General features: G+C 36.7%; 3 protein-coding genes across 5 annotated transcripts; 1 reads left to right on the top strand and 2 right to left on the bottom strand.

The window, feature by feature from the left end:
* Positions 1-21,472: 21,472 nt before the first annotated feature.
* Positions 21,473-136,620, bottom strand: lft (Limb expression 1 family member lowfat). Its single transcript, XM_089244453.1, has 4 exons — positions 136,174-136,620; positions 48,565-48,728; positions 35,440-35,580; positions 21,473-27,869 (listed from the first exon to the last, which is right to left on the bottom strand). Exons 1-4 carry the CDS (start codon positions 136,367-136,369, stop codon positions 27,447-27,449), a joined length of 924 nt encoding a protein of 307 aa, XP_089100579.1. The 5' UTR covers positions 136,370-136,620; the 3' UTR covers positions 21,473-27,446.
* Positions 136,621-136,624: 4 nt separating this feature from the next.
* Positions 136,625-189,688, top strand: LOC149076782 (uncharacterized). 2 transcript variants are annotated; one of them, XM_089244452.1, is made up of 5 exons: positions 136,625-136,964; positions 177,203-177,522; positions 181,393-181,878; positions 188,282-188,378; positions 189,197-189,688. In XM_089244452.1, exons 2-5 carry the CDS (start codon positions 177,208-177,210, stop codon positions 189,286-189,288), a joined length of 990 nt encoding a protein of 329 aa, XP_089100578.1. In that variant the 5' UTR covers positions 136,625-136,964; positions 177,203-177,207; the 3' UTR covers positions 189,289-189,688. The 2 variants fall into 2 exon arrangements, with proteins under 2 accessions (XP_089100578.1, XP_089100576.1); XM_089244450.1 differs by lacking the exon at positions 136,625-136,964 and adding an exon at positions 164,583-164,786.
* A 3,173-nt stretch (positions 189,689-192,861) lies between these two features.
* LOC149076783 (F-box DNA helicase 1-like) lies at positions 192,862-230,294 on the bottom strand. 2 transcript variants are annotated; one of them, XM_089244454.1, is made up of 20 exons: positions 230,232-230,294; positions 226,828-227,833; positions 226,564-226,691; positions 223,735-223,858; positions 222,556-222,743; positions 218,670-218,795; positions 215,583-215,677; positions 214,684-214,762; positions 212,262-212,351; positions 210,950-211,193; positions 210,092-210,257; positions 209,002-209,141; positions 208,795-208,894; positions 208,541-208,683; positions 207,589-207,640; positions 201,670-201,867; positions 200,092-200,202; positions 199,295-199,401; positions 196,694-196,822; positions 192,862-193,147 (listed from the first exon to the last, which is right to left on the bottom strand). In XM_089244454.1, exons 2-20 carry the CDS (start codon positions 227,806-227,808, stop codon positions 192,893-192,895), a joined length of 3,456 nt encoding a protein of 1,151 aa, XP_089100580.1. In that variant the 5' UTR covers positions 227,809-227,833; positions 230,232-230,294; the 3' UTR covers positions 192,862-192,892. The 2 variants fall into 2 exon arrangements, with proteins under 2 accessions (XP_089100580.1, XP_089100581.1); XM_089244455.1 differs by having other exon boundaries at positions 230,016-230,294.
* Between the last annotated feature and the right edge of the window lie 23,205 nt (positions 230,295-253,499).

Raw genomic sequence — 253,499 nt, forward strand, 5'->3', positions numbered from 1 at the left:
TAGTTTTTCCCTTTGAAGTTGACAGTATTGTACAATTAAAAAATTCAGAAAAAATAATCCCACCGATGTTCAGGAATTCACCAATTAATAATACTCTTGAATTAGCCACCAGTACTCCACCAATCTCGACTTGAATTGAGACCACCAATGAAAAGATCACAAAGTTATAAAAACAAGTAAAAATTCAATAATTCCGAAAAACATAGACGATACAGTTACGCACAGGAAGACAGGATTTTATTCAATGTCAAAAATTTTATTGCCAAAATAATATTATATTTACATTATTATTACATTGCATTTATTATCGACAGGTGACGCTAAAGTTTGTTATTTATAATATTCAGTGCTATCTGTTGATTAGGAAGTGTAACTATTCCATCCATGTATTTTCGCGTTTTTTGAAAAAATTTAGGCCTAAGATATCACCCGTATACAAGAAATGTTGTCCATAAAAGGCTGTTTTTGACTATATTTTCCTGTTTTTTTTCTGCAGTATTACATCTGGATTATTTTATTTGGTTAAGCCCATTTTTTTTGGTTTGTTATATCCACAGTTTTAAGCAGAGTATAACAGAGATAAAAATGTATATAAAGACGTGAATGGGCCAAATTTTAAGGATTTCACAACCGTATTTTTATCCACCGGCTATGTTATAAGTGTACCCGATTGTATATGCAACTTTTTTGAATTTCCGAAAATGATGCTATATAAAAAGCATTTGAAAAATAAGGTTAAATTAATAGAAAAATAGAGATACTTTTTTTTAAATGCGAAATTTTTGATTTAAACCGTTTCATTTATTCGAGTTGTTTTTCGTGTGAATGTGTGTGTGTGTGAACAAAGGTGAAATTTTTCATTTGGAATTCGTTATTGTGTGAATAAATGCAAAATTTCTGATTAAATTTTTTTTTTTTTTTTTTACGAATAAATACAAAATTTCTGATTAAAAAATTTTTTTTGCGAAATTTACGTATCCCTAACTGTAATATAGCCACTCTGATCTAATGCGCCACGCTAGAAAAACACAAACGCGTAGCGCGATTATGTAGAACGTTTCTGATGACGCAAAATGATCCAGTTCGGTTCACGTGGCGTAAAAAACCTATTCCTAGGAAAACCCGGCTTTCAACCGGGTTATCTTAGGAGCAGCTTTTATACAGCGCGTGCAAAAACCCGGGTAGCACCGGGTATTATAGTTAGTAACCTATATAAAGGTATTTTCTTCCTAAATTTTATTTTTAAATATTTTTTCTATTAAAAATATAAATTTTTGTTCGTCTGGGGGCACGTGAACCCCGCTATCATCCCCGCGTACATCTCTGATCCCACCAATATGCGTTAGGAGGTAGGGGGCAGAGCTGACGTAATTTTGCTGACAAAGGGAGGGGGGGGGGGGGGTCAGCGTTTTACCGACTTTTTCTGACAAGGGGAGGTGGTCAAAAATGACTATAAATTTGCTGACGTAATACTTGAACCCCCTATGTATAATTTTTTTATTCTTTTGTAGCTACTTCTACTTAAACTGAACCACAAATGCACCTGTCCATATTCCTCTATGGAACTTCTAACGAATTGGTACATGTTGGAATATGCGTGTACGTGTTGTGAACCTAACGTGAAATTTGTTTCTGTGTAATGCTTGTTATAGTGTTGCCAATCCTCCATGTATTTTCGAACTATGAGTGAAGTGTGATTCCTTTTAGATGCCGAATGAAGTGTGATGATTGGATATTCGTACTGTTGTAGGCCTGTTGCTCTCTGTGGCGAGACTTTTTAACGGAGAGATCGGCTCTCGCATTCGCACCTCGAATTTGGGAACCCACAGAAAACAATTTCAGCTGACTACCTCAGTGGTGTCGGGGGGGGGGGGTTGAACTTCTTTTGTAGCTGTTAGTAGTGGTTCTAGTTCAAAAATAATATTCGTAATAGCTGAAGTTTTGCGGCAAACATAAAACAAATTGCTACTATTATAGGGCGCAATAATGGCGACGTCAGCGCTGATTCCAAACAAACATGAGCTGGGCGAGATCATAAAAGAAAACGCCATAGGACGTAGGTGTCAGTCTCTGTTTAAATTATTTTTCTAAAAGAAATATGATCAAATAAGACTTCAAACTCTTGTGAAAACTTTAAACTCTTGTGAACATGCAATGTTAAAAGTATAATAATTAGCTATGAATGCTTTTTATTTCTCGCCTGCTATCCGTTCACGTTCGTTTGGCCTAATTGCTATTGAATCTATATATCTTTCATTAAATTCGAATTTTCATTTTCAAATAACTTCCTTTCATTAATTAATTACATCTTTTTGATAAATTATTTCATTTACTAAATCTGAAATTAATTTTTCAATCAAGTTTAAATTTTCATCCATTATGAACTTATTTTTTTCACAAACTCTTAATTTCTTCATAAATTATTACTTTCAACAATTCTGAAATTACTCGACAATTCCAAAATTATTCTTAATAATTCTGATTTGTATCAGCAATTTTGCACTTATTACTTTCGGTAATTCTGTGACTATTTTCTCATTAATTCCAAAATTATTTTTTTCAATAATTCTAAAATTATTTTTTTCAATAATTCTAAAATTATTTTTTTCAATAATTCTGAGATTATTTCTTTCATAAAGCTATTTTTTAGCATTTCTGTAAATTCTGTGATTATAAAGAATAGACACCGAACCTTTATGACCTTTTAGATGCCGAATTTGGCCTCTCGTAATACGTAGCGTATAGAAAATCATAGGGTCCACGGACGGCGTTTTTAATGTATCAAATGCACAGCATTACTATTGATTCTGGAAAGTACCTTACAGTTCTAAACAAAGCAGCACAGATTTCAGCTGGCAGAGCTCTCTGAACGATTTTTTTTTTTGGAATTTAATCGTTTTTTTATGTAAAGTAGCCATTTTCCGAAAATGGTTGGCGGGTCACTGCGAAAAGCTCGGAGGGCCACATTTCACCCGTGGGCCATGGATTGGAGAACCCCAATGACCTAAGCGAAGTTGCAATTTTTTTCACTTTTGTATCTATTACATTTTCTTTTTCGGGTTTCTTCTCAAATATCAATCAAAGTTTCATCATTTACTTAGTTCATTAAAAAAATCTGAACTGATGGAAGCGGGGGGGGGGGGGGGAAGAGAATGAAGTAGAGAGAATCGGATCATGTCAATTCAATTCACTATGATAGTGATGAAATTATCTCGGGAAATTTGGAAGTGTTTACAATCAGGCTCAAAACGCATCATCATGTTTTATAGAGGAAAAAAAAAGACCTGAAAAAAAGTACTTATTCAATCATTGAGTAATGATTAAGTAATTCATGGATTTAATGCAGGAGTCAAAAGCATGGCTACTAGGATTGTAGCCCCCCCCCCCGCTTTGTCCCCACAAGGGATATAAGCTGGTTTGTGAAAAGAATATGGGTCATGTCGGAAAAAATTTGATGTCTACAGCCCCAGCTCCCACTCCAATGATATTACCCGTGACTTTTGAATGTTATGCACTGTATATAACAATGTGTGTGTGGGTAACCGACTGAACCCCTTGCTCTGTCTCCCAGGAGACACAAGTAGTTCGCTCAGACGGATGTGACCCACAGTGGAGGAGACAGATCAATGCCTAGCCAGATCAAGCGCTCCCCCCCCCCCATCCTAACAGGCATGCCCTTTCCAACTAATTAAAGGTAACATGGGCCGACAATGCCGTAGCGAGTGCGACAATGTATTGGCAATCAATGATCAGGAGCGGCTTAAGAGAGAGTGCACACCCGGACAGAAGTTTAAGCTTTAGTTAGGCACTAAAATTTTTTAAAACTTCTATTGTAAAAAAAATTCACATGATCACAGGCGGACTTCTCTCATCCTAGTCCAATTTTCTTGACCACTTATTTCTTAAATTTGCCGGGCTACAGCCAGCTCAGCCATTAAACACACCTCTGTTTCTTAGTTATTTTTTTCGTTACTCTTTCCGTCTTAACCTGGTTCCTTGCTCTCCAGGTCAGTCTTTTTGTTACTCACCGAAGTGGTCCCTTGTTCTTTAGGTAATTTTTCTAGTCACTCACATGTACACACACACTGTTCTGGTCACTCACGGATTTGCAAACTGTCTGGATCACTCGTTTGGTCACTCATATGTTTGCAAACTCTCTTGATTCCTCTTTTGGTTACTCGCATGCTTTGCCACCAGTTAACGTGAGAAAGAAAAACCCGAGTTGTCCCGTTTTTCCAACATCCGTTTACCATACGTCCCATTCTACCAAACGGAATGTATGGTCCCCGTACTTTCAGAAGGGATTTTTTTTTCGGATATAGTCATTATCTGGTTGTTGGTATCAGAAATCCCGAGTCCCCCCGATGCGATCACATAAAGCGGCATGGACTGTAATAATAACAACCCGTTTCATACGATGAGAGATGTATCTTCGTAATCTTTATACAAGAGTTAATACAAGTCGCCTCTTCTTTTTCCATTTCCTCCAAGACATAAAAAAATGTCTCAGAAAAATGTCGTAACGGTGAAGGGGAAGAAAAAGAAACTGTGGGGGGTGGGGGAAGCTGTGTGCTAAATGATGGCCCTAAAACACGCAACTAGCGAATGCAAGTACAATAGGCGGAAATGCCGGAACCATCACAGGAAACAATTTTTTTTTCTTCAAATTTCTCTGATGATATTTATTTCCATATTGGATGACTTGGCAATTCGCTGACCTTGTAGAAAACGTTTGGACAGAAAAAGAGTTTTTCGACACGCTAATATTTCGTCTTCATTTGATTTTCCAATTCCCGCATTTTCCCGTGTAATTTTTACCTTCCCGATATTTTAAAAATAAAAATGTACCGTATTTTCCCCCAATGTGAAGTTCACTTTTATTCATAGTTTTGAATAATGTAAGTAATAATGATATTCTAGAATCGGGATATGAAGTTAATTTGCATGATTTATAAATATGAATATTCCTTTCTCACATATTTTAAACATGTTTTTCAATTTTTTTTGGGAAACAAATTTTAGCAGACTTGCTGTAGTACTGACTGTATTTCTCGCCAAGGGTTATTTGTAAGCAATATTAAGCGATTTTCGCCGAAAATTCATAGCATTTTTGGCCGTCGTGTGCAGAAAATTCACCTACAGGAAAGTTTACCGCCACGCAATTAATCAAAATGACAATTCACCGCTAGGAAAATTCACCGACAAACAATTCGCCGATAAAGTGATATAGTGAGTGAGTGGATGAGCAGGTGAGTGAGCCAGTGAGCGAATCAGAGAGTTAGTGAGTGTGTGAGCGAGTCACTCATATGTACCCATATACTTGGTCACTTATTTATGGTCACAGAGTCACTTAATTGGTAACTCACTCCCTCGATTTACCACTTATGCGGTTAATCACTCACCCACTCACTAAGTTACTCATACGATCACTCACCATCTTTTTTTGGTAGTTTATTCACCAACTCTCATTCGGTCATTCACTCGCTCATATATTCACTCACTTGCTCAATCACTTGGTCACTCACTCACTGGTGACAAACTGTTGTCAGTTAATTGTTTGTCGGCGAGTTTTCCTACCTGTGAATTTTCCGTAAATCTTTCAAAATTGCATTGGAATCGTACTCAAAACACGCAATTCGTTTTACATTTAAATGCCTGTTTGGACACAATAATCCGAAGGATGAGTACAAACTTCATCGTTATGAGGTTAGGTTCCGAATAGGAATTTCTTTTTACCTGTTTTCAAATAGTACGAATAACCAGATGCAATCGAAAATATTACGCACGAAATTGGTTTTTTTAAACGATTATGGGGGGTAAAAAGAAACTCCGGTCTATCCATGGGCAATTTATGACCGAATGAGTGCTGCCGGAAGTCTGCATGTGTACCTAACAGTCTGAATGCGTGTCCAGTGTTGTGCGTAAACATAGGTGGAGATAGACTTAGAAGTCTGGGGGGGGGGCACAGTCATTATTGCTGGGGGGCACAATGATGATGATGATGTCAATTAATCTATGCATATATGCATTAGATCAGTCATCGTGGGAAAATCATATATTAGTCAGGGCGTGGGGCAGCCCCCACCGTATCTCCGCCCATGTGCGTGAATTTCAGAGCTGCAACACCTGTTTTTCAAACTATGAGGGAAGTGTGATGATTGAATATTTGTATCGCTGTAGGTCTGTTGCTCTTTGTGGCGAAGTAGGCCGCTCGAGTGATCTGTAGATATCCCACAGGTCACTGAAGTGATGAGTAAATGTGATTTGGAACTGTGCCCAATTGAGTGATCTGGAACTGTGCCCAATTGAGTGATCTGGAACTGTGCCCGATTGAGTGACCTATAAATGGCTCGCGGGTCATTTATGGGAGCTGCAATGTGCCATGGGCCACTTGAGAGATTTGGGAATGTGTTACGGGCCTTCCAATCATGGGCGGAGATACGGGGGGGGGGACTGTGGAGGCATTGCCCCCCCCCTTCTCAGCGTCAAAGGTGAAGTTGACTGATCTAATGTATATATGAATTGACATCATTATCATCGTGCCCCCCAGACTTCCAAGTCTATCTCCGCCTATGTTTCCAATTGACATGGAACTGCACCGCGGGTCACTTAAGTGATCTGCAAATGTGCCACTCAGTTCATTTTCACAAAATTAGGTTCAAGGCCGCGGGCGACATCAGATGACTTGACTCTAAGGACTGCATTTAGCACGCGGGCCATGGGTTGAGCATGTACGTGTTAAGGTATATTCGAGGTTATTTCACTAAGAAACAAACATTGGCTTTGTGTAGGTAAGTGAACAACGTCGGCTACTTATTTATGCGGCTAAAAAGTGTATGTATACATAATTGGAATAAATGAAGTTATGCTCATTACTATTAGCCGAACATTTTTTCGGACGAGATAAATAATAAAAAAAAAAGGTTTATGTAAGGAAGGGGGGTGGGGGAAGGGGCAAAAGAGTGAGGTTGAGGATACAAAAACCATCATCAGCAACGATATCAACTGCTGCTGGGAATGGACGTGACGTGCTCTTTTTTAGATTTTATTTTTGCCACTCAAAGCTAACCAGATTGAAGAGACACAGGGATGTTAGAAGGAGAGAGAGGGTCACTGCATTGCTTGCTGCTCACTTAGTACGTAGCAGCCTGGTAATTTATGAAGCATAATAACAGTCATCAAACGCCCATAGTCCTTGCAGCAGATGTCTCTTCCCAGTCGCACACCAACTACTCCTTTTTGCTTTCTTTTTTGTTGCCTACACCTTTTGCTATTGGGGCAGTTGGCATACCACTAGGTGTGTGTGTGTGTATTCCTTCTTATGCAGTCCATTAGACCTTTTGTGTTTTTATTTTTATTTTTTCAAAATTAAGATCCGCACAACGTATCGGTTCTTTGGTTGCTCCCCCCCCCCTCCCCTTTCGGCGCTTCTGCTCGAAATATGTATTCGTTACTTAATTATTATTACTATTCGATTTTCTGATGGAATCGCATTAAGCATTGCAGTGGCGGTAACAAAATGAGAGGAGGAGGAGGAGGGAGATCCCCCCCCCCCCACCTTTTTTCCCTTAATCTATTTCATTTATTTATTTATTATTTGATGCTTCAATTTTGTTTCGAATGCGATCGAAAAGTTATTGGATTTTTATTCATAAAACTCGCCAAAGACGGGGCGAGAAATTACGAAGCTATAAGTTGAAATTAAGGAAGTTCAAGTTCTGATTCGATGATGTGTGTCATAGGATTATTGGAAAAAAAAGAAAATGTCTTCCAGCCCCTCCTTGGAAAATGATTGAAATCGTTTCGCGAGTTTTCTGCCGGCAATAGTGGTGCGCTATTAGGTTTACATTGATTCGCTCCAAAGGCATTTAGGAATGAACGACGCATTTGTCACGAAGGCAGAAGAGTAATTTTTTTTTTTTGGCCATGCTGTAATTGATTTCTAGATTAATGGCAAATTGAATACTTCCACGTGGATCACTATCCGATGTAGTTCTTGATACACAGCAATTCGCATCTATTTTCACTTATGCGAGTCTTCCCTCGGAGAGAGAATGTGACTCACTTTTCTTTTACTTCATCTTACCTTTGATAGAAAACCCCTCCTCAAGGAATGGTAATTTGTCCTCCGTTAAGAACACAAATTACATCGTGCCACAAAAATAACGGAAATTTGCCTTTCATTTCCGCTGTTGTAAGATCCTCCGACGAAGTCACGGTGATTTGCTTCTTATAATGCGAAGTACCCTCAGAGTAACGATGAAATTTTTACGCCTTCTTTTAATGATGCGAAGTACCTCTCAATGTTTCTGAACCCTTTGTGCGTAATACCGAAAGAGACAATATGACTTATTATTCTTTTCGCTGACGGTAAGGTCTCACACAAGCGTACAACTTTCCTCCTGCTGATGTGATTCATTTCCCCGCAATCACGGACATCCATTCCCTGCTTTCACGAAGAATTTCAGAAATAACTTCTGCTGTTCTTGGTGCGAGAAACTGTAGAATTACCATATGCTTCTCTCCTTGGTTCGTGGTACTGCAGAATCATTATCTGCTTCTCTCCTTGGTGCGAGATACTGCAGAATCACCAGCTGCTTCTCTCCTTGGTGCTAGATACCGCAGAAGCATCATTTACTTTCCTTAATGCGAAGTATCCCAAAATTATGGCAATTCCCCCTACCATGTTTCGTGCAAAGCCTGTAATCAGAGGCATAGTCAATTAACGTTCATTTCCGCTGATGAAAAGTGTAACCAGAGGCACGGGCATTTGCCTCCCGCTAGATGATGTTACCCTTCTCCAAGTACAAGCTAATTCACTCTTTTTTCTATTAAGTTTCATCTGTTCATATAAAGAGATAACTGAAGGGTAAAAGTAGTAAACGCTGTAAGGGCTAAAAGAAGAAAATTATCAAAAAACTGCTTTTGCAGCCCATAGGAACGTTCACATTTATGACGACATCTTTACAGGCTCTTTTTAACCACAGAGAACTATCAGGCACTATTATCAGGCAACGTCGACAAAAATACAAAGCATTGCCCATTTGACACTTCAACGTGAAAGATGGTATTTACATTGTTTTTTGGCACTTACAGCGTTAACCATAATTACCATTCAACTGTGTAATATTGTATTATTCAAACAAAGAGACTTTCTGGATATTAATACTGAAAAACATATTATTAACATCTGATATTAATGCTTTGCCGGGACGCGAATCCTCTTGCAATCTGTGCAAGTGCACTAACCAACCCAACATACCAAAGAGACACCCTTTATTTTTCTTCTTATAATACGCACAGTAACTTGATGCGCTGAGTAGAGACTTTGTAGCCTCCCTTAACTCGGCCACAGCGCCTCCCCCCCCCCAGGTGGGGATACAGAGAGAAATTTTATTTTTTAGCCACATCAAAGAAAGGCACATTCTGACCACGCTGTCGTGCTGGTTTTAAGAAAAATTACAGTTGTGTCTCTGTGGTATACTGGTTTGTCCACCTGCCCGGATCGAAAGAGGATTCGCTACCCGGTGTGGACAATAAACTTTTATTTGCAAAGCTTATCTCAGCATTAATATCCGGAAAGGCTCTTTCTTTGATGTGTTATATAGGCTGAGAAAATAACTCTCCGAAAAATCATTGTTTCACATAAAATTACGAAGAAAACTCAATCTCTCTTTAATAAACTGAACGCACAAAATATATGTTCAACAAATGCCTGGTGGGAAGAAATCGAAATCTTTGCTCATCGGTTTATTTTCTTCGATAATTTATAAGATGAGAGGCGTTGAGGGTGTCGAGAGAATGGCAATGGGTGCGCTCTTGGAAAATGACCGTAGTATTTCATTTTTACGAGAATGTTTTGTGGTTCGAGTACGAGATGGTCTTCCGTCGGTCGTTTATTCAATCTGGCAGAACGCTTTGCGAATGATGATGACGACGACCACGATGAGATAGTGGTGGTGCCCACAGTCATTTCAGGTAGCAGCAGTAAGATGAAAAGGAGATAGAATAAAATGAGGACTCGTTCAACCAAACAAGGAGCAAGGAAGGGACAAAGACGAGATATAATTTGTCCCTTCTTCGCTGAATAGGGAAATTAGAATTCACACGTAATTCAGCTATTAGGATAACTTTTGATTTTTAATAAGGATAAATTGCACGAATGCCTTGGAGCGTATCTTTTGCTGTGTTGATTATATCTCGCACAAAGTACGCTCGCCCTCGGGAGAACCCCCTTCTTTCCCTTTTCTTTTCGTTTTGAATAGTTTGGCCTTCATTAAGAGTTATTATATGTCTTTTAAAAACTCTTGGCGTTGACTTGTGCTCAGAGATGAACGAAAAACCACGAAGAACATTCTCGTCCCGTGTATCCATTTTTCTTCTTCTTCTTCTTGTCTTTAAATAGCATCATGTACTCTTTATATGCCCTATTGCAGATGTTTCTCATTGATAATGGCTACTACTACCACCACCACCACCCGACGAGAATAGAGCGATGATAATGATGAGCAACTGGGCTCTCTTTTGCGATTGTTGCTGCTTAGTTATTTCGCATGAATATTCAGATTTCTGATGATTGCTTTTGGATATTGTTTTCTATTTGTCGGTGCTTCCCTCTTCGGTAGTTGTATCCAAATTACACGTCGATATCAGATGACACCTCACGGGTAAGACCGGTAAGCAGGCAAGAACGACCCTGCGAAAAATGCTTCTTGATCCCTTGGCCGCCAATGGCTTGTGAGTGAAAGAGAGCGATGGAAGTAAGTGGATGCCTAATGCATGTAATCAGTATGATATTCACCCTGTGCTCAGAAGCTACTGTGCCAGGCGGAATCGGTTTGCAATTTACATCATGTTACATTATAAATTTACATCATACATGCCGAACCTATAGTTTGCGGGACAAATGTGGTCTTCAGATTCATCTGATGTGGCCCGTGACCTTAAACTTTTTTTTTGAAATGAACTAAGCGGCACATTTATAAATGATTTGAGTGACCCGCTGTGCAATTCCAGATCACAAAGGATCGTATACATTAGCGTGCAGATCATGCAATGAAAGCATTTGTAATTGATTGTTCAGTACTTTTTATACGGTGTTATGAATGATTCTTGAGCTGTTTAAACTGGACCCACCTGGAATCGATTTTTTTCAACGAAAACAAAGGGGAAAAAGAAACACAAAGGAAGTTTGTGTACCCACGAACAGATTAGAACCCCTGCAGAAAGCGTTTCGGGGGTCGTAAGTGGCAAATCGGTGCGTTAATGTAACTATAAGCGCCTTTAGGGACCAGTGACATATTCACAGATCACTCAAGTAACTCACGACACATTAACAGGTTATTTGAGTAACCCGCGACACAGTAACAGAGTAATTAAGTTGCTCGTGGTGAGGTTCCACTGCACGTGAGAGGAGTGGAATTGCTCTTCAAAATTGCATTTTCGGATAACCCTGTTTCCATCTCTTCATTGAAACGTTCTTGAAATTTTTTAGATTTCTGATAAGGGTTACAGACAGCTCAGAACAGGGTAACTCCAGCTCGAAACACACCCTTTTTAGCTCTTAAACGCTTAGCTTTGCATATGCAAAGGGTTCACAAAACGGTCATTGTTGTATCCAGTTTGAAGATAAAAATTAAGAATTGCCTTTACACACATTAGGTGAGGTGATATTCTTTCCATTTCACACATTTTGAGTTTGCTGGCAGATGCCTCAATTAATGACAATAACTCTTTGTTTGTGGCTGAGCATGTGTGACTGTGATTTCTCTAATTTGTTAAAATATTTTGTTTTCATTTCTTTTTCTTCCCCCTCCCACAAAGTTTGCAATTCGAATTTTTTCTTACCATAGTTCGAATAAAAAAAAAAGGTAGTTATATATCTTGGAGAATAATATTACTTCAATAAATTTATTTTATGTGTGATTTTTGAGGCTAGAGGGTCTTCAATAAAACTGTATAAGCAGTACAATTCGAAATAGATTTCCTCGAATGATTTTCCGGCTTTCGATATGTCATTAACTGTGAAAAAAATTAATAGCTCAAAAAAGAAAAATTGAGCATTTAAAGGTTCAAAAACAATAATAATAAATTTTTTCCCTTTCTCATCTCGATTCTCATTTATAAGACGTTAAAAATACAGTGGACTCTCTCTTATCCGGCACATATCAGGCCAGTGTGCCGGATTACCAAAATCGTCGGATTACTGGAAGCTAATTGAAAAAAAGCCCATTTAAATAATATAAACTGATGCGCATGACATGCAGTCACGCGTTTTTCTCTTCTATGGGGCTCGAATATGACCACAATGGCCGGACTATCGAATGCCTACTGTAATACTCTGTCAGTGAAAGTTGGTTTGAATAACGGGTTGGTGAAAAATGACCTCACTTCGATCAAAACTTACCATACAATAACTGTTCCAGATAATGTCTCTCACAAGCACTCGAGATGGCAAAGCACGAAGCACGATTTCAAGGGGCAACACAGATTTATTTTACAGAAGAACAGAATAGCTATTTAACAGGTGTTCACAAGAAGAAGCGATTTGACGAAACACGGTAAACAGAGGTGGCATACAAGAAATCTCGTCTTCAAAATACTCGCGAGGTGCCCCTGCTTGGTGCACTCCTTTCCTTTGGCGTCTTGACATCACCAAATCATTGGAGTTGTCGCTAAATTCACCAAATATCTGGTGAATTTGGCGAGATTTACAGAGAAATGCATTAATGAGTATTTAGAGGTGAAAGAGATGATATAATAAATGATAAATAATAACTATTTTACATAATTTTTCATAACAATATGCAGTCGATGCCACTCATTAGAATCACCGATAATGTTTTTATTTGGACATTGTTATCATTTTTGCAAGGAACGGACCAATTTCATAACATGGGAAAAAATCCGTTTACAGTTATCGGAGCTTTGGATAATGTTATCAATTTTTTTCCCGCCGAAAGTTTTTTTGCGCATTCTGAAAATGAGGTTTAACAAAACTTATTTATTTTCCCTGAAAGTATCGTTATTAGGCTGCAAGAGTTTTTTGGAGGCAAGGAAAGGTGTTCTCTTCCCTCCTCCCTTATTGACAAACATGTCCGGACTTGGTCTCGTAATTAGCCCGTAGTATATTCCCTATGATCCATATACTTGATATACGTGTAGAGCAGCTTTTGCAATGACCTTCCTATAGTGAAGGCAAATGCATGATGAAAAAGTCCTTCCCTTCAGTTCTTGACCAGTTCCTTTCAGTTGGCCAGATTCAATTTTTCCCCCGAAAGACTTTCTGAAGGGACCACTGAACCGTATTGTGTACATTGGAAAAAAAAAATATCGTACTTTGTGATAAAAATTAGATAGTTTCACTCTAACACCTCACAATGGTTGTATAACAAAAATGCAGAATTTTAGATTAAATCGGAAAAAGAGGTTTCATTTTAGAATAGAATAAAAAAAAAATGGAAACGATTGAATATTTTGCAACCAATTAAATATTTGAAAGAAATACTGTTGCCCCATTTCACCAAAACCCGTTTACCATAAGCTCAGTTCAACTAAACGGGATGTATGGTCACCGTACTTGCAAATAGGACTTTTCGGATGTAGTTATCATTTGGTTATCGATATCAGAAACCCCAAGTCCCGATGTGATCACATGAAGTGGATGGGACTAATATTAATATATCTCAATGGTTTCAATATTTTAGAGTGAAAGGTTTAGCTTCGGATTTGAATTCAAAACTGTTCGAACACGCAAAAGTTCTTGTTCTCGAAATAATAACGAGGAGAAAGAGAGCGAAGGGAGGGAGGGAAGAATAAAATTAGATGATTACATCAATTAGGTATCAGTAGAAAGGATCGAAAAACACAGAGAGAGAGAGAGATAGGAAAATGAAGCAGAAAAAAAGGACCTAGAGAAGGAAAGGAAAGGTCAAGGTGGGTCCCGACTCGCGCATATAATATTTATATACAGAGGAGAGAGAGAGAGAGGGACTATAAATGGAAAGGGTCGCGGCCTACCGGACGCATTAGGACTATTTATTTTGCATTCTTAATCGTCAAGTAAGAGAGAAGTTTATCGTCATAGAAGAATGCAGCCATACTGGATAGCAAGTTGATACATAAATTATTGCGGGAGAAAATTTATTTGAAGCTTCTTTTTTTTTTCTTTTCTTATTCGCGGGCAGACTACTTATTAAAATCGTAGTAATGGCCGATTCAAGCCGCTGCTAAACGTTCGGCTACCGTGCGCTGATGTATGGATCATTTGCTACTAACGAGTGAGATATGATGCGAGAAGATCTCTCGTAAGAATTAACTGCTGCTAACATTATCGGCTCTCGTTTGATTTATGGCCCTCCCTTCAAAAACATCTCGTACGACGAAAATAAAACAAAAAAAAAAAAGAACTTTCCATTCGTACAAAGCTCTTCTAGTCTTTTCTTTGCTTTTTTTTGTCTGATGGCGGCGGCAGTAGTGCCGCGACTTGAACATAACACAAGATAATCAACGAGCGACCCTTTCTGTCCATGAGAAGAGAGACGTACATATGCATATGTAATATGTCATTCTTGCAAATGGGAGTTCGTCTTAAATTGGACGCAAAAAATATAACGCTTTTTTTTTCTTCAGACTTCTTGATTGGGGTGGTGTTGTTGAATCAGCGGCCATTACAAGCCGGTATGCAGAATATGTATATTATGCACAAAAAAAAAAGTATCGCATCATTATATTGCGTTGGGGGTTATTTTAAGACATCTCTACGAGAGGAAAATTCCCGTAACGTTCAACCATAATAAAAATGGATTGGAAATAATGATGATGCTAATGATGGTTGACCTAACAAGAAAAGGATTTAATTACCGTGTATTTCTGAGTCTTATCCGTGGATCGGATTATATGCACATTAAAAAAATGTTCGGGATTTTTTACAAGTATTATACGGGAGTATTATACAAGTTGTCCCAAATCGTTTGATAAGCAGATATCCTACAACCGTTGACTTTAGAAACATACTTTCAGTTACAAAAAGTTTTCGAATAACACGCAGTTATTTAAAACTAGGGCTGGTCCGATTAATCGGGTCGGTTAATCGATCAATTGTAAATCGCAGTTACAAATTTTAGTTTAATTAATCGGCTTAATCAATCCGATTAAAATTCGATTTAAGTTTGCTGAAAAATTTTGTAATTTAGCTTGATTTATTTGACGAAACCAATTTTTGGTATCTTAAATTATGTTCTATAACATAACATTTTTCTCTCTCTCTCACACACACACACACACACACACACACACACACACAATCATACACTTTTCACCTCACATCCAACTCAAATTTCCGTTAGCCAAAATTTCAAATTTCAAACTGGAGATCTCACATCGAACGGAGCCGTATTTTTTACGGAGCGAACAAGGGCTCATTTATAAGATACTTGTTACCTCCTACAAAGTCCCATTTGAGGGACTACTCACTAACATACTAGAAAATTTTTTTCATGAATTTTTTCAATGATATCTCGAAACTAAATGGTCAAAAGAGGAAATCAAAAGAAAAAAAAAATTAGGGAAATCAATCTAATTCTTAATTCGGCCCGTAAAAGGGTAAGACTTCAAAATTTGTTTCAGGAGTCATATATGTACATGGAAAAAATGAAGAAATTGCAGCGGCGCTTTGATATATCTTGAATTTTTCCTTGTAGAAGCAGTTCACTGTAAAGAGGGTTGAACATACCTTTTGTAGACTTTTTACTTCTCCCAAAAATTTATAGAGTAGCCATTTATCATTAATATTTGTGACTATATTATCTTGCTTTTGAAAAATCTGTAAATCGTTCAAGTGATAGATCGGGAGAGTGTACGGTTTATGTATGCCGCTCACTCAGGAAGACAATCGTTACAGTACAATTTTTCTACTTTAGGCCGGTATTACACTATAAAAGTTTGATAAAATCCCTTTTATAAAACTTGAAAAATCTAACCAATAAGGTTATTGGTTACATTCTAGAAAATGTAACCGTTGACCTTATTGGCTGCATTTTTCAAGTTTTATAATATGACTTTTATAGTGTAATACCAGCCTTAGAGTATTTCAGTAGAAGTATTTAGTAGTGATGGTTATTTGCCAATAATTCCTTACGAGATTGTTTCTGGGGAATGATGTACGATGTGGTACTTTTGTGTAGTAAAGTAAGTCTCTCTATCTTGTTTTGTTCGGTCAACCAGCAAGCGAGATGTGTACCTAAGCTAAGCTGATTTTTACGAAGCTAAAAGTAGAAGCAGCTAAAAATGGAAAAATTTGATAGGGACCACCCCCCGGTCCCTATTTCCAAGCTATTCAACTAATTCTAATCAAGGCTTTCATTTTTTAAGAATGATTTGGTCATCATTTAACACATGGTCACACTCAATAAACTGCCAAATGTTAACCACTTAAGGAACCTTATTTTGTTATACGGACTGAGGTATTATCAAATATCGCAATGCATACATATGCCGTTTGTTTGCTTATATAGTCAAATAAATCCAAAGTCACTGGAAAAAAGTTTATTATCCGAAGTGGAATTGTCCGAAATTTGAATTACCAAATTAATCTATTCTGGATCTGTAAAATTACTATAAATTGCAACTTAATCATCAACATCACATAGGATCAAAATTTTCAATTATTAAAATTTTACGAAACTGTGTTTCTCAATAATTATAATAATTGATCTTAGATGCAACATTATCCGACGGTTCTGGAATAAGCTTCACTGCAGAATTTTTTGACCGTGTTCGAAGCCTGATTTACAGATAGAGTTCATAATCATCCGTCATGAAACTGTTTCCCCAAATTTCGCTTATCCTGCTTATGTATGTCGATATGCTTATGTCCTGCTCGATATGTCCTTCAGATGGGAAGCGGACTGTGTCCGGTCTTTCAATGTTCTGGGTCGCCGTTTCGGTTAGTAAGTAAGTAAGACCTTTCAATGTTTAATGGTTTTACCATCTGTCTTCCATATTTTGAAGTAAAGATTAAGATACGGTAAATGCCTGAATTTTTCATGTCATGTGGGTATCGTGTTTTAGGTCTACCTGCTCTAAGAAATTACTAAAAATATCTTACAAATGTGTCCAGTTTCATTAACAAAGCTTGCTTTGAATAATTTCATTCCTTGCAGACTTGCAAGACCTGCAGCCAAGGGTAATTTATAGGCAATAATTGACGATTTTGCTGACAATTAGCAACCTTCATGGTAAGAGTTGGCGATGTCCTGTGTTTATGATCCCAATATTTCTTGTGTTTTTCTCAATATAATTTGGTCACCCAAGTCTCACATTTGCTCCTTGAAGTTGGAAAACCGAAGAAAATTAATTTCAGCAGACCACTACTGTGCCGTCAACGGAATTTCGAACCTGGATCCTCACGATGAGAGTCCAGCTCGATGCACACAAGACCGCACAGCGGGTGTTAGAAAAACTACGGTTTCGTTCCACAAAGAAATTTTTTTCCAAAATATTGATTCAATCAACCTATACTTGATATACGTGACAAAATGTCTTTTGCTATGTTCATGATACCAAACGTCTGACGTACGATTATTAATTGACCGACGGGGACGTGGTATTTTGTTTTGTTCAAAATTAATTTAAAAAAGAAAAAAAAGCAATTAACTTCTTGAAAAATTATGTATTATTCAAACACGCAAACTCACCGTGAGATATAAAATGGTTCCTCAAAAAATTTGTTTTGAACTATTTTCTCCTCAAAACCAAAATGTAAACAAAATTCTTCTAAATCGTGAATATATTATAATTCTTTTTTTTTGGGCAGTTGAAGACGTCTGTGTTACGAATGTTTCACTCATCGATGAAATGGAAGTCATTAATTGAAATCACAAAATAAATCGGCAAGTTGTGGAAAAAGAAAAATTTCTTTTTAATTTTTTTTCATATTATACAAGACTGCGCCATTCATTGAATCGTTCATTAATTTTTCAGCATATCACAGATAAGATTACAGGCTGTAGAGGCCCAGAAAAATACGCCGCTAACACGAAAGACGTATTTACAACATATATAAGATGTATGTGTGCAAAAAAAATATACGCTCAAAAACTACACATACCTTCACACAGTTCACATTTTCTATCATAATTACTTACAACTTGTATTAGCATTTAAAAAAAAAAAAAGGGATTAAAAAACGAGTTGCAATCACACGCACAACGTATATGCTTAGCCTAATATGCATTTATTTATATACATAGCTACAGACTTGAACATTAAAAATAATCAAAAGCTTCAGGTAAATCGTCCATTCATTTATTACGGCATCAATAAAGAAACTAAATAATTTCGTAATATAAAGAGAATAAACCAAAAATTTCGTCGCCTGACAGTCAAATTTTTATCCCGCTAGTCTTCGGCTGTACAGATCTGGGTTCGAATCCCGGTTACCAACGCTAACAGTTTCTGTGGATATCACACGCATTCTTGGAAAAACGTAAAGATTGCGTTACGTCGGGCCCCTTTTCGTTCCTAACTGCTTTTTTTTTTTTTGCGATCCAAAATCAACAACAACAACATCTTTGCGACCCATGGACTTATTGCGAATTTAAAATTAATGGTTATTAAGTGTTCCTAAATATCAAAATTTTGTGAAACCAGACAGCGGTTTACTTCTTAACGAGCGGGTCACGGGGGCCCCGAATCAAACAGAATCCTCAAATTATCGAATTATTTCTTTCACGAATTCTGAATTTCTGTTGATATTCTGGAATTATGGTATTTATTTCATAAATTCAAAAGTTTTATTAATTTTTCTTTAGTGTATTCATGTTTTTCCACAGTTACTTTTCAGCATTTCCGTCAATTCTACGATAATGTTATGCCATTTCAGGTGATGACTGTCTACTTTAAATGTATGAAATCATATTTCAGGAGGGCTCGGAAAGGTCTAGGTCCTAGCCCTAGGACGACGGAATCGTTAAGATGCTCCTGAAATTAGTGGCGCAATGAAAGTACAGTAAAACTCGGTTATAACGACCATGGTTGTAACGACACTTCAGCAATAACATCAGTAATTTGTGGCCCCACCAGCTGATCCCTATTGAGAGTAATGTTAATGAACCTTGCAGAAAACGTCAGTAAAAACGCAACTACCTTGGATATAGCGACACATTTTTCGTCATTTTGCTTCAGTTACCCAAGAAATTACTAAAAATATCTTATAAATGTGTCCAGTTTCATTAACAAAGCTTGCTTTGAATAATTTCATTCCTTGCAGACTTGCAAGACCTGCAGCCAAGGGTAATTTATAGGCAATAATTGACGATTTTGCTGACAATTAGCAACCTTTATGGCAAGAGTTGGCGATGTCCTGTGTTTATGATCCCAATATTTCTTGTATTTTTCTCAATATAATTTGGCCACCCAAGTGAAATATCTTCATTATTATTTTTTGATTGTATCTGAGTTAAAACATGTATATCATTTAAAATGTCTTAGGAAACGTTAACCTCGGTTATAACGACATAATTTCATAGAATCTTCGATGTCATTATAACCGAGTTTGACTGCAATAACAATCGAACTGTAAGTGGATGGGTATGACTCATGTGAGAAGCCTCTTCACGACCCAACCTCACATGCATCACATGTTCAGAACCCTTGTGTTACGTTAATTTATCAAACTAAGAAAAACTCATTTCAAACAGGAAAATGCATGTGGCGACAGTTTTTCAAAAAGGAAATAAATTAAAAATGATTTTTAAAAACGAAATCGAACCGATTCGAGTCGTTCCTTCTTCCGAATTGATTGGAATGATTCGATTCCCATAATCACAAAAACAAAACGGTTTGCACGTGGTTAAAATGAGCACGAAAAAGCGATGAATATAATTTAAAGGGTGGAGCACACGATAGTTGTGAAGAATAACTAAATGAGACGGTTAAAAAGAAAATAGCAACAACAATAATAAAGCGAACACATTCGTAGACAACGCGATGAGAATCGATATCTGTAAGATCTAATACAGACAACCGCCATAACACCGTTCCTTAAAACTCCAGAACACGTAGCATTTCGCATTTATGTTTCTTTCTTCCCACCAGGCCTAAAAAAGGCAGGGCAACCCTAACATACAGAAAAAACAAAAAAAGAAGAGCGAGTTAGTTGCATTCGAGATGTAAATGCGCAACTTTCAAATGCAACTCGCTCCCTCCCACATCTCTCACTCGCTCGCAACAACTCAAGGGTGCGCCGCCGACAAAATGAATGGACACGATACACTCAGACACATATGTTTCTTTTTCTTTTTTTCCTGGAATTTTATAAATGTATAATAATAATAACAATAATAATAATAGCTACTACAGAGCTGTTATAATAAAGCGATTCGTATAACCATTAAACGTTCGCATCGAAACTTCAAACCGAAAGAAAGGGGGTTTCTTCTTATAATTGCACGGGCATTTTGCGATTTCGGACGATCGAAACGACAACTCACCGAATTACAACACTATCTAATGACTCGGTGGCAGTAGATACGCATTCTACTGCTAATGGAGCTCCTTGAATGTACAAAAACAAAAGCAAGAAAAATACTTCGGCATTGAAAAAAAATTTGTGGGTGAGGATAACCTCGCCCTTGGACGAAAAAAAAACACACGAACGCGCGCGCACTCGTTTGTATCAAAAAGGGTGGTTTTTTTTTCCTTTCTTGATCATCATCTGATGATGCAGCTGCAGCAGCTCTATTATACGGTAAAAGCGAGTGTAATTTGGCCATGCACACGTTCAGTGTTTTTGCTGAGGCATGTGTGATAAATTCGTAAAAACAGATATTGTAAAAAATTGCATTGTAAAGTTGTTCAAAAACAATAATGATCCACGGTAATTAATATCTGGACGGAAAATATGAAGGGGGAAAAAGTTTCTTTCAAAGAGTCTACTTCTTGGCCAGAATACCAACAGGTGAAGATAATACGGCCAATGTGGAGAGTCCTCAACGTATTTTCTTTATGCAAAAAATATTTGAAAAAAAATTTCGGAAGAAAATACCTTTATATATTATTATAATCAATTTCTTTTAATTTTAATGCTATTTGAAGGTTAAGAACTCAAAATTTCTTTTTTAGAAATTCATTGCGACCCACTCTCTAAGCCATATATATATATATGCTCAACCGCCGCCGTGGCCCGCTTTGGCCCGTGGGCCAAATGTGGCCTGCCACCACAAACCTAATTTTGTGAAAATGAACTAAGCGGCATATTTTCAGATTGCTCAAGCAGGCTCGTGACAGATTCACAGATCACTTAAGTGACCCGCAAGGGCGTAGCGAGGGGGGGGGGGGGACTTGGGGGCCTGGTCCCCCCCCCCCGAAATGTGAGAAAATGACCGGAAAAAGGGAAAAAGATGGCCAAATCCATTGTTCTATCACTTTGGTCCCCCCCCCAAAATGAAAGTGGTTCCCCCCCCCCCCCGAACGAAATTTCTGGCTACGCCCCTGGTGAACCGGGACACAGTTCCAGAGCACTTAAGCTGTTCGTGGCCATTTAGATCCCTTGAATGACATGTGGAACAGTTTTAAAGCACTTAAGCGTTCCCCCACCCTCCCATTGAAGTTCTACATCACTCAAGTTACCGCGGCACATTCCCAGATTACTTAAGTGACCCGCGACATAATTACCGATCACTTGTGACGCGTGGCATAGTTCCAGAGTACTTATGTAGCCCACGACACATTTCTAGAGGACTTGAGCGGCTCAGACACATTTTCAGATCACACGAAGGATCTGCAGAACATTTAGAGATCGCTAAAGTGGCGCTATAGAGAACTTATCAATAGCAAAAGCGTTAGTACAGGTGCTCACAAACTAGGGAAAGGTTTTCCCGTTTTCGGCACACTCAGTAAAGATTCCATTAAGAATATTTCATATTTGTATAAAGGGGTGGTTGATGACGTAAGCATCATTCAAACCCTTCCCCCCCCACCCTGTCATCAAAAAACAGCAAATCCGAGCCCCTCCCTCCATCGATGCTGACGTAATACTTGAATGACCCTAACTAAATTAAAATGATAAATTAAAAATTCAGTTTTTAAGGGAATTAAGAGACATTTCGGGGAGATAAATCACTTTTCTTCCATCTCAGTGAACAGAAATTTTTGGTTGGGTGGCACTAGTTACCCGGTCACATGAAAATTCTGACAAAAAATTTGATACTCATGCGCAAGTGAGTGTAGCATACCTGGCCATAAAAACCAATCTGTCAATTATTCTAAAGAAATCTACATGACAGACAGTGTTTTATATAAATTGCAAAAGTGCAATCACAATGAATGCAGTTTAAAAGGCATTAAAAACTGCACGCCATGATTTGCGAACTGAAGTTGTGGAATAATGGAACGTTTGAGAAGAAATACAAATACATGGCCAAATAAAAAATAGCCAAATTTGAGTAAAGTTTCCAATTTCAGTCAAAATTGTCGAAGGCAAGCAAAGCTGCCAATTACAGCCAAAAAAAAAATTGTGAAAGACAGATTTATAAGTCATGAAAGTACTAATATCAATTCTTGATTTCAAAAATTCAGGTAAGCCTCGTTGAAAATAAAGGAAAAGAAAACGGGTCATTTTTCATGAACAAAATCACGGGAAAGTGCCGTATGATAACGAATCATATGGGCACCCTATGTGTATACAAGTTTCTGGCCCACGACAGCAGCAGGATTACCGCAAGAAAATTTGGCCTGTGGACTGAAGAGGTTGTTCACAGTCCGAAGTAGAACTATTTCCTAAAAATAATCGTAAAAGTGATATTTCAACGAAACGAACTCATTCTAATAACATCGTTTCGAAAAATTTCGTAGGGTATAATGAAATTTTCATTTGAATTATGGAATGAATAATGAAGGGAATAATAATTGAAAATAATGAAATCTTGGAAAAAATGGAGAAAGCTTCGTTTTATATTCTTTTTTTAAATAAATTTTTCTACTCACATGTACACGCCATCTATACATTTTGAGAAGAAATTTTTTCACAAATTATCTTTTAAAAATAACAGTTCTATTCCAAAGTGACAGAGCCAATCTAAAAGTACTTTCTCTAGAGCAGGAATGTATGCACAACCTCTGGCCCGCGAAAGGTTTCGATAAAAAAATATCAATGCACTCAACACGATAAATGCCAAGAGTGACCATATTCCTTTCATAAAAATATGGGAAATTGGGATCCACATACGGGACATCGCCAATTAACGCAAAAATTGTCACATGCAAATAAAATTGCCATTTGCAACCAAAAAACATTTTCAAAGTTTTGCCAATTGCATAAAAAAATGACAAAAGCAAATAAGTATGCCTATTACATTCGGAGAAGTTGTCAAAAGCAGGTGAAGTTGTCAAAATCGAGTAAAGTTGACAATTTAAAAAAAGAAAAACTGTCAAAGGCAAGTAAAGTTCGTGATGACAGCCAAAAAAATTGTCAAATAAACAAGCAAATAAAGCCAACTATCGCTAAAATTGCTGAAAAATCGCCAATGACGGGAGATGGGGGGGGGGGGGAGGGTCACTGCAAGTTGCAATGGGTAAAAATGTAATTTACCAAAAAGAAAAAAAAAAGCAGATGTTTGGCAAATATTTTAATACAATTATAATTAATTACCGTAATATAATTCATGTCATAAAAATAATAATGATCCTTCATTTCGCAAATTAAATTAAGTCTTGTGGAAAATAAGGGGAAAAACGGGACATTTTATAAAAAAATATTTGGAACAGCAAAAATGACGGGGATATCCCATAAAGTGTGGGTCATATGGGCACTTTATATTCTTTTAAGACCGAGCTCGATCGATTGTGCGGATGAAACGACACTTAACGAACATTCATGTTTGCAAAAAATGTCCCGGTCTTAAAGGGTTATACACAAGTTTTTGGCCCGCGAGTTGCAGAAATAGCACGTATTTGGCCCGCGGACAGAAATGGTTGTGCACCCCCTGCCCTAGAGCAGAAAAATCCCGACCCAGCAAATTGTCCTGTGGTGATAATTATGATGGGGAATTTTCGGTAAGAGGAAAAAATATATTTTAATGACATATAAATGCTAAAACACTCGGACCCGCTTATAATAAAGTCGGAAAAAAAAACACGGCGGAAACTATTCGTTACACGCGAACTTCGCCATATCTGTACCGGCTTGAAAAGTGATGCGTTTAATCAACATAAAACATTTTGCATGCACGATATGCATTTTCCATTAATCTGGGCATTCTTAAAATAAATGGATTAAAATAAAATATTTTAACCCCATTCACGTACAGGCTTTGGCGACAAATTTGGATGATCTCTATTTGACGTATTGGCTAAAATTCTGGTAACTTTGCCCTAACCTAGCCGCATGTTGGAAAAAGGAAGACGAAATAATTTGGGCACATCTGAAAATCACGTAGTGTGTACAGGGTGATTATAATTAAAGTTCCGGATGAGTAGTTTTGAGAAAATGATCTATATAGCGTATGTTCCAAATTTAAATGGAATACATCCACCAGAACGGGCTCTATATAGGTCTAAGTAGTTTCAGTATACTGATATTGCTCAAACTAATGTAGCATCCGTTCTGATGGAGGTATTCCATCGAAACTTGGTATATACGCTATATAGACCATAGAAAAAAGTAAAATTCAACAAAAAAAAGTGCCCCCTTTTCCCCTGGTGGTCAAAAATTGATTTTTTTGCGTAAATCTCTCTCCCATGGTTTCATTAAGATATCCTAAAAATTCGGCTACATTCGGATGAGTAGTTTTTCTCAAAACTAACTCAGAGTACACGCGAACTTTAATTATAATCACCTTGCATATTTCATGTAGTTGCACTCCCTGCTATTGCCAACGTTTTATTTTGAAATTTGATTTTTTTTTCTTATATTAACCAATACAATTTTTTTTTTTTTCAATATTTACATTTTTTCTCTCTCGAATTTTTTTCCCCGTTTCAGTTTGCTGTTAATATTTTGTTCACAAAAACGTACTTGGGTTCATTATTATTCATTATATACTTGCAATGCATCAACCAGTATGGGTCTCTTGACCCCTTGACTGATTTTTCTTTTCATCTTGAATTTATGTAAGAAATGAAATCAATAAAGTGAACTGAATTATAAAAAAGGGAAAGTAGAAAGAAAAAAAAAAAGAAGAAGCGGAATACAGGTTCTCCTACAGTACCTAAAACAGCCAGAATGTCTTCCAAGGAAAAAAAAGGAAACACTATCAGTTGCCTTATCAAAGGTATATTTACAGATAAGAAGATTCAGATAACATTGAAAGAAATTCGTGACAGTTCCATGTTTGAAAAGCGATCGAAAATTCGTTATATATATATATATGCGTTCTTTGCTGAAATCGGTGTTCGTTATAAAGCAATCAAAATAGAATGGATCTGAACAATAAGAAATTCACGGGACAGGGGAAAACTTTGTTATATGTAAAAATTCGTAATATCCGCATCCGTTATAAGCGAGTTCGATTGTATATGGGTTCCTGCAGTGATTTTACACCTCGCAGTTACTCCGTATTCGAGTTCAAATAATATATACAAACAATCGAGTTTAAACGATATATACAGGCACACATTACGTATTTGCCTATTTCAGTTTAAATAGCACTGTCGAGACATTTTTCCTCTGACTCGTTCGCACTCACGGAAGAGAAAATTATAGAAAAATATATATATACATATCATATATATATAGATACATAAATACACGAAAACACGCACGCACACACACACACAGGCAGCGAATGCGAATACTTCAATAATTCGGGGAAAATGAATATTTGATTTAAAAAAAAAAAACACACTCGACATGGCGATGAAGTACTCGCACTCAACTGCCAAAACAAAACTAGATTATTAGCGTTGGAAGTTTTGAAAGAATTGATCTCGGAAGCAGCGAGTCGCAAAAGTTAACCCTTTGCGGTCCAGAGGTTTTTTTTCGGTACGTCTCCCCCCCCCCCCCCCGATGCGTTTTTTTTATGTAGCTTATGAGTTTTGCTAAGAAGCCGATTTCACAGGAAAGGTCCTCCGTGATCGCAAGGGGTTGTTGTAATAATGAAGTACCGATTTTTAACGATGCCGATTCCACCTCGACATAGGACCGCAAAAGGTTAAACGGACGAAATAAGCGGAGCAGACCACGGAGATCTGTAATGAATTTGTTTGTAGTCACATTGTTAATTTTAAAGGAAAGCGCATCTCTTTTTCCCATCTTTCGTCAGCGCCCTTTTATTTCATTTTTTCACACCAAAAGCGCAATTGACAAGAAGACACGGGATGCCGGAGAGAAGAGCGACAAGTTCCCCCTTTTTTATGATTCAGGAAAAATTCACCAACATTTTATCTCCACGCAATTCACCGATCGAAAAATTCACCAACGGAAAAACACTATCATTATTTTCGTCACCAGTGAGTGAGTGACCGAGTGATTGAGCAAGTGAGTGATCGAATGAGTTAGTCAATGAGCTAACGAATAAGTGCGCGGATGAGTAACCGTATATAAGTGGCTGAATGAGTGACTGCATGAGTAACTCGCTCACTTGCTCACACACTTTCTGTTTGCTCACCTGCTCACTCACTTGCTCATCTACTCATTCATTTGCTCATTCAGCTCTCGTTTACCCACCAACTTCCTCACTTAGCTGCTCACTCTCTCTCTCACTCGCTTATTTATTCACCCAATCACTCACTTGCTTATTCACCCACTCAAATGCTCACTAACCAACTTTCGACTCACTTGATTAATCATTCACATTGCTTAATTTTTCACTGGCTCTCTCTCTCCTGCTCATCCACTCACTCTGTCGATGACTTGATTCACTTGTCAGTGAATTTTCCTAGCGGTGAATTGAATTGTCATGTTAGTGAAATTGCGTAGCGGTGAATTTTCGTCTCCGTGAATGGCGTGACGGTGAATTTTCCGCACACTCGCACAAATGCACTCATTTTTATAAATCCGAGTCTCTATTCACTGTTTGTCTCTGTTCCGTAACCACTTAGTCTCAATCACGTCGAATGAACTGATTTTTTTTGCTTAAATTAATAAAACTTATCGGTCATTGGCCAAAAGTTGCCGATGTTAATTGGAAAAAAAAATTATTTCACTAAATTCGCAGCTTATATTTACAAGATGGAATCGTCGTCGTCACATCACCAAAGACCGTCACGTCGTCGTTTCGCACAATCTTTCTCTTCTTGAGCTTGACTCGTTATTATTTATCACCAGGGTTTTGGCAATTCATATATTCGCACATACACAACACACTCTCGTTTGCATCGACGTCTCATCAAAAACGGAGGACGAGGAGAGCACACGATTGACACTTTTAATAAAACCAACGGAGAGTCGTCGTTCGCATAGTATAAAAGTAGGCCTGTCCAATCGTACACCATCTTCAAAGAGATTTTTAGCTGAGCCCGTTGACGTTATTGACTTGACCACATGCTAGTATGAGGATATCCCTCTTTTCCTTGGGGAATCGGAGCTCCCTTCCGGCGAGTCGAGCGGATTCGAGTTCTTTCTCAGCGGATCCCAACTCTTTGGAGATGACTCCCGGAGATTCCTGTTCGCGCGCTATCCAGTCCAGTGCCATCTGTGACCTCATGTCGTCGTCTAGCGTGCGGTGCGAATAGTGCGCGACCACTTCCTGTCGGGAGCACTGCCGTTCCCTCATGGCCTTCAGGCTACCGTTCCAGTGGAGCAGTTGGAAAACTGTCATTAGTTCCTGGAACTCGAGCATCGTGCGGCCTTTGTTGGACTCCAGCATGAACCTGAATGCATCGATGCCGCTGTGAGATCGGTCTTCTTGTCCTTCGTCTTGGCTGCCACCCTGGAGAAAAAACAATCATCCAATTAATTCGGATCTGATAAAACACCCATAAATACAGGGTGTCTCCTCCTTAATTCGTAGTTTAAAAAATTCATAAAAAATTGGTATGCAGAGTGCACTTTCGATCATCCGGCGGTGCACTAAAACTGCCCGTTCCGTAATCCGGTATTTTTAGGAGGGTTTTCCTCGAACATAGAAGAGAAGAACATGTCACTGCATGTACAGTATCTGAGCATGAGTTTATATTATTTTCGAATAGGTTTTCCCAAAATAAATTTCCAGTAGTCTGACGATTTCGATAATACCGCACACATTGGTCTGATATGTTACGGATTGGCGAGAGTCTACTGTATTGGAATGCGGTTTGGGAAAAAGTTATTTTTACGAAAGGGGATTTTTTTTGTGGGGGGGGGGGGGCAAAAAAATTAAATTTTTGTCAATAGAGGGCACAGCAAGAAAGCAAATCATTGGAAATGTGAAAATCAGAGCCTTATATTAAGCAGCGTGCACGTTTAACAGCTCATTTCTGAATTTTCCTGTTAGTGGCTCTTTCTAAAGGTTTTTATCATGATGTTTGCAAAGCACTATCGATGAAGTTGTTATGTGTCAATCAGGAATCGCCGGATGAAGCTCTAAGAACGTTTCGGACACAGAAGAGGTTGGAGAAAGGTTCAGGTTCAAAATTATAAGGTTTGCTTTCGTGCAGTGCCCTCTATTGATTAAAAAATCAAACTACATTTTTTTTCTTGTGGGGAGGGGGAATCCCCTTAGAGAGAATTACTGAATTCCTGCAAATTTTATGAATTTTTAAACCATTTACGAATTTATGGGACACCCTGTATATATGTGTGCATCTACAAGTCATCACAAAATTTCGTTGATTCTCGTATGACTTTCGTAAGTTTAAGCGCACAATGCACCCTCTAAATATTTTTTAAAATGCACCTCGGACCTCTTATTACTCTTCACGGTATGGTAATAAATTAATAAAGCTAGATGTTATATTACACAAAATATAATGAGTTGTTACTGTGCAGTGAAACATAATGAGTATTTTTAATATAAATCATATATTCAAATGAAAAACATCAAAATAATGACACATATGATTATTATTATTATTATACACACAAAAGTAACAATAACGTAGGTAGGAACGTATTTACGTAGATGAAATGCATAATTAATTATTCTACATTATGTTTGTAGAAAAGAAAATTGAATGTTTTTAAATCTTTAGTTTTGTTTGTTCCTTTGATGCTCGGAGGTACAGCATCCGTGATGTAAACATTTGCTATATCTGACACTACTACTAAACCACGCATGCACCTCGTCCATATTTCAATGCGGAACTTCTAAAGAACTGGTACATGTTGGAATGTGTGTGTCCGTGTTGTGAACATAACGTAAAGTTTGTTTCTGTGTAACGCCGCTTGTTATGTGTAGTGCTGGCATCCTCCATCAGTTTTTCTAATTATGAGCGAAGTGTAATGGTTGAATATTTTACAGTTGTAGGCCTGTTGCTCCTTGTGGCGAAATTAGCATAAGAAATTAGCTAATCCTCGCATTAGCGCCTCGAAGTTGGGAACCATAGAAAATCAACTTCAGTCGACCATCACTGTGGCGACGGTGGAGTTCGAATCCGCATCGAGAGGATCCGGGTTCGAACCCCACCCACTGATGAACAGTACATATTCAGAAAGCAATGAGCTCCACTACATATTGGCTTTTTAAAACCACAGCATCAAGCAAGGAAACGGTTTTTGCTAATCTAAAGGTTGGTGAAGTACAACTCGCATTGGCAAGTAAGGATTGCATAAAACATTTCGATGAAGCACTCTAACATTTTGTATGATTCTTTGGCCTATATATTGGTCGCGAAACACAGGCGAAGTGTTTGTGTGAAATTTTCCGTTATAAGAGGGTACAATTTTCCTTTCCGTTTCCGCATTTGATAGGTTTTACTGCAATATTAATAACTTAATTCTCTCACAGTGCTGGTATGATTGAGCACTTGGTATGGCTTATCAGGTGATTGCATAAATTATACGAGCACAATTTTGTTACTAAAATATGCCACTTGCAAAATCTCTGTCATGGTCACAGACGCAATAACATTCAGTTGTGAGGTTATATATTTTTAATCTCTTGCACTCAAAAAACAGCAGCTAGAATGCAATAATATTTAAACTATTTCAGTGTTTCAAGGCTTACTATAGTCAAGGATACAACAGTTTTTCCTATATTTATAAAAGAGTTGTAATAACATGAATTTGCCAGCGCTGATAATTGTTCTGTGGCTTTACCCTGGACAGATGATATAGATGGTAGACAGTATAACATGGACGGATCATGCTGATCCCTTGGGAATGCGTGAAGATCCTTGTTCAACAACAGAAAGCGTAACTCTAACAATATTTAATACGTTAAAGCCACACACATACACACGCAAACAACACGTAACCCATTCGTTAGAAACAACCCAGAGGAATCAAGGAAACATTTTATTTTCCGGATATCATGCTGAGGTGAACTCGGAAAGAAAAGTCATCTTGTCTCCGCCGGGGCTTTTTTCTTTCCGAGTTCACCTCAGCACAATATCCGGAAAATAAAATGTTTCCTTGATATCTTGGGCTGAGAAAAAGCCACCTATCTCTTTAAAAACCCAGAGGAATGTTTACGAGGTGCATGTTCGGTTTAGAAGTAGTAGAAGTAGTACGCATCTCATTCAGAACACATTCAGAGAGGGACGATCCCTCCCCTCCCCCAAGAACTCGATAATATTGGAAATGGGATTGTCTCGTAAAATAAGGAACAAAAGTACGTTAATACACACGTAAGTCACCCTCTCCGACACATCACTCTGAATCCGCGAATGACACACTCTCATATCAATTTCGAATTTTTATTCTATAAAAGTTTTATCAAAATTCATGGGATTGCTAATGATAATTTAATGGCATTAAATTGGGGGTCAAAAAATATGTTTCCATATTACAGGGCTCCCATTCAAAAAATCCCCCCCCCCCTTTATTATACAACGTAATCATAGCATAATAAAAAAAATCCCTTAAAAATGATTTTTCTGAAAAGTTTTAAAATTATTATTTTTTTTCATAGCACTATTTCAATATTCTGTAAGATTGATTGACTCAAGTCAAAGCAAAATGATAGAAATGACTTAGTAACAAAAACACGTTTTGTCAAAAACAGAGAATACTAGAAAACCACAGATAATTCTTTTCTCTCTTTCCTCACAATATAAATTGCACTTTTGTTTTTGGATTCTTTAACAGTGTGCAGTCTGTCAAATCTCTCTTCGACAATGCGCACAGCAAATGACGAAGACATGTAAGTTTTTTAAGAATGACACTCTTTTGATACCACTTCCAAAAGCAAAATGTGTGAATTACAAGGTCCGATATAAATAAGTCAAGGTGGACCAGATGGTTTTACTGCATTGGCCATCCCCTTTAAAAAGGATTTGTTTAAATTTACGTGGTCAATGCCAGTGCAATCGTTTACAAATGATGCACTTTCATTTCTAGCTTTTTACTTCAATGGTCGATAGAGCGTGGGCGGTGCACGGTAAAATGAAATAGCTTTTTACTAGAGCATTGTAAATATTGTTTGTGCCTCTGGATGCCCTAAAACACAGAAGACAATTGAATGTTACCAAAGTCACAAAACCTAGAATAGCCCTATATACCTAATTGTTTTGTTATGCGAACTGTTGTGTCACCTATACACACAAAATGTGCACCATAATTTTGAATGATGAATATTAGTTACTGTCCAAGACTATGTGAAGTAGTAAATACAAAATTATTTTTTTCAACCCGACACAGAAGTCTTTAATCATTACTCTACTCATTGAACCCTCAAACTAAGCAAATCAGAAGTTAACGAACCACCAAATGGCCCCCCATAACTTTAAAAACAATACAATTTCTGCTTTGGCATCATAATCATTAATCATTAATTGCAATCTACTGTATTTGTATTATTTGGCATTATATCGATGATTACCTCCTCAATATACGAATTTTGTTGATAGGTTTTGGGGTAAAAAAGTAGGAAAATTAGACCAAAAACTAGTGAGTAGGACAAAAGTGGGACATTTTACCAAAAAATATGAAAACTAAGACGAATGAGAGCCTTGATATTATGTTAATGACGTAAAATTTTCTAGGAAGGTGCCCTCTGCAGGAGTCAACCCTGATCAATGAATGAGCATAAAAAATACAGTCAAACTGTTATAACGACCTTGGTTGTAACGACACCTCGATTATAACGTCAACGATTGGCTGTGATGAATCGAGAAATAACGAAAATGGACCTTGTTTATATAACGTCGATGAAAAGTGACCACCTCGGATATAACGACATATTTCGCATCACCTTTTTTTCCCCGTCTGAGAGAGAATGACGTTTCCCAAAGAAATTCCTAAGATTAAAGATGGATCTAGGGAATGCCCGTCTGTTGTTCCATTTATACCTAACCGTTAAAGAGAAGATTTATTAGTACATGTTTGAAGCTCCAATTTGCTCATTCACATGACCGCTATACAAAACATTTCCGTATTTTCCCTTCCGTAAAAGCGTAACTGCTTTAAATAACACAATGCCTCGTTTATTCAACGAAGATTGCTTTAACTTCCGTTTTAACAGATTTTCTGTAGCATTTTCTTTTTTTTTTTAATCATCAGAGCTTATTTATAAACAAATATTTTTGTGATTTCATCGATATTTGGCAACGTGTTTGGATTGAAATCGGCGATGTCCCGTATTAATTATCCGAATTTCCCGTATTTTTCTCGATCGAATTGGTCACCCTATCATAAAGAAATAAAAACTTCACATAAATATATATTTCATTGCTTATGATTATATTTTTCGTCAAGAAAGGTCTCGAAAACGTCAACCTCGGTTGTAACGATGCATCGGTTATAACGACAACATTTCGTTAACGATTCTTCGATGTCGTTATAACCGAGTTAGACTATATTTTCGTGATCTCGGACATAATTTATGAACGTATACAGAAAGACAAATTTCTAAAAGAAAAAGTTCCGGTCGGACCTTCGCGTGAGAAGGTGCGACGGATGGTGACTCACACGAGGCACAAATGATTCACACACAAACACACACCACTTTATACCACAGTACGCCGAAGGAGGTTATCAACCCAACTATAGTATTTCATGAGATGATTCTCCACACACACACACACACACACACACACGGATCCAGACCTATTCACTCGCGAACCTAAAAGGATGTCTACTTCCCATTTGGGGGAACGTGACGATATTTCTGATTTTGGCATTCTTCTGGCTCAAGAGGAGGAATCTTCGGCATCAAAGTTGCTCGAGAGAGATTCTCATCTCGGTGGTGGAACGGGCAGAGTTTCATAATTAACAAAGACAAAGAACGTGTAGCGGATTTCTGATTATTACACACGCACCGCTCCGGTCTACACACTCAGCAATCGCTAAAACCTTTTTTGGGGAACTGATAGGGAAACGTGTTAAATGAAAGATGGATGACATCTTGAAAGCTCTCGAAAAAAAAAAGTGGGGAAGGAAAAGAAAGAGAAAAAAAATATCGTACGCACAAGTGTATGGTGCAATTGATTTTTTTTTTTATATGTCGATATCTATCAAATACCACTACCAAAAACGGCACACACCCATAGGCAAAAACATACTCCATAATGTAATAGAGATGTCCGGTTCAATTAGTCGTTTTTTTTTCCCGCAGTATTCTACCACGGTATTAGACTTAATTAACAAACACTATGCTTATTGGTCTTTTCGTTAATTAAATCTTATACCGTGGTGCCTCACCGTTGGACCAGGGCTGTATATTACGCGCCGGAGTCGGTACAGCTGACGTAATATGCGTGACATCATTATCTTGGCAGAACCGAATACGGCGTGTGTGTGCCCGCTTTGCTACCTCGTTAATTGCAATAGTTTGTGCAATGGCATTTTACTAAATTCTTTCCAAAATTATCTTTCGATTATTGTCGTTAGTATCTGTATATTCATTGCCTTGGTTCGTTCAACCCTTTAAACATTCAAAATTTTTAATTAAAGACATTTTGCATTTGCTTATGAGGGAACTTGACTTCCACTGAGAATATTTTTCTAGGGTCTATTTTGGTTGAAATATGAACGTTATAAGTAACTTACCCCGGCCCGGCGAATATGATTTGCCATACGGGGGTTCCCCGGAGGGATCATTTATTTTCTCAAATATGAACGTTAGTGAACTTTTATTGGGTTGAATAAAAGCCAACCAAGACAATATAAATTTCAATTATATCTTTTGAACTTTCTAAGAATTTTTAACCATATTTTGTCTTTATTTGAATTAGGAATTCGGTGTAGCTTTTATAAGCACTGACAGAGCTTTCTGAAGTGTTATTACAAATACAACTGCAACATAAAACATGGGAAGCAAATATAGAAAAAAATTCTAATATATAATGTATGAAGTTATTATTATTATTCTGAATGCTAACATTAAAAGACATTACAGCGCTCACCAACTATTTTTAGGATTTAATCCATTTCTTAGCTTATAGATTATAAAAATACCACACGCGCATGGCAGTGACACTGAAACAATACTATAACGAGACATCTCTTACTTGAAACAGTAAAATAAGCTACTAAAATTTAAAATAGGCCACTTCAATACAGCACGTTTTGTGTGCTGATGTCGTCTGCTAAAAAAAAAGGTATCCAGGCTGTGATGTCACACAACAGCTCCAAGACCATGCCCACTGAGCGCCAAGACGGCAAGCGTGACATCAAAGGGATGAAACAGCCCTTGCTCATAAAAAGCGCTGCTGTTGGACACTCGAATTCCTCGGGACTGCGGCATTTGTATGCATAAAATTGCCGGATGGACTTACATGCATAGCACACACACACACCCACACACATTGTCCCATATTAGTTCGAATTAAATTTCGAGTATTTGATGCATAAATTATTCAAAATTTCGTCCTAAAGGAGATACAGTGAAACCTCGATATAACGGTACGCTGCGGATTTAAAAAAATAATAACAACTGTAGGGGGTTATCATTACATCGTGAGGAAGCATTATCATCAGTTCCCACCAAATTTACGCTGAGTCTCTTCTGGATTAGCATTGTTAGTCAACCCATTAAATTGATTTGCATGAATTTATACACAAAAAGAAGTATAATTGATTTAGTTAGTTGTTTCCCACTGTAAAGTAGTTTATCGTACAATACTTTTATGTACTGCACAAAAAACTAGCTTCATCGCAACTTCATTATATATGAAGGTAGATGGTGCAAAATACCAATGTTTTTGTTCACCCTCGAAATTGATTACCACCATTTTTTTTTAAAGCAAAACAAGTCTATATAAAGTAATTTTGTTTCGATGGTAATATCCATTGTGCTTCTTTTCTTTACTGTCAATTTACTCCTTTATCGCATATTGTGTTTTTTGCAAAGGGAAGCAAATTTTGCGTATTCGAAATGTGGGTCGAGATGTGTAATTACGTAAATAAGAAAAGTGACTCACGCTGAAAGATGATTTGGCGTCTTCGACAGCTTTGCCGATGAAGTCATCGGATATCCTCCGGGAAGGATGTTCGTTGAAAACCGAGTTCATGAGGGCGATTTTCGCTGCGCTTCTCCTCGCTTCTGCCTTCGTCGGACATTTCTACATAATTAATGCCGAACATATTAATATCATGTTATTCAAGGAGAAAAGAAAAAAAATCACATCAATTAATAAAAATTACGAATTTATATGAAATGATTAAGTATAAGTACTGTAAAGAGAGAGAGATATACACATTGAATATGACACATATTACTCACCAACCTAATCAACATTAAACAAGTTTATTTTTTCCTCTCTTTTCATAATACACTGATTGATACCTCGGCTAACGAAGATTTTTTTCGAGATTCTTCTGCCTCAGCTCACGAATACGGATTTGGCTAACGAACATTTTCGTTGATATAGATGACGTGCTGATATAAAACAGCCGTGTCGTGAGCTGAATTTTCGCGCCAATCATCACATCAAAATTACCGTCGCTGACTAGTGTTCACTTAACTAATGTTCACCTCGAAATCTTTTTCCAGATGTACCTCCCTTTCTTTTTTTGAAAGTTTTTGAATCATTTCATGTGGAATGAAAGATTCAGCTAATAGAAAATGCATTGAAAAAAAGAGCCTATTTTTGTTTCAGAGTACGCGTTCTCTTTCAGTGCAATTTCTTAACACCAACCTGAACCTAAGAACTGAACAGTCTGGACATTCTAGGAGATCATTTTTTCCATCTGCATGTATCACACACAGAAATGACCAGACCAAATCACAAATGATTGGTGGAAAACTACGATCTCCTCAACACCAGCCTTTAGTAGACAAAAACTGGTGTTTGTTGTATAGATCGTGTAAAATAACAAGATCTTTTTAGTATTTTAATCTTCCTGTAAATTACTATTTACATAATTTTGAAGCTGCTTATTTTAGCCTTCGGTTAGTTGTTGTCTTTTTTGTAGAGCTCCTTATTGTTCCAAAGAAACTTATATGTGAATTTTGGGTAGAACCTGGAAAGAGTTAAACGATTTTTCATAGAAACTTGTGGAAAATCGTGCTTTGGCTAATAAACGTGAATCCGGAATGAATTATCTTCGTTAGCCGAGGTATCATTGTACTTGAAAGTATGAACATATTTCCATCGCAATAAATAAATGTGTTATAATAGTTGTGACTGCATCTTTCACATTATTCATACGTTAAATTTTCGTGGTGGAATTTTTAGAACCAAAAACAACAGAAATATTGACTGCTTTTTAAAAATCTCTTCAGCCCATAACGGTCAATGATGAAACGTAGAAGTAAATAAACTGGCCGAATGGGCCACAACATACGGTACTACAGATGATGTCATTATAGCTGCCGCTATTCAGCAGCAAAATTGACACATAATGGAAAAGAGGTGGTGGTGCTGCCATAGTTGCATAAATTGTCTCACAGCACTACAAACAAGAAATATCAAGTTCAAGCAACAAGAAAATATACATTCTAACAAAGAAGATGTATGTATCAACCGAACTGAAGTAAGTTTGAGTCATGTTGATACCACTACCTTAGGAACAGAGGTAACACCAGTACTTCGATTCCATTCCACCGACTGTATTGTTTATCTATTCCCCCCCCCCCCAATTTTACATATCAATTAGTTTTTATTTGGTTTTATGAATATTTTGGCTTGCTGAACACTGTTATCACCATGAAAAAGTTTTATTGGCTCTTGTTTTTGAGATATGAGATATTACTCTGTTAACAGTTAAAAAGTGCTTTATCAGCGTTATTATAAGGTGAAAAAGTGGTAAGGAGCATAAAACAACGTCACCAGAAAAAATGGTCAATCTAGATGCTGGCTAACTACTGTTGGACAACTATAAGAGATGCTCTTTATGTCCAGCGCAAATGCAATACAAAACGAAGTACGTGCCAGACGTCGGTAAATGAACTATTGCGCTATATATAATATACACCATAAATCGGGGCAACTTTGTGACAGCGGGTACAACTTTGTGACACATATGTCCGACAACACTCTTTCAAATTTTTCGGGCTTTAGGGCTTAATTGAGAAAAAATTTGAGCAGACTGTGCCCAGAAGCTTCTTTTCATTTGTTGGTGACTCTCGGAAGTACATGCACATCGCGGGAACAGTCCTGTAAAGCTATTTTAGGTAATGCTAGTTGAGTTATTTTCAGGAAAGTGTCGAAAATTTGTGCAGGTGGTGTACGAGATATAGAGCAGCTGAGAATTTCAAAGTGAGTTCATTTGAATACATAACTTATCATAATAATTCAGTGAAAGGATTATTTCGGTACGAGTTTATTTTCTTGCATTTTTCGACAAAGTATGTGTGACTTACAGAACTGCGGTACAACTTTGTAACAAAAGAAACTTGAGGAAAATCGAGGGGAAAAAACCTGTCTTCCAGATTCAAGAAAACTGGAATACACTCGCTGAACAGAGAAGAAGCTCTAAATCGATTATGTGGGCGTGTTCAAGGGAGAGAAATAAATCTGTAAAAGGAAAATGTAAGCGAAAGCTTCATTGGAGCACCACAACGAAGAACTGAACTGACAGAGAAAAGAAGCAGAAGAATCAACGTGACTCCTGGGAAGAGCATCTTAGCGTTCGATTTACCGAGTTCATCAAGTACAAATATCCCAGCACCTTCTGCATCCTGCACAAAAAGTGTCAAAAAAGAACTCTCATCAGAAGATCCGAACATCTAATTCTTCATGCACAAGTGATGCAGAGTATGTTGTGTATGCAGAATCATATAACAGCTGGTATGAATAGACTTCGGATCAGAAGCCTGTGTAATTCCTGGGATCAGGGAGGAAGGATTCTATGTTGTTGTAGTTTATGGGGCTAAATTATTATGGGAACGTTGGTAAACGAGGTACTTTACTGAATGTGATGGATAAACCAGGCAAACACTGGAGATGGTCTAATGAGAAGAAGAACGAAGAATGGTACCAAGACAAAGAAATACATAATGAGCAGGATAAATACTCCAAAAGGAGGGAAGCGAGACATTTTTTCATGTTCTCGAGATAAATAAGTTGCGAGCAGAAGTATAATTATTAAGAACTTGTGCTTGTGTGTGCATCCCGAACATTTTGCTTTTCTACATCATTCTCTTGTATTTACTTTCTTAAGCTTCGATATCTCTCCGAGATGGGAAGCGGGGTGTGCCCGGTCCTTCAATGTTCAATGTATTTACTTTCAGTTATTGTGTTTTCGTTTGTTCGTTTAAAATAATATAAATTCATGATATATTTCTGTCGAAACTTTACCAAAATTATTCAATATTTTTTTCATTCTGTCCTTCAGAGTCCTAACGTAACAATTTGAGAGTAAAGCTTTCTGACACGTGCTTTTTCTTTGCTAAACCGTTTATTAAGAAGAAAGATTCTTTATCATGTTGCCTTTAATTTAAATCATAATAGTAGGCAATCTGACAGTCGCAAAGTTGAACTATAGGCAGGGGTGATTTTGTGACATTTATTTAGTGAAATATTATCAGTCCAAATAACAATTAATTAAAAGGCTCATTCGTAATTAAAAGATGAGTGATAGTTATATATATGACCAATAACATATACAGTAATATTTTTAAAAATATTAATATTTTAACCTAGAAACTACAAAAACATCAAAAACTGACACAAAGTAGTCCCGGTTTACGATATGTGTTTCTGTGTGTTGTGTTTCTACATTATTTGTATTGCGTCTTTTCGTGTATTAATTTTGTGCCTCTAAAAATTGGTGAAATTTCTAATAACATTTGTGTTGTTTTTCATATACGTTTATTTTGTTGTGTTTCATAATTGCACTATATAACAACATAGTGTAATTATGTGGGTGTTACTTGTGCAATTTCAGTGAAAACCATAGCCGATCCAGCTTTTTACGGTTAAATTCGTGTTCAGCACACCGAATTACATAAGGAATAATTATTTTTTGTTTCGGATACAAAAATGTATTGTTCCATGTAATTACCGATTTTTTGTTGTAAAAATTACATTTCCTCATGATTACAGAGATTTTCATCAGGTGTTCCTTATTTTCGGTATTCCAATCCAGATAAATGAAAAGATGTGAAGAGAGAGAGAGAGAGGTTGGTTGCTGTATCCTGTATCCGTGATTCTAGAAAAGCACCAGATTTAAATCATTCGCATCTTTCTCCTCCTCTTGTTATAATGCACAGGTTTTCTTCTTTTTCTTTGCTAAACCGTTTATTAAGAAGAAAGATTCTTTATCATGTTGCCTTCCAACCGATAAAAAAAAGAAAAGAAAGGGAAATCCCAAAAGATCGATCCCAGAAAAATCCAGTCGTATACTTACTTATCTTGCGCAATAAGTGGACGGGAAAGGAGGGAGGCTGGAAAAAAAGTAACATAAAACGAAACTAAAAAAGAAAAATAAGGAGGTTTGGCACCGACCGATAAAGAGGAGGCACAACTGACTCTGTGTATGTAGCTTTATACCGCCATCATGATGCACATGGAAAAGAATAATATCTCCCAAATGTGTGTGTGCACGCCATCAATCCTCTGTCTGTATCTTGTCGGTTCGAGTTGGACCTTTACAAGAACGAGCAGGTGGATGATGGCGCTTGAAGGTACTTACTAAGCGAAAGCCTCCTCGCATTATCCTCTTTCTTTATTATGGGAGTGCCTAAATTAATTAGCGAACGGGCCGCCTAACGAGCATTAATCACGGTGGCGGGCGAGATTTATCATTGTATTCAAGTTATTTTACAAATAGTACCCGTTGCATACCAGATAATGTCCAGACATGATCATCTTCTACTTCTTCTTCTTCTTTTTTTATTTCTTTTCTCCCCCCTCCCTTCTTTATTTATGTATTTTTTTACTTTTTGTTTTTCCCCCATGCAAGCTGAATAATCCGAGCCCGTAATTTTGTTATCGTAATCGGTTATCGCAGACTGGTTTTGCCCAACGATGAATCACAATCTTTCGTTATCTATGGGAACGGGGGCAGAAGAAAAAGAAGAGAAGAGAAGTAGGCGCTCATGGATTCCACGGGTTTCGCGGCTGAACTGGACGACAACAACAACTCGATAAAATTCCACCTGTCGGCGAACTATACATCTATAGCTGTTGCTAGACACGAAAAAGTTTGCACACAGTCCTGTTTAATCCTCATCTTCCTAACCAGATCATGGCTTGTCTCGATGAAGAGATCGAAAGAAGACCTGGGCCGTGCTGAAAAATGTGCGTGTATGCGCTGTGAACCCCCTGACGTGAAGTTTATTTATGTGTAATACTTATTATAGTGCTGCCATCTGTGATCAGTTTTTCTAACTATGAGTGAAGATCCTGTTTGATCCAGATTAACAGCAGTAATTTCGTTGGTTTTCCGCGACTTTTCAACGCGAGGATCCAGGTAAGAACCGACGTTGGCGTCACAGTGGTGGTCAGCAGAAGTTGATTTTCTGCGCTTTTCCTACTTTAAGATACGAGTGCGAGGCAATCTTCCATTTCCAAAAGACTCTGCACAGAGAGCAGGCAGACCCTTTTCAACATGATACGTCAAGAAAATTCGAGCATTTATCACCTTCAATTCAAAACATGGAAGGCAGATGGCAGCACCAGCAAGAATACGAAAAAAACCTAATCCTGACAGCATAAATACGTTAGAGCCACACGCACGCTCAGAATACACATTCCGACACGTACAGACTCGTTAGAAATTATGCATAGGAATGTGTACGAGTTGCATGTGCGGGTTTATAAGAATTGATGACCTTTAACGCGATTCTAATAAAACACATAAAGTATTGGGTACTTGCCATTACCACTTGAAAATATAGTAGAAATATATAGACCAGTAGAACGCAAAACACGCATAATTTGGAATACATAAATACGTTGGGAGGGTCCACACATAACACTCAGAACACACACATTCCGACATGTACCTCGTTCGTTAAAAATTCCGCAGAATTTTCAGGAGATGCTTTGTACGAAAGGGGTCATTCAAGTATTACGTCTGCATCGAGGGAGGTTTCGGATCTGCTGACTTTTGATGACAAGGGGGAGAAAGGGGGGTTTGAAGGTTGCTTACGTCATCAAACACCCCTTTTTGAAGATATGAAATATTCTAAGCTGCTGACGCGTGGGGGGGGGGGGGTGTCAGTGTTTTGCTGGGGAGGGGGGGAGGGGGGGTTTTGCTTACGTAGTACTTGAATGGCCCCAAGGTTTAGGAGGTGAGTGTATGATGAAGTGGTGATTCTTCTACTTGAGGGACAAACGCCAGCAAGCCTCCCCCCCCCCCACCTAAGAGTTTTATGTCATAATTCCTGCGATTACGCTTCATGGATGTAACAAATCCAATACACACGGCGGAATCGAATACACCCAAGGCGACTGGAATAGGGCTATATCCAGTAGCTGGTTGAAAGCGATGATGGTTTATCCCTGACAAAAACCGGATAAATTAAGAGTGAAAGGGTTTCTCCGGGGAAATTAAGAGTGATGTTATTTATCTCTCTCGAACTTGACCTCGTTCGCCTCATATGCCAGCTATGGTTTTCTCTGAAATTGCACATTTAATACATATATAAAACACAATACAACACATCGAAACATAAGTATATAGAAAACATAATAAATGTACAGAAAAAACAACACAAATACAGTCGGCCCCGCTTAATCGGATATCAATGATTCCAGCACACAATATCCGATATTGCAAGAAACAATTCAATTGCCATTTTACAACACTAGTTAGTTTGTATATTGAAAACTGATAAAGGATCAATATTAATAAAGCTTCCCGAATAAATCTGGCATCAGAAATGAAATGAAAATTTAACAATAATGATCACAATACCTAAGAAAGATTTTTACTTTTCGTAAGGAAAGTTAGCGTCCTCTATTGGCTCAACGTAGAACAAAAATAAAATAACTAAATGTACGTATCGAAGACAACTTGAATACATGTATTTTTTATTTAAATCTCAACACTTAGTAACATATTTTCCATTAATTCCAAATTTTTCATTTGATAAAAACATTGTGTATAGTGGTTGATGTGTATTAACAGTTAACGTGTGAAGCGTAATATTCGATTAAGAAAGGGGAAAAGTCGATGCAATTATCATATTAAACGAGGAACTTTAACCTTGTCTTTATGGGATAAATTCTTGTGGCGGAGAATTTTATCCATTTAAGCGGAGTTTCTATATACATTCGGGCCGACAGTACATAGATACTTCAAAGGTGCACAAAAACACAACCAAAATACATAGAGACGCAAATGTATTTATAGCGCAATAGTTCATTTACCGGTGTCTGGCACGTACTTTGTTTCCCATTGCGCTTACGCTGGACATAAGGAGTATCTCTTACAATTGCCCCCAACGGTAGTCAGCCAGCATCGAGGTTGACCATTTGCCCTGGTAACGTTGTTATATAGTCCTTACCATTTTTTACACCATACAATAATGCTTGTAAAGCACTTTTTAACTGTTAACAGGGCAATATCTCGTAATATCTCAAAAAGAAGAGCCTATAAAACTTTTTTTATGGTGATATTCGTGTTCAGCAAGCAAAAATCATTTTCGTGGCGGAGACAATTTCATTGTTGTCCAGTGATGCCGCTCATAAAACACTTTTTAAAACATAGTAATATCTATAAAACTTTTTCATGGTAATATTCAAGTTAAAGCTGGTCAAATCCATTCGTAATTGTCACGTCGGACGCAATTTCATAGTTGTCCAACGCAATCGGTCCTAGAATGCGCACGCACATCAATCAATGAACAGTGCCATCCACTGGCAGTACACATGATATGAAAGAAGCTAAATTTGTGCACGGGCCACGTTCCGGATTGCGTCACGTGCCTGTAATTTCCCGTCGCACACACACACACACACACACAAAATTATGTATTAAAGAAAGAAAGCAAAAAAAAAAAAACAAGAAAAGGAAGAGTATAAAAGAAAAAAAGAACCCTTCTTCTTCAGCAGCACCAAAAACCACTCCCTTCTGAGAATGTGCGCAAACGACTGGAATAAAGATCGACCCCTGGTACAGCACCAGCCATCATTTGTCAAAACAGAGACAGATCCCCGCTCCCACCACCTGCATTTTTATCTGGAAAATTATCATAATACTGTCATCAATACAGAACTTAAAAAGTAATATTTAATGTCGCCTCTCTTCGGCCGCGAAATACACACACACACGCAATCGAGAGACGTTCGCTCGCCTGCTATACAGAAAAGGAAAGGAAAAGGTTTTTCAAGGCGATGAGGACGAAGAGAGAAGAATTCGGTTTAAACAGTGAGTAAAAGAATATCGTCTCTCTCTCTCTCTCTCTCTGGAACACATACGAAAACGTTATAGTAATTTGTTCAAATTATGTTGTTAAGTGACATGCCGTACACGAATCGAATTTCCGCTTGGCTGCCTTCCTTCACAGCGACTTTTTAGACCGACACATACAGTAGCCTCACAAGAACTTTTTATGGGTACAATTTTCTTTTCGGGGAAGGCCAGTTTCTTTTCCCTCTCTTTCTTATCGAACAAAGGAAGAATGTGTTTTATGTGTTCATGCATGATCTGCTCAACCCATGGCTCGCGGGTCAAATATGGCCCACGGAGTCTTCTGACGTGGCCCGCGATCTCAAACCTAATTTTGTGAAAATAAACTAAGCGGCACGCGTAAACGGATAGAAAAAGCGACCAGTGAGCTATCCACAGATCACTTGAGTGACCCGTATGTAAGTGGCCCGCGGTGCAGTTCCGCATCACTTAGTTACCCGCGGCACAGTTCCAGATCATTCAAGCAACCCGTGGCACATGTCTGGGTCACTTGACTGATCTGCGGTGCTGTTCCAGATCACTGAAGTGGCCCGCGACGCGTTTTTAAACCAACGAAGTTTTTCATCTTTAATACTTCAATGATCATTGCACTTAAAAGTATGAAACTTTTTGAAAATGACTTTTCAAAGCTGGTTCTACACTTCACTAAATTGGAAGTTATATCACACGAAGACTATAAAAAGTTAATTTTCCTTTCTTTTTTTTTTAATGTATAAGACCCCCCCACCCCCCAAAAAAAAAACACGACATTTTAAGAAACTGCATGCTATTTGAAAACTCTTTTATAATTGGAAGTATGTACACCCACTTTTAAAGTCCACAGTTGCAAATATGGTTCATATGGACAAACAGTGGCGTATTTACGGAGGGGGGGGGGGGTTCGTGTGGACATTGTGGAAATTTGCGGAATTAGTGGACGAAGAAATTAATAGAATGAGGAAAGATCGGAAAAATTTGTAAAACCCTAAATAAATCCGCTTCTAACGAGCATGGGGCCACCCAGGTACTGCCCGGAAGGCCCCAAGAGCAGTGGGGGACGCCATAAAAATGAGATTTGGTTAAAATTTTCGAGAGTAAGCGTGTAAATTGATACGGACAGGCATTTCTGGCCAAAAATATCACTTTGCCCAGGGTTCCTTGATGTTCTTAAGACGGCCCTGCTGCTGAGAAAGTAAGGGACTAGGTTAGTAAGTGATCAAAAGAATGACCTAGAGAAATTGCAAGCACGTGAGTGGGCAAAAGACTGACTTGCAGCGTGAGCAAGCATGTGAATGAACAAAAGAGTGACCTACAGAGCATGGGACCAGGTCGGTGAGTGACCTAGAGTATGTGCAAGCATGTGAATGTCCAAAAAAGTGATCTAGAACCCGTGCAAGCATGTAAATGATCAAAAGAATGACTTAGAATGGTATTCATCGACATGGTTTAAACCAGTGTTTCCCAACCTTTATTAAAAATACCAACCTTATAATTTCTGAAAGGGTTTTTTTCTCCCATCGCCCCCCCCCCCAACGTAATCTAACCCATAAGATCCCGTGTTATACCCGTAGCTTCTACCCCCCCCCCCCAGAACTTTCAGTCACCCCCAGGGGGCGTTAACGCCCACGTCGGGAATCACTGGTTTAAATTATAGTCACAATTTTTGGATATGAGATCGACACGAATCCAAAAATTGTTTAAACCAAGTCGGTGAATACCATCCTTAGAGCATGTGTGAACGTGCGAACGAACAAAAGAGTGGCCTATAAATCCCGTAACCATGCCACTGAGCGACAAAAGAGTGACTAATAAAGCAAGAAACCACGTCATTGAGAGACCAAAAGTGTGATCTATAGCGTGTTCAAGTATGTGAGCGACAAAAACAGTGTGCAAGCATGTGAGTGACCAAAACAGTGTACAAGCATGTGAATGGTTAGAATGGGAGAAGGGCGGCAAAATTCGTGTATATCCCGCAGACTGCAAAATCATAAATGCGCCTCTGCTGGACAAACGATTTGAATCATCCTTAAAACCCATCCGTCAAATTCGACGGAAATCGTCAAGTATTAGCATAATTTCCTTACCGTTAATCACGCGCACAAGTCTTCTCCGTTGCCCCTGGGTCCGACCCAATTATTCCCCCAATGAATTTGGAACAAGTTACAAAGTTGCTAGCGGCGATGATGGATCGGGGATGAGCTTCCGCATCTCATTTACAACATAATATCTCACATATACTGAGAAATTCGTTGCACATCTAGTCGCAGTCTCGCGTGGCAAAAAGAAAATGGAGGGAGAGGTAATTTCTCTAAGCCCCCCTCCCCTAGTCGTTCGACACACGCGGACACGTAGGACTTACGCATAGCGCTAATCACACTGAATTAATTAAATTCCATATAAAACGCGTTTTAAAGAATACATGCATAAATAACCCTTTGCCCTCGGTGTCATCTGATTTGATCCGTGACCTCAAACATAATTTTTTTAAAAATCAACCAAGCGGCATATTTCCAGATCACTTAAGTGACCTGCGGTGCAGTTTCACATTAACTTGAGTGGCCCGTGACCGGGGTTGGGTTTTTGATAAGCGTCAAAAACTGGTTTAAACCGTCAAAAACTTAAATGAATGCTTTTGGATGATGTTTTGGACGCAACAGGTATAAAAACACGTTGAAAAACTTGCTTTTTTGCATATTACAATGTTTTAATTTTCGAATATTAATTTATTTAAAACAAAACATTAATTATAATTTACAATTTTGAATTTTTCGACATAAAGAGTCTAGAACATATGAAATATAATTTTATGGTTTATTTTTATGTAAACTACTCATTACCTGTGTTCAATTGGCGAAGCGAAATAGAGCTGATTATTCAAAACACCTGTGTTAGGGGATCAGGGTTAGATTTTTGACCTCACAAACCAACTCAGTATTAAAACAGTCAGGAAGTTATTGACAAATGGTTTTTTTTTTAAGCTGATAGATTCGATGTTAAATAGCACTTATATTAATTATAATACGATGTTTAATTATAAAACGATGTTTAATTATAAAACGATGTTTAATTATAAAACGATGTTTAATTATAAAACGATGTTTAATTATAAAACGATGTTAAAATACTTGCTTTTATGTAAATTAAAGTGTTTTGTATTTTGAATTGTAATTATACTGTAATTTTATTATCCAGAGTTTCAAAGAGTATTTTCAATCGAAGTCATTGTTTTGCACGTTTAGATACGGCTTCAATTGGAAAACCCTCGCGTTATATATAAATGCTAGTATATAAATATACCATATCATAGTCAAACTTAGTCATTCTTACTTATGCACTAAGAATGAGTTGTAGGACTTTCCTAAGCATCATATACAACCCAGCACTGCCAAAAATTAAGGCATTTTAGTCCTACAATTTAGTATTTTGATTGCTAGATATATTCTAGTGTTATGTATAGTGACCCATGGTGCAGATCCACGTCACTTAAGTGGCGTGTGGCACATTCCCAGATTGCTTGAGTGACCGCGGCATATTTCAGATCACTTGAATGGCATGCGGCAAAAGTTCCAGAGCATGTAAAGTGTCCCGCGGTATGTTTACAGATCACAGTGGCACAGTTCCAGAGCACTTGAGCAAACCGCGGCACATTTACGGATCATCCGGCATAGTTTTGGATCATCCGGTTCTTGACTTGATTTTGACAAAAACAAGTGGTTCAGTGACAAAATTTCATATGGATACAGCTCCTCTATAACCTCAGACCATTCGTGGTAAAGAAGAAAAAAAAGAAAGGATCAGGAAGAAATTTGAGATGAATAATCTCTCCCGCTAGGGCTCACGTAATAAAATTTGGTGACACACAAACCTATATAAATAAAAATTGGGCGAGTTGTGTTGATAGAAAGTCTCTTCCACGACCTCACAAAGTTGTAAAGCCCTTTTATGGAACATCTTGTATAAAATTGATATACATAGATTGATAAATACGTACATTCATAGATACATACATAATAAATACATAAATTGATGAACAATGGTATGCGCAAGATATATATATAAATATATATAAATGTATGTTACTGCCAAAGCCCGAAATTGGCCAATTTCGTCAAATATTGACCCGGCAAATGTTCGAAATTCTGACAGTTTGCGAAGTGACCGGTGATCCCTGGCCAAAGTCCGATAACAAAAGACAAACTCAAGATCATCGTCGTATTTTTTCGTGATAATTATGTCCACGTTAATTATGGCAACCCATGAAACAGCAGGAACGATGAGGCAATCCTGTTTTTTCTACAAAATTTGCCATACATAATTATTTTTATAGTTTTTCTCTCAAATTTCACTTTTTTTCCTCTTGTCACATGGAGCTAATCCAATACAGCTTCTATATATAGACATGTACCACACGTTTGAGGTTAAAAAAAAATTGAATTTGGCTCCTGCCAGGCCGTCTTACATCAGCACATCGAGCTTTGGCCAGGGATCTCCGGCTACTTAGCGAAATTGGAGGGCAAAGTCCGAATCATTTCTGCAATTCGGACTTTGTCCAAATCTCTTGGCCGATTCGCGAATTGGCCGCACTTCGGGCTTTGGCAGTAACATATATATTTTAAAGCGAATGTGTTGATAATAATAACTTTCATGCATGCAATTATATTAGGGACGAAAAGAAAGTAGAGTACATATGTACTATACTTTTATGTAACCAGACAGATATGCCGTAATTGGATTGAATTTGAAAAAAGAAGTCAGCTAAATACCTGAAAGCTGCCAAAACAGCTTCCTCCTGGTAATGTGACGTAACAAACGTATGGTGGACTCGTTGATGGCATTGACTCGTATATCACTAAAGCGCCGTTTTTGAGATCAGCTCCTCGAGATAATTTCATCTGCCAGAACTCCTGAAGTGCTTCGACTACGTTCACTGCGCATGCGCGGGGAAAGAAAGGAAAAAAAAAAATTATAAATATTGTAAAAACCATACAATTTTTTTAGGTAACTCTTTCAGTTCAAGAATGAATAGTGATCAAATACAGTGATACATCGGCATCAGAAGTAAATTAATCTCACTCGAATGACAGTTACTCATTGGATTCACTTTGATCGGCACGAAAATTTAGCTTAAGACGCGACTGTTCCACGTTAGCGCATGCATCCACATCCACCAAAATGTTCGTTAGCCGAATAAGTATTCGTTAGCAACGGCAGGAAAACGTTGACAAAAAAAAATCACCGTTAGCGAAAAATTCGTAAGCCGAAGCGTTCGTTAGCCGAGGTATGACTGCACGCGAGTTCTGATTGAAAAGTTTGCTCCTGGAAAAAGCAGCTAAAAGCTTTATTCTTTGTGTGTGTGATTGGCGCTGTACATCTCATCGGGTGAAAAAGAAGGGAAAGGACAGTATGGAAGCGTGTATACCAGTGGTTCTCAACCTTTGGAAGCCCGCGGCCCGGTTTCATTTGTTTTTGGCCCGGTCAAACACATGATTAACGGAACATGAATGCGGGAAAAGGAAACGGCAGATCAGTCGCGGCCCGGTATGAATGATGCCACGGCCCAGTACCGGGTCGCGGCCCGGCGGTTGAGAAACACTGGTATACACCATATTTCCCAATCTTTTTTGTCCCACCGCCACTTTCTTCAGAAATTTTTTCACCCATCGCCCCCCCCCCCACAACGACATCTAACCCATAGGATCCTACGTTATACCCGTAGCTTCTGCCGCCCCCTGGAACATTCCATCGCCCCCAAGGGGGGTGTTAACGCCCACGTTGAGAATCACTGGTATATACAATGAGCTTGTCCGTTAGCTTACGTGATTTTTCGTTCATTTTCAGCGATTGTAAAATTCAAATATCTCAGCCAATATTGCGCTTATAAACATTCAAATTTTCTTGTTGGCCTCAGGATAAACAGGAAAACAACTTTCTCTCTCTTTAATTGGGCTTTCGGGACAGGGTGACCAAATAAAAAAGTCAATTTTTTTATATTTTAATGACTATATTAATGATTATTTTTTTATATTTTAATGATCCTTGTAATATGAATGACATATCTGAGTCGTCACCATCATCATCATCAACCACATCTGAGTACTACACATTATTTGGATTCTTTTTCTAACTCGAAGTGTATTTGTAGGATCAACGGTCCGCGAATTATTCCAGGATAAAAGGACTTCAATATGCGCCCTGTATATATATGCCTCTATATAAAAATACAGTGTCCCACAATCCACTGATGGTTTTCAAAATGGGGGGGGGGGTACGAATATTAAAGTCATTCTTGCGTCTTGCGGAATATAAATGTGCGAAGAGTCATGAATTTCATGTATGCCATTCATGTTGCAAGGGGTTGTATAGTTATTAAAATAAAAACAAAAACTTTTTACAGTATGTGGACACCCTGTGGCCAAAAAAAAAAAAAGAAGAAAAAAAGCCACGTTTCTATGTACAATACTCGAATAGATATTTGAATTAAAATCCCCAAAAATTTGGAAAGAAGCGTTGACCCCGTTAGTTTTTGCCGTTCTTTCCAAATTGTTCTCCGATTTTTGAATTCAAAAATACCTCTGCGAATATTGCACTTAGAAACGTGAAACATTTTCTGTTGGCATGAAGAGAGACAGGACAACAATTTTCTTATTGAGTTTTTGGGCGCAGGGTGTCCTTATAAAAAGTTCTTTTTTTTTTTGGTTTTAATAACTATACACCCCCTTGAAACATGAACGACATAGTTGAAATTCCTGACTTCACACATTTACATTCCGCAAGAATGATCTTAATATCTGTCACCGTTTTCTTAGTATTCCCATTTTGGAAACCGTCAGCAGATCGTTAGACACTGGATTTAAAACCATTGGGAAAAAGAACACGAGTCAAAATGGAAGTACATATCCCAGAAACTTAAAACAGTTTCAATATGAAAGCACTAGTAGTAATAAATGCTGGTTCGGCAATAATAAAAGTAGGAAAATTATAAGCAAATGTGTGTTTAAAAGGATAAATAACAGTAAGAGAACTACGAAAATGAAACTAAAAGGTTTCAAGTTTTACGTGCAGTATAACCAGCTACGTATGCACTTTGTATACGAAATGGTCATTAACACGTTAGTGATTAACCCCGGTTTTATAAATTTCATTGATTTGCGTTTATAACTGGCGCAATGGAAATAACCAAACCCTCTGTTAAAGGCCACATCTTCCCCCCCCCCCCAAATAATTTCTTCACAATTGTGGGTGATAGAATTTTCAGACAAGAGCATTCATTTTTTTTTTTTTAATTTTCAAAATGCATTAGAGACATATTTATCCCGTTATAACGAACGCCATGAGACCGGAGGAATCACTTCGTTAAAACGAAATTTCGTTATAAAGGAATTCCAGGTTAGCTATCATTGTTCCTATGTAAACTTATTTGGGGGATCAGTGTTCGTTAAAACGAGAATTTCGCTATAACGGTATTCGTTAAAACGGGATTCGACTGTATTTCTCTCTCTCTTTTTTGCGAAGAAGTAGTTCACTTAGTTTAATTTTTTTCGACCAAGATGATGCAAGATATATTCATCTTCACATACGGTTTTTTTCACAGTTTTATTGCTAAATTTTATGTAATAAATCGAACTTTTCTCGGAGGCACTTTCTCCTAAGAGCCATCTTGAAAGTTCAACTATAAGTGCTGCCCTCTAATGAGAGCCCCTTCCCCCCCCCCTTTACAAAGTTTATATTCACCATATTTCTAACTCAAAACTTACACAATCCCTTAAGTCAGGGCTTTACTCCCTGAGGTCAAAAGGAAAAAATTCTACAGAGAGAAAAAGCAACCCACGTATTTTTGCGGCACCAGGGTCTGATAGAGATAAGGCGAAAGAAAAGTTGGGATTTTCTAAGTTAACGAAATCAATCGCAGATGAAGAGCAGCTAAATTCAGACAGGGTGACCCGAGTTCAGGAAATGAAATTTTTTAACACGTTCTCCCCGCGCGAATGTACTTAACTAATACTTCCATCAAGTGCCTACAACCACCGTTTTCCGCACGTGTGCAACAATATACACAGCACTAATATCTATTTATTTTACCGCTCATGAATATTTCTTGGGAAGGAACCGCGAGACCGACATTTGTCGTGACTAGCAGTAGATTTCGCGCCTTCTTCTCTCAAAATGTGAGTAGCTTTTTCTCTCCAAAAAAGTCTGATCTCTCTCATCACTCATTCAATTTTTTTCCCCCCCATAAAAAGTCATCAGCTGAAATGAGCACGCGTGTATACGGTGCTCCAACCTAAAACGAGGCGGATCGGATTACGAAATCGTGATGGCTACCAATATCGTGAATTACGCGCAAATGGATCACGAATGGCTACCAACCACGTGATGGGAAAAAAAAAACGAGGAAAGAAAGAGAGGTTGAAGGTAGATCGTGCCGAATTTCTGACACTAATAATGATGCTCGCTCGAGTAGCGATCTTTTGACACCCATAAAAACCATCCGCTAAAATTACGGGAGGGTCGGCCACTAGGCGGGAAAACGAACGCGCCGGCTCCGGAACATGTTCACAACCCCGGGGGCGGGAGGGGGGCGAAACGGTTTTCTAATAAGTAATGGAAAGCAAAACTATATTTTTAACAAAATCGTCCTTTCACAAAAAAGAGAGGAGATCATCAATTATCAATAAAAAATGAAGCGTGTGAGTCATAAGAAAAGTGACGCAACGCTGATGACAGCTGACCAAATAATTTCGACGTTTCTAATATGCACAGTGAAACCTCGCTACAACGACACTCGATATTACGATAAACCTCCCTCTACAGCGATATTTTTTAGAATTTTGTTTGGAATTGCCTGTAGTCCAATGTTGAACTCCTCTCGATATAACGATATACTTTACTACGATAAATCCCTGTATAATGATATTTTTGGAGATTATTTGAAAAATACTACATCGATTTTTTTCTCAAATTTGTTTTGAATGTAATTTAAACTGCGTCAATTGTTTTCGTTCTTCTGAAGACGTCTTATTACACCTGTAAATTTGCTCTACAGGTTAATCAAAATGCGCAAAGGAAGTTATCACTATAAATATATCCCCCCTTTTTTTTATGTAAGCACAAAAGTGCAATGCGGTAAAAACTTTACAAGGGCGATGCGTTCAACTGAATTTTATTAATAAACTAATGAATATTAAAATTTTTCGCGGCGAATAAATACACAAAAGCACGTTTCCTGTGGTACTAACGATGCCGATTTAGAAAAGGTAACAACAACAGCATAAATTTGATGACACGAGACGTCTGCCGATATAACGACACCCCTTCTACAACGATATTTTTTCCTGATCCACAAAGTAAAGGTATATCAAAGTTTCACTGTATCTTCATCTGTTCAATCCCCTTTTCGTGAGACAATAAAACTTCTACTCGGAACATCGCTAATAACTCAAAAGTCACAAATCAGACTTTCACACTTTTCTCAACGAATACCAAAAAGTTCATTACCACGATTACAAGCGATCTCGACTGTATAAACCATCCTATACATTAGGGCTGGACAAATCTCCAAAAATTTATGTGCCCGGTCGGGCATGTAACTTGAAATAATACACGCCCGAAAAATAGTACTAAATATGATTACTGTGTGGATTTACTTTTTTCATAGTAAAAATCATTTCTCATTGTTAAAAAAACGAACGAACGAATGAATGAATCGAGTCCACTGTTAGTTAGTACATACTGTTGAGAGAATGCCCAAAATAGCTTCGCATAATCTCATTGCAGCAAATGTAATGAATACGCAAATTTTTAAAATTATGATGAAAACCACACCCCTTTCTCTCTCCCCCCCCCCCACGTTCTTGTTAAGGCATTTTATTACAGTGGTTCTTAACCGGAGGCGAAAGAGCATTTTTGGGGGTGTGAGATAGAAAAAAAAATTACAACACGTTGTGTGTGTGTCCTGATTATTCAAGACAATTCAAATGATGAAAATTGAATTTTTAAGTTCGTAAAAAAATATGAATCACATTCATTTTGACACCTTATCTCTTATTCGCTTGCAGAAATTTGTCAAGCGAAATTTGCATTGCAAAAGTTTCTTTTCGATTAGCGATCGTACCTGTTTTCCATTTCGATTGGAAAAACTTACCATAAATCGCGGTTTGATTATATATGTATTTGTACCTCGTGCTGTGCTTAGATTTGATACTGTCATAAGCACACGACTCGGAAAAAGTGTCAAAAAATTTAATCGAATGTTGAACAAACCGCTGTGGTGGTCGAGTGGTTATAGTGACGGACTCGCGATGCGAGGATCCGGGTTCGAACCCCACAGTGGAGGTCGGCTGAAGTTGGTTTTCTGTGGTTCCCAACTTCAAGGCGCAAATGCGAGCCGATCTCCCCGTTAAAAAGTCTCGCCACAGAGAGCAACAGTCCTACAACGATAAATCATTCAATCATAACACTTCACTCATAGTTAGAAAAACTGGTGGCAGATGGCAGCACTACACATAACAAGCGTTACAGAGAAACAAAAAAAACTTCACGTCAGGTTTCACTACACGTACACACACATTCCCGCATGTACCGATTCGTTGGGGGGGATGTGGGGGTGTGCATGTGTGGTGTAGCAGTAGTAGGTAGGGCCTCCAATAAATGGCTCGGGGATCCATGATGTTCTTAAGTCAGCCACCTCGTTGGGCAATTTGCCTGTTGTGGCGTTGTATTTGTATGTGTTTGTAAACATTTATACGATCAATTGCTCCGCCTGGAATAAGTGAAGAAATATTTATTGAACATCATTTTTTTTTTCTGGAATTTCAAAAAATATCAAAAAGTAGTAACTTTTTTTTAAGTTTATTTAGAATTTATTTGAAGTAAAAATTAATTATAAACTATAGCAGGAAACGGCATTAAACAATAAGTAAAAGAATTCTCAAAGAAATTAATTAATGGTTAATTAATGCAATTAATCAATTACAGAAGAAACTAATTCTTCTCTTAGATCAGTGTTTCCCAAAGTGGGCGATATCGCCCCCAGGTAGGTGATGAAATGGTCCAGGGGAGTGATAGAAACTACGGGTATAACATAGGATCCCCTATGGGTTCGCTTGAGTTGGAGGGGCGATAAGAGAAAAAAATTTCTGAAAATGGGAGCGATTGAACAAGAAGTTTGTATTAGATTCAGGGTCGAATTTGTCTTTGGACTGTCGATGCTGATCCTCATAAAATTAATGCGGTCACGACTAGAAAATCCAAGATCAGTCAATAATTTTTTTGCGCTGTTGGTGTCTGGGAAAAAAGTCGTTTACCAAAAGCTGTTATGTTCTTTCGCTCGTCCTCATGGAATCATAGCCAATGTACGTTCCAGGACCGGACTTGGGCAGGTGTGAGTGACGCAGGAGCACAAGGCAGCAAAATATTAAGGGCCGTAAAAATTAAAATAGATTGAAATGCATTGACTGCCTAACAAAGACCTACTTGGGAATTAAATTATAATAACCAGTAACTCCTAAATAACAATTATTTAGGAGCTACAGCGTCAACAAACCTTATTATATAGCGTTTCCAGGAAGTCCTCTTAACCAAGCTTTTTTTCTTTTCAACTGGTTATGAGAACATATTTCAATTAGAAAAAATATCCAAATAACATGCCCATTTTAAACAAGTGTCATCTAGTTTTACTACCCCAAAACCGGCAGCAGCGCCCCTAGGCTGTGATCTCTTGCGCCCCCCACCCAAAACCACATTTCTCACGGGCTCTGCTATAGTGAATTTATAGCGTGAAAAAGCAAAAAATGATAAGAATAGTCCCAAGATCACTAAAAAGACGTCACTAAAAGACGAGGCGGGGATAAAGAGGAGTGGGTTGAAAATGCTTGAGTATACAGTATAGGTTACGGTAAATGTGATAAATCTGTTATTTTATGCATAATTGTCAATCGTCTCAGTGAGTTCGACAAATTTATCACTTTTACCTGCGATTATGCGTAATACCCAAGCATCGTTGGTAAATTTGATAAATACTAAAAAAAAAAATCATTTTTACTTGTTGTTATACATAATACCCAAGTGTACCTGGTTAACTCGATAAATACTTGGAATTTATCGCTTTTACTGGTGATTATGCACAATCGACTTCAGGTTCGCTTAAATCGGGGTACATCAAACGGGGTACAAAATTCTAGACTCATTTGGATTTTTTTTTTCAATCAAGTTCATCTACTGCACTAGGGTATTGTGCATAATCACCGGTAATAGTGATAAATTTAAATTATTTATCAAATTAACCACTATCGTGTATAATCACCCGTAAAAATGATAATTTTTTTGGTATTTATTAAATTTACTACTACGATGCTTGGATATTATGCGTAATCGCCGGTAAAAGTGATACATTTGTAAAACTTAAGGAGACGATTGACGATTATGCATAATAACCGATTTATCACACATTTACCGTAACATATACTGTATACTAAAACATTTTAAACCCCTTGCCCCGCCTCGTCTTTTAGTGATGTAATAGTGATCTTGGCCAATAAGCGTAAACCCCAAGTTAAAATCCTAAGTATTTGATGGAATAATAACGCTTCTGGGTTCCCAGGCTTGGGCTTTGTCAGCGCTCCCCCCCCCACCATCCCCACATGCCCATACTTCCCATATTTCCCTTATTACTCACCAATACAGTTATTGTGGTGAGTGGTAAAATGAATAACCGAGGCCTTGTGATAATTTCAGTAACATAGAAATTAGTCTTTTGAAGATTTTATTTCAAATGTTTTATGGAAGGGATGGTAGGAGAAACACTTGCATCGTCACCGATAATTACAATCATAATAAAAAACACCAATGTATTTTAATATTTTGGCGGTTTTCGCCATCACATCGGGCATGTGATCGAAAATAAAAGAAAAATACATGCCCGGTGAGATTTTTTACCGAGAAGAAACCTAGGTTCCACAGTGGTTCAAAAAATCGGACATATCCCGTCGCAAATACCTTTCCTGTCTTTTCACCCGGTTCTTTGATTCTATAGGGCAACGATTCTCATGACTTGCGGAGCCATTTTTAGTAAAAAAATTATATGGCGGAGCCCCGTAGGTCCATTTCTGAATTATTCATCAAAGTTACTGTGATTTATTTTTACTATTTGAAAAAATTTATAATTATTTTTTTTAATTTTACTGTTTTTTTTATTCTGAGTGCACAAGCAGCCCCAAGGGCTCCGCGGAGCACCAGTTGAGAACCGCTGCTATAGGGGTAGCGGTCAGTGTTATCGGAAAGAGTTATTTTTTGAAGAATAACTTCACTCCTCTAATTCTAATGAGTATTATTGTAAATAGAGGGGTATTTTTTATGGAAAACACTCAGAAACAAGTCTTTGAAAAAAATACCCGCAATTTGAAGTAGCATTTCCACTCCTGATCGAAATTTTGAGAAGTAAAAATTGAATCACACATCTGCATGCTTGTTGACTAACACTGGTGGCGGTTACGTGTAACGACTATAATGACGGATTGTCACGGGCCAGGTACATAATAACATAACCCGATAAAGATAAAGAGTTGTCGAGAGAGAAACTCTTTGAGAAATAATAGCAAAAAAACGAAAGTGTTTGAAATCTGTAAGAACAGATTCCTACTGTCAGCTGAAGCAACAATTCATCAGAAATAATCCCCTTTCCTTTATTACTATTATCATTATTAAAATGCTTTACATTACTCAGGGCTCTGTACATGGTCAAGTTTTCTCTTCCGCCTCTTTAAAAGAAAAAAAAGCTTGGCATGATTATATTCAAAAAAAAAAAAAAAAAGAGGAAAAAGTTTGATTAAAAACTCGTTTTACTCGTTACAGCAAACTCTCACTGGCGAAAAAATCGATAGATTCCGTATACAGAAAATAAACCAAAAAAAATAAATTTATTGCTTAAAGTTGGCTTTTCCATTTCGCCCCACCCACTCCTTTCGATCATTTCCTTTACAAGTCAACGTTCACATCTGTCGATGAGTAAGCTCCTTCCAGACAACTTACAGTCCATTCGCTATAAGGCCAACTTCGATAACTCGAATATCTGCTCAAGACAAAAGTTTTGTCTCGGCTCCAGAGAACCTTCGATATTCTTTTAGTGTTAAAATTTTTCTTCGAATCGGAGTTTTCTTCCTTTAAGTCGGAGTTTCCGCACGGATATTCATGAATACACAGGGTGCGTAGTTAACAGCTTTGATCCTACAAGCATACTTCCAATTGAAAAAAAGTATCAAAATAACGCGTGTGCGTCATTCATGTTGCAAAGGGTTGTATAGTTGATGAAATAGAAAAATTAACTTTTTATACGATAAACCCTGTGCTCAAAAACACAATTAGAAAGTTGAAGCCCCGTCTGTTCTGCGACCATCAAAGAAAATTCCACGTTCCTAAGTGTGTACGCAGTATCCACCGAGATATTTGAATTCAAAAATTTGAAGAACAGCACAAACGAAGAGGAGAGAGTATTTTCCGTTAGTTCATGCTGTTTTTTCCAATTTCTTTCGAATTAAAATATCTCAGCGAATATTGTACTGTAGAGCATCGATTATACGAAACAATTGGGGGGGGGGGTGTGTTCGGATAACCGATCATTTCCGGGAGAAAAAATGTACCAGTGCTATACGAGCAATATGGAACAAAGAAGCAGTGATATTAAACACAAAACTGTATACATTTTGTATCACGCGTCTTACAAATAACACAGAAAACTGACTAGCCTAGTTTGACAAGTTCAAAATGGCCATTAAAGTAGCCTACAGTTTAGGTAAAGAAGTCCAAAATTTTCTTTTGCTTCAGAGCTGAGACTCGTGTTTTGAAGCTAAATCTCACAAATGTTTTATGAACAGGGCAATAGGGCAACGGCATCACATTCTTCTTCTTGTTCTAACAACTTCATAGCCGCCTCACATGATAACGCTTTCGGTTAACATGTGTTTCGGTTGATCGGTATTCGAATAATTGATGCTCTAGAAACGTGGAATTTATTATGTTGACTTCAAGAGAGAGAGGGCAAGAGTTTCCTACTTATAGGTTTTTGAGCACAGGGTGTCAATATGAAAAGTTGATTTTTTTTTATTTTAATAGCTATACAATCCCTTACAATATAAATGACGTATCTCAAGTCCACACGTTATATGGATACTTTTTCAATTGTGGAAGTATGCCTCTAAGATCAATGGTTCACCAGTAAATTGCGGTGTCAGCAGTTACCTATGCACCCTGTATATAAACGATTCTACCAAAAAATAGAATTTAAAAAATTCAATTTTCTCGCATGTTTTTGCTTATGACATGCGGACTTTTCAATCAAATTTTACGAGCCTAACAGGAAATTTGACAATGTGCAAAGAAAATATTATATTGTTAATATTATATATTATTTCAAATGAAAGCATTGAATATTCAGAGATATAGGCATTTGAAAGAAATAATTTTTACGTACGCATGCGCGAGAAATACAAAGTTTATTTTTTAAATATTTGGTAGGATTTCAACAGAGCAACTTACATAAAAATTTGAGTTGAATACAGCAAAAATTTAGAAAGATCTCGACGATATTATGCCGTGAGAGGCATAAGGACTCTTATATTCTCTCTAAGGACTCTTTTTTCCTATAAGGACTTTTAGTAATTTCTTTTAATAATCGCAGAATTAAACCAGTGGTTCTAAAACTTTTGTCACTCGCGGCTCCCATTGCTCTATTTATGGTTCATATGTGGCCCCCAGAATGTTGATTCCCTCACAAAAGAGCATCTCTTCAAAGCATAAATAGGCACACAAATCCATATCTCCATTATTCTACATCTACTATTTATTTACATCCACAAAAGACTGGTTGCACTTATATTGCGGGGAGAAAGGAAAAAAAGCACGATAAAAATCAAAAGAAAAGGACCAAATAATGACATACTGTACATACATGGGTGGCATTGAATTAAAATGGGTTTCTGACCAAGAAACTCGAAATGTCAACGCTCGATAGTCAATTGCAAAATAACGAGTACGTCGGTGTACAAACGAGATCGGATGGAAGTCTATTCTAAGCTCTGCCAACTCGGCATAAACGTGAATACTGTAATCGGTTCCTTCTCGCGCAAATGGAATACGTATGCTCAGCTGGTGATTTCTGGTGCGAGAGAGTTCATGAACTTTATGTTTGATGAAAGAGTCGATGTATAGGTAACAATATAGACACTTTTGTACAGCAGTCTCAAGTCGTTGATCAGCCTACACCATTCTAGAGAAGAGAATGTTGCCCAAGAGTTGCAGTCGTTCAGGATAATGAAAGGTCACGGAACTACACACGATAATTCATACATGTATTCGTATCATTATATCGATTAGATTCATCACACATACTAGACTCGTTTGGAACTTCTTTCATATGTATCAAATTCACCAATTACAATAGGGATTATGCATAATAACCGATAAAGGCGATAAATTTCAAGTATTTATTAAATTCGCCAACGACACTTGTTTATTATGCATATTCACCGGTAAAAAAGTGATAAATTTATCACACTTATCAAGACGATTAATAAGTGTGCATAATTACCGATTCATCACATTTAACGTAACATATATATATATATAATGCAAAAGTACATTATGGAAAAAAAAAAAACATTTTCCGTTCATGTTCCAGGGTAAGAATAAAGTTTCACAAGGAATTATTAAAGTTTAACAATAAAGTTTATTCGGGGTTACAATAAAGTTTTGCGATGATGAAAAAGAGGTAAAAAAGCCAGGGAGAGGTGGAATGAATTTCGCCCATCTACGTTAGGACGAGATATCTCGTGATCGTTAAGGGGGGAAAAAAGATCAGAGAAAATAGTCTAACGAGGAATAAGAGATTCTTTTGAATCGTGTAGCGGAGGTTTTGGTTAAACTCTCAAAACTATATTTTAAAAATCGTTTTTTTTTCTTTTTAAAAGGAGAGAGAGAAGGGTTGTTGTATGCACAGAATCAATCTGTACTTGGTCATTCCACAGGACCACCAATAACCAATTCCTTTTATTTTGCTTTTGAATGTAGATAACTAAGAAGTATTTCACACTTCCGAAAGGCATCTTTATTATTATCATTATGTTAAACATCACGTTCCTCAGGTGCACCTCATCCGGGTTCGAACCGGACTTCACTCATAGGTTTTTACAACCATCTTATAAAAGCTGTAAAATTCCATTTAATTCAACCCAAGCGAGAGCAGCGTAAAATAACAAAGTAGATGAAATCATTAACTGATCATTGCAGGGGGAGAATGTCCGAAGCTATTATTATTATTATTATTACTATTCTGGCCAAAATGTATGGATCGCTCAAGGCGACGAACAACCAGAAACAACTTTTCATCGTTATCATTAATCCTATCTTTTTCTCAGCACACAACTAAAACCATTTTATGCTACTGATAATAATTAATCGCGAAAATGTCTGACGAACTCCAATGTCAATGGGCTAGCATGTAGGACGTTTTCATTGGCGGTAATAATCACTTCGCACGGAAATTTCAACATTCGCGCGGACAATGATGAAATCCGAAACCAAGTGCCAAGGAAACGAACTGCGCAAGATACGCATGCATATGCGCACTATAATCATCGGTGATAATCAGTGCTCATTTAATTGCGAGTAAACTGGGAAAGGTCGTATGATGACCATAAAGAGAGGAGAAATGGACGCCACGACGAGAATTAGAACAAGGTTGTTAGAGAGAGATAATACGGTCGAATTTTTATGACCCACTTTTTTTCGGGACTTCATTTCAACAAATGCTACTCACCGCGCTGGAGATGTAAATAAGAATCCAAAAGAGGGAAGGAATTATTATTATTTTTAGATAAAACTCCCATCATATCTATACCAGCGATTCTCAACCCACGGTCCGCGACGTTGGCATAAGTCAAGGCAGAGGGGGGGGGGGTCCTCAACCTTTCAGTCACTGCGGGCCAAATTAAACTTTCCACGAAGTCCGCGCGCCACCTAGTGGTACCGTAGCATTCGGAGTCGTCAAACAGGGTTCCTCAAATCATTGAGCACTTACTCTGAATTTGTTTCTCTTTCATTGAATTTTAATTTAATTTAATATAACTTGTTTTAATTAATTAATAATTAATTCTTTTTAGTCAGTTATTTCTTTCATTGCATCTGAAATTTGTCAAGGTAATTCTGAAATGATATTTTCATTAATTTTAAATTTCCATTAATTATGAAATTATTTCTTCCAGAAATTCTTGATTTCTGCATCAATTATCACTCTTAACAGTTCCGAAATTACTCTTGACAATTAGGAAATTACTCTTGACAATTGTGAAATTACTCTTGACAATTGTGAAATTACTCTTGACAATTAGGAAATTATTCTTGACAATTAGGAAATTACTCTTGACAATTAGGAAATTACTCTTGACAATTGTGAAATTGCTCTTGACAATTGTGAAATTACTCTTGATAATTAGGAAATTACTCTTGACAATTGTGAAATTACTCTTGACAATTAGGAAATTACTCTTGACAATTAGGAAATTACTCTTGACAATTAGGAAATTACTCTTGACAATTAGGAAATTATTCTTGACAATTCTGAGCTCTATTATTTCTATCAATAGTTCTGTAACGATTTTTTCATTAATTATAAATGTTCATCAATTACGAAATTATTTTTTCAATAATTCTAAAATTATTTCTTTCATTAAGGTGTTTTTAGCATTTCTGTTAAATTCTGTATTTATGTATACCTTTTTGGATGAAGAATTTGTCCTTTTGAAATGTGTGGGCCTGTATTCAAAAGCCTCAATAACAGTTTTGGCTTAGGGTCCCCGAATTCATTACGACGGCCTTTTCAATGAATTAAATGCACAGCATTACTATTAAATGTGGAAAGTATCTCATAGTTCTAAATGCAAAAAAGTAGGATGGGGGGAGAGTACCCCCCCCCCCCAGACAGCATAATTGTAACATAATATTAAAAAAAACCCTCAAAAAATTTTTTTAATTAAAAAAGAAGTGCATAGCTCTATTTTAGTATTCTATAAGATTGACTAGTCAACTAGATTTGTATTATTTGGCAATATATCGATGATTCCCTCCTCAATTACAAGCTTTACAAGACAATGTCAAATTTTTTTGTCTCCACTGTAAACAGCAATTTTCGTTTTCGGGCAACACACCAGCCCCTCCTCCCGCACCGTTCGGGAGCAGTTTCTAGAGGGGAAAAATTATCCGTGACTAACCTAAAACGATGATCACCTAAAAAAACGATAACATCCCGACATCCTACTGAAGAAATTCCAGGACCTGGCCAGCATTACTTCAAGAATACAGCCTGAATTTCTTAATCTATTCCAATATTTGTTTATATCTGGCGAATAGTTGAGTGAAATGAATAAAATATATTTTTGTAGTATCAATTACTAAAAAAAGGTACTTAATAAGTTATGAAGTAGAATTTGAAAATATTCGATTAAAATTCGATTAATCGATTGAATTTTTTTTTTACAATTAATCGATTAATCGATTAAAAAAATTCCGATTAACTAGTTAAAATTTTTAATCGATTCCCAGCCCTATTTAAATAATAATCCGTAAAATACGGGACATCGCCAATAGCCATCAAAAACATTGTGAGTAGTAGGCACACAATCACCAATCGTAATTTCCAAAAAAATTGAGGACAAAACGTTAAGCTTGACAAATATGTGAGATGAATATTCTTAATTTTTTCAATTACTATCATAATATAATTTATATTATGAAAACGGTGTGTGTTATTACAAATTCAAATAAGTATCGTTGAAAAGACGGGACAAATGTATAAAAAAATCGGAACAGAGAAAATTACAGGAATGTCCCGTAATAACACCGTGAACTAATGAGAAACACTGTGATCTATATATATAGTACCAAGGGTAGGCAAAATGCAGTTATTTGGATATGTATCGTAATTTCCATAAATGCAAATTTCGTGACTTCAAGGGAAAAAAATCATCGTATAGCCAGTTCTTAGCGGCATATAATCCATATATATATATATATATATATATACACATTTCCCCCATTATTGGAAATCATAAAGAACGGAATGAAATCGTAAGAAATGGAAAGTGTTGTTCCTCACGTCTTTTGCACAAAAACTGTCGATTTTTATTCTGGCGCCTGTGTGTATACGCCAGAGCTGCGCACATGCAGCTCGTACACATTCCTGTGCGTGATTTCTAACGCATCGGTACATGTCGGAATGTGTATTCCAAGTGTATGAGTTGCCCTAACGTGGTTAATCTTGTCATGGTTAGGCTTGTTTCGTGTTCTTGCTGGTGTTGCCATCTGCCTTCCATATTTTGAATCGAAGATGGTAAATGCTTGAATTTTCATGCATTATCATGTTGTCTGCCTGCTCACTGTGCAGAGACTTTTTCAATTGCGAGGCTGCCTCGCACTCGCAACTCGAAGTTCAAAGACCGCAAAAAACCAAATTCAGCCGACCACCACTGTGCCGCCAACGGGGGTTCTAACCTGGATCTTCGCGTAGAAAAAACCGCAGAAAAATAGCGAAATTCCTCTACCGTTATCATAATTATCATTCTTAAACGTATAAAAAATCCTCGGTTAAACGGATAAAATCCTCCTCCACCGATATTTCTCTCACAGAGACAAGGTTAAAATTATCCGCTTAATATGATAATTTCAACGACTTTTCCCCGCTTAATCGAATATCAACATACATCTTCCACTGTACGCATAATGCTTTTATTGAATGAAACATTTGTAGAGTTAATGGAAAATATGTTACTAGGCTAGGATAAATACATTTGAGAGTAGGTACAAGAGTATTCAAGTTGTTCAAAAAAGAAAAACATTGGCTCGAAATATGTAAATGTTTGAGCAGGGTTTCTCCCCCATGAAGCAAGGTAACCAAAAGATGCATAAAAAATGTATGCCACGGGAATTTCATCATTATAAAGTTTTTTGAAGCTCTACAAGATGGCTCCCAAAATATATCTTTCTGTTGATCTCAAAAGCTAATAATTTTTGAGGCCCTTTGCAGACCTCGGGGCCCTAGGCTGCAGCCTGTCTAGCCTATAGGGAAATCCAGCACTGGTCAGTTAGTTGGAACATCGAGGTGTCCGGATACTCATGATCGGACAGGAGGGCATTCAAGGCACTGGAATAATTTTTAAATCGTTGTGAGGGAAAGGTTTTGCCTCTCATTCCTCCCGTCTCAAAAGTGTTTGCCGACCCCCGAATCAAAAGCGATAGTCTTCCGCTTTTATAATCCGATCAACGTCAACAAAAAAATTTATCTTTTTCTCGCTTCACCTACGTATTTACTTATATTAAGGCTATAGGCGCACACCGGTTAGACAAGACAAGACGAGATAGCTTTAGACAAGCTTAGTCATTTTTGTTCACGTTGATTTATATGGTGAAATGTTTCAATTTATATATACATGACTAACTGATGTGCTTTGCACCATACAAATAAACGTGAACAACAATGACTAAGCTCGAGGCTGGGAGCACATCGGTTAGACCCGACAAGACCTGTTGCACAAAAAACAAGACTGCTTTAGACGAACTTAGTCATTGTTGTTAATGCTGGTTTGTATGGGCAACGCACACCGGTTAGGGTCCTTTCACACGGAGCGGATGCGAACGCGGGTCCAGAAGAACTTTTAACTATTGGTACATAACACGGAGCCTTTCAGACGATACAACGCGCGCCAGCAACTTCGAAGTGTTCGTGCGGGTTTGGATGGCATCCGCATGTGTCAAAACCTACGTACAAGTTTTGTACATTAGGTTATATTCGAAGCTATTTACACGATTCGGATGTACTATCCGCATCGGATTTGGCTACTTTTTAAAGATGAATTTTGCACGGAATTTTTTTAATTATATTTGCCATAAATACCCTTAAAACACCATATGAAGGTCCCTGTTCATCAATAGGATATGTACCCACATACGTCTATCCCTCCGTTTCCTTCTGAGATGAAGGAGATATAGCAATTTTAACTGCCTTTTGTTCATACTTTTCAATTTTATACAATAAAACCTACCAACAACGGCCACTAACGGGACCATGAAAATGTATTAGAAAGTGGCCGTTATTGGGAATGAAATTTTATTTCTGAAAGAAAAAAAAACCCACTATAAAATTTGCGATCTATATAACACGTAAAATTATAAGCCGTTCTGTAATTCATTACGAATATTTTGATTGACTAAAGACTTTAATAACTTTTAAATTTAATTAAAAACTTTAAATTTTTGAAGATATTTTAAGATATTTTCTTCCGTCGACTACTTGTGAGGATCGGAATGAAGGCATCTTTATACCCATATTCTATGGGGCTCTAGATTAAACCACCAAAGAATGGCTCTAGGCTGCTAATGAGCACTGAATCAGGGAAGAAGGAGAAAAATAATTACAAAAATTGCGAATAAAAATAGTTTTTATGCACAAATTTCAAACTAAAGCGCACTGGACTGAGTGACTCGCAGAGAAAACCGTGAATAAAATTTAAACTTAGAAATTAAATACTTTTATTAAACAACGTGCTACCCACGTATGGCGTTCACTGGGTGAAAACAAAATCAGTCTAAAGATGCGGACGAAAAGTGCGAGGAATGCTCGTGTGAAAAAGCATGCGGATCCGGACCCGCGTCCGCATCCGCTCCGTGTGAAAGGGGCATTAGTCACACAAATTGAAACATCGTGGCCTACAAAACAACGTGAACAACTACTAAGTTTGTCTAAAGCTTTCTTGTCTTGTCGTGCCTAACCGGTGTACGCCTAGCCTAAAACTCGCTCAACCTTGTCGACGAGTCTTCAGTTTCTTTCCCATTTTGTACGTTCGCGCTGAACCGTAATTTTCTTTCTTTGCTCTCGCACTTCATTTTATGCACAAAATTCCGTGCATTATAATGACGTATATATTGGTATTACGAGGACGACGACTACTACTACTACTGTTCTCATCCCGTTGTGCAAGGTGAAAAGGGGGGTGTGGAGAGCGTGTCTGTGTGCATGTATGTATACGGTTTACATAGGAAATAAAAAATAATAATAAATAAGAGTTTGGTAGTTGGAGGAGAGAGAGTGGAGGTCAATCCGTTCCGCCATTTCAATTGCACTCACTGTGGCTTCATTTTTTTTTTTCTTCTTTGTACCTCTCTTCACCACCGTTTGCTGCCTCCTATGAAAAGAATACGTATATTCTTCATCTGCCCCTTATATACATGTGTGTGTGTTGCTTTCTCTTTCTTGGACGACGAGTTCCGTTTTAGAAGTTCATCGACTGCCAGAGGCCGTCGACTGATTGCTAGCCAAGATCCCACAATATTGCTGAAACACCACGTAAGAAAAAAATGGAGGGGGGGGGGAGAAGGAGGTGGACGATATATAATATAAAAAAGGTAAGAAATGAAATATATGTGAGGGTAAAAAAATGCTATGGATATAAAGAGGGAGGGTAGCGGTCTTGATGCGTCACATCGGGGGGAATCAAATGTTGTAACTGGTTTTGCGCACGGGACAGTTACAGTTGGACAGTCAAGTTCACCTAACTTACTATTTTTTTTTCTTTATCGGAAGAACAGTATGGATTAATCAGAGCCATCCCAGACTGATATGTGGTCAGGTTAAAAGAAAAAAAAGAAGTGAAAACGTCAGAGAGAGGAAAGGATAAACTTTGAAGAGAGACGGTGACGCGATCGTTTAATGAGCTGAACTGTATGTATGGATAGCATTGAGAGGTGATTGAAATTCTGGCTTTTCGAAGCAGGAAATGAAAATTGATTAAACGAATGAATTTTTTGTTTGAAATCGTGAATGAATCGATGATATATACCGGTTCGTTTCTCCATTTTCATTCGGAGCAGTTCGGACCTCACTAAGTAAAATCAGAATGAACAGGGGAACCGAACACAATCAGGCTCTGTCACCGAAGTGATTTTAGCGCAGTGTCCTAAAAGACATGGTTGTGTCGGGGAAAAATTCCGGCCAGTGACACAGCCGGACGAGCCCCTCCCCCTCCCTCCAGTCAAGCACTCCCTCAACATGATGCAAAATAAAAACAAAAGCAAGGGTACCACATTTAAACAGCAGTTCAAAAAATGGTGCATTTTGCAGAAGATGATCACATCTTCTGCAAAATCTGCAAAAGAGATATGAGTTAAGGCCACTACACACACTACACTGACGTGACCTGGTCCCCCGTGTGACATGGTGAGTTCTGATTCGTGGGAATTCTGTGACGTAGGAATGTTATTGTAGTGACCTTTACACTGCTGGCCATCCAAATGCAACACCTTGAATGCGCTGCTCTATATGTTTCAAATTTTTACCATAGAAAGTAAACACGTAGGTGAGTAAATAATCACAAAATAAAAAAAAAAGTGCTTTATTTCATGCGTAAAAGAGGGCTCATTCCATAAAACATTGCAGGTAGGCTGTGTCATAGACACGGCGGAAGTTTTGATGTAAATATGTTCTTTGTGCCTTGAATCACGTGGTGGATACCGACTTGATAGACATCGGTTTTGTCTTTGAAATATCTATTAGACAATACCATTGTCATCCATTTGCGTTGCGATTTTCCCGAGATATAGTGAGAAACGGTTTCGTTACGAAAAAGGGCCGTGAGTTTGGCACTCAGACTGGAAGAGGTATTAAAACCAGAGTGGTATCATTAGATTTGTCTTAACGCGATCTTCCCACAGATATCAAAAACAGATTGTTTTCAGATTCTGAAAACTTCCAGAGGTACATGGGAGCGTTAAAATGATTTCGTTACAGAACTTTTTGACTATGCGTCCAGTATTGTCTCAGATGATTAAATCATCTGACAATAACATGAATACGTGTTTTATAAATATTATAAAACACGTATTCACACATCAAATCGACCAAAAACATTGAGAATCCGTTGCATGTGACCTACTCTAATTTTCTTCAAAGTCGGTACACGTACAGCTGCTGTCAAGGTATGAAAATACCCATAGTTTCAACGGCCTACTCCGCTTATTTAATGGAGTGGATGAATTAATTTTGTGACGAAAACAATACCATTGCAAAAAAATTAGCCAAACAATCCATTATTTTTAATAGTTTCATTTTTGCCCCACAATTTAAATTCATATAGCTCCACAGATACTCGGTGTAGGTAGTTGAAACTGGGAATTTTCATACCTCGACAACACCGGAATTCGTTCAAGGTGGTGCATTTTGGATGACCAGCAGCGTAATTTTGAAAAAATAAATAAATAATACACATGAGACGTGCAACGTAAATATACCCAAAATATGAAGAGTACAACAGCTAGACGCGTTTCGGAAGTACAGTCGAATTACGTTATAACGAACTTCAAGAGACCGTAAAATCACTTCGTTATAACAAAATTTTTTTATAAAGGAATTCCAGGTTTTTACATTGTTCCTATGTAAACTTATCTGGGAAATTAGAAAAGTTTTCGTTAAAACGCGAATCGACTGTATATCAAGTTCCTTCTTCAGTAGGCTTATTTAAGTTAAGGTATCCGACTGCGTTCGAGAGTACTTTTCTATAAAATGGTACTGGAGTGAACTTTAATAGCATTGTTTGATACAAAATGTTCCAAAATGATGAAAACAACAATAAGTTTTGGACTATCTAAAATATCATTTTGTATGAAAGTCATTTTTATGTCAAATTTAAACCAAAATTCATGTGATATTCGAAACACGATTGCAAAAAATTATATGGGTGAATTTTTTGTTATTTTCACGGTACATTATGCTAGTGATGATGCAGGTTACGAACCAAAAGTTAAAGTTAAATAATTGAATGGTGTGCTCATAAGTTACACTCAAGTCTGTTAATATACGTGTGAATTCTTTGAAATTTTATTCTATCGTCTGTTGAGGACATAAATCAAAATCCAAAGTCAATTACGTATAATCAGACAAATATACGTAATTGACTTTGGATTTTGATTTATGTCCTCAACAATATATAGCAAAACGTCATATCAAAATTTCATAATGACACAATGAATAGATTTTTAGAAATCATGTTTCAAACTCAGGTAAAATGTCAAAAACAGCATTCTTCGTATAAAAAATACGTTTAATTTTTTTATTTACGTATTACTTGTATGTAAAGAAACAACATCAAAGTGGACGTAATTTCGATTCTGAGTTATATAAACAAAATAACACCTGTTTCGGAATCGAAACAGAGTTCCATAAAAAAAATAAAAATCGTAATTTTCTTCCAAAGTTGAAAATGACGCAGTACCTTGAAAGGTAAAGGTAATTAATGGAAGAAGACACTAAAATCTCCGATACTGAACCCGAACTATTTGATCTCAATTTACCTCTCTCCAACACAGTTGATGAATGGAATACTATACTGACAATAGGTCGGATAAGAACTATGGAATCCGTTGCTAACCCGTTACTTATTTTCATGCACAAACAGAAAATGGTAATAGCCATTTCAGATTAACATCTTTGAAATAGGTATACAATTGTATACTCGTAAGGTTTTTAAAAAGTAAGGGCCCGTTTAATATTTGCGAAAAAAAATCCTAGTAAGTTTTTCCAATAATAAGTTTTTCCCATACACTTCTGATACCGTAAACTGGAGTGATTTGGATACATAATCTAATTTCTTATTCCAGCTATCACAAGGAACCTCATGATTGAAAATGGTACCCAAATCTCATAATTTATACTATCCCACCTTTACCCCCCTCCTCAGCTTACTTTCATCATAACAGGTGTTTTGAGGTTTTGTGAAAGCATTGCAAAATTTTGTTTACAGTGCTTAGCGGTTGTCTTCAGGTCTCCCACTCAAAAAGTTAGAAAAAGTAGAACTAAAAAGTAGGAGGGGGGAGGTTCCCTCAGACACCATAGCATAACAAAAATTTTTTTTATTAAAAGTTTTTCCCCTATTAATTTTTTTTATAGCACTATTTTAGTATCTTATAAAATTGACTCAAGTCAAAGCAAAATGAAAGAAGTGATTTAGTAACAAAAACAATATTTGGCCAAAACAGTGTGCACTAGCAACCACAGATAATTCTTTTCTGTTCTCCTCAATTTATAAATTACAATTTATTTTATTTTTTTTTTTTTTTTTTGGAGTCTTCCACAGTCCAACCTGTCACAACTCTTTTCGACAATGCACACAGCACAATTATGAAGGCATGTAAGATTTTTAAGAATGACGCTCCTTCGAAACCACTTTCAAAAGCACAGTGTGCAAAATATGTAAATTACAAGTTCCGATGTAAATAAGTCAGTTGCGTTGTTTTTAAAGGGATTTGTTTACATTTTACTGTTCAATACCAGTGTAATTGTTTTTGAAAAATGAAGCAGTTTCATTTCTAACTCTTTGCTGAGTATTGTACACATTGTTTATGTCTCTGCATGCCCTAAAAATACAGAAGACAATGGAATGATATTGGGTAGCATCAGCATCACCAAACGTAGAATTGGCCTATGTATCCAACTGCTTTGTGATGCAAACTGTTGTTTCATCTATACACAAAATGTGCACCATAATTTTGAATGATTACTAGTTACGGTCCAAAACCATGAAAAGTAAATACAAAATTATTTTTTCTATCCAGACCGAAGTTTTTAATGACTACTCTACTTGTTGAATCCTCAAACTGAGCAAATGGAAAATTAATAAACCAAATGGTCCACAACCCCCCCCCCCCCAAATAAACTTGAAAACGATACAATTTCTGCTTTGGCAGGATCATTAGATCATTAATTGCAATCTACAACATTTGTACTATTTGGCAATATATCGATGATTCCCTGCTCAATTAAAACCTATTACACGAATTTTGTAGATAGAATTTGGTAAAAAGTAGGAAAAGTAGGACGAGTGGGAGCCCTGCGTCTTAGTCTTGATAGAAGTTTGCTTTGGAAGTATACTTATTGTTTCAACTGTGGATCATAATTAATCTAATTAGATCTGTTTGTTAATTACTGGTTATTTTATTAGTGAAAAGTTTAATATTTTCGGGGTGACTGAGGACAATATTTTTTATTCGTTACAGGCTTTTTTTACATACAGATACCATGAATATAAGAACATATACTCCCCCGGCCTATAAAAATTATACAGAATCCAACTTTTTTGGTTAATCAAGAGCGAAATATAAAGACAATAGAGTAGTCACCAGCCCCCCCCCCCTCCCCCAGTTGGGGTGACTTGGGGTGCGCTTATGTATTCATTTTTCTCCATTATAATAAGTTACTGAAAAATTATCCTCGCATGAACAAATAACTAAAAACTTCTTCCTCTCTCTCTAGTGGCGCAGCTTTTAGTAAAACATGTTAATTCATAAGGGAAGTAATACAAAAAATTACCCAAGTCATGGCAGTTTACGGTACACGTTTAGCAATTGTTAACCCTCTATTCAAAATTCCTCACCAGTTCAGCAGCATTTTTGAATCGCCACAGAGTAATTTGGAAAATACAGTATTGCATGCGGTAAACTTCTGAGATTACAGTTTTTCCCAGGCTTCATGAAGTCCACCAAACGCGTTTCAGTTCCAAACCACCATTGCCATGATCTTTATTCGAAATTTCGTGGGTTCGCTTTAACTTTGTCCTTTAGCGTTAGGCAATCTGATTGATGACCGGACTTACGAACTGATACGATTATTTATCTCTTAATTCATACTTACTCAGTCACGCGCAAACGTATACGATGATATACGAGTGGAGACATTGCATTTACATGCCCAAAGGACCAGTTGAAGTTACTGGTACATGCATAATGTAACGAAAGTTGTGTTGTTTTTTTTTTTAATCGCCAAAACGATCATCGGGTTTTTTCAATCACCCCTCGTGTGTACACACACACAACACACAAGTAAAACTTTATGTTACGGTTAATGTAAAATTCAATAACTCCTTGATCACCAAAGTTTCTAATTATAAATATCTGGGTATAAACATTTCTGCCGACCTCCATTGGAATCTCCATGTTGATTACCTCTTTCATAAGTATCTCCAAAAACTCTTTTTTTCTTCGTCGGAACCTCAAAAATTCCACCCGTCACCTCAGACATCTCTGCTTCCAAACCTACATCCTTCCTGTACTCTCATATGCCTGTGAAATCTGGAACCCTCATACTCTCTCCAATATAGACAAATTAGAATCTATTCAAAATAAATCCGCCCGTTCCATTCTTAACTGTTGATCATCCTCTGCCTCCGTCACTGAACTCAAGCGCCAGCTCAATATGCAACCGCTTTTTACCCGTAGATATATCTCTCGACTATCTTTCCTTTTTAAAATTCTCCACGGCCATTTTCATATTGACTCCTCGAATTTTCTAATTCTAGCTTCATACTTTTCAAAAAGAATTAACCATTCACAAAAATTGGAACCCATCTTTGCATCCACAGATTGTTTCAAATTTAGTTTCTTTCCTCGTACAATAACCGACTGGAACAACCTCCCGCCAAACATTATTGATTGTACAACACTATCCGATTTCTTTTGCAACATCAATCGTCTCTGTCTAACTTCACCTCCACATTCCCCTGTATAGGCCTCGGCCAACCAATATTGTATAAATAAATAAATAAATAAATAATGTGGTAAATCCGGTGATTGTGCATAATCACCGACCATTTTGGTAAGTTTGATAAATTTCACTATATTCACACTGCTGTCCATCCAAAATGCAACCCCTTGAACGCGTGTCTTCGCTGTCGAGGTATGAAAATAACCAAAGTTTCAATGACCTACTCCGTGTATCTGTGGAGCTACATGAATTTAAATTTTTGTGACGAAAACAAAACCCATCGTTTTCAATGGTTTTTTGCCTATGCCATAATTTTTTAAATTATGAATAAAGTGTAATGATTGAATATTTGTACCTTTGCAGGTCTGTTCTCTCTGCGGAGAGACTTTTTTAAAATTGAAGACCGGATCTCGCATTCCCCCCTCGAAGTTGGAAACCACAGAAAACCATTAAATATATCTTTATTGAGAATATATATGTTGCTTTTTCAGGGTGGCATAATCCAGAATAAATGAACAATATTGTGTGCCTCATAAAAGACATACGTCTAAGAAATTAGACATCATATTGTCAATTGCTCACAAAAAAAAAGAATCATAGAAACTAAAAGAGCGAGGAACCAAGTTATTGAGAGACCAAAAGACTGACCTAGAGCGTGTGAAAGTATGTGTATGATCAAAGAAGTGACTTAGAAATTAAGAGATCCGGTCAGTCACCAACCAAAAGAGTGATCTAGAGAGTTTATGAGCATGAGTACTGTCAACAACTGATGTACCAGACAAGACCCGGACTCTGTCCCTTGAGGGATATAAGCTCTTTACCCGACTGGGTTGAGTCTTGCTGAGGAGGGTCGGATGACCGGGGCGGATCCCCACGGGATCTTCTCCCATGACTGTCCGCCAAAACCCCCGACCCTCGGCATCCCACTGTAACCCCTAATTCACCCCAGCAGTCTCCCGATGTTCTGCAACCTCCGTGTCAGCTTTTTGCTGTGTCCCGCTGACCATTTTTTTTAGAAGAAAAACGATTAAATTCCAAAAAAAAAAAAAAAACCGTTAAAGAGCTCTGGGTCACTGAAATCTGCACTTCTGTATGCAGAAATGTGAGATACTTTTCAGATTCAATAGTAACGCTAAAAAGAGCCGTGCCGTCGCGGCACCCTGAGCCAAAACAGTTTTTGAGACTGTTAGAATTTAATTTGCAGAACAACTGATAGAAATAATTGCAGAACCACGGATAGAAATAACTGCAGAATTGTCAAGAGTAATTTCAGAATTGTTAAAAGTAATACTTTTCATAAAAAAAATCAAGAACTTTTGAAAGAAATCATTTCATAATTGAAGAAAATGTAAAATTAATAAAAAAGTAATTTCGTAATTACCGGGACAAACTTCAGATTTAATAAAAGAAATAATTGATTAAAAATAATTCTTTTTGATTAATTTATTTATTCAGGAAGTTGTTTATGAAAATGGACAAAAGTTCAAATTTGATGAAAGAAATAGATTCAGGGCAAATAAAAGTGTTCAATAAATTTGGAGAATCCTGTTTAATAGCCGAGAACACCACGGTATGACTTGTTGGCCCGCGGGCTTCCTGAAAAGTTTAATTTGGCCGCAATGTCTGAAAAGTTGAAGACCCCCTGTTATAGACGAATAATTTGAATCACCCTGTATAGGCGCCTTATATTTTTCTGTTGATCTATTCTTTTGCCTTTGGTTTTAAATACTCAAACAATTATTCGGATTTTATGTTGGACGTGTCTACGCATAATCATATATAGTTTGACTATATCTCTCTCAGTAAAGTAATAAATACGTAAAGCCGCTGTTTCGAAAGATTTTGATGTCAGACTAGAACGATAGCCGTGTGAAATAACGCCAGCTATATCGTAGACTAGTTTTCGAAATCCGCACTCGTTAGTATCCCGTCTACACTATGTTAACATCTTAATATACGCGCCATTCGAAAATCTGACCCAATCACCCTCGGGCGGTATCGTGTGATATGAACACACAGGAGGAAGGAGGCCCTGAAACGGAACTCTCGACGTTTGATGGATGAATAAAAGACATTTCTTGGCAAGCACCTCGCTAGAAAATAATTTACCGACGCATGCACAGACGACGTGCCGTGGTGTGTGTGTGCAATATAACGTATATATATACAAGCATACTACATATTATACGGAAGCTTAGACAATTTGCCGAATGAAAAACATTCGCTTCATAAATTTCAACGTTGATTTCCAAAGTGATATATGATCTACTTTCTCCCACGACGAGACGAAAATCCGAATTAGAGCAAATACTTCACTTTTTATGAAACGCCGGGAAATGTTTTCGTAAGCTTTCCTCGTTTGTGTGGACGAAATTCTTCACCTATTGAGCGGTGTTTCTCAACTTTTTACTTCCCGTGGCCCCCTTTGAACCATATATTCTCCTCGTGGCCCTCCTATCAAAGGCCCAGAACCCCTACCGTTATCCAAAAGAGAGACCCTTTCTAATTATCGAATCGAAACTAAATTTATAATGAACAAAATTTTATAAATAAGATTGATCTCTGGACATCTAGGAACAAGTCTATAAAGTGGGTCATCATCCCTCCCAAATGCCTCATTTATATGGGGAAAAATAGGTCTAAATTACGGGATATGACCAAACAAAAACCTACACAATAAAATTAACCCTCCCAACGCATCACCTTGGGTCTGCACCTACCTTGGACTGGAGTTCAGTGAATTTCCTTCTTGTGGTGGGATTTTATGCATGGTCGTCTCAACATCATGGGTCTGGGCAAAGTGGTGTTCTTCATAGTTAGCTGGAAGTAACAGCTTACGTTCGTAAGTAACAGCTTACTTACATTCGAAAATCGTAGTTGGATCTCATTGTGCAGCCTCTCCCTCCCTCTTCGTGGATGCGAGAAACCGGGTCATGTCCACATCTGCCCGTGAATTAAGATGGCCCTTGTTCTATGGGCAGCTATCTGCTACTACTTTAACGCCCACCAACTCCGTCATACCGCCATACGGCCGGCAATGTCCAACCAGTGGAGTTGGGTAGGAAATGAAGGCGCCATCTATCAGTGGCCGCCCCAGGATCGGTACGGGTAAAGAGCTTGTTTTCGATCTTCTTTCTTCGGATTCGAACCCTTGGACCTCGACAGTAATCTTCATGTTGGAAGACGAGCATCTTACCACTGTGTCACTCGGGCGCAAATTCATCTCTGCTTTCACCGGGAATTGAACCCGGCAGGCCCCTCGTTAAGGGCAGCTCTGCTGGATTCTGAAAGTGGTCGCATTCGTATTTTTTCCCCACCATACTTTACTTGAAAGCTGTATTTCTCCACAGCTCTCCGTGACCGGTGCTCTCCATGACTTCTTATCATTTCTCCTCTTTCATCTGATTTTCACCTGTAGCTTACTTAGAATAAATACACCAGAACCGAATATCGGCCCAGGTTGGGAATCACTTACCTAGAGTATCCAAAGAAAATGAAAATTCGGAGCCTGATTTTAAAATTTAAGTGAAATATGAAACGACCATTAAAAAAAAGAAGAGAATTTTTTTTCGTTATGATGGCTGAACCTCCTAAAAATGATTATTGGTGGAAATATAAAAATATGGTCCCTATAATATATCAAAAATGCGTCAATTAGTGAAATTTCGTTTCTCTCTATTGCAGTATACCAAAAAAAATTAAACCCGTAAAGATTGAATGAAAATTTGCTAAGTTGTCAGTGAATGAGATTCTTGAGTTTTTGCCACACTACGTCATAAATTTTTTTTTTTGAGACAGTTCTTTTAGCAGATGAGAGAGTGGCAAGAATCAAGAATTTTAGTTACCGATGTGTCAGTGAATTTTCATCGAACTGTTGCGAGGAGTAAATTTCTTTTGGTGTAACGAAGAGAGAAACGCAAATTTTACTAACTGACTTTTTGATTGGAGAACATATAATCATTTTATATAATGTTTTATTTTTCCCCAATATTCAGCTTTCTATATACATCAACGATGAAAAGATTTAACGGCTCGGAAAACAAAATTCAGAATTTAAGGGTTAATGCTCAATACCATGCTACAAGAATAGAATGTTATATTTTTTGTCCCCGTCTTCGTTTTCTCTATGCTATATGAGTTTTATGAATGAAACAGCACATCTCAGCTTTCAGTGAACGTGCCTAAAATGCTCGTATCAAAAAGGGAGGGTGTAATACAGTCGAACGTGGTTAATTCGAATTATGGATCATTCGAACTTTTACGAGCTTCCCCTGGAGATTTTTTTTCCTTCAAAAGTTTTGGAGATAATTTGAAGTTGAAAGGGGGAAAAAAGAATGGTGGTTTTTGTATGAGCAAATTTAGCTTAGGAAAAATTCTATAAACAGTCAGACTTTGCTTCTCTCGATCAAGTTGTTATACAACAAATCTTTGAAGATAAAAATTTACATAATTTGAAAATTCTCTGACCTAATTTCAGTTCATTATGAATGCCATTTTTTCGATAGTGACTTCTGGTTTTATAATGTAATACCGGCTTTTGATAATTTAATGCCCATTTTAACATTGTTCAGCTGGAAAGCATCGAGAATGATTTCCACTCAATACGAATTACGTTTACGTTGTTGAACCTACTGATCAAGGTGTACCATTCAAAATCTAAAACTTTTCAAAGCTGGGATTACACTGTGAATGTTTTTTTTAATTTCTTTTATAAAACTTGAAAAATGCAATTAGTAAGCTTAATTATCCCCTTGGGGGTTGAATTTTTAGAAATCCGGTCTTAGTGAGTGTCTACATTATAAAATATAATACTGACCAAATTTCATATTCATAGCTTCAGCGATTTCGGCTCAACGATGATTGTTCCATGTAGCTTCTGAACTTCCCCTTAGGGGTTGAATTTTGAAAAATCCCTTTTTAGTGAGTCTCTTTACATTACAAAATAAAAATACTGACCAATTTCATATTTTTTCCTTCAGCAGTTTCGGCTCGGTGTGATGCCTCTATGTAACCTTTAAACCCTCTCGTGACCCCTTTAGGGTTGGAATTTCGGGAAAAAAAAACCCCTCTTTATAGTGAGTCTGCATCGTGAAATGGAACTAGTGACTAAATTTCATATTTATAGCTTCAGTGGTTTCGACGGAATATTTATAGCAGTGGGTTATCCAGTTTCAGCCCCAGACGGGGGGTTTCCTTGCTTCAGTTAAAGTCCATTCGCTGCTACGCAATAAACGTTGTGACAATAGTCTAATTAATAATCCCTTCAAAGCACTGAACAGGCACACACCAATATTGAAAGCTGGCCTCTGGCATAGGTTGGCCACACCCTTAAGAGCCACGATGCACACTTTGAGAACAACCAACTTACACAGTACACGAGTCTAATATTTTATCCAAACCTGTGCGTGAATATCGTTAATATTTATGACACGTAAATAATTTCCATTTTAATTATAATTAAATTTTCAAAGTCTACCTGAGGATCACACATCTAATTCGCGAACCATACAACGAATATCGGATATTACGAATGTTTTTCATGTTCCTGTGCGACTTCGTTATATCCGGGCTCAACTGTATATGTTACGGTAAATGAGGTAAATCCGGTTATTATGCATAATAACTGGATTAATCAATTATGCATTCGTCCCAAGCATCGTTTGGTAAATTTTATATAAGCTAAAAAATTATCATTTTTACCTGCGATTATGCATAATACCCAAGCGTCGTTGATAAACATGATAAATCGTGAACATATACGGATGTTCATGTTTCTTGCCCGTTATCAGAGTTTTAAATGCAGTTTGGGGGATCCTCTTATAGCGTCTTTACATGGTCCACGAACAAACTTAAAACTACTTGAGCTATGCAATATAAAATCCAACAAAAAGATAGGTTTTTTAAACTACAACCGGGCCCCTATCTAACGAACTCTGATTCAACTAATTCCTCGATTTAACGAATTTTTTTTTCCTGAAATTCTGGTGAAAATAAAGGTCAAATCCCTCATTTAACGAATAAAAAACTTCAATGTAGTGAATATTTTTTGAATTACCATTTTCTTTTTTTCGTATTTCTCGTCACTCAAAGCCACAATCTGAAGATTTGAATTCCCAGGAAATGACATTCAGCCTTTCTTTAGAGACAAACAAAAAGAGTGGGGGGACAGGAATCTGTTCCTTTATGAATGAAAAAGACAACAAAACCATTCTCAAAATGTACGTGGGAAGGTTTCAGCAACCGATGCAACACCAATGCGAACGCTTTTCAAAAATTCAAGAAATTATACTCCATTTTTCAATTTGAAGAAATGCTTCCCAACATTTAAACAATCCTTTTCTTATGAATGATGGACTCGTAGGCTGCCAAACCTATGTTTATTATGGTAGGCACTCTTAAAACAGTAACTATGTGACAAGTCTTTCTATTCAATGCGTTTCTGTTCAGTTTTTCATCTTTTAGCATAGATACCGGACGTTCCGTGTGCATGAGATTCAAGATTGCCCCCCCCCATGGGGGAAATGCATTATATAATAAAATGCTAATTGTATATCCGTGAATTCTTGGGTGGGGGAGGACCAAGTACCCTGAGTTCTCGGGTTCCGGTGTTAATTGCGACTATGCCCAACATGGTGTACATAAGATGAACTTCTCTAGCGATATACTTACATACACAATCTGCATCGCGATAATAAAATTTATGTTAAAGTAAAAACATTTTAGAACTCGAAAGAGCGACAAACTCAACATTTTTATGAAAATAAGGGAACAGCCGAAAAATATTTAACAGGAACAGAAAAAAAAAAGGGGGGGGGGGTTGTGTCCCGTAAAAACGGGACGCATGGTCTATATGTTAAAATTCGTAGATTGACACGGGTTAAAAAGAAAAAGTTGATCCTCATGTTTAGATTTCAGTAAAAAAAATAAAATTACTTCAAATTTGTGATCCGTTTCCAACAGTAAAGAATGACGGGTCATTTGAAGAGAAAACGTTGTTCGCGATAAGCGAAAAAAAAAAAAAACAATTTTTACAGAATTATCAATTGAGACAGACGTATCAAACTTCTATCAAACAATTCTTTCACATGCATCTCTTTACTTTATATATATATATATATATATTTATATATATGTATATATATAAGTTTACTTTTTCTTTTTCTTTCAGAAATAAGTGGTAACAGTAGGGTGACCATACGTCCCGTATTTCCCGGGACAGTCCCCGTATTTTCTGTTTTTTTGGCCGTCCCGACTTTTCGGCATGTCCCGGTTTTTCCCGTATTTTACACGAAGCCTAGTTGAATTTTTATTCTTTATTGAAGTCAAAGATTGACATTATCTTTCAACTCATAAATTATTTTATAATAATTACATCTATATATGAGAATACTAATCTCCCACATTTGCCTTGGTGAACGTTTTTTTTTTCGTGGAATACATTTTAATCCACTGCAATTTGCAGTAATGCATCATTTCCCGCCATTGTGATTTATCCGTAATTTCAACAATATTTGGCAACTTCGTGTGGTTTTGCGATAATTGGCGATGTCCCGTATTTTCCCGTATTTGGAATCCCAATGTCCCGTATTTCTCTCGAGGAAATATGGTCAGCCTAGGTAACAGCAACCTCCAAAGTAAGTAGCTTTTAAAATTTTCCATTTCGAGTGTGTTTATGCTCCCGACCAATTTGACCTCGATTTCACGGATAAAATTGTTGATTTCTTTCGTTTGGATTTTCCTTTGAAAAGTTAAATGAACATTATATTTTTACATTCAATTTTCCACAAAAAATTTGTTCGAGTTTCTTATTTAGGCGCTCGTAAAAAGTGCGAGATTTAAACTACAATTAATTGTATGATGAAGAAGAAAAATTTTTTGTAACGAGTTCGACTATTCGAAATAAAAAGAGTTGCGGCAGAAAAAATGAATGATTTCTTTTCCATTTTCACGCTCGAAGCAAGAAAAAAAGAGGCCATCCGTTTCACTCACTCGCAATTTTATTCGCTTTCAATATTACTTGTCTATTTATTTCGTAGGAGTGTTTGTGGTACGAGGTGCACAAACACGCGCGCTATAAACGTGCTTCCCACCGACGCGTTTGACTGGAATGTTTTAGTTAAGTGTGGGGTTAGTTTCCTACTGTGGCTGAAAGGGTGGAATATGCATCCAAGCGAATAATTCGTTTCTTTTTCCGTTCGATGTAATCGGTTTTTGCGTCGTTCGTGTTGTTTGTGTTGATGTTTTATTTCCATTATGTGCGCAAGCAACTGTGAAAAATAGAGGAGTAGCCGCCGTAAATCTGATAAAAACATTGGAGCAAATTTATGGCTTCTGTCATCGGTATTGTTCCAAACCCCCCCCCCCCTTCCTTTTTCACCGATTTCAACCCACTCACTCTTTCTCAACTGAAGCATGTGACGGCATCTGCACCAAAAGAAAGATTAACTCGCGATGCGTATCGGCCGATGCGTATATTCATCCCCACCAAGTACATTATAAAACTTGACGGTTCGGAAGCTGAACTAATCGCCAGAAAAACTCTTCCGAATAACTAATAATGCGAATGCGTTAAGTCTTGGCGCAACAATCATGATCGTTCGAGAGAAGTTTCCATTCTTGGCCTTCTTGTAAAATCACGAAGGTACACACACTCATGACAAAAAACACAAAGGAAAAAAACCCCAGAAAACAAGGGATGAAATTAACATGGATCATTATTACGGCTGGGCCGATTAATCGATTGATGATGATCAGTTGTTAATAGCAGACAAGTAGTTCCGAATCCGTGGTAAACCTAAAATTTTATTGATTTTCTTTAAAAAAACAAAACCGCCAAGATATCCTTGTGAAGAAATTCCAGGATCAGACAAAAATGTTCAGCATTACTTCAAGCGTGCAGCCTTAATTTCTTTATGTATTTTATATAGTATTTGTTTACATCAAGCGAATAGGTGAATGAAAGGCATAAAATATATTTTTGTAGCATCAATTAGTTTGATACTACAAAAGAAGTTTAGTTAGTTGGAATTCCAATTTTTGATTAGTTGGAATTCCAATTTTTGATTAGTTGGAATTCCAATTTTTGATTAGTTGGAATTCCAATGCGGCCAAAGACGCCCATAAAGTCCAACGACGGGTCCGGTGGCACCATCATGTTTGGCCCAGAGAAAAGATAATAGTGGTCACAGAACACGGCCCATTTCCGGTCTACTTAGACCGGTTTAAGCGCTCAACTCACTCTACTTGTAATTGTGGAGCTTCTGGATCCCTCTGGCATTATTCAACGCAGCGTCCAAAGACGGCCCGTTCTACTTTGGTAAGCTGCCAGAGTTTCATACCTTAGCCTGGAAGATAAGAACCCTTCGTAGTCCTACGAACTTCCGCTGCCTGATAGGTCTTGTCAGGTTTCTGTAGCAGAACTTGCATCAACTGCACGACAAAACCAGAGGAGCACGTGAACCGAGAGGAGGCACCGACCCGACGTATGTGCCATCAAGGGAGTGAGTGCTGCAGTCAGGTGAGGAGTACGACTTGCGGCCAACACTGAGAGGAGTTACTGACGCCACATACCCGCCCTCGCGAGAGTGCAGCAGTCGGGCGAGGATATACAACTTGCGGCCTAGACAACGGCGGACCTATGACAACTGAAGACCGATGACGACAACCGGACTGATGTGGAAGCTGGACAATGTAAAAACATGGATGATTAGCTGATCCACTTCGATTCGAAATTTTATATTCATTATTGACAATCATTCGATTTAGATTATTGACAATCATTCGATTTAGATTATTGACAATCATTCGATTTAGATTCGATTATTGACAATCATTCGATTTAGATTCGATTATTGACAATCATTCGATTTAGATTCGATTATTGACAATCATTCGATTTAGATTCGATTATTGACAATCATTCGATTTAGATTCGATTATTGACAATCATTCGATTTAGATTCGATTATTGACAATCATTCGATTTAGATTCGATTATTGACAATCATTCGATTTAGATTATTGACAATCATTCGATTTAGATTCGATTATTGACAATCATTCGATTTAGATTATTGACAATCATTCGATTTAGATTATTGACAATCATTCGATTTAGATTATTGACAATCATTCGATTTAGATTCGATTATTGACAATCATTCGATTTAGATTCGATTATTGACAATCTTTCGATTTAGATTCGATTATTGACAATCATTCGATTTAGATTCGATTATTGACAATCATTCGATTATTGACAATCATTCGATTTAGATGCGATTATTGACAATCATTCGATTTAGATTCGATTATTGACAATCATTCGATTTAGATTCGATTATTGGCAATCATTCGATTTAGATTCGATTATTGACAATCATTCGATTTAGATTCGATTATTGGCAATCATTCGATTTAGATTATTGACAATCATTCGATTTAGATTATTGACAATCATTCGATTTAGATTATTGACAATCATTCGATTTAGATTATTGACAATCATTCGATTAACTGACGATTGCTAGATTCTTCATGAGATGAACTATATGCCATCATCTTATAATCTTGTTTATAATTGTGATTACCCATTGGCGTTTGTTGTTTAGATTTTAATTATCTGTTATATGATTTGAGATTGACGATCATTTTTATATATACAGGGTGTTCTGTTAATGGACTGACAAACTCAGAGGGTTGTTAATAGGCATCAAGAGGAACAAAATTTGCAATGGAACATGGTGTCGCAAACCACGCTGAGAGGGTGAAAATCGCGAAAAGCGTATGCAGGCCCTGAGTCTAGAGGAGACGAAAGGTGGATATCAGTTGATCTTTGAATGATAATGGTTCGCTCACTATATCTGCCATAAGCAGCGTCGCGATATGCATGCGCTGGAGTAGGATCACGCGCTGCGGACGAAGTAAATTAAATTTAGCGGCATCAAAAGCATACCTGGTATTTTTGAGCGCGTCCGGGAATCGTTTTTACGTCGTTGTAGACTGTGTAATGACGTCAGCGGCCGCCACTTCCAACAACTCTTGTAATAATTAATCAAATAAATATTTTTGTAGTCATTATTGTACATTTTGTCATTCCAACGTGACGTCGAAACCTGCATGAGTTTTTCGTGATTTTCACCCTCTCAACGTGGTTTGCGACACCATGTTCCATTGCAATTTTTGTTCCTCTTGATGCCTACTAACAACCCTCTGAGTTTGTCACTCCAATATTAGAACACCCTGTATATTATTTTTAGTTGCCTTCGTCTGAGGTGACAATGTTTTGTTGTTTATAATAAAACTTTCCGGATACACCCCATCTTTCGGGGACGTTTTGATATCTCTCTGAGATGGAAAGCGGGGTGTGTCCGGTCTTCAAAGTTCAAAGCATCAATTAATTAAAAAAAGTTGCCTAATAAGTTTGTTATAAAGTAATAATATTTCAAAGTATTCGATTAATCAGTCAATTAACGGATTAAATTTTTAACTGATTAAATAGTTGAAGACTTCAATCGATTCCCAGCCTTAATCATTATATGCTTCGATAAAAACTCATCAATAGGCTTTATCTGCGGCAGGGGATGAGTAGACTTTTGGATTTTCAAGGCTACGTTGAAAGAAGAAAAACTGTTTTTCGGCCACAACTAGAAATACAAACGACAGTTGAGGAAAGCACTTCAGGCAAAACACCATTTCAAGTCGGGAAAAATTGAGCCCCGTGCTCTTTCTCCTTTTCCTTAGTTGCAGTTTATCTGTTAAGTGACTGCTAGTGACATGTACTTTTACCCATGCCTATGCTTTCGCGCGCACAATTGGAAATTAATGTTAAAGCTCCAGCAATACCAACTGAACAGCTTTCGTTTTAAAAGAAAGCGAATTTAAAAAGCGAAGCAAATTCTATAAGATCAACATTTGAACTCATAAATATTCCTACAATTTTCTTACAAGGCGTTTTTATGAACCATAAAACAAGAAACACGCCAAACAATAGAAAAATAAACAGCTTTTTCTCAGCCCAATATACCAAGGAAACAGATATTTTCCTGGATTTTATGCCGAGGGTGAACTCAGAAAGAAAAGTCATCTGCCCGTCCATCTCTATCTCTACCGTCCCACCTGGAGGCACATTTGCTGAAGTTAAGAGAGGCTACTGTTGCCTCTACTTCAGCGCCTCATACCAAAATGCGTGAAATAAGGAAGACATAGTAGAGTCTCCAGTGGTTTAGATGGTAGCATGCTTGCCCGGAATGCAAGAGGGCCTGGGTTCCGGCGGAGACCAGGTGACTTTTCTTTCCGAGTTCACCCAGACATGAAATCCAGAAAATATCTATTTCCTTGATACCAAACAATGTTCATAAATGTGCGCTCATCTGAATTTAAGCCATTTACGTACACGGTTTTGGCAACGAATTAGGATGATGTGCAGATGAATTAAAAGAAATAAATCTAGAAAAGTGGTATCATAAAAAAGATGAGGAAAAAAAGGTTTCCGTTCTTTCTTCTCCTCTCTCAGTTACTCTGTCCCTCTTTTTAGTTGTCAAACCGCGGTGAAGTTTAAAAGATAAAAAGACAATGCTGAGGGGTGAATGGAAAAAAATAATTTTCCATTGTTACTAGTGAAGAGTCCCGAAGGAAGAGAGAGATCTCTCGAATATATTTCTTCCATTTATACGTAGGGACGAGATATCTCGTCCGTGATCGTTAAGGGGGGTTAAAGCCAACAACCGTTACCTTGTGTGAATGAAGGAGAGTCAAGTCATCTCAGAGAAATCCTAATTTTCGTTTTGTGGGTTCTTCTCAGAAGTCAACACAAATATTCGATTGGATTCAGTAATGAGAAACCACGGAAGTACTTCAAAGTTATTTTGTTCAAACAATACCTGTGTAGAATATAACACGCAGAATGAATTGTGCTGAAATATTGCATCTCCATGTGGACGAAGAAGATGTACGAAAGAGGAAGCAAATGTTTTTGCAAAAAAGTTTTGGTAGCTCCATGCTTTTATCAAACCATTAGTCGACAATGGTAGTTTTATCGACAATCTAGTTCAAAAAGGGCAACAACTCAGAAAATTGCATTATTAAGTTATGCACACCATGAGAAGGGTGAAAAATGCACAACAAATCAAACAGAACAAACATATTGCAAAACAGCAAAGTCTCCCAACTCTACCTATACGTTCCCTACTGTAATTAAATCTGAATTGACTGACATTTAGTTTCACATACAAAGTGAATTTTTTAAATGCAGATATCTCAAAACGTAGAATTTTGAGTTGCCTTTTTTAACTGGGCCGTCGATATGGAATCGGCTACAGTTAGTATGAGAGTAAGAGGAAGCCAGTACAACTTGATAACACCAGTACTTGATAACAACAGAATTACAACGGAAGGAGGAGGAACGGTTTGCAAGGGTGAAAGATCATTTTCACTCTACTGAAACTGATTGGCAGCTTGCCATAAGGTCAGACCATCTTTCGGAATGGAAATACTTGCCGGAAAGTCATGTTACCATGAATTATGAAATCGTGAAATGCTATAATTAAGTTATCATTTTACCATGACTGGCTATCGTTTCCATTCTGCAAGCAAATTTCCCAAGTGGTGGATGATGTCATTAATTTTACATTTTTAATTACCTTTTTCCCCTTTACCAAATAAAATTCCATTTTTTCAGGAACATTCATGTTAATTTTCAAGTCATTCTGACAATCATTCTGTTTTTACAGTGTTTTGAAATCCAAACCTTAGTTATAATCACCCTGTACATAGTAAATCATCGCTAATTAATCTGCATTATTTATGATTCATTAAATACATTATATTCACCTAATTTTTATTACTTTTTGCAAAATAGCTTCCTAACTAAGTATACTGAAAGTAACTGGAGAAAAACCTTTATATATTATATGATTAATAATAACATTAAAAGAATTTTCAAACGCACAGTAATCCATTGAGTTGAGCAAAAAATAATGAAATTGCAAAAGGTGGTTTTTGTTAAAATGTAATAAATATTTATTGATTAATTAGCATAGGAATAGTGTTAATTACATTAATAAACATTTTATTTTAGTTAATTATTGGAAGTTTGAATGATTTTTCAGAAATTTCATTGTTTTTAATGTTAATACTATTTAAAACAAAAAACCGGTTTAAACCAAAAAAACCCGGTTTTTTGGCTTTTTTCAAAAAAACCGGGTTTTTTACCAACCCTGTTCTCAACCCTCCATATGTACAGACCGGTTCACGGAATCTTTGCCCGAGACATTTTGCCTCCAACATTTCGTCCCCAACATCTCGCCCCTATCACGTTTCGTCCCCGTTACATTTGGCCCCCGGAAATTTCGCCCCCTGACATTTCGCCCCGGTATATTTCACCCAGGACATTTCGCGTCTCTCGGTTTTACTCATGTGATTAATCACTTGGTCTCTGATACGGTCAATCACTCAGTCACTCACTTTGGAACTCGTACAAGCAATCACTCGGTCACTTACTTGGTCACGCATATGGTCAATCGTTGGGTCACGGACTGGATCACTTATACGATCAATCACTTAGTCATTCTCTTGGTCACTCATACGATCAATCACTTAGTCATTCTCTTGGTCACTCATACGATCAATCACTTAGTCATTCTCTTGGTCACTCATACGATCAATCACTTAGTCATTCTCTTGGTCACTCATACGATCAATCACTTAGTCATTCTCTTGGTCACTCATACGATCAATCACTTAGTCATTCTCTTGGTCACTCATACGCTCAATCAATCAGTCACCTACTTGTACTTGAAAACTCATGCAAGCATTCAGTCGGTCACTCACTTACTCTCATACGGTCAATCACTCAGTAACTCCCTTGGACACTCATACGGTCAACCACTCAATCACTCGCTTGGATACTCATACCGCCACTCACCTGGTCACTCATACAATCATTCATATGGTCAATCACTCGGTCACTCATACAATCATTCATATGGTCAATCACTCGGTCGCTCGTACGGTCAACTACTCGGTAACTCATTTAGTCAATCACTCACATGGGCACACATACGGTCACTCACTCATACAGGCAATTCCACACTCATAGATTCATAGATATTGTCACTCACGTGGTCACAGGGTCGTTTGGTTTAAACCTTGGCTTTAACCAAGTGGTTTTTTTCAAAAAATCAAATAAAAGTTGCCTAAATATAATTTTTTTTCCTTGAAAAATATCATATTGGTTCATTATTAGCCAAAATGTTTCATTTTTACCACATTTTATATCCTTGGGGTACATTCTGATGGTATATCTTTAAATGACATAAGATTTTATAAGTGGTTTTTTTCAAAAAGTCTCATAAAAGTGGCCAGAATATATATATATTTTTCATATGAAGTATCTTAGTCATTTAAAGTTATATATAAAAGCCAAAATTTCTCATTCTTACAACATTTTCTAACCTTTGGCTACATTCTGATGCTCTATCTTTAGCAAATTCATGAATAAGGATTGCATCACACATCTAAATGTGATGGTGTATTATCTCACAGGGTTTCTTTTTCCCTTCACGAAGAAGCAGCTACAGTAGTGATACCATCATGCTAGGGGCAGGTGGTCCTATAATCCAATAAAGACACCAACTGTCCTTAAAGGACAAAGACTGGTGTACTAGTAGTTACATTACCTCACATACATTTTCTTTCCCATAAGAAGTAGCACATCTTCTACTGTATATCTACCAGTCTTAATATTCTCAATAGTTGTTTTTTTTTATACTTTCACACACACACTGTTAAGCTCAGTTAATCAAGGTTCTATTGTATAGTAGTAACAGATTTATGAAAAATAATCAGCTATATACAGGGTGATTATAATTTAAGTTTTGATTCCGAAACTATACAATAAGTACTGATCAGAATGACTTTAAAATTTGCATGGATACTCCTGAAGCAATGGAAGTTTCTTTCGCAAAAGAAAAAAGTGCAAAATGTGCAATAGATGATGCTGTACTTGGCCAGCAATATAATCTATTTTGTGCAACCACATCATTTCGGCACTTCCACAGCATCAGTGTGTGAATAGAACTTCTATCAAGATGCACATTGCAATACCAGCAAAGCAGCTGCTGAAGACCCATTTTGACAGGATGCACCTTAACCGTTGCAACTTTTGGTGGGGGGGGGGGGGTACCTCAAAATGTTATAAACAGTGGTCAGATTGCAAACTTTGGTGAATTGCAATCTCCAGCACATTCCCCATATGTTAGAACGTTCCTCAGGAATATTAACGGGGGGGGGGGGCGTTTGGTTTAATAAAGCTGAATTGCAAGCACATCCACATTATGACCATGGGGCATACTCCGATTCTGTTGTTGAACAAGAATTTTTGTGCTTTCAACCTCATAGCCAGAACATGCGGTGGACAACATATTTAGCATTTCTTAAGTAAGTTGTAGTTATTTGTTCAATTACTTCATTTTTTGTGATGTTTCCATGAATTACGAAATCGTGAAATGCTATAATTAAGGTATCATTCTGCCATGACTGGCTATCGTTTCCATTCTGCGAGCAAATTTCCCACATGTTCGATGATGTTATTAATTTTACATTTTCAAATATTTTTTCCCCTTTATCAAATAAAATTGAATTTTTTCAGAAATATTCATGTCCATTTTCAAGTCATTCTGACAATCGTTCTTTTTTTACAGTGTTTTGAAATCAGAACCTTAGTTATAATCACCCTGTATATCGTAAATCATTGCTAATTAATCTGCATCATTTATGCTTCATTAAATACATTATATTCACCTAATTTTTATTACTTTTTGCAAAATAGCTTCCTAATTAAGTATACTGAAAGTAACTGGAGAAAAACCTTTATATATTATATGATTAATAATAACATTAAAAGAATTTTCAAACGCACAGTAATCCATTGAGTTGAGCAAAAAATAATGAAATTGCAGAAGTTGGTTTTTGTTAAAATGTAATAAATATTTATTGATTAATTAGCATGGGAATAGTGTTAATTACATTAATAAACATTTTATTTTAGTTAATTATTAGAAGTTCGAATGATTTTTCAGAAATTTCATTGTTTTTAATGTTAATACTATTTAAAACAAAAAACCGGTTTAAACCAAAAAAACCCGGTTTTTTGGTTTTTTTTCAAAAAGTCGGTTTTTTTTACCAACCCTGTGTGGTCAGTCATTCTGTCACTCACTCACTCTTCAAGCCGATTTCACACTCACTTGGTCATTCACATGGTCACTCATGCACTTATATGGTCACTCACACAGTCAGTCACTCATACGTTCAGGGCAGGTGAAATATCGGGTGCGAAAATTTCGGGGGCGAAACGTCCCAGGGGCCAAATGTACCGGGGCGAAATTTTCGGGGGTCAAATGTGACGGGGACGAAACGTTCCAGAGGCGAAAAGTCGAGCACGAAATGTCGGAGGCAAATTTCCGGATCCTTTTCCTATCATCGTAAGGGGCCTTTGTAACATTGAAGTTGTTTCCTGATGCAGATCTATGTCGAGTCTACCTCGACAGTACCTTAAGCAGGGCCGTAACAAGGATTTTTTCCGCCCAAGGCAAACATTATTTTGCCGCCCCCACAACTTTAAAATTCGATCATTTTACAACGGTGTGTTGTTCTTTGTTTCTACCTAAAACTGCCACCCCCTGAATTTTTCCGCCCGGGGCAGTTGCACTCCCCTCGCCCCCCCCCCCCAGTTACGGCCCTGCCATGAGTGTGTGCACTTATCCTTTTGCGGTCCTATGTCCATGTGGACTCGAGATAGGACCGCAAAAGGTTAAGTGCACACACTTCCGGCACAACTCACCAACAATGGCGATAGACCGAGATTGTGGCCAGATTCTCAGAAAAATAACACTTATATCATCGACATGAAGGAAACTTTAATTCACAACTAATTTTTAATTTTCCGCATTTCTTTTTCTCTTTTTTTATGTGAGGTTCATTCCCCCCCCCCCTTCATTAAAATCGAAGTTTTTAATGAAGGGGGAGGGGGGGCTCTTTGAATCGATATACAGTCGACGCTCGTTTTTACGAACCCCTACGGATTTGATAATTACTGTATATACATATATAGTCACGGTTGTTTTTTTTAATTTTTCTAACTTTTTACTTGAAACGCTGATTGTGAGATTCTCTTCTCAGAAGTGACTTTCTGCGACAATGGAATAGATTGAGATGATCTTTATTCGTAGTTTTCAAATACTTTTCGCCCAATTTGTTATTAGAACAATCTTTTAATGAATTTATGTTTTTTATATATATACAGGGTGATCATAAAATAACTTTGCCGACATACGAGCCCCTAGTGGCCGCCAAACTCAACCAATGCGGATAAAATTCGAGATATTGAGATTTCAAAGTATGCGCACTAGAATGAAGAGACAAAAAATCAGTGAGGGATACGATCGCAGCGACGAAATTTCGAAAAATTCAAAGGTCAACACTCACTTTTACGCATTTCAAAATGGTCAGCGCAGTGAAACACCGCGGACGGTGTTGATCGCATCGTAAACGCTGGTGCAAGATGCAGACAAAGAAGTCAGATCTCATTACGGGGTCGGTGCACTATCCTCTCGGTGGGGGCAATTCCTGCTGCAGTAATGTGATCTGCATTGATTGATTTCACGTGTTTCTGCGTCGTCTATAACGCCAGCATTTATAATCCAGCAGATACCGCTCCAACGTCATTCATGATGTTTTACTACGCCGATCACTTTGCAATGCATAAAAGTGAGTGTTGCTATTTGAATTTTTCGAAATATTTTTGCTATGGCTATAACCGTGGGAGCCAGGGGGGTTTTCTGTTTCATCACTCCAAAACACCTCTATCTCGAATTTTAATCACATTCGCTGATTTTTGCGATTGCTATGGGCTCGTATATGGGCAAAGTTAGCTTATGGCCGCCCTGTATACATATTCCACTTCATAACTCGAAAAAAAATGGAATGTTTGCATCCAATTGTTTTGTAAATACTACAAAAGAAACTGTGATTACTAAATATCGTATGGACGAGAATATCAGAAGGCTCAAATCTTATTTGAAAATACATCAAAACACATTGCAAACATCATCATAACATTCGAAATATACAAAATATCCCACAGGAATTTCAGATACCTCATTCATGTTGCAAAGGGTTGTATAGTTATTAAAATAAAAAAATAACTTTTTAGATGGACACCCTGTGATCAGAAACCCAATGAGAAAGTTGTTGCCTGTCTCTACTGAGGTTAACACAAGAAATTCCACTTTTCTAACTGCAATATTCGCTGAGATATTTGAATTCAAAATCAGAGGTAAGTTGGGAAACAACAAAACAGAGAGACTAACGGACAACGCTTCTTTCCCAATTTTTCTCTTTGAATTCAGATTTCTCAGCAAATATTGCACATAGAAATGTGGAAATTTTTTTGCTTTGCACCAAGAGGGATGGTGCAACAACTTTCTAATTGGGGTTTTTTGAGTCTATAAAAAAAAATTATTACTTTTTTATTTCAATAACTATACAACCCCTTGCTATATAAATGACGTATCTGAAATTCCTGACTTCGCACATTTATATTCCGCAGGAATGGCTTTGATATCTGTCACCGTTTTCTTGCTGTCCCATTTTGAAAACGGTCAGTCGATTGCGGGACACTATGTACCATCGCAGTGGTGAGGGAATGCGACAAATAATATAATGTGCCCTGCCCTTATCGATATGGATATTTTTCGCACAGATAGTAAAAGCTGGAATCAGGGCTTATGACGGAATCCTCAATTAAATGCCTGGTCAGCCAGGGGAAACAAGCTTTTTGGCACCCCGTTGTAATGTTGAAGGCTGGATTAAAGGGTGAAATTTAACCCCCCCCCCCTCTGGTCCAGCTCCCGGAGTCCCAGACCCACCTGCTCCCATGGCCCTGGCTGCGATACCTCCCCCCCCCCATGCCAGGAAAACATAGTGATCCTGTAGTACGATATCAGTTATAACTAATACGGTATGCAGCTGATTGCAACTTATTCACATCAAGTACAAATGCGAAAGGCAAAATGTCCAACGAGGTGGCTGAGAAAAGATAATCAAATAAAAAAAAATAAGGACGTGGAATATGTATCTGAAATATAGCAACCCAAAAAAATATAAATTTCATGAAAAATCTAATAATTATGATAAAATATAATAAATTGCCCATATAAAAAATATATGGTTGTCTTATACACCAAAGTATGGATAAGACAACCAACATGATTCGTGCCCGATTTAATATCTGAGTCAGTCTCTCTATTTAAGGTGGCACACCAAAAAAGAATGCATTGCGGACAACGTCGAATGTTTTGCATTGTTCTGCAACGAGCACTCAGCTGAGTGGAAATGTTCTACTGTAAAAATTCCCATATAATTAAGTAGTTTCCAACAATTTCCTTAGGCTGGGATTGCAAATGCAAATACAAATACAGAGGTCACAACAGGCAAATTGCCGAGCGAGGTGGCTGAAGAAAGCTGCCCACAAAAAAATATGGATGTTAAATATATCCAATAATAATTTAATATATCCAATAAACTTTTTATCCAATAATATAATTAATATACTATATAATGCACTGCCCATAAAAAATATTACGGCTTTCTCAATCTAAGTATGGATAGCTCCTTGATTTATCCCACTACGTTTGCACTATAAAAGTTTCATAAAAGATCCTTTAGAAACTTGAAAAAAAAAACAACCAATGTAAGCCTATGGTCGTAAAGTTACCGATACGTTATTGGTTGCATTGTCAAATTTTCTAAAATAACTTTCCTAAAACTTTTAACAATAAAAGTTTGATAAAAGTTCTTTTATAAAACTTGAAAAATGCAACCACAAGACCAACCAGAGTTAGCAAGATCTTGCGTGGCGATATGCTTCGCATACGAAGGCGCGTGATAAGGATTCATTATACGGAATTCAAAAAAGTAAAATGCTTTGATAAACCCTTGAACAGAGACAGTTTGGAAGTAATCATGCTCTCACATTTACCCATTTTTAAGGAGATTTTCCAAATGATGAAAAATACATATTTTTCAGATAATTAATTCACTCGTAGCAATTAATGGGTGTCGCAACCCTTGAAGTAGATTTTTGAAAAATGAATTTGGAAAATGTTTCATTCAATTGCAAATCAAATGCAGAAAATTTCGAGTCAACAGGTTAATTTGTTCCTTCAGAATAAAAGAACGAAATAATGAATTACCGTCGGACTTGATTAATTCGAAATCCAAAGTTACTGGAAAGCATTTCGAATTATCCAATTAATCTACCCTGGATCTGTAAAATTACTACAAATTGTAACTTAATCATCAACATTCACATAGGATAATAATTATCGATTATTAAAATTTTATCAACTGCGATACTGTTTCCCAAATTTTAATAACTGATCTTAGCTGAACATTATTCCCATTGTTCTGGAATCAGCATCACTGTAGAAATTCTTGACGATGTTCAAAGCCTGATTCACGGAAACAGTTCATGATCATCCGTTATGAAAACTCTTTCCCAAATTTTGCTTTTTTGCTTATCATTCTTTTGCTATCAAGAAAATATACTTACTTTCACTAAAGAATCACCAAAACTCTGAACTTTCCGATACTTTCCATACTCTTAATGACGAAATTTTGAATACTGTACTTTGATGCTGTAGTTCAAAAGCATAATCTGTATCAAGTGGTCCACGGTCTTGATGCACTCCAACTCAACAATGTTAAAATGGGCATGAAGTTATCAATAAAAAGAGTAGAGAAAAATATAATTTTCAAACTTTTATATTAGTCTTTAAAAATTTGTAGTTCAACAACTTGATCGAGAAAAAAATAAAACCTCAGACTTCTTGTAGAATTTTTATAAACTAAATTTGCTCATACGAAAAAAATAATGATTTTTTTCCCTACAACTTCAAATTATCCAAAAAATTTGAAAAAAGTTGGAATTAAACAACAAATTTTAACATTAAATTAGAAAATTCAGGAGGAGTGTAAAAGTTATAATTATCCAAAATTCGAATTAACCAAGTTCTACTGTGTATAGTGTAAATGTACACAAGAAATTTTTTATATTTTAATAACTACTCAACCCCTTGCAATATGAATGACTTATCTGAGGTCGATAAGTTATTTGGATACTTTTCTAACGGGAAGTATGCCTCTTGGATCAATGGTTCGCCAGAAGATTAGAAAATTGGTCGTTAAAACGAGATTTTCGCTATAACGGTATTCGTTAAAACGGGATTCGACTGTAGTACTGAAGGTCCTTCCCAGCGCGATCCAACCCACACGGGTAAAAGGCTTACATCCCAGAAGGGGCAAAGCCCAGGTCGTGTCTGGTTTGACGGAGTGCTGAACTTCCGTTTACACGCGTTAAGTGATTAAGTAGTTAACTAAATTATAAGTTTCAAGTACTTTAAAATGTATGCAGCGATAAGGGCCGTTTACATAAGGGGTTTAGTTGATTAGTTGGTAAATGATTTAGTAATTTAGTGGTTACCTAGAATAAGAAAGAGTCCAATCTATTTTTTCGATTAAGTAGGCCTGGTGCGCATGCACTAGTGGGCGTGGTCTCGTATTATCCAATGAGCATTTACTAATTTACTTGAACGTGAGTGCACTTTTTTGAGCACTTAAACAAATTAAAATTTAGTTTACTACTGAATAACTTAACACGTGTAAACGGTCCTTCACTATAGACAGATTTTGGTGTCACACTGAAAAGAAGCCAGCCAAATGCAATCCGGTAAATTGTCGACGTTAACAGTGGTCATTACAACGGAGTCATGGTTGAAGTTCAACTTCGATACTCGTCAGAGATTCAATGCTCTGATTCATGGAATTCATGATCAAACCAAGGGATGCCCACAGTACATTACCATACCAGCAAACGTTTTCCCATATTCTCGAAGCACATGCATACGTAATATTGCGTTGCAGAAATATATCCAGCTTTTGTATCCTGCTATTGTAGTAATGTCAAGAAGCATTCTTTTACATATATAACCAAAGAAAACGTTCAACACTTATTCAACCAAGTTCATATCCATTTGCACAAAGATAGTTATGCAATAACCAGTTTTTATCCTTCTCCGGATGCACCCATCCTTCGGGAACGATTTGAAATCTCTCTCTCTCTGAGGTGTGAAGCGGGGCGTGTCCGGTCCTTCAATATCTTAAATAATGTTAATACACTCAAGTAATATTGGCTAATTCATTAACATAATAAGACATTTTGTATCGGTAAAAGATAAAGAAGACGGATATTGTCATACATGATTTATCACGTGATGAAGGAAAACATCCATAAGAATGATTTAATACTTTCTAGCGTGAGTACTTGGCCCGACACACCAACCCAGAATCTGACTTTAATGTTGTTCTGATAACCCATATTTTCTTATCAACTTAAACACTAACTCTACGAAAGTCCATAGGGTTTTCGCCATTTTAAGAGGAGTATAATAAGGTGTGATAAGAATACGATGTGTTACATTACGAGGATAAGCCAGAGAATAAGGGCAATTTCCCCATTATGACGTTTACTGATGAACAACATCTGCATATGTCACATTTGACATTGTTCCTCTGTATGGCAATGTACTTCTGATATCGTTCAAAAAACTTCTTTCATTTAATGCTCGGTTGCATGCTCTACAGCAGTAGTTCTCACCCAGTGCTCCGCGAAGCTCTGTGTACACTCGAGAAAAACCGCTCGAGAAAAATAAAATAAACCAGTAAATCTGATAAATAAATAAAAGGAGGCTGCCATTGAAATTTTATCCTAAAACATTGCTCCGTGTGATAAAAAAGGTTAAGAACTGATCTACAGTCTCAGTAAAGGCTTAGATTCGAACTTTTCAAGTATCAACCCTTACATTCTGGTCTATTTCAATATGAATGGCGTATCTAAGGTCTACAGTCTCTACACGTTATTTGGATACTTTTACTAATTTGAAGTATGCCTCTAGAATCAACGGTTCACCAGTAAAATGTGTCCTTGGGACTTTTTCCTTACTACCTTGTATAAAAACTGACTATATCACATGCAGGGCCAGATTTAGGTTTGATGGGACCCTAGCTGTTAACGGTAATAAGACACTTGCTGCTCTTTGTCAAACAAACATTTTCGTTGTTTTTGTGTTGAATATATGATACATGGTGATTTATGAATCTAATGCATATCTAAAGCATTTTAAACATTTGTAATGTGAGGTAGCAAAATTCTACACTTCTTACTTCAATGTTTTAAAATTTGATCTTTGAGAAATTTCTCCAACAAATACCAGATTGCGATTTTTGAGGTCCTCTGCAGACCTCAAGAACTTAGGTTGCAGCCCGTCTGGCCTTGATCGAATGCTTCGACAAGGGGACACTTGCATCGTTTAGTAAGGAACAATTCCAGGTTTTGGTGTCGCATGGAGTTTTTAGGGTTGTTAATAAAAATGGAATAGATTACCGCTCAGGGAGTCATGAATTCTACAACAATTGACACGTTTAAAAAGAAATACGATGTTTGCAACGGGATGAATCGAGAAGCTATACGTTCTCAAATAAGACAACCATAACTTTCTCTGGGCAGTGTATTTTAATTTAGTGTAAAATCACACACACACACACCTCTGGAAGTCACTGAAAAATTGAAGAGAAAAAGAAACATAGAAGTACAAACTAAAAGGCCACAACAGGCAAATTCCGCAGCGAACAAGCTGAAAAAATTATGCCCATAAAAAATATGGATGTCAAATATAACCAAAATACAGCAACCCAATAAAAAAGCATATAACACGAAAGAAAAAACTAATAATTAATACAAATGCAAGGCCATATATAACAGGCAAAATACCCTACGAGGTGGCTGAGAAAAAGAAGCCCATAACCACAGCCCGGAAACTCCGACAAAAAGCCATAAATGACTTTTTTTGCCTATTTTCAAACTTTTTTTGCTAAAAATGTTACGCGAGTACGTGTGTGTCCCAAAAGGTCATGAATTACGTCATGGCTCACGCAAGGCGGGGGTAGGAGCAGACTGTGCTCTGGGGCACATGTTTTAATTTTATTTTTTGCTCCATAAATGCACTGCAAACAACCATGGCTATTTATTAAACATGTATATTTAGTATTCGATTAAATTGATCAGAGTCGCAGCAACCAAGAGTGTGTGACAGATGCGGCCACACACGAACCCGCGCTTGAAGGATTCTCAAATACGTGGTAATATTTTAAAAAATTAATTTTTTTTATACAAAAACAGAACAAGATAGCCATGTTTCAACTATAGAAATGATAATGATTTGCCAAATAATACATACAACAAACAAACGAAAATAATTCGCAACTCGAAGGAGCCACAAAGATCATTTTCTCCAACGGCTCCGCGTCTGGTAATGGTGGTTCTTGAATTGGCCTATTCTTGAGGGTGTACCAATATTTTATTTTACCCTTCAAAACAATTCAACTTGGATAATAATGCAGTTATTATAAATTATAATTGAAACAATACCCGTATTATAAGTGAAACCAATTTTTCAGCTAGTTTTTGGACCCTTAATACCTTTGTTTTTAGTTAATCTTTCTTCCTTCCAAAAATTATAAATGCCTTTTTTTAGTGTCTGTTTTAGGCATTTTAGTGCCTTTTTGCCTACCTATTTCAACCATTTTTAGAGCCTAAACTTCCGGGCTCTACCCACAACAAATAACAAGTACTATATAATACACTGTCCATAAAAAATATTTATGGTTGTCTTATCTAGGTACGGATAGTTTTTTGATTTATCCAAATGTATTCATCGTACTTTTTTTCAAACGTGTCAATTGTGTTAGAGTTCATGACCCCCGCAGGTAAGCCATTTATTAACAACCCTATTACAGAAAAACTCCCTTCGACACCACAACGTGGAATTGTCCCTTCCTAAACGATACTGGTGCTCCCTTGTTGAAGTAACTGATTGTCTGTGTATAATGTGTTAATAACATGGTACATCCTATCCATCCCATTGAAAATTTTAAACACTTCAATCATATCTCCCCACACATGCGTTTCTCCAATGTAAACATATTCAAGAAATCAAGTCTCTTTTCATAGCTCAAGCCTTGCGTGCCAACAACAGTACACGTAGCTCTTCTCTGCAACCCCCCTCAATCAAGTCTATGACCCTCTGTAGGTACGGTCTCCAAAACCTTACGGCGTACTCCTGTGCAGCATACTAAATTTCGGAAAAGCAGAAGAGAGAATGACTTCGAGAGAACGCGAAGAAACCTTTCTAAGAATGGAAACCAAGCGTTCTATTCGATTTTTTTACCAATATATAAACGAATTTATAAGACCAATGTAAAACAAACGCGTTTTTGACCGACAATAAACAATAGTAACGTGATGAGAAAAAATTATCATTTGCAGCGAGTTTTTCTATTGTTATTTGAATTAGCGTTGCTTTCTTTGAAAACATCGATGGCAAGAAATATCCTACAGACGCGCTATAGCGAAGATCTTGCTCTCGACTCGATCAAAAACGAAACACTATTTATGACCTCCCAGAAAGACCTTCGAGTGAATTCATTGAAATACAGAAGCTAAAGAGAAGTAGCTACAGAACAAGACAAAAAGGAAAAAAGCGATGAATTTCTAACTTTTAATTGGCAGCGGTATGTAATGCGAAACAACACAATGAGAGGACGGGTCTGCATGCATGCATTACGTGAAACACAACATACACAGCGATCGCCATTATTACCATCTCAAGATGATTTCGTCTGTTGAATATGCAGAGGCAAGAAAGGGGCTCAGTATACGAAAAAGAAAAGAAAAAAGAATCCCTTAGACATGTTCGTCGTCGTCGTCTGAATCTCATGTCCACGTCGTTCGCTCCAAGCGCGTCAAATGCTTTAGAATAAATTTTCTATTTTTAACCTTCCATTTGGTGGCAACAGTTTTCTCAGCCACTACCATCCGGTCGGATTTCATTCCTGTGTGTCTCCGCCAGTAGCATACGGACGGCAACGACAGCATAAAACCGTAGGTAACTTCAGCAGCAGCGTAATTTGTAAGAAGAGCCTTAATGATCTTTCGATGGAAATAGCAGCCACTCACTAATTGACCTCTTCGCTAGCCGGTCATGAAAGTCCACTGATCCCAGGCTTTTTTTGAAGAAGCCACCACTAGAGAAAAAAAAAAAGCAAAAAATAAAAAAGTGCTTAGCTTTCCACTGTATCTAGTACAAGGTGGAGAGAGAGACACACGATGAAGCGAAACAGGGACATCGAAGATAATAAGCACGTTACACAAAATTTTCAACCCTTGCGAACACTGTGCGTAAAGACACAATAAATAAATGTAAGATTCCAGATAAGAACCTTCCCCCATGATGACACAAAAGTCGATAAACACTCTTCTTCTATTTTTCAGCAGAAAGATTGAAAAAGAAAAATGAGAAAAAGAAAGTTGTTTTGTGTCGAGGGACGTCCACGAATCTATGGACCTCGAACATTCCACGCGTGAGAAGTGGGACGAGGGGCAATACCTGCGATGATTCGATAAAGATCGCCGACATTCAAAGAAAATGAAAATACTCCCCGCACCTTACGGTAAGATTCTGCGCCGGCGACGTGTCTTGAAACACGAAGTGGAACAATGTATAGGTACCAGGCAGGCAATCAATATGCTACCTCATCCTCGCAGCAATTTGTCCTTAGTAGCTAAAAAAGTTGTTTAGAAGAGAGACAGAGAGATATACAACCGAACGGCTTTGATATACAGCGAACAATCTACAAATGCAATGCCGAGCATGTGTAGCAATTAAATGCTACAGAGTGAAAAGAGTCTGAAATTCTTGTCGGACGGACGCAGACAGTAAAGATGTCTCTCAGTCTGGCTGGCTCCCTGCGATTCCTCCACCGCCGCAAGCCGAGCTTTCCGCTGCGTTATTTACAATGTCCGCCTTTTTTTTGGACATCATAAGATGATAACAACAGTTGTTGCGGCCAGACCCCAAAAAAAGTAGTAAACATTATTCTCTTTCTTTCTTTCCTTGCTCCATAGAAGTTAAGGTAGACGCAAAAACTGTGTAGATCATAAACATATTTACTTTACATCTTCAGATAAAATACTGACGTCGTCCTTCGTAAATACCGATCTTTTTCCATCCGCCTTACCTTCAATAGAAACGGATGATACCAGAGCAGGTATTCGCAGATATTTTCCGCAAGCATAGCTTCGATGAAAATTTCGAAATGATCCGCCAAGAGTGGAACTCTGCCTTAAAGCTCTACGATACTCTCAAAGATATCCAATGTAATGATTAAAATTTCGGAAAATATTCTTTTCGCGTTTGACGAATGACACTTGCGATGCCAATCTTATCAAGGCGTTATGGCATTAAACTAAAAAGAAATTAGTCAACTGAACTACGGCAGCCATAGTCGAGATGCATGATGAATAAAATCCATGATCGAAACAAAGCATGGTCCATACCACATCGTATTTTTACGATATCTCGGCACGTCTTCCCCCCCACCGATACCGTGAGAAGTACCAGAACGCGTAGCTTTCGATTTCCTGGAATGCCACTTTTCTGTTTTCGTAATGCTAGGAATGAAATATGTTAGGTTTACACACTTATTCTAATAAGTTGATATTCATTTGAAAAGGGAAAATTTATGTGATGAAAGCGTTTTTATTCGGTTGTTCTATTTTATAACATTAAAAGGAAAAACTATTTTGATACAAGCTCACAAAGTATGGAACTGATGAATATCATACGATTACATGGAAAAATATTCGGTCGGTCATAGTAATCATGACTTTGATTTATGTTATCAATTCTTTTCTTGTCAAAAGTTCTTCTCATTAATTTAAAGCTAAGGTTGAACCAGACTCATTTTTTTCCATATTAGTTATCTTTATCAATTTGCGAGGCTTCGTAGGATGTCAGAAGGTATCTTATCGACAAAAATTTCCGTATTCGGTTCACAATGTCTCAATCGGTCCGTAATGGCCGCTATCACCAGACTAGACCAGAATGAATGGTAATTTCCCGTGCCCAGCCGTTTTGGGGCCGTATACGGGCTTGCAAAGTGTGGCCCCGTGGGGACTGCGTATGAAGGGAAAGACAAGGGCGTAATGTATGTGTCAGTTTAAAATACGTTTATGTGAAAAAAAGAAAGAATTTTTGTCAAAGTTCGGGAAAACTGGTTTCTGGTAATTAAATTTAAATTAATAATTTAAATTTAAAAATTTGCAGGTAAAATAGCCACTATGATCCATGTACGAGTAGGGCTGCTTTTGCAATTTCATTCCAATGGAGAAAACACATGTGTACATAAAAAATAAGTCCCTTTCTTCAGATCATGATCAGTTATAATAATTATTAATATTTTTATATTTTGGCTTTCTCATTCCAACCCCTAACCTCTACGACCCCTCCTCCCATAGAGACTTTAAAAACCAAAAAGAACCTTGGGAAAAAAACCTAATTGAGCTTTTTGATTGAATTGATATTTTGAGCTTTTTTTAATCTTAAGCATCTCATGGACCTTGAAATTTCTAGGGTGTTCTAATTTTTTGAAACAAACTCGGAGGATAGCGTGTCAAAGGGTGTTGAAATTTATTTCTAATTAACTTTCAATTATATTCCTCTCCGCATATATTCAGACACGATTACGCGATTCGTAAGTTGAAAAATAGTGAAAGATAGTGAAAAATAGAAAAAGTGCACGCAAATTAGAAAAGGTAACTGGAAAAGGTATAGATTTAAGAAACGTCGTGCCTGTAATTCCATTCATCTAAATCGCAAATCCGATTGCAAAGCAATTTCGATGGACATTGGAACTGCTTTTTGCTTGTAATTAATCTCTTGCGAGCTTTTTCGAAATGGAGCTTAACCAATCGATCTTTTAATGACGAAACATAACATAATCTACTCGTCCCTGATTATAAAATAAAACACAAATTTCATAAGTACTTCACACATTCACAGTTTCCTATAAATTTTACGTAGGTGGTAAGAATATACAGAAGAAAGAGAGGAAAAAAAAGATTTGATCAGAGTGCAGCAGTTATTTTTAATGATCATCAGAGTCCGGATGTTGATGAAACGTCCTGGTGCTGCCGGGCGGAGATACATGGCTATTGTTGGGTTGGGAATGTGAGGGAGGCAGGGTGACGAGAGAGTTGGTGAGGGGCGCCCTGGGGGGAGGGTTGGATTTTCTTGGGGTGGCTTCGCTTGGCTGAAACACCAGTAGGTTTTCCCGTTGCGTCCGCGGTCTTATGACCCCTGTGCTTAAATTGCAATAGCGATAGAGCCTGGACGTGCTCGGTTCATTCTATATTCTGTTGATGACATCTGCATTTTCCCGCACTTTTTCCCTTTTGGGGCATTAAAAATTTTAAGGGCATTTTAAGGGTATTTTTTTAATTTCTAAATTTTTTTAGAATAAAAAATATTAAAAAAATTTTAGAAAAGCATTTTATTTATTTATTTATTTATTTATTCACGTCTCAACAGGCAAAGATTGCCCAATTACAGAGATGGACAAGAGAAGAAAAATACAAAAACACGAATACCACAAATACCCATATATTATTAAGCACTATCGCTATAATACCCGGAACGCATTGTTATGGAACCACGGTAACCAGAAAGTAAACATTCCAAAAGTCATTGTTGAGACAAAGGAACCATTTTTGATCGACAGTTTTTTGGTTTGTTTTTTTTTGCCCATTTCGGGCATTTGACCAGTCCTGGCGAACTTTTAAAGTAGCCTAACATTCAAGCTGGTCCCTGTTTGGTATGTACGCAAAATTTGGTGACGATCGGTATAAAATTGTGGATTTGTATAGAGAACATGCACGCACATAAACAACAAACCAAACGTAGACAGAAAACAAATTTTATATACAAGGTGCACAGCAAACAGGGGTATGGCATTCTACTAGCGAACCGTTGATTCTAGAGGCATACTTCCAATTAGAAAAAGTTCCCAAATAAGGAGTACCACCTTATGGTTCGCCAGTAAAATGTCATTCCCCCCTGTTTGCTATGCACTCTGTATATAGATTAGCTATAATACCCTTCGCTGCCCGGGTTTTCTCCATGTACTGGCATCGTAAGAAGTGACAAACCATTAAAAAGGCATATACATGTCGGAAACACATTGTTAGGGAACCACGGCAACCAAAGTAAGAAAGAAGATATGGAGCTTATTGATGTTATTGATCGATTTAAAGTCAGTGAAGCTATTCCCAGGTGTGCTAAAGGTGTGGTAGGCTAATTTGCTGCTACGAAATTTGACAAAATGATGGAGGGAAAAAAGTGGAGAAATTTCTGATGTGTGACTTAAAACTTTGAAATTGACGAAGAATTAACTCTAGAGAGAGAGAGAGAGAGAGAGATGGGATTTTATTTCAAATATTCCTAATAGCATCTGTCTGTCTGTGTGTGTGTGTGTGTGTGTGTGTGTGTGTGTGTGTGTGTGTGTTAAGAGAAGTTTATATATCTACATAAAACTTTACTTGCGGAAATTTATATTCTGTATTTTGTAAAAATTTTGTAAAAATTTCATTGGCTGTTTTTGATGAAAGATAATCTTGAAAATGAACTTATACACAAGTAATTCCCAATGCTATGAAAAAATTCCCTTTCACTTTAGAGCAGTGATTCCCAACGTGGGCGTTAATACCCCCTGGGGGGCGATGGAATGTTCCGGGGGGGGGGATAGTAGAAGCTGCGGGTACAACATAAGATCCTATGGGTTAGATTGCGTTGGGGGGGGGGGGCGATGGGAGAAATAAAATTCTGAAGAAGGGGGCGTTGGAACACTATGCTTTTAGAGCATAGTTTCCCAAACTTCTTGTTTCATCACCCCCTTCATCAGCAATTTTTTCCCCTCATCGCCCCCCCCCCACTCAAGTGAACCCATAGGATCCTATGTTATGTCCGTAGGTTCCATAACCCCACTGGACCATTCCATCGCCCACGTTGGGAAACACTGCTTTAGAGCATGATCGATTTTTAAAGAAATTTGTTTTGTTACAGCAATTATTTTTTTTTAATTTTCGGGGCATTTTTATGGTAATTTTTTTAGGATGTTTTAGGTCAACAACATCCGGTCCTTGACCATGATGAAGAGGACATTCTCTCTTCCTTTCAAACCAAGCACAACTCCGGTCTATCACAACGGGCAATTTACTACCGAGCGAGTTGTGCCGGAAGTTTGAGTGTGTGTGTGTGTGCCTAATAGTCTGAGTACGTATTTAGTGCTGCGTCTGATTTTTGCTGTGTCTGATTTTCGCTGCCATCTATATTTCAGAAGTGAAGTGTAATGTTTGAATATTTGTGCCATTCGTAGGCCTGTTGCTCTCTGTGGCGAGACATTTTAATGGGGAGATGGGCTCGCATTCACGCCTCGACGTTGGAAACCACAGAAAACAAACTTCAGCCGACCACCCCTGTGGTGACGGTGAGATTCGAACCCAAATCCTCTCGAAGCGAGTCCGGCACTATGAACCACTCGATCACCACAGCAGCGATGAAGAAAACTGCACAGACAGGAATGCAAGCAATGGGTTTGTAGACCTGTACAGTGGTAAAAGAAACTATAGAGCCAAGTGGGAATGATGATTAATAAAAAAAAATTAACCACCTGCAGTTTTTTCCAAAGATGATGACTACGATGGGAAATAATACCTTTAAAACTTATTCAAAAATTCTCAATACTTTTTATCGCGATTATCATTACAATGCAAATAGAAAAACTATAAAGCCTCCCATTATTTATGGTGGGGGGGGGGATGTTGGTTGTTGATCCAATTTGTATATAATTTATCAGATAATCACAATCAATACATATAATGGACATTCTCGAACCTTGAATTTTACACTTTGTTAGAAAATCAAGATAAAGGGACCTACTGCAGAGGAGAGAGTTCTGGTCGAGGGCAAGTCAAAAATCCTGGTGTAAAGAATGTGTGGGCCCTGGCTGACGTATGTACAAGTTATTACGTTATCTGTTTGTTTCTACATCAGCAGTAATTGCGAGAAAAAAAATTAAATTTCCAGTGTTTTCACACAGGCGTCGAAATCTTTTTTATTTTCCCCTCGTCGCTGATGCACATCCTGTTAGGATCTTTAATATGCGTCCAAAGAAACCGAGAGGGTTTCAATCAAAGTGCTTTAATCGCTGCAACAACGAGCGGAAATCGTGCTCGTGGCTTCAAATCGCTATTCCCCATTATACCCCACTTAACAAGGTAGAAAACAATGAGCGTCATGATGATGACGATGGAAAAAAAAAATAGATGATCGTAGCACAATTTTTTTCGCCCTGAGGATAAAATTTACAGTTCAATCACTGTGTTTCGGAAAACATCCATCCAGGAGGGGAGGGAAGAAGGAGTGTGTTGTAACGTCGATTAGCAATTACCACTCTTAAGAGTTCCATTAGAACATGAAACCCGCACGGTCGTCAAACAAAGAAAGTATCGTGTAGTTATTCCGCGGTCCCTGAGAACGTCCCCGACGAAAACCTTTCGGTTCTTATTTTCGCCGATTCCTTTTTTTTTTTTAAATCGAATTTATTGCTATTTTATTTTAAATGGCCGACTTTTCAACGAAACCGCTCACCTGAACGACAGTCGAAACGCGTTGTTGCATTGGAGGGGGTTACGAGTGGAATCACTTTCCAAGATGGGGTTAGCGGACAGAAAAAAAATATGATAATAAGAGTCGCAGATCATCATGTGGACTCGAGGGCAATCATTGCAATGGACGAAATAGAACGTAATTCGTGACTTTACTCCAACGAGTAAGAAACGGTGAGATAATATTTCACGAAGACTGGACAACAATCATAATGAAAAGAAAAAGCTGCGTAACGATGCAACAAAAGACATGCTTGGATATAACAAAAAAAACTTGAATTCACCATCGATTTGTTCACGAACAAATCGCAAATTTGAAATTCGTGATAACATGACTTTCAACGAGATCATCATATATCAGTAACTAGGCCATTCTTCTAATGTATCGGTTGATTTTTTTTTTTATTCCGAATTTCTGATTTTCTTGAAAGTCTTCAGTTCTTAAAATGACAATAATATGTTTGGAATGATAGACTCCCGTTGAACTTAATCATAAATCACCATTGAATCTGGAAAATATAACACGAATTATATTTCATTTATGATTTTGCATTTTTTTTTCGTATACGTAGATCCTCTGTTAGCGGAGAATATGGGCATAATACAGGGGCCCGATTTATGCATAGGCAACAGAGACATTTGCCCCATATTCTAGGGGATGGCCTGACTTTATTACAATATATGGGTCATTTTCTCAAGAAATTGGACAAAAAATGAAATCAAAAATAAATGTCAACCAAAAAATCAAAAAAAAGCTCTTAGGGACACTTTTTTACCTGCTTATAAATAATATATAGTGTTCAAAATTCATGGTGAAAAAATTAATTTAAGTTTCACTATATTTGTTAAGAGATAGTCAAATCTCGCGAGGCATTTTGCCTGTTTTAGCGCTTCACTTGACATTCGCAATATGTTCCATCTATTTGGTAGGTCATCTTCCTTTTGGACGAACGTTTTGATACTCTGAACAATTATTTTTTGTTTATTGCATTTTTATTGATTTATTTTGTGTTTCTCGTTCCTTTTTTCGTCAAGGGACAACCGATTTTTTCTAATTTGTGTTCATTTTTGCTAGAGCACAAGAGGCATTCTTAAAGCAAAGCCTCTAGAGATGAAACACTGCTGATGCTGCACTGCTTGATGTTGCAAACAAGAAATATGGATTTTTTTTTTTATCACCCCCTAACTTATGATCAAGCCTTCTATTTGATTACTTAATGCCAAGAGAAAAGAATTTTTATGTTTTGGAATACTAATAAAAAAACTAAGCATGTTGCAAACATGTGCTTTTGGACTATATATATATCCAGGAGAAGTGCATTTAATATATATAGAAACACTCACCTATTTTTTTCCAAATAAATCTAATTTGTGAGTTAACTTACGATTCTAATTGATTTAAAAGAAAGTTCAAGTGGTGGATACATTCTCTCTCTCTCTCTCTCTCTCTTCACTCTTCACTCTTCCAACACAAAATTTCATTGGTGGCAACTGATACTAGTAACTGATCCAATGTTTTCCAAATGCCACGATTGGAAAAAACAAAAAGGTAGGAAAAATTTTCATTTGGCTATAAATTTTTGATAAAAAAAATATTCAAAATTATAAGAAATATGAAAGTATACTGGTCCTAAAAATATATATTATTGAGAAAAAAAGGATATATTTTCACTTAGAAAGTTATTTTAAAATTTGAAAAATGAGCTGGGGACAGCCAGAAGAACATTTTCTTAACAAATGAAAATTTGTTCAAGCGAATTCTAAAAATCTATTGATGAAAAATTTAAAAACAAAGTGGCGACTTGTCAGAAACACTGGAATATAAATAGAAAGTGATGGGAAAAAAGTTCTGGATCAAATTTTTTTAATAAATGTAACTACTGAGGACACAATTTAGGCCGATTTCGTGAGAATCCCCCATAAATCTTTACTCATTTTTTTGGTTATAAAATTTTTGAGTATTAAAAAAATTACCTTAAATCACATTTATAAACTTTCTGAAGTGCCCATCATCAGCAAATTTTTTTGAAATATTTAATTTCCACAAATCAATCGGTTTTAATTTTTCTTCTCCCCCTTGAATTTGAATGCTTCTGTTTAATTGACTGATAAGCATTGGATAATAACTACAGTAGTGTAGTCTAATGGTCTTTATACTCAGTAGTAATGCTCTATCTCAGCAACATGTGTTGAGAACAGACGAACCAATCTGGGAACAAGTGCTTCTAAGTGTATAAGTACAAAATGTACTCACATAGTTCTATATATATTAGTACTTAGCTCGTGTTGTTCCTTTGTATCAGTCATTAATCGAATTTTACAAAACATGTGTATGACAATTTCGCACTGAATGAAAAATCGGCAGAGGAGTTATGAGGTGAGAACCGAAGTTATGAAGCGCTTCGGGTGTGAAGAAAACAGAAATATACTGAATGCGATATGTTTTAATTCGTCGTTATGTTTGTGTGATTCCTCGATTTCACATCTTTCTGACCGTATAAAATGATATGAAATATTGCGGTCACCTGCTGTACAAAACAATTCGTCCATAAAAGGGGGGGAGGGCTAATCAAGTTTCGAAATTTATACTTTTATAATACAAGGGGAAATTATTATTTGGCCGTAAAAGGGGGGGGGGGTGATCGCATCTGAGGGGTGTCCGTTAAGAGGGATTTTACTGTAGTAACAAGAAAGCGATATACACGGCCTTTTTTGTCAGCCCAATATATCAAGGAAACAGATATTTTCTGATTATTATGTCGAGGTGAATTCGGAGAGAAAAGTCATCTGATCTCCACCGGGACTTGAACCTACGTCCTCTTTCAAACCGGGCACAAGAATGCTACCATCTAGATCACTGGAGATACGGTCCTACCTTGCTCTCTGCCTTATGGGGATGTGGTAGCCCAAATCAGTAAGATACTCGCTTAAGTACCAAAGGATGTTTAGAGGTGTCGCGAGTTCGATACCCGGTTCGTCCACAGGCTGTGCAACAGAAACGGCGACACGACCACAGAAAAAAATATTGCTACAACAGGAAGTCCTACATCGAGGGACCAACCTCTCGATGAGTATAAAAAAGGTAGCCGTTTATAATCGCAATAAATTGTAGGTCCCGGTCTAATTAGCTCTCGTGTGCTCAAAATGACTGTGGTGCGACAAAAATTATGAATGATCAACTGCCTGTCTTATTTCAGGCAACCGGCATGAGGCTCTGTTTCCTAGTGGTATAGATGGCAACATATTTGCCTGTTTTGCAAAAGGGGCTGGGTTCAAGTCCTAGGAGACCAGATGACTTCTTTCCGAGTTCACCTGAGCATAATATAAGCTCTACAATGTTTTTTTCCTTGAGTAACAAGAACGTTAGTTTAACTTACATGAAATCCTCAAACTTACAAGTTACACGAAGATTCTGTGTATTTTTATGCACTTGACCTCATAGACACTTTTACAGATGAAGTTAAATTTTCATCCTTAGTTCAGGTTAGATAAGGCTAAAAGTTGAGAAGAGACATTTATTTCCAAATGTTGGATTTTTTCAACATCACCAGGGCTCTCACTCGAAAAATTAGAAAGAGTAGGACGGGACGGGGTACCCCCCCCCCCACCAGACAACCATAGCATAATTTTAAAAAAATCCCTAAAAAATTGAAAAAGTCTAAAATTAATTTTTTTATAGCACTATTTGACTATCCCGTAAGATTGACTCAAGCCAAAGCAAAATGACAGAAATGACTTGGTTACAATAACAATTTTCGGCCAAAATAGGGTATTAGCAACCACTCATAATTCTTTTCTGTCTCTCCTTGCAATATACATACTGTATATTACATTCCTCTTTTTGGAGTCCTCCACTGTTAAGTTAGTTAAGTTTGTCACACACACACACAATGCGACAACTCGACAATGCGCACAGCAAATTATGAAGAAATGTAAGTTTTTTAAGAATGACACTCTTTTGATACCACTTCCAAAGGAAAATTGTGTAAACTACAAGGTCCGATATAAATAAGTCAAGGTGGACCAGATGGTTACACTGCGTTGGCCATCCCTTTTAAAAAGGATTTGTTTAAATTTTAGCGCTCAATGCCAGTGTAATCGTTTTTGCAAATGAACCACTTTCATTTCTAGCTTTTTGCTGAGCATTGTAAATATTGTTTATGCCTCTCCAGCAGGGGCGTAGCCAGAAATTTCGTTCGGGGGGGGGGGGACCAAAGTGATAGAACAATAGATTTGGTCATTTTTTCCCCTTTTTTTGGTCATTTTCTCACATTTCGGAAAGGCGACCAGACTCCCAAGTCCCCCTCCCCTCGCTACGACCTTTCTCTCCAGGCAGAAGTTTTTAATCACTACTCTACTTGTTGGACCCTCAAACAAAGCAAATGAAAAATTAATAAACCACCAAATGACCCACATACACCCCCCCCCTTCCCAAATAACTTTAAAACGATACAATTTCTGCTTTGGCAGAATCATTAATTGCAATCTACTACATTTGTATTATTTAGCATTATATATCGATGATTCCCTCCTCAATTAAAATCAATTATACGAATTTTGTTGATAGGTTTTGGTAAAAAAGTAGGAAAAAGTAGGACAAAAACTAGGAAGTAGGACAAAACCGAGAAAGTAGGAAAAAGTAGGACAAAACTGAGAAAGTAGGAAAAAGTAGGACAAAAACTAGGAAGTAGGACAAAACCGAGAAAGTAGGAAAAAGTAGGACAAAAACTAGGAAGTAGGACATTTTACCAAAAAGTAGGAAAAGTAGGACGAGTGGGAGCCCGGCATCACCCATATCAAACTTTTCTAGAGAAAGCTTCTTCTTCATTATTAATAAGGATACAATCATCACACACACACACACAGTTCGCAGAAACTTTATACAAGGAAGAAGTGCCATCTTTAGCTTTACTGTGCATTGAAAATTCGCTTCTGATATATAAATACTTTCAGCAATATGCGAGTGCGGAAAAAAAAAGAATTATTTTAAGGTATTTAATGAAGAATTTATATATTAAATCTTCTCATTCAATTGTACCCTTTTGTAATGCCTTCACAAACATGTATTTTCAGACGTACAGTACATTTTTGACCGTAGTAGAGGTAGGGCCCCCCCCCCCCAAATAACTCCTTTGACCAGGGCCTCATCAAGTCAAAGTGGGGCCATGGATGGTAATGACAGTTTTGACGTTCTACTGCGAAATTATACGAAATGATATATGTGCTATCAGAAATATGATAAATTGGTTATTATGCATATAATTGCCGCATATTATTCATAACCATCGACCATTTCGGTAAGTTAGATAAATTATTTCCATATATTGCGAATTTATTACATTCACATGTGATTATGCATAATCTCCAGCTCGTATTGGTTAATATGAAAAATCGTGGATGAAATCACGTACTCAAATTTACGGGAAATTCAGTTCAAACTTGTCTAGGATGATGAATTCGATCGGTGATATTGGTTTTGTTAGCATATATTGATAAATATGACGAAAGCCAGCCAACATTACAAAGATGATAAAAAAAAAAATTATATTTCTAACACTTATTGTAATTTAATTTAGTTTTTATGGCAAAATACGTGTGGTGTACGTATCACGTACAGGCAAAACTGATGATGGGGTGAATAAAAGTGATTTCTTTTATGTATTTATCAAACTTACCCACTTCATTTGAGAATTATGCATAATTGCCGGTAAAAGTGACACATACGCTGAAATTTATTAAACTTACCGAGCTGATTTTTGATTACGAATATTTACCGGTATATCACATTTATCGTAACATATATGTCTCGTATCGAAAAAATGTTGTTTTTCAATAGAGGATCACTAAGCGTGATAGATCACAAATTTAATTGCTACTCCAATCATTTCCAATAATAAATTAAGCTCAGGAATGGAGGACAATGGCATCCTGACTTTATGAATACAAAACTCTTGATTGGCAATGTCTGCCTATCAAAAAGCCAAATAAATAAGAATTTCGCCATTCTTCTGAAAAATAGAATATGCACATGATTATACAGGATTGCTACAATTTTCTCCAAATGTCAGTTTTCACTTTATAAAACTGTTAGTTGACCGCAAAGAGGCTTCAAAAACGTGGAGACGTTAATGATATTACATATTTAATTTCTCTTTTTTAATCGAAATTTGTTTAATGATGGTGATTATGCAATAAAAATCTAAACAATTTTATTTCTTCAAACTTTAGTTGCAAATAATGCAACATGAAATAACTGACTGGGGGAGGGGGGGGGGGATAAGGTACGGTAAACGGTAACCACATACAGTGGGGCCCCGCTCAGTGGCGTATTTACAAGGGAAAAGAAACGTCTCGTGCAGAAATTGTTGTTTATGGTTAAGTTAGAAGTTACATTAAATCTGGTCAATAAATCATGTTGCCAACAGGGCCAGCCAAATTGGTTCAATAGCACTTCAATAAGCGGAAAGTAAAGAGCGATTGAATTCCGAACAAATATCCCCCGAAATGGGGTAAAGCCCAACGAGGTAGCTGGGAAAAAAGTGCCCGTAAGAAATATGGATGACAAATAACAGCAACCAAATATAAAAGCAATTTTCAAGGAAAAAAACAATGGGAGAAATATTATAAAACTGCCCACATAAAAATTATGGTTGTCTTCATCTAAGTATGGGTAATTTTACGATTTATCCCAACTAAGAATTCACCAATATGTATAAGAAAGCACGAAGAATAAAACTTTGCGCTTAACCCAAAAAAAACCCCTCCAGTAACTGCGAATGCAAGAACTGGCATTGTGTAGTTATTATACAGGGTAGTAAGGAAGTCCCTAGGCCACATTTTACCCGCGAACCTGTTAGATACATGTGCACATTTCCGGCACAACTCATTTCGGTAGTAAATTGCCCACAGTGATGAAAAAAAAAAACTGAAAACTAAACGTTCTTCACATACTAGATGTCCGAGACAAGAAATTGGGTATTTCGAGAGAATCACGTGATGTTCTCATCTCTGTCTTACTTTTAAATGAAGGTCAACTATTATTAAATTTCCGAGCGAAATAAAACAGTCCAGAACGACAAAAAAAAAGAGAGAATAAAACAGAACAGAAATAAATTTAGGATTATACCAAGAGTATATCAGCTTTATACTCGACGGAGATAATGTAAGGGGAAAAATTATTATTATTATTTTTTAACAGAATGAAATAAACATAGAAAGCAGTGAGATTTTCTCGACCACGGAATACGAGTAAAGATTCCACTTATGGTGAGAAAAGTACCAAAGAAAGTGATTCTATTCCTTTCAATAGAGTTTTTAGCTCTGTATGCCGGAAGGAAAAAGCACCATGTACATTTTCGTCAATATCGGGATAATGCTACTAATTTGCAGTACTTTCATTACATTATACACAGGTATACATGGGACACTTTATCCTATTTCAATAAATAGAGATATTCACTTTATAAAACAAGCGAACTCCATAGAAAGGCATACTACTAAAAAAAAATCCTCTTAAATGGTTCTCCTATAAAATTTCTGTTTTGTGACACGGTGCCATTACCTCCGGCATACAGAACTAAAAAGCAAAGTTACATTTTGATATACCAATGGTCGCGCGATTAAGAGTACTCAAATAAATAGACACAAAGTAAATGTAAAAGTAAAATTTAATAATTATTGCACTATCGTTTTCGACACCTCAAAAATCAGCGTTTAACTGCCGATAGAATTCCCAACAGTTATAGCCGAGTATACATTGGTACTATTTCCGTCGATTTCATGAACGATCGAACTTACAAATCAATAGAAAATTATTCTTATGAAAAATAATTTATTTTCCCCTTTGAGAAAAATTATTTTTTACCTGCTCTAGGATATTTTTAATTGAAACAATACATCAACACCACAATCGAATTAAATAGAGGGGATTTATTTAATTAGCTAAAATGGTTAATTAAGGGTAAAATATACAGTTTACCCTGATTTTAATGTTATCTATAAACAGATGTGAAATCTTACTGTTGGCAAAGTTTACTAGTTTTTCACCTTGAATTCTATTTCCAATTCCCTCAATCTGATGCGATTTTATAAATCTCTCTGAACACGTAAAATTTCAGCAGCTATCAAAAAAAAGTAACGCCGACAGACAAGGAATCACGATTCTTTTTGGATGAAAAAGTTTTGTACTTATGCGGGCTGTCCCGAATTTTTTTGCACAGCGAATATCTATGCAACCACTTGGATTTTAGAAAAACACGCATACTTTCAATCACAAATTTTTCAATTACAGTGCGGTTACTGAAAATGTCATGAATTTCTTAAAGGGACGTATATATATATATATATATATATATATATACATGAAAAATATAACTTTTTATGTAGACCCGTGAGCTAAAACTTCCAATTAGTGAAACGTAACTGTGACTCTGAGAAGTCATTTACTAAAAATTGCATATTCTTAAGTGCAATATCAACGGAGATATTTTTTTGACTTCAGACGTTTCCAGCATTTATCGCTAATGAATTGAGGGTGTGGTTCACAAATTGCGAAACGTAAATTGAATTCAAAGTTGTTGAATTAGTATAGTTAAAGTTGTAAAAATTGCTCTAATTTTTACAAAAAAATGGTTAAAAAATAAAATAGTTGAATTCATTCTATTTTTGTGTCAATGGCACTTTCTGAGTCTTTCTGTTGCTTGTCACTCACACTCACTCACTCTCTCCCGTTCTGCACTGAAATTCGATGAAATGGATTGATAACGACGTGAAGCGCAAACATGCATAAAAAAGCATGCGTGTAATTTTGTAAGTTTACGCTAATACAGTAGACTCTCGACTGAAACTAACCGACACTTATGAAGATATTGTCAATTTTCGTTGATGTGACGGCAATATTTTGGAAATTTATTAAATTTCTCATACCACATAATATGTATGATTCGTACATTACATGCAAAATTGTGATGCAAATATGTGAAATGCAGTCAAAAATTTCCTGGGTACACATCGATGCTTGGAAAGAGATTTCCATCGATTTCTTTTAATCTGAGAATTCAAATCATTTGATAGATAGCTTGTTTTTGAATCGAAGGGAAGGGGGAGGAGCCTTTTGTAAGAAAAAATTTACAGAAAATCTGATTAGAGGTAGATCCAGTTTTAAAAGTTTCTGTTGAATTTGAAAAAGCAAAATAATTAATTGAGATTCTCTACAATTTTATTGGACATGCCCAAAGATATAGCCGCAAATCATCAACTTTGTCATGAATTTTCCAGTGCAATGGAAATGCTGATCTTAAAAAGGACAAAATATATGTACAGTATGTACGTGTATATGTGAAAACCTTTACACTCGAATTTACTGCAGTGTTGTTTCCTGCGTATTTAAAGGTTAAAAAACATCGGAATTTCTTGACGCAGATTCTGCACAGCTGAGTATTATCTAAATTAATCAACATCTATTCACTTTAAGCTTTTACAACATCCTCCCCCATCACGTTATTTTTTCAGTTAAATGCCAAAAACAAAAGTAAATTGGTACGGGGATTCGGGGTTCCCAGCAAAATCTGCTCGATCATTTTCCACACATAAAAACTCAAAAATATCCCTAACTTTCTATGACCGAAAAATTGCGGAAGAAAGAAATATTATTAAAAATCTTAACCTTTAAAATTTCAATTTTTTTTCCATTCACAGAATTTTCCTCCGACTTTTAATCCAATATTTGCATATTTCCCTGGCTTTTACCGTACGTTTCACATTTCTCCTGGCTTTTTTAATAAATATTTTAAATTTTATCTAAAAATTTAAATTTAAATTAAAATTTAAATTTTTAATAAATATTTTATTTTTTTAGTAATTATTTTAACTTTCCCCTGACCACTTTTCATATTCCTGACTTCCCCTGATTTTTCAGACGCTTGGCCTACTTCACCAAACACCAACTCAGGCCATATCGCTATATTGCAATTCTCCGCCATTAATGAGATGGGTTGGAAATGAAGGCGCTATCTATCGGTGGTCGCCTCAAGCTCGTTAGGGAAAATATCTATATCCTCCCTCGGGTTTGAACCTGGGACCGTGACCGGCAACCTTCACGATGGTATACGAACAACGCGCTTGGAACCCTGGGATCGGCAAAATCACTGCCAGGCGTACACCCTGGGAGGGTCATGACGGGCATTTTATTGGGTGTAAATGTCATCGTGACTTTTATAATCATGAATTATGTTCTCTACGAGAAGCTATTCAGAGCAGATAAATATCTCTTACATAAATGCTGCTTTGGTCAAATTCCAAAAATTTCGGATAATTTTTATTATGAAATTTAACTTATGAAATTTTTCTGGAGAAAAATGTGAGAAATGCACACTTTTTTGGGGAATGGCTCAAATAAAAAAGACGATATTTATATGAACATATAACAAACGATGAATTTTTGTTACTGGTAAATGAAGTTTGCGTGTACGGATTATGCGATGACATTTTTTCGTGTCAAAGTGTCGAAATTCGCATATAGTAAATAATTATACGCAGGAAATCACGGTAATCGTATGCGACAATAATGGTGTTTTCAAATTTCAATCGTGCCAATTTATTTAAATCTTCTAACGCGTATGTCTGCAATTTGGTAATCAGATGTCAAACGATGTTAATTAAAACTACACAGCAGTCTTTTTACAACGTATCAAATGTAGAATCCAGTGAATATAGAAATCATATTTTAGGGGAAAAAATAGGAAAATTATTTAAAAAAATGTAATTATTACACTCATCTTTATATTTATTCCTTATTAATTTGAAACATTTTCTCAGAAAATCCAGAAAGAACGTAATTCGAATATAGTCATGGCTGTATCAAATATTACATCTAAGGTATAGATGGATATTATTATTTTCCGATATCGTGGTAAAACCAAAGATTTATGTCCAATCGGTCCATAACAGGTTACATCAAGTAACCTTACTTATACGACGGAACGAAACAAGACACAAATTACAATCTATTTTAAAAGTTTGGTCACAGTAAAGTAAATTGGAACAAACAGAAAACTAGATGACGTAGCAAGAATATCTTTTGAGGTTTATTTATATATACACACACACACATATATACATAGTATCAAATTTTGAAAATGGAAATAAATATATACAGGGCGTTCCAAAGTATGAAAAACAAGTACTTCAAAAGTTTATGCACAAATTTCATTTTGTGCAAATTAATGGCTGCGTGTGATTGTACGATCAAGATTAGGTGTCAGACGTGTGGTGTAAAAGCAGAATTACAGATTTCATCACTAGATGAAAATGTCGTCATCGAAAAGCCAAGACAGAGGTTTGTAAATTGCGTAAGCTATGAAAGAAAGGCAAGGGTATTGGCGAAATTTCAAATGCTTTACAACAGTTCAAATGAAGTATTTACCCTGTGCTAGCCAGTAATATAGATTCTGAGCCAAAATTACGATGTGGAAGGCCATGTAAAAACGACTACGACTACAGTGAAGTTGATTGTAAAAATGATATTTGGTCAGAAAATGTCTCTACGTCAGATAAAAAAAAATAGTCTTGATCACAAAATTATATATCAATTCGTCCTCAAACCAAAGGTGGAGACCATATCGTTTTGAAGAAAATGATTCGCCCTCTTCGCCAGAAACCAACATTTTAAAAACGAAATCTACTGACATTTGGAAAATAATTAGAGGGGAATAAATGGGTATTTCAACAAGATAGTACCCCATTACATCTTTCCACGTCTACAAAGCGGTGGCTTTTATAGCTGAACTCGCCTTGTTTGGACTAGCTAGCCCTAAGCCCGAACCTACATCCAAGAGAAAATGTGAGGCTATCTTATCCCAATCAATGACCAACAATGAGAAAGATTACAGAACTGTTGTGGAGCGTTCTTTGCATCCAAAAAAGTATATAAAATCCTGTTCTGTACATGAAAAAGAATGCATTTGAAATGATCTGGTGACAAATGAATATTATATATTAATGAATGTATAATATTTTTATGTACTGATCTAAGAACTTGAAAACATGGTTTTTTTCGATTTGTGTCTAAACTTCTGAAACACCTGTTTTTCATACTTTGGAACACTCTGTATGTATTTATTTACATTTTTCGAAATTTGATACTATGTATATGCAACCTTGTGTGTGTATAAATAAAATCTCTAGTGATATTTTTGCCGTTTCGTCCGGTTTTCTGTTATCTTACTGTGCCTAAACTTATGAAACCGACTGTACTTCATTCATCTCTGAAGGGAAATTAATTAACCTTTTAACGGTCAATGTTCCCAATCGGGAACATCGGTTTTATTAATCAGAAAAAAATATTTTCCATTCGTGAAAGCACTTGATTTTTTTTTTTTTTTCATGAAAGTGTGAGATAACAAACTTAATTTGCAAAACAAAAATTTCAATCATTTCAACATATATGCTATCAATTTAATTTTTTTTTAAATTACCTATTTTTAAAGAAGAATAAAATTTAATTTTTTTTTTATGTTGCTTCTATGGACATGGGTATGTTCAGAAAACATACGGGGACATTTTTTTTCATCCATTTTTTGATTGATATGTCTAAACTGATCGATCAGAAGGGGGAAATAAAAGGCAAAAATTATAATAATCAATCTAAATCTGAATTCGGCCGGTAAAAGGTTAAACCAACAACTGAATTATTATAACTTTTATGAAATATCCTGAAAATTCATTAAAATTTATTGAAATTACTTTCTGAGGGAATATAATAGTATAAGTAGATAGATATATCACAACAAAAAAATAACAAGATTCAAACGTACTTATATCATTTTTTCTATTATTTTTTCTATATACTTGTTTCATTTTTTTCGAAAACTCAGCAGTTGTTTCGTCACTTTCGTTTGGATATAAAATTCCACAGACATGAATCAAGTCATGCGTCAGTTATTTCTGTTATTTGATGGTAAATGGGTTCTATATTCCTGTAGCCGAAGACCTCACCACAAATACTAGAGGGCGAACAAGAAACGAAAGAACTAGTGTGTTTTTTATTTAACAAAATAAATTTCTAACCGAGGAATGCGTATTTTTGTACATAATTTAGTTTTTTTTTATAATCACCCTTCATCTATCGACGGCACTTTAAAAGTAGCACGTTAGATAATTTATTATAAGCAAATTACTTGCATTTTTTTTCGATCTGATAGTTTTTTTTAATAGTTAATGACACGCATAGAAAGTTGGAAAAATCACTTTAAAAAATCTATTTTGAATTGTACTGCTTATAAAGGGCCTTATTGAAGACGTGATGTGTGTCTCAAGAGTTTCACTTAAAATAAATGCATTGTGAAGTAATATTACTTTCCAAATATATAACTACCTTCTTTGTCTGATTCAAACTATAGAAAAAAATCATGTTGCAAACTTGACAAAAAAAAAACAAGATAAAAAAAAAAAGAAATACAAAAAAAAACACAGAGACACACACATTTTAACAAATTAGCGAAATCCCGGCCACACATGCTCTGCAACAAGCTGCAAGAGTTGCTGTCGTTTATCAATTGAGACATCTACCAGCGAATTCAGAGTATAAAATGTGAATAATATGGCCTTACCTTATGTGTATAAAGGCGATACTGAATTTTTATCTTCAAGCCGGCTGCAGTGATGAACGTGTGAAGGGCCCTTTTCACATATACAAAGCTATGCATTTAAGAGTTTTATTACGGCTTATGGATGTTGGGAGAAAAATCGATATTTTTCTACAAAAAAGTGAAAACAACATTTCCCCCCCCCCCCATGCCTTACGATTTAATTATAATTGAATGCTATTTCCACAGTTTTACAGTTTTTTAGCACGTTTCAATATTAAGACGGGCTTCCACATTGAATTCAAAAATTCACACTAATAATACGCGGGAAAGAATTATATATAGAACTCTTTACTTGTGAAAGAGTGGTCTTACAGACAGGGCCGCATAAGCCTGGCTACCGTAAAAAAATAAAAATAAAAAATCTTCAAACACGTGCTCACTAATTTTCCGGAGAGAGAGACGTTTCATAAAAGCCATTTCGGAATCAGTCATAATCTGTTGATCCTGTCTACGAAGTCCTTCTTCACTATGTGGAAAGTCAAAAATGATTCGGAGTGAGATGAAAACTACGTGAAGTTATAAATACAGCACTGTCACATCCAATCAAGATAATGCTTATCTACATTGAATGTTTTAGTTTCGAGAGTGGTTTGGCTGTTATCAAAAGCTGCCATTCTCACCAGAAACAAATTTAGCGACTCACAGACATCCAAATGGCGAAAAAGAAATTGTCCCAACATAAAACTTTTCTTTCTTATAATTTATGCGGTTCCTAATCCTTTAAATCTCTTTTTTTCTTAGCATCATTACTGTGGGGATCCATTTCTTTCTTCTTCTTTTTTCTAATCGGAACCGTTTTTAAGTTGGCTGAATGATAAGGACTGGGGTTTATCTCTCTCTCTCGCAATGGTCACGTTTAAAAATATGTTATCTGAAGGTCCCTGCACGTGCGCCAGCTGAAATTAATATATTAGAATTAGAACAAATTCCAAGTTCATCTCCTTGTAAACAACCTCCAATGATGAGAGGGCTACTTTGGAATTTTCTTCCAAGGTTTTTCCTCCGTTACCACCGCAAACAGTAGCATCGTAATCATCATCATTTTCTCTCTCGCCCTTATTTTAGCTCCTCTTTTAAGTTCTACGCACGCGTCCCAAAACACTTCCCAACGTCACAATCCAATCACTTCAGTCAAATGCAATAAATATTCCGAAAACGACTCGGTTGCTGGAACTGGCAACTTGAATATCTTTCCCTCTGTCAAAAAAAAAAAAAAAATTCCCCGAATATATGTGACAGTAAACGTCCAAATAGAGCAAAAGTCATGAATCTCCAAGCAAAAAAAAAGAAAGGAAAAACATTCGTGGGAGTTTTTTTTTTCATCGTTTTATACGATTTTTTAATGAAATAAAAAATGACGAAAATTCAATTTTCAGTGTATATGAAGAATTTTGACAGAAAATACCATTTTTAGATTTTTCAGCGCAGAATGCCAAACTAAAGACGAGAAAACTGATATTACTGAACTTAACTGATATACAGTTAAACTCTGCTATAATGACCTGGCTGTAACGACAATTCGTCAATAATTGGTAGTCTGGACTGATCCGTATAGAAAATAACGTTAATGAAACTTGCTCAACGTCAATGAAAATGCCACATTTTTCGTTGTTTCATGATGTTTTTGATATCTAAAGATGGAGGAAAAGGTATTTAAGAAGTTTGGTGCTCCGAACGTGCTTCTAATTAATGACCCGTGTACGTGACGTTATTGTATTTTTCCGTAATTTCACCCTTTTTCCTTTAGAAAATGGCCCGTTTTTCCCGGTTTTTTTGGACCAAATTTAGTTAATTATTTATTAATCTTTGCTGGAATCAGAAATTAAGGTATTTTTCATAAATTATGAACCGTGTAAAAATGAAAATGACTATATATTCATCTCACTTATTTTTTATGTTTCCCCCCTGCACGTGAAGTACATTTTAAATCACTGCCTACTTTTTAGCACTCTTTTCTCGCCAAGGGTTATTCATGAGCCATATTTAATGATTTCTCTGACAGTTGGTAATATTTTTGGCGAGAATCGGTGATATCTCGTATTTATGACCCCAAAATTACCTTATTCTCTCACCTTAATCATAATGAAATAACAGCTTCCTCCACACCATTTCATTGCATCTGATAACGTTTTTCGGCAAAAAAGTTCTCGACAACGGAAACTTCGGTTGTAACGACACCTCGTTTATAACGACTAGAACTCTTGGAACCTTCGATATCGTTATAACCAAGTTTGACTATAATTTGTTCTCTTGCCACGCAAAAGACCTCATTATTTTGGTATAAATACTAAGAATACATTGGGGGGGGGGGGATCAATAACTAAAAACCCCTTATAAATCTTTTACATAAAAACAAACACAATAACTAACATGTGGGCTGATTCAACAATCTTAATTCAATCAAGCTTCGCTGTTTCCATACAAAATTTAAAATTTGAATTGATATTATGAGGTGGGCATTTTTTATTGTTTTGACCGTTAGCGATGCTATGTCTTTGGCTGTATATTCATGAATAATTAGGCTGGTCAGTTTAGGGCCGTATTCACCGACATAGTTTAAACTAGTCACACAATTTTTTGATAAGAGATCGACACGGATTGGTTAAATTCAGGTTTTCAACCAATCTATGTTGATCTCTTATCCAAAAATTGTGACTAGAGTTTAAACCATGTCGGTGAATACGGCCCTAAATTACGTAGAACTGCACTCAGTGTCACTTAAGTGATCTGCAGCTACTCCACGGGCAGCTACTCCCACGTTAGTGATCTAGAAATGTTCCGCGGGTCACTTAAGTGATTTTGGCAATGCACCGCGGGTTACCCAAATAATTTGGCCATATTATGTGGGCCCCTTGAGTGGTTTAGTAATGATGCGGGTCATAATCGAATAAAATGTTTAATGATTTACGATTTCTTATAAATTTGTATATAGCGGTTGTAGAAAAGTTTAAAACGAAAAACTAGAATTAGGAATCAGACGAAACATACTTGAGTGGCTTGAATCATACTGTTATAATAGGAAAAAAGCAGTTGTGTAATTCAAAAAGAAGTTAGTACTTTTCATGAATTGAAAAAAGGTATATTTCAATAATATGTTCTGGCCCCATATTATTTTGAATATATGTGGGTCACTCCCAAAAAGAAGTGTACATTCCACATTTTTGAAATGAAAAATTGAAAGTTGAATTTTCAATTGAATTGAATTACCAATGATTTGAAGCTTAATATTTCATAAATATTTTTCACTTTTATTTTGTAATATTTCATTTTTTGGGTTTTATGACTGAAAGTCATGGATTTAATCCACTCTGTTACGAAAACAACTATCGCTGTAAAAAAAATAATTATTATTATTTCTGCTGTTTTTATCTCTTAAAATAATGAAATCAACTTATTTCTTTTACATATGCTAAAAAAAAGTAGTTTTAGGTAAGTTCTGAACTTTTTTCTGTTGTTTTTTTATGTATTTTCACGATTTTTTCAAAATAGCACATAGGAAAGTTTATTTTTTACATATATTTAGCTACTCAAAATCAAACATTTTTATTTCTGACAGACAATGGGTTGGTAATTTATCATTTAGCATCTTAGTTTGAAGTGTTCTTAAATGTTTTGCCTGTGAACTGTAAAAATGCTTCCGTAACAGAGTGGACACCATTGTAACAGAGTGGACACCATTGTAACAGAGTGGACACCATTGTAACAGAGTGGACACCATTGTAACAGAGTGGACACCATTGTAACAGAGTGGACACCATTGTAACAGAGTGGACACCATTGTAACAGAGTGGACACCATTGTAACAGAGTGGACACCATTGTAACAGAGTGGGCACCATTATAAGAGAGTGCACAGCTTAACTAAGAGAAATATATCTCAAATATTCTAAATAGGCCATACAAATACACTTTTATTTTCTCAAAAATTGTATACAAAATGTGATAGGTGACCCAGAGATTCCTCTGTAACCTTTGAAAAAACGTCCACCCCATGAGCAAATTCTAAAAACACGCCCACAACCCCCTCCTAATTTGAATTTTGATCTGTCAAAATATTCAAAATCTGGTCAAAGTGGACACTGGACTTGCTCAGTTGTATATTATACCATCAGGATGATTTTTCTTTTATTTCAGTTTTTTGTTGAAATTGAATAGTAATTTCACGTTGGTATAAATCTCGTGTTTATGCCTCTCACATTAGTGTTATCAGATTTAATCTGGTATAAAAATATATTTCCCAAATGATCGTAACAGAGCGGACATTTTAAAATAGGAAAAGTTTCGGGACACGAACAAAAAAAATAGTTTTCATAAGAAAAATTTTGTTTTTAATTTTATTGTCAGTTTTATTCATCTATGCTAAGTTTTGTGAAAAAAAATCCAGATTTGCAACAAGTCTCTTTGTTTAATACTTTTTTGCATGTCGCCAAATATGTGAATTTAATGTAATAGGCCTTATTGTTCTCTGTTTACAGATCGGTTGGCATTCACACCTTGGTGATGGTTTTCCAACTTCGGCCGACCTTCACTATGCCGTCAGTGGGATTCAAACCTGGGTTCTCGCGATGTTAGTCCATCACGATGCCCACATGATCGCAGGGCGACGAGTGGTAAAGGGGGAAAAGCCGCAAAACCAAGTCAACCTCTCTCCCCCTCCTGAAGGAAAAACACGTCTAGTTACAGCTTTGACTTAAGGTATGATGAAAACTCATTGAACTCGGAGATTTCATGAGTCCAAACAAATAAGATCTCTCGCTCGTGCTTGACGTGCAATTTTCTGTGGTTTCCCTTCAGAAGAATAGCAAGGGAGTCAACCCCAGTGGCTTTCAGGAAAGCAAAATAATTTTTTTTAAGAAAAAGAATATTCATACAGGTCAATTTTTTTTGCTGATAAATGACCAAAAAATATCATCATTTGTTTGAAAACTCCTAAAATACGACTGCTCAAATATGCTTAAAATATGACCAATATCTCAAAAATGCCCCGAATATGACTATTCATGAAAAAAATATGTCAAAAAACAGCTAGCCCTAGTGATAATAATAATAATATAAATAACTTTTAACATGGGAGCTATCTATGTTGGAATTTAATACCATTTAAACCTAAGGCTCTTTGACATTGACAATGAAAGGGAGCAATGTGGGACGACCACTGTTTAATCTAGTGATGGGCAAACTACATCCCGCTTAGAGGTTCTATCCGGCCCACCGCAGATTTCAGAATAATCGCATAGAAATCTTCAATTTGAATATTTCAAAACAATTCATTTTAGGGGGAGGAGACTCCATTTATTGCATATGGGAAATATAGTTGTGAGAAATAGAAACCGAGTTGAAAACTTTTGCATCTGCAAAAGAGGAATATGCTCCAATAAAATTAAAATACATTAAAATTATTTAAATATGATTTAAATATACTTATTTACTTTCACAGTTGAAAAGGATAAGCATTGTGTTCGATTTGCAATGAGCAGTGGTTAGTTTTCAAAGTATACAACACATCCCGGCACTTCACATCGTAGCATAAAAATTCCTGTTTTAATATGTCCGGCCCGCCAAATTTTTTTCTTCTTGTTTTTTGGCCCGCTCCTAGGAGTTTGCCCATCACTGGTTTAACCAAACCATTAATTGTACGAACAATGATTTAGTTCATTTTTACAAAATTAGGTTTGGGGTCGCGGGACACATCAGGTGATTCCGAGGGCCATATTTGGCCCGCGGGCCAAGGGTTGAGCATGTATATGCTCTGTAAAACAAAACATATTACGAAATTTTCAGTTTTTTTTTTTTTTTTCAGATGCAAAATAATTGAAATAAATAATAATGGTGGGAAGAGAAGAAAAAAATCAACGATAAGCAATAAAAGTAAAACGCGTGTAATAAAGAAGAGAGAGAGAGAAATAGACAATGTACAAAATGCACTCATTGTCTCGGAGAGACACACAGGAGAAAAAAAAATGTTGAGGTGGAGAGGTAAAAGGAGGCTCTCGTCAAGTTACAATCAATATGTTCCCAGCCAACAAGAGCAAAAGTCATATTCTTCTTGTTATGTGTCTGTCCTTTTAGGAAAAAGCCACCAAAAGAAAACCAGCAACGAGTGAAAAACCAGTTTTGCTAAAGGAGGAGAAGGCGTTTGCTGCTGCTGTTGCGTAAACACGGGATAGAACGAGTTTACAGCAGTTATGAGGAGGATGCGAATAAAAGGCAGGCAAATGACTTTCCTCTCTCTCTCTCTCTCTCTTGATGACGCCGCCACTGCCTCACACGCTACACCCCTGGTTCAGGCCAAAACCCATTTATGATTTTCAATACACACATGTAGCATATACCAGTGTTTCTCAACCTGGGGTCCATAGTACCCCCTCCCCTTGTGATCCTAATAAATTCCAAGGGAGCCATGGGTGAAAATCAAGTTGAAGGGGAGCCATGGTAGGCTGCTAAACGGACCACATAGAGCCGCGAAAAAAAAATCAGATGTAAGGAAGTAAAGTGAAATATATAGTGATAGTGGAAGGTGACTTCTTTAGAAATGAATTAGAACTGCCCGTAGAACCAGGGCTCTCATTACCCTTTATATACTGACGGGGGGGGGGCGGCACATATCGAGATCTGATACCATGATTTGCGAGATTAAGTAAATATGTAAGCTATTACACTTTCAGCTAAATATGGGGTCCCAGAATGTAATTGCTGAATAGGTCCCCATGTTCTTTTGACGGCACTACATAGAATCCTTACAAGAACCCTCACTGTGTCAGTGGTCGACTTTACTTATTAAATTTTTGTGCGCTATGAATTTGCTCAAAAAAAACCTATCCAGTAAGTATGGTCAAGTTTCAATGGTCACTGGTCAATTTTCTCAACGGATTCCATCGGACTCGAAAATTACAATCCTCCAAAAATTTATGTCTCCCACAATTAGAGGATATCGAAATCTGGATCCATGAAAATTCACAGCCACACAAACATACTTGTTACTTACTTAAATAAAGCCAACAAAATTTTTCACAAAATGTATTCATATGTGTACGCATATGATGGAAAATATCTGAGATTTACTCTTGCGATCAATATTCAAATTCACTCTTGATTTCAACCATTTGAGTGAACTACAGATAGATAAGCACTTATTCAGTCATTAGTAATGATTAATAATTTTAATTAACAGATTAATTCGAGAGTCAAACGGCTTTCTCCACATTTTTTTTCTATTTATAAACTTTTTTTAACCCTTTATTTGGCAGTGAGGCAACCCTCAAGCAACACGAAGGTATATTCAAATAAAAGTATTTTATATTTTGAGCTCGTTTTTCAGCATTGATACTTCTAAGCAACTCATAAACATTAGATTCCTACTTGTGGGCTGTTCATGAAGTCTCTATTACCAGGAGAATGGATCAAAAGTCTCCTATTACTTGACACGTCAAGCAAGAACGATTTTTGACCCTTGCATTTCGCAGGGATATACCATATGTGGAGGAGACATATTGCAGTGCATTCTTCAACAATGATAGAAATGACATTTTCATACTATTCAAATCCGCATAAATCATGTAAATAAAGTGTATTCCCTGAGTTGCAATATCCCACATTTTTTCAAATATTGATAATAATGGTTTTTTTTTATGTCAGGCAATAGCATTCTGGGTATCTCATTTGCTTAATATATAATAGCTCAAAATTTTTCTCCTCCGGTTATTTCAATGCTTGCCAATTAAAGGGTTAATTATGATTAATGCATTTAATTGATCTTGACAATTTTCGCTTTTCAACATTCAAGTATGACAGTAAAAGATGTCACATTTCACATATTTTTTCGCGTGGAACATATTTAACACGCGTATCAGTATAAACTTCATACTTTTCAGTTCGGGGGGGGGGGTCATTCAAGTATTACGTCAGCATCGAGGGAGGGAGGAGGTTCGGATTCGCTGACTTTTGATGACGGGAGGGGGGGGGGTTTGAAGGCTGCTTACGTCATCAACCACCCTTTTTGAAGATATGGAATATTCTAAGCTGCTGACGAGAAATTTTGCTGACAAGAGGGGAAGGGGGTCAGTGTTTTGCTGACTTTTGCTGACAGGGGGGGGGGCAAAAATGGCTAAAAATATGTTGACGTAATACTTGAATGGGCCCCTTAGCATAAAGGTTAAAACATCTCTCCTCCAGACAAAAATTATGGTTTTTCCCAACTAGAGATCTCCTTGGTAAACAGTAAAATTTATTCGCACGGATCAACAAACGCCATGGGCAGAAATAGGCGAAAATCAACCTTTTATCTACCGACGGTAATTCACTGTTTCTTAATTTTTGCCCGTGTTCCCCCCCCCCTCCTCCTTCTCTTAGAAGCACGTCATGGCTCCTCTTTAATTTAGTTTACTCCCATAACCCCCCTGGAATACGTCAGGGCCCCAAGGAGGGCCATATGGCCCCAGGTTAAGAAACACCGTTTTTTAAAGTAGCAGGTAAGATAATTTGTGTTGATATTTGTTTTTAACTAATTGTTTGAAAAATCTATTTATTTATTTTTACTTTTTTTTTGTCTTTAATAAGAACTAAAATGAACTGCAGAATAATTTGCATAATAATTATTTGTTTTCATCACTATATATTTATATTATTTTTCATTTATCATTCCCTTCTTATTCTTCTTTTCATAATGTGATAGATAAAAAAAGAGTTAAATATTAAAAATATATATATATATCCGACTTTGAATATAATTAACGAACCGAGAAACATCGTAAGTGTTTTGATACCTGTGGGTGATCGGCTCGAGCGTTATGGGAGGGGATTTTGATTTCTGAATCAATTCCTGTGGTTACTATGCCCTGTGCCACAAAATACTGAGGGTGTTACGACCATTGATCGAACCAAACCGTCACGAGTACAAGCTCCGACTAACAACACGATATTATGAGTAACATAGTAATTGTGGCGGAATAAAAAAAAAATATTTTCCACGTGCCTTTTTACTTCATGAGTACTTAATGAATAATAAGTATAGGTACTTATATAGTCCACGCCACTTATTAGAATCACGGATAATGTTATCATTCTGGTATTGTTATCAATTTTGCAAAGAATGGAGCAGACAAATTCCATTAGATGGGAAAAAATTCGTTTATAGTTATCGGGACCTCGGAATATGTTATCAATTTTTTTTCCCCGTCGAAAGTTTTTTGCGCAGTTCTGAAGCTAAGGTTTAATCAAACCTATTTTTTTTTTCCTGTAAGTTATCGTTATCAGACTGTGAGGCTAGGTTCTTTCTCTCTTTCCTCCTGCCTTTTTGACTTACTTAATTGTCGTAATCAGTCCGTAGTATTCGCTGTGATCCAATTGGCCAATGGTCTTCCAATAATAAAGGCTAATTTATGACGAAAAAAAGCCCTTCCCCCTTCAGTTCTTGATCAATTTCTTTCAGTTGACCAGATTCAAAGTGTTTTTTTCTAGAGAATTCCTCAAGGGATCAATGAAACGTACTGTACATTTGAAAAAAATATCGTACTTCGTGATATAAATTAAACAATTCCATTCTAATGCCACACAATGGCTGAATAACAAAAATGCAGGATTTTAGCTTAAAAAAAAGAAGTCCCCGATTTTGGGGTAAAAACGGAATGATTGAAAATTTTGCAACCAATTATATGGGAAAGAAAAACGTAAGGGAGTTGTCCCGGTTTTACCTATACCAGTTTAACATCTGTCCCGTTCGACCAAACGGGATATATGATAACCGTACTTCCAAACGGGACTTCTTCGGATATACTTATCGTTTGGTTATTTCATATCAGAAACCCCGAGTCCCGATGTGATCACATTAGCAGCGTAAACTGTAGTTATTTCCATAATAATATGCTTTGTTTACTAAAATTTATATATATACGAACCAAAAATTTGTAATGAAACATAATTTTTTCATTTCATTTTCCTTTTATTTTATATCTTTTGATTAATTCCTGATAATTCTCACACTGAATTAATTTTTTACTTACAACTTATTACAATTTCATAGCACGTCTATTAAACTTAAAAGAAACACCTGCTTAAAAGACCCCGTTAAGCTTTCAAAAGGGGGGAGGGATGCAAAGCCCATTAAAATGAACTATTTCTTCTAATCCATTTTGATTTTTCACAAGAGTAATTCATTAACAAATTTTTCCACCTGTTACAGCCATTTTCAAACAGTGACGTTATAGCAGGGGCCTTTTCAGACTCTTCGCCTTTTTCAGCCCCGACCCGAAATCAGCAACGAGATCAGCTTCGTGAACCATGAAACTGTTTGTTTTTCGAAATTAGTGAAACCAGTGACGCAATAAATGCATTTATAGAAGGACTGTAAGTAGATTTGTACAAATCATCTCAGAAGCTCCTGCGAATCAGGTCTGGGTAAGGACCAGAGTTGGCCAATACTCATCTAAATGCGCAATACACGCATCAAAATTCCATTTAACTCCTCCAAATTTTGTTGAGCGGTGAAAATACTCCAAATTTTAGGTAAATTTTTTTTTATAGAGTTATTTCTTACTGACGGGAAAAAAATACCCCTTAAAACTTTGGGGAGGAGTGAAATTACTCTTCAAAATTATATTTTCGGCTAACTCCGGTCGGGACCCATAGCGCTAGAGCCTTTTTGACCGTTGATGGATTGAACGACCCATCTCGGAAGCCCCTGCAAATCAAGTTTGGGTCGTGACCGATGGCTCAAGAATCTCTGACTGTTAGTAGATTAGTAGGACTCCTCTCGGAAGCCCCCGCTACCCAAGTTTGGTTCGTAACCCACGGCTCGAGAATTCCTGGCTGTCAGTGGAATCGTACGACTCATCTGGGAATCCCCTGCGAATTAAGTCTGAGTCGTGACCCGTAGCTCAAGAATCCCTGGCTGTTGGTGGATTTATGCGACTCATCTCGGAAGCCCCTGCGGTCCAAATTTGGATAGCGACCCATAGGTTAAGAACCTTTTCATTATGGGAAGCTGTGAGAAACTGGAAACTGACGACGCCACAAGTTTTTAGTAAATTATAAAATTAGGACAGTTTATTTCTCACAACCACTTTTCGACCGCAGGCACTTTTTGGTCCAACGATAATAAAAAAAAACTGGGAATCCTTGACATAGGAGACCTACAATTGTTTAAAAAAGAAATCATAATTCTTCGATCAGTTTTATTGGTATAAAACAATTTAAAGTAAATTAAAGTACGCTATTTACTTTCGTTATTTCTTTTATTTAAGGTGTCACGAACCCTGAAGTAGATTTTTCAATGACTCATTATCAAGTCAGAAAGATAAAAAGAAAACTACAGAAAATACTAAAAGAGAAAAAATATTTCATTCAAATGCAAAGAACGTCGCGGAAATCGGTTAATTTTTGTTCTTTCTAAATAAAAGAAAGAAGTAATGAATTTTATAGTGCAAATTTACAGAAGAAAGAGAGGGAAAACACTTCAAAACACGGTTTTCTCAGATTGCAGTTGTTGAGTTCATCTGTAAGATAAAAAAAAAAAACTACTAACACCCAAAGGTTCGAAATTTTACAAAAATTTTTACACTAAAAGTTTTGTAAAAGTGCTTTTATAAAACTTGGAAAATACAACCAATAAGCTGGTCGGTTACATTCGAGCAAATGCAACTGATCAGTTTATTGGTTGTATTCCTCAAGTTTTATAAAAGCACTTTTACAAACTTTTATAGTGTAATATCGGCTTTCGACATGTGTTAGTAAAATGGACCTCAGACTTTTAGCTATTAATCAGTGGGAAGTATTTTTTTAATGTTAAATATTAAGGTTTTTAAAATTTATATATATTCAAACTTTAAAAATCCATAAAATTCTAACTGAGGCTGGGATTACACCATAAAGGTTTTAGAAAAGTTCTGTTATAAAATTTGAAAAATGCAACCAAAATAAGATCATCAATTGCATTTGCTCGAATGAAACTGATATGCTTAACGGTTGAATTTTTGAAGTTTTATAAAAAAGCTTTTGTCAAACTTTTATAGTGTAATTCCGGCTAATAATCATAGTTTGAGGTTCATTTTACTAAAGCCGGCATTACACTCTACAACAGTTAGTTTATAAAATTTGACAAATGCAGCCAATGCAACGGATGAACTCAACAATATAAAATTACATTTACACGATAATTCATTACTTCTTTCTCTTAGGCCGGGATTACACTATAAAAGTTTTATAAAAATTATTTTATAAAACTTGAAAAATGTAGCCTATTACTAACACTTTCTTGAATGCAACCGATACGCTTAATTCGTTGCATTTTTCAAGTTTTATAAACAGTCTTTTATCAAACTTTTACAGTGTAATCCCGACTCTCATGTTTTATAAATGAACTTTTGTGTGAAGTGATTATCTCTCTTTCTCTCTGTGTTAGACTATCCTGCGAAGCCGCTGACTGATGCTAGGGAGCCGTTGGTGCTCGAAAATCGGAGAACCACTACTGTAAATGGTCCGTCGAGTTATTACATAAATTTTAATGGTTCTGAGGTTTACAAAAACTGAAAAAAAAACCGACATAAAAAGAAACTGATTGTACAGATCTTACTTTGCAGAACTAGCGTTATCTGAAGCTAGAGGATCCGCTGACAGAATACAGCCCCCCCCCCCCCCCCGCAGGGTTTCTTTGAATAGTACTTCACAATCTGATTTTGTTTTTAGAAAAGAATTTCTGATTTTATAGAACTTAATTCTGTAAACAAATTCTATTCTTGCCAAAAACTTCGTTATATCCGATATATTTTATGCGGGCTCGACTGCTCTTAATCTCTTCGGCGAGAACCAGGACCGAACCGTGGCTAGGTGCGGCCGCACCAGGTCGCTAAATTTAAGAGGGACCGCAAAACAGAATAGAGCTACTTTGATAATACTTCGCCTTTTAGCGTCCTAACAAAGCAATAGCTTAAAATTCTGTCCAAGTCAGGGAATCTCTGATATTTTAGACTTTGCACCCTCTGGCCTAGAGTGTTGACAGACAACACTACATCTTTCTCCCCCACGAGCCAAGAGGGAACTGCAAGTAGTTCTGGTGTCCATTCAAAACTACACGGGGGAAACAAAATCCATTCTTGCCCCGGCTGAAAGAGTATCTTGTTGCGCCCCTTGGGGGGTAGATAAACGCTTCTCTAGCCCTGACAGCCTTACCTTTAAGCGCCTTGCAGTATTTTCCCCTAGCCGCTGTGCGGTCGTGTGGGTATCGTGCTGGACTCTCATTCTGAGGATCCAGGTTCGAACCCCATCGACGCACAGTGGTGGTCAGCTGAAGTTAGTTTTCTGCGATTTTCCAACTTCGAGGCATGCACGCAAGCGGGTCTCCCATTAAAAAGTCTCTCTGCAGAGAGTACGCTGACCTACAACACGATACTGACATACCATGAAAATCTAAGTGTTTACCATCTTTACTCCAAATAATGGAAGACAGGTGGCTGGCACCAGCAGGAACACGAAATAAGCACAATTCTGACAACATAAATACGTTAGGGCCACACATGCACTCAGAACACACATTCCGGTATGTACCGATTAGTTAGAACTTCCGAAAAAGGAATGTGTATACGAGGTGCACATGCACGGTTGAGTAGTATTAGTCTTCTCGCTATACGGCGGGCACTGTTGTCCTAATTCATTGCCGAATGACTCTTTTTAGTAAAATGAAGTCCATGGCTGTTTTAAAACACGAGCCCATCCGTGTGTACGCAGTGGGCTCAAGTGCGTAAGAGCCTCGTGATAGTGAGATTTGGTACTATTCCCCCCCCCCCCCCCCCGACGAACATCACTTCACTGGGTGGCCCATGGTGCTATTAAGACGACCCTATCATGAAGTAGTTGTGTGATAGTCATTTTTAGGTGCTAATGGGCACTAGGGGGGTGGGATTGGGAAAACCCGTTTTTAGAGGGCCGCAAAGTAGTTTTAGTACTCAGCCGCCAAATACTTATTAGACCCGTTAAACTAGTAAAAACCCATTCACAACACAGACATTCACATTTGTCAGGGTTTGGGAGCAGGTCTGATGGAGGGTGGATGTCACCCCCCCCCCCGCAACCCAAATGGAAGAGGGGAGGGGGGTCTTCCTGTGTGACCCAACATAATGGTTGGAGTTCTATAGCTCTCCTCCACCAGAACCCATATAGTACTGCCCGAATAAAAACACATTCAAGAGTTCTATTCTTCATATTCCAACTGCATCACACTCAACCTGGCATACCTCGAGGTTAAAGAAGGAGCTATTTATAAAACTTTACTAATGCATACACGCAGTATACGTTTGATATCACAATAAACTCATACGTTGCTTTGGGAATGTCTGCTTGATTGATTATGAAAGATATGTTCTGTCGTGTTCAATATCCGTGGCATGCAAACGTCATTCTAAGTCTTCAAAGCGATCTCGAGATTTTATCGAAATTTGACCGCTTCCGTCACTTTTTTTCAATTTTTAATAAAATGAAAATCGATGGGTTACGCTAGAAAGTGTTTGCAGCTGCTGGGTGAATTATTGGCTGCCAAGTCTGTGGAAATGTATATAAAAATGCTTTCAAGAGGGAAAAAAATACTGTTTTTAATTTCTACGTTTAATTTTTTAAAAGTCACCTGTAACCCTTTAAGCGGCACAGGAAAAATCGCTAAACCCCTTATAAAATGGCATATCTTTTTTAATGAAGTAGGTTTTCTTCACATTTTCAGCAGATGAAAAGTAAGGGGCAAAGGGGAAAGTGTTCCATTGAAGAAAATTCCAGAGAAATCAACTTTAAAAAACATAAATTCATTTTTAGGATTGATGAAAAACATCCATATATTGAATTCACAAAAACAAACCCGACTGTTAAACATGTAAAACGTGGCGTATTGTATAATTGCACTAAAACAACACCGTTGAATAAAAACGAGAGCCATTGAACGTTATATACAACATTGAAGGTTATGTACAATATAATCTCATTACAAAGGAATAGATGGCTAAAAGCTGCCCATTTTAAGGAAAGTCCGGTTTATGACATGATTCTTCTAAGGGTGCATCGCAATAGGGTGTACATCAATTAAAGTATTTATCAATAAAAAGTGTTTATTATAAATCAAATAAAAACAACCTTCAACATGAGTTGAATTGAAAAAGATGTGTACGTATACACTGTATCAATCTTAATTTTTTTGGCCCGTGAGTGGTATGAGTCATGCAGCGCGTCCATGTTTACCCAAAACAACACAACGATCAATGTTTAATCGCATGCTCTGAAATGATTTTTTAAACGACTTGATACTTTTCTAAATGCTTAAAACGAATTTTAAACTCATCAGATAAACGCACAAGCATTCTTTATAATAATTATTAATTTTTTAAACTGTCCGTGTAATGAGGTTCTACTGTATATTCAACTATACACGAGGCCATAGAGAGGGTTAACAGTCCGTTATAATAAAATTCTACTGTATTATCAAATGACCAAAGTACTATATATATGTGACTCACCTCTCCCATATCCTTGCGTGTGTTTAGCGAAACTGTTGACGACAGCATCGACGGCCTCCTTGAGAATGGTCTTGGCTCTAGCGTCCGACACTGAGCCGGTAGAATTGGTTCTTCTCGCCGGTGGTGCTGGAGGGGCTTTCGTTTTTGTATGCAAATGTGCCGGTGGTGGCCCCGTTCTCGGCATGTTGGACGTCATGATTGCGATGCACGTCCCGACCGACAACAACAACAACAACAACAACGACGAACGAACAAAATCAATTCCCCAACGTATAATCCCAAACTGGCACAACGAAACGGAGAGAACCTTTCCTCTCTTTTCTTTTTTAACGAGTCGAGACAAAAACAAACAAATAATTTCAGAACTGGAAGCAAAATGGAATTTTCGAAACTGAACTTGTCGAAGTGTCTGTAGGTCGTTCTGTTAATGTTTGGACGGCGATAATTCTCCAAGAAGACACGTGCTTCCTTACCAGAGCCACGTCGATGGATCACACACAGCAGACTTTCTTCTCTTTTGTTGTTGGTGAATGTTACGAAGACCCGGAGAAGAAAGAAAAGGTTTCTCTTCTCACTCAGCTGCTGCTTGATTATTGATAACAGCGTCCGTCCGTCGAGTGCTTTTTAAAGAGGAAGGAAAAACTCCGTCGTCCTCCCAAAGGAAGATCCGGTGCTTCTTTTACACTCTTCTCTCTGACGGACCAAACACACACAACAAAAAAGTTTTCCGCGCCGGCAGAGATATTATAGGTGGCGCCTACAGCCAACAACAAAAAAATATATAGGTATACGTACGTATATAAAAGTTTTTCTTATTTTTTTTCTTTTCTTATGCCCACCTTGCGGAGAGAGAGAGAGACGAGGTCGACGCGCTTGGGGTAGAGAGTCAGTCGCGGACGAAAATGCACCTTACCAGTCAGTATATTACTCTGACTCAAGGATGGGGAGGGAAGATCCGAGAAGATATTTCTTATTTTATTTTATTTTCTTGCCCCCCCCCCCACCTGTCCATCTTCATACACAGACAGAAAATGGTGAAGGGAGAGAGGGAAGGGAATCAAATCACATTCTAACCAGACACCGCCTGAAAATAACAAACAAAAGTGAAAAAATGAGCAGTTGACAGAAAAGAGGCAAAAAGATCGTTTGTGCTCGAGAACAATTTTCTTTTTTTAACAGAAGAAATTTCATTTTTCACTTCCTTTTTATTTTTTTTATTTTATTTTATCGAATTCAGAAATGGAATTCCTTTACTATTACGTACATTGGAACTCCTGTATTGGGGACACTGGTGGGACGAAACAATTCGTCCTTAAAAGATGGGTGACCGTAAAAAAAAAACGGTTTACATTTGAATTTTTTAAATAATCTTTCATTTTGAATCATAAGCAATTTAAATGATATAAGTTAGAGCAGGGGTTCTAGGTCGTACAAAAAATCTATGTATAATACATTCCCGTTATGAACGCATTTGTTGTGCAGCGGGTATCAGCGGCGTTTTAATAGTTTCGGTAGCCTGAGCTGCAATACAGACACTTTTAACCCTTAAATGCATGATTTTTCTTTCGAACTGATGATTTTTTATATCGTAAATGGCGCGTGTTAAAAGCCGTAAAAATGATTTCAAAAAATCTACTTCAAATTGCACTGCATAAACACGGCCTTAAAGCGGACGTACAGAGCCCCAAAAATCACATAAAATATATGTATTGAAGTAATATTATTTCCCAAATGTATAACTGCCTTCTTTTTTGATTCAAACTATAGCAAAGCCAGGATATTTTTATATTGTAATCCCGGCCTAAAAAAAAAAATTCTTATTGCAAGTTTAAAATTCTTATTTAAAAAAAAAACGAATGCATAAAACATTTTATAACACATGAGCCAAATCACGGTCACATATGCTCTGCAACAAACAAAGTATTGTCGTCGTTAATTGGAACATCTACCAGCTAATTCGAAACATAAAATAGAAAGAATGCGAGACCTTTATTTTTTCTTAATTTTTATCTTCAAACTGGCTGCAGTAATGCACGTTTAAAGAACCCTTTGAGGTTTGGGTGGGGAGGGTCTCCTTATTTATGATATTTTTTGTGGAGGAGAAGGGATGTCAGCATTCAAAAGGCATAAAATTATTACCGAATGCAGAGATGCTGGAAAATATCTGTGAAAATCATGAATATCCTAAACAGAAATTAATAAATGTTATTGATCAACGAGACTTGACGAAATTAATGAAAGAAATACACACTTCACATTTATAAAAATAATGAAAACGTTTCCAGAAATCAGGAAAAAATTTCCAGAATTGCTGAAAGAAATAACTGAAAAACAATGAGAAGAATAATACCAGAGCTGATAAAAATTCATAAATTATGAAATTAATAATTCCAGAATTGATGAAAAATCAGAAGATATTATTCCAGAATTACTAAAAATTCAGAAATTATGAAAGAAATAAATTTCAGAATTAAAAACAAGCTTGCAATAATTTTGGGTCCCTGCTTGATTCGGAAGCACTGACTGAGGCCTCGTTAGCCCATCCGTTTAGAGAGACATCCCCCCACCCCCCGACTGGTTTCAAAAATTTTGAAAAATAAATATTTTGAATATTTAATATACCTAAATATTGCTTATAATGAAATAAAAGAAATCACCCTCAATAGAAATATTGCTTGTTTTGCTTGTTTTAAAAAAATGCTTATTAAATTTTAATAACCATTTTTTAAGTCGAAATAAACCGATGAGTCGCTAAATTGGTCGTGTTCTTGATTTTGGGTCGCTGCTGAAAAAAAAAGGTTAAGAACTAGCCGGATTGTCTGTGAAACTAGTACATACTTTTATAAAAATACGACAATTTAATGTACAATTGACGGCCTGACACCGTCAATTGTAATGTACGGCCTGAAAAAAACTACCGTAGTTTCCGGTAAAAAAGCCGCATCCAATAAATGGCCGGAGGGAGGATTAGAAATTTAGTGTTTATGAAAAGAATCCTGAAGTAGAAAAATATTTTTTAACCGTAATAAAAATAAAAGCATACAAAATTTTCGTTTGAGAAATTTATTACAATTCCTTCAAGTAAGAAAAAAGCTCCCCCCACCCAGCGTCAAAGGTGAAGTTGACTGATCTAATGTATATATGCATATATGAATTGATATCATCATCATAGTGCCCCCGCCCCCCACCTCCCAGACTTCCTAGTCTATCTCCGCCTATGGATATCTCTGCAACCGTTGACGTTAAAAACGTACTTTCAGTTATAAAAAAAGTTTCCAAATTACTTGCAGTTACTTAAAATATCATAATACATGGCCTTTATAATTAACGTTCCACTTTGAAATGGCCAGAAAAGGAAAACTACTAGAAGTCGTGGGATTCAATTTCCCGCAAAAAAAATAAAAAATAGTTAAAAAATTCACCACCAGCGGGGAATGGCGCTGTATGCAATATTGTTAAACGAAATAAGACATGAAGACATTGGTTTAAAATGTTTTTAACCGTTTCTAAAATGAAACTGTTTGTAGGGTTTTGGCGGAATTGAAAAATGCGATATACCAATATGTTCATGACATTCCTCCTGATATGCTAAGAGTAATGCGATTTAAACTGCTTTCAGAAAATGGTGGACGCCACATTGAACATGCTTTGTAACACGTTTTAGAAACGATTGAAAACACTTTAAACCGATGCCTTCATGTCTTATTTCGTTTAACAATATTGCATACAGAGCCGTTCCCCGATGGTGGTAAAACTTTTTTTCCTGTGGAAAATTTAATCCCATGACCTCCTGTGAACTATTACCCAGTTTGATAGCATTTTGCCTATTAGTTTTTCTTTCATGGCCATTTCAAAGTGGAACTTTAATTATAAAGACCCTTTATTTCTGAAGTGTCTTGTACATAACGTACCACTGTCATTTTCTGCACACAAGGGTAAATTAGACTGTTACCTACAATTTATTGCCGATTCCGAACGGCAGCCTTTTTTATATTCACCGAGAGGCTGGTGTGCCTACCCTTCGATGTGGGACTCCCTGCGGCAGCGATCTTTTTCCTGTGGTCATGTCGCCGTTTCTGTTGCACCCTGTTTGTCAGGAAAGTTTCTGACTAGCACGAACCGGGTACCCGATACAAGTTGTGACACCTGTAAACATCCTTTGGTACTTTAGGCGAATATCTTCTCTACCTGGGCTACCGCACCCTAACAAAAATGAAGAAATTAACTTTTTATAGTCTCCGTGGGATAAAACTTCCAATTATTGAAATGTAGATCGCACTCTGAAAAGTCATTTGCAAAAAAAGTCATATTTCTAAATGAAATGTTTATCTGCAAACAAGCTGTGTTGGCAAGTTTTCATTGGCTCAACATTTTGAGGGACTATACACAAATAGAATGAGTATATCCTTTTTTTTATTTACGATTAAAAAAAATTACATATTTTGACAATCGCAGAGTTTTTATAAATTGAATGGCCAATTTTCAATGGTCAATTGACCACTTTGATGATCCTTAATCATTGGCGGTAAATGCTGAAAACGTCAAAGTCAAAAGTCGCCGTTGATATTGCGTTTAAAAATATGCGATTTTTTTGTAAATTACTTTTTAGAGCAGCATTTTTACGTTTCACGAATTGGAAGTTTTAGCACACAGGCTCGCTCTCTCTCTTTCTCTCTCTATAGAAAAGGTTATTTTCTATTTTTTCATTTTTTGATGTGTACGACCCCTTGGAAAATTCAAGACATTTTCAGTAACCGCACTTCGTTTGAAAAATTTTGTGATTAAAAGTATGTTTCTTAAGTCAACAGTTTCATAGATATCCACTGTGCAAACAATTTGGGACACCTTATACAGGGTAAATAGCAAACCGGGGTTAAGGCGTTTTTTTACTGGCTGATTCTAGAGGTATATACATATGCTTCCAATTATAAAAAGTTTCCAAATTATGTAGTACTCAGATACTTCATTCGCGTTGCAAGGGATTGTGTAGTTATTAAAATATAAAAAGAACTTTTCATTCAGTCCCCGTGTGCCCCAAAACCCAGTTAGTAAGTTGTTGCCCTGTCTGTCCTGATACCAACAAAAGAAGAAAAAAAAGTTTCCAAATGCAATATTCACTGAGGTATCCGGATTCGAAAAACGGAGGAAATTTACAAAAAAAACAGCGTTAAATGCGGGTAAAACGGTTTTTTCTGCATTTAGATCTTTTTCCCAACTTTTCTTCATTTTTCGATTTCGGATATCTCAGTGAATATTGCATGTAGAAGCATGGATATTTTTTTCTTTTTTTGTCATCAGGAGAGACAGGGCAAGAACTTTCCAATCGGGTTTTAGGGCACATGGGGACTGTATAAAAAGTTAATTTTTATGTATTAATAACTATACAATTCCTTGCAACATGAATGCCATATCTGAGTACTACAGGTTATTTGAAAACGTTTTTCTAATTGGAAGCATACCTCTAGGACCAACGCTTCGCCAGTAAAATCTCATACCCCACGTTAGCAATGCGCCCTGTATAAGCCGCTGCTTTAATACTGGAAAGTCGTGGGAGTTATTACGGGAGGATGAGTGAGTGAATGATTAATGGAGTCAGTGACCGTGTGAGTGATCAAGTCAGTGGGTGAGTGAACAACGATACAAATGTTCAACCATTACACTTCATTTCTGTAGTATAATAAATTCACGCACAATATATACGAAATACAATATATACACATATACGAAATCGGACTTTTTGGTGCACGCGTACTCGCATTTCTGGCACAACTTAACCGGTAGTAAATTGCCCATGGCCACAGACCGAAGTTCTGCTCGGTTTGAAAGAAAGAAAATGGGTGAGTGACGGAGTGAGTGAAAAACCACATGAGGGACTCACTCACCTCCTCATTCACTCGTTCACTATGGTCACTTTGTCGATGAACTGTTGGCGGGGGATTTTCCGGCAGTGAATTGTTGGCGAAAATTTTTCCGCACACGTTCCTACATACTTGAAGTTAAGAGTGGATATTTTGAGCCTTTTCTCTCCGTCTGATGCGAATGGGCACACACACAACTCATGTAATTACAATGACTCCTTTAGAGACAGCCAACTCCCTTTGTAGCCAGATTTTTTCAAAAAATAATGTTGGAACCACCTCCGGTTCCACGGGGCCACCTCTACAAGACGTCGGTGGGTCAGCTCATCCCCGGCCACTTTTCCTAAATCGGGAGGAAAAAAACTCTCGCATCTCTGTGATAGCAGCCAAAAAACTACACAAACAACCCACAATTTATTCATGCTGAACAGGTAAAGAATGTGATTGCGTGGAAACTTGCGCTCACTACAGCATGAGTATAACCTTTTCGAAGAATAAGGGTAGGGAGCGGGGGAAACTAATGATGCATAGCATAACTGATTCAAGATGATACGAATTAAGGAATGCGGCAGTATTTTGGTATCGCTCATGTTGAAATAAACTAAATGTAGTTTCCTATAGAGCAGGGGTGCATAACCTTTTCGGTCCGTGGGTCAAATATGATGTATTTCTGCTGCTCGTGGGACAGAAATTTGTGTGTGTTACTGCCAACGCCCGAAATCGGTCAGGTCGTGAATTGGCCGATCTCTTTGCAAATTGACGCTGCCAATGTCCGACTTTGGCCAGGGATCTCCAGTCACTTCGTGAACTGGCTGGCCAAATCCCGAAAAGAAAATTCATGATTCGGGGTCATAGTCATTAGATTAATTTTCTCATGATAATTATGTCCACGTTATCTATGGCAACCCATCATATCGCTGTAACGAGATGCAGTAATTATTTAATTTTCCCAAAATTTGACAAAAAAAGCTATATGTCTATTATTGTTATTTATAGTGTGTTTTTTCCCCTCAAATTTCTCTTTTTTTTTCCCTCTCTCTCTCGTCCCATGGATCTAATCCAATGCAGGTACTACTACTTTAGCCATGTATCTCACGTTAGCAATGAAAAAAAAAAATGAATTTGGGTGCAGACCACCTTACACCCGCCCATCGAACATTTGCGAGGAATATCCAGCCACTTCGTGGATTGGTCGGCCGAAGCCTGAATCATTTCTACAAACCGTACTTTGGGCAAAACTCTCGTCCATTTCTCGAATTGGCCGCACTTCCGGCTTTGGCAGTAACAAATAAAGAATAATATATGGCTCGTATGTTAGGGGCCGTTCAAGTATTACGTAAGCAAATTTTTAGCCATTTTTGACCCCCTCCCCCCCCCCTTGTCAGCAAAATTTCGTCATCAGCTCAGCCCCTCTGAATCCTAACTCATTTTTTCATAAAGGGTGGTTGATGACGTAAGCATTATCCAAACCCCCCCCCCTCCCCCGTTGTCATCAAAAGTCAGCAAATCTGAAACCCCCCCCCCCCCCCATCGATTATGACGTACTACTTGAACGGCCCCTTACGAGATATTCCCAAAATTTTCCCATAATGTTTTCATTATTACTGGAATTATTTATTTCATAAATTCTGAATTTTCATCCATTCTAGAAATCTACGGGTGCGGTAGCCCGGTCGATAAGATACTCGCCTAAAGTACCAAAGGATGTTTAGAGGTGTCGCGAGTTCGATACCCGGTTCGTCCTTGTCAGAAAACTTTCCTGACACAGAGGTACAACAAAAAAACGGCGACTTGACTGCAGCAAAAAATTGCTACCGCAGGGAGTCCCCCATCGAGGGGTTAGCGCACCAACCTCTCGACGAGTATAAAAAACAAGCCTGCCGTTCGGAATCGGCAATAAATTGTAGGTCCCGGTCTAATTAGCCCTCGTGTGCAGAAAATGACCGTGGTGCGACAAAAATGATCAAACTAGAAATCTACATTTTCATCCATTCTAGAAATCTACATTTTCATCCATTCTAGAAATCTACATTTTCATCCATTCTAGAAATCTACATTTTCATCCATTCTAGAAATCTACATTTTCATCCATTCTAGAAATCTACATTTTCATCTAGAAAGAAGTAACTACTTGATTCTACAATATGATCTAGAAAGAAATAATTCTGGAATTCTGCATTTTCATCAGTTCTTCCATTTATTACGAAAATTTTCTAAAAATGTATTGTTTTTTTTTCATTTAGTCTGAATTTACTTAGGTGTTGGAATTATCTCTGTTAATTATTTTTCTCATTCCCAATTAATCGATTCTCAATTTTCATTAGTTCTTGGACAATTTCTTTCATTAGATCCCAATTTTCAGTGGTTTTGGAATTATTTCTTTCATTAATTTAGAATTTTTTTCAGTTCGAAACTTACAGTAATTGTTTTTTTTTGTTTATTTACATTTAACTGTTGTATCTATAGTATATAAATTTTTTTGTATTGACATTTTTCCTGTATGTCGACGCCGTTCATTAAAATCATGGATAATGTTATCACTCGGATATTGTTATCACTTTAGCGAAGTGCGAAACGTACCAATATCATAAAATGTATAATTCCTTTATTGTTATCAGGATTTCGGTTTACTTTATCATTTGTTCTTCTCGTAGAAATTTTTGTTCTTTTTTCCCTATTTCGATCTTTTTTTGAAGCTGAGGTTGAACCAGACTCATGTTTTTCCTATAAATTATCGTTACTAATTTGCAAAACTATGTAAGAGGTCAAGAGGCTCCCTCCATGTACGTGTAGTGCTGTTTCTTCAATGGCTTTCCTATAGAGAAAGAATGCGTAAGGTAAAAAAAAACCCTTTAAACAGTTTTTGGTCAGTTCCTTTCAACTGACCACATTCACAGTTCCTCGGCCGAAAGACTTTCACAAGGGAATCTGGGTAACGTATCGTGTACTTAAACCCGGAATTTTTTCGGATATAGTTATTAATCTGTTATTGTTCTCAGAAACCCAGATGTGATCACATCAAGCGGCGTGGACTGTATTTTGTAACAATGTATAAATTTTTTGGTGCCCATTCCCCTCTACCACAGAATATATGAATCGGGGACAAGGGGGAGGGGGCTCGAAATTAAGCATTAAGACACCTCTGGCCCCGCTATTATTTTCGCACCGGGGCCCCGCGTCCGATAAGGGCAGCCCAGCTCCCATGGGTTACTTTACACCAATTTTTAAAAATTCATTAAAATTGGAAAAAAATATTGTGCTGGCATTTTACAGCAACAGACCTAATCTCACATCATCTTAGGCCTATGTCAAAATCATTTTCAAAAATATAATTTTACATACTTTCTATACCTATTATGAGTTTTTCCTAGTAAACTTTAAACTATGGTGTAAAGCATAGCATCATGTTGCGGTATTTATTTCAAAGTGTTCCGCTGACTTTCAACTAGTTTAGGTGTACCGCAAGGTATAAGAAAGGGTGGGAAAAAAAACGACTGGATGTAGACGATTAATGATGAACAGCGAATTCTGAACAACTTCATTGAAACTATATAATTGCGCGATTCGAGAAAGATATTTTTCTCTCTCTCTCATCTTAAGAGATTTCTCATTGAATGAATGTCTCGTCCCGAGTATGAAAAGTTTGTTTTCTTACATTATTTTCTTTGACACACAAAACAAAGAAAAATGTAGATTTAATGACCGGAGATTCTTGTAATGATGTTATTAACCTTTCGCTGCATCGTTTAGCTCAGTGGAGGCCAACATTTTACCTACCCATACCAATTTCAAGGCCAAAAATCTTTCGTATGCCACACTCTCTAACGCAGTGTTTTTTACCCTTTTTTTTTTTTATCCCGCGGCACATTTGAACTTACATTAGAACCAGGGCCACCCTTACCAGACGTGTAGCCCCGGTACGAAAATAATAGCGGGGCCAGATGCGTGTCTTAACAATTTTGGGGCCCGTAGCCCCGATTTTATATTGTTACAAAAATTATGTAAATAGTATCTTATTTATCACTCATTATGTGATGTATTATATTATATATAATTATTTATCACTTATCATTTTTCACATGTAAATAGTCATTACCGTATGTAAAATGAAAAAATTTGGCATCTCTGTAAATATCACCAACTTGGCAACAAACCTAACGACAGAATCAATGATTTGGCGACGTCATAGCACAAAGGGTGTAAAGATCTCGCGAGAATCGTGGAGAATATTCTGGAAGGTTTCTTTCCCTCTGTATAAAAGCGCCGCGAAGGAGGAACAAAAAAGATGACAAATTCAGTTACGTGGAGAAGAGCTAGCTCTCTGGCGTGCGTATGCCATACCTAACGACAGTATCATATCAGAAGCTCTCTATTTAGTGTGTTGTCAAGGCGCTGCTTGTAAATACGTGTAAATAGCTGTTCTAAATAAATCTGTGATGTCCTGCAAATTGTTTCATCCTCTGCTCATTTCAAGGACTTGTATGAGAGGCATTATCCGGAACAATATATTCCGTGGGAGAGGGAAATCGGCATCCAAAAATTGATACATTATTACAAAATATACAGGAATGCTGAAAAATATCCATACAAGGAAAAAAACATATGCGTAGACACAACTAAATAGAAATCAACAAAAAAATTAATGAAAAGTTGGAATATCGAAGAAAATTTTGAATTGATGAAAGAAATAATTCAAAAACCAATTGAAATTAGGACCTAATGGAAGAGAAATTAAAAGTTGTTGAAAAATCAAAATCCACATGAAATGAAAATAAGCAAAACATGTTTTTTTTCAGAATTCCAGAATCGATGAAAATTCAGAATTCGTGAAAAAAGTAATTCCTGAATTGATGAAGATTCAGACTTTTTGTGTGTGTGAAAGGAATATAACCAGAATTATTTCTTTCTAGATCAGCGTTTCTCAACCTTTCTGAATCCAAGGACCAGCAAAATATCTGAGATTATTCTACGGACCTCTAAGTTATACAGCATGATTTGTTCCCGTATTTTACGGGACATTGCTGTATTTTTTTCCTTTCCGACTTTAAACAATTGTCCTGTTTCTTTCCAACGAAGCTTATTCGAATTTGTAATCTTCACTTAAAATGGTGAATGAAGATGACTGTTGCAGATAAAAATGCATAGTTATAGAATTGATGAAAATTCAGAATTTAAGAAAGAAATTATTAGTATCGTTAGTGCGTTCCCCCCCCCCCAAAAAAAAACCGGAAGCCTGGTTCAACCGCACCTGTCGCTCACCCCCTAAGGGCGGCTCTGAGCAACACCACCTATAGAACAAGGCCTCCGCACGAAGCTTGTGACGTCAATGAAGAAGGCCATTTTTCCTATTACCATTGGATATACCGCAAAAAAGGTAAAGATATCGCATGCGTCGACCTGCTATATCCAATGGCAAAAGTTGAAATGGCATTCTTCAGTGACGTGACGAGCTTCATGCGGAGGCCTATAGGTGAGTCGAACTCAGAGCAACACCACCTATTAAGAGTCGAGGTATTGCTGTATTTTCTATTTTAGCCCTAAGGCTGCGATCACACTATAAAAGTTTGTGATAAACGATCTTTTACAAAACTTGAAAAGTGCAATCAATAACCGCATTGGTTGCAGTTGCTCTAATGTAACCGATAGGCTTATTGGTTGGTTTTTTCTCCAAGTTTTGTAAAAAAATCTTTCATCAAACTTTCATAGTCTCTATTCCCATTCTTATACTCTCCTACACATTTAATAGTATCGTTTAGGACTAGTTTTTCTCTCAACTCAGGAACTTTTGGTACTTCTTTTCGTATAAAACTATGTGCTGTGATTATATAGGGTGCATATAACTTACTGGGCACATATGGTATTATACTGACGAACCGTTGATCCTAAAGGCATACTTCCAATTAAAAAAATTATTCAAATAGCGTGTCATTCCTGTTGCAAGAGTTTGTGCAGTTATTAAAAAACAAAAATGTTAACTTTTTATACGGACACCTTGTGTTCAAAAACCCAATTAAAAAAGTTGTTGCCCTATCTCGTTTTATGAACAACTTGAAAGGATTCGGTTTACGAACTAATCTCGCTTTACAAACACACAAAACGGCCTAAATCCCAAAGGAGGCATATTTTAGAGGTTTGCGGTTACAAAAAAAAAAATTCCACAGAATTTGGTTAATTAAGAATTATATTTCATCAGAGTAAAGTTCCCGCCACCAAATACCTCTTATCCAGCCCATGAATCAACAGGCCATTTCAAGCTTTATGAAGCTCTGAATTAATTTCAGCATTAATTAAAGATAATTTCAGCATTAATTAAAGATAATTTCAGGAATTAATTAAAGATAATTTCAACATTAATTAAAGATAATTTCAGATTGATGAAAGTGGTAATTCCAAAATTAATGAAAGCGGTAATTCCAGAATTAATGAGATATAATTTCAGAATCAGTGAAAGAAATAATTCCAGCATTAATGGAAGAAAAAAATCCAGAATTGATGAAAGCAATTATTTCAGAATTAATGAAGGAAAATTTTCAAGAACTGATGAAAGAGAAATTATTACAGCATTAAAGAAAGAAATTATTCCAGTATTAATGAAATAAATATTAAATCTTTTGTCATCTTTATATACAGATGAGTTCTCTATCCTTTTTTTTTTAATCTTTAAAACCCAATATTAGAGACCGAACTGAACATTTCAATGGGCAAACGAACTTTGTTTTCACCGTGTCACGTGATTTCCTTGCATTTGATGTAGCTGCCGTCACGGTGATTAGATGCTTCCTCCAGTAATAAAACCTCGATGCACAAGCTCCATCTACATCTTATTATCGAAACTTGCCTTTCTTCAAACCCGGATTTACCGCCAACATGTAGCGTCATCTAATGTCAAAATTTTAAACTAAGAATTGCAGCAGATCTGTTCTAGGGTGGTCAGATGTCCCGATTTTTCGCTATTTTTCGTCCTGTGGATGCATTTTTGTCTCGGCCTTTGTTTGCATGCAATGAAATAGAATTATTTTCAAAATTCTTTCTTTTTTTCATTTTAACTTTTAGCTACGTTAGATATTATGCTAGAAATTGATTATTTCACTGCTATATTTTGGTCTTGTTAATATTGTATGTAACCAAAGGCCACCGAATCCATTTTGAACCGTTGTAGCCCCGATCACACGAATAATACCAGGCATACATAGGCGGATATAAACTTGAAAGTCTGAGGGAGAGAGGCACGGTCATTATTGCTTGGGGGGGGGGCACGATTATGATGATGATTTCAATTCATATATACACATAGACATTAGATAAGTCGACTCCCCCTCGACGCTGGGGAGAAATGCCCCCTGTCCCCCCCCCCCCCCATCTCCGCTCATGATATTTGGGTTTGAATGGGAGTTGTCTGATGGATATAAACCTGTGCTCGGCAATTTTTTCCATTTTAGCCCGTTTGGAAATGAATTATAAATGAGACTATTATTGAAGTTGGATGTCCTGCTCGCATACTTCATAATTCCTCAAAGATTGATACCGATGTTCTGAGTGTTGACAGTTTATAATGATATTAAACTGAATAATTTTTTTTTTCCATATACACAGTACGAATGGAATGCCTGAAAGAATTTCGTGAGTTTAATTGAAAGAACAAGATGGTTGTCTGTTCACACACACTGCTGTAGAGAGAAAATATTTTATATTTGTATGATATGAACTAAAATCATATTTGCTCTTCGAAGAAATATCGCCTAAAGCTCTTTTAATCTTTTTGAAAGTCCTACAAGTGAGATATATATATATATATATACAGGGTGTCCCGTAAGTGCTAATGCGGCCTTTATCTCATCAACCGTCCGTCGTAAAGGTATGATTCCAGTTTAAAAAATGCTCAAAAGGTGTTCAAAAACTACTCTGTACCAGTTTGGCGAGTGAAAATACAGTGTGTCACAAAATAAAAATATCCAAATTTTCTAACACGGTCCCCTTGTCTTCTAACTTCCAATTAGAAAGTTGTTGCTCTCTTTAGGCCAACAGAAAAATTCCATGTTTTTAAGTGCAATATTCGCTAAATTGTTTCAATTAAAAAATCGGAGAAAAGTTATGAAACAAAGAAAAGAGTAACGGACTTTTCCTCATTCATACTGTTCTTTTCAAAGTTTTCTCCGAATTTTGAATTCAAATACCTCAATGAATAGAAAGATTTTTTTTTTTTTGGTTTCAGGAAAGAGAGTCAGGGCAACAACTTTCTAATTAGAAGTTAGAGGGTTAGACTTCTAAAAAACCGGAGGACCGAATAAAAATTTAGATTTTTTTTTATTTTGTTACACACATTGTATTTTCACCCTCAAAACTGGCACAGGGTAATTTTTAAACGCCTTTTGCTCATTTTGTACATTGAAACTATACCTCTACGACGGACGGTTGATGAGATGAAGGCCGCGTTAGTACTTACAGGACACCCTGTACATCTGTGTTTTGTCCACCTTTGAAGTCAGATAAGTACGAATGCAAAAACGACAGCTCAGTGAGAAAGATCACTAGAACAAGATTCAATAGAAAGTAAATGATAATATGAGATGCTGTAAAACAAAAATTACTTTTGTGAAAAATAGTTTTTTCCGATATGAATAAAAATGAATAATTATGTTTGTTATATTTATATATATATATATATATAAGGTATGCCGTTTTTCTTACTTTTATAAATCAGAATATTTCGTACTTTTTTTTTCATTCGAAGTTGTACGTAAAGAGGTAATGAAGTAAAAGTGGGCAATGAATTGAGTGGAAACTTGAAAAATGTGCAGATGTTAGTAAACACATACGAAAACAATATACAATTAAAAATAATTAATAATTAATTATTATTTAAATTTATACAATTTAAATAATAATTACATATCAAAAATCGATGGTGTCGGAACCCACCAGGGTCGGAACTATGGGGGACGATGTTAAACTACTCATTGGTGATAGATACGGCGACGTAGGAATTGATTATACTGATTGGCTGCAAGTGAGACTCAAGGAAATATGAATTCAGTTTTGAAAGAATTGTGGACAGATTGCTTTGCATCCAGAAATTTCGAGGGCTTTGACCCTGAGGTTATAGATGATATTACAGAAAACCAGACATAGCCCCGCCTTTTCTCCGATATAGGGGATTATCAATCCAATTATCTCGTAAGGTCGGGATTGTCTCTTCTAGGAAAAAGCGTTTTCAGTGTTGAGCTAATGATTTAGAGTGGAGGCAGACACCTTCAGCTGCGAATGGAACGGAGACAGGCGATCCATGGCGATGTGCATCGAAAAACGACTTATTGTGTAGGTGCATCGGATCATCCCGTATTTTACGGGACAGACATTTCTCTTTTATATTCGGCTCTAGGAAGGGACGATCGCCTTTCCCCCCCCCCCCCCCGATATCTACGCTTGCTCTGCAGAGAGACTTTTCAAACAGGAGACAAGTGCACCACTGTGCTGCCGACGGGGTTCGAATTCTTTTAACCCTTCACTAACAATCTTTGGGTGACAAATTCGGATGATCTCTATTTTGAGGAATCGACGATAAATCTGGTAACTTTGTCCTAACGTAACCACAAGTTAGAACAGTGGTTCTTTACCGGAGGTATCCACACCCGTAGTGCGGGAGAGAATTTTTGTGGGTGCAAGATGGAAAAAAAATTACATCATGTTGCTGATTATTCAAGAAAATAAAAATGATGATGGAATTTTCAATTCATTAAAAAAAAGGGAATCATATCAATATTTTGATGCCTTATCTTCTAACTTCTATTCGTAGAAATGTGTCGTACAAATTTTGTGTTGCAAAAGTTTTTTTTCGTTTAGCAAATACTACTTGTTTTCTATTTTGGTTGAGAAAAAATACCATTATTTACCTAAACTATTTCGTGGTTTTCTTACACTGGTACCTGATGTTATTAGCATGTTATGCTTAGATTTGATACTGTCGTGCACACACGACTCAGGAAAAACCTCAAAAAATTCAGTAAAGTGTTTAATATTTCAGTAAGTGTATTCATCAGAAACATTAACTTACAGTTGTCACGGCTGGAATAAATAAGTGAAGAACTATTCAATGAATCTTTTTCCAAATCTAAAGTAAAATGTTAAAAAATAGTGTTTAGTTTAAATTAATTTCTTTTTAAAAATGAAGCCAAAATTAAATATTTGCCAAGCCGAAAAGACGCTAAACAATAAGTAAAAGAGTTCACAGAAATTAACTATTGTATAGTTAATGTAATCAATTACAGAAAAAACTGAATTTTCTAATAGATAAGAAACATATTATCCAAGGGGCTGCGGGAAAGTAAGTCACATTGCTCTGGGGGTGCGGGAAGGAAAAAAAGGGTGAGAACCACTGACCTAAACTATTCCGTGGTTTGCTTACACTGGTACCTCTTGGTATTAGCATGTTGTGCTTAGATTTGATAATGTCGTGAACGCACATTACTCAAGAAAAACGTCAATAGCTAGAAACATTTTTTTTTTTAGTTTTGTTTTTCAATTAATTTTCAAATAAAGAAAAATTAATAAAACTAAAATTAAATATTGTTCATAATCGAAAAAGGCATTGAATATTAAGTAAAAAAATTCACTCACATAGAAATTAATTAATGGATGATGATTAATATAATTATTACAGAAAAAAAATTGCATTTTGTAACAGGTAGAAAACGCATTATCCAAGGGATTGCGGGTAGGTAAGTCGCATTACACTGGTGGTGGGAGAAGAAAGAGAGGTTGAGAACCGAAGGTTTTAACAACTGGGGACCGAATCGGTCCCTTTCAGTGTACACGAGCTCCTAGGAAAGATTGAGAGATTCCGTGCCTCTGTAGTCTAGTGGTCTAGGGCGTTGGTTCGATTCTCCGCAGGGGCCGCTGAATTTTCTCTCTTTCCAAAATATATCTTCGCAACAGCCAATTGTTAAAACCTTCGTCAGAAATCATCAGATCAGAACCTTCGTCAAAATCAGATCATTGATGTCAAAACTGCCGATTTTAGAGTAGAAATGCAAAAATTTAGTGGGGTTTTCCGCTACATCAATAATTTTAAAAATTGAATTGAATTTTTGATTTTCGAAATATTGAGTTCGCTTAGAGATACGAAGCCCAGAAAATTACCTCCCCCCCTCCACTTTTGAGGTGGATATCCATGCAATAACACTGATATCAACTTTTTATTTATATCTTCTCAAGCGCAAAAATGAGAATTTATGTCTCCTTATTGTCTTATATTATCCAATTGCATCTCAATCTATATAGTTTAGGATGTTTTGAAATTAATTATGGGTCCATATAAAATACATTGAAGAAATTCCGCAGCTTTAATCATTTTTTGAAGGAAAAACAGGCAGATCGATAACTTGAACTTTAAAAAAAATTTCGAAATATCTAGCTCAAATTAAAAAGAAAAAAAACGAATAATTTTGTTTTTTTAATTTAGATTTGTTTCTTTCATAAGTCGCACAGTAAGTCGCCATATTGGTTACCTTGTATGTCCCACAAGAAAGAGGGAACGTCACGTGATCCAAAAAGCCTCATTGTGATCGCCTCATCATTTATAGGTACGGTCGAATCTTCGAGAAAAACGAATGTTCCAGAAAACTCCATTTTACAGTTTCCAAGTTGGCGGCGCCACCGGACGGACAGAAAATTAATCTTCCGGATGTTAGGTGTTGCATTTCTCTTTTAGCAACAGGACATTTGTTTGATTTCCAAGTTTGAGGTGTTCTTAATAAATTGCGAAAAGACCTAATTTTCGTAACACTGACCCCCCCCCCCCCACCTTTTTAAAATTCTTCGTCCCGACAATCCAATCTTCAAGTCGGTGGGTCGCATTTTGTCATTCACTGTGGTAAGGAGCCAGCCTGTTTAGGTGAACCACCTTGCATTTTGACGATGGAGTCTTTTGAATCCAAATTACCACATCGTTCAGTTTCTTCACGATTCTGTAGGGTCCTTCCCATGATGTTTGGAGTTTCTGGCAAAGTCCTTTCCGGAGCTTCTGGTTCCAGAGACAGACGAGGTCTTTTTCTTTGAAGTCGTGACCTTCGCATAGTAGCGGTTCTTCATCTTTTCGGAGCCGATGTTGATCCTGTCTCTAGTGATTCGATGCACATCCTCGAGGCGCTACTGGAGTCCCTCAACGTATTTTTCTGGTGGAAGAGGAGCATCTGGCGGTCGCCCGAGCAGCAGGTTACCTGACAGTCAAAGATCTCGTCCTTTTTTTGGATAATTAAAAAAATATATTCTTCGCTGAAAAAACATTGGCGAGTTTTGTTTGTGTGGAACTAGAAGTTGAAGAAGCTATCCTTTTCTCCAAAGAAGCTAGAAATTGGAAGACTGTCTGTTGTAGTTTCCAGTCCCGATGCAAATTTTCTTAATAGGTAGATTTTTTTTTTCATATTCCTCCACTATAATCTTACTTTGTCTTTAAAGGTGAAAAACGAGCTCTTTTTAAATTTGAAGAGCATTCTGTGACAATAGCGTGAACACAGGGTTACAGATGCCTGATAATCGTCCAGCTAAGATTTGTTTAAATCGCCAAAAAACCGACAAAAATATTGAGCTTTTTAAAATCAACGTTTTTTTTTTTATCTCTCTCTAAAAAAAGTACCGGCGAATTTCTGCCGTGGACACTTTTTCAGTAAAAGTTGACCAAGAACCGCAATTCGCCAAGAAAAAAAAATTCCCGTAAACCAATGTTGAAAGAATCTATCAAAAAGCTTTCAGTGGTATAAGAGTGAACGTTGAACTTATCGTGTATATTGTACGAAGAGTTTCCGATTTGAATGGTAATTTTCGAAAGGGTGCTTTCACAAAAGTGACTCATTAAGCGAAATGGGTGACGTATTATCAGGAGTTTAATAACAGAACTCCATAGAGGGCAACTGGCATTTCCAAAAAGTGACCCAGTAAGCAGATTGACGCGTTACCCGGGTGACGCACTACCGAGGATTGGCTGTATGGCTTATATATAAATTTAAAAAGGCATTTAATGTTATTTCAAATTAAAATAATCAGTACAACTGATAAGAAAAAGGCTCAATATCAGTGAAAACAATAAAAAGATTACACACAAGAAATTCAGACAAAGGGGTAAAAACTCTTAAAAAAATGACACCAGTAGGTTAAAAAAAATAAAAAAAGAATACAGCATATAATGATATAAGCATATACACACCAATAAAACTCTATATCATGAACTAAAATTCATAGCACGTTAAAAATTATGAGGGGTCAGAAGCGCTGACAGTGTAACAAAATCTGTGATATGTGGATGAACATACGAGATCTGGTGGCAATCTGTTCCATACTCTTCCAACTCTACATCGAAAGCTACAGAATTTAGTATTAACCCCCCCCCCCTGGCAGTTGGAATTTAATTAATTAAATTAAATTTAATTAATTTACATTTTTTACATTTAATTAACTTAATTAATTAAAATTAATTAAATTTTTAATACTCTTTCCCAGATTTTTCAAAAACACTGTTGAGGTAATAATTCTCGTATCGGAACGAAACATAAGTTTTATGTGTTAAATAAACGTTTAAGAAATCCTTCTTAAAGGTTTTCTGGTGCTTCTGAAAATATTTATGCAAGACTATTGCTTTAAATGTTGCAGGTTAGCATATTGCTACGGTTTTCCGTTATTACGGCAAGTCTACGGTTTTGCTGCTCTCTCTACTATCAAGAAATAAGAACGTAAAATTCGATCAGTAATTGCTGTAGCTGCACCTGCTACCATATATTCCTGGATCCACATGTCTCTCACGCAGAAAGTGTTGTTCTTCTAAGGCTGCAATAAAAAAGGCACACTATAGCCGTCATACTACGTATTAGTCTGAGAATTAGAAGAAAAGTTTATTATGAGCAACATAGAAAAGACTGCAAATTTAAACAAAAATTTGAAATGGAACTCTCATGCAACTACACTTAGTAACAAAATAAAATACATGAATGTTCGTTTATATTGCTTGAAAAATATTACATCTCCTCAATTTATTCATACGCTTCATTTTGCTTGTTCCTACTCACTTATCCAGTATGCTATATGTGTTTGGGCAGGTGATTAAGAGTCGAACTTGAATGTTTTAATATATTCCCTGAAAAAAACTATAAATATTATTTCCTTTCGTAACCCTACACAATCTGCCTATAATTATAAATCAGACTATAGATTTAACATTGAAAACTATATATATACCGAAGTGTAATGTTTATTTATAAAAATCCTACTTGGTTTGAAATCAGGCAATGCCCAACAAACACATGTCGTCGAGGTTTTCAATATATATTATACAATCTAAAAAAACATTAACCCAAAAGCAATTTTTATATATTTGGCTCCATTATATTTTAATAATCCGCCAAATGAAATAAAATATGAAAAAGAATTAAGAGCTTTCAAAAACTAATTATTAATTATATTAATCTTTTACTATAATAGGAAGGTACTTCTTAGCCCTCAGTATACAGCGTTGTCACAGCAAGGCCTCAGTAATATTTGTGTCTGTTTATATATCTTGTTTGTACTTGCTATTATATGAAAGTGTTTGCCACCACAGAAATATTTGTTTGTATACTCTGGACGGATCAAGCGATCCCTTGAGTAGAATATTGCACGTATATGTATTGTATTTTTTCTTTTCTCTCTTTTTTTCTCCTCAATAAATTATTATTATTATTATTAAATCAGCAATGCATTGCTTCCATGAAATAGACCAATAGACTCATCTGTGGCGCGTTTTTCACATGTAGGAAAAGAATCCCTGTCTATGTAAGGGGATTCGTACGGTCCATCTCGGAAGCCCCTGCGAATAAAGTCGCAGAGGCTGTGGGTGGGACCCACAGCTCAAGAATCCCTGACTGTAAGTGAATTTTCGCGAGTCCCCTTGGAGTCAATTCTTGCGAATCAATTCTTGGTTGTGATCCAGGAAGAACCTCTGCCTTCCGTATCCCCCAAATTAGCCGGCATGCCGTAAAACTGAAGGGGCACCCCAGCTTTTTGAATGTTGGAGGTCCGGCATGCCGTGAGAAGCGAGGCTCAATAAAATGCTCAATATGCATTCAGCCACAATTCAATCGATTTCTAGAATAAAGATATTCAAGAAATTTTCAGAATCTTTGGCGAATTTCCCGACATGCTGGTTTCCCTCTGGCTGTTTCCCGGCATGCCGTCTAATACGGGGAATACGGTATACAAGTGGATTTGTACGGCCCATCCGGGAAGTTACAAATCAAGTCTGAGTCGCGACCCATAGCTCAAGAATCCTTTCCCTGGCTGTACTACATGGCTTTACATGTAGAAGAAGCCGAATAGTACATAATATTTGCTATTCTATGCAAATGTCTATTAAAGTCAAAGCTGGTAAGAAGCTACTCATCAGCATCTAAAGTCTTCTGATTACTCTTTACATATAAGAAAATGAAATTAAATTGCCTCGAAACATGAATGAATTTACCACTTAGAAAGGCTTTCATCTTTAAAATTGCTTTTTCTCCCCCTTCAAAATCTGAATTAGTCTATAAATTGAATTTTAACACACATGTCGGCTTTAATAAAAGTCCCTGGGAATTCTCTTTCATTTGCTTTAACGACAAGTTTTAAAAATTTAAAAAAAAAATGTAATTTTTCTTATGATTATCATTTAATAAAAAAAATTCCCAATATTTTCTCTTACATTCCAGAAAGACCTCATACTCTTTCATGCTGTCATATCCTTTTATGCCTTCGCATAACAACTTTGTTTAATTACGTGTTGGTATATATTTTTTTAGAATGAAGACACATCAAAAGCGTGATTTACATCGTTATTTTCATGTTGGTTCGAGAAAAAGTTCACGAAAACCTTTTTCCGCCTCTTCTAAACATGGTATAATGTTGAGATAAATGCTGCAAAATATCAACATTTAATGACGATTATGGCACGTAATAAAATAGTTTTACGACGTTGCGATGAAGAGTGTTGTTGTTGCTGTTTTCTAGACACTAAATCAAGAAGCAGGTGTTCGACGAAGGTCTTGAAGATTCTATCGATCCATCCTTTTAAAATTTTAACCCTTTGAGGGGCACTATATAAAAAAAAATTTTTTTGGCCGAAATAACTTCATATACTTGATACATAGGACTCATATAAATATGTTTTGCAACTATTATTTTATTTTCATCAAAATCCAGCGAACAACAGGTGGTCGCACAGTGGGGACACCGCACACCTAGAACACTGAAAGCTTCCCTAGGGTGTAATGCAAGAAAAGCAACATTTTGTTTGAAAATTCCCTTTCTACCGATTTTGTAGGCCAAAATGATCAACATAAGCATATTGATAGGTGGTAAATCTTTTTCAATGAGATGGCAGTGTAAATTTTCCTTCTTGAGTGGCATATAAATTTATTCGAAATGTCAAATTTTCCATCAGTGGCACTGAAAAAAACAATAAGAACATCAAGATTGGCGATGTATCCGGCATTGGTAGAATCTACTGAGATGGTCCCACTTCTTCCTTGAAATCTGGATTTTGGTTTTTTCTCCTGAACCATATGAAATTGTCGGGAGGATCCAGGCTTTGGGCAGTGTATACATTAGCATCATTTTCGTGATAATCCATGCAGTAAGCTTTGTTTTATTTTCTTTATCTGGTGTATCATGAGATGCATTAGACTCCAGATCACAGAGAAGCTCTGAAATTAGTATAACATTGCTTCAACTGTACTTAGGAATTTTATAGGCATTTCACCACCAATAAAAGTAATAAAAAACCCAATAATCGGTTGTGGAGGAGGGGGGGGGGGGGGACTCAAAGCGAAATAAATTCCAGAAAATAAAATCAAAGCAGTAGAGAGAGCATAGAAAGTAGTCGTCAAAAGAAAAAGCTGCTCTAAAATCACTAGAATGAAAGAATGGTTATGTGTGGGACAAAAAAATAACATATGTTGTGTCTTCCATTCTAACCCCCAAAATTTCCACCACAAATACACATCTGAGATGTTTCAACACCATTGCTGCTGTCACCCATTTTCTAGTAAACAAGAAAGAGGGGAGAAAATGAAGAAAAAAACAAGGTCGCTTCGTCTCCGAGAGGTGGTTTCACACTGACGTCACTTGGTGTATCTCATTGCTCTAGGTGTGCGGTGTCCTCAGTATGGAACCACCTTTTTAAAACTTTCATAATTTGATTTTAAACTATTCTTAAGTTTATTGAATGGCTTGATTTCAACAAATAGGGCAAAATCTATAAAAAACCATTATCAATTTTTGAAAAAAAAATTTTTTTTATTAGGAAATAAATTTTAAAACAAGTACTATAAAAATAGAGAAAATGGCGGATTTTTTTACCACTTGCAAAACAAAACCAGCATGATGCTGCCATCTCTGACAGAAAATCTAAATCTTAAGCTATTTAATAAGATTTAAATGATTACTGTGCGAAAATTAGTTATTTTTTGATGGAATTTTGAAAAGGTGGTTTCGCTATGGGGACACCGCGCCGGAAAGGGTTAAATCCTGTCTATTAACAGAACTAGGGAGATATACAGGGTGTCCTGTAAGCCCTGATCCGGCCTTTACTTTATCTCAAAAACCAGTTCGTCGTAGAGGTATAATTCTAATTTGAAAAATGCTCAAAATGTGTTCGAGAATCTGTACCAGTTTCAAGAGTGAAAATACAGTGTGTCACAAAATAAAAATTTTAAATTTTTAGACGGTTACCCCTGTCCTCTAGCTTCCAATTACAAAGTTATTGCCCTGTCCTGTCTCTTTTGAGCCCAACAGCAAAAATCCAATGTTTGTAAGTGCAATATTCGCCCTTATGTATGAATTCAAAAACCAGAAGAAAAAATGGGGAAGAACAACATAAAAGGGGGGGGAGAAGGAAGCGTTGTGCGTGCGTTTTTGCTGTTCTTTTTCAACTTTTCTCCAATTTTTGAATTTAAATTTCTCAGTGTATATTGCAGTTAAAAACATGTGAATCTTTTGTTGAGCTCAGAAGACCAGGGACAACAACTTCCTAAGTGGAAGTCAGAAGACAGGGGTAACGGTATAAAAAATTTCAGATTTTTTTTTATTTTTTCACATACTATAATTCCACTCTCAAAACGTACAGAGTGATTTCTGAACACCTTTTGAGAATTTTTTAAACTACGACGAACGGTTGATGAGATAAAGACCATATTAGCACTTCTCAAAAAATCACCAACGAATAAAGCCAGTACAAGGAAATACAAAAACCGCTAATGCATTCCAACACTCTATGGGTGTTGTCTTCAGAGGATAAGAATTTCACGCTGACCGAGTATCCCACTTGGATTGATTACCAAATCTTCAATCTCGGTTGCTCAGCGGAACGAAAAACATATACGTCTGTCTAAGTCAAACGTCGTGACTCGTGACCAGAATGAAGCGGAGCACCTACGTGTAAATCTTTTGCAACACCCTGATTGGCTGCTTGCGAAATGAAGCTATCCGATTGATCTATTCGAATTTTCTTACAATTCCCGCTCGTAATGATTTTTAAGCCATGGCGCTGCGATCGGTGGTGTGTTGATTTATTCTCGTTTACTAATTTATTTTTGAATGACCGAATGTATGTGTCTTCACAGACGTCTAAATCGGCCGTGGACTTTATTTTGTAGAAAAACTCTTGCTTCCTGAAATTTGAATCTATGGCCCTCTTGCCAGCAGTAAGTGGCGATGGTCAATACTGATGACTCGGTACAGAAAGGAGTTCTGAGGAAAGAATGAGAGAATATACGGGTAAGTATATCAGGATTGGTGTTAGTTGTAAATAGTGTAAATATGAAATTATATTAAGGATGATAATGATCCTTTTGCTCATATTTTAGCTTAATTTTTTGCTGTAAGTTGAGGAATTCTTCCATGTATAACGTACAGGATAATTCAAGTACAGGAATAATTCACGTAGGGTAATTCACGTGAATTACCGAACAGAATAATTACAGGGTAATTCACGTACAGGAATATTCAAGCACATGATATATATTTAACCGCATTTAACCTTCTCCCATATATTTTGGTATATTTTTTGGTACAGTGGTGATATCCTAAAAATTGTCCTTGAATAAGAAAATTGAATAACTAAAATTGGGTTGTTCTTGAATAACAGATATTGAATTTTTCGTATAAGGTTTAAGGTAATATACAAACACACATAATATATAACCGCATTTAGCCTTTTTTCTCATCTGTTATAGTATATTTTAGGTATACGTATGATATACTAGAAATCGTGTTGAATAGAATGAATAACTAAAAAATATGTGTTGTTCTTGAATAAAACATTGAAATTTTGCTTTTTTTACAGGTAATATATAACCGCATTCAACCTTTTTTCTTATTTATTATGATATATTTTTTTGCAATAGTAATAATGATTTACTTGAAATCGTTTTTGAATAAAATTGAATAGCTAAAACTCAGAGTTAATCTTGAATAGTCAATATAATATGTACAGAAATGTTTTGATAATGCAGTGAGTTGGTCTATAATGATAGCAAAATTAATTTCAAATGATTGCAAGATGCAATATGACACTCAGTTGTGTTGTTGGATATTACGAGGGGAAAAAATTATAAAGACAAACTATATACTATGATAATGATAAGCAATATGATATTATGTGGAAATGCTATTGATGTGAATCATGAGGGAAAAAAAAGTGGTGAAGTTATGGTTTTATATACAGGGTAGAGAACTTAGAAATAAATATAAAACTTTTGTATGTATACTGGAAGATTGGCCGAACCCCTGCGTGTTGGCTGATTGCACAGTGAGTGGTGCACTAAGTGGTTTCCTGAGGTTTTAAAATAAAAATAACAATAACAATAATGTTCAGTAGTAGTGATCACGCCATTAGTGATCCCAATGATGAAGGAAATGTAGATCAAAAACAATGGTATTATTGATCTGGCGCTCTACACATAACTTAGTAACGGTCTCGGTCGATTTTTCACATTTTTGATTTTTTTAACGCAGCGAGCATGCTCATTAAATCTAGTTTTTATGGATCTTCTTGTCTGCCCTATGTAACTAATCGGGCAATCACCACATGGAATATAATGAATGTCCCATTGTTTATTATGCGGTGCAGCATCTTTAGGGGGTTTGAAGCAAAAGTTTTTACCATGGTTGTTTGGTTAAACTTTTTGAGGATCGGTTTGACCTTGAGTGAAACTATTGGATCGTATGGTATAACTACACTTTGATTGAGTGGCCTCTATGTCATATTTTCTAAAGTGGCTCCTCTTGCTGGTTTCATGAATTTTCTACTCATTTCGTCAACGATCTTGGTGTTGACGAAAACCCCCTATCTTTAGTAATTGCTCTGATGGTTTCAAATTCACGGTCTAATGTATTCCGATCTGAGCAGATGTTAAATGCTCTCGCTACATAAGTACGAAACGACGAGAAATTCTGTTGCATGGGATGACAAGATCTAAAATGAGGTGGTAGTGAGACCGAGAATGGCTTACGATAGACAGAAGTTTGACAATGTTATTTCTGTTTAGAGAGTTACCAATATTTCCAAGAAAAATAGGTCATTATTTGTTTCGAATTCGCTGTCAATTGAACATGTAGGAATATATCAATCATAATAAGTAGCAATTGCTCCAAGTCATCTTTGGAACCGTCCCAAAGCGCAAAAGTATCATCCTCATATCTCCGATAAAATGAAATATATATATATGTGTGTGTGTGTTACTGCTAATGCCCGAAATTGGAAAATTCGAGAAGTGGCCGGTAATCCTTGGCCAAAGTCCGATAACAAAAGACATGCTTCGGATCACCGCCAAGTTGAAGTATTTTTTCGTAATAATTATGTCCTCGTCAGTTATGACAACCCACCAAACCACTGTCACAATGCGGTAATCATTTTTTTTCTCCAAAATTTGGCGGAAAAAACTATATTTTATATAATTATTTTTATAGATTTTTTTCTCTCAAATTTCATTTCTTTTTTTCTCTCGTCACATGGAGCTAATCGGATACAGCTGCTATACATAGACATGCCTCACACGTTCGCGATTAAAAATATATATTTGGCAACTACCATGGGCGAAGATACGGGGAGGGCATGGAGGGGGGGGGGCATTGCCCCCAGCGTCAAAGGTGAAGTTGACTGATCTAATGTATATCTGCATATATGAATTGACGACATCATCATCATCGTGCCCCCAGAAATAATGACCATGCCCCCCCCCCCAGACTTCCAAGTCTATCTCCGCCTATGGCACCTACCGGACCGTCTTAAACACATCGTCGAGCTTTGGCCAGGGATGTCCGGCCATTTCACGAAATTATCATTCAAAGTCCGAATCATTTCCAGGCCCGTCGTTTGGGGGGGTCCAGGGGGGCCGTCCCCCCCCCCCCGGCTTTTAAAAATACACTAAAAATGGTATATACTGTATATATATGCATACACTGAGCACATGTTCTTTGTCCCCCCCCCCCCTGGAAAAAGTCGAAATGACGGCCCTGATCATTTCTGCAATTCGAACTTTGGCCAATTCGCGAAGTGGCCGGCCCATCAAGAATTGGCTGCACTTCGTAACATATATATATATATATATATATGTATCACAAGATCGAGGAGAAGGGATTTCCCATTGCTAGGCCGTCTCTCTTCTCTCTCTCTCTCTGTCTGGGTGAAAAACTCTCTCTCTCTCTTTTATCATCGAAACTGAAAGTTGTTTGTGAGGCAATATCTCACATTCAACTTTTCCCATGTTTTGAATTCGAATATCTCAGTGAATATTGAACTTAGAAACAGATTTTTTTTTTCCTTTTGCTGGCCTCAGGAGAGACGGGGCAAACACTTTCTAGTTGGGTTTTTGAGGACAGGGTGTCCGTATAAAAAGTTATTTGTGATATTTTAACAACTATACAACCCCTTGAAACCTGGATGACATATCTTATCTGTGTACTACACGTTATTTGGATACTTTCCTCTAATCGGAAATACGCCTCTAGAATCAACTGTTCGCCAGTAAAATGCGGCAAGAGAAATTACGTAATCACCCTGTATAATCCACACGAACAAAATCAGAGGTTTTTTTTTAACTTATAATCCAGGAAATGATGATACCAAAAAATATTTAGAATGAAATTAATTCCAAGATTCACATTTCTCTGAAAATAAAAAATCTCATTAAATTAAAATTAAAAATTTATAAATCGATACACATTAATTTAATCGCATCAATATTTGTGGTTCAGAAATAATTCTTGTGTTTCAGGAAAATACGAGTTGAGTTATACATATAATTAATACATAGTTCTACAAACAATTTTATTTTATGTATTACTGCATTATTTGTCTCTATATTTTTAGCTACTCTTTACCATTACACTCGTAACTTTAACGACAGCAACGTTTAAAGCTTTGATAAATTTTGTTATGATGTACAAAGACATAACATGCGTCAAATCAAAATCTTGAACTTACTTGATGACATCGCGCGCGCTTCAAGTGGGTGTGGCCTGTGTACATTCATTTGTGTGGGTGGGAATCGTCTCTTCACTTCTCTTCTAAATTTCCAGTCATAGTGGAATTCCATTCGATCCTCAATTTACAAAAAAAGGACAGGTTCCTCCATAATTCTGATCGTTCAAATTACAAAAAAAAGGCAGCGCTGTTTCATTTATTATTTGCTCGAGTTTGTTTTTTTTTCGTGCGTTTCCAAAGGCTTCTCAATCGCCATTTCACCAAATTATCTCCAGGTAATTCACTTTTCTTTTTTCCTAACGTTTTTCTTCTGACTTCAAGGCATTGTAATGAATTGTGTTATAAAAAAAAATACTTTTTTTTGCATGTTCTTATTTTTATTTACTGTTAAAAAAAATTTTTTTTTTCACTCCGGAATATCACCTTATGTTTTATAGTATTAGAGTAGAGCCTCTCGATAACGGACACCCATGGGACCAAAAATTTTGTCCTCTAATAGGGAGGTACAATATACAGTTGAACCTCGTTTATACGACTTTCAAATTTATACTACGTTTGGCTTCGGTATCAATTGGTTCCTACATATTTCAATGTTAAAATGTATATGTTACTGTGTAAAAGTGATGCACCGGTGGCATGCCCCCACCCCACATCCTGGAGCAGGGCCCCGAGACAGACATTTTGTGGGCCCTTCTACAGTGAATTTATAGCACGAAAAAACAAAAAAAAGATGGTAATTGTCCCGGGCTCCAGAGCCAGAGCCCTCTCAGGCTTGCCCTTGTGAGGACCATGAGCGGTGATTATGCATAACCACCAATCGTCTCGATAAAGAAAAAGTTTGATTGAAATACACACTATATTTATCACTTTTACTGTCGGTTATGCATAATCGCAAATAAAGTTCGAGAGTCTGATAAATATGGAAAAATTTATAACTGTTGTCCTCTTTATTAAACCAATTAATTGTTTTTACCCGTACATAATACATGCACTACACGTATTTTGCAATAAAAATTAAAATAAGTGTGAGGAAGATAAAGGCATTCATAGCATTATCAGTCTTGGAATGTTGGCTTTCTTCACACGTATCAACAAACAAAACCAACATTATTATTCGGAAATTCACAATCCTGGACCATTGTTATGTTCAGTTAATTACGTAATTAATTGACGATTTATCATATTTACCCGCACGAGCTTGAGATTAAACATAATCTCAGTTGAATATGATAAACTCTGGATTTTTATGACCAAAAATTAATAAATTGGAGTTTGGAAAAATATTATATAGTTTGCTACTACTAAACCACACATGCACCTCATACATATTCCTGTGCGGAACCTCTATAATTTACTGCTCGCTATCGAGTACATCCGCTAACGGGGAGTGAAATACAGCAAAACCTCTGAATCCTAACGATGAAAAACATCGTTTTATTAGTCGCGGGGAAATTATTATTTAGCCATAAAAGAGGGGTGACAGCATCTGAGGGGGGTGTCCGTTAACAGGGGTTTTACTGTACATTAAAGTCCTATTCCACGAGACCGGGGATCAAAAAAGTGTCCGTTAACGGGGAGTATCCATTTTAGGAGAGGTTCCACTCTCTGTACTATAATTTTTTGTAAGTTTGTTTTTTTATTTTATAACGTTTGTTTTTTTATTAGATTTGAACGAAAATATCGAGCGGTGTGTAAAAAAGTGAAAAAGCACGTTTCTACGTTTTTTTTTTTTTCTTCGGCCATTTTTATAAATGCGGCTTGTTCATCTCAGCCGATGATTTTTTTCATGTTTCTTTTTAATTGAATCGTGTATTTATACGAAAGCACGTACATAGTTCCATACAGTCTCCAACTTGTATTATTGAAACTACATTCGCTTCAAAATGAAGATTCATTTTAAAGGCTTCGATGGGAATTCCTTTTTCACGGTCACCGGTTTTTTACGGACAAATTTTCATCCTGCCGAGTCCGCATAAGAGAGTTTTTGCTGTACTTACAGACCATTCAGCAATTTTATTTTCATAAATAAAATTACAAAAATTTAAAGGACAAATTACCGTATTTACTCTCATGTAAGACTATCTCGCACATAGAACGAAGTATGATTGCAGAGATCGGTGCTCCCGCTATTTCTCCCTGACTCCTATATAAAGGGCTCCAAAAAACCCAAACTTCTCACTTTTTTCCAATTTAAGGGGCCCAATATTTTCTTTTGCGCCAGGGGTCTCGACCAACTTTCATCCGCCACTGGGTCGGGGTAATATTGTATATATACAAAAAGAAAATTATTTTAAGAAAAAGGGGAAAAAATTGAATTTTATAGGAGTGAAATAGAATCTCTGCAGTGGGTCTTCTTCAGAGGGAACCCCATGCATGGTTCGAAAAGTGTAGGCGTTTCTGAAGGGTAGTTATGCCTAATTGCATTAAAAATGCCAACCCTTGTTCTCCGACGCCTGCCTTCTCAAAAACATGTTGAACGAAAAAAAGACAATGAAAAAAATTTTTTTAATTTATTTTCAAATTTTTACATTTCACAAATGTAAAAGTTCAAATTTTTACAATTACATTCAAAAGATACTTTTTCACTACCTCTTCATTTTTTATCTTCATTTCTCTTGTATTTTTATCCTACTATATTTATATATAGAGGATTTCTGAATAAACTCTGGGTGGGGGGGGGGGTGCTCAAACTGGTGTTACAAATTACTGTGGTGGCTTGATTACCCTCTGCGCACCCGGTACAGACGTCATAGTTGATTCCCTGGGTCTGGTCCAGAGACCTGAATCAAACAGGGGGCCCAATAGTATTGAAAAAGTTTAAATATTCTGAAGTATTAGGCACTGCCCTAGAGGGAGACGCGGGAAGCTTAAGTCAGCACCGCCATTGCACCTGTTGCGTCTAGTGTGGGTGCTGTTTGCAAATAAGTGAATTTTTCTCATTGTTCTATAGTTTTCACTATCTGTTCAACTTGTGACATTCGTAAAAAGGTGAGCGTTTTCCAGTTTTGCTAGAATATAAACAAATAGTGCACATTATCAGGTACTTGGTATGAAAATTTCATTTGTTTTCGTCCAGTACTTTGTCAGCTGTAGGGTCCAAACTACAATAATTTCGTAATGGGGTAATTCAACCACTCCAATGTGGGACGATTCCGCCATGTGGTGGTATTGCCCTAATCCAACCAGTAGTTATTAAAGATGAGAACGCTGCTTCTGAAAGGGCAGATTCCACTGTAACCAATGCAACTCCTTCAGTATCAGAAGACCTGTATATTAATCCTCAACCAGACACATCTTCGAAAAGATAATTCAAAAAAACAATTGAAGAGCTCTCACCAATGCCAGCAAAAGATCCTGGACCCAAAACCAAAACCGATAAAGAAAGAAAACAGCACTCAGTTATTTTAACGCCTGCACTTATGAAGTCAGTTCTTGAAGACAGTAAGTTACAAAAAAAGAAAGAAGACACTTAAGAGAGTTAATTAGACACTAAAGGAATTTTTAAAAAAAACCGAGAGCATCCAAGAGAAAAATAAGTCTAAGAATACAGTCTAAGGAAATTAAAAAAACAGCTAGAAAATTATGGCAGGAGGAAGCTCAACTTTGATCAGTCGTCGTCATCGTCAGACGATATTGACGAAAAGAGCCTATGTGACGGTAATGAAGAAGATGACACTTTTGGTTTATATTTGATCCTGATGTTGAAATGTGTGTATGATCTGAGGAGAGTTTGGTAATAACGAACTTCGGTACCGCTGTATTATGTGATCAAAGTAGGCTCATTCCGAATACAGTGGATACGACAGTCCAAAAATTACATTTGTGATTTTTGCACACGTCCATAAACATTTTCACTTTTTATTATGACTTGATAGGCCTGTTAATGCTGTCACCTCCTTGTCAACTTAACTCTGAATTTAAACTAGTTGCTGGGCTATAAATGTTTGTAACTTTCTTGTAATTTGTAATAAACATACGTTTTTATGTACAGTACAAATACAACGCCACAACAGGCAAATTGCCCAACGAGGTGGCTGACTTAAGAACATCATGTATCCCTGAGCCCCTACTGCTACCTACCTACTACTGCTACACCACACATGTACCCCCCCCCGCTCCCGCGGAACCCCCCCCATAGAATCGGTACATGCGGGAATGTGCGTGTACGTGTAGTGCAACCTGACGTAAAGTTTGTTTCTGTGTAATGCTTGTTATGTGTAGTGCTGTCATCTGCCCCCAGTTTTTCTAACTATGAGTGAAGTGTTATGGTTGAATGATTTACCGTTGTAGGACTGTTGCTCTCTGTGGCGAGACTTTTTAACGGGGAGATCGGCTCGCATTTGCGCCTTGAAGTTGGGAACCACAGAAAACCAACTTCAGCCGACCACCACTGTGGGGGTTCGAACCCGGATCCTCGCATCACGAGTCCGGCACTATAACCACTCGACCACCACAGCGGCTATATACCTATATGTGACATGCTTAATAAAAAAAAACTGTATCTAATAGATTTATCTTATGGTGGAATTACCCCAAGGCCACATGGTGGAATTGCCCCACTATATGGGCAAATACGTCACTTTGCACAAACTTTTTCTTTTTTATATATCTAACTTATAAAAAAAGAATTTGTTTTTTTTTTTTCAAAAATGACAAAAGGTACAGAAATGATTTATTAATGTGTGCAAATATTAAAAAATATTTTTCAGTTAAAGTCCAAAAATACTGCTTTTGTCTTAAGGTGGAGCCCCCCCCCCCCGCTCTCCCCTATACACAATGCACTAAGGATAATCCACATTAAGGATTTCACGTTTTTTAATGTATAATCCACCGATTATATGCAGTAAAATACAGTATAGAGTTGTATAACTCACCGATATTTTTAATATTTATATAGTTCAAAATATTGCCTGTCGGGACCATTTGTTGCTGTCCTGATCATAAAGTTGCATAGATATGCTGCGGACTTTTTTTATTTTTTGAATAATCACCAAACGGTTCAAGCCAGATTTAAATTACGATATCATTTTTATTCGCTGGTGTAGAGATCGATGAGTCATAAATATAATTACTTCCCCGTTATTAAGCGTTAAGAGTAATTTGTATCAGTGATGGCGAATTTCATCTAATCATGTACCGATGCATATTAATAGAAATGAAGGAAAGGAAGGAAGATATGATACCGAATACAAATTGACGATGAGAGTGGAAAAAGGAGAAATTACTAATTATGCACGAAACCGAAACGAGAATTCGGTAGAGCCATTCAAAGTTTGTTTCCGATTGCTTTCTGGTATTAGAATTTTAATTAGCGGGATTAGAGAATTATAAATATTGCTAATCAATGATAAACATTAGGAAAAGGAAACTGAAATTCATTAACTTTCTTAAAATTTGGAATCGATAAAATTTACATCGAGAGTTTCAGATTTTGCTACAAAATTTCTTATGAAGAAATTTAATACAAACCTATTTATATAAAAAAAAAACCTGTTAAATTGAAAATCAGAAATAAATTCATAGTAAATGTAGTGAATGTCATCATCATTGTCGCCATAAACCTTTTCATTTCATTGCTGGCGCCGAATTCAAGGTGATAACAGAAAATTGACAAGAAATATTTAAAAAACAACGTGCAACTGACAAGAAAATTTTGAAAAAAATGTGAAATTGACGAGAATATTTTGAAATGTGTTGTCTGTAAAATTCGAACTATGTACGTACAAGATGCTTTTCATAAGAACCGAGAGTAAAACTATAAAAAATATAGGTTCAGCAAAAAATAATTCATTCTTTTTCAAAGTATCTTCCGTCAGATGATATGCAGTAATAGTCCCGTCGTTCAGTCCAATTTTCAATGCAAATAGCGAAGACTTTCTCGAAGCTCACAAAAAAAGGGGACGTCTTCCAAAAGTTTTGAAAAAATTTCCACTGATTCTACTCATTTAAATTTGCACAAAAATATATAAGAAATCCGATGGAATTATTATGGGTCACTCAAAAAAATGAAAAAATTATAAATAAAGTGAAAAAAAGTTTTGAATGCCAATGGAAGTCAAGAATGAATTTAAAAATCCTGCAACCCTAGAGTCTTAGAGTGACGTCATTCAAACAATATATGATCAGCAGGGATACATAAATTTTGTATTTACGAAATAGATGCGATAAATGCGAAATTTGCGAATTTTGACGAATAAATGCGAAAATTTAATTTTTTTTACTTTTTCCCGCGAAATCTCGATAATATGAAGTTTTAAAAGCAAAAATTGATCATAATTTTGTCCAGTATTTGCGACTTGCGTTCTATTATGTGCTTAAAAGCCAACATTCTCTTGCATAAACTAAATACAAATACAAAGGCCACAACAGACAAAATACCGAACGAGGTGGCTTAAAAAGCATATGCCCTTGTTGTCGAACATATATCTAAACTATATCAAAAATAGCATATATATAAACTATATCACAAACCTTGTTTCTTGCGATTGTTTTCCCAAATATGTTTCCGGTTCAATTAATTTTTTAAAAGTTCTAGTTGACTTCCGCTTCTGAGTTTTGGAAGAAAATTGTGGAACACTAATCAAGAATTTGGAACGATCAAACTACCAATTCGCGTAATTTTTGTGGTGCTGGGCTTGAAATCTTTCCAGGTTATTTTTGAAAAAAAAAAAAAAGACAAAATTTTCGACAAATGAGAATGGTGAATTGAAGAAGGGCGCAATCTTATGCTAGACAGCAGCAGATAACTAATCAAATAAATTGACTCTACACATGACATGCAACGCAACGAATGAAGCCTGCCAGAAAAGCAAATATTTCGGACATCTGAAGCGGCAACAACGCCTTCGCCATCTTTGTACCCCAATTTATTACTGGGAGATTTTTTGCGAAAAATATTTTTTTAAAGACGTGACACTGGCACGGAATGGGGAAAACGATAGTGTTAACATATCCAGCTACTTCTAGTATAGTAAGCCAACAAACTTTTGGTTATGTCACGCAGACATCAAATGTCTCCATTGTAACTGGAAACAAGCATAACTTCAGCAACATAAATATATGTTAGGGCAACGCATTCAACTCACACCATACTTCTGTATGTGCCAATTCATTCCTTAAGAATTCCCAAGAGGAATGTTTACGAGTTGCATGTACGGTTAAGTAGTAGTAGTTGTAGTAGTAGACTTCGAATGTGGAAGAAAAATGTTGGTACTTGAAAACTTTTCAAAAGAGCGGCTATTAATTAAAAATAGAAACATGCCATAATCAAAAACAGCCGTAATAATTATACTCGGGGAAAAAAAAAGTGTTTTTTTAGCAAACAAATGGAAAATTTTTTTATTTGAAGGTTTTGTTTGCCAATAAATGCAAACTTTCCGATTTCAAAATTTTTTTGGCAAAATTTCGATTTTTTATTTGCGAAATGTAAGTATCTTTTAATGAACAGGTGAAGTCAGCCAGACAAAGAAAGAGAGAGAAAAACTAGTTTCTAGAAGAGAAGCTGTAGAGGGAAAAAGAAAAAAGAAAGCTAAAGAGGGAGTAACATAGAAGAGATTATAGGGGGGGGGGGTCTCAGACATTAGGTCTGACTGTCCGTGTACGGTCCCGTTCAGTGCAAAGAAGATCTAACGAAAGAAGTTCATTGCTTTTATAGCGTACTGGTCAAGTGTGGTCATCTGACATGAGAGGACGTGGGTGCTATTTTCCGTAGAGGCAATTGAATTTTCTTTCCTGAATTTATCTTCACATCAGCCAGTTGTTAAAACCTTCATAATAAATCGTAAAATTTGAATATCAGTCTGTTGATGTCACCACATGAGTACGAGTAAATGAATCTTTTCTGGTTTAGAAAGAAAAAAACTTTAATCCTCAGAATTTCGATCAAAATATGTCACGAAACCAGCAGAAGATTACGTTATAACAAGTATCGGTTATCACTCGAAGGTAACACGTGAGGGTATTTGAGTGCTTCCTGCTTCTAAGAGATAAGTGATAATCGGAAATGGATTTTTCACGGGCTGAAAACGAAAACTTCATGCAGCGATAACTATAGCAGTATAGAGTTATAACAACCAACTCATGCTGAACAAAGGGTTGAAGTCCCTTGAATGGCTCAGTGAAAAGTCTTCCGCCCCCACTTTCTCATCCACGGTAGTGGATTCTAAGGGGACTGTATAACACAATTAACAAGGGGGAAAATGAGAATTGGAAAGACAAAGCAGATAGGAAAAGAATGATTATTTTCTCACTTATAAAAATGTCACATTTAAACAGTGTTTTTTTAATTAAAGATTTCAGCAAGCGTGCCTGATTTCAAAGATGCTTCTAACAAACAGGGCTGAATCTAGTTAGGTTCAAAGATGGCAGCTGCAGCAGGCCTCAAAACACAGGGTGTCCCATAAATTCGTAAATAGTTTGAAAAATCATAAAAATTGAACGAGTTAAAGTACAGGGTGTGCAAAAAGTCCGTAAAAACTTTAAAAATTCATAAAAACCGGAAAAATAACCGAAATGAAAAACGGTTTGAAGGGTTAGCATCGCTAGGTGACGGGAATTTTTTTAAGACGGGAAAAAATGACAAAAAACAGCCGATAGGTGGCACTGACGTACACAAGTCAAAGAAAATATACGCAAATAACGAACAGAATGCCTCCAAATCGTTTGCGTATCTTTTCTTTGACTTTTGTACGTCAGAGCCACCTATCGACTGTGTTTTGAGTTTTTTTTCTTGTCAAAAAAATTTCTGTTACCTAGCGATGCTAACCCTCCAAACCGTTTTTTATTTCGGTTATATTTCCGGTTTTATGAATTTTTTAGTTGTTTTTTTGCCAAATAAGGTTTGGGGGTCACGGGCCACATCACACGACTTCAAGGGCTACATTTGGTCAGCCGGCCATAGGTTGAGCATGTATGCTGTGCAGTGTATACTGTTGGATATGCAAAGCAAATGATCTAACAACTTTAGAATTATGTAGGAGAGAGAGAGAAAAAGGGAGGGGGTTTCTTTGCAACACTTTATCGCTTTTCGTTTGATCGTTGCCTGTGAACAAAGATTTTAGAAACGGATAAAATTAAAAATCTTAAATCAAACCACTGAAATTGAATCGTCAAATTCGGCCGCAAATGTTTTTGTACGGTATTCCCTACTATTACTTAACCGCACGTGCTACTCGTAGCCATTCTTTCTGGGGAATTTCTAACGAACTGATATACGCAGTAATGTGTGTGTGCATATGCGTGGCCCTAACGTACTTGAGTTGTTATACTTGTTTCGTGTTACACTGGTGCTGCCATCTGCCTTTCATGTTTTGAAGTGAAAATTGCAAATGCTTGAACTTTTCATGTTACATATAAGTATCGTGTTGCAGGTCCACCTGCTCTCTGCGAAGAGACTTCTCAAAATGGAAGACCGGCTCGCATTCGCTCCTCAATGTTCCTCTTATTATCATTATCTTCATTTTCTCTAGCACTTTTCCTCACTGCTCGAAAACAAAGCTTCCGCCACATATTAAGCGCTTTTTTTTTAATTACTTAATCTCTTAAAATAATATCTTTATTGTCACAAGATATTTTACCGGTTAATGCCTGCCAATTTCGGCATTTAATTGAAGTAGCTGATCTTTTTCTCATTTAAAAATAATAACGCCTCATGGTCGAGAAAAAAAAGTTTTCTTCTATAATTAACTTTTATTTTAAATAAAATATATTTATATAATTTTTTTGAAAAAGTATAATGAACAAAAAAAAATTTACCAAGAGGAGTAAAAATTGTTAAGAGAATTTTATTTTTTTGTAAAGGTGAACAAAAAAGGGAAACCTCAGAAACTGGAAGCGAACTCATTCTTTTTCGAATAGATCGGCCATTGTATTAAAAAATTGTGTTTATTTTTCTTTTAGTAATTATTTTATTTTACACAGAAAAAAGAAGAATTTTGGGGAAAATTTTTTTCTCTTCTGTTTAACATTTGTATATTTTTCAGGAACAGTGTGATTTTTTTCCCCCTCTACACAATTCGACCTTAAAACTTCTCTACAAAAATTCTCTTTCAATTTTCCGTATATTTATTCAGTCAAAAGCAATCAGACAAATTTTTAGTCATTCATTTTTTTTTTTTTTTGCGCGAATTAAATTTCAGTACTGTATATTAAAAAAAAAAACTGGAGAAAAGTCCTGTTGAGAAGTCATATACACATTCTTTTTAAAATTACGAAAATATTTACTACTTCTGTTCCATTGTCTGGAATATTATTCAGTTGAATTCCAATATTTCTAGATATATTTTCCTTCGAATGAGAGAAGTATCTTTTTGTTTCGTAGAAGTTTCGAGAAATATTCTGAGGTTTTTTAGTTCCGGAAAATAGCTCCGAATAATTTCAGAGAAGGGAAACGTTTTTTTTTCTGTTCTTATCTGGGAGCAAATTTTGTAGAAATGTGGGTAAAATAATGACGAGAATGTAACAATCCGAGGAAACGCATTAACGTTAATGACGGGGTTCTTATGAACCTCTGTTATGAGCTGAACAGATTTTGCGTCATTTTCCTTTGGAATAATTAGTGGTTGAATGATGGCACAATCAACGAGTTTCTTTCGATTTCCTTTCAAAAAGAAAATCTTTCTCAAAGCTCTAAAAAAAACTTCATGCGCGTTTACACTACGTTGGAAAAAAAATTGTCAACGTATTTCCTTCAATATTCGCGAAGAAGACGTCTTGGTAATTGTCATTGTTTGCATTATATAGGGTGTTCTGTAAGTCCTAATTCGGCCTTTATCTCATCAACCGTTCGTTGTGTAGAGGTATGGTTCTGATTTAAAACATTCTCAAAATATGTTCAAAATTTCGAATTTTTTTGGATAATTCGAAGTTGGAGGGAAAAAATCATGATTTTTTTTTTTCTATGAGCAAGTTTAGAGTTTGGAAAAACTGTACAAGTCTCAGACTATTTTTTTTTTCGACCAAGTTGTTAATCAACAAAAATTTTGAAGACTAATAAAAGTTTAAAATTTTGTTTTTCTCTTCTCTACTCTTTTGTTTGATAGTTTAATGCCCATTTTAACATTGTTCAGCTGGAGGGCAACGAGACTGGGTACCACTTCATATCGATAATGCTTTTCAACCTATAGATCAAGGTGTAACATTCAAAATCTGAATTTTTTTTTTTTTTGTCGTCATTAAGAGTATAGAACCTACCGGGAAGTTCAGATCGTAACACGTTAATGAAAGTACGTATATTTCCTGGATAACATAAGAATGATAAGCAAAATTCGCTAAACAGTTTAATGACGGATGATTATGATCTGTTTCCGTAAATCAGACTTTGAACATGGTCAAGAAATTTTGCAGTGATGCTGATTCCAGAACAGTGAAATAATGTAGCAGCTAAGATCAATTATAGACAGGTGCATTGTGTGGTAGCAGGGGGGTATGGTATGTTAGGATTTCTGTGACTTCCCCTTTGAAAAATCTCTCCACAAAAAAGAAACACAGTACAGTAGAGTCTCGTTAATCCGAGGCGAACGGGACTACCACCTCGGATTATCCGAAAATAATTGAAGCGACATTTTGGGGGGGGGGGAGCAAGGCCGCAACTAGGGGGGGTTCTCGTGTCCCGGGAGCTGGACCAGAGTGGGCGCAAATTTTATTCTCAAATCTCTCCTTCAACATTACAAGGAGGCTCCGAAATGCGCACTTGCCCCGGGTGACCAAGCATCTAGTTGCGGCCCTGGCGGGGGGGGGGGGGGGAGAGAGAGAGACCTGCTCCTACTTGTTTTGTCCTTAATTCATTACACAACTGCGCATGGACACTGCATAAAGGCGGCTGAGAGGGGCTTCAGGCCCAAGGGCTCGATGTAAAATTTGTGAATGTTATTTTTTAATACCGAACTATAAATTTATCATAGAGGAACCCGGAGAAATTATTTATTGGGAATCCCCTCCCCCCCCCCCCCCCCAGTCTAGCAATTAAGATCTTTTTCACTGGAATTACTCGTGTTCATGGAGAAAATGAAGCAAAACTCGTTCTTTTTGCAAAGAGAAAGAGGTTTTTGAAAAGAAATTATCCGGAACCTCAAAGTTTCGAGATTATCGGGACTCTACTGTAAAGTAACATCTTTCTCTACTACTTCACCAAACACCAACTCTGGCCATATCGCTATAGTGCAATTTACTACCATTAGTGAGATGGGTTGGAAGTGAAGGCGCTGTCTATCGGTGGTCGCCTCGAGTTCGTTAGGGAAAATATCTTATCAATATCCTCCCTTGGGTTCGAACCCGGGACCCTGACAACAACCTTCACGATGGTAGACGAGCATCTTACCACCATGCCACTCGGGCGCCATCTTTCTCTACTGTCGCCATCTGGGGCGAATTTGCTGAAATTGAAGGGATGCTGCAACATTACTCCGCGCATCACGATAATACGCGTGTTTACTCGGTTAGAGCTGTTATGTCTGTGGTAAGTTGTGTCACGCTTGTCTGATGGAGGATCCAGGTTTGATTCCCGACTTTTCTTTCCGAAATAAATTCTCGGCACTAGTATCCAAAAATCTGATTCTTTGATCTGATGACTTTCAGTTTGCCTGAGGTTTGATTTCAATTATAACCGATAATCGCAATATATGGCTTTTAAGGCTAAGGGGTTGGGGGTTCTGAAGATGTCAAATTAAAATGATTTTTCTTCCTCCTTGACCAGGTACAATGCCTCGTTTGACGCTGATGAAGTCATTATCAGAAAACCTTTTGCATTTCTCGTTCCTTCTGATAACGGTAGACGCGAGTTTCGCGTTCAACCCAACAACTGCATCGGAAGAAAACGCGATTTCATGGCCTTCCTGTTCAGAACTCAGGATGCTCTGGCTTAGAATTCGTGGAATGACTCGGCACGCAGAAATCACCAACAAGATACCTCCCTTGACTCCTACTTACCTGATGGACGCTCTGTACAACGGAGCTGCTCAGACCCGGCACCTGGAATCATCGTTGTCTCCGAAGAAGTATCATGATCATACTAAGGTATGGACTGCATTATATTTTATGATTTGCAAAGAACTTTCTTGAAAATTTCTCTTTCATCTTTATAAAAATTTAATTCGTAGTTTGAAGACCAAGTACGTAATTTGACAACCTGCGTAGTGAGACCTTTCAACATACCTGTAACTATGCTGTAGTGGAAATATCATTAAAAATATTTATATAAGTATTTATATAACCATTGATTTACTTCTGGAACTTCTAGAAAAATTTTAATGAAATTTGGTAGCGCATAAGTTGATATAATTACAAACCTAACAGGTATACAACAGTTATTTTACCACATGCATGGTCGTATGCATCTGTGCTAGACGGTCCAACACTGAGCTTCCGATATCGAACAAAAAAAAAGAGTTAATAGGGTATATATGGTGTGTGTCGCCTCTTTTCTTTCTTCTTCTCTTATTACAGATTTTCTCTCACAGGTCACTAACGGTAATTCAAGCTGCTAAGGAGTCTCTGTGTCAGTCAGCCCCACTCCTCTAGCCACTGTTTTTAGTTCCTGGATGGTTCTGGGAGGGAAATGGCGAACTGCAATTGCCCTTTCAAGAACGTCCCATTCATTCTCAATAGAGTTTAGGTCTGGAGATATGGCCGGCTACTCCATCCGGCGAATATCTTCACTTTCCAGAAATTCGTTGACCATATTAGCCATATCAATACATATCTATACATACATTCGCGTGGCAGTCCATTAACCACTTTACGATCTAGAACGTAATATTGCGTCCAAACTCCTTTGAAATAAAGTGAAACAAGCTCTCTGTTTTCTTTCCTCTCTTATCATCGTCAGGTTTTGTTGTAACTCTACGAAGTTGTTTAAACAACAAACTCTTACAAAACCTTCAAACTTTTCGATAATCTTGTCCGAACTGTGTTATGTTACGCTGGCCCGTTTGGGCCCTTTCTCAAACCGATGCTTTGAAAAATTTCAAGCATTTTTTCTAAGAAACATCCTCGGTACCAGTAAGCTATGCCCAGGCTATCTCTTGAGGCTTGAACTCGGCCGTCACCATTTCTCTGTATTTATTTTTAAGCAATACATCAAAATTTGGCTAAGGCTCATGAAAATTGATGACAGGCTTCGTAAAATCTGTTTTTCCTCACTCTCCCGTCTGACAGATCTCGACAACTGGGTCAATACCTTGAAATCCTCTTTCAACAAACTTGGGCGCACAGATATTTGGAATTCGTCTCAACGGTCCCTTTGTGCCGTCGGTCTTCGACTTCGTTATGCGCACCTTTATTGATCATTCGATCCATGAGGATAGACTGAATCTACTCGCATCAACACGATACCAATTCGCTAACATTTTCGATTATAATAATAAAAAAACTTCACGTCAGGTTTCACTACATGCACATTCCCGCATGTACCGATTCGTTGGGGGTTCCGCCGGGGGGGGGGGTGTTGGCGGGGTGCACGTGTGGTGTAGCAGTAGTAGGTAGGGCCTCCAAAAAATGGCTCGGGGATCCATGATGTTCTTAAGTCAGCCACCTCGTTGGGCAATTTGCCTGTTGCGGCGTTGTATTAGTATTTGTATTTGCTCTACACATCCAAAGGTCCCCAGTTCAAATTCTCACCTGAAGACCCGTGAAGATCCATACGCAGCCGCAGTGATATCTTCCATACTTTATTCGAATGTAATTTCTTCGCCACCCATATAGGTCCACTCTAGTCACTAAATATAACTTTAACCTTTACGAACGCGAAAACGAGTTAGCGACTCTTTTCGAATCCCTCTCGAGATTTCTGTCATGACATCTTCTACTACATGGAAAATATTATGAAAATAATTACATTAATCGAAGTCCACAATTGACCCACCCCCCCCCCCCCCCCCGTTGTCCGAGGCCGGTCTCGGTCATTATATTTCGTTATTTCTATTTATTTTTTTTTCTTTCGATGTTAAAAGATTCCCCCCCCCTTCTTTTTGTTTAAACCTACATGATTTTCCCCTCGACCAGTTGATATTAGCCTATTTTGTAATACTGTACCTAATATATATATATTTATTTACTCTTATGGGGTTTTTTTTTTTCGTGTGGTTTTTTTTCCCCAGCCCCCCATAACTTTGTCTCTCTCGCCTCAATAATTCATTTGTTCTGATTGTGATTAATTTTTTCTACGCGTGTTTTAGTTCTGTACTGTGTTGTTTTTCTTCTTGTATGTACATTGCCATCCTTGATTAGCACCAGGGTGCATATTGATAAAATACTTACTTATAGTTTTAAATTTTCACGGCATTTTATTTTTGTTATGAGTTTGTGTGTAAAATAAAACAATATTCACAACCATATTTAGAACAACAAACAGTAAAGGCATGACTCTCATTTTGAAAATTGAGAGCTTTGGGGGGAAGGTGTTACGATTTTTCGGGGGGGGGGAATTAAGAAGCGAAATATAAGAACATCTCAAAGGGGCGGAAAAATTAGCAGTGCCTAGCCCACACCTTCTATAGCAGAAAGCCTCCGCGCGAAGCTCGTTACACCAGTGAAGTCGTCCATTTCACCTGTAGCCGTTGGATACAGCAGGCCGACCGCGCGGAGGCTTTCTGCTATAGAAGGTGTTGGCCTAGCGCGGTGAGAGCCCGAAGTCCGACTAAGAGGGATCCGGAGCAACTGATCCCATCTCTTATAAATACGCCCCCGAAAGAAACTTTATCTGAAAAAATGAGCGAGTTCTCCGCGAATTATGCAGGCTGGAAAAATATTCTAAATCGAAACCTTTCTTGTAAACCGGTAAAAAGTATATTTATTAACATTTTCAGTGGGATAAAAATAAACTGCAGTCAAAGGAAATTAAAAGTCTTCATTGCAACTTGTAGAATTCGGTATGAAAATGTGACCCGATGAATAATCAATAGGAAAAACTCGAAATCACTAATTATTTTGAATATGTCAATGAATAAAATAATTAGATTGATTTAAAGTTTCTGTTTGTGAATAGTTGTTATTATTTTACTGCTTCCATTAGTCACCTTCATCAGGCTATTATTTTTACATCCTTCATTGAAGCTATTTTACGCGCAACAGTTTCGATGAAAGTTTGAAATAACTCAAAAAATATTTCTTTGTTTCATTGATCAACACGTGATCTGATTAAAACGACAGCATAAAAAACACGATCACTATGTACTTGTTATATATATGCACCTCCCCTCCAAGTTTCTCTTAACAGAGAAGGAAGAAAGCAAACTACCACATTTTGTCAAAAAAGTGTTGATTTGGTTAAAAAAAATTCAAATAGATCTCATTTAGCTAACACATTACAAATCTGGTGATAAATTTGCCAATATAGTGGACGAAGCTTACACGTAAGCTACGCGTAACAACAAGATTATAATATCTCACTACATGGAGAGAAAAAGGGCCAATTGTGAAAGAAAAAAGCCGAACTTGGCTTCTAACAGGATTGAATACTTCAATTCATTTTCAGAAAGTGGTAACCCGCCGCTGGCGGAGAAATTTACTTTCGTTCGTTGTTTGACGCATTACTGACCGTTAGAAAATGACACGTCACAAAATTTCAAAACGTTATAATTCCCTTAACACCGTCCGATTCTAAAACGGAAAACACTGCGCAAAGTGGTAATAATGCTCTTTTTTTAAATTAGGAAAAAAAAAAAAACTATCAGAGATATCTGAAACATTTTGAAGTGGTATGGGATACACAGTCTACAACATGGGTACCAAATTTGAAGTAAATCAATTGTTAAATAATATTTTTAATGGTATTTCTACTAGAGCGTAGTTGAAAGGTATGTTAAAAGGTTGGAGACCTCCTCCCTCCCCGTAATATAAAAAAAAACTTTCACCTTAACCTTTCTCCTTTGTTTTCTACAACTGCAGGACTTCTTCCCTCTAAACGGGCATTTCATTGGCTCTGACAAGGCTCAAGATGTTCCAAGTTCTGTTGTTTTTGAAAACTTGGTAGCCAATCCTAATCTGGATCAGACTATCGGGCTCTCGGATCACGACGAGGAATTCGGAGAGACGTTCCGTCTCGACGACAACCGAATCGACTCACGAAAGCTCAACGTATTGCAGCGAAAACCAATCTCCTCTGTCACTCCAAAGGCTTTCAACGAAATTGGTGGCGATTTCGGAAATTGGGATGTCGCTGTCGAGATGTCCCGTCAAGATTCGAGTTGGGGTGAAGAGTCTGGTGGTGCTTTCGGCAACTTCTTCCCTAACGAAGATGACGGGATTGACTCGAATCTAGACGTTGTCCAGCGCAAGGCTGAGCAGCAGCGTACGAATTCAATGTGGTTGCCGGGGCCGACGGCACCACACATAAGATTCGTCTCGGATGCTACCGGCCATTCACTAGCTGTAGTAAGTCATTTTTGCACCTTGATTGTCATATGTATATTGTAAACAAAGTGATATGTTTGAGTGCTCTTTTTTCAGTTCAAATTGAGCGAGCAAATACATAATAATAATACAGTGTTCTTAACCTTTTTACGCTAATGTCTTCCTTTAAGCCATACATGCTCAACCCATGACCCGTGGGTCAAATGTGGCCCTCGGAGTCATCTGATCTGGCCCGCGACAAATAACCAAACTATTCAAGTGGCCCACGAAAGAATATCAAATCACTTGAGTGGACCGTGGAACATTTCCAGATTATTTCAGTGGCTCGCGAGATGTATTCCCAGATCATTTAAGTTGCCAACGGCGCAGCATATCCAGATCACTTAAGTGAACCCAAACGCATTTTAAAATCACTTGAACGACCAGCGGCACATCTCCAGGTTACCTAAGCGCACGTGCTGCATTTGTAGATTACTCAAGTGGCTGGCTGGCACATTTTCAGATCACTCAAGTGGCCAGAGGTACTCTTCGAGATCACTTGAATGGCTCGCAGCATCGCAGCACACTTACAGATCTCTTACGCAGCCCGCTGCATTTTTGCAAATCTCTCAAGTGGTTCTTGACATATTTCTAGATTCCCTCTAGTAGCCCGCGGTGCACTTTCAGATCACCCGAGGGATTCGCGAAGCATTTTGAAATGACTCAAGTGGCCCGCGTCACCCTTTAAAATTACACGAGGGACTCGTGGCACATTTCAAGATGACTCATATAGCCCGTGGCACACTTTCAGATCACCTGAGTGGATCGAGTCACATTTCCAGGTAACTCAAGTGGCCCTCGACACGTTTCCGAACCAATGAAGTGGCCAGATTTCCCCAAAAGGTTGAGTACCCTTGCTTTAAGCCATATTTTCTTTTCGTGTTCTTCCCCCCCCCCCAATGCGGTCATGTGGACTTCCACCATGAGGGGTCTAGGTTCAAACCACACAAGTGGCACAGTGGTGGTCGACTGAAGTTTGTTTTCTGTGGTTGTCCAATTTCGAGGTGCGAATGAGAGAGAGAGAGAGAGAGAGCTGGTCTCCCAGTTAAAAGTTTCTTCGCAGAAAGCAGACAGACTTTTACCGCAATACTTACATAACATGAAAATTAAGTCATTTGCCACTTCCACTTCAAAAATGGGAGAGAGGTGGTAGCACCAAAAGAACACGAAATGCGAATAACTCTGACATCATGGATTATATTTTAGGTCCATCAATACGTACACGAAATATATTCCGGCATGCATCAATTCTAGAGGAATACTGACTACGTACATGTACACGGTTAAGTAGTAATGCCCCCCCCCCTCCCGCGAACTCATCCAGGAGTGAGATCTTTTCTACTTACTGTATTGATTTATGATGAAATTTACAGTGAATAAAAATTTTATAAATATAAGGTCGATCTTCGGACATCTCTGAGCTGCAGTCAAGCGAGCTTCCTTCCAGTAGGGGATGTCGACATATACCAGCTAGTTCGTTTCCTCGTCGTGGACCCTTCGTCAAAGAGGTGTTCTGCGGCCCCGTACTCAGCTGGAAGTAACAGCTTACGTATTTACATAAGGAAAGTGAGGGTAATATGGCCATGTAAAGCTTCAATGATTTTCGCTAAAACCTAGTATAAGTTGTGAAAAACAGAGAATAATAAAAATACTTGGACTCGTTGTTAACAGGAAAAAAAATAATGACAGGATATACCTCAACTGAAAATATGATTTTTTTTTTTTATTTTCAAAGAGTCACATTGTTTTGTTCATTTTTTTATTTTCATATTGTCAACAGGTTCAGGTAATATGTCCAATGAAGTCCTCAACGTGCACATGTCAACAAAGTAACAGGCATTTCCACGAGAAATTATTGATTTAAAAAAGTTCAACCAAGCAAATTTTTAATTGAAAATTAAACTTAAAAAATATATATGTATACGTCTCCAGAAAATGTAAGTTTCAACTAAAATTTAAAAAATGAATCAAAGATTCTCTCTTTCTCTCTCTCTCAACATTTTTTTAAGGGAATTAACCACTTCAAGTACAAGCATTTGGCAAGAAATTTGGATTATCCCTATTTAACAAATTGGCGATAAATATGGTAACCTTGTCCTAACCTAACCGCACATTAGAAAAACGAAGAAGGGGGGAAAAGAAAAAAATATAAAAGGAAAAAGTGTAATAGATAAGAAGTAGATAAGAGAGTTTTTTTAGAGTTCTCTTTCGCTCTTACATGTATATAGTAGAAAGATACATTATTACGTTGATCTTTTTATTTATATATCGTCTAGAGTGAGAAAATTGAAGTTTATGTCCCCTTATTGCCTTTTAATATTCAACTGCATCAATTATAGTACAGGTTAAGCTCTTTTTAAAAATTAATAATGGCTCATAGATTACATTGAAATAATTCCGCGGCAATCGAGATAATTGGATAAGCAGGTAGATAACTTCAAAAGAAAAAAAAATTGGAATATTTAGCACTCGTCAATGAAAAAAAATCTATTTCATTTCTATATTTCTTTATAATTTATATTTGTTCTCACAATCTTTCATAAGCTGCCGAAGGAAGTCGCCATATTGGTTGCCTTGGATACGGTTTGTATGTCCCTCAAAGTGAAATATCACGTATCCAAAAAAGCTTCATTTGGAGGAACGCAGGTGTCGGGGAAATATGTGATCGAAGTGTTTAAAATTTTCAACGGGATGGATAAAATGAACCACGAGTTATTAATGTGCCGTCAATCAACTGCTTCGACAAGAGGACACCAGTATCGATTGATAAGGGACAACTCCGGGTTGTGGTGTCGCAGAGAGTTCTAAAAGAGTTGTGAATAAAGGCAATAGCTTACCTCCGGAGGTCGTGAATTCTAACGCAATTGACACGTTTAAAAAGAAGTATGATAAAATAAACATAGTGGGATAAATGGAGAAGCTATACATACCTAGATTAACATAACCATAATCTTTTTTTATGGGCATATATTACTAATTATTTTCGAGTTTTATATGCTTTGCGGTTGCTGTGTTTTAGTTATATTTGACATCCATTATTTTTATGGGCATCTTTTTTTTAGCCACCTTGTTGGGCAATTTGCCTACTGTACCTTTTGTATAAATGAAGAAACGCGCATTGAAGACACTAAATGGGAACGAGATAAAAATTAAAAACTATGTGTTGTTTGTCTTCTTTATGATTATTTCTGCAAGGACAACCTTCTAAGAAGCCGTTTTTTCCCTTTCAATTTCATCAATTCATGGCCTGCGGCGAGTGATTATTAGGTTGAGAGAGGAAGTCGTCACAATCTCCGGCGATGATTACCTACCAAACTTATTCTTGAAGTGTTTGTACCCGTACTCTTTCGAACACAATGTACTTCTAATAATCTGTACAGATCGGAAGTTATTTGCGAATTCCCACGATGAAAGAAGGTAAATTAGTTTTCGAATAGTACAAACGCCAAACAAAAACCCGCGGGAGTGCTTTTCTTTATTTCGCTTCGGCAATAAATTATTTTACTGGAGGAAAAAGTAAATTTGAGAAAAGTCGTTTATTTGACGCTTCCTCGCACTAAAACAGTTACCGCATGATGTGGGGGTGGACGAATGTATGTAAGTACTCGGAAACCATTACATTCACTTTCTTTGATTGTGAACGCTGATGTTCAATGAAACAGGAAGATAAATATCATTATATAGATGCGTTTTCTCAGGAAAAAAGTGTGTGAAAAGTTTCCACTAGAATAGACTAATTGAATAAGAATGATATTTTTTATCATTTAAATCTATATACAGTATGTCACATATAAAGCGTCATTTTTCTGTTAATTTCGCGAAAATTGGTTGAAAACGCCCCATACTATAAGAAAAAAAAACATATTTTCGTGAATATATGGGCTATTCTCACGAAAATGCACAAATGTATTGCAAGAAGTTAGTACAATATTGTGTTAAAGTTACAAATCATTTGCAGCTTTTCCTGATACAGGGTTGATCAAAAACATTTTTTCTTATTTTAATTTTTTGTTGGTTCCCTAAATGCACTCGTGACTAAATTTTCACTGGAAATAGTGGGCGCCAACATAGGGTATATATGACGGAAATTTCAAAGCGATTCGTTCAGTATTTTTCTAGCAATTCGAGAAAATGCCTAAACTCCTAAGTGGATGCAGACTTTTGGCTATATAGTGTATCTCGATAAATATCTTAAAAATATGAAATTTTTTGCAAATGACTTTTCAAAGAAAGCTATACGCATTTAAATAATTAACCGTTTTAGCACACGGGTACTGTATAAAAAGTTAATTTCTTCATTTGGGGGGACTCCTGAGGAATATATTTTAAATAACTGCACGTCATTTGAAAACTTTTTGTAATTGAATGTGTTTTGATCAACGGTCGCAGAGACATGTGCCGTACAAAGAATTTGGGACAGATTGTATAGCATACTACCTGGGTGAAAAAAAATAAACACTTTTTAAAGTTTAAAGTATTGTGTGTGATGTCTTTGTTCTAAAATTTCAGAGGCATAGAAAGTTGGAGGAAAGATGCAAATGAAGTTGCTTTCGTTGAATCTGACGAAATCTGACGTCTAAGAAAGTTATGGATAGAGCAATGTGAGCAGTGGGTAAAATGAACTTACGCTTGGATTTCTTCTCGTGATCAATCGCGATACCTTTTTGAAGACGTAGACAAAGGTTCTAATAACCGACGGATTACCAAAGAGGATTATCGACTTATGTGAAGGTGGTCTATCATGTTATGCGCAATGATTTCTTTTGATAACCCAAGGGGGAAAAAACCAAATCGCCAACAGGGGTTCTTCCTCCAAATTCCCCCAATATGGGGATTACCATATTTTATTTTATTTTTACAATTAGGCCTATATAAGGTTAAAATTCTAAGTACAGTGCGAAGAATTTGTACAGCAATATAATTAATCTGCAACTAATTATAAAAGACAAATACACGATCTTAGCCAATGGAACTCTACAACGCATCTGATCTGAACTGGTTCAAATGTCTTTTTTAAATCCGAGAAATTCCTCGCCCACTCAAAGTAAATTTCGTACTTAATGATTAAATAAATAGACTAAATCTTCTCTAAAAGCGTTGGCTGAAATATTTACTCAGGCCCGAGCTCATAAAAGACCTTTGGCAACGTTGGTATTAATGGGTGTATCTTTCCGTATAATTCAATTAGCGGAAGCTGATTTCATTAATAATTTAATACGCTTGGTCTGTGTAATTAACCCACTTGCCCGCCCCCCCCCCCCCTCAACAGTGTGTGTAATCTATTTCAGAAAAATGCACCAAAAATGGAAATCGTTTTTCTTCGTTTATTGTTGTACATTATATCAATAAAAAATAAATAAACGAACCTAATTCGGACTTGATGAAAAAGGAAACACTTTTTTCTGTCAGAAAATATAAAACTGCCCATCAACTGATAATGTTCTCAAAGATATTTCAGTGATTTTAGGATGGATTTTGGGGCACTGATTCCGAATCTGGTATTGGTTTTATCAGATTGGCTCTAGTTTTTAAGATAATGCATACTCTCAACAATGTGATTTGTATGCTGTTCTACATTCTATATCGTGAAAACAAGTTCTACAACTACTGCTCAACCGTACATGCACCTCGTACACATTCCTCTGCGGAATTTCTAACGAATTAGTACATGCTGGAATGTGCGTTCGGAGTGTATGTGTGGACCAAAGGAGCGTATACACTAGCGAGCTGATCTTGCAACGCACGACCCCCCTGCATCGGTTCTAATCCGCTCGTGGGTACACAAATTCTCTTTGTGTTCCTTTCTTTCCTTTGTGTTCGTTGAAAAAACCGATTCCAGGTGGGTCCAGTGAAAACAGCTCAAGAATCGTTCACAACACCGTACAAATTACTGAACGACCAATTGCGAATGCTTTCATTGCATGATCTGCGCGCTAGTGTATACGCGCCTTAATGTATTTATTTTGTCTGAATTGCACTTATTTCGTGTTCTTGCTGGAGCTGCCATCTGCCCTCCGTATTTTGAAGTAAAGATGATAAAAGCTTGAATTTTTTTTAATGTTATGTCAGTATCGCGTGTTCGAGGTCTGCCCTCTCTCTACGGGGAGACTTTTTTGAACGGGAGATCGGCTCGCATTCAGTCTCATCGAGGTTGGAAAACCAACTTCAGCTGACCACCATTACACGTCAACGGGTTCGAACTGAGAGATTCGGATGAGTCCAGCACGACCACTAAAAACAACTTCTGTAAAAAAAATGTGATAATAAATTTTTTATAAAAACTTCTCAATTGAGTACAGATCTCCGAATTTTTTTGCCAAAAAAAAAAATTAACATGTTTCAAGTATTTTTTCACTAATGGTTGGTTTTTATGTTCATAATGTAGAAAAATTGTAGACAGATTCTCAACCAACCCTGTGTGAAGACATCAGACTGCATTTGCGTAGAACAGACGATGATGTGTAAAGAACAACACTGCAAAGGTAAGACCTAATGTTCGCTAATACGCATCCTTAGGTGTGTGGTTCGCGCATAAAAATTCAATTTTAATTCTCTGAATTTCGTTGAGGAGTGAAAATACACCTCCTGATTTTAGGTAATTTTTTAGTAGATAATTTCTCTATTTTTCAATTAAAAAAAAATACCCCTTTTTGCAAAACTATCCCCTAAAATTTTGGAGAAGAGTGAAATTACTCTTCAAAATTATTTTTTTCGGATTAACATTGGTAAGACCAGGGCTGGATTAAAACGTTTAAAGGCCCTAAACACTTGAATGGTCTTGTCCCTAAAAAGTATATATTACTCGATATCAAATCTATAAAGGGGGAAGTAACATTGAATGATCATGAACATGTACATTACCGTTTGAGGGTCACCTAGCAGTTGTTCAATTGAGCTAAAATTTTGTACAGATAGTTTATTTTATTAATTGAAACAAGATAAGGAAGGGGAAGCAAAATTTTAATTTTCGGAAAATTACCTATTGCTAAGAGCCACCTAACCTTTTATAATATTGCTGTGTATGAATAAAAGCTTTAATTTTAACAGAAAGGCTGGGAGCATAACGGTTAGACATGGCTACACAAGACAGCTTTAGACAAGCTTAGTCATTGCTCACGTTTATTTGTATGGTGCAATGCACACCGATTAGTCAGACAAATTCAAGCATTGCATCATACAAATCAATGTGAACAAAAATGACTCAGCTCCTCTAAAACTGTCGCCTAACCGTTGTGTGCTCCCAGCCTAAGTAAACTGCTATTTTCATCTAAAACAGTTTTATGATAATTCTTTTATGCAGGTGATTTAACAAAAATTGGATCATGGCACAGTGGGCCTTTGCCACGTTCAAAGCTTGGGGCCATAACTAGAAGATATCAAGCAAGAAATTAAGAAAAAGACATGAATGTGTAGATTGCCACTTCTATTCTTTGCATATATCCCCCCCCCCCCAATACAGCTAAAACTTGAAACAAACGTGTGATACAGATATTTTTACTGCATTATAAGTATATTATCCTTGTGTCACTTTCACAATCAACCTCATGTGTATTCAAAAAAGCCTGTCAGAATTAAATTTTCAAGAAGTTATCATATCAATATCACTCAGTCTTATTTTGTGTAATATTAATAGTAACATTTCAAAAAATCAATGTAACAGAAAAAAGATACCTTACTCTATTACATGACATACCAATGAAGAATGTATGGCTAGTATGAATGTGAAAATACATGTATTAGAAACGTGTCATCCGCTTTTATCATAAATCTAAGATTATATCTATTTAGTGTATCAAATATATCCCAAATGGTAAATAAAGAACCTGAATAGAGATTGGTTCTACCTAAATTGCTGACACCATAAGTGTACAATAATGGATATACAGAGTGTAAAGCAGGGCTTGACAAATCCCGGGAGCAAGGTCACCATGGTGACAAAAAAATTACCATTGCAGCTTAATTTGTTTTTAATATTTTAACCGAATTAAAGAGTGAGGACAGCATAAAATTATCGAAAATCGTGTCTGTTAGCATGGAAAGGGGTTCTTAAATCCTTTAAAAAGTCAATGAATACACTATTTTGGACCCAATTTTGTTGGGAACAATGTTTGGCACCTACTTTTTTTTGTATTTGTCAAGCCTTGGTGTCATCCTTATACACTTTTACCTTTTGAACCATTGGTTGTAGAAACATACTGTCAATTGAAAAGAGTACCCAAATAATATACCCACTTTAAATACATCATTTATTTTACACTATAGGATCTGCATGTACTAAGATACAAATACAAAATTTAATTCTTTATACTTCCCCCTTGCCTCTGACCTCCAATTAGAAAGTTGTTACTCTGTCTCTTCTGAGCCAAACAAAAGAGAAATGTTTCTAAGCGCAATATTAGATGAGATATTTGAGTTCAAAATGATATTATTTGATGTTCAAATGATGTTATTTGAGCTGAAAATGGAAGAACAGCATATATTACTCCCTTAACTGCACAAGCGTATATATACACCCTAAGGAGTCTGTGCCTTAATTGCAGCGGGCGTATTTACATGTCTTTACTCTTTGTGGTAAAAAAAAGGGTGGCACTGGAGAGCGGATCGTGTACAAGTTTGTCAGCAGTTAAGGGATACACTGGAGAAAAAATTTCAAACTCTCTTTTGTAGTTGCAGTTTATTACAACTTTTGTAAAAATTCTGAGATGTTCCTCTTAACTTTCAATCTGCAACATCTCAGTGAATATTGCACTTAGAAACATGGAATTTTTTCTGGCCCAGGAGAGACAGAGCAACAACTTTCTAATTGGAAGATAAAGGACAGAGTGATAGTACATTATACAGCCCCAAGTAAAATAACATATCCAATAAGGGCATGTTATTTTTATTCTTACAATTGAAAGCATGTTTCTACCAACAATTGTTCGAAAGATAAAGGGTGTATAAGGATAAGACTTTAACCCTTGTTGTTTGAACTTTGTTTTGAACACCAATACATAAATGGAAATCAGAAAATATGCAAAAAGGAGCAACAGAAAAAATACTTAACAAAAGGGTTTAATAAAAATAATGTGAATTTCAATGAAATAGAGGAAGAAAAATACAGTTTAATAATTTAGATAATTTTTTAGGAATCTGAATAACTAAAAATAAACTGAATATGATAGCAGTGTGCACTTTTTCGATAAAACTGAAAATTTTTATTTTTGTGTAAATTATTGTTAAAAATAATTCTATAACATCAACAAATAATAGAACTTATGAAATAAAATGGTATTTAAATTGAAAAAAAAGCCTGTATCTCACATTTTCTTGATCTGCTCCAAAAAAAAAGTTTGAGAAAAATCTATAGAACTTTATTTCTTTTGCAAGGAATAATTCAAGAAATGTGTTATAAATAAGTTTTAAATAAAAAAGACTATAAGAAACTAAAAATTTTAGTCAGCTATTACTTTCTGATAAAGAAATTACTAAAAACAAACAAACATCAACAAAGTTTGAGTTGTTCTTTTATTCAATACTAACATTCTTTCACACGAAATTTACAGCATTATGAAGATGACAAATCTGAAGATAAATCAGAGCCAACCAGTTAGAATATCGGAAGTGGATGAATAATATGAGCAATAAAATTTTTGATTACAAGATACAATACCAAAACGAGAAAAATGCTATTAATACAAAACCCTAATAACTTAAACATTGTTTGGCTTCCCGTTTTCTTTTGAGTATTATACTAGGTAATCTAATTATAGGTAAATTACCTAGTTATCTAAAAGTGTAGTGTGTTGCCTAAGAAATTACCTAACAATGAAACCTCAGCTAACGAAGATAATTTATTCCGGAATATCACATTTTCGTATGAGGAAATCTTCATTAGCATAAACAGGATTTCCCATAGATTTCAAAGGAAAATTGTTTCATTCATTCTGGGTATTGCCCAAAATTATTGGAAGATAGGATTTATAAAACATTCAAGAAACACTAAAAAAAAGACAAAAACTGAAGATTCTGATAACTGACTAAAGCCACAATTGGATAAATGAAGATTTACAAGAAGATGAGATACTGATCTTTTTATTTTACACTATGTGCACAATCCAGACAGGGCCGTAGGTGTCCTCTGTGATCCGGTCAGATGAAAAAGATAAGCTCCTACAATGTCCAGACAGTTCAGTTTGATGCTAAGAGTTTTGCACCAAAAGAATGTATGCACTGAAACATTCAAATGTTTAGGCTCTCTCCCTTTCTTCTTTTTTATCCACTTTTCTTTGGCGTAATCTTTTATTTTACATGAACAGATTTTAAAAAGTCATGAAAGATAAGGAGATGCATCTAAAAAGTTATTTGAGACAGATGTAAATTAATCATGTTCTGGTGGTGAATTCTGTTGGATGATTGGCACAAAATTTCATCTCACAATGTGGCTGTGTTAGGTTAGCACATGCATCTATATCAACAAAGATGTTAATCAGCCGAGGCTGAAAAACCATAAACAAATCATCTTTAGCAAAAAAAATTTGCAAGCTGGGGTATTACTGAACAGATTTTATGGAAAGCAGAGGATGCAAAGATCCAGTTTTTGCTCTGTTGCACATAATGGAGTAAAATTTTTGTCTTGGAAAAGGAAAACATAAATAAACTGCTTAATGTGAGAGAGAAACATCAATCGACAGAATTACATCACACACACATTTCCTAGTATTCATTAAAATCATAATATAAATTCGTTTCAAACAAAGAATTAATGTTTCGCCGCCTTGCCCTTTGAAATGGGTACTTTGTTCACTGAAAATGTTAAGATTCATTTCCGAAAAATTTATTGTTGTAGTATAAAATTCTTCATCACACTTTCAGCCAGATACCCACTAATTTTTACCACTGAAGAATTAATTGTTTCTTAATTTTGGTGGGGTTTCTACACAGCAAATAAATGAAACATAGTGAACTTATTCAAAGACAATAATGTATCAATAAATGGTGTTTAATTGCTGATAAATTATTGCATGACATTGATATGAAAAATAAATGGCTCATGTTCTTCAAAGTCTAATATAAGATCTTCGTCATCATCATATTGAATAGGAGGATCAGATGGTAAAGGTCCAACTAAACTAGACATGCTGCGATGACCACTGTCAACAACACGATCTAAAATCACAACAGCTGGATATTGATGAACTTCTGGTCGATAGAAGGGCATCGTTGAACACTTAATACATAATGGTCCACCACTTATTTCACGCCGTGGGGCCTACAGGCGATATGATATTAAAGAAAAAAATTAGAATGATCGTGTTATTCATGAATGATAATACTATTGCATAGAGAATTCAATGTACATCATTTGAGTCAATACAGAGTAGTCTATTACACCAGGGTTTCATAAACATTTTTGAAGGAAAAAAAACAGCCAGTAATTAGCTACCTAAAGCAGAATTCCAATTTTTTTTGGTTGGTTTCTACGTACTTAATAATGAGATTAGAACTTCAAACCTCTCACAACACCATTGTCTGATCTCAAGGGCACTTATTGCTACCCCAACATACAACAAAACAAGCATCAGAAATCCTTGGCCTAATTGCTACTTCTGATATACAGTTAAACCCTAATTTAAGGAATCAAAAAGGAATGAACTTTGTTTTCTTTAAAGTGAGGAAATCATTAAATCAGGATCAAGATTATCACTAGAGCCCAGATTGTATGCACTAAAAAGTGGCGAAATATGATCTAAAATATGCACTTAAAAATACCAAAATATGCATTAAGAAACCCTGAAAAGTTAAAAAATCACCATGAAAAAAAAGCAGATTGTTTTCAAAATGCATATTTTACATTTCTTAGTGCATATTCATTTACAAAAAAAGAAATTCCCCACATATGTATACATGTATTGCATATGTAAATAACTTCTACATATTTTTTATCTAGGCATTTTTAATTTCTAGTTAGTCATAGCTGCTCAGTAACTAAATGCTAGGAATAAAAGAATTTTGACACTATTTCTAGAAATAGCGTTACAATAAAATGACTGATATTTGGAAAATAAAGCAAACATCTCAATTAGTTCAGTAAATCATACTCTGCGAAGAAGAAAAGCTGATGTGTTATGAAAATATTATGAGCAATTTATTCATTTGAAAAATTATATTTAAAAAAATTTATTGAGCTTTAATAAAACTTCAGAAATACGCAAATAGTTTGAAAAGTCTTCGATTTTATGCATTAATGATAAAAAAAAGTCCAAAATATGCAATATGCACACATATGCATTTGCGTATAATCTGGCTCTAATTATCACAAATTTACACAAGGGACATGAAGAAATTCTTAAAATCAGGGTTTCTGAAACCTTGGTTAAACTGTAATTCTATCCCTAAAATATCCTGCGGTAATTGTGATGAACCAGATTGTCACAACTGAGATCCTGAATGAGCATCAGAAGCAAACTCAACAAAAGTCAAAAATTTAAGAACTCATTACAATTTACTTTTAATGTAACAAAATTTACCTTTTAAATTTACAGCTTAGGAATGAAACAAACTTGAATTCATCACCACACATCACGTCAAACTATGATCTGCCAATCCACACATCCAGTCTATGAAAAATACTCTCCATGACATGCTCTGGACGTTCTCTCTGATACCTCCAAACCGTTCCTTTACATCCTTATACCAAGAAACGGCACTCATAGATTGGGGAAAGATATCGATAGGAGAGCTGATCCATAGCTCGGATGCACAGACTTCCCAGGTGAAGCTGGGATTCGACTAGACAATCAATTGAGAGTTGAACCGATCAGGTTAAGTAAGTGCTGTCACAACCTTGCTACTACATTATACAGTGGCAGCTGCAGAGGAGACAGCCAATCACTGCCAATTAAGATAGATTTATATATCCTGTGAATTCCTTTTCTTTATTTCAAAAGGATGACGTGGCAATCGCAACACCACATTGGTTTAGTGTAAGCAATCAGGTAGGCATTTCTGGACAACAATACAGTATCACAGTTGGTGACATCAGACAGATACTGGATAATTGTGATATTATGGTGAAAAAAATAATTATTTATTAAAATTATATTAATCAATAAGCACTTATTTTGAATGGAGTGGTCCTTCTCCACCAGCCGCAAGTCCATACCATTACATAACCTTGGCAAATCTTGGCATCCTTAAGTGCTGTGGCATACTGTTTTGGAAAATTTCTGACCTAACATATCACTCATTTCAAATTTGCTAGGTGTTGTAGACAAATAGGATGTAAAGCCAGGGCCACATTCATGTCAAGCCTGGCCCAATAGTTATTCACAAACATTTGCCTTCCCCTAATGCAAAGAAGCGGCAGCGGCATAGGCTGGCTACACAATGACCCAGTTTGGCTCAATGTTCTTTGGCGAATGTTTGCTTCCAGAACACCCCCTACATTGTGACTGTTGGCGTCCTTCGGTCAATATGTGGCCAGATGGACTAGAACATCAGAAAGGAAGGCGGCTTTTTTAGCTTAGATTGGAGGCTGGAAGGTACTAGACGTTCTGTTCGACCAGTCTTCTAATACCTTCCAGCCTCCAACATTCATTCATTACACTTCACTCACTATGAGTTGAGGAAAAAACTCATAGTTTAAAAAAGTTGATTGCAGATGGCAGCACTACACATAACAAGCATTCCATAGAAACAAACTTCACAGACGGTTCACTATACATACACACACATTCAAACATGTACCAATTCGTTAGAAGTTCCGCAGAGGAATATGGACGAGGTGCATGTCTGACTTAGTTGTAGTAGCCTCCAACATTTGACAATCATTGCCAATGGTGGAGCAACCACACTGCTTTCCTATGAGCAACTTTGGAAAGTATTGGGCCAGCCTTGACATGAGTGTGGTCCTGGCTTAAGAGAAGGACGAGATACCAAATATGTGACATATATTTGTCTGAGAAAAGATTAGAACTGTTTTTATCAATATCACACCATGGGATATATCTCACAAGCTGAAAGACCACACATTTGTATGGATTTTCCTGTATTTTTGATAAAATTTCAAAAAAAAAAAAATCAAGATTTGCTAAAATTTGTTTATTTTTTTTAATATAATGCAAAAACACATCTTGAAAATTACAAAAAATAAATGCTTGGGTCTGAAAGGATTAAAAGAAAAATCCCTAAAAGTATTTACAATCTTTAGTCTTTTAACTAATGCTATGGATTCAGTACAAAAATTCTTTTTAAGGGAAGGTAAAAACAATCAATATTTCAAACAATGAATTCTAAATTCTCCCCCTCCCCCAGTACTACACATACCATCATCTTTTCTGACATTTTTATTAGAAAAATAAGAGAATGAAGGAAAAATTATGGGTTTTTTTTTTAATTAGCATTAATCTCAGTCAAAATAAAAACATTTTGATCAACTTTGAAATCAAATGAATTTCAGTGAGACCCTGCTACAGCAATACTCAATATAATGATCCCTCTATATGATAATTCCTCCACAACAATATTTCTGCACGTCTTGTTTGGAAATGTCTATTCTCTAATGTTAACTGCTGCCTCTTGATTTAACAATAATTCCTTCAGCAACAATATTTTTTTCTCTCGTTCACAGAGCCTCATTATATCAAAGTTTCATGGCACTTCAATCAAATTTAACTTTAACTGACTATAGATTTACTGATTAATATCATGAATTTGCAGTCCTCAAAATTGAAGCTGAAAGTTTTTTACATTATTTCCTTCTTTGTGCCAAAAAATCAAGAAAAAACAAACAAAACATTACTGAAACCGCACTTACCAGCATCACATTTCGACGAACAGAAGTCAATACAGTACGAGGTGTGAAATCAGCTGAACATTTGATACATTTAACAGAAGGAAAATCTTGAAGTACTTCTCTGGACGATACCGGATATTCAAACTTCTCCTGCAACATAAATTACAAAAGCAAAGATAAGTCTATAGCATAAAATATATAATACGGTTAAAAACTTTGTACCTTGTTTCTTTCAGCCATGACTTTTTTCAAATGCAGAAAATTTAATCGATTTCACTTCAATTATGGTGTTAGTATAGTTATTTTATGTATATTTACTATTAAACCACTTTAGAATAATAGAACATATCAGGCATAATTCCCACTAGTATTTCCTAATGCTATGGCATGTGAAAGAAGTAAATAATCTGGTTTCCTAACCAGTTATTTGTGAATCTGTTATTTTCCATTTTTAGGCTTTCACAGTTTTTTACATTGACAAATAAAATAAGGAGTTGTGTTTGTAGTTTAAAACTTTTGCCTTTTTAAACATAAGTTTATGATAGGTTTTATGATATGATATAAAAGAGATTCTGTCTTCCCAAGAACATTGAAGAAAACCTGTTTTCTTTTACAAGAAACTATTTTCCAGTATCAGTTCTGACTGCATCAAACCTTCAACACAGGCTTTTCCTTCCAGCTAGTGAAAGAAAACACTTTTCCTTGCGAACATTAATGAAAAAGGAAACAATGTTACACTTATACTTCAGATAATGAATATCTCATGGCTCTGCAGACGGTATAATATAGCCAACCACCACTCACACATTTTTGTATTTTACCTACCAACCCCATGGGGTTGTGTACGTAGTGTAAAATAAAAAATATCTCCAGTCTCTTATCTTCCTTTAAATTCTCCTCCATCTAATTGTGACTTCATTCATCTCGGCCTTCAGTCAGTCTTCGCGATTTTTCTAATACAGTTTCATAAAACTTATCTCTAAATTTTGGGCTGAATCCCAAATGAATCAAACAATTTTCCATAGAAACTGATGGAGTATAGGTTTCAGTTAATGAAAATTTCAGCTAACAAATGTCATTCCAGAACAAATTATCTTCATTAGCAGAGGTATCAATCACAGTTAATGTGCAAAATTTCATGAAGGTTGAAGATTTGTATCGAGAATGTACACACGCATAAAAATAGTGATAATCCAAATTATATACACTCAAACCTGTTTTTGTGTGGTGGATAGGGGCTGCATAAAAGAGAACGCATAAAAAAAATCTCACAAAGCTTCACGAGTAGCTATAAAAAATATTTTTTGCAACACATTTAAAAAGTATATTTTTTATGCGGTGGATAGGGATAGCATTAAAAAAGTCTCACACAGAAAATAACTCAAACCTTATGAAATAACTAGGAATTGCTTTTTTAAACAAAATCAAGACACAAGGCTTGGCAGCTACTTGGAATCTCGCCAAACCTTTTGGAATCTGATTTAGAAAATACACATGCGAACATTTTTAAATATTTTATTTACATATACAAAACTTTTCAAAATATATAACCATTATCCTTTGTAGTCTGACAATACAAAAATTTTCTTGTGGTAAACTGGTTCAAAATCATTTTCGTCACTTGAAGATGCTACCTCGCACTCGTTTAGAATTGACTTTTTTTTCAGTTACCATGTAGTCTGTGATCATTTTTTGGGACGCCTGTTGTTTCACTAGACGCTTGTATATGTCTCGGTATGCCAGATATACAAGATTGAAGCTCCTTTTGGAATTTTGAAATGCAAGATTTGCCTGCATAGATTTTACCTGCTGTCATATAATCGGGTTCTTCTTGCCCATCAGTAACATGTGTTACGTAATTTATAATGTCATCATCCCTTATGGTTTCATCCTAAATCATTTCGACAAGATCATTTTCACTGAAAGTATTAAAACCTCCGCCGATGCCATGTGCTAGCGTAAAGATGTGATGAAATATTAAAAATCAAAAAAACTAAATGGCCGATCAAACCTACTAATTTTTTTTTATTGATAACTTTGTGAATTATAGAGATATAGATGGCTTTTTTCTCAGCCAGAGATATCAAGGAAACAGTTATTTTTCGGATATTATGCTGAGGTGAGTTCGGAAAGAAAAGTCATCACGTCTCCGCCGGGACAAGAACCCAGGCCCTCTTGCATACCGGGCAAGAGGGCCTGGGTTCGTGTCCCGGCGGAGACGTGATGACTTTTCTTTCCGAGCTCACCTCAGCATAATATCCGAAAAATAACTGTTTCCTTTGTCAATTATGTTCTAATTTAATTGAAATTTTCATATACCGCACAAAAAAAAAAAAATCGCAGAAAAAAGACCGCACAAAAACAGGTTTGAGTGTACAGTGAGACCTGTCTAAGATGGGCACTATGAGATAGAAACCTGTCTAAAACAGAATCACAATATAGTCTGTTCAATAATAGTTTTTATTTGCAGCTTTATAAAATGGAAATCTGTCGAAAGTGGAATATTATTTCAGTCTCTCAATGTTTGTTTTGTACAAGTTTCACTGTATATAGATGCAGTAAGTCTTTTTTTCTTTTTTTCCATTCCCATTCAAGGTATTTAAGTAAAAGTAATCAAGTAACCTGAGCTTCCAGAAGCACCCTATACAACACTTCAGACATCAGTAAGCATTGTTTTGCTCTGGTAAGAGCCACATACAAGATGTTGCATTCTTCACTTATGCTAGGGTCTGAAATAAAATCACACCATTAGAAAAAAACACATGACTTGGATTTTTTTTTTTCATAACTTTAATATGAAAATAGAATTTGAGTAAAAAAAATTATATTGAATCACATTTCTGAAGGATATTTCTGTTTTTGTCAATTTTCAACACTCACCACTAGTAACTCAATATAAAAGACAAATGTTGCTTCGTTTGTAGTTGAACAAGATTTTATAATTGAAGTGTTCAGCTGAATAATGGTCTAAGTTACATTTTTGCAAAATCTGTTTTTTGACTAAATAACAGTTCATATAGTTTTCATTACACATTCCTAGAGTAAATTCCTGCAGAAACAAACAGATATAGTTGCTAGGCACCTTTACACAGCTGCAATCTATGTGAAAAGATTCTTCCTAATTCAGTTATGACTTTTATTGTGTCTCATCTGAAGTTAGAAAAAATGGCATAGACTGTTGTTCGTCCAAACGTTTCAATTGCAGATTTGAAAATAAAATAAGAATTGTGAATATTGTAACTTTATTGGCAGGGAATATAAGAATTTATCTTTATTAAATATTTGCAAAAAAGTAATAAAAACTTTGAAATATTTAACGAAGCAAATAGTTTAGAATTTCCTCATTCCTATTGTAGTTTAATTACTAGGAGTTTTTTATAATAATCAACAATTATTCAATGCTGAAAAGAAAATTTTACCTTCCATAATGGAAACACTAATACTTTGACTGCTGATATGAAAGTCATCTGTTAAGCACACAGTGTCAAATTCTAAACCTTTTGATTTGTGAGCAGTGGTAAACACAACATCTGGGGAAAGAAAAAAGTTGTCGCATTAGTGATAAATATGTGTATATTAGGGTTCTTGTGTGAAATCTAGCATCTTCGCAAAGTGCCCATCAACTGGTTGGCTACCAAAGTGTCTGAAGTCTGGGAAATGTGTAAAATGGTTGACCACTTTGCAAAGAAGTTGGATCTCACATGTACTGTAACATATATATTCAGTAAAAAATGTGAAGACTGGAAAATCTGTACTTTAACTGGTAATGCTGGATTCTACTATAGCAAGGTATTAATTATTGTTTAAAATTTGAAAATATATCAGTGATTGAAACTTTTTTTTCTAATTTTCAAGTCCTTCTGAAGGTCAATATTTTTGGGACTGTACAATTTAAAAATATCAAAAATCAAGAATTTTGATCATTGATATCTCAGCAAATTTCCATTTAAATGCTACAGGACAAATTTCTTTCACACTCTAATAGAAAGCTAAAAATTTTACTGATTGCATTTATTTTCGGATGGAGGCCATGAAAAAATCTACTACTAAACCACACATGAACCTCATCCATATTCCTCTGTGGAAACTAACAAATTGGTACATGCTGAAATGTGTGTGAACGTGTTATAAAAGCTGACGTGAAGTTTGTTTCTGTGTAATGTTTGTTGTGTGTGTGGTGCCGACATCTGCCATCAGTTTTTCTAAATATGAGTGAAGTGCAATGATTGAATAACTGCATCATTGTAGGCCTATTGCTCTCTGTGGCAAGACTTTTTAACGGGGAGATTGGCCTCCCTTGTGCCTCAAAGTTAGAAGGGCCATGAAAATATCTGAGATACAGAGAAAAACATGTGGAGAAGAAACAAAATTTCAATACAAATACAATGACTACAACAGACAAAATACCCAATGAGGTGTAGCCCTCTTTATAGTTCGCCATTTGGCGACACAGGAACTGTATGGCCCCTTTATAGTTTGTCTCTGGCGACGGGGGCCAGCCCTGGCCCATCGAGCAGGATGGGGTGGAGGATGCCCTACACCCAAAGCCCCCAATCTTTGGTTCTCTTTGAGCCCTGTCCACATAAGGGATAGAATGGTCTTGGGTGTCATCTCTTGAGGGCACCCCAAGACCTTTCTCGGCTCTCGTCGAGCCACAGAAAAAAAAGATACCCACAAAAATTTAGATGTTGAATAAATCTAACAAGCAACCCAATAAAAGATAGTTATTTTGAAAAACATTAATTATAAATTATAATGCACAAATGAATTTTTATCACAAAATTAAAAAAATAAATCAAGGTTTTAAATTATAAAATCATTACAATGTTGTTGCTACCCAATGAAGAAATTAATGGTTATTCTCTGGATATTGAAAACATGTAAAATTTAAAAAGCAACAGAACTTTAAAGCATATACCATGCTTTAAAGTTTCTAAAAAAATGAATTGTCATTATATGAATTGAAATAGCACAGAAAATTGATAAAAGAATCTCACTGGCAAGCTCCATGGAACAAGATCCTTTCTTTTTTATGGCTTTCACATGCTCTACTATCTTATATCCATACTGTGACACCAGATCTATTTTTCCTAACAGATCAGAATCTTCTGCCTTTTTTGCATATGATGAAAGGTCCTTCAACGTAGCGAATTTTTTCACAAATTTATCTTTTATTAAATGCTTTTCTTCTCCACCTAGACAAGATAGAATAACTGCAGTCAGATAAAAAGCAAATGTAATAAAATCGACATTAGTGAAAAGAGTCACTCCTTCAAAAATGACTACTAGAAACTCGGGAGAATGAGTCACAGTTTTTAGTTCCATAACTAAATTTTTGGCTCCCAGGAGAATTTAATGAAGATATGACATATTTAATAAAATTAAGAAAATTTACTATTTTCTCCTTAACATCTCAAACTGCACATACTCGGAAATATATTTCTCCATATGTGCAAGCAAAAAATTCCCCCTTTTTTGCCTTATATTGCTAATCATCAATAAACTAAATTCATTATCTATTGTGATGAGGACACTTTAAGAGTGAACTAAAAAATATAAATGCAGCTTATGAGAAATTGTTTTTATTTGGATATTACTGATCAACATAAAAGTCAGCACAACCAGTGCTCTACTGAGCTCTGGGTCTCCGTGTGCACTTCCTAGGAGCTTTGCAGTCACTCAAGGAAAATAAAATAAAATCAGTAAATTTGATTTTTGAAAAAAAAATGATATTTGAGGCCATTGAAATTATATATTAAAAAGGACTCTACATGTCAAAAACTGGTTGAGAACCACTGACAGAAGTGATCAAATAGCCAAATATTATCATGTTGCAATCAGTAAAATTATTCGCTACTGTGTTAACTGTATCTCAAAATGAATACTGGGCTTGTAGTCTTTTTAAGAAGTGAATAGTATGTCTGATGTATTTTATTGACTTTAGGCATAACTTCTCCAGATGAGAAAAAATGGGAAGCTTCTGGAGAAAGTTCAGTTGATCTAATAAATAATGAATGAATCAAGAAAGGACAATACCTTATTTAACCCTTCAACTGTGCCTATCATCTAGAAGAAATTAATGTCAGGCGCCATTCAAGCATTATGTAAATAAATTTTTAGCCATTTTTGACCCCCCTCTCCCTCTTTGTCAGCAAAACTTCGTCATCAGCTCTGCCCCCCTGAATCCTAATGGATATTGGTGGGATCAGAGACGTACACAGGTGGGGGCATAAGGCCCCCTAACGATCAAAAATTTATTTTTTTAATGCAAAAAAATTTTTTTTTTGTAAATTGAAATTTTGGAAGAAAATACCTTTATATGTTATTATAATCAATTTCTGTTAATTTCAATGTTATTTAGAAGGCTATGAACTCAAAATTTATCTTTAATAAATTCATAGCAACCCACCCTCTAAACCATATAATGATAAATCGAATAAAGGCCCTTGGCCCATGGACCAAATATGGTCCTCGGGGTTATCTGATGCGGCCTGCCCTCCTCAAACCTAATTTTTTAAAAATGAACTAAGCCGCACATTTACAGATCGCTTAAGTGCTTCTGTGGTACAATTCCAGAGCACTTAAACGGCCCGTGCACATTTTCAGATCACTTAAATGACCCGGGACACAGTTTCAGAACACTTAAGCAATCCGTGACACATTTAGAGATCCTTTGAGTGACGTGAAGTAATTTTAGAACACTTAAGTGGCCCCCAGTGACGGTTCTACATCACTCAAATTACCTGTGGTCCATTCTTAGATTATTTAAGTGATCCAATGCATATAATTACGGATCACTTGAGGGATGCGTGGCACAGTTTCAGAGCACTTAACCGGCCCGGACTCATTTCCAGATCACTTGGATCTGAAAAATGTAGAGATCACTAAAGAGGTTCTTTAGTGCACTCATCAATAGGGGGGATGTTACTTCAAGTGCCCACAAACTATCGAAAGGTTTTTCTCGTTTTTGGCGCACCGAATAAGATGCCATAAAAATATTTCATATTTTCATAAATGGTGGTTGATAATGTGACTTTCTCGAAGAGAAAAAAAAAATGAAATTAAAAATATATTTATCTAATAATTATCATCACAAGGTGAATAGTGGGACATAAATTTCACAAGATGTTATTCCATTACTGTTGCAGGGTTCATACAAAATTTTCAAAATGAAAAGTAAGGAGTTTTTAAGGACTTTTTAAGGAGTTTCAAGCGGTTTTTAAGGAGTCATGGCAAACTTCATAACTTACAAGTTTTACGGCAAAAAAGGGGCGGGGCACATATGCAAATTTATTTTTAATTTGCAAACAAACTTTCCCTCTTCTCAAAAATATAGATGTAGAAGTGGTTCAAAAATTACAAGTTTTGATTTGTTACCCAGCATCATAAGAATTCATAAAATAATCAATCCACATACATGCTTTCTGTCGTCACCAAAGTGTTCTAAAACCTTCAAGTATTAGTCAAAAATATAACTCATAACAGCATCACATAAATTATAAAAATTCTAAAAGTGATATTCATTCCCCCTCCAATTATTCAAAATAAAAACCACAACTAACAAAGATTTTACTTACAAAATTATTTATATTTGCAGCAACTCTAGGCACACACACACTTCCAGCACAACTTCCTTGATAGTAAATTGCCCATAGATGGTAATAGACCCTAGTTGTGCTTGGTTTGAAAGAAAGCCTCCCCCCCACCCCCGGAAATCACTCTCAAACAATCTGGGAATGTGCCGCGGGCCGCTCAATTGAAGTAAGAATTTGCCACGAGCCACTTGAGACAGGCCACATTTAGGCCATGTGTTGAGTACATGTATGCTTTAAATAAGGGGCTGTTCAAGTATTACGACAGCAAATTTTCAACAATTTTTGACTCTTCCCCTCTTGTCAGAAAAAGTCAGCAAAACTCTCACCCTCCCCCTGTCAGCGCTCTGCCCCCTTCCTCCTAACGCTTATTGGTGGAATCTGAATCTGAATTGGGGGCTTCCCCCCAGATGATCAAAAATTTATTTTTTTAATCCACAAAATATTTTTGTATTTGAAGGCTAAGAACCCAAAATTGCTCAAAAAATTCATTGCGACCCTACCTCTCTAAGCCCTTGACCCGTGGTAAACATTCCGCCTGTGTGGACCAAATGTGGCCTGTCCCTAAATCTATTTTTGTAACAATGAACCAAGTGACACATTTACAGATCGCTTAAGTGACTCGTGGCACAATTCCAGACCATTTAAGCGATCTGTGGCACATTAAGTGATCCCTTGAGTGACATGTGACAAAGTTTTAGAGCATTGGTCCTGCCACCAGTGCGGTTCTACATCACTCAAGTTATCCGCGGCACATTCCCAGATTACTTAAGTGATCTGCGGCATAATCACGGATCACTTATATGACGCGCGGCACAGCTCCAGAGCATTTGGATCCGCTAAGTATTTGAAGATCACTAGAGTGGCTCTGTAGGGGACTCAATAGGGAGAATGTTAGTTCAGGTGCCCACAAACTAGCGAAAAGTTTTACTCGTTTTTCGCGCACCGAGTAAGACGCCATTAAGAATATTTCATATTTTTTATAAAGGGTGGTTGATGACGTAAGAATCATCCAACCCCCCCCCCCCCTCCACGTCAGCAAGTCAGCAAATCGAAAATCCCCCATCCATGTTGACGTAATACTTGAATGACCCCTAACATAAAGATACCCGAAAGTTATATTCTGAAGCTAAAAAAAGTGGGTTCAGTAATAGCGGCTGATCGGCTCGTCCCCCCCCCCCCTGTAAAACCAGACGTGGCTCGGGCTGTCACTTTTAAAAGCCGGTTTTCTATGCCGCGCGCAACGTGAATCACCCAGCGCGACACGCCGTCTATTCATCAATATGAAAAGCAGTACGACTGTTTTCCTACAGAGCGCAATACGGCCCACGACAGCGCTTTACGTCAGGCGTGATTGGCAGACTGCTTCTGGAGGAGTTAAGCGTCGTGTGCCGCGTGTTTCAGCGATCTTCCCTTTAAACCGGAGCATGCAGCCGATAGAGTATATGACGTCAGGGTCATATACTATATAGCCGTCCTGAGCCGATGCGCCACGCTTGGAAAACGCAAATGCGTAACGTCATTATGTAACTCATTTCTTTTCAGCAGCGAGTTGTAATGTGAATAAAACACGTCAAAAAAAACTGCGGAAAGCAATGACATTTCGCGGTTTCTCGGAATTTTCGTAGTGAGATATTGGCTGTAAGCAAATGGGAAGGAGGGATAAAATAGGAATAGTAGGAGAGAATTGCAGTAAAAAAAAGACTATTGCGGCGAAATTAGGAAAATAGGAAAAATAGGAAAGCTGCGAGGTCTGCACGCAATATACTGCGTAATATAGGAGGTTCGAGACATCGTTTCGCCGCATTTAGTAAAAACTTTCTCACCACTGGGCATGGGGGAATTTTCGGCTACTGGTTCAGCGGAGTGATGTCGTTCTACGGACCATCGATTTCCAACGCTGACCAATTTGCGACATATTCAGGAAAACACGTCAAAACTAGCGATTCGGTAAAAAATCGTATTTTTAGAAGCAAAAGCGTATAATCGTATTAATTTACTAAATACGACAAAATCGTACCGGTTGGCAGGTATGCACAACCATTGGATGTTCCAATACCATCCCCTGCTTTCACATTTCCTATTATAAAGGGAGAGAGCGTTTTTTTTTCTCTTTTCTTCCTCCTTATATTCGGGGGAAGCTTCCTCTTATTTTTCTAGGCAACGCTTGCTATTCATCACCATGGGGAATGCCTATTCTAAGAAAGATCATCCCTTCAGAGAGAGAGAAAAAAAAAAGACTTTTTCAGGCGTGGCTGCAAAAAGTAAGGAGTTATAAGGGCCCTTCCAGAAGGAAATGAAAAGTTAGGAGTATTTAAGGAGTTTGTAAGGATGTGCGAACCCTGTGTTGGTTTTGTTTTCTCAATATTTTCTTAGAAACACACATTAGGGGCCATTCAAATATTACGTCAGCATCGATGGGGGGGGGGGAGTATAGGCGGAGGTAGACTTGGAAATCTGGGGGGCACGATGATAATGTCAACTCATATAGTATATTAGTATATACGCATATATACATTAGATCAGTCAACTTCGCCTTTGCCTTCTCTTCCCCCCCCCCACGCCTCCCCTATCTCTGCCCATGGGGGGGGTTACCGATTTGCTGACTTTTGTGTGACAAGGGGGGGAGAAGGATTTGGATAATGCTTACATAAGCATTATCCAAATCCCCCCTCCCCTTGTCATCAATAGTCAGCAAATCGGAACTCCCCCCCCCCATCGATGCTGACGTAATACTTGAATGGCCCCTAATGTGTGTTTCTAAGAAAATATTGAGAAAAAAACTACAGTAATGGAATAACATCTCGTGAAATTTATGTCCCACTATTCACCTTGTGATGATAATTATTAGATAAATATATTTTTTATTTCATTTTTTTCTCTTCGATAAAGCCCACCAATAATCATTTTTCCTCATCACCTTTTTACCAATGTTTTTAAGAAACTGATGTGGAGGAACTATGTAAACAGAAGCTTCTACTCACAAGCATGGCTGGTTTAGACAAGTTTATCTACAGATTTAGCATATGCTTGAGCAGTAGCAAAAAAATTTGAAGCCTTCCGTGTCATGCCTGGGCATGAGAGCTAACAGATTAATGTAACCAGACAAATTAATTACCATAATAAGGAATTTCAGTTTCCAAATTAAAGGTAACTTCAGTCAATAGCTAAATACTGTCAATAAGTAAATCATACAATTGTCCATTTTTAAATGTGTGTATAAGCTGAATTCAACAGGAGTTTTAAGATTTTATTTAAAGAATGGTATGCAAAATATTATAATAATTTCTATGAATCATAGAGTTAATTAACATCAGAACTTACTTGCTAGTCGATAGATGTCAACAAGTTGATCAAATCCATAACCAGCAATGCCCTGTTGGATGAGTAAAATAAAAATTACAAACCATTCACAATAACATAATAATCATTATGACAGAAGACTATTGTATAAGCAATTAACTAAATTTGATAAATTCACTTTTGCACATATATATTTTCAGGTAATGTAATAAAATCATTGATGATAGTAACTCAAAGGCAAGCGACCAAATGGTTATTTTTAATAAGCATCAAGAGTGTACATTAATGCCCATATTTATTAACTGTTTTTTCTTCTGTAACAATTCAGATTACGAGCGTCTGGATGTTTCATGCACCAGAATGTAAAACTTTATACAAAAGATAAAACAAAAAAGTGAAAATTAAATAAAACTGAGCTTTATAAAAACATGAGGAAGCAATGAAAAAAACATGCTAGAATTATGATACATTTGAATGAATATAATTGTCCATTTACAATTGGCATAAATGATTAAGTTCCAAACGAAAAGTTCCTTTTTTTCAAACAAACTCACTGACCACAAAATTAATAAATAATAATTAATCATTTAAGTAATACATTAATTATTATTATTAATTATTTTATGATCATATAATTTTTACTCAAAATCTGGTAAGCAGCCAAAAAAAAAATTTAATCACAATAACAAAACACAGTGGAGCCTCTCTTAACAGTTCTCACAGATGCAGTCACCCCTATTTTACAACCAAATAATAATTAAGTAGAGTTTTAAAGGCTTCAATAAGAATCCCCCTTTTTTATGGTCGCTCCTCTTTTGTGAATAATTTTTTTTTGTGTGTCTTGCATTTGCTCGCACAAAAGAGGATTTTTACTGCAATATTTTAAAAACATATATTGACAGACCCAACTTTTCATTTTGTTGATAATTTTTTAATCAATTAAAAAGCACACACACACAAAATGGTCACTTACACCAGCAAATGCAGCATGAATATCTTTTGGTTCATCTTTTCGTCTGACATTGCTGCAACATAGTCTTACAGCTTCTTCATATAACTTGAAATTACTTCTAGCAATCACAGCATACTGACCTTTGACTTCACCATTCACATAACCTGAAAATATGTTTGTTTTTCATCAATAAAATATTTTAAATTGAAAAACATCTAAAATTCCCATATAAGAAGAGATCTTGGGGAAAAAAAATTTCTTGCTCAAATACTTACTACTTTTTTCGCAGCCAATAAGAGTGGTACGTTTATGCCGTTTTAACACTTCTATACAACAGGATGCAACATATGCTATTTCTGGACCAAACCTGAAAGTCTTTGACACATAATAGATAAAGCATTGTAATATCCAGCAAAAGAATGTTAAATTTTGCTTTTATGACTATCGATATAATGATTTTTTTCCCCTCAATGAAATTATACCTTTGTCAAGTGATATGTATGTGTAGCTTGAATGTGTTCCAAGGCATTATTTGCACCTCTAAAGCCATATATCTGCTGATGAGGGTCTCCTATCAATATTACAGGAACGTCTTTCTGTGAAAGCATAATATCGAGCATTGCTGTAAAAAATAATGAAAAAATTCATTTCAGCCTTCGAACGATAATAAATTTGTTTATTAATTGTAAAAAACTGTAATCATGGAATTGATATAACTTTTGTCAAAACAGAAATAAATAAAATTAGTTTCATCTGACTCCATTTGATCAAAATTTTCATTCACGACTACATGAAATAGTAATGCATGTTAGAAAACAGCAATGAAAGTCATGTGAATTGATAAGAAGTATTTGAGGCACTGAATTCTTTTTGCTTACTCAACTGGAAGACAAAGCAGCTAATGTTCAGAGAATTACTTGTGCTATTCTGCATGAGGATGCTATTTTTTACAGTACTTACAAAAAAAATTGATTCCAACAATTAAAGAAAGGAAATCTCGCTGTTCATAATGGATAATGTCTGAAACAGCCAAAGAAATATACAATGAAGAATTGGCAAATCCTGTCACACACAGTGTCAGAGTTAGTAAAAGACCTCAGAATACTATAGCGAAGTCTTTCTCCAGGCACCTACACAAGCTGGAAAGGCTTCAAGCTATGTCTGACACCAGTTAGATTTCGGAGACAGCAAGTGATATTTTTAAACAGAAAATTATAAATATCAACACTAATAAGCACAGGAATTTTAAGTGTGCAGAAACGATTTTTGTTTGCAGTTTATTAGATTTGAAAAAAAGAGAAAAGTTCAGGTAACATAAGTTGTTTTTTTTCATAGAACCCGTGGCAAAATCATAAACTTTTATAATAATACTACTCAATATTACTAGCTGGTCTCAGCACACTTCTGATATTATTAGTATATTCCATCTGTAGTGATAAATCCTACGTAATGATGCTTTTATCTGTCGTTATATAGGCATATCACTGTATATCCATGTTACAAACAATACAAAAATTTCATCCATATAAAACTGAATTTATCTTACACAAAAACTGTTGCAAAAAATATTACCAGCATTGCAATCTTGCGCTTCATCAATCATGATGCACTTGTATTTTTTGAACTTTGGTTTGCTCAGTTGAAAAACTTTGAGGTATGTATCATGAGTGATTTTACACATACTATTGCCTGGATCCACCATCTTTTCCCATAATTCAGCAGCTTCTTTACGAAAATTCTGATGTTTGTTTTGGAAACAAAAAAAAAAGTTATTTAGCAAATACTAAGCAAAAAACAAAAACTACAATTCATGCTACTGCACATTTATATTCTACCTTGCAGCAGACAGCAGTTTCTTAACAAGTAGGTACATGAAGCCCAGAGCTCCAAGTTAAACTGAAGCCCCAAATTATTGGAGACTTCCATTTTATATATATATGCTCTGAAAAATTATTTCTTTAAATATAAATTTTAATTAATTTTGTGACCATTAAAATTACCAGAAATTAAATATGAAGAGAATCTGATAAATTATTAATTTATCAGAATTATTTCTTCTAATAACTCTGGAATTTTTTTTTCAAATTTTGAAATACTTTCATTAAAGCATTTGACGTTTGGGCAAATTCTGCAACTATGCTTTTCTTTCTCGTATTAAATTGGTAACTGCAAAAGATCTTGGGCCCTGCTCCCCTCCACTGAAATCATTAAAACAGCCTTGGGGAAGCAGCTGATTTTTTTTTTTATTAAAAGAAAGCTAGAAATCATAAAGGGAAAAAATAGTGAGCATGTACAAGAATTATCAATAACTGAATTCGTGAAATTAACAATTCAAAAAAATCAAGCTATGAATTTTAAAAAAAAACAATAATGCTCAAAAGTCAAAAAATAGTTTTATATCCAAAAAATTAATTATTCCCATAAGCTTACCAAACGTTCGCTGTCTGATAACCTTTCTTTAAAGGATAGTCTGGAAATCGATGGACTTTGCATCATGGAAAACTGAGGTACATGGGCTATAGTAATTTCTTCATCCGAAGACATCATGAAACATTGAACTGTTTGTAGCACACACTTGGCATATGTATATAAGTGCATGTGTGTTTCATCTGGTTTGTTCAAATACGATAGTATGTCATACGGTTTCAACTTGAATACCAGTTTATGGCGATATCTATACAAAATAATGAAAATTAAAACACTAAGGTAAAAGCTGCATATTTTTAACACTAAAAATAATAAAAACATGCAATTTAATTTTTAGAAGAGATTACAGCATTTATAAAATATTTCTATCAGGGGTTTCCCGATTTCTGCAATAAGTTCCAGGCGGATGTAGCAAATGATGAAAACGTATGAACACTCCTGACAGGTCATTCAGCATCATGTAAATGAAAACATTCTACTGACAAGATTGTTTCTTGCACCATTGACAGATGCATTTGTTCCATGTTTTTCTGTGATGTGTTCTGACTTGCATGATGTTGCTTTAAAGTTTTATTCTCTCACAGATTTAATGAGTTTTGAAAAAGAGCAAACTAGACTTTTCCACTTTTCATATTAAAATTTCAAGTCCAACAGTATTTATGTTGTATCAACATCTACTATTATTTTAAACCATCAATTAGAACATAGAATTCAAGACTTTATACAAAAACCAATTTCTGTTTCTAGTGCACCACTGTAATGCACTGCAAATACTTGGTGCAATTATATCTAAGTTTAACTCCCATAAGTTTTCTGAAATTTTTTCCATGTACAAGATCTAGAAACAGAACAGCTATCTTTCTGCACTGATTCAAGGGAATTCTGCACTGAATCAATTAAGTTCAAGTTGTTTATATATATATATTTACCAGAACTATATTTCTTTAAATCAAGAACTTTAACACATTTTAACAACATGCATACCATACTAGTATGCTTTTACTTCAATATCATTGAAGTTGAAAAAAGGAAAAATGAAATTTAAATTTTGTGATTTAAATCAATGATTTTTTTTAAATCAAGTGATCGGCATACCCTGAACACGTGTATCACATTTTTAACACCAACTTCAAAGAATATTTTTTTCATCAGTAATATTTAACAGTGGGTCAGAGCTTATTCTTATGTCAAAAAACTGTTTGAAATTTATAAGCTTTTGAAAACTTATCAATAGAACTTTAATTAATTTCTGTCATTCACACAGAAAGTAAAAGCAGATCAATAACAGCACAAGGAAAATAGAAAAAAAAAATACCTTTTTCCAACAGCTTGATAAGCAAGCGAATGTGCTGTACGACATTCAACATTTGGTGGAAAGCATTTAGAAGCGTAATCACAGATACCCCTGTAAAAAAATTAATAGAACAGAATTTTGATTAGTTCAAAATTGGTGTCTAAGAATGTCTCAGAAATTTCTAGATATATTTTTTATAAGCTGTGAAACACTAAGACAATTTTGATCAAAGTGGTTTAACTAGCAAGGTTTTGAAACAGATCTAGTATACTGATCTGCCAATCTTAGAAGAAAATCCTATAGATTTCTGAAAAATTAATATATTTTTACATGCCCCCTTCTGAAATGGCAAGAAGCAACATGATACAATATAGAATGAGTTTTATTACTTCTAGCAAGTGGAAGCAATACTTTAATTATTCAAAGACATACTAAACTTACTTTTAGTACACCGCCAATCGACTGCTTTTACAAGGGGACACCAGTATCGATTGGTGAGGGACAATGCAAGGTTATGGTACCGCAGGGAATTTTTCTCTAATAGGGTTGTCAATAAATGGAATAGCTTATCCCCGGAGGTAGTAAATTGTAACGCAATTGACACATTTAAAAAGAAGTATGATAAACATGTTGGGGTAAATCAAGAAACTATTCATACTTAGAATGAGACAACCATAAGTATTCTTTATGGGCATTGTATAATATTTTATCATGTGTATATATTGTTTATAATGTTTCTAATTACATTTTTAATTGGGTTGCTTTATTTTTGAAATATATGACATCCATACTTGTTATGGGCATCTTTTTCTCAGTCACCTCGCTGGGAATTTCGGCTGTTGTGGTGTTGTATTTGTATAAACAAAGCTGCCTGAAAAATGAATCTATCTTCTAACGCTTATAAAGAATAATCCGAGAGACAAGGACCGGCTCTAAAGGATAGTTTCACGGATATTGACAAAAAATAAACCTCGGTTCATGAGAATTATACTCAAGACCATGTGACAGAAAAGAGAAAAATTTAGAGAAAATACTTTCCCTCTCATCTGGCCAATTACCAGCACACATTTAAAACATTTTTGTCTTTCTGGTGGCGGTGACATTTTATTCTTCTTGTTTATTATTATTATTATTATTAATAATAAACTTGGAAGGATATCAGAGACGCACATAATGACCAGCGTTATAATTCAGCATATAATTCTTGATATCCTCTTTTTTGCCCTTTTTGTAAAGAACCATCATTGCATTATTCCAATCTTCAGGCACATCAGATTTTGTTAGACAATTTGTGAACAAAGCAGCTAGCATACTGGCAAATTCTTCTCCTGCTTCTTTAATAATGTCTATTGAAATGCCATCTTCACCTACATTTACCTTTTTTTCATACACCTTATAGCCTTGTAGACTTCTTTGTTCAGAATAGGTGCTACTTATATAAATTCTGCTCCATTTTCTTTTCTTCCTGCTCCCTTTCCTCTGTTCTAACCCTGTTCTTCATGTTTGTATAAAGTATGAATTTTATTCATATGTAAAAAATTTTTCAACAATACTAATAATTTCATTTCCATCTTTTGTGATTTTTCCATCTTTCCTCTTTAGTGCAAAAATTTCCTTTCTCTCCACACACAGTTTTCGTTTTGCTGATTTTAAGCTCCTGTTATCTTCTAGTGCTTTCTTTACAATATCGCAATTAAACTTCCTGACATCTGTAATCCGCTTTTGTACAGTCTTACAAAGTTCTGCATATTCCACTCTTGATTAATGGTTATTCTTCTTAATGTGAAATTCTCTCTGGTCTTTCATCAGTTTTTTTGTTTCTTCTGTTATTTTCTTCACTGGTTTAATTTCTTTTTCTCCAGCGACTTCTTTTGCTACTTCTTTTAGGGTAGTGGTTAAAGTTCTCTTCATCGTGGTGATATCTTATCCATCTTCAGTGGTGTTATATATGTTGTATATTCCACAGAAAATGTGAGAACTTCATAAGCATAAGCTAAAATATAGTGGGTGGAGCACAATTTTTTTTCCTAAATAATTTAGCAGTTAATAAATATAACTAAATTAAAATTACACTAAACAATTATTCTTATCAACAATTATTCAATCACACATTTTTCATCATTCTTTTCAAATGGCTAAATTCAATGCGACTTCATGTTAGACAAAAATATAAAAAAACCTGGGAGAAAACAAAAATATAACAGTTTAATTTCAAAAAAACTAGATTCATTTGACTTTTTGCCCAACTGAATATTTAAGCCTGTTATAGCTTGGGTGTCTCGGAAAAACATAGTTTACTCCCAATTTACAACCTAACTGTAATATGTATAACAGGGTAAACAAAAGTGAATATCATAAAAGAACGAGAGACACGACAGTGCTCGAGATGTATCTGATTCTATGGTATAGCAGTGTTCCACAGTATTAAAAAAAAACTACTTACTTGTTAAATACTACGTTTAAAAATTTCAGTTGGGGATATAGTCTTGCAAAATGAATTAATGTTGATGTTTTTCCAGAGCCTGAAATAGAAGGTATAGCATAATGTCAAATAAAAAATGGTCAGTCAATTTGAAAGATAAATTTTTATGGCACTGCCAAATATTAAATATACTATAACAAAAGTAGCTAGTGTATTCTCGTACAAGCAAGTTGTGTTTTATAAGGAATTTATGAATCCTCTCTTCCAATGATTGGCATTTATTTGTGAATCAATGTGAATTATTTGAATCATTGTTTTGGCTTGCTGAAACTTAGACATATATTTTGAAGTCTAAAATAACTCTAGTTGATCAGATGGATCAAAAGAGTTGTGTTAGGAAGTTAGAACTTGAATGATGTAAAAACAAACACATCCAACAAATGTTTTCTCAAGCAAAGAGATTGAATAGAAACATTGTTCATTAAAGGCATAGCCCTCAGGGAAGCAGATTGTTTTCATTTAAATAGGACAGTAAAATCTGAGCATGCGCTAAGTGCCGAAACCTTTTATTAATCATCAAAATGTTGCAAGTTTCAAAACATTCAAGTACAAAGGTATGGCTTTATTTTGTGTATGGCACTGAAGAACCAAACACATCTGGGTTCCCATCTTTGTCAGAGATATGCTTTGTATAATGATACAGGTCCTGTATGATCTACTAGAATGCTGTAAATTGGGGTTTTAAACATCATCAAAAATCTTAACACATAAAACACTATTCAAACGTTGATTAAAATTTAACGAAACAGAAGTTAGAATTTCATGCTCTTATTTAAAAAACAGAAAAACTGCAATTTCACTCTTAATATGATAACAATTATAATAAGCTCAACAATCATAATTTCATTGCTTCTCCCTACCTGCAAATGCCACAATTTTTAGAATTTGATTGGGCTTCAGACGATGGTTCAGAATTCTTATCTGTTCATAAGTCAATCTCTGCTCAGTAGGTTTGCTATACGTGCAAGTTAAAAATACAACGGATATAAATAATAAATAATTTCATAAACCATACAGTGAACTTCTATTTCAGTAATTACAACTGAAAATAAAATAAAGAACAACTAAAACACACACATGCACCCCAAACATTTTCTAATGAATTTGTGTATAACGGGAAGTGTTTTAGATTATATAGGAAGTCACCAACTTAATGACCACTCGAGCTTATGATTACAAACATCATGATAGAGATTTCATTTATTTACTATTCATACTGTCATAAAAATGAGAGGAAAACATTCAGTTAGGCGTCAAATATATGCAAAACAAAAATAACAAAGACAACTTGCAATGAGTGTCTGAGAATGTAACCTAGTAACAATAAGTCGATAGCTAGCTCCATGTGTACAGGGGTGGTTCTTGGGTTGCATAGCCACACAAGCCACCACTTCCAGAAGGCTACCAAATCCAAGTCGAAAGGGCGAAAAAAGCTTTGTTAACTAAAAAAGTGTGGTTGGGGGCGCCAAAAATAGATCTCGTGTGGTTAAAGATTTTTTCTCAAGCTGCCTTTTTATGTGTGTACACCTAAATTTTTATAAATATCTGTATTTATAGGTATGTTTTATGTGATAAAGTACATCCAAACTTAGTTAATTCAAAGTCCAAAGTCACTGGAAAAAAAGTTCAAATTATCCAACTAAGCTATCTTGGATCTGTAAAATGACTACTACTACTTAACCGAACTTGCATCTCGTACACATTCCTCTACTGAATTTCTAACAAAATGGAATATGCCGGTATGTGTATTCTGAGTTTATGCTTGGCCCTAACGTATTTATGTTGTTGAGTTGCACTTGTTTGTCTCCATACCTCTATCTGGCTTCCATTTTCTGAAGTAAAGATGGAAATGTTTGAATTGTCGTTTTATCAGTATTGTCTGTAGGCCTGCCTGCTCTCTGCGGAGAGACTTTTTCAAATGGGAGACCAGCTCACATTCATGCCTCAAAACTGGAAAACTGCAGAAAACCAACTTCAACCGACCACCACTACGCTGTTAACAGGGTTCGTACCTGGATCCTCAGGACTAGAGTCCAGCGCAATGCCCACACGACCGCACAGTGGCTCAGTCTGTAAAATTACTGCAAATTGCAACTTAATCATCAACATTTACATAAGATAATAATTATTATTAGTCATTAAAATTTTTATGACCCAAATTTAAATAATTTAAAATTACATATCATAACTTATCTTAGCTGGTACACTATTCCACTGTTCTAGAATCAGCATCACTGCAGAATTTCCTAACCATGCTTGAAGCCTGATTTATGGAAATAGTTCATGATTATCCATTACAAAACTGTTTCTCAATTTTTTTTATTATTTTTATGTTATCAGGGAAATATACTGTCATTAACGTATTATAACTTGTACTTTTCGTTACTCTCCATACTGTTAATGATGACAAAAACATTGATTTTGAACACTAAACCTTGATCTATAGGTTGAAACGCATAATTGGTATTAAGTGGTACACAGTTTTGATGCACGCCACAACTGAACAATGTTAAAATGGGCATAAAATCATCAAAAAAAAAAGAGTAAGGAAAAACAAAATTTTCAAACATTAGTCTTTAAAAATTTGTTGTTTAACAACTTGATCAAGAAAAACAAACTCTAACTTCTTATAGGATTTTTCAAATTAAATTTGCTCATACAAAAATCATGATTTTTTTTCCTCAAACTAAAAATTTGAAAAAGTTCAAATTGACATTAAAATAGATTAAAAAGGGAGTTTTTAAAAATTTGAATTACCCAAAATTCAAATTAGCCAAGTTCTGCTGTAATAAAATAAAGAATTATTTCATAGCAAATCATGTTACTAACCGTAACCATGTTTTTCAGAATTTAATCTCAGGTGATAACATGTATGTAGGTTAAACGTGAATTATTGCTATTTATGATCAATTGTTGTGAATATTTTTGGCCAATAAATTATTCAAAGTTAAATTCCAGCTATTCTTTCTCTAATACATGCACATTAAAAAAACCGAAATCAATCTCAATCAAATAATTTCTTTTTAGGGCATTCATATTTTTGTTGAGTCCATGTACAGATACATAAAAATTTCACCGAAATAAAAATTCTTTGCTTTATTTTACTCAACAATAAATTCTATCGTAAGAAATACTTTTGCAGGTTATTGTAAATAAATAAATAAAGGTTTTTAAAACTGTTTGTCAATTATCTTTCCATGGGAAAAATTTCACCTCTTCTTATAGTGAAACATTTAACTCTTTAAGCAGTTTTTAAAATTTCCCTGATCCATATTTTAAAACTACCACAGAGAAAATCACTAAACCTTCTAGAAATTTTGACACATTTTCAAGAATTTTTTTTTTTTTTGATTGTATGAGCTGATAAATGTTCCCCCCCCCCAATACAAAATATAATAAAGAAGAGAAAAACTCAATTGTTTTCTGTTATTTATGCTGTGCACATAATCATATACTACTTCGAAAGGAAAATAAAAACATCCTCTGTCCCTTCTGTTATCAGACTTTGAATAAAAGCTGACTGCCCACTGGCAGTTGATTGACAGGATGGTGGGAAGGAGACACGTTATCAGGCAAAGCTCCCTGTACAGAGCTAGCTGTGCTCTGGATTGCAGAAATGAGATGGTTTTTTAAAAGACAAGATATATTGGGATTTCCAAAATGAGACAGTTTCAAGAAGACGAGATATCTCAGAATTGCTGCTGTAAGAGTTAAACAAAATTCTAACTGTCCAAATAACGATTTAAAAATCTAATATATTTCATTATAAGAATCAACAGATTATAGAGCTTTTATGTGGATAATGTCACAAATACACATCATAAACATACATCAGAGTCATTAAATTTGAGAAAGGCAGAATAACAGAAGTGCAGTAATTTTAATTTTTTTGGAGTTTTTTTAAAATAATATTGTATGAAATATATATAATTGCAATATAACCTCACCAGTAATTATACATGCTCTGTTGGCCAGATATTCCAACCTCAGGTGTGACATCTTGTAATGACAACTTGTTTTTAGAAACAGAGTTTTCCCATAAGTATAATGCATAGTACAACCGGTAGTGAATTCTGTGTTTAAAATTAAAAATTCAAATTGATCAATCACATTCAAGAATAAGTTACTTTTATATTTTTAACAAAGTGAAAATAATCACCAATTGACACCCATGAAACAAATCAACCATGTTAAACATATCAAGAAAAAATGCAGATAAATTTCCTACACCCTAAAACAGCTTTTTGTGCACACACCACAGCTTCGTTTAACACTAGAAGGACCGATACTGATGACTGGAGATTGATTTTCACTATAACTTCTTTTTTCTTAAGTTTTATTATGTTTAATTATACAAATGGGCATAGATAAGCAATACAATATGAATTATAAGATTTTTTTTCAAATGAAATTACTTAATTCAATTTTATTTTAAATTCCAAAAAATTTCTCGTAGTGTAATCAATGAAAAATATTGATATTCTGAACATTATAACTGCAGTTGCAGTGTGAACATCACACTTTTTATATTTTTCATTGCCTTTGCTACATTGAAATATACTTTCTGCTCACAGATTTTTTACCCATTGGAAATGTATAACTTGTTTTGTTATTTTATGTTGAAATCTAACACATCATTGTCTTTTTCCTGATATAGTGATGTTTGTTGTTGTTGTTGATAGAAAAGTTCTCTCATTTCTGAACAAATACGGTTCAAGCTAATCTCAACAAAAAAAACTAGCACCTTTCTAGTTTTTAATTCTTTTTTTTCCACAAAGCGACCAAGCATTCATTAAGGCTAAGCAAAAACATTTGTGCCCATCACAGTGCCCATCCCTGAGGGCATACACTGAAATTGAGGCTAAGCCAATTGTTGTGTAAAATATGCACTGGCAAATGAATGATACTCGCACCAAGTGCTTTCAAATCATCTGATCAAGCCACAATTTGCTTTATTGTAAAACTTTTTTTTCCTTACTTTGAGAGTATTTATTTCAACATTTCAATGCACTGAGCTAAGGCAGGTATCACACTATAAAAGAGGCCAGTATTACACTATAAAAGAACTTTCATAGTGTAATCCTGGCCTTAATAGAATATTTTCCTTTTTCTTGTCCAGGAAATGTTAAATGTAAATTAAGCATAGCCTTTATGTGTTATCAGAATGTGTTTTGTAGGCTGGTATTGCACTATAAAAGTTTTATAAAAATTCTTTAATAAAACTTGGCAAATGCAACCAATAGGCTTATGGGTTGCTTTGCTCGGATGTAACCAATAAGCTTATTGGATACATTTTCAAGTTTTATAAAAGAACTTTTATAAAACTATTATATCATAATCTCATCCTTATTGAACTCCAACATGAAATTTCTTTTTTGATTTCTTATACTATCTACAAAGGTAGTACTATTCTGTTTCCGTTCAGCAAGTACTAGTGAAGTAAAACAGTCATCAATTGGTCATATTTCTACTAGCTTTCAGATAAGGTTCAGTGATTTGCACATTGCTACATTTTTCGCTAAGCTAGTACTTTTAGTCAGTCAGTAAGCATGCCTTCAATTAGCCAAAGCAAGAACATCTACATTAGAACAAAATTGCTGCCAAGTTTTTTGTAAATTATATTCGCTGTGCATGCAATAAAAGTGTCAATAACATTAATGGTCAAATTGATTGATGTCATGGTTCTTTTATATAGGTAAAACTAAAAATATCTCGGCCGATTTTTTTTGGAAACTGATGATGGTTGGACAGCATAATATTTCGGTATGGTATTTTTAGGGAAAGTCTTAAAATTTCAACATTTTAAGTAGTCTGATTTCATTATGAAAATGGAGCGAAAAGATCGAAAATGGTCAAAATGGCCGGTGTCATTCTTATACAAATACAAAGGCTACAACAGGCACAAAACCCAATGAGGTGGCTGAAAAGAGATGCCCATAAAAAATATGGATGTAAAATATTTTAAAATACACGGTGTTTCAAAAAGAATCATCCGATTAAAAAAATAACTATTCAGCTTTTAATCCGTTTTGTATAGGTAGAAAGAGGGAAATCTTGAGTTTCACGCAGCTGCCGACAGGTAGCGCTAATGCTCTGCCTTCGGCCACCACTTCAGTGTTTGTCAAGATGAAGACTGCACAACAGAAATCATTTTGTGTTTTAAGCTTTGCGAAGCATGTGTCCGTGACAACTGTTCATCGTGCTTTTCGATGCTAATATCCTGGTGTTGAACTTCCTTCAGCTCAGAGCATTAGGCGATGGTATAAACAGTTCTGAGATACGGGTTGTCTGTGTAAAGGGAAATCCCTGGCCATCCCCACACACACACACACGTCAGGCAAAAATGTAGAGTGCATCCAACAGAGTTTCACACGTAGTCCACAGAAATCCACTCGTAGTGGATATAAACATGCTCACAAAAGTTTGGGACAAATTTGATTGCTGTACACAAATATTCTGTGCATCCCGAGGTAATGAACATATTGAGCACCTATAATTTCGTTTCTAAAAATACTTTATGATCAGCCATGTAATAAAAATTAATCTTAAGTGTCTATATATTTTTCGTAATATATGCATTTCAAATCAGGTGATTCTTTTTGAAACACCTTGTACATCAACCCAAAAAAACAACAATTATCAAGTCCTTCTAGCGTTAAGCTGCACATAATTTCCATTCAAGATCCAAAGAAAAACACTGATATTGAAATAAAATTAAATGTTGTATTGTAACATTCAGATATTACTCTGGAGTAAAAATTGATTTTTCTAACTGAATAAAAAAAATAAATACATAAAAAATGCTTAGAGGAATTAAAATCTCATTAAATGAGAATGTTAAAAATAAATATTGAATCGGCTACAGCATCGAGGTAGCTACATGCATTAAAAATCAACTTTCAAAAGCCATCCAAGTCACAGCTTTATTATAGGGAATTACAGTGATTCCATTCCCCATTTAGATGCAATTGGTTTTCGAAAAGTATCCGATCATAATTTTTCGTGTGTAAACCAATAACGCTAGGAAGGCATGGTTTGGTGCATTTTACATTTATATAGGCAATCCCATTGCAAATGCTTGAATTTTTCCCTGACTGCAGAGGCTGCCAATTGCCAGCAGATCGTAAATGAGTGTGGAAGTGTGAAGAACCAACTTTTCTGGAAGAGCCAGAAGTTGCACGAGAGATGGGAGCCTGACAAAACATAGTAGGCATGTTATATTTCGCCAGGAAATACTGAATCAAATGTGAAGAATAGGCAGGTGGGTTATCATGACGGAGCTGCTAATTGTCAGCAGTCCACAGATATGGCTGTTTTCATCTCACAGCATCAGGAAGGTAACTCAAAATCTCTTGGCAATACTCCTTGGTGATGGTTGTGCCACGTGGTGCGTACTAGAGGTAAATCATGCCACTGGAGCCAACAAAGATGATCAGAATGACTTTGGTCTCCCCACTGATGTAAGGCCCTCTTTGAATCAGTTGTGCCACTCTATTTATGTGGTGCCCATTGCTTTGTCCCTGGAGGCCTGTTGAATCTTACAGATTATTTCCATTTGGGAATCACCAAGCTTTACATAAAATTTAATGCAGTAACGTTAAGTTTTTCTGCCATTTTTTCAAAATGGCTCCTCACTTATTGCAATCTGCCAGCGACTGGCAGCTTCTGCAAGCAAAGAAAAACTCAAGCATGTGCATTAGGATTGCCTACATACGTGCACCAAACCACGCCTGCCTATCTGCATTGGTATATGCACAAAAAATTATGGTATTATGGTTGTATACGTTTCGAACAAGCCTCGTATATTCAAAACAAAATACACTTATGACTCACCCATGGTTCACTTTGAAAGAGTTCTTGAAATATAAAAGAAATGTGGCAACACAATAAATGGCATCAATCACATCATGTAGAGAGCATGGAGAACCATTGTAGCTCAAGCGCTTCAGAATGATCATGATGTCCTCTACAGTTTCTGATATTAAAGCCATCACAGAAATGACACCCCATGGGTTGAAAACCTAAAATATATTCAGACATCAAACACATGCCCTCTTTATAAACTTCTTTCAAGAGCTTCAAATTGTAAAAAAAAAATTGTAATGCATAGCAGATTTACATGGGTTTAACTTAAAAACAGTAATGTATAAACTCAAATGTTTTGTTTCATGACAATCTCCCTAATGCCAGTCATGATTATTTTCAAAGAAAAAGTGCAGGTTAGTTTATTTTGAATCATTGTATTTTTACTTATGTTATACAGAAGGTTCGAGTTTTCTGGAATCTCATAGAAAAGCAAGCATTCTGGAATCCATCTGCTTGCATTAGCGCAAAACAAGGTGAAGCATCCTTTCATGGACTTGTGCTAAGAATCGCTATTCTGTAGTCACTGACGTCCTAATGAATGGCCCAAATCACAAATAATGGCTCGTAAATTATTGGTGTCATTAATACACCAAATGCATACAATATATTTTTCAGTTTTGGTCTTTCAGTAAATAATCAAAAGGAGTCCCTGAACTTGTTAAAATGTCATTGCCCTTAATGAGAGAGATCAAACCAGTTTGATTCTCCGGGATTTTTAGTGGTGATCATGAGATACTCAACAAACAACAGAAATACACAAAGTCTCAAATAGACTAGTGCTCATCTAGGAATTTTTGTTATATACTATTCATATTATGAAAAATATTTCATTTATCAAGTCAAAATTTGTTTAAAAAATTCTAAAATTTTTTCTTATTGCGAGACAATGCTTGTTAAAAGAGTCAAAATATGTTCAATTTTTTTTGCTTATCTTACAAAACACTCGTAAATGAAGTTACTCTTAAGATGAGGTTTTACTGTATATAAAATACACAAGGAAAACAGTATAAGTACATTCAAACTTTCACTTGTCCAGACACTAAAAAAAAATTAATAGAAGGGAAAAATAACTATAGATATACCGCAAAAGCTTAAATACCAATATTTTTTTTTATAATTACAGTTAAATTAAAAAAATGATGTTACCTTGGAAGCTAGATCTGGCAATCGTTCAGCAATTACTCCAACAGCAATATCATATTTTGGCAAAGTTCTTAACACATCCATCATTTTGAGGGGAGCTCTTCTATTGAATGTGCAAGTCATGTACCTAAAAGGATATTGACAGCACAAAAACGGTATAAGTTGTATAGAATTTAATTCTTTCACTCTCACTAAAACAAAAACTGAAAAATGAAAATGATAGATGATGCGGCAATGTTTAAAAAACAATTTCTGAGTTACTGAGCTGTTGGAAAAAATAATAGAACAATGGCATATTATAATAACATACAACAACTTCAACATATATATATATATATGTTGAAGATTATAAAATAAGGATAAAGAGCATTGATCCTGGCAAATTTGAATCAAACATTTTATCCGATTCTGGAGTGTACAAGTAATTGATAAGGTCTCCCCTCACCTGTCTAGAACAGTGTTTCCCAAGCTGTGCGTCCCGGCGCCCTAGGGTGACGCAAGATACTATGGAGATAAGTGGGCATGTTTTTTATTTAAGGTGTTAAAAAATATTTTAAGTCAAATTAATTACTCTCCTCTCATGAATATAGTATGTAAACACGACAATATATGACAGTCATATATTGTTCAACAATAAATAACAATCACAATATATGACAGACTCATCGAATAAGTCACCATCTGATGGCAGTGTCAGCAATGTGAGCTTTGGCCTGAATTAGGTCTGGCTGTCAATGCAACAGTCCTGTTCAGTCAACACCATCTATAGCAGAAAGCCTCTGAGCAAAGCTTGTGACGTCACTGAAGAAGTCCATTTCACCAATAGTCATTAGATATACTGCAAAAAAGGTAAAGATATCGCATGCATAGGCCTGCTATATCCAATGGCTAAAGGTGAAATGGACTTTTTCAGCGACGCCAAAGCTTTGCGCTAAGGCTTTCTGCTATAAATGGTGTTGGTTCAGCGAACAAAAGATTAAGGAAAGAGGATTTGTTGGCTTTGTAGATTAATGGTCTTGGGTGCTCACCCAGCAAGTGAAAGGACATGGGTCTGATTCCCCGAAAGAACAGCTGAATTTTCTTTCTTGGAGTTGAATTTATCTTTGCATCAGCCAGCTGTCAAAACCTTCATAGTAACAGCACTGAGTGACATCACCTTCGGATAAGCTGAAAGATCTCATTTGTCAATGGTAATCATTGCAAGATGCAATAGATATGTACTTTCCATCTCTTTCCACTGAGAATCTAGACCAGATTATCTCATCATTTGATTTTGCAGACAGTGCGGAGGAAATAAATTTCATTGCTTACAAACAAGATGGATTTACTGATCTTTGCACCAATTCCACACTCAAAGGTAAGTTCACCAAGAGTGAGGCATCGGTGGCTGGTTTTGGCTTGGATTGAGAGAGGAGTATCCTAATCTAACAAAGAATGCAATTAACGCACTTTTAGCCTTTGCACATCATATCTATGCAAGCAAGCCTTCTCTGCTATGGCGACAACAAAATACAAAGCAAGAAATAGACTACCTCAACAATATATGCAGCTTGTACACATTCCTCTATGGAATCTCTAACGAATAGGTACATGCAGGAATGTGCGTGTATATGTTCTGAATATAACATGAAGTTTGTTTCTGTGTGATGCTTGTTATGTGTAGTGCTGCCATCTGTCAAGAAATGACTGCAAATCCTTGAGGAAAATTTACATGTTTCATTGAAAACTGTAAGGCCTGATTTCAAGTATCTGTGCTCTTAACATCAATCACAAGTTTCATATTAATAATTAATCGAACAAAACTTTATTGATGTATTTTTACTCGGTAATTTTTGTAGTAGTAAACTGTATTCAAGGAAGGGTGCCCCAAGTTTTTAATGTTATTCCCGAGGGTGTTGCAAACCTCAAAAGGTTGGGAAACGCTGGTCTAGAGAGATGTCTGAGACTGGAGAGAGTTAGTATAAAAAGGAAAGTGGAGTTTGAGTTACACCAATTGGCCCATGAATCAGCCAACAAAGAATATGGTGGATTTACTTTTGGACAAGTGTCATGGGAGCAAGAAACAGCTGATAGACTCAAAGGGCATTTTCTTCTCTGTTAAAATTTTAACTATGTTTATGAAGCTTTATAGCATCAAGGCTTAAGTGGGTAAAATAATGATTCACAGTAAAAGACATCAGTTTGTTTTAACTTTAACCTGATTGTCCAACAGGAGCACGACACAGCACAAACCTGAATTTTCACAAATACTAGCAGGATCACAGCCTCAGCCTATGCCATTTTCAAACATTCAAGCTGATCTCATCTTTTTCAACTGTCTGCATTAAGGATGCGATGACAAAATGCAGATGTGAACAAAATCCTTGGTAGTAATTCATTCGAACAACGGCTCTTCAGCCAAAAATCTTGAATCTCCGATTGGTGCCTTTCTTGACATTGGTCATGAGAGCCTTCGTTCTTCTATTAAAACAAAATGAGGTGAAGAAAAAACCCACCTTATTATGACTCATTTTACAGTAAAACCCCCTTTTAACAAACACCCACTTAGATCTCTTTTACGGCCAAATAATAATTTCCCTTTGTACAATAAAAGTACACATTTCAAACTTCTGATTAATGGTACGGATGAATTTTTTGTCCCATTGATGTCTACAAAAGAGAGACTGTATTATGAAAATTCTCACGCAAACCTGATTGTAATGAAATGTAATCAAAAACTGCAATGTAATGAAAAAGCTGCACCTCCTTTGAAAAAACAAAAAAAATTATTTTTTGACTCACATTTTCGCCATCATATACAAATAAGCGATAATCCACGAATAATATATTCACCTGATCAGAGTGAGAAAACAATCATTTACACTGCACTGAAGCAGCACAGAAGAAATTTCTACAGGGAATGAGCTTTGGATATCATTTGTCCATTTGAAACGAAAATACATTTTCTTCCACTCTGCAAACTAGAGAAGAAAAATCATGTCACAATAAATTTTGTAATAGATATCTCCAAGACAAAAAAAAAAGAGAAATTCACAGTTTATCAAATTGATTGAATTCAATAGTCATAGCTGTAACATGAAGTGAAAAATCTGTTACCTTTTGATTGCTTATGATGATATTCCAAGCTTTGCAAACACACCTCAAACCCAGCATGTCTTTAAAAGGTATCTGGCACAGAATCAACTCAACAACAGCTGAAGGCAAGAGGTCAAATGAAAAAGTTGTTTCCTCATCAAACTCTTCAGAACTAATTCCAAAAAGTCCAAAATAGTTGTCATCTTGTTCGTTTACGATGTCTTTTTCAGGCTTCTTTGACAAAAACCTGTTGTCTGAAGTTGTGTTTGGAAAATTTTCGCTATTAGAAGTAGATGGAACGCTTTCATTCAACTGCTCAGAGTTTTTAATCTTGGGTGCACTCAACAGTAGTTCAGAAGCATGTTGCCGTTCTGACACGTTAGTTTTTGGAGATGATTTCACTTTAGGCAAACTGATACTTATTTCATGATGTTCTTCACATAATTTAGCTTTCCCAGCAGTTGAGCGAGCATTATGAGCACGTTTGTAATAATTACGGATAGTATTTCTGTTTACACTATCATGTGCAGCAATTTTGAACCTTTTCCTTGGTTGTTCCAACTCACTCGGTTCAGGTTGTTCATGGTTCAGTGTACTCTTGTCTACCACTAGTTTGAACGTTTTCTTCGATTTTGCTGCTTCGTCTTCTTTGGAAACCAGTTTATCCTTAACGTTCAGCACAGTACAACGGAATTTTGTATTGCATGATCCGGAAGATAAAGGTTTCTGCCTCCTAAATGACAAATTTCCTCTTATGTTGTTGAGTCTGTCTGACTGAACCATTTCACAATTTACAGCTGGTGTATTTAGTCTGTTCAATGCATGGAGGTCCGAAGCTCTCATAAAATGAGAGCTGCTTTTTAAAAATGATTTGACTTTTCTGTTTGAACTGCACGAGGGCTTCTCATCGTCTTTGCATTCTGCATCTGCAACAGACTCGGATTCTTCATAACTTTTGGACGCAGATGAAGAGGAAAAAGTATTCCCCCGTGGTAGAGACATCGTTTATATCCTCATAAGACCACAGCTTCAAAGACAAAAATTTTGTTAAGAGGAACCATATTATATTTAAATAATTCAAAGAATAGTAGAATCACAACTTTACAACAAAAGAAAATTGTGAAAATACAATCAAATCCTACTATATAAGAAACCTGCTTGATAAAGGGGAAAAAAGTGTGGTTCGACTTTAGATTCAAAATATGCAAAATTTGGATTAAAAAAAATTGACAATAAACTAAAAGCAAATTTTGCTACTCTTCCTTTATAACCCTACCACGCATTTTCAACACCAAATTGGTACATTTTGGCTTTTTCTATTCACATGCCTTATTTAAAAAATAATAACAAATTCATGGACATTGCAACAAAAGAAATATTTAACACTAAACAGGAGGGAAAAATTCAAAGAAAATATGCCAGGACAAAAAAAAAATAGCTACGTGGAATGGTTATAATGGAAAAGTACCGATTTTTCTCATTTTCAGTTATTAGTTTCATACTCTGGAATAGTGATAACAGTTCCCAAATGATAGCATTATCTGTATATAATTCCAATAAACAGCATCTACAAGGGTTTCCCAGGCAAGAAAGAAGTCCATCCCATTCTCAGCTGAACGATTTCTGGTTCCCAAATCATAGGAAAAATTCTCGGGAAATAAAAAAAATCACTGTTTTAACACAGTAATACTTACGATGGAATGTAAATAATTAATAAGAAACACTTGTAGAAAACTTAATTTTCTCTAGCTTGGAAAAGAAATAGAAGGAAGAAAAAAAGATGTGGAGTGGGGCTTTCAGTTTCAAATCCTGTATTAGCCACAAATCCCAATACTATAATGATAACTGCACAAAAGAGAGCTCAAAGCAAAAAAAAAAGTCACTCTTTCTTCTTTCGTAGGTCTAATTTTTATGACCATGATGGCAACACAACAGATGAATGCAAAAGATAAGAAATGTAAAGAAATGCTGGGTTTCTGATCTCATAGAAAGCATGTAGCACGTAATGACAGGCCTTTGGTGATGGGGTTACCAAATTTGAAAACTAGCAAAGGAGGACGCCTCCAAGCGCATCCTTACTAAAGTCACTTCACCAAAAAATCACAATGAATAGCGCTACTATCCTGACCAATAACACTGGCACAACAATAACTTTTCCCAACTAAAATAGGACCGCTAAAAGAAAAGCAAAAACAGAAAAAGTTCTGGAAACTTTCACAACTACTGTCAATGGGGAAAAAAACACTCATATCAATGAAAAGATATGTTTCAAAGTGGGAAAAAAAAATTCCTGAGAAAAAAAGAAAGAAAAATAATTCCGTGAATCTAACAAGGGTGACTTTTCTAAAGCACAGGAGGACGTCATAGATAAAACGGGCGGATTTAGTTTGTATTGATTCCAGCTTCTCGATATTGCTAGCAGTGTAGGGGTCCCAAATTTCAGAGGCATAAGAGAGGACTGCAAAAATATAGGTTTGATAACAGAGGAGTCTAACATGACGAGTAGTGTTTTAGATTGCGACGAAGGAAAAAGAGTTTATTGAGGCATTTTTGATAGATATAATCGATGTGTTTATTCCAGCGCAGGTCTGCTGAAATGATAACATCGAGGTATTTGTATTGAGAAACCTGGGATATGGACGAGTTATTGACGGAGTATGAAAATTTGAACGGTGAGGTCTTACGTGAAATCCTCATGAGAACCGATTTAGAGATGTTGAGAGGCATTTGCAATGTGGAGCACCATTGGGAGATGGAATTGAGATTGTGTTGGAGAAGTTCTTGGTCTGACTCGTGAGTTATGGTACGGTAGATTACGCAATCATCAGCAAAAAGTGTCATGGTACAGTTGAGGGTTTCAGGGAGGTCATTAATGTATATTAAGAGTAGAATTGGGGAGATTACTGATCCTTGATTCGATAAAAACTCTCAAAATTTCCCACAAATGCTAAAAAATTCCCCCGTATTTACCAAGTTTCCCCACAAGTTACCATCACCAACAACGATTCAGATGATTAATCTATTTACAGCCACATGAGTGTTGTAGAAGGGTTAGTATTTTTATGCTCTAACAATTCAATGCCACTGCTGATTGGTTGAAAAACCTGTGTGTGAATTTCTGGATTTTTTTTACCAATCAGCAACGACGTTCTATTTTTAGTGCATAAAAATCCTATATAATTCATATAGAATAGAATTCATAAATTTACCCGGTAGGTACGCATCTCACGTATCTAGCTAGCTACGACCACCTAGATAACCTAGATGTGTAATTTAGGTGGTCGTGATCTAGCCCGCAGACGAGTTTTGCGACCCCTGGAACAATTCAAAAATTGAAGGGGGAAAAAACAATAACTTCTCAGAATAGTCATCATAACGTAACAATTTATTCACATAATGGTCAAAAGACCACGACATGAACTTACTTTATAATCGTTACGTTATCGGAATATTGACAGAAATCACAACCGTGGTTTACATGAACGGCCTTCTTCTTCTTCTTCTTCTTCAATTATACAGGGCTTTATGCCTTCGGGCCATCCCCTGTTAGAGAAAGAAACTTCCACAAGAGCATAGAATATGTTATAAAAATGTACTAACGAAAGAGCTTTCAACAATCACAGAACACATAGAAATTTCAGCAATTTCCATTCTTCCTTCTTCTTCAGAAGGGTATGAAAAAAGGAAAAAAAAAAAAACACAAACCAGACGAAACAAACGCAGATGGAGATGTTATATGAGATGGAGAAGAAGTCTTCAGGCTTAGGGGACGATGCTAAGCCGCTTTAAAATGATATGATGACATGGAGTCCCTGGATGAGTGTGTGGTAACAAAAAATGAAACCAAACAACCAAGGTAGAAAAGGACAAAAAACCAAACGAGAGAAAGAAAGAGGGGGAGAGAAAAAAAACAAGAAATAAAAACTCAAGAAAATCGTTGACTAAGGGTAACAAACCTCTCAAAGCAACAGATAATGTTCTCAGGTCTGCCTGAACAGAACTCGGACCAACACCTAACTGGTGGAGAAAGAGAATTAAAAGTTGAGAACCGAACCTGGGAGAACCTAATACAAGAAAACAAAAAGTGAGAGGAAGTTTCAGGAATCTTGCATTGTAGACAGAGAGGGTTAGCCATTTTCTTAATACGATGTAGGTATTCGTTCAAGGGAGCTCTATTGCAAATAAGTTTGTAAAATAAACATTCCAACCTTCTATTCGAAAACAAAGGGGAGAAGTTCTGGCAGCAGTTATAGAAGGAGCTAAACTCAGGAATAGATAAGAAAAGAGCATTGCGAATATTTTCCTTGAAGTGGCGATAGTAAAGAGAACGAATGTCCTCTACATAAAGGCTAGAAGGTAGAAGATCAACAGTAGTAGAAGCTACAGTACGAACATGATTGTCAATAGTTTCATTAATGGCAATGCCCGAATGACTTGGGACCCAGATTAGTGATATGCTGTTAACCAAAGAACTAGTATGAACCAGTTGAGCATACAGTAGGTGAGTCACCGTAGATGAATGAATAGAGAAATTGTCGAGAGCCATGATGACTGATTTGGAATCCGTAAATATGAATATTGAAGAATTAGACGATTGAATGAAGGATCTAAGACCTAAAGTAATAGCAAGGGCCTCCGCAGTGAAAACTGAGGAGTCTTTATTAATGAACCAAGACTTGATAACTTTTGTAACCAAACAGAAAGCTCCACAAACCACTTGAGATGATTTAGACGCATCCGTAGCAATTACATGAGCATTCAGCGGCAGAGACTCAATGTACTCTTGGAATATTGTTTGATAAGGGATGGTAGACTTAGTTTTTTGAAAGTTAAGACCCTCCGATATGAAATAGATATTTGAGGGTATCCACGGCCAAAAAGAATAAATTGGACGCAGCATGGACCTGTGGGAAAAACCAATGGTATTATTGAACTGTGATATTTTCCTAGCCAAAGATGGCGAGAGGCGACAAAAACCCGAATCTATATGGTTAGAGTGACCCTGCGTGGGAGAGGCTGTGGCAGAAATACAAGATAACCCAATCCTGAAGAGAATGGAATCCTGAAAGGAGGGTAGGGCGAGAATGGTTCTGAGTTTATCTATGCGAGTTGACGTAGGGAGGCCTAAGATAGATCTCATCGAGGAGTTATAGATTGTGTTTATCTTGGTGAGAGAAGATTTGGCTGCATTAAACCAGGCCACAGCTCCGTAACCAATGGTACCTCCAATGATGCTCATTAGCACAGGTTTGAGGAACTTGCAAGGAATATTTCTTGATGAGTGAGAGATGGAGCGACAAATGTTTAAATATAGAGTGCCCTTAGAACGCAGAGATGATAATTGTTTTTTCCAGGTGAGAGTACAATCCAGATGAACACCCAGAACTTTCAAGTACGGATCAAACGGAATGGATTCGCCATTAATGTTGAAAGAAGGAAAGTATGGAGGTCGTCTCCGTGAAAAAATAGAAAAACGAGATTTGGATAGAGAGATGCACAATCCACTATTTTCAGCCCATCTGAGAATGTTAGGCAAGGTGTTCATCAATCTGAACTCAGCATACTTCCCATCTAACGCATTCATCTGAAGGAAAATATCATCAGCATACATAAAAAACTTAATGTCAGAATTAATATATGAGGTTATATCTAATGTGAACAGGGTGAAAAGTACTGGGGAGAGGGTAGAACCCTGTAAAAGACCGCAGTTGGGAGCAAAGGCACCAGATATGGAACCCCTCCAATGAATGACATGTTTACGGTTCGAGAGATAATTAAAGAGCCAAGTTAAAAATTTACCATGAAAGCCCAAGCGGGCTAATTTGGCAATGAGCAAATCATGCCTCACAGAATCATAAGCAGCTCTCAAATCTAGAGCAATAATGTAGCTAGTATAGCCCCTTTGGAGGGCATATGAAATAGAGGACACCATATCTCTCATGCAAATCTCAGCGCCAGTTTTTGGTCGAAAACCATAAAAATTTTTTGGAAAGAGCTCAAATCGTAATGCAATCCAGGTGATCCTAAAAAGAATGATTCTCTCAAAGATTTTGCTAATAGTGTTTATAAGGGTCAGAGGACGAAAGTTCTTCGGATCAGTAGTTGGTTTTCCTGACTTTGGAATAAAAATAATACGTCCTTCTTTAAAAGACGGCGGCACCAGCGATGAAGACCAAAGGGTATTAAAAGCATTCAGAAATTCAATCCCCTTATTTGGAAGGAGTTTGTACACCTTCAATGGAACACCATCTGGACCAGGGGTAGTTGAACGACCAGAACAAATGGCTCTACGAATTTCCGTGGGAGAGAACGGTGCATCCATCTGAGCCTGGAACTCACGAGGAGGACCATAAAAAGTAACGGTTTGAGATCGGCCAGGTGAAGAGAAGTGGTAAAATTTTAAAAGTTGGATCTGTACGAGAGGCTCGACATAACTATTATTAGCAATCTTGAAAATATGCCGGGAATCATCCCAAGTTTTCGCCACGATATAACGGTGTCTACGCAAGACAGAAAAGAGAACTGAGGGCTGAGTAAAAGGATGAAGTTCTTGAGCCAGAGTCTTCAATCGTAGAATGCGAAGGTGGCGACGAAAAACCGAAGCTAATTTTTTATATTTAATCCAGTTGGCCTGAGAGGGCACACGGCGAAACAAACGGAAAGTCCGTTTTTTTTCGATAAGAGCAATACGCCCTTCTTTATCCAACTTAAACCAAGGTTGTTTCTTCCGGTACACAGAGCACCTAGCTGAGTTAACAATGGAAACAACATGATTGTAGATACTGTCGAAATCGTTAGTAGCGGGGATGACAGAGAGACCTGCCATTACTGCTGACCATTTAATGTAACGGAATTCCTGAGATATGAATTGTTTATTCAAAGAGACGGAAATTTTAATTGGCAAATGATCACTATTGAATAAGGATTCACAGGGAGTCCAGATAATATATCTATAAAGACCTGGACTACAGAAACATAAGTCGATATAAGATTGTGAGTCCTTGCTATAAAAGGTGGGGCAAAATGGAGGAACTAGACAAAGGTTATGATTAAGATACCAATTAAATAACATAGTACCTGCAGGAGATACAATATGTCCTCCCCAGTTTGGATGATGACTGTTGGAATCTCCGATTATGATGAAATTCCCAGAGATGTATGAGAAAATATTGTCAATAGCAGCGATATTGAAAACACCTGGAGGACGATAAAAATTTACAACATACATAGAAAAATTATTTAGAAAAACTTGAACAATCATAATTTCAAAAAAGGGGTCCGAAATTTTCCATATCAAAGATGAGGAAAGAGATGAATTTACCGCGGTCACTAAACCACCACCTGGGAGAAGTCGATCATTTCTAAAAATCTGAAAACCAGCAAGAAAAAAATGGTCCTTCGGTTCCAGAAAAGTCTCCTGTAAACATAACATATCATAGTTTAAACAAAAATTTCTGATAAAGGTTGACTTGGACTTGATGCCTCGGACATTCCATTGAAGAACTCTAAAATTCATATTATTCATAGTATTTTTTTTTTTTGGAAAGGATTAACTAGAAAAATATATTGAACTGAAGAGAGGGAAAAAGCATCAAATTCACAGAAAAAAAAAAAAAAAAAAAAAAAAAAAACAAAAAAAACAACACTTATTTTTGGGAGAGAAAAAGGAAATATCAAGCGAGAAAAACACAATAGGAAAGGGAGGGGAAAAAAAATCAAACGAAGCTCGATTTGATCACAAAAATAAGAAAACTGAACTCTTGTCAGCTCTAAATGAGGTAAAGAAAAACCATTATCAAACTCGATAACAGAGAGAAAGGAAAAAAGATCAAACGAGGAACAAACTTTAAACGAGAGGGGAAAAAAAAGGGGGGGGGAGACAAAAATGAAATTAAGTGAAAAACTAGGTTCCAACATTTGAGGCCAAGTCATTTTTCAGTCTCTTAGCTAATCGTCTTTGTTTAACCCTTTCCGCAGGAGAAGTATAGAATTTATTCGATTCAGGATCTTGAGAAAAGTCACTATCATCATTATGCTCAGGGGGCAAAGGTTGATTGAAGATAGCAGTCGAAGGACCAGAAGTGTCCATATTTACATTCGAATTAAGTGGCGGTATTATATTCACCTTATGTACAGCTAGGTTAACCGAATTGACTATTTCGGGAATAAGCGCTCTAATAGAGTCATTCAGCGATTCCTGAAGACTTATTTTCAGATCTTTAAGTACAATTTCTTTGATGGCAGATACTTCCGCTTGGACCAGGGAACTGATCTCAGCCTTGAGAGCACTGAAGTCAGATGACATGGAAATGCTGGTCCGAGCAGCATATGAAGAGGAATTCATTTTACATCTTTCTCGAGCGATGTTTATTGGAACATGATGTTCGGCTTTATAGTGATATGCTTTTGACTCCAAGACATAAGCAGGGCACTGACGATCAGAGGCAAGATGAGTGGAAGCCTTACAGTTAATGCAGGAGATAGGGTTTTGGCAGGTTTCATGGTTATGATTTTGGCCGCATCGTTTGCAGATCTGAGATGATACTCTACAAAACTTTGAGCGGTGAAAGTAGCTCCAGCAGCGAAGGCATTGATTAGGACGCTCAATAAATTTACGTGGTCGAAATATCAAGAACCATAACTTTATTTCCAGCGGAATGTTCCTACCAAGAATCGTTACCAGAACAGTTTGTAAAGGAATTCTTTCTTTTATAAATCTTCGAATACCGATGACCTGTAACCCCTCCGATTGCAGTTCTTCCGCAATTTCCACTACTGCAATATCACACGGAATATTTAGCAAAAATTTGGAGGTAATCGAATCCTTCAAAAGGACCGATTTAACGGGAATGTTCAAAATCATATCTATTTTTTTTATCTCTTTCGCAGTGTGAATATTTTCCGTAGAGATTAACAGCTCACTTGAGCGTGTGAATCGAATCTCCGAGATGTGTTTAGGAACAGAGATTTTTGAGCAGATATCCTTTTTCAGGCACAAAGGCCTGGATCTGGGAATAATTTCTGCACCCGAAAACTTGAAAGTTAGCAAAATGCGAGGGGACTCACCAAAACCGTCCAAGATGTCTTCATCAGATAATAAAGTATTCCAATTATGACTTGTAGACGAGACTTTGTCTGCACTGCCCGCTGGCTGTGTATCTATTTCAACAGCCATAGCTGCACATTTGAAGGAGTCAAACTAGACCCCGGAAACGGGCAGAGCCCTAACCAAGAGCCTTGATCCTTCACTTCAGGAAATTAAATAAAATTACTCCTACGAATATAATAAATAAAGAAAACTGTACTTAAAGAGGGAAACACTAGTAAAAAATTAAATAAAGGGTAAGGCACAAACGCAGAGCGAGAGGGGCGTAACACCAACCACGCTGCTTCACCGGCTACCCCGCTCATCCCCCAAACAATCGTGTCAAGGATCTACATGAACGGCCAGAACATAAACAAATTTCTTCCTCCCCTCCCCCCTCCTCTGCAATTTTTCAAATTTCTCCTGTCCTGTCAAAACTTGACCATATCTCATGAAGACAAATACGGGACGTTGCAAAAGCCATGGTTTTCCCTAGAGCAGTGTTTCCCAAAGTGGGCGGTGGGACTATTCAAGGGGGCGATACCTGCTACAGACGCGATTGGGGGGGCTACGAATGGGCATAAGGGGTCGATGGGAGGACGAGAGGAAAAAATAGGTTTTCAAAAACTGGGACCCTTTTCCGAAGAAAGCCTTCGTGAATATCCGTGCTTGTGGGCGAAAAATAAAAAAAAACCTATGAATATTTGTGACGCAGCAGTTGTGTGTACTTGTTTCATCTGTTCAGAAGGAAGCAGAGCTAAAGTGTTTTCCCCGCCTTGAATATGCGCTGTACATTCCAGTTGTATTTTAACTTGTAACTGTAATTGATCGATAAAAGCTTCCGTCGCAGATTTCAACACCATGTGGGAATGACTGGTTTTGCTAATGATTGTTCATTATTGGAGCTATCGTCCCCCCCCCCCAAAAAGTGCAGCTGGTATCAGTGTTCTTTTTTTATGGCCCCAAGACGATTCTCGTCATTTTTTTTTTCACCTTATAAATTCAATACAGATTGTGGCCCGCCAAAGAGCCTAGCCTCGGGACCCTGCGGCAGGATGCGGGTGGGGGGAAGCATGATTTTAGCATCACTGTTCATTCACCTACGGCTATGGTCTTTTTGTGTATGCTGGTTTTTTTTTATAAAAGAACCGCTCAGGAACAGACGCAAACATCAGTGGTCAACAGCTCGTCACGACATCACTAGGAACTTCGACGCTCACTTTGAGGAACAGCCGTAATAGAAAATTTTTTGTAATGTATTCGTTCAAGTTCGTGAATTACTTAAACCCAAAGATAGCGTGTGTGGAAATACCAAAATATGAATTACAGACGAGCAGTCTTGAATTTTCGTGTAAAAAAAGTCACATATCTAAGGTGTTTGTTACACAACAGATGGACCGCCATTTCATGGTTCAAACATGCATATTAGCTTCAGCCACCTCTTTGTGCGATTTTCCTCTTGGAGCTTTTGTGTTTGTATTTGTAATTTCGATGGTGTCCGAAAAGAAATGGATGTAATGCAGAAGAAGATGTTTGTGTTGAATCGTCACCGTAAGTACAATAAGGTATTTTTTTCATCAAAATTTTGATGTTACTAAATTCTCTTATATTGACCGATTTTCATTTGATCATTTTTGTCGCACCACGGCCATTTTCTGCACACGAGGGCTAATTAGACCGGGACCTACAATTTATTGCCGATTCCGAACGGCAGGCTTGTTTTTCATACTCATCGAGAGGTTGGTGCGCTAACCCCTCGATGGGGGACTCCCTGCGGTAGCAATTTTTGCTGCGGTCAAGTCGCAGTTTTTTGTTGTACCCCTGTGTCAGGAAAGTTTTCTGACAGGGACGAACTGGGTATCGAACTCGCGACACCTCTAAACATCCTTTGGCACTTTATGCGAGCATCTTATCGACCGGGCTACCGCGCCCCTTGACCGATTTTCATGACTTGAGTAAGACACTTGGGCAGTACTATCTATCAGAGGCGCCGACATGAAAAAAATATTGGAGGGGGGAAGGCATAAAGTTGCTTGTCGTCCCGTATACACGAAAATCAAGCGTGTACGCAGGACAGAGAGAACGTGCATTCCATTTTATTTTTAGAAATTAATTGCGGGCGGGGGGACTCCGCACCCCCTTAAAAATTTGATTGGGGAAGAGGAGCTCAAAAGGGCCTCAACTCTTACGGCCGTATTCACCAACACAGTTTCAACTGCAAGCGCAGGTCAAACGATCAGCAATCGACACGGATTGGTTAAAATCCTTAATTTAACCAATCCGTTTCGATCTTCAATCCTTCCACCTGCGATTGCAGTTGAAACTGTGTTGGTGAATACGGCCGTTAGGTTTCGGTGCCTATGCTATCTATTAATGCTTATCAAGAGCGCTATCCGTAACCGCACTGATTATGAAGATAAGGATAAAAGAGAAATTTTGGTACTATCATCGTTTCCCCTTCGAATATTGCAAAGAATATACGGATGGGGCGATACACGCTCCTTTAGCATCGGATAATAGAAATTTCTTCTCACGATGGTGTCGGTTTAGTAGAAAATTTATTAAAATTTATTTTTTTGGCTTGAAATTTTTTTTACGGTGACGACCTTTCAAGAGTGATTCTACTCAATTCGAAATCGACTCATTCTTAAGCATCGTAGTATATTAATAGTATGATGGAATTACCTTTTCAGCAGTGTAGAACGCAAAAAACCAACGATATTCGTTAAAAATACACGGAAATAAACGCCTATGAATTTCCGGGTATTTTTAGTGAACATTTTTTTTTTTTTGCTCTCTATATTAATCATCGAGAAGAAATATAATTTATATATTTCTCCTCTAAGATATTAATACTAGTATTACTCAACGATATAGTTATATTATCAATCATATCTCTCTCAAAAGGATTTTTTTATTGTATTTTTACGTTTAATTAGCGTGGTTTCATCCGAATTTTTTTTCTTTTAATATGTTTGAGCTGAAAGGGTTGAATTTCATTGCAATCTAACGAGATTTCAGATATGTTCATAAAACAATGATAAATATTTAGAATAATTATGTCATTCAGAATTATATGTAGAAGAAAACAAAGAGAGAGAGAGAGAAAGTCAATTGCAATCTCCCCGATGCTTGCCAGTTTTAATCAAAAAAGAAGTGAGAGACATGCGCTTGTGAAATAATGTAAAATTACATTTTCTTAAAATATGGACCTATATAATATCGCAGTAAAACTGGCGATTTGAAAAATAAATGGCAGCTAGGCGGACTCCGACTTGGACATGAAGAGGTCCTGGGCAAGGCAGGAATTAGGGCCTCTGTGACTTGAGTCTAAATATTTTGTTTACCCAGCGAATATAATGCCGGGATAATGTTTTGTATAGGAAATTATCTAAATAAAATATCAGATGTCTTCTTTTCTTTATTCGTTCATTATCTTCCTTGGTGAGAAACTCCATTTTCTCCTATGGAACCGTTCACACCGGAAATAACATGACAGAAAATAAGGTAATATAACAAAAAATACTTGCGTTCGAGTTCGTTTCAGAATTTACTTGGTTTTAACCAAAAACACCAACTAATGTTTCACGAGCTCCCAAGAACAATAATTTCAAAAATGAATTTATTTTAACGATTAAATGTTGAAACTTCGAAGGGGAAAAGTCATAAAGCAGTAGATTGCCAGGTAAATTTGGTTGCCGATCGATGCTTCAGAGAGTGTGAACACGATTGCGTATTTAGTGCGTTACAACAACACTAATTCTAATTGGATAGCCATGTGCGCATATTTCTAAGACGGTTGCTATAAAATCGAAACCGCCGAGTAATTTGCATATATTACTCATTAGGCATACTACTCTGCCTACCTCAACTCATTTGCAACTGAAGATGTCTGCCTCCAGTGCATTCACAGCTGAAGATGTCCGCCTCCGTTCCATTCACAGCCGAAGATGTCTGCCTTCGCTCAGGCGTGGATCCAGACAGTGCCGTCTTAAGAGCAACATGGGCTCCCCGGGCCAAGTGATTTCACTGAAGCCCTACTTAGCAAATTCTCGAAAAAAATTCAACTACTCATTTTTCTGAGGCCCCTCTTCTCTTGACGTCCCCGTTCCGTACCAGGGTGGACCTATGCGGTAAGACGTCACTGTATAGCAAAGGGACGACAACAATCTATCGATAGATAAGGTAGGGTTGTTGCTATGAACACCTCGTGATAGGCTACCGTTGTCCTGGTGCCTCTGCTATGAACACCTCGTGATAGGCTACCGTTGTCCTGGTGCCTCTGCTATGAACACCTCGTGATTACGAGGTGTTCAAAAAATTGCAATGAGAATGGAAGGAAGGTAGTTCAATATATCCATCCATACGAGCACAATTGATATGACTGATATTAAAGAGCCCTGTCTGTTTTCCAATGGGACATATCTGAAAGAAAAAAAAATCGAAAAGACCTTCCCACGGCCCCCCCCCACTCCCGGGTCTGGAGCCCCGTCTGCTCCCCCCCCTGTGGGGGTCATGCCTGCAACAAATCCCAGCCTAGGGGCCCTGCTCCAGGTTGTGGGGGCATGCTTATTTATCACGATCACGAGGTATTTATGCATAGCAGAGGAGAACCTCGTGAACGATATACTCTATTTATCACTATCCTAAGTATAAATTGCAGGGGGACAACAAAAGCCATACCCTATTTATTACGAGATATTCATAGCAGAAGGACCACGTGAACCGTACCATATCTAGGGGCCGTTCAAGTATTACGTCAGCAAATTTTTTGTCATTTTTTACCCCCCCCCCCCTTTTTTTCAATGCGGATAGATAGATGGGAACATGGCCCCCACACATCCTGGAGCACGGCCACTAGACCACTAGACTGAGATTTTTTGCGGGCTTCCAAGGCCAGACTTTCACGGGCCCCTTTATGATGAATTTATCGCGTGAAAAAACAAAAAAATGATGAAAATCGTCCCGGGCCCCAAGGCTGCAGTCAGTCAGTCCCCCACAAGAGTGGGTCATGCATGGGAAATATGGCGCGTATGATCACCCTGGCAGGGCCGCAACTAGGGAGAGCAGGCGGGTCTGGTGTCCCGGGCGCTGAACCAGAAGGGACGCTGAATTCACCCTTTAATTGCTTCCTCTACATGCAAGGAGAGCCAAAATTCCGGTTTGCCTCGGGTGACAAAGTATCTAGTTGCGGCCCTGCACCCTGGAGACGAATCGGCAATATGCAATATTATCAATTCTTGCCAGAAAAAAAAACAACTAAATGTGAAGAAAACCTGAAAGTAAAAATTTTTAGCCTTCAAACGCAAAAAATCGTTGAACGGTGTAGTCAATGGCATAAAGTGGGGGAAGGGGGGGGGCACCAAAATTACTTAAGTGCTTATGCGCTTAAACGTCTTAATCCGGCCCTGGAATTGCCCTTATCAGATGTCGGGCCGGTGCAAAAATAATTTTGAACTCATTAGCCCAGATTTAACATATTTTATAGAGGGATGGAAATAAATAGGCATCCAAAGATTTATGCATTATCACAAATATACAGGAATGCTGAAAAATATCTACTCAACAGTGAAAATTCAGAAATTAAGAAAAGAAAAAAAATCCCAGAATTGATGAAAATTCAGAAAATAAATGAGAGGAAAACCCCAGAATTAATAAAAAATTCAGAATTATTATGAAAAAATAATTTCATAATTAATAGAAATTCTGGATGAATGAGAAAAAATTTCAGAATTGAAATAAGAGGAAATATCCTAGAATTAAAATGAGAAGAAAAATATAAATAAGACTTTATAAACTATTTAACCAAATAGTACATTAACGAGGCTGTTGCATAATCCAATTAACTCTTGAATCTAAATTATATTGACCCACTGGAAGGACTTGTAGTCACTTGTGGTCACAGAGTGTCTGTGTCATTGTAATTTCATTTTTTTTTTCATTTGTTTTGATTGAATGTTTTCTGTGTAGTGTTCAGTCCAATAAGAAAAAAAAAAAGAAGTGATTCCAGAATCGATGAAAATTTAGAATTAATGAGAAAAATAATTCTATAATTGATGAGAGAAATGACTCCAGAGAGAATAGATGAAAATTCCAGAATGAAATCACTTGAAGCTCAGACTCCTTTTTTACTACTAAACTCCATGTGTATTTTTTCACATGCGCTGCACCTGTCGGACACCCCTGAGGTCAACTCTACCCCAAAGCCGATTGAAACTGCAACTTTACTCTACCCCGTAATTTTGAAAGAAAAAACAGTTCCCTTCCTGATCCAGCGATTGGGGCAACATGCCCCCCGCCCTCCATGTTCTTTTAGTTTTTCAGGCCTTATGAGGCTTTTTGGATCACGTGATATGTTTTTGAGGGACATAAAAAAGTAACCAATATGGCGACTTCCTGTGCGATTCATGAAAGAAACAAATCTAAATTAAAGAAACATATAAATGAATCGGGTTTTTTTCGTTTTAATGGGAGCTAAGATATTTCGAATTTTTTTTTAACTTCAAGTTATCGATCTGCCTGTTTTTCCTTCAAAAAATGCTTGATTAAAGCTGAGGTTCTTCGATATAATTTATATGGGCCCATAATTAATTTAAAAACATCCTAAACTATATGGATTGATGCAATTGGATAATATAAGCAGGGCCGTCATTTCAACTTTTTCCAGGGTGGGTGGGGGGCGAAGAACATGTACTCAATGTATGCAGGGCCGGTCTTAGACCTAGTGGCGTCCGGTGCAAAAACAGTAGTCAGCGCCCCCCGCCCCCAGGTGGAGATCCAGAGATGTGTCAGAGGAGGCATTTTTTGGTAGTCATTACTGTCCCGTAAAATATGGGACAGATTCCTTCAACCATATTATCAGACTTGGTGTGGTGATCGTCCCCGTCATGGTTCCCCACCTCATGGTTGGATATTAAGGGACGAAGAAGTCGGAAAAGCTTCTTCTAGAATGGGATTACTGCTATTTAATATGTAAACAAGCATGAAAACCCAACTTGTTTGATTTAATTAAGAAATTTAAAAACATTAAAAAGCAAAACGTCACACATTTATACAGGATACTCTTCAGGATCTATCTTCATACTTATTTTGAGTTTTATGGTAAAATTCGCGTAGTGCCCGCATCACGTAGGCCTAAGATGATAATAAAAATGGTTAAATTAAAAAGTGGTATTTTTCCGTATGGTTTCTTTCATATTTATAAAACTCGTGAACTTCATTTGAAATTATCCCTTTCAGACGCAGTGCTAAGAAACAGAAGGGGCAAGCAAACACCAGCTAAAGCACTGGGCCCTGGGAAGGGGAGGGCCGTCTCAAGAGCATCATGAGGACCTCCGGGGTAATGATTCACCGCATTTACCGTAACATGCATTTAATTCTTTATTTCATTAGCTTCAAAAAACCTCATTTCAAATAGACGAAGATACATATCCGAAATTTCTCTTATACGAAATGGATTTGCCGCTGCCCCCCCCCCCCTCATTGTTTTGGATATGTGAGGTACGCTATTTTATTTCCATATTTACATGGAAGTCCCAATTAATCTACCTATTCTGCTCCGTAGATTATACGTTTAAATATAAAAACCAAACGTCGGTGCAATTGCACCTGTCGCACTGCCCTAAGACCACCCCTGAATGTATGCATATATATATGTACCATTTGTAGTGTATTTTCAAAAGCCGGGGATCAGGCTTCCCCCCCAGCCGACCCCTCCCCAAATGACGGTCCTGAATATAAGACATTAATTCTCATTTTCCCGCTTGAGAAGATATAAAAATATTGCATGAATATCCTCCACCTCAAAAGTGGGTCTAGCTCATTATTTTATATTTAATTTTCTGGGCTTCGTATCTCTAAGCGAGCTCAATATTTCGAAAACTAAAGATTCAATTCAATTTTTAAAATTATTAATGTGGCGGAAAACCCCACTAAATTTCCGCATTTCTTCGCTAAAATCTACAATTTTAACATTGATCTCCAGTGTATGTCCCTCAGGAGTGATGCTGATGATTATTATGACGTCTATTCGAAAAGCATAGGCGGAGATAGAACTCTTTAATACATGTATGTTCCTATTAATACAGTATATGAAGTCGTCTTAGGCGGAGATATAGCCACTAGAATAAGGGCCCTTATCAAGTCGCCTTCTTCTTCTCTAATTATACAGGGCTTTATGCCTTCGGGCCATCCCCTGTTAGAGAAAACATTCCACAAGAGTAGGCTGACCATATTTCCTCGAGAGAAATACGGGACATTGGGATTCCAAATACGGGAAAATACGGGACATCGCCAATTATCGCCAAAAATGACGCCAAAACCGAACAAAGTCACCAAATATTGTTGAAATAAAGGAGAAATCACAATGGCGGGAAATGCAGCATTACTGCTAATTGCAGTGGATTAAAATGAATTCCACGAAAAAAAAAAATTGCATTAAGACAAATGTGGGAGATTCATATACTCATTTATAGTTGTAGTTATCATAATATAATTTATAAGTTGAAAATAATTTCAATCTTTGACTTTAATAAAAAATAAAAATTCAAGTAGGCTTCGTGCAAAATACGGGAAAAACCGGAACACTTTTGTTAAAAAGTCAGGACAGCCAAAAAAACAGAAAATACCGGGACTGTCCCGGGAAATACGGGACGTATGGTCACCCTACACAAGAGATAGAACATGTCAAAAAAAAAAATATACTAACGAAAGAGTTACCGTCAAACACATAGGAATTCCAACAATTTCCGTTCTTCCCTCTTCTCCAGAAGGGTATGGTGAAAAGAAAGAAAAAAAAACACCAACCAGACGAAAACAAACGCAGATCGAGATGTTATATGAGATGGAGGAGAAGTCTTCAGGCTTAGGGGACGATACTAAGCCGCTTTAAAATGATATGATGACATGTAAAACGCCTTCATATACTGTATTAAGGAGTTCTAATGACATGAAGTCCCTGGATGAGTGTGTGGTAACAAAAATGAAACCAAACAACCAAGGCAGAAAAAGACACAAAAACCAAACGAGAGAAAGAAAGAGGAGGGAAGAAAAAAAGAAAAAAAACAACTCACGAGAAACGTTGAGGGTAACGAAACTTTCAAAGCTACAAATAATGCTCTCTCAGGCCTGCCTGAACAGAATTCAGACCAACAACTAACTGGTGGAGGGAGAGAACTAAAAGTTGAGAAACGAACCTGGGAGAACCTTATACAAGAAAACAAAAAGTGAGAGGAAGTTTCAGGAATCTTGCATCGTAGACAGAGAGGGTTAGCCATTTTCCGAATACGATGGAGGTAATCATTCAAGAGAGCTCTATTGCAAATGAGTTTGTAAAACAAACATTCGAACCTTCTATTCGAAAAAAAAGGGGAGAAGTTCTGGCAGCAGTTATAGAAGGAGCTAAACTCAGGAATAGATAAGAAAAGAGCATTACGGATATTTTCCTTGAAATGGCGAGAGTAAAGAGAACGAATGTCCTCCACATAAAGGCTAGAAGGTAGAAGATCAACAGTGGAAGAAGCTACAGTTCGAACATGATTGTCAATTGTTTCATTAATGGCAATGCCCGAATGACTTGGAACCCAAATTAGTGATATGCTGTTAACCAATGAACTAGTATGACCCAGTTGAGCATACAAGAGATGAGTCACCGTGGACGAATGAATAGAAAAATTGTCAAGAGCCATGATGACTGATTTGGAATCCGTAAATATGAATATTGGAATATTAGAAGATTGAATGAAGGATCTGAGACCTAAAGTAATAGCAAGGGCCTCCGTAGTGAAAACTGAGGAGTCTTTATTAATGAACCAAGATTTGATAACTTTGGTAACCGAGCAGAAAGCTTCACAAGCCACTTGAGATGATTTAGACGCATCTGTAGCAATTACATGAGCATTGAGCGGCGGAGATTCAATGTACTCTTGAAATATTGTTTGGTAAGGGATAGTAGACTTAGTTTTTTGAAAATTAAGACCCTCCGATATGAAATAGATATTCGAGGGTAACCACGGCCAGAAGGAATAAATTGGACGCAACATGGACCTATGGGAAAAACCAATGATATTATTGAACTGTGACATTTTCCTAGCCAAAGATGGAGAGAGGCGACGAAAGCCCGAATCCATATGGTTGGAGTGACCCTGCGTGGGAGAGGCTACGGCAGAAATACAAGATAACCCAATTCTGAAGAGAATAGAATCCTGAAAGGAGGGTAGGGCGAGAATGGTTCTGAGTTTATCTATGCGGGTTGAAGTAGGGAGGTCTAAGATAGCTCTCATCGAGGAGTTACAGATGGTGTTGATCTTGGTGAGAGAAGATTTGGCTGCATTAAACCAAGCCACCGCTCCGTAACCAATGGTACCTCCAATGATGCTCATTAGCACAGATTTGAGGAACTTGCACGGAATATTTCTTGAGGAGTGAGAGATAGAGCGACAAATGTTTAAAGATAGAGTGCCCTTAGAACGCAGAGATGATAATTGTTTTTTCCAGGTGAGGGTATAATCCAGATGAACACCTAGAACTTTCAAGAACGGATCGAACGGAATGAATTCACCATTATTGCTGAAAGAAGGAAAGTATGGAGGTCGTTTCCGTGAGAAAATAGAAAATCGAGATTTAGATAGAGAAATGCACAAACCACTATCTTCAGCCCATCTGAGAATGTTAGGCAAGGTGTTCATCAACCTAGACTCAGCATACTTCCCATCTAACGCATTCATCTGGAGATAAATATCATCAGCATACATAAAGAAATTAATGTCAGAAGTAATATATGAGGTTATATCTAATGTGAACAGAGTGAAAAGTACGGGGGAGAGGGTAGATCCCTGTAAAAGACCACAGTTGGGGGCAAAAGCACCAGATCTGGAACCCCTCCAATGAATAACATGTTTACGGTTCGAGAGATAGTTGATCATTGATCATTGATCATTTTTTCGAGAGATAGTTAAAGAGCCAAGTTAAAAATTTTCCATGAAAGCCCAAGCGGGCTAATTTGAAAATGAGCAAATCATGCTTCACAGAATCATAAGCAGCTCTCACATCCAGAGCAATAATGTAGCTAGTATAGCCCCTTTGGAGGGCATATGAAATGGGGAACACCATATTTTTAATGCAAACCTCAGCACCAGTTTTTTGTCAAAAACCATAAAAGTTTTTTGGAAAGAGCTCAAAGCGTAATGCAATCCAAGTGATCCTAAAAAGAATGATTCTCTCAAAGATTTTGCTAATAGTGTTTATAAGAGTCAGAGGACGAAAGTTCTTCGGATCAGTTGTTGGCTTTCTTGACTTGGGAATAAAAATAATATGTCCTTCTTTAAAAGACGGCGGCACCAGCGATGAAGACCAAAGAGCATTAAAAGCATTCAGAAATTCAATCCCCTTATTTGGAAGGAGTTTATACAAATACAAATACAATACAAATACAACGCCACAACAGGCAAATTGCCCAACGAGGTGGCTGACTTAAGAACATCATGGATCCCCGAGCCAATTTTTGGAGGCCCTACCTACTACTGCTACACCACACATGTACCCCGCCCACACACCCCCCCGCGGAACCCCCAACGAATCGGTACATGCGGGAATGTGCGTGTACGTGTAGTGAAACCTGACGTGAAGTCTTTTTTGTTTTTTTTGTTTCTCTGTAATGCTTGTCATGTGTAGTGCTGCCATCTGCCACCAGTTTTTCTAACTATGAGTGAAGTGTTATGATTGAATGATTTATCGTTGTAGGACTGTTGCTCTCTGTGGCGAGACTTTTTAACGGGGAGATCGGCTCGCATTTGCGCCTTGAAGTTGGGAACCACAGAAAACCAACTTCAGCCGACCACCACTGTGGGGTTCGAACCCGGATCCTCACATCGCGAGTCCGTCACTATAACCACTCGACCACCACAGCGGCAATACACCTTCAATGGAACACCATCTGGACCAGGGGTAGTTGAACGACCAGAACAAGTGGTTCTACGAATTTCCGTGGAAGTGAACGGTGCATCCATGTAAGCCTGGAACTCATGAGGAGGCCCATGAAAAGTTACGGTGTGAGACCGGCCAGGTGAAGAAAAGTGGTTAGATTTTAAAAATTGGATCTGCACGAGAGGATCAACATAGCTATTATTAGCAATCTTGAAAATGTGACAGGAATCATCCCAAGTTTTCGCCACGATATAACGGTGTCTACGCAAGACAGAAAAAAGAACTGAGGGCTGAGTGAAAGGGTGAAGTTCTTGAGCCAGAGTCTTCAATCGTAGAATGCGAAGGTGGCGACGAAAAACAGAAGCTAATCTTTTATATTTAATCCAGTTGTCCTGAGAGGGCACACGGCGAAACAAACGGAAAGTCCGTTTTTTTTCGATAAGAGCAATACGCCCTTCTTTATCCAACTTAAACCAAGGTTGTTTCTTCCGGTACACAGAGCACCTAGCTGAGTTGACAATGGAAACAACATGATTGTAAATATTGTCGAAATCATTAGTAGCGGGGATGACAGATAGACTTGCCATTACCGTTGACCATTTAATATAACGGAATTCCTGAGATATGAATTGTCTATTCAAGGAGACGGAAATCTTAATTGGCAAATGATCACTATTGAATAAGGAGTCACAGGGAGACCAAATAATATATCTATAAAGACCTGGGCTACAGAAACATAAGTCAATATAAGATTGTGAGTCCTTGCTGTAAAAGGTGGGGCAAAAAGGAGGAATAAGACAAAGGTTATGATTAAGATACCAATTAAATAACATAGTACCTGCAGGAGATGCAAAATGTCCTCCCCAATTTGGATGATGACTGTTGGAATCTCCGATTATGATAAAATTCCCAGAGATATATGAGAAAATATCGTCGATAGCAGTGATATTGGAAACACCTGGAGGACGATAAAAATTAACAACATACATAGAAAAATTGTTTAGAAAAACTTGAACAATCATAATTTCAAAAAAAGGATCAGAAATTTTCCATATCAAGGATGAAGAAAGAGATGAATTCATCGCGGTCACTAAACCACCACCTAGGAGAAGTCGATCATTTCTAAAAATCTGAAAACCAGCAAGAAAAAAATGGTCCTCCGGTTCCAGAAAAGTCTACTGTAAACATAACATATCATAGTTTAAACAAAAATTTCTGATAAAGGTTGATTTGGACTTGATGCCTCAGACATTCCATTGAAGAATTCTAAAATTCATATTATTCATAGTTTTTGTTTTGTTTTTTTTTGGAAAGGATTAACTAGAAAAGTATATTTAAACTGAAGAGAGGGAAAAAGCATAAAATTCCCAGTAAAAAAATAATAATAAATAAATAAATCACTTATATATATATATATATATATACATTTTTTTTTTGAGAAAGAAAAAGGAAATATCAAGCGAGAAAAACACACTAGGAAAGGGAGGCAAAAAAAATCCGACCATACTCGATTTGATCACAAAAATGAGAGAACATCTGAACTACTGTCAGATGAAGTAAAGAAAAATAAGAAAAACCCATTATCAAGCTCGATAACAGTGATAAAGGAAAAAAGATCAAGCGAGAAACAAATTTAATCGAGAGGGAGATAAAAAACGAAATAACGTGAAAACTAGATTCCAACGTTTGAGGCAGAGATTTTTCAGCCTCTTAGCTAAGCGTCTTTGCTTAACCCTTTCCGCAGGAGAAATATAGAAAATGTTCGACTCAGGATCTTGAGAAAAGTTACTATCATCATTGTGCTCAGGGGGCAAAGGTTGATTGAAAATAGCAGTCGAAGGACCAGAAGTGTCCATATTCACATTGGCGGTATTATATTTACCTTATGTACAGCTAGGTTAACCGAATTGACTATTTCGGGAATTAACGCTCTGATAGAGTCATTCAGCGATTCCTGAAGACTTATTTTCAGATCTTTAAGCACAATTTCTTTAATGGCAGACACTTCCACTTGGACCAGGGAACTGATCTCAGCCTTGAGAGCACTAAAGTCAGATGACATGGAAATGCTGGTCCGAGCGACGTTGCACGAATCTTGCACGAGCGACGTTTATTGGAACACGATGATCGGCTTTATATTGGTATGCTTTTGACTCCAAGACATAAGCAGGGCACTGACGGTCAGAGGCAAGATGAGTGGAAGACTTACAGTTAATAGGGTTTTGGCAGGTTTTGTGGTTATGATTTTGGCCGCATCGTTTGCAGACCTGAGATGCCACTCTACAAAACTTTGAGCGGTGCAAGAAGCTCCAGCAGCGAAGGCATTGATTAGGACGCTCAATAAATTTACGTGGCCGAAATATCAAGAACCATAACTTTATTTCCGGCGGAATGTTCCTACCAAGAATCGTAACCAGAACAGTTCGTAAGGGAATTCTTTCTTTTATAAATCTTCGAATACCTATGACCTGTAACCCCTCCGATTGCAGTTCTTCCACAATTTCCACTACTGGAATATCACATGGAATATTTAGTAGAAATTTGGAGGTAATCGAATCCTTCAAAAGGACCGATTTAACGGGAATATTCAAAATATTTTCTATTTTCGCAGTGTGAATATTTTCCGTAGAAATTAACAACTCTCCAGAGCGTATAAATCGATATTACCTTATCTAGTCGCCTTAATATACATTAGATCAGTCTAGAACTCCTTTATACACATGTATATGAAGTCGTCTTAGATCAGGCGACTCCAGTGACGGTAACCTCTTCCAGCAAAAAAAAATTCCCTTTTGACTAAATTTTTCCCACGCATTTCGAAAAATGTGCTGCCATGTAGCGGGAAAAATACGTAATCAAGTATTTTACTATAGAAAAGTATTGCCAAAAGCCCTGTATAATTATTATTGCATTAAGGAAGTATTGCACTGCATTAATTTCTTCTTCTTTTTTTTTCAAAAAATTCTTTTGTTTGATGAACTCAAAAAATTTCCCACTTGAGCAAATTTTGGCCAATTTTTCCCACGAATATTGGAAATTTCCCATGAGTTACCATCACTGGTCGACTCCAACTTTAACGCTGCCACCCCCTTCCCCACGTGTCTCCGAAAAGCCTTATTGCGAACGCCAATGTACGTGTATCAGGCAACAGAAAACTTTTTACGATCGTGATTGGCTACAAATGCCTCCACGTGGATCGCTTTTTCTGTCTAGGGACAAGCAAAGCCGCTTGTAAGTTAATGCAAAATTTTTCTTTTTTGATGTCAAAATTTTCAAATTTTCACTCTCCCCTGAGACACGAGAGAGCAAGCACGCTCTGATCGAGCTCCCCAAATTCTCATGAAAGGGAAAATAACATGCTGCGAAGTGCAGCTAGATTAGGCACGCATCCGTACTCAGTCGGATCATAAACAGGAAGTAACCCCAACAATAATTTAGACTGCAAACAATTGAAAAATTCGGAAAAATGGCAGATTGCAAAACTAAGACTGTGACTCTTGCCGAACAACCAGTTTGCTTTCTACATGAAGTGATCCTGGATGACGAAATGGAAAACGAGGAATGGCACAAGCTGATAGCGAAATACAGCCGGAAGAAGGCGCGAAATGCTGACCTAAACCGAGCCACCATCGCTTTCCTTGACACCATCAAGGATCACTACAATTACTGGGAACCTTCACACCCAAGGATACGGCGCCCGGAAACAGAGGTTTTCTACTGCACGGGTGACGAGTTCTTGAGGAAGGCCATGGAAAATTACACAGTTATCGTAGCCAAACCAGATGACCCGGAAATTCCCCTCTACAAGCAGCAGCTGAGATGGAATATCAGCCAAGCCTTCTTAATAGGCAAAGACTGCTTCTTTGACGAGGCTGTGAATGAGGCCATCTGGGATGCTTACTACGAGGAAATCAACGACCACATTTGGAAAAGGGCCAAGAGATGGGACAAGATTCCTGACTTCTTGCTGGAAAAGTCTGTCCCGGATACTGAAGCCCACCTTGATTCAACTTCCTCACCAAGCATAAAGGCGACTACAGACCCTCCAAAAGAGACGAGTGATAGCCGAGACCCACCAACCCTCGAGGTTAAATCGGGAAAACCAAGCTCTCCTGTAAATTTCCAGGAAATTAATGACGGCGAAAAGACCAAAGATGACGTCCCCACCGAAGAGGATGCCCAGATCAGTCCCGCCCCTGAAGACGATCCGGCGGCAGCGAACCAATCGCGCGACTGCGATGCGAAAATAGCCCCGCCCAAGCGTCTAATGGATGCCGACGAGCCGAGCAACGAAATGCCGACAGATCCCGGGTACCCCGACGGTGGTGTCACGGTCATAGCCGAAAATATCGGCGGTTTCATCGATGAAGATGACGACCGGGATAGCCCCGCCCAGGTGATCGAACCAGCAGCAGCTGTCAAATCGCGCGAGGTCAGCAGAGTTCTGAACGTGCCGCCACACGAGACGAATAAGTCCGACAGCGAACGTCCGGCTTCTTGTGGTGAACGTAATGTGAACTGTGCGATCGTGGTGCGGGCCGATCGGCACTGGCGGGTAATATCCCGGAAAATCCGTGAAAACTGCCGTGATAAAGTGCGGGTTAAACTATCTCACGGCGAATATAGAATTAACTTTTGCAACTATGACGACTACAATAGGGTCCTAACATATCTCGATACTTGCAACGCTGAAATCATAAAGCGATCCACACCGGATGCCCCAGCCCTTAGCGTGGTCTTACGAGGGCCCGATGTATCAACACCCGTTGATGACATCAAAGATGAACTCACTGATGAAGGGTTCACACCGATTTCAGTAACGCAAATACGCTCACGCAGGAAAAAGATAAGAGGTAAATTATTACCCCTTTGGAAAATCGACCTGCCAGCCTCCGACGAATCGAAGCGAATATTCGATCTCAAAAGTCTTCTCTTGATCGACATCACGATCGAAAGACACCGGAGAAACCCTGGCCGACCGGTACTAAGCATCTGCAACCGATGCCAGGCATGGGGCCACAGCGGTGACTCGTGCGAGCGCCCCCATAAATGTATGGTTTGTACGGGCCCTCACGATGTCAAGCAGTGCGGCAACATCAGAGGAATTGACCCCCCGATCTGCTGCAACTGTGGGAAGGACCACATCAGTATATACCGTGGTTGTGAAACTTATAAAAAAGAACTCGCTAAACTACGAAACCCGAGAAATACTTTGCCCACTCCTAATGTTATACATGGAAATAATAATCATGAAAAAATCCCATCATCCGAATACAGGAAATCACGTAAAAAATATCTTGATCATTCATTTATCCCAAGAAGTGTGTGGAAACATTTCTACGATCGGAAAAAGCAAATTTCCCTTGTAAACGGGAAAATAACCAAACATAACGCGATTGGACGACCGGGTTCTACGGATCTCCCTACGGAACAGGACGTACTGCCGACGATAACCAAGTCTACGGACCTCAAGCGCCCGACAAACCCGAAAGGACATTCGGAGCAAAAGCGCGGTGAAGCCTGCAATCAAGCCCGAGAGACCAAGGGCCAGTCACGGCACTCGTCGATCCCCAAGAGGACCGTAGGAGTCACCGCAGAGCCAACAGCCCGGACTTCGGCAAGTACCGCAAAGGTGCCTGTGTCACGACCGCGCGATTCAACGGTTGAGGACACAGAATCCGACGGA

This window comes from Pholcus phalangioides, unplaced genomic scaffold, assembly GCF_987345545.1.
Source record: "Pholcus phalangioides strain wild (caught in Gottingen) unplaced genomic scaffold, Ppha-v1.0 ptg000015l_1, whole genome shotgun sequence".
Lineage (NCBI taxonomy): Eukaryota > Metazoa > Arthropoda > Arachnida > Araneae > Pholcidae > Pholcus > Pholcus phalangioides.

Bases quoted from the DNA above. Each gene is read 5' to 3' on its own strand.
- LOC149076783 (XM_089244454.1), bottom strand. From the start codon at position 227,808: ATGTCTCTACCACGGGGGAATACTTTTTCCTCTTCATCTGCGTCCAAA. The intron at 209,142-210,091 runs GTAATATTTTTT...TATTTTTTACAG, and splicing joins AGCGCAAGATTGCAATGCTG to CAATGCTCGATATTATGCTT. The intron at 208,684-208,794 runs GTAAGTATTTGA...ACATATTTTCAG, and splicing joins TATTGGCTGCGAAAAAAGTA to GTTATGTGAATGGTGAAGTC.
- LOC149076782 (XM_089244452.1), top strand. From the start codon at position 177,208: ATGCCTCGTTTGACGCTGATGAAGTCATTATCAGAAAACCTTTTGCAT. The intron at 177,523-181,392 runs GTATGGACTGCA...CTACAACTGCAG, and splicing joins AGTATCATGATCATACTAAG to GACTTCTTCCCTCTAAACGG. The intron at 188,379-189,196 runs GTAAGACCTAAT...TCTTTTATGCAG, and splicing joins TAAAGAACAACACTGCAAAG to GTGATTTAACAAAAATTGGA.
- lft (XM_089244453.1), bottom strand. From the start codon at position 136,369: ATGACGTCCAACATGCCGAGAACGGGGCCACCACCGGCACATTTGCAT. The intron at 48,729-136,173 runs GTGAGTCACATA...GCGCATGCGCAG, and splicing joins CACGCAAGGATATGGGAGAG to TGAACGTAGTCGAAGCACTT. The intron at 35,581-48,564 runs GTATTTAGCTGA...TTAATTATGTAG, and splicing joins GCTGTTTTGGCAGCTTTCAG to AAATGTCCGACGAAGGCAGA.